The sequence below is a fragment of the Lucilia sericata genome, unplaced genomic scaffold (assembly GCF_015586225.1).
Source record: "Lucilia sericata isolate MDLA Ls3-8-SP2 unplaced genomic scaffold, ASM1558622v1 Contig000255F_arrow, whole genome shotgun sequence".
Taxonomy (NCBI): domain Eukaryota; kingdom Metazoa; phylum Arthropoda; class Insecta; order Diptera; family Calliphoridae; genus Lucilia; species Lucilia sericata.
In genome coordinates, this window is record NW_023994281.1 from 59,195 (window position 1) to 347,552 (window position 288,358).

At 28.5% G+C, this 288,358-nt stretch overlaps 3 protein-coding genes across 8 annotated transcripts; all 3 read left to right on the top strand.

Moving 5' to 3' along the window:
* The first annotated feature begins 20,756 nt into the window (after window positions 1-20,756).
* LOC119602819 (probable WRKY transcription factor protein 1) lies at window positions 20,757-171,588 on the top strand. Of its 6 annotated transcripts, none has more exons than XM_037954565.1 (4): window positions 20,757-21,084; window positions 38,267-38,680; window positions 39,044-39,106; window positions 40,743-41,442. In XM_037954565.1, the coding sequence occupies exons 1-4, from the start codon at window positions 21,054-21,056 to the stop codon at window positions 40,793-40,795; spliced, it is 561 nt and encodes a 186-aa protein (XP_037810493.1). In that variant the 5' UTR covers window positions 20,757-21,053; the 3' UTR covers window positions 40,796-41,442. The 6 variants fall into 6 exon arrangements, 5 of the variants coding, with proteins under 5 accessions (XP_037810493.1, XP_037810494.1, XP_037810496.1 ...); XM_037954566.1 differs by lacking the exon at window positions 40,743-41,442 and adding an exon at window positions 171,467-171,588 and having other exon boundaries at window positions 20,758-21,084; XM_037954568.1 differs by lacking the exon at window positions 40,743-41,442 and adding an exon at window positions 124,448-125,439 and having other exon boundaries at window positions 20,758-21,084.
* A 348-nt stretch (window positions 171,589-171,936) lies between these two features.
* LOC119602820 lies at window positions 171,937-240,117 on the top strand. Its single transcript, XM_037954570.1, is given in 5 exon segments — window positions 171,937-172,665; window positions 207,173-207,364; window positions 218,269-218,342; window positions 233,709-233,921; window positions 235,215-240,117. Coding segments are annotated over 5 exon segments (2,982 nt in total). The 5' UTR covers window positions 171,937-171,974; the 3' UTR covers window positions 237,027-240,117.
* On the top strand, window positions 195,691-201,270 carry LOC119602818. Its single transcript, XM_037954563.1, has 2 exons — window positions 195,691-195,915; window positions 195,981-201,270. Exons 1-2 carry the CDS (start codon window positions 195,901-195,903, stop codon window positions 200,949-200,951), a joined length of 4,986 nt encoding a protein of 1,661 aa, XP_037810491.1. The 5' UTR covers window positions 195,691-195,900; the 3' UTR covers window positions 200,952-201,270.
* Window positions 240,118-288,358: the final 48,241 nt, after the last annotated feature.

Genomic DNA, 288,358 nt, shown 5'->3' on the forward strand with positions numbered 1-288,358 from the left:
AAAGGACAATTTTAGTTTTTAACATTGTACAAAAAACAACTATGGTTGGTTTAGCAGAACTATGTAATGCCCTATAACAATAAATAGAAGATTTTCGTAAATACAGCTTATATAGAAGATATAACCAATTATGCATTGATCATCACAAAACTCACAGATATTAGTTGTTCATTACAATTCAAGAAGTCGGAAGCTTTAATTTTTTTCTTCACATCTATTATGATTTTTTATTAATGTACATTAAAGAAATTGTCAGCAATTGCAACGACTCTAAAAATCATGTGTAAATTTTTTCTACCCAATTTTTCTGCTATACTCTTTTTTGGTTTTAACATGGCAGTAACTATCAACACATTTCTTTATTTTTGTTGTTGGTTTAGTTATTTTTTATGAAAAAGTTTTTACAGCTAGAATTTTTCTTCTTTTATTTTGCAACTATAAAAACAACAAGCAAACGAAATAACAAAAAAAAAAAAAAAAAGAAAAACTAAGTAAAAACTTTGCAACATTTTTACTGTCATTGATAAATGTTGAGTCGAATGGACTCGACTGCCACTAAACGAAAACTACTTACATTATTGCAACAGCATACTGACAAACATACAAATGAACTTTGTTGCATGTATATGTACATTGTATAAACGTTAGTTTAAATAAAAGATTGTAGGTGGCACTAACACCAACACTTTGAAAAATAATGCTAATAATTTACAAACAAAACACATACATTATATCATCTTTTTTTTCTCGTTTTGTTTTATTACAACTCCTCCTTTTCTTTGATTTTAACACGAAATAAAAGGCGATGTTCTCTACACGCCACATATGGAACATGGTAACATATGGAAAACAGTTGAGGTACTATATAAAGGACACTAAAAGGTCCTTTTTTTTGTTTGGTTTTGTTAAGTAAAATGAAAACAAAGAAAATGTTTTGTGTGTAAATGCAAATAAGCAAGCAAAACACACAATTACATATTTGTATGTGTGAATATGTGTATTTAATACAACAACAAATTTTTATTACTAAATGGATAATTGTTGTGCACATGCACAATCATGCAGCGGCACGATAAAGCATGCAATAATACCAACAAAATGTTGGACTTGTAAATAGAATTGTATGTAAATATACAAACTTGCATTATAAAGTGAAAGTCATACATAAATACAAACACGTTTCATTTTGCATTTAAAATACATAGTACGGTTTGGCAAATATGTAGAGTTACATGAAGGCGGAATGAAAAGTTGTTTAAATTTTGAAACCTATAAGCATAAAACACAAGTGAAAATGTGATTTTTTCACTTTGTATCGGATACGAAAAAAGTAGTATAAGTATAAATTGGTACCATTACGACAACTTTACTGTTAACCCGCTAATGGATTTGTTTGCATAAAAAGAAAGGATTTTTTTATTTATTTGTATATGTTTGTATTTTTCAAGGAATAGCGTTTTCTTTAAAACATTTAGTTCTACTCTTTTTCGATTGTCATACATTATTTTTTGTTTTCACGTTTTATTTTTTATATTCGCCATCAAAAAGGTGGGTATATAAATTTTGTGATTTCGTTTGTGACACATGGAAAGGTTATTTAATCTACAGGGTTTTATTATATTCTAAGATGATCTAGCCATGTTCTTCCATCCATCTGTATATTTGTCTATTGGAAGGATAAAATCATCAATCTATAAAGACTTAAGTCCATTAAATTTTGAGCTTCTGTCTTGTTGTAAACACCTATGGGTTTTCCTTTTTAGTTTAGGGTATAAATCATACCTGCATGTCTGCCTATGCTGTTTTACTAGTTTTTTATTTTTTCATTTTCACCAAAAACTAAATTGTTTTCAAATTCATGGAATATTTCTTTTTTTTCATGTTTAAAACAATTTCTATATTCCTACATAAATACACAAATTCTTTGTTGTCGTTCTTGTTATGGCCAGAAAGTATATCAACATTATACACAGAATAAAAACAAAATGACAAGTCCAATAGTACATATTTTATAGTTTAGAATTTTTGCATAGAAGAGTCATATGTAAATTAATAGAAACTCAGCATGTGAGTTTGGCCAAAAACACAAGCAAATGAAAATGGACCAAAAATAATACAGGAATTTTTAAACAGATGTTCTTAAGGACATGTCACAGTGGGTAGGATGGGAAGTTGGTTAATAAAAAAAATGTACAACCTTGAAAAGCAAAGTTTATGGAGAATAAACTTTAAGATTAAACAGTTTAAAATTTTATAAAATTCTTAATAAAACATGTTAGCTTAAAGATTTAAAGGATAATAGCTTAATCCTTTTCTCTACATTTTTATAATTTGTCAAAATTACAAACTGTTGCTTAACTTAGAAAACTAATAATCAAAACAATTATTTACAATTACAATATAGCCCCAGACCGGGTTGCGGCTGTTCAAATGTTAAGTAGAAAATTTCAAGCAGAATAAGCTAAATAATGATGCTTTTGAAAGTGTTTGTTTGTTTGCCACAAAATATGCAAAACAATGGCAGCGAAATTTGGCTTATGGGATTTTTTAATTGCACAGCAATGCAAAGAACAATAGTTATTGACTAAAATGAAAATTGCAATGGTATTGGCTTTTAAATTCGGCATCTAATTTGTTTATGTATATATCCACATATAAGATCTTTAGCTATTTGAACTTTTAGTTATAAACAATTTCAAACAATAGTCCAATTCACAAACGATCTCGTATCATTGTTTGTCATACAAATTTTCCAAATAAATTATTTTGTAATAAAAAACAACACAATAATTAAAAACAAGTAGGAAAGTATAGTCGGGCATGGCCGACCATATGATACCCTACACCACTGAGTATGTTAAAAATGTGGATTATATTTAATAACAAAGCATTTAAGTTGTTTACCTTAATTCCGAAATTTTTTAGCAATTTGTTGAAAAAAGTGATTTTCTAAAAGAGAGGTTATATGGGGGCAAGGGTAAATATGGGCCTATACTTATAAATTTTGGTACATGGCTTAACGTTTACATAAGAGTTATATTAAGGAATTATTGACCTTCAAGTCATTTTCTGAAGGAGACTTTGTATCGGGACTAGGGTCAAATAAAGTCCGATAATTATGAAAATTGGTAGTATTATTAAGACGCATATCGAACTAAGTTTGGCCGATTTTTGTAGAGATACTACAATATTTAATATAATTATGAACTCAAAAGACCTTTCCGGGGGGTAGGGTTGTATGGGGGCTGGGTGAAATAAAGGACCGATTTCAACCATTTTCAATAGGCATCGTTGTTGAGCCGAAAAACAAGTATGATCCAAATTTAATCAAAATATCTTGTAAATTCGACAGCCAGGCATCCGGACGGACGGACGGACATGGCTTAATCGACTCAACAAGTGATTCTGAGTCAATCGATATACTTTAAGGTGTAGGACTAATATTTTTGTGCGTTACAAACATCAGCATAAACATATAATACCCTCCCCACTATGATGGTGTAGGGTATAATTACATCATACGACGATACAACCATACAATACCGATTGTGAATTGGAAAAATCTTTAAATTCTTCTGGTGGCTTTGGTTTACAATACTGAGTAAAAAGAGCTTTTAAGCTCTACAAGGAAAATACGTTTGGAGATAAGATATTCAAATAACTGCATTAGGAAAAATGCGGAAGTTTTTCCAATTACTTAAAGTCGGAATAAGATCTTTACTCTCTAATGAAAGCTTAAAAGCTTTATATCGGTATTGCAACTCACTATTTTAACACGGCGATGGTATTGGAGGTAAGTTCCACGTCTATATAGAATACGAAAAATAAAAATGCACTTAGTAATGGGTTGTACTTACACAACAACTTACTTTTAAATTACTACTACATACTATATATACGTAAGTACTTGCTTTGTGATTTTCCCTTCTATTTACAATTTTTTATACACACAGATACTCAATAAACATAGTGGTTTTGTGAATACAACAGCTGACTAACGAACACAGTCTCATCACAAAATATGTACTTACAGAAATCCACAAAATAAGTACTTACGTTTATGATTACATGTCAGTCATTATTATAGTACTTAATAGTAATACAGATGGTTTGTAGTAGTCATTTAAAAGTAAGTTGTCGTAAAGGTACAACTCATTACCAAGTTTATTTTTATTCTTGGACCAGCACATGACATCTACATATCTATAGAAAAGTGTACATCACGTTGCGAAGGTCCTATAGTGAATCAACGGAGTTGGATACCGTACTGACACCGATAAGTACTTTCAAACTCTCCTATACACGATCTAGTAGCTCCAGAATAGACTTCGAATTTACTCAGAGCTTCATAGCTTCATGCTTCATTGCCTGATCGAGTACCTCCAAAATGGACTTCTAAGCTCTGCGGAGCTTCAGAAATTGTTACCAAGTCGTAACTGTGCGATTCTTTCATATTGTGCTTTATTGCACTAATCTCAAAACAATAAGAACTACAGATGTTTCTGTAAAGCCACCATTTCTTCGAAGTTTATCTCCTGTACAGCAACCTCTACGGAACCCAATTGGCGATCGTTAAGTAAATTGTTGTTCTCTAAATACTTAACGAGATAGAAGTTAACAATAACTTTGAAAATTGCAAAACATTTCACTATTTTTAGTAACAATCTTCCAACAAGAAGGAAATTTGACAGCAAGCTATAGAATGCTATGGAGCTATCGTATTGTGAGGTGTTTGCAACATCCCACTATGGTTTATTATTTTATAAAATCTTCATTCTTTTAAAAATTGTTTCACTTCTATTTATTAAAAAAAATTTCATTATTTACATCATGTTTCCAATATTTGGCCAAGAGTGCTGCTGACATTTGAAAGTGATGAAAAGAAATGGTAAAACAACATCAATATAAGAAAAAGTGAAAACACTCATACAAACGAAAAAACTAATATTCTGTCAAAGAAATGTCCAGATGAAAGGATGGCTTTCAAATGAAAATTTCGTTTTCAACTTTTGCAAAGTGATAAAGAGAAACAGATCGACATATGGCAAATATATATAGAAGACTTTTAGTCTAATTAATGTTAAAAATAAAACAAAATCAAAGGAAGAAAAAGGAAATTACTTTGAAAGAAGATATTTTAAAAACCACTTTAAGTCCATGTGTTGATTTACTTTATTCTTAAATTATAAATATATGAAAAGTAGAACTTACCACAGAACACAAGAATTCTGAAAATAAAGAAAAAATATTTTTTGAAAAAATGTTCATACAAAGTTATAGATTAATCAAATACATGATACATTTTTCTATAGTGTACAAGAAATAAAGTTGTGATTGATTTATAGAACATTAAAAAAAGAACACACACACTCCCATAAAATCTTTAAAAAATCGTTGTAAAATAATTGCAAAGTTCATAATTAAATTCACATTATATATCATTGGCACCTCCACAAATTATTGATCAAAGAAGAATACAAAATTTATGGTACGGCTAATAAAAGGCGATGAAATGTAAATTGCTTTTCATCATTGTAAATTCATTGGATTTTAATCACACTCTTAAATAAAAAGCCAAGAAAAAATTTTAAATAAAAATTCTTCTTAAATTTAAACAAGAAATAAATGGCAAAATAAAAATAAAAACATATGTTTTTTTTGTATTTTATTTCATTACGATTTTGTTTTTGTGTTTGTTTGCTTTTGATTTTGTTTATTTCACTACTGCTTAGAAAAATATTAGCTGTCTAGAAACAAGTGTGTTTGATTTTCTTTATCGAAAAAACACTAGAAAAAACACAACTTTTTGTATAAACACAAATACATTAATACATATAAAGCTACGTATTGTTTATATATTTTTTTTACTCTCACTTTCATTGGAATGATTGAATTTGAAAATAAAAAAAAAATAACAAAGAAAAATGTGCAACAACACACAGTCAATTCACCTCATTTCACATTCAAGTCATCAACTCATCTCTTATTCTTCATAGAGATAACAAACGGTCAAATTGTTTATAAGAAAACAAAAATGCATTAAAATAGAATTGTTTATTTAGAATTTCGTAAAAAATTTGATGCTCTCCTGCTAAGATAAACACAAAAGAATGCTCACTTACAACCATTCAAACACATTTATACATACATTCATTTGTGCTTTTCTCTTTCCCACACTACGTATGAGTACTAGATTAGACTTTGTTACTGGTTGATGCTTTTCTTTGTTTTTGGGCCATTTTTCTCCAAATAAAAAATGATTTTTTCAATTTATGAGCAAAAGTATTTATTAACACATAAATTATGAAAAATCATATTGTTTTCTATTTAAAATACTTTTGTACAGAATTTGTACGGAATTTCTACTGCCAGAGCTGAGCTATGTTATTTCGAAATAAAAATATATAGAAAATGTTTTCTTTTTTATAAATCATTTTGATACCTTTTATTATAATAAGTAATAAATTTTTAAAACATTTTTGACTATATTTAAAAAATATTTTTTTTCCAAAAAAAAATGTAAATTTTGTTTAAAGAAAACCTTTAATAAATTTTCATTTTTTCGGAAACTTTCAGTTCTAGTTCAATCCTAGTTCAATTCTAGTTCAGTTCTAGTTCATTTCTAGTTCAGTTCTAGTTCAGTTCTAGTTCAGTTCTAGTTCAGTTCTAGTTCAGTTCTAGTTCAGTTCTAGTTCAGTTCTAGTTCAGTTCTAGTTCAGTTCTAGTTCAGTTCTAGTTCAGTTCTAGTTCAGTTCTAGTTCAGATCTAGTTCAGATCTAGTTCAGTTCTAGTTCAGTTCTAGTTCAGTTCTAGTTCAGTTCTAGTTCAGTTCTAGTTAGTTCTAGTTCAGTTCTAGTTCAGTTCTAGTTCAGTTCTAGTCAGTTCTAGTTCTAGTTCAGGTTTTCAGTTAGTTCAGTTCTAGTTCAGTTCTAGTTCAGTTCTAGTTCAGTTCTAGTTCAGTTCTAGTTCAGTTCTAGTTCAGTTCTAGTTCAGTTCTAGTTCAGTTCTAGTTCAGTTCTAGTTCAGTTCTAGTTCAGTTCTAGTTCAGTTCTAGTTCAGTTCTAGTTCAGTTCTAGTTCAGTTCTAGTTCAGTTCTAGTTCAGTTCTAGTTCAGTTCTAGTTCAGTTCTAATTCAGTTCAGTTCTAGTTCAGTTCTAGTTCAGTTCTAGTTCAGTTCTAGTTCAGTTCTAGTTCAGTTCTAGTTCAGTTCTAGTTCAGTTCTAGTTCAGTTCTAGTTCAGTTCTAGTTCAGTTCTAGTTCAGTTCTAGTTCAGTTCTAGTTCAGTTCTAGTTCAGTTCTAGTTCAGTTCTAGTTCAGTTCTAGTTCAGTTCTAGTTCAGTTCTAGTTCAGTTCTAGTTCAGTTCTAGTTCAGTTCTAGTTCAGTTCTAGTTCAGTTCTAGTTCAGTTCTAGTTCAGTTCTAGTTCAGTTCTAGTTCAGTTCTAGTTCAGTTCTAGTTCAGTTCTAGTTCAGTTCTAGTTCAGTTCTAGTTCAGTTCTAGTTCAGTTCTAGTTCAGTTCTAGTTCAGTTCTAGTTCAGTTCTAGTTCAGTTCTAGTTCAGTTCTAGTTCAGTTCTAGTTCAGTTCTAGTTCAGTTCTAGTTCAGTTCTAGTTCAGTTCTAGTTCAGTTCTAGTTCAGTTCTAGTTCAGTTCTAGTTCAGTTCTAGTTCAGTTCTAGTTCAGTTCTAGTTCAGTTCTAGTTCAGTTCTAGTTCAGTTCTAGTTCAGTTCTAGTTCAGTTCTAGTTCAGTTCTAGTTCAGTTCTAGTTCAGTTCTAGTTCAGTTCTAGTTCAGTTCTAGTTCAGTTCTAGTTCAGTTCTAGTTCAGTTCTAGTTCAGTTCTAGTTCAGTTCTAGTTCAGTTCAGTTCTAGTTCAGTTCTAGTTCAGTTCTAGTTCAGTAGAGTTCTAGTTCAGTTCTAGTTCAGTTCTAGTTCAGTTCTAGTTCAGTTCTAGTTCAGTTCTAGTTCAGTTCTAGTTCAGTTCTAGTTCAGTTCTAGTTCAGTTCTAGTTCAGTTCTATTCAGTCTAGTTCAGTTCTAGTTCAGTTCTAGTTCAGTTCTAGTTCAGTTCTAGTTCAGTTCTAGTTCAGTTCTAGTTCAGTTCTAGTTCAGTTCTAGCTCAGTTCTAGTTCAGTTTTAGTTCAGTTCTAGTTCAGTTCTTGTTCATTTCGTAAGTTTAAGTTTTGTTCCTCTATTTATGGGTAATAGAAAACTCGCTAAGCTTGCTTTTAAAAAAATTTAAATTTTTTCGATGGACAATTTTTGATAAATTTCTTTTATAAAAAATTTTTGATAAGTTTTCTTTTTTAAAACTTTTGATCAATGTTCGTTTTTTTTAATTTCCAATAAATTTTATTTATTAATTTTTGTTACATTTTCATTTTGTAAAAAATATTTGTTTTATAGAAAATTTTGAACAAAATTAGTTTATGAATAATTTGAGACAAATTTTAGGAAGTGGAAAATGTTCAAACAGTTTTATCGTATTGGATCAAGTTTGCACACATCTGCTAAATGCACCAATGTTCCATAAATTGCTACAAGTACAAAGATAAAAAACAAACAGGTCTCTCTATTATAATTTTACTCATTCTCTAAAAAACAAATACTAGCAACAAATTGACTTGCTAAATAGAATAAAACCAATGAATAAAAAATCTAGGGTAAACAATAACACCATTTATTTAAATTTAATGTTTTTTCTATAGTTGTTGTTCCTATTTAAATTTAAATCGTTATTGGAATCATATTTTTCCGCATCATTTAAACTCACACATATAAATCAATATTATGAGGAACTTTTTGTGTTCCGATATGTGTATCATCCATTTATTCATTTACCAAACAAAAACCACGACCACCACGGCTACAAAATAAAAACAGAACCACTCACAGCCACTTGCTCTCTGGTGATTTGTTATTGTTGTTCTTGTTCATGTTAATGATGCCGAGTATTTGTTTTTCTTTTATTTCTTTTTTTTTTTGTTTTAATATAAAGATTTCAATGTGTGGTTTATTCTTAAATGGATTTTAGTATGCGGATTTTCTGAGTTTTTTTGTACCTATGTTTTCTTTATTTTTGTTGAACATGTTCATTTCAGAAAATAACACAATTAGTTCTTTTTGGTCTTTAAAAATCGTCACACAGCGTTGAACTACATCAAATACTTAAAGAAAGAAAAAAGAATACAAGAAAAATAAAATTGAATTTGTACGAAAATAAAATATTGTTCCATTTTAAATTTAATAATTTATCATTGGTACAAAAGTTTATCTTAAATTATCCATTAAAAAATTTGATGAAAATGTGATTGGCATATTTAAATATGTCTGTTTTTTACGATAAGATTGTTTGAAAATTGTGGTTGCTGTTTTTATTTTAAATCATAAATAAAATTTTGAAATTGTTTGAGAAAAAAAAAAAAGAAAAATAAAAACAAATACAAGAGATTATTTGTATATATTTCCGGCTGACATGAAAAAGTTGTTGTTTTTTAAATGTTTTATTTGAAATTATTTGAAAAATAAGCAGCAGCTCATGATATTGAAGGTAAATTATGGAATTATTAAATAAAAAATATTTATTTTGAAATTTTCAATTTGTTCAGTTGAAAAATTTATTTAAAGTTTGTCGGTTGTCGGTGACGGTAGATTTAAATCGAAAATTCGTGTTTTTTCAGTGTTTTGGAAAAATTGAAATTTTATTAAATATTTTTTGTAGTAATTTGTTTGGGTAAGTTGTTGGTGTGTGGAATGTTTTAAAAATTGTTTAAACATTTAAAAAGTTTTTAAAAAGTTGTTCTAATATGTTCAGTTTTTTTTGTAAAAGATTGTTAAAATATATTGAATTGAATTAATAGAAATTCTCTTATAAAGTGTTTTTCACTATATAAAATTTAAAGATCATCAATGAAAATATGAAAAATTTCATTAAGTATTAAAAAAAAACAGCAGTAAAATTTAGGTCTTTTGAGTCCAAATGAAAAAGTACATACTCCAGTCTCTTCGTCGATCTATCTTTTGATGTTTTTTAATACATTTTCCGATGCTTCATAAGCAATATTTTTCGGAATTCAAAATATCATCTCCGGTTATCGTTTTTGGTAAAACCGCCTAAAACATTTTTTGTATAAAATATTGTGAAGATAGAATATAAACCGGATAATGAGAAAACCGGTTAAAATTTTTTTAAAAATATATATTCTTTAATATCTTTTTATACACCAATTATTTATATAAAATATTGTCATGATCCAAAACAAATGTTATTTCAAAAAATTAAGAAAAATCAAAGGTCAAAATTAAAGAGAATTTAAAAAAATTATAAAGTACATTCGCTTGCAGAAAATATTTCACAAAAAAAGCAAATCCAGTGAAATTTATATTTTGCATTTAATTGAAAATTGCAATTTAAGCAAATGCAGCTTAAAAATTCATAGAAATATTTCGATTATTTATAGTGGTCTCGAAATAAAAGTACCCAACTTTGATTGTAAGTTAATTTTATTAAAACTTAAAACCTTTGCTGTCACTTAGTAATTAGATCAATAGCTAATTCGTTCCCACTGTATGCTACTTCATTTAATTTTATTAAATCAAAATCAGAAAAGCAATAGTCCATTCAGGAAAATATACAAATAAAACCACTCAACTGTAGATATTTTTAAACAATATATAAATCGTAAAGATTTTAATTGTATTTTAAAATCAAAAACCCAGCAAACATATTTATTAAAAAATATAGAAAAATTTCCATACAGTTTCTTTTCTAAAATCAATTTTAGATAAATTCTACGTTAATAGAAATATTTCGATACACAAAAATTCCAATTAATATTCTTTTTAAAAAATATGTTTGGAAGACTTTTATTCCTTTCATGGAAATTTTTAAAAAATTCTCCTTATGGAAAAAAATTCAAAAGCACTCTTTCATAGAAAATTTTCGATAAATTTCTTTTTTTAGAATAATTTCGAAAGTTTCCGGTAGATTTCCTTTTTACAAAAAATTACCTACAAATTCTTGATAACGTTTTTATATTCTTTTATTTTTTATTCTTTTATTATTTATTTCGATAAATTCTTTTTTTATGGTAATTTTTGATAAATTATTTTTTATTTAGAAAATTTTCTCTTTTTAAAGAAAATTTTGGATAAATTCTCATTTTATAGAAAATTTTCCATGGTTTCTCATTTTATAAATTATTTTGATAATTTCTCTTTTTATAGAAAAACCTTCGATAAATTCTCCTTTTATACAAAATTTTCGATAAGTTCTCTTTTTACAGAAAATTTTTGATATAGAGATTTTTATAGAAATTTTTTGATAAATTCTCTTTTTATAGAAAATTTTCCATAAAATCTCTTTTTATGTTTTTATATAAAAAATTCTCGAGAAATTCTCTTTTTATAGAAAATTTTGGATAAATTCTCTACCAATAGAAAATTTTCGATAAATTCTTTATTTAAAATTTTCGAAAAATTATGTCTTTGTATAGAAAATTCTTAAGATATTCTCTTCTTATAGAAAATTCTTGAGAAATTCTGTTTTTCTAAAAAATTTCAATAAATTCTCTTTTTATAGAAAATTTTCAATAAATTGTCTTTTTATAGAAAATTCTCGAGAAATTCTCTTTTTATAGAAAATTTTCGATAAATTCTCATTTTTATAGAAAATGTTCGATAAATCCTCTATTTATTTAATATTTTCTATATATTCTCTTTTTGTAAAAAATTTATAATAAATTCTTTTTTTAGATAAAATCTTCGATAAATGTTCTTTCGTAGAAAATCTTATATTGATTCTAAAAATTCTCTTTTTATTGAGAATTTGGGATAAATTCTCTTTTTATAGAAAATCTTTAAGAAATTATATTTTTGTAGTAAATTTTTAAGAAATTCTCTTTTTATACAAAATTCTTGAGAAGTTCTCATCTTATAGAAAATTCTTGAGAAATTCTCTTTTTATAGAAAATTTTCGATAAATTCTGTTTTTATAGAAAATTTTCGATAAATTCTCTTTTTATAGAAATTTTTTGATAAATTTTCTTTTTATAGAAAATTTTCGATACATTCTCTTTTTATAGAAAATTTTCGATAAATTCTCTTTTTATAGAAAATTTTCGATAAATTCTCTTTTTATAGAAAATTTTCGATAAATTCTCTTTTTATAGAAAATTTTCGATAAATTCTCTTTTTATAGAAAATTTTCGATAAATTCCCTTTTTATAGAAAATTTTCGATAAATTCTCTTTTTATAGATAAATTTTCTTTTTATAGAAAATCTTCGATAAATTTTCTTTTTATAGAAAATCTTCGATAAATTTTCTTTTATAGAAAATCTTCGATAAATTTTCTTTTTATAGAAAATCTTCGATAAATTTTCTTTTTATGAAAAATCTTCGATAAATTTTCTTTTTATGAAAAATCTTCGATAAATTTTCTTTTTATGAAAAATATTCGATAAATTTTCTTTTAATGAAAAATCTTCGATAAATTTTCTTTTTATGAAAAATGTTCGATAAATTTTCTTTTTATAGAAAATCTTCGATAAATTTTCTTTTTATAGAAAACTTTGATAAATTTTGTTTTTATAGAAAATCTTCGATAAATTTTCTTTTTATAGAAAATCTTCAATAAATTGTCTTTTTATAGAAAATCTTCGATAATTTTTCTTTTTATGCTAAATTCTCTTTTTATACAAAATATGATAAATTCTCTTTTTATACAAAATTTTCGATAAATTCTCTTCTTTTACAAAATTTTCGATAAATATTCTTTTTATTTAAAATTTTTGATTAATATTCTTTTTATTGAAGATTTTTGATAAATTTTCTTTTTATTGAAAATTTTTGATAAATTCTCTTTTTATAGAAAATTTATGAAAAAAATTCTCTTTTTATACAAAATTTGTATAGAAAGTTTTCGATAAGTTCTCTCTTTTAACTTTATAAAATTTATTATTGGAAAAAAATTGTATAAACTTTTTTTAAACTATCCATTTCTATAGAAGAAATGATTCATTCTATAAACATTTGTTTAAAAATTTTTCTTTTGAAAGTCTTGGAAATGTTTTTGAATTTTTATAGAGAAATTTTTAAAAAATTTGTCTTCATAGAAAATGTTCTAAAAGTTCTCTTTTAATTGAACATTGTTCGCTGGGTATAAGAAATGATAAAAGTAAATAGAAAAAAAAAAAACATTGAACTTGATGCTTAGTCAATTAGTGGATACTGGCCAAAAATAAAAATCAAATATAAATACTTATTTTATTTCTCTCTCCCTCTTTCTCTAATAAACACATCAACAATCATCAAACAGACAGTTGTCGTCACTTTTTGCTCTTTAAATATTAAATTTAAATCAAAATATTCCTTGTAGTATCTAATCATTTTAATACGAAATGAAATAAATAAAATAATTAAATAAAAATTCTTACAATACAGGGCAATGCTTTGTTGGCAAATGGCCAAAATAAAACAGCAAGAATTGTAAATGAAATAGTTTTGTGTGAAAAAAATGGTAAATAGTAATTTTGAAAATGTTTAACAATAAACGACAACAAAATGCCAAAATAAAATGTTGAACTTTAAACAAACTGTCAAACTTATTAAAATGCAATAAACTAAAAACGATTTAGATTTGTTAAACAAAAATTTATAATGTTTAACAAATTTTATTATAATTAATACTAATACTAAATATATCAATGGAATTAAGGGTGTCAGTTGTTGATAATTTTTGACTTTAATTGTCATTAGAAAAACTTAATATTCCGTTACTTTTAAATAATGATGATATGAAATATTAAATAGTATTTAGTAATGTAGAACTATTTTTATGTTAAATTTCCAGAATCCAGCGCAATAAAAAATATTGAAAATATGTTTAGTCAACTCATGAGCATGTTGTCTCTTTTAATAACCAAATTATGCAAATAAATCTCAGAATAGCAGTATGGAACGCCAACGGTATTTCGCAAAAATTTAACGAAATAGAACTTTATCTTAAAACAAAATATATCGATATATTTTTAATTTCCGAAACTCATCTTAACAGAAAATCTCATTTTAAAATAAGGGGATATGACTTAATTACAGCAAATCATCCAGATGACAGATGTCACGCTGGAGCAGCCATACTAATAAAATCAACTATTAGTTATGAAATATCCGAAGAGATAAGAAAACCATTTATTCAAGCTGCCGGTGTTAAATAAAATGCAACAACAACGATATTTCTATATATTCAATATATCTTCCACCCAGACATAACGTATATTGTCAAGATTTTGAAAACTTTTTTAATCAAATTGGTAATCGATTTTTAGTGGCAGGAGATTTCAATGCTAAACACCCATGGTGGGGTTCTAGGTTAGTAAATCCAAAAGGACGTGAATTATATAAATGCATATCAAAATGCCATTTCTCCACATTATCTGCAGGCCGACCCACGTACTGGCCAACTGACCCCAATAAAATTCCAGACCTCCTAGATTTTGCCGTATTCAGTGGTATTTCAAGAACATCGTTAGATATTGTGAATGATGATGACATTGATTCAGACCATACAGCATTAATAATAAATCTTAATTCAAATATTAAAGTTGTTGATAAAAATATTAAGTTACTCTCACCTAAAACAGATTTAAACTCTTTTGGTTATTGGATAGAAAAAAATCTTAATTTAAATAGTTCAATTAAAACTTGTGAGGAACTAGAGGAATCTGTTGAAATGTTTACTAATTTAATTCACGAAGCTGCCTTTCTATCAACACCATCTCCTACACAAAATATATCTAATGGGACAAATGTATACGTTTCCCAAGAGATAAGGGATCTCATCCGAAATAAAAGAAGACTGCGTCGTATATGGCAACGTTCCCGAAATCCAAGAGATAAAACAATTCTTAATTTAGCAATTAAAATTTTAAAAGAGCGATTATCCGAGCATAAAAATAAAGAGATTGGAAATTATCTTAACAAATTAAAAGTAAATGCACAAAATAGTGAGCACAATCTTTGGAGTGCAACTAAATACTTAAAACGTCCAATTAAAAGAAACATTCCAATAAAAGACGTAAATGGACATTGGAACAGAACGGATAAAGATAAGGCAACAACTTTTTCAAAATATTTAGAGGAAAGTTTTAAACCATTCTTGTTCAATCAAAATGATTCGCAAATTAAGTCTTTTTTAGATGTTGCTTGCCAAATGCATTTGCCAATAAAACACTTTACACCTTCGGAAGTTACACAAGAAATTTTGAAGCTAAATAACCAAAAGTCTGCTGGATATGATAAAATTGACCCTTTTGTACTAAAAAATTACCTAAAAAAGGAATAATCTTTCTGTCGATGATATTTAATTCTATCTTAAGACTTCAGCATTTCCCTATTCAATGGAAATGTGCTGAAATTATTATGATACACAAAACACATAAGCCTGAGAATAATGTGTCATCTTATAGACCTATAAGTCTCCTATCAACCTTTTCTAAAATATTTGAAAGATTGTTTCTAAAAAGATTATTACCAATTTTAGAGGAAAATTCTATAATACCTGATCACCAGTTTGGTTTTCGCCATAAACACGGCACACCGGAACAGTGTCACCGAATAATAAAAGAAATTATGAGAGCATTGGAAGAAAAAAAGTACTGTTCGGCCGTATTTTTAGATATACAGCAGGCATTCGACAGAGTTTGGCACTGTGGATTACTTTACAAAATCAAAACAATCTTACCCTCACCTTATTATTTAGTACTAAAATCTTTTTTAAATGAACGCTACTTTTATGTAAGAGTAAACAATGAAATTTCAAACTACTGCAAAATTAAAGCAGGAATACCACAAGGCAGTGTACTAGGACCGATGTTGTATACAATATTTACTTCAGATATGCCTTGTTCGAGTGACGTTACGGTAGCCACTTATGCTGACGATACTGCCTTTTTGGCAATAAGTACGTCGGCAATAGAAGCATCTAATTTAATTCAAAATCAAATTGACAACTTGCAGACATGGCTAAATTATTGGAATATAAAAGTAAATGAACAAAAGTCTAATCATGTGACATTCACTTTAAGACGTGATGATTGCCCAGCTATACTTATGAATGGCTCTCAAATTCCAAAAAGTAATCATGTAAAATATCTAGGAATGCATTTAGATAGGCGACTAACGTGGAAAAACCATATAAAATCAAAAAGATCTCAATTGGATACCAAAGTAAAAAAAATGTACTGGCTGTTAGGTTCAAAATCTGAATTAAGTTTAGAGAATAAATTACTGCTTTATAAATGTATTATAAAACCCATATGGACTTATGGCATTCAACTTTGGGGTACAGCAAGTAACTCCAACATTGAAATTTTACAAAGATTTCAATCAAAAGTGTTACGAATGATTGTCGCAGCACCATGGTATATTACGAATAAAGCAATACATAAAGATTTGGATATTCCGTATGTTAAAGATGAAATAAAAAATTTTAGTAACAGATATGTTCAAAGGTTAAGCGATCACGTTAATCCGTTGGCCATCTCATTACTAGATGAAACTGAAACTATCAGGAGATTGAAAAGAGTCCATGTTTTAGACCTCCCATTTAGGGAATAAACTATTATTTGTTTTCGAATATTTTCGCATACATTTGTAAATTTATGTAAATATTATTTTTATACTTAAAATGTAAATAATTATCTAAATACATATGCATATGTTTGTAGATTATGTTATTGATTACACTGGTAATTAATAACTTATGTGAATTTGTATAAATTATCAAATTTGCTTAATGTTCTAGAATAGATTGCAAATAAAGAATTTGATTAAAAAAAAAAAAAAAAAAAAAAAAAAAAAAATTTCCAGAAAATTCTTTTTTGTGTATTTTACGAAAGGGGTCAAATGTAAATGACCGTTTATTTTTACAAAATAATTGTATCTCTTCCTCTAATACTTGTATTAACTTTATTTTGTTTATGTTTATTCTCTCACGTTTCCATTAAAATGCTATAAATGTTTTGTATAAATTTGTTTATTTTCTCTAAAAGTTTTTTGATCTTTCAACATCATTTCTAAACAATAAAATAAAACACTAGTAAAAATATCGACTGCATTTTTCAACAAAAAACGTTGTTTTGAGCAAATAGTTTATTTATTGAATGAATGGAAAATGTATATTTTTCTGCATTTTGTCTGAGTATTTGAATGGTGTTAGATGCTGCATGTTCTTGTTTAATTTTTGTTTGTTTTTTATGTCTGATTTGTTGAAACAACCAAATTGTAATAATGGAAATATTTACTATACAGTAAGAATAAAATAATAGCAGATTTAAGAGAATCGTGTTAAAAACAGAAGCACAAAGAGAATTTAGAAAATTTTACAGCTGTTTTAATATTTGTGTTTGTCTACAATATTTTTAAAAAGCTTTTGAATGTATTTTTCTTAACATCTTAACGATCTTGGATAACAGAGATTTTTAATGACAACAAGCACAGAAAGTTTTAAAGAACATTTTTGCTCGTGATACTAACATTTATTTAACATTTTTCCAAATATTACTCTTAAAATACATATCTAAAAAGCTTTCTTCCAGAGCTTTTCAAAATATTTACTTAATTCTTCTAGAGAAAACGATTACACGCAGTTACTACTTGTGTTTTGGGAATTTGATTATTTGTTAAAATTTGCATTATTTCAGTTCTAGTTTAGTTCTTGTTCAGTTCTAGTTTAGTTCTAGTTCAGTTCTAGTTCAGTTCTAGTTCAGTTCTAGTTCAGTTCTAGTTCAGTTCTAGTTCAGTTCTAGTTCAGTTCTAGCTCAGTTTCTAGCTCAGTTCTAGTTCAGTTCTAGTTCATTTCTAGTTCAGTTCTAGTTTAGTTCTAGCTCAGTTCTGGTTCAATTCAGTTCTAGTCAGTTCTAGTTCAGTTCTAGTTCAGTTCTAGTTCAGTTCTAGTTCAGTTCTAGTTCAGTTCTAGTTCAGTTCTAGTTCAGTTCTAGTTCAGTTCTAGTTCAGTTCTAGTTCAGTTCTAGTTCAGTTCTAGTTCAGTTCTAGTTCAGTTCTAGTTCAGTTCTAGTTCAGTTCTAGTTCAGTTCTAGTTCAGTTCTAGTTCAGTTCTAGTTCAGTTCTAGTTCAGTTCTAGTTCAGTTCTAGTTCAGTTCTAGTTCAGTTCTAGTTCAGTTCTAGTTCAGTTCTAGTTCAGTTCTAGTTCAGTTCTAGTTCAGTTCTAGTTCAGTTCTAGTTCAGTTCTAGTTCAGTTCTAGTTCAGTTCTAGTTCAGTTCTAGTTCAGTTCTAGTTCAGTTCTAGTTCAGTTCTAGTTCAGTTCTAGTTCAGTTCTAGTTCAGTTCTAGTTCAGTTCTAGTTCAGTTCTAGTTCAGTTCTAGTTCAGTTCTAGTTCAGTTCTAGTTCAGTTCTAGTTCGTTCTAGTTCAGTTCTAGTTCAGTTCTAGTTCAGTTCTAGTTCAGTTCTAGTTCAGTTCTAGTTCAGTTCTAGTTCAGTTCTAGTTCAGTTCTAGTTCAGTTCTAGTTCAGTTCTAGTTCAGTTCTAGTTCAGTTCTAGTTCAGTTCTAGTTCAGTTCTAGTTCAGTTTAGTTCAGTTCTAGTTCAGTTCTAGTTCAGTTCTAGTTCAGTTCTAGTTCAGTTCTAGTTCAGTTCTAGTTCAGTTCTAGTTCAGTTCTAGTTCAGTTCTAGTTCAGTTCTAGTTCAGTTCTAGTTCAGTTCTAGTTCAGTTCTAGTTCAGTTCTAGTTCAGTTCTAGTTCAGTTCTAGTTCAGTTCTAGTTCAGTTCTAGTTCAGTTCTAGTTCAGTTCTAGTTCAGTTCTAGTTCAGTTCTAGTTCAGTTCTAGTTCAGTTCTAGTTCAGTTCTAGTTCAGTTCTAGTTCAGTTCTAGTTCAGTTCTAGTTCAGTTCTAGTTCAGTTCTAGTTCAGTTCTAGTTCAGTTCTAGTTCAGTTCTAGTTCAGTTCTAGTTCAGTTCTAGTTCAGTTCTAGTTCAGTTCTAGTTCAGTTCTAGTTCAGTTCTAGTTCAGTAGTTCAGTTCTAGTTCAGTTCTAGTTCAGTTCTAGTCAGTTCTAGTTCAGTTCTAGTTCAGTTCTAGTTCAGTTCTAGTTCAGTTCTAGTTCAGTTCTAGTTCAGTTCTAGTTCAGTTCTAGTCAGTTCTAGTAGTTCTAGTTCAGTCTAGTTCAGTTCTAGTTCAGTTCTAGTTCAGTTCTAGTTCAGTTCTAGTTCAGTTCTAGTTCAGTTCTAGTTCAGTTCTAGTTCAGTTCTAGTTCAGTTCTAGTTCAGTTCTAGTTTCAGTTCTAGTCAGTTCTAGTTCAGTTCTAGTTCAGTTCTAGTTCAGTTCTAGTTCAGTTCTAGTTCAGTTCTAGTTCAGTTCTAGTTCAGTTCTAGTTCAGTTCTAGTTCAGTTTCTAGTTCAGTTCTATTTCAGTTCTAGTTCAGTTCTAGTTCAATTTTTAACGAAATTTTAGTTTTCGAAAATTTTGAAAAAATTATATTGTAGAAAAATTTCGATAAATTCCACATTTTTCGAAATGGAACCAGTATTTAACCAATGAATGAAAGACAAATTTAAGAATTGTCTGCATTAAATATTTAACTCTTAAAGCGATTGAATTTAAGAGAATTTAAATGTAAGGAAAGCATTATTTCATGATCACTTTCCAAGACAAAAAAGAGAGCATAATCTGGAAAACCCCAATAGCAACAAACAAGTTGTCAGTTTATATAGGAAATTCAAAGAAGAAACACACGTTTTCTGAAATACACAAAAGTGTACGAAATAAATAACGAAATTTAAAAATAAATTTATTTAATTTATATAAATAAGCGAAAAAATAAATATTTCTAAAAAGTCATTGATAAATGATAAAATATTGAAGTGACAAGTGGTACATAATGTTGTGAAAATAATAAATTAAAAATGAATTAAGGAAAAATTAATAAAATAAACAAATTTGGAAAATCTTTGAAAAAATTGTACACAAAAATACAAATTTCAAGAACAAATTTATATATAAAAAAAAAGAGAAAAATTTAATCAATCATATAAAAGCAAACAACAAAAAAAAAAAGAAATTATTAGATATATATAATTGTATTAAAATGGAATATACATATATTTTGTCTGAATAAATCTTATAAAATAAAATAAATTATTTAAAAACAAAAAGCAAATTTTAGAAAACAACAACAACAAGCAAAAGAAGGAAGAAATCATATATTTTATGCATTTAGTTAAATTGTTTACATTTGTTTTTACAGACTAGACGGACAATCAGACATACCAATGGATGGACGGACGTACATAAATAAATACATACCTACAAACTGTTTAATAAATTAAGTTTTTTCCTCTATATTTGTTGTTGTTTTATTTCAATTGTGCTGTAAAATATAAAATTTATTTTTTTGTTTCCTCATCCCAGTTTTGTGTTTATAAACTTGCGGTTTGTTATAGAAATTTTAAAATTTTCTTTCGGTGGTTTTTCGTTAGAAAAATAAAAATACAAAAAAAATTGTGTTTAATACTACAATATTAAAGAAAATATAAATAAAAAAGAAAAGTTTATAGAAAATTTTTAAATTTATATGAAATACAAAAAACACACTTTCGCTAACGCACATTTTTACGGCTGTCATTAGAAATTCTTTTGTTTAAATTTAATATTTTGTCTGTGTTGTTTTAAAAAGAAAAAATATAATAATGATAAATTTAAAAGCCTTATAAAAAATTTATAAATGATTCATTTAATATAAATTTTGCAAGAAAAAATAAAACGATATAAAACATAAATTTAATGCTGATAATGACAAAACAAGTGTTCAAGTGTTGTGCTACAAAATGAAATGTTTCTAAAAGCATTTAATGTAAAATTAAAACCACAAACAACAAATAATATTATATGTTCAAATTATAAATAATGATTGATGTGTTTGCAAAAAAATATTAAAAAATATTCGTTGGAAATCTTAAGTGGTTTTAGAACGAAAAAATTATAAAAGTTTGAAAAGTGAAAAAAAGTTAATAATTTTAAATTGTTTTGGGAGATCAAAAAAACTAAAAATGGAAAATTCGACAGAATTATGTGAATCTAGTAAGTGTGTTTTTAATCAAATTTCAATTAAAGTAATATGTATGTGAATTTCTCCCGCATTTTAATAAATTTTCTTCATTTAAAAATTTCATAAAAACATTTCATATAAAAAATTTTCTTAAAATAAAAAAATTTTCAATCAATATTTTTAAAAATATTTTTGATATAATTTTTTCATATAATTTTTTTTCATATAATGTTTGATCAAGTCTTACTTTTACAGAAAATTTAATTTTCAATAAATTTTTCAACTGAACTAGAACTGAACTAGAACTGAACTAGACTGAACTAGAACTGAACTAGAACTGAACTAGAACTGAACTAGAACTGAACTAGAACTGAACTAGAACTGAACTAGAACTGAACTAGAACTGAACTAGAACTGAACTAGAACTGAACTAGAACTGAACTAGAACTGAACTAGAACTGAACTAGAACTGAAAGAACTGAACTAGAACTGAACTAGAACTGAACTAGAACTGAACTAGAACTGAACTAGAACTGAACTAGAACTGAACTAGAACTGAACTAGAACTGAACTAGAACTGAACTAGAACTGAACTAGAACTGAACTAGAACTGAACTAGAATGAACTAGAACTGAACTAGAACTGAACTAGAACTGAACTAGAACTGAACTAGAACTGAACTAGAACTGAACTAGAACTGAACTAGAACTGAACTAGAACTGAACTAGAACTGAACTAGAACTGAACTAGAACTGAACTAGAACTGAACTAGAACTGAACTAGAACTGAACTAGAACTGAACTAGAACTGAACTAGAACTGAACTAGAACTGAACTAGAACTGAACTAGAACTGAACTAGAACTGAACTAGAACTGAACTAGAACTGAACTAGAACTGAACTAGAACTGAACTAGAACTGAACTAGAACTGAACTAGAACTGAACTAGAACTGAACTAGAACTGAACTAGAACTGAACTAGAACTGAACTAGAGAACTGAACTAGAACTGAACTAGAAGTGAACTAGAACTGAACTAGAACTGAACTAGAACTGAACTAGAACTGAACTAGAACTGAACTAGAACTGAACTAGAACTGAACTAGAACTGAACTAGAACTGAACTAGAACTGAACTAGAACTGAACTAGAACTGAACTAGAACTGAACTAGAACTGAACTAGAACTGAACTAGAACTGAACTAGAACTAACTAGAACTGAATAGAACTGAACTAGAACTGAACTAGAACTGAACTAGAACTGAACTAGAACTAAACTAGAACTGAACTAGAACTGAACTAGAACTGAACTAGAACTGAACTAGAACTGAACTAGAACTGAACTAGAACTGAACTAGAACTGAACTGGAACTGAACTGAACTGAACTAGAACTGAACTAGAACTGAACTAGAACTGAACTAGAACTGAACTAGAACTGAACTAGAACTGAACTAGAACTGAACTAGAACTGAACTAGAACTGAACTAGAACTGAACTAGAACTGAACTAGAACTGAACTAGAACTGAACTAGAACTGAACTAGAACTGAACTAGAACTGAACTAGAACTGAACTAGAACTGAACTAGAACTGAACTAGAACTGAACTAGAACTGAACTAGAACTGAACTAGAACTGAACTAGAAGAACGAACTGAACTAGAACTGAACTAGAACTGAACTAGAACTGAACTAGAACTGAACTAGAACTGAAACTAGAACTGAACTAGAACTGAACTAGAACTGAACTAGAACTGAACTAGAACTGAACTAGAACTGAACTAGAACTGAACTAGAACTGAACTAGAACTGAACTAGAACTGAACTAGAACTGAACTAGAACTGAACTAGAACTGAACTAGAACTGAACTAGAACTGAACTAGAACTGAACTAGAACTGAACTAGAACTGAACTAGAAACTGAACTAGAACTGAACTAGAACTGAACTAGAACTGAACTAGAACTGAACTAGAACTGAACTAGAACTGAACTAGAACTGAACTAGAACTGAACTAGAACTGAACTAGAACTGAACTAGAACTGAACTAGAACTGAACTAGAACTGAACTGAACTAGAACTGAACTAGAACTGACTAGAACTGATCTAGAACTGAACTAGAATTGAACTAGAAACTGAACTAGAACTGAACTAGAACTGAACATATAGAACATATTATAACTTATTAATAGACAATTTTCTATAAATCCTAGTGTGTTAGAGAGTAGTCTACAAAATCTCTGTTAGAGAATAGTCCCATATAGTTGAATTTTTGAGGATTTGTTTATTTTCAATGAAATAAATTCTGTGTTTTCAGAGAATTGTTGATAGATTCTATGTTAATAAAATTTTCGATAAAATTCCTTCTAAGGACGTTTTTGATAAATTCTCTCTTCTACCAAATTTTCGATAATTTCATTCTTTTTTTTTTTTGAGAATTTACATTGCTTAAAGAATTTTCGATAAGTTTCGTTTTTTCCGCAGTTTTAACACAAAATAAATTCATTATTCATACTTTAAATTCGTAGATGATCAAAAACAAAGATTTTCTAAAAAACAACACTACAGCTCTATTTTATAAACACTTTCAGTGGTAATATTTATTCAAATTATTTCAATTTGTTATTTTAAAAAACTAGAATTGTTTACACATCAACAGTAGTAAACAACTACTAAACTAAAATTCAAAAAAGTCAAAATCATATTACAGAATTTCCACAAAACGCCTTAATGTTTTTCGTATTTATGGCAACGAAAGTTTGATTGCAATAAATTTATTTCACACCAAATCAAAAAACGTTGTTGTATACATTAAAATGCAATTGAACTGAAATGATTTTGAAGTGAAGTGAAAATAACACAAAACTAAAAAACAATGGATATATCTACAGACATACATTCGTGTGTGTGATTTCAATATAAAATGTTAAAACTTTTGTTTAGTTTTCGTTTTCAAATTTTCTGATAAATCTTTCACTTGACTTGTATTTCATTTGCGTATTGTTTATGTAAAACTTAACACTTTTGCTGAATTTCGCAATAAATTTGCCGTTATAGAAATGATATAATTAATAATGCAATCTGAAAGTCAGTATAAACATTTTGAGATCATTCAACTATTTGGAGGCAGTTTGAAGATTATTTTTATAAGCTTTAATGTCCTTTGAATGAAAAAATGTAAAATAATTAATTAGAACTTTTTATAGAGAATTTTTTTCTTTTTTTATAAAGAATTTTTGATAGATTATCTATTTGGGAAAAGTTTTAATAAATTGTCTTCAATAGAAAATCTTTGTTAAATTTTTACTTTTCTAGAACATTTTCGATGCATTTTCTTTTTAAGAATATTGTCCATAAATTTAGAAAGATTTCAGTAAATTCTCTTTTTATAGAAAATTTTAGATAATTCTCTTTTTATAGAAAATTTTCGATAAATTCTCTTTTCATTGAAGATTTTCGATAAATTGTCTTTTCATTGAAAATTTTCGATAAATTCTCTTTCTATAGAAAATCTTCTATAAATTTTCTTTTTATAGAAACTTTTCGATAAATTCTCTTTTTATAGAAACTTTTCGATAAATTCTCTTTTTATAGAAACTTTTTGATAAGTTCTCTTTTTATAGAAAATTTTCGATAAATTCTCTTTTTATAGAAAATTTTCGATAAATTCTCCCTTTATAGACAATTTTCGATAAATTCTCCCTTTATAGACAATTTTCGATAAGTTCTTCTTTCATAGAAAATTTTCGATATATAAAATTTTCAATAAATTCTCTTTTTATTAACAATTTTCGATAAATTGTCCTTTCATAGAAAATTTTCCATAAATTTTCTTTTTATACACAATTTTCGATAAATTCTCTCTTTTATAGAATTGTCTTTGTATAGAAAATTTTCGGTAAGTTCTCATTTTATAGAAAATTTCGTTAAATTCTCTTTATAGAAAATTTTCGATAAATTCTCTTTTTATAGAAAAATTTCGATAAAATCCTCTTTTTATAGAAAATTTTCGATAAATTCTTTTTTTATAGTCAATTTTCGATAAATTCTTTTTTTATAGACAATTTTCGATAAATACTCTTTTATCTCTTTTATAGAAAATTTTCGAGAAGTTCTCCTTTTATAGAAAATTTCCGATAAATTCTCTTTTTACAGAGAATTTTTGATAAATTCTTTTTTAATAGAGAATTTTTGATAAATTCTCCTTTTATAGAGAATTTTTGATAAATTCTCTTTTCATAGAGATTTTTCGATAAATTCTCCTTTTATAGAAAATTTTCGACAAATTCTCTTTTTGTAGAAAATTTTCGATAAATCTACTTTTTCTAAAAAATTTTCGATAAATTCTCTTTAAATTGAAAACTTTCGATAAATTCTCTTTTTATAGAAAATTTTCGATATATTCTCTTTTTATAGAAAATTTTCGATATATTCTCTTTTTATAGAATATTTTTGATAAATTCTCTTTTATAGAAAATTTTCGATCAATTCTCTTTTAATAGAAAATTTTCTATATATTATACTTTTTATAAGAAATTTTCTATAAATTCTCTTTTTATTGAGATTGTACGATAAATTCTCTTTTTAAAGAGGATTTTCGATTCTCTTTTTACAGAGAGTTTTCGATAAATTCTCTTTTTATAGAGAATTTTCGATAAATTCTCTTTCTATAGAAAATTTTCGATAAATTCTCTTTTTATAGAAAATTTTCGATAAATTCTCTTTTTATAGCAACTTTTCGATAAATTCTCTTTTTATAGAAACTTTTCGATAAATTCTCATTTTATAGAAACTTTTTGATAAGTTCTCTTTTTATAGAAAATTTTCGATAAATTCTCTTTTTATAGAAAATTTTCGATAAATTCTCCTTTTATAGAAAATTTCGTTAAATTCTCTTTTTATAGAAAATTTCGTTAAATTCTCTTTTTATAGAAAATTTCGTTAAATTCTCTTTTTGTATAAAATTTTCAATAAATTCTCTTTTTATTAATAATTTTCGATAAATTGTCCTTTAATGGAAAATTTTCATAGAAAATTTTTAAGTAGAAATTTGTAACCGATTATGGCCAACAGGCTAGGTTTATTTTGAAAATAAATTAAATTAAATTAAAATAAAATTCTCTTTTTATAAACAATTTTCCATGAATTCTCTCTTTTGTAGAAAATTTTCGATAAATTCTCTTTTTATAGAAAAATTTCGATAAATTCTCTTTTTATTGAAAAATTTCGATAAATTCTCGTTTATAGAAAAATTTCGACAAATTCTCTTTTTATAGAAAATTTTCGATAAGTTCTCTTTTTATAGAAAATTTCGTTAAATTCTCTTTTATAGAAAATTTTCGAGAAGTTCTCCTTTTATAGAAAATTTCCGATAAATTCTCTTTTTACAGAGAATTTTTGCTAAATTCTCTTTTTACAGAAAATTTTTGATAAATTCTTTTATAATAGAGAATTTTTGATAAATTCTCTTTTTATAGAGATTTTTCGATAAATTCTTCTTTTATAGAATATTTTCGATAAATTCTCTTTTTGTAGAAAATTTTCGATAAATTCTCTTTTTGTAGAAAATTTTCGATAAATTTACTTTTTATAAAAAATTTTCGATAAATTCTCTTTTAATTGGAAACTTTCGATAAATTCTCTTTTTTAGAAAATTTTCGATAAATTCTCCTTTTATAGAAAATTTTCGATAAATTCTCCTTTTATAGAAAATTTTCGATAAGTTTTCCTTTTTAAGAAAATTTTCGATCAATTCTCTTTTAATGGAAAATTTTAGATAAATTATACTTTTTATAAAAAATTTTCTATAAATTCTCTTTCTATAGAGATTGTACGATAAATTCTCTTTTTAGAGAGGATTTTCGATTCTCTTTTTATAGAGAATTTTCGATAAATTCTCTTTTTATAGAAAATTTTCGATAAATTCTCTATTTATAGAAAATTTTCGATAAATTCTCTATTTTTAGAAAATTTTCGATAAATTCTCTATTTATAGAAAATTTTCGATAAATTCTCTATTTATGGAAAATTTTCGATAAATTCTCTATTTATGGAAAATTTTCGATAAATTCTCTATTTAAGGAAAATTTTCGATAAGTTCTGTTTTAAGTGAAAATTTTCGATAAATTCTCTTTTTACAGAAATTTTTTTTTATATAAAATGGTCTGAAAAATTTTACTTTTAAAATTTTCGATAAAACTGACTTTTTCGATTTTCATTTTTATGAATAATTTTTGATAAATTTAACATTTAATTAAATTTTCTCTGTAGAAATTTTGCGCTAAATTATTTATGCCACATATTCTGTGCACTATGTGCACATGTTCTAATATTAAGGCTTGCAGCTATTTTATAAAAAAGTTACTTAAAATATAGTTTTGAATAGTAAATAAAACAAAAATTTAGATTAAAAACAGAAAAAAACTAAATTTATTTCTATGATTCACTCTTAATCCACAGACATCAGAGATTATTTTTAAACTCCCGCAGTGGTTGTGTATAGACCACGTAGTGTTAAATGTTCTTCTTAATGTGTTCGACATGAATGCCAGCGGGATGAAAATAAAACGTTAATGGATGCTAAATATTTAAATTGACTTTAGATTATGACTTTAAATGAAAATGAATGAAATTAGTACAAACATTAAGTTAAGAAAAATGCTCGGGTCAATGAACGCTATATGGGCAGAGAAAGATAAATACAAATTTAGAAAAAACCTCAGGCTAGACTACTTGTTATATTAAAATTGATATGTAGAAATAAAAATATTTAGTACCAAAAAATATCTGTTTTTTATCAAATAACAAAACTGCAACTAAAAAAAATTCCAATATCGGTTATAATTTATAGATTTTTTTTTATGTTCTTAGGAGGAATTGTATTATTCTTAGTTTATTATTGAAAAAATAACAACCCACATTTGATTCAATAAAAAACATTATATATTTTATTGCATTAAAAAATCATTATAAACAATTGAATTTTGTTTACAAACAATTGCATTTGCTAAAAAATTTTCCAAAATAAATTTTTTAACATATATTTTCTTAGCAGTTAATTATAGACAAAAGAATTATTTGCTAACAAATGAAATGGAATTGATTAAAATTTATTTGATTAACTAAATAGTTTATTAAAAATATTTTAAAAAAATTTAAAGAAAAATCTTGAAACATTTTTTTGCCAAATTCTCTGTTTACAGTGATTTTTTGCTTAATTCTGCAAAACTCAAAATATATTTCTGAAAACAATGAAAAATTATTCGCTGTTTATTTTTGTAATTTTTTTTTATGTTTTTGTACTATTTGATATTTCTTAGTATTTTTTCTTAAATAAACAAACCAGATATCAATGAAAAAAAGAAAATAAAAGAAATGGAACAGAAAGGCGTATGAATAAAAATGAAAACAAATCATTAATGATGTATAAACTTGATAAATTTGATCGATTGATGTTGGGTAAATGATAAATGTTTGTTTTTCTTCACATTTTATTTTGTATTTTTTTCTTATTTTTTTTTTTTTTATTTAATTTAAAGATAAACAAAATGCAAAAAAGAAAATTGACTTTTGAACTGTTTTTTGTGCGAAAATTAATCGAACGTAAGACAGGAAATACCCCAAGAAAAAATGAAGCAATTTATTTTAATTGAAAAATGTAGATTTAAAAAAGAATATGTGAAATTATTTATAAAGTTAAAGATACAAAGTATTTTAAACTATGTGAATATTTTGATATTAACGTTTAGTTTAAAACGTCACTAATTACCTTGATATTTTTATACCCACCATCAAAAAAGATAGGGGTATATTGTTTTTGTCATTCCGTTTGTAACACATCGATATATTGGTCATAGACCCACAAAAGTATAGGTATATATTCTGGGTCCTTATTAAATTCTAAGATGATCTAGCCATGTCCGTCCGTCTGTCCATCCGTCCGTTTGTCTGTTGAAAACACAATAGAGTCCGACCGGAAAAATTTAGAGGGTTGAAATTATCCACAAATGTTCTCTATAGGTAAGGTTTATTTAGTATTGAAAATGGGAAATATCGGTCCATGTTTTCGTATAGTGGACCCCCGAAAAACAGTGTAAACAGTAATAACTGGTTTAAAATCATCAGTATGTCAATGATATTCCACATAAACAAATTTTATATGAACCAAAATCTCCATACCAAATCGGTCCATAATTGACCCTACCCCCCATATAAGGTTCCTCTCAGAAAACGACTATAACGCTCATAACTTGCTTCAAAATGATAGCAATGCGACGAAATTTGACATAAACAAGTTTTAGAGGAACTAAAATCTCTCTGCCAAATTAGATGGACATCGGCCCATAATTAAACCTATCCCCTATATAAGGTTTCCCTCGGAAAATTACTTTAAAGCTCACAATTTTCTTCAAAATACGAATAAATCAAGAAAGTCAACATAAACAAGTTTTAAAGGAACGTAAACAAGTTGTCGGAGAACAAATATCTCACTGCCAAGTTTTATGGATATCGGCTCATAATTGACCCTACCCTAAGAGGATCGGTCCATATTTAATTCTACCCCTCATATAAGGTCCCCCTCATAAAATAGCTTTAACGCTCATAATAATAACTTGCTTCGACATTAAAGAATAGCAACGAAATTCGACATAAACAACTTCATCAAAATGATAGAAAGCAATGAAATTCGACAAAAATAAGTTTTATAGTAACTTAATTCTAACTGTCAAATATTTTGAGGATCGGTCCGTTATTGACATTATCCATAACCGGCCTAACTGGCTTAAAAATACCAGTATAGCGATAAAATTCGTCATGAACTAGTTTTATGGGATCTAAAATCTTAAAATTTTATGAGCATCGAGCCATATTGGATCAAAGGCTTAGAAAGCATTGATATTCGACATAACAAGTTTTATTGAATGCAAAATCTTTGTAGAATTTTAGTACGATCGGTCCAAAATTGACCATAAGTTTAGAAAAAATCCAATAAATGATTAAATTGTAGTAGCAAAAACATTGGTTGTTATAGTATAGGTCTACTTTCCGAAATTCACCTGAAATTGAAGACACATGATTTGATGGTGGGTATATAATATTCGGCACAGCCGAATATATAGCACTCTTGTTGCTTTTCATTTATAATTGTCATATTCTAACATGATCTAACATAATTTTTTTTCAAAACCTTTCAACACCCTTCACAAACAAGTATTTTTAAAAACATAATTTATTTTCAAAAATTTTTTTTTTTTATTATTTTGGAAACTTAACACTAAATTTGTGATAAATTTGCAGAAAATCCTTTGTTATGTTAAACAAATATGCACAAATTATTTTCGTTTTCATAATTTGTTGCTTGTTTTTTCACGACAGGCAATTATTTGGCTGTTGTTTTTTATTTTTAAATTTCAAATTTTTATTGCCGCTTGAAATACCAAAATGTTCATCAGTCATACACCTCAGAATACGTGTTGAAAAAAAAAAAAAAAAAAAAAATATGAAATATTAACACAAATTTTATATTACTCAAATATAATTTATTTATTTATAAATAAATTTTGCAAAAAAAAAAAAAAATTCATATTAAAAAAAAACTATTTTTATAAACAACACGTAATTGACTAGAATTCAAATATTTATAAATAATTCATTCCAAATGAACTAAACTACTCATGCAAAAAATTGTTTGTGGTTTTAGTCTAAATAAAAATATCTGTGGACATTCGCATCTAATAAATTATCTTTAGCTAAGCATCATTTGTGGAATGACTATTGGGAAAATTTCTTTTTTATGTTTTATTTATCACGTGTGTCAGTGATATTTTTTTGGGGGGGATGAGATGAAAAACATAAAAAATAGAATTTATAATTTTATTAAAAAACACTTAAACTATATAAGATGCTATAATTTATGTGTGCAATTTGAATTCCATAAATTATGTGGCATTTACTATGAATTTTTAATGGGAAATATGTTTGAGAAAACATTTTTTAAGCCAGCAAATATTAAATCATGTACATTAGGGTGGCCTCAAAATGGAAGTTACTAATGTTTCCACCGAAAATGATATGCCATTGGAAGCGTTTCTTAAGGACCTTTTTTATGATACCAAAATTTTATATCATTCTTTTGGAAGAAATATGAAAAAAATCATAAAAACCTCAAAAAAGGACCTTTTTATCCTTTAATATTGAAGCCAGAACAAAAATTTTGAGAAATGGTATCTTAGTAGCAATTAAACTTTAATTTTAGTTGGAAACATTGACACCATAATTTTCCTCCAAACAAACGGGGCCACCCTAATGTACATACATATGTATATATTGTATGTATACTAGGTTGGATTAAAAAAGCTTATTTTATAAATAATTTTCTAGTAGTGAAAATACGAAAAATTGTGAAATTTTTTATTTATAGAAAAAACTATTCACTCGATTTTGATAAAAAAATGTTCCTTTTATATTCATGCAAGTAAGAGTTTTTTCTTGATTAAAGAACATTTTATTTGTAAGACACAAGCAAAATAGCATGAATTTTCAGGACCGATACTGCTCCCCATCATTAATCTTGTTATACTCTACACCACTATAGTGGGAAGGGTATTATACCTTTGTGCTGGTGTTTGTAATACACAAAAATATTGGTCCTAAACTTAAAGTATACCGATCGACTCAGAATCACTTTTTGAGCCGATTATGACATGTCCGTCCGTCTGTCCGTAAGTCCGGCTGGCTGGCTGTTCATGTAAAACTTATGCGCAAGGTATAGGCCGCAATTTTTAAGATAATTTTATGAAATTTGGACCAAATGTGTTTTTTGGCACAGGAAAGAAGCATATTGGGAATATGGTTGAAATCGGTCCATTATTTCACCTAGCCCCCATACAACCGTATCTCCCGATATGGGCTTTTTATGCCATAATTTCGTCAAATATACTATCAAAAATTGGCACAAATACGTTTTATATAAGTATAAATGACACTGCAAATTTTCGTAATGTTTGACACTTATTTGACCCTGGCCCCAATACAAAAACGTCTTAAACGTATAAAATTGACTTGTAACCATTTGTATCGCCAAGAAACTCAACATAACTGTTATTTAAAAATATATCCTTTTCCTAAATTTAATGAGGATCGGCCCATGTTTGACCTATACTCCAATATAAAGCCTCATTTAGAAAGTTTGTTTTTTTATGAATTAATTGCTTAAATACTTTGGAATTAAGGTAAAATTCAACATAAAAGCTTCTTTATGAAAAATAAATAATTATTAAAATATACTCTATACCGACTATACTTTCCGAGTTGTTTTTAAATAAATATTTTTCAGGCTCAAGTTCATGGGTTCTATTCTATTCTCTTTTTCAACTGTTTTGGCTTTTATCACAAACAACAACCCCCCGGGGCATGTTTCCTTCATGAAAGACCCTAGACTGGTGATTTCACTTCACTCCTCGGCTAGTCCTTAGTATGATTTGACATGGGGTCTAACCAGAGAACCACATAATCTGGTACTACGGGTGGCAGGTTGCCCGCAGGACTTGTCCTGGCTGGTCAGTTAGTTGAGGTTCCTTGGGATCCACGTAGTGGTTATGGTTTCAACCCGAATTCGAGGGAAGAGTGAGTTGCGGTTAAAAGACTGATGCACGGTGAAATCTATATTTCGGTATAAGTTCGGTGCTGTTGCCGACTGTGGGACTAAGCGTTGGAAATGAGTTAATGTTAATTGTATATGATATAGTATGAATGTGGGGGTATACCGGCCTTGCCAACCCGTATACCTAGAGTAAGTGTGTCGGATGAATGAGAAGTGTGCTGGGTTGAGTGTTGCTGGATGAAATGTATGTCCAAGTATGTTCAGAGTAAACTCTGTTCATACCAGAATTACCACAGTGTGTCATTGTGAGTAAGAACAAAGTCTCGGCTTATTTGATGGTACGAATCCATCCATTCGGTCTACCGATTACGTCTCTAGGTGCTGTTGCCTACTCAACAGAGGCCATCCCATCAGCGTTGTTGTAAACGAAAGTTATGGTCAGAGAATGGTCGATCACTCGAGCAAAGAGAACATATACTGGACCGGAAATTCCATATACGTAAATTGCACCTACGTGTAAGAAGCACAATGGGGCGGTGGTGAGTCGTTGCAAAAGCTCACCCAGTAGTTGAAAAAGACCACCGTGAAATAAGGCCGTCAAGGCAGGTGTTCACGTATAGCACTTCCACATTCATGTATAGGCTTTTATGAATACAAACGATCATATTTCTAAGACACAATCTGGAATACATTTTCGGGCTTCATCTTTACCAGCATTCTTCCTGGTATATTGTAAGAGCCACTTCTATCATCTATTTAAGTCACAAGTTTTGCAAAACTTTAATATGGGAATTTTTACATTTTTTAACATACACAGTAATCAATCCCTGACTCTAACTTTAATTTTGGAAAAAGAGAAATTCCATTTTAAATTTAAAATATTTTTCCTATAGTCACCGATTTGGACAAAATTTTTTTAAACACGGCAGAAAACACCTCAGCTCCAAATCTGTGAAATTTCATTGCTATATATCCAATAGTTTCTGATATACCGAGTTATTTCCAAAAATAAAAGTTTCAAACAGATCGATGAGCTTGACTTAATCGAATCAGAAAATGATTTTGCGTGTAGGGCTATTATTTTTGAATGCTATAAACATCTGCACAAATGAACAATACCATTCCCCACAGAAGTGCTGTAGGGTATAATTAAAGCATTTGTTTCTTTTACCATGTCGTAAGTAAATTTTTTTATCCCGCAGAGTGTTGAAAACATATGATATCTGCAATATCCTATTAAAGCAAAAAATATGTACGTGTATAAATTGGTCAAAACTAAAGATTATGAATATATATTTTTCGAGAATAAAATAATATTTTGGCATAACGAAATTCATGTGCATATTGTTTTAACAATAAATACATTTTTTTTGGTATTCAAATATGGGACTGCATGTGATACCAAACAACTGTAACCGGAAGTTGTAATACCTTTTATGCAGAAACGAAATAAATACATACATACATTCATTCATATGTATATGTTTGTTTATACAAGATTAAGGTGATCCCAAATGAAGGTTGGTCTTGTTATCAACTAAATTGGAAGATTACTACAATTCATGACATAAGGAAAATTTTGCCTAAAAGTCTAATCATTTGAAAAATGATAAAAAAGATTCTAAATTTTGAAAATTTTTGAACAAGAAAATAATTCAAGCAAAATTAGTACTTTTTAGAATTAAAGATACTAAATTGGATTTATTCCAGTATGAAAATTAGACTATGGTCTAGTGTCTTTGAAAAATAATGTATTTGCTGACATATAATAATGCAACAAATTTTGAAAATCAAAGTTAATCTCTTAAATACTCTGCTGAAGCCAACACTTTTACTTATTACCAAAAATATGAAATATTAAATACATACATACATTTTTGCAAAATTTTTTAAAAACAAAGAGTAAGAGAAAAACTTCTTGGGATGTTAAAATTTTCAGAATTTTCCGCCAAATTTATACATATAACAACAAAGCAACCAACTGCCCTTGTGCCAAACATGCATGCGTCCATTTATTGTGGGTTGCCAATGTCGATTTTGTTTACTTATTTGGCATATGGCCAAAAAAAACTACTACGACTATATAGGAATTCATACAAACATACATATACTAACTCATAGACACCTACATGTTTTACAAGAAAACAACCACTGACAATAGTAAAAATTGTGGGATAAAAACTAAAAACAACAAGAATAAAAACAAAACCAGAAAAAAAGAATAAATAAGAATGTTATATTCGAGTGTAACGATTCTAAGATACCCACCACTAAAATATGTGCAGCTTTTCTACATTTTAGGTCCTGTATTAAGACTTTTTACGAACTTGTTGGTTGATCAAATTGCTCGATTTTAAATATCGTAATAATCAGTTGTACAACTCAGTCTATCACTTAATGAACTAAAGTATTGCTGCGAATTCAGCAAACATATAAAAAATATAATTGAATATGCTGTAAGCAAGTCCCTCAATAATTTTTCTTTATAATCCGTTTTTATTCTATAACCTATATCCATCCGTAACATATAGAATAACAAAATGAATATACCAGCCACGACTTTGTATGTAAATTTCAAAAATATCAATAAAACAAAACAAAATAAATATTAGCTCGTGCTAGTACAATTGCACAAAAAAGCAAATCAGAGAAAAAACCTTTTCAATTCTCAGCCTTTTCGATTATAATGGTAGTAATAATCGAAAAATATACAAATATAATAAAAAAACATAAATAAATATAATTTCAGCAAATGTTTGTTTAAAGGAATTTATATTTAATACAATTTTTTTTTGTGTTTTGATATATTTTTTTGTTCTTCAAAAGAAGTCAAAATACGTATTTTATTTTATAAGCTCTTTTTTTAATAATTTTATTATTCTTATACATTTTTTTGCAATTGTTTACTTTTTTTAAATAAAATTCTTAAAAAAATCATTGTTTATTTTAAGAAAAGTGAGTGGTTTTTATGAAAAATAAATAAATATGTATAATTTTCTGTTTGTTATTCTACATGTCTGCTTGTTGTCTAAAGTTAAAGATATGAAAATAAATAAATATTAAAAAAATACTTAAAACTAATATGTACTGTATGAAATAGTTTTTTTTTTAAGGAAAACATACTTTTAGTTATACATGTGTCATTTAGAGCTGTCACAGCAAGTGATGACTGTTGACAGGTCATATGTGTATGATCATGACTATGACTATAATTCTTGATATATAGTTATTTCCTTTAAAATATTTTTTATTTACAAGATTTAAATTATTTTAGGAATTTACTTACGAATTTACTTACATGGGGTGAGTTTTTGGTTGAAATTTTAAGTTTTGGGAATTTTGAGGATACATTAGATAAATTTAACCATTAAACATTGCAACTCTATAATGAGGTTAAACATCTAAAGAAAGTATAGTCTATAGACTTTAGACTAGACTACAGACTAGAATATAGACTAGATTATAGACTAGACTAGACTAGACTATAGACTAGACTATAGACTAGACTATAGACTAGACTATAGACTAGATTATAGACTAGACTAGATATAGACTAGACTATAGACTAGACTATAGACTAGACTATAGACTAGACTATAGACTAGACTATAGACTAGACTATAGACTAGACTATAGACTAGACTATAGACTATAGACTAGACTATAGACTAGACTATAGACTAGACTATAGACTAGACTATAGACTAGACTATAGACTAGACTATAGACTAGACTATAGACTAGACTATAGACTAGACTATAGACTAGACTATAGACTAGACTATAGACTAGACTATAGACTAGACTATAGACTAGACTATAGACTAGACTATAGACTAGACTATAGACTAGACTATAGACTAGACTATAGACTAGACTATAGACTAGACTATAGACTAGACTATAGACTAGACTATAGACTAGACTATAGACTAGACTATAGACTAGACTATAGACTAGACTATAGACTAGACTATAGACTAGACTATAGACTAGACTATAGACTAGACTATAGACTAGACTAGACTATAGACTAGACTATAGACTAGACTATAGACTAGACTATAGACTAGACTATAGACTAGACTATAGACTAGACTATAGACTAGACTATAGACTAGACTATAGACTAGACTATAGACTAGACTATAGACTAGACTAGTAGACTAGACTATAGACTAGACTATAGACTAGACTATAGACTAGACTATAGACTAGACTATAGACTAGACTATAGACTAGACTATAGACTAGACTATAGGACTAGACTATAGACTAGACTATAGACTAGACTATAGACTAGACTATAGACTAGACTATAGACTAGACTATAGACTAGACTATAGACTAGACTATAGACTAGACTAGACTATAGACTAGACTATAGACTAGACTATAGACTAGACTATAGACTAGACTATAGACGAGACTATAGACTAGACTATAGACTAGACTATAGACTAGACTATAGACTAGACTATAGACTAGACTATAGACTAGACTATAGAATAGACTCTAGACTAGACTATAGACTAGACTCTAGACTAGACTCTAGACTAGACTATAGACTAGACTATAGACTAGACTATAGACTAGACTATAGACTAGACTTTAGACTAGACTATAGACTAGACTATAGACTAGACTATAGACTAGACTATAGACTAGACTATAGACTAGACTATAGACTAGACTATAGACTAGACTATAGACTAGACTATAGACTAGACTATAGACTAGACTATAGACTAGACTATAGACTAGACTATAGACTAGACTATAGACTAGACTATAGACTAGACTATAGACTAGACTATAGACTAGACTATATAGACTATAAACTAGACTATAGACTAGACTATAGGCTAGACTATAGACTAGACTATAGACTAGACTATAGACTAGACTATAGACTAGACTATAGACTAGACTATAGACTAGACTATAGACTAGACTATAGACTAGACTATAGACTAGACTATAGACTAGACTATAGACTAGACTATAGACTAGACTATAGACTAGACTATAGACTAGACTGTAGACTAGACTGTAGACTAGACTGTAGACTAGACTATAGACTAGACTATAGACTAGAATATAGACTAGACTAGAATATAAACTAGACTGTAGACTAGACTGTAGACTAGACTATAGACTAGAATATAAACTAGACTGTAGACTAGACTGTAGACTAGACTATAGACTAGAATATAGACTAGACTATAGACTATACTATAGACTAGACTATAGACTAGACTATAGACTAGACTATAGACTAGACAATAAACTAGACTATAGACTAGACTATTGACTAGACAATAAACTAGACTATAGACTAGACTATTGACTAGACGATATTCTAGACTTTAGACTATACTGTAACTAGACTATTGACTACACTATAGACCAGACGATAGCCTTTCTATTTAGTACAATCTATTGAAATCCCAATTGGTAGCATTTGAAAGATATCAGGTGTTTTCCTTCTGTTCTAAAACATACTTCTATATATAAACTTTATAATTAAGTAAAAATTTTAATCACTATAAAATACCTTCTTTACAGGAAAACTTCTTTTCAGTCATATTTTAAAATTTCTGTTTTCTTTTCTTCAGATTCACCTCCCACACAACTCATTCTAACAACAACAACTGCTAACATTACCACAACAACAATTAACAACAACGGTAATAATCATAACAACAATAATAGTGATAATATAAATAACAATAATAGTATCAATATTGATACACAATTGCTACAACAACAGCAGCAACAACATCAACAACAATTGCATAATTTATATTCAACATCATTGGAACAAAACACAATAAATAGTACTGAAACATCTAGGACAACAACAACAACAACAGGAAATTTTGTTGCAATACCATTATCGGAACGTCCACCCATAATTTGTATATCGCAACAACAACAAAACGGTAATAATCATCACGAGAATTATTCAAATACAAGTTTAACACGTTCAAAATCGTGTCTGGTGCGTTGGCGTCAGTGTTGCTTAAATTGTAAGTAATATGAAATTACATCTATAAAATTTGGGGGAACATATAAGGGGGCTAGAAAAAAATAATAACATTAAGAAAATGTTTAACTTAAATATTTTTGTAAACATTTACAATAGACCTATTTTAAAAAACTATTTATACACTTGAGCATTTCGCATCTCTAGGGGATTACGCTTGTGTTCAAATGAATCTCTTTCTGAGACAATTAACGATGTCCTTCCGTCTGTCTTTTTGGTGTTCAAATTCTTTCTCGCTTTATTTCATTTCCACAAAGTTTCACTTTGCACTTACTTAAGTTTAAAGAATTTTCAAAACTTTTCTTTTAATACTTCATAACAATAATTTTCCAATTTATTTTCATAGTTTTCACTAAAATTATGGGCAGCAACAATCCCAGTGAAGCTGATCGATATGAATATTATGACTGTAAGTAAAAATTTGTAACAACAAGTAGATTTAAGTGTTTCTGATATGTATTTCATATTTTTATGTTACGAGTGTATTTAGTAACGTTAAATTTTTATAGTTTTTCAAATAAAAAGTAACAATATTTTTAGTATTCAAAGAATGGAAAAAAAAAAATTGTTACACTTAAAAGCATTTTATAAAAGATTTATGCACGTAAATGAAGTGCAGTTAAATAAATCTACCTTTTTTCGTTTATAAACAATGTGTGTTGTAAAGCGTTGTAAAATTACAATATAATAAAAATACAGCATGAATTTTTGGTCATAAAATTAAGATTATCATATTTGCAACATATTGCATTAAAATGTTGCTTAAGCTGATTTGTATTTTACTGTTGAGAGGATTTTGTGTTTAAAAAAATGAGGAAAATATAGCTTTAATACCAAAGGTCAGATATTATTAAATTATTTGATTGAGAATTTCATAAGAATAGATCGATAACTGACAACTCCACCACCGATCTTAAACCAGTTTTTTATTAATAAATCGTTAAAATAAAACGAAAATGATTTGTATTAAAAATAATTCTCTCAGTATCCTGAAAAGTCTCTATTAAAGGACCTTTTCTGAAAAATACTAAAATATTATTCTACTTTACCATTTACTAGTCTATTTGTCCGCCTTTGGACAAGTTTACAGATCGGTCTATGAACTATTCTGCTTACTATTCTGTTGACCAGTTCTAGTCGATAGTATAGTCTATGAGATCCTTCTATAGAACAGTCTATGGAACACTCTTTGAGTATTCTACTAGTTTATTGACATATCTATGGTTGATCAATGGACTAGTCTATAAACTATGGACTTTCTAATGACAATTCCATTGGTCTGTGGACCAGGCTATATTCTAGTCTGTGTGGTAGAAGCAGGACTAGTATATGTAATAATCTATGGAATAGTCTATGGTCAGAACTTTGGATTGGTCTATTGACTAGTCTCTGGACCTTACTCTGGACCTTACTATGGACTAGTCTCTGAATTAGTCGCTTAACTAGTCTATGGACTATTCTTTGGGCCAGTCTATTAAATAGTCTATATACTGATCTATGGACTATGGACTAGTATATGAGATAGTCTATAAACTAGTCTATAAACCATATGGGTAATGATTACACAAAGTACTTTTACATTACATGGTCAATTACAATTACTTGTAATGTGTAATTGAGCAATAACCAATTACAAATACTTGTAATTGTAATTTAAGTTTTCCAATTACAATTACTTGTAATTGCAATTGAAGTTTTGCCAATTACAGTTACTTGTAATTGTCATTAAGGTATTACTAATTACAAATTACATGTAATTATAAGGAACCAAATTCACAATTACAATTAATTGTAATTGGTAAAGCTTCAATTATAATTACTTACCCCCAACCCTGTTATAAACTAATCTTTACACCGGTTAAGAGACAGATCTATTGAATACCGGAGGTCGTGTTTTCTATCTAACTAAAAACTAGTCTATGGACTTGGTCATAAGAAAGTCTATGAACTAGTCTATATGGACAGTTTTATTGGCTTATCTTGGGCTAGCCTGTAGAAGAGTATGTGGACATTACTGACTAATCTATTGATTATTCTGTTTACAGGCAGATTGACTAGTCTTTTAACTAATATGTGGCCCAGTGTATCGACTAGTTAATATGTGTACTAGTTTATCGAATTAATACTGTGGTATTTACCAGCTATTGACACCTCTTTGGACAACTCTATACATAAATTGAAATGGTCTAAATTATCCTCTGAATTAATTTTTCAGACTAAACTGAAGAAAAAAATATTTTTGTTGTTTCTGTTATCAATCATCAACACGTCTTCTATCTATGACAGCAATTATGTTTTCTATTGATTAACAACTAAAATTAAAACTTAATTGAATTTAGTCGTGCACTAAATTGTTCACATTCGCATAAGAAAAAAATGTGTACAATTGTTGTTTAACGAGTGAAACCTAAATGTAATTTATCGTGTTAATCGAATATTGAAAAATAATTTTATCAATCAAAAATTCGTTATAACGCTTTAATAACTTTAACACAACACATCCGTCGATTAAATTGTAATCTTAATAAATATTAATACAAAAAATAATAACCTATATTTCCTTTTCATATAATTTATAACTGAATATTAAAGCTTTTTTACAAACAAACAGTGTAGCTGTTTGGCTACCACTTAACCTTATTTCCTGTTAAGAATAAAAAAAATGGGAAATTGTAAAAATGAAAATACATATTTTTTTTACACATAAACATATAAAAGAAATTGAAAAATATATCTGTTTGAATTGAATCACGTAGATTTTGCATTTATCATAATACATTTATATATTTATATACGTAGATATGTATTTTATAAAATTTTCTGCAAGTTTGTTTGTAAGTCAATTACCCCTGTACAAATAAATTTTTGGATTTTTGATTTCTATCCAGTGAAATATTTGAAATTTTATACTTATTTTTGATTTTATTTTGTTTAAATTTATTTTAATTTTATGGCAAAATCGGTTAAAAAGAAAATCTTTGTAATCAAAAGAAACCCAGAACAAAGCCGGGTACCAAAAGTTAATATACAAATATATATGTATGTATATTATTAAATGTTTAGATATCAATGTGTGAGTTTGTTTGAACACACATATATATGTATTTCATATGAGCAAACAAATGCAAAAAAAAAGTATTTTCTTTGGACAAATCAATAAGTAGAATTTGTCAACAATTTGAACCACAAAATTCAATGTGTATTTACACTTCAATTACACTCACACATATACAATATGCATTCAAACAAAATTATAACGAGAGGAAAGAGAGAGAGAGGAAGGGAAAATAAATAAAAAAATGAATTTAAAAAGGAAGCAAACAGAATAAAAAAAAATATTGAAGGCCAATATAAATACAGACATCTAAAGATTTAAAGCTTTAAATAAAAAAATTCCTCATCCACCTACGCAAAGAAATACATTTAATTTTTATTAAAGTTTAAAAGCAACAATTACAGTAAGCAAGGAATCAAATACACAAACGCAATGAAGTTTTTCTCCATTTTTATACTCTCCCCCATCTTTGTTTATTATCCTCATAATTGTTGTTGTGATTATGATTGTCTGATGTTTCACTACAACAGCTGTACCTAGAGATTAAAGTGAAATGTTCAAGGATAATTTAAGAATAAATTTCCTTAAGGATATCTGAATATTATAGAAAGAACAGTACAATTCAAACAGCAAAAAAAAAAAACGAAAAACTAAACCAGATTGAATAGCTATCATTTGCACGTACTATACAATTAGCTTTCTGTTACTTGAGCAGAGAGAAAAATACGGCTCATGTTCAGATAATTATTGGTTATGTTGTGAACGCAACGAGTATGGATTGAATGTAAATTATAAATGATTTTCTAGGAATATGAAGTATAGGTAGAACTTTAAAGCACCCTCTTCAGTTAGTTGGTTAGTTAGTTAGTTAGTTTGTTAGTTAGTTAGTTAGTTAGTTAGTTAGTTAGTTAGTTAGTTAGTTAGTTAGTTAGTTAGTTAGTTAGTCAGTTAGTTAGTTAGTTAGTTAGTTAGTTAGTTAGTAGTTAGTAGTTAGTTAGTTTAGTAGTTAGTAGTTAGTTAGTTAGTTAGTTAGTTAGTTAGTTAGTTAGTTAGTTAGTAGTTAGTAGTTAGTTAGTTAGTTAGTTAGTTAGTTAGTTAGTTAGTTAGTTAGTTAGTTAGTTAGTTAGTTAGTTAGTTAGTTAGTTAGTTAGTTAGTAGTTAGTTAGTTAGTTAGGTAGTTAGTTAGTTAGTTAGTTAGTTAGTTAGTTGTTAGTTAGTTAGTTAGTTAGTTAGTAGTTAGTAGTTAGTTAGTTAGTTAGTAGTTAGTTAGTTAGTTAGTAGTTAGTTAGTTAGTTAGTTAGTTAGTTAGTTAGTTAGTTAGTTAGTTAGTTAGTTAGTTAGTAGTAGTTAGTTAGTTAGTTAGTTAGTAGTTAGTTAGTTAGTAGTTAGTTGGTTAGTTAGGTAGTTAGTTAGTTAGTTAGTTAGTTGGTTAGTTAGTAGTAGTTAGTTAGTTAGTTAGTTAGTTAGTAGTAGTTAGTTAGTTAGTTAGTTAGTTAGTTAGTTAGTTAGTTAGTTAGTTAGTTAGTTAGTTAGTTAGTTAGTTAGTTAGTTAGTTAGTTAGTTAGTTAGTAGTTAGTTAGTTAGTTAGTTAGTAGTTAGTTAGTTAGTTAGTTAGTAGTTAGTTAGTTAGTTAGTTAGTTAGTTAGTTAGTTAGTTAGTTAGTTAGTTAGTTAGTTAGTTAGTAGTTAGTAGTTAGTTAGTTAGTTAGTTAGTTAGTTAGTTAGTTAGTTAGTTAGTTAGTTAGTTAGTTAGTTAGTTAGTTAGTTAGTTAGTTAGTTAGTAGTTGTTAGTTAGTAGTTAGTTAGTTAGTTAGTTAGTTAGTTAGTTAGTTAGTTAGTTAGTTAGTTAGTTAGTTAGTAGTTAGTAGTTAGTTAGTTAGTTAGTTAGTTAGTAGTTAGTAGTTAGTTAGTAGTTAGTTAGTTAGTTAGTTAGTTAGTTAGTTAGTTAGTTAGTTAGTTAGTAGTTAGTTAGTTAGTTAGTTAGTTAGTTAGTTAGTTAGTTAGTTAGTTAGTTAGTTAGTTAGTTAGTTAGTTAGTTAGTTAGTTAGTTAGTTAGTTAGTTAGTTAGTTAGTTAGTTAGTTAGTTAGTAGTTAGTTAGTTAGTTAGTTAGTAGTTAGTTAGTTAGTTAGTTAGTTAGTTAGTAGTTAGTTAGTTAGTTAGTTAGTTAGTTAGTTAGTTAGTTAGTAGTTAGTTAGTTAGTTAGTAGTTAGTTAGTTAGTTAGTAGTTAGTTAGTTAGTTAGTTAGTTAGTTAGTTAGTTAGTTAGTTAGTTAGTTAGTTAGTTAGTTAGTAGTTAGTTAGTTAGTTAGTTAGTTAGTTAGTTAGTTAGTTAGTAGTTAGTTAGTTAGTTAGTTAGTTAGTTAGTAGTTAGTTAGTTAGTTAGTTAGTTAGTTAGTTAGTTAGTTAGTTAGTTAGTTAGTTAGTTAGTTAGTTAGTTAGTTAGTTAGTTAGTTAGTTAGTAGTTAGTTAGTTTAGTTAGTTAGTTAGTTAGTTAGTTAGTTAGTTAGTTAGTTAGTTAGTTAGTTAGTTAGTTAGTTAGTTAGTTAGTTAGTTAGTTAGTTAGTTAGTTAGTTAGTTAGTTAGTTAGTTAGTTAGTTAGTTAGTTAGTTAGTTAGTTAGTTAGTTAGTTAGTTAGTTAGTTAGTTAGTTAGTTAGTTAGTTAGTTAGTTAGTTAGTTAGTTAGTTAGTTAGTTAGTTAGTTAGTTAGTTAGTTAGTTAGTTAGTTAGTTAGTTAGTTAGTTAGTTAGTTAGTTAGTTAGTTAGTTAGTTAGTTAGTTAGTTAGTTAGTTAGTTAGTTAGTTAGTTAGTTAGTTAGTTAGTTAGTTAGTTAGTTAGTTAGTTAGTTAGTTAGTTAGTTAGTTAGTTAGTTAGTTAGTTAGTTAGTTAGTTAGTTAGTTAGTTAGTTAGTTAGTTAGTTAGTTAGTTAGTTAGTTAGTTAGTTAGTTAGTTAGTTAGTTAGTTAGTTAGTAGTTAGTTAGTTAGTTAGTTAGTTAGTTAGTTAGTTAGTTAGTTAGTAGTTAGTTAGTTAGTTAGTTAGTTAGTTAGTTAGTTAGTTAGTTAGTTAGTTAGTTAGTTAGTTAGTTAGTTAGTTAGTTAGTTAGTTAGTTAGTTAGTTAGTTAGTTAGTTAGTTAGTTAGTTAGTTAGTTAGTTAGTTAGTTAGTTAGTTAGTTAGTTAGTTAGTTAGTTAGTTAGTTAGTTAGTTAGTTAGTTAGTTAGTTAGTTAGTTAGTTAGTTAGTTAGTTAGTTAGTTAGTTAGTTAGTTAGTAGTTAGTTAGTTAGTTAGTTAGTTAGTTAGTTAGTTAGTTAGTTAGTTAGTTAGTTAGTTAGTTAGTTAGTTAGTTAGTTAGTTAGTTAGTTAGTTAGTTAGTTAGTTAGTTAGTTAGTTAGTTAGTTAGTTAGTTAGTTAGTAGTTAGTTAGTTAGTTAGTAGTTAGTTAGTTAGTTAGTTAGTTAGTTAGTTAGTTAGTTAGTTAGTAGTTAGTTAGTTAGTTAGTTAGTTAGTTAGTTAGTTAGTTAGTTAGTTAGTTAGTTAGTTAGTTAGTTAGTTAGTTAGTTAGTTAGTTAGTTAGTTAGTTAGTTAGTTAGTTAGTTAGTTAGTTAGTAGTTAGTTAGTTAGTTAGTTAGTAGTTAGTTAGTTAGTTAGTTAGTTAGTTAGTTAGTTAGTTAGTTAGTTAGTTAGTTAGTTAGTTAGTTAGTTAGTAGTTAGTTAGTTAGTTAGTAGTTAGTTAGTAGTTAGTTAGTTAGTTAGTTAGTTAGTTAGTTAGTTAGTAGTTAGTTAGTTAGTTAGTTAGTTAGTTAGTTAGTTTAGTTAGTTAGTTAGTTAGTTAGTTAGTTAGTAGTTAGTAGTTAGTTAGTAGTTAGTTAGTTAGTTAGTTAGTTAGTTACACTCACTTTCTATTTCATTTCTAAATGTGGGTGGGGGGATATGACTGAGTACTTTCTAATTATATTTTCATTCTATATCCTCATTATTTAAAGACTCTTTAAGTAAATTAAAATAATGCATAAAAGTATTCCCCAATGTACGATTGTCTTAAACTAATTTCCCATAAATAACTTCAGTAGAGTGCTATAGTAGCAAGAGAGTGGTGGTGAGGAGGAAACAGGAAACACTGCAATCATATATTATTCAAACATTGAACATGAAACGAATGATTATGGGCATCATTACGTTGTCGTTCTCTTGTCATTCTAAAGTAACATTTTCATAAATTTTTACTTGCTCTCATTGTTAAGCATTTAGTCTTAATGTTTACTTTTAATATAAACACATGTATAGAGAACATGTCGACATATACATACATATACATATGTATGTGTGAGTAAGTACGAAAAGAAATTTATATGTTTATATTAATGTCCTGATGACTATCAAAAACAAGAGGAAAAAATGGAAAATTACAAGAGTTAAGTCAACAGCAGCAGCCAGCCAGCATCATCAGCAGCATTTCTCTACAACAACATTTTATTTTTTTCTTTGCATTTTTTTTGGTATACTATAAAGCAACAGCTGCTTGCCAGCCATCGATAATGATGTTTATGGCTCCAGAGCAATCATTAAGGATTTTTCAATATACAGACAAATCAACAAACAAACAAACTTACTACATGTATGGATACACACTAAAACTCTTATAGTTGAGTAACATCATTTGACTACTAAACTTCTAAAGGCTCTTTTTACAAACATTATTACATAGCCTATTTTTTTCTGTATTTCTATACAAAGAAATAGACCTACATATAAAGCTATGTGGAATTATTGAAGTATATGTATTTGCTTTGCTTTTTGGCTTTAACATTTCCTTGTTTAAGAAAAAACCTCAAAAAGAATTGATAATAAAAACAAAACAAACTAGCTGTGCCAAAATGACACATAAAAATTGACAAGACATGTTAGTGCTAAGCAACAGGTAGGCAGGCATCCCCAAAATCAAACATGCCTCTACTTAACACAAAAAAATAACAACAAACATAATACATACAACAACAATATCATTGCCGATAAACAGCAAAAACAATAATAAAAAAGAAAACAAATATATATACATACAGATGTATGTATCTGTGTTGTAGCTGAATAAAATTTTTGCTCTTTTTATACAACCTCACACAATATTTTTGTAGTATTCCTTTTTTGAGAGAATTTTATCTAAATTCAAAGCTTTTTTATTTGGAAGTGTATGTATATGTTTTCTTCCTTTTTTTTGTTTTTTTTTTTACCAAAAGGGAAATTTTCTGGGATAATATATGCGTGAGTATAGAAGTTTGTGAGAGTAAAAGAGAGTCATTTTTAATAGTTAAATGAGTTTTGGTTTTACTTTATATGCTTGAGTTCTTAATATAAATTATAGCATGCTAGAGAAAAATTACAGTGAATTTTTAAGATAAAAATTTGATACATTTTTCAAAAATTTTTTTATTTTCTTTTCTTTGGGGATTTTCTATTTAGATAAACTTGTTTATAAACTTTTTTATTTCAATTATTATAGAAACATTTTCAATAAATATTATAGGTAAAATTGCATTTATGTATATTGTGATATTTAAGCTGCTGTACACCAAGACGTATGAGAATTAAAATAATAATACGCCACGTTGGACTTTCAGTTGATAGTAAATTGGATTGTCTGCTTGTCTGGCCTTGTAATCAAACTACAAGTTACAATTTTGATTATCGTTTGATGAAATGTGGTAAAAGTAGGAGGACAAAACTTACAGATTTTGTTTGAATTCGGTTCATAATTTCACTTGGCTCCCATACAATAAGACCTCGCGAAAAATGATTTGGAGCTCATAATTACTTTAATTATACTTGTATAATTAGCACAACTGTGTTTTGTACATAAGAGCCTAAATGAGATTGCCAACTCCATTTCAGAAAATAAATTTAACTTCCATAATTCTTTTAATTAATGCTTTCCATTGTCCTAGTGTTTTCAGTATTCAACAAGTGAGAGTGTTATATTCGGCTGTGCCGAATCTCATATACCCACCATCAAACCGTATGTCTTAAAAGGATTTTGTCTCGCGAGGAACTTAATTGTGTCAAATTTTATTGCTATATTTGTATTATTCGTATTATAAGTCATTTTCTAAAGGAGACCTTGTATAGGCAAGAGGTCAATTATGGACCGATTCTCACTTAATTTGGTAGAGAGATTTTGGATCGCATAAAACTTATGCGTGTCGAATTTCGTCACTATATTCATATTTTTAGTCCAGTAATGAGTGTTAAAGTCATTTTCTGAAGGGGTCCATAAAGGGGGGTAGGGTCATTCATGGGCCAATCCTAAAAAAGTTGGTGGAGAGGTTTTGGCTCATAAAAAACTTACTTGTACGGAATTTCATAGCTATACTCGAATTTTTATGCCAGTAATGAGTGTTAAAGTCATTTCCTGAAGGGAACCTTATATGGGGGGTAGGGCCAATTATGGACCGATTCTCAAAAAATTTGGTAGAAAGATTTTGGCTCATATGAAACTTTTTTATGTCGAATTTCATCGCTTGTATGTTTACCAGGGCGTATGAGTGTTTAAATAACAATCATACGCCATCTTGCACATGTAAATGACTTTTATTAAACATTTTTTTATCGAACATTTTACATTTCTATAAGACTTTAATATAAATACTTTAATTTTCAAAATTTAAACATCTCAAATTGTTAAACATATGTTAGAATTATAAAAAACAAACACACAAACAAATATCATTTACATACATACATATCATATTTAGTACACATACTAAATCAAAGAAACAACGCAATTTCAAAAATATCTAGCATGCTACAAATTTATGCGCATCACTCACTTATACTAACAAATTGCTATAGTAAACAAAATTTCCTTTAAACACATGTTTTACTCTCTCAAATAAACAAAAAAAAATTTATACATTTGCAAAAAAAAAAAAGAAACAAAACAAAAAACCCAGAAATTTCAATACACAATTGCCGTTAGATTTACACAAATGTACATATATATTTTGCTCTCACTCTCATTTTAATCAGCAACAAAAACCCAAAATAAAATTGAATACATAAACACACTCTCTTACACACACACACACCAACGAAGACATCTTCGATTGGCACACTAAACGAGTAAACTAGAAAAAATATCCCAACCAGTTTTCGTGTAGCTTTAACGACGTTTTAAACATGTAGACGGGAAAAATTAAAGAATTTTTAAAAATTCATTAAAAAAAAACAAATATATGAAGTGTTAAAAAACATGAAAAATTTTAAATTAAAAATATTTTAAAAATTATTAAAAAAAATTAAAAGAATTTTGTTAATGTAAAAAAATATATAGAAAAATTTAATTAAGTTCATAAAAAATTAAATTTAAAAAAATATAATTGAATAAAATTATTAAAGTTATTTAGAAAAATATGTTAAATTTAAGCTAAAAAGAGTTATAAAATATTAAAATAAAATAATTAAAAAAGTTAAAAATAAATTCTTATAACAATTAAGCAAAAAAAAATATATAAAAAATTAAATTTTAAACAAAATAAAATAATTTGAAATTTCCTTCAACAAGCAAACTCATGTACGTGTAATTTAAATTCACCAGCCAGTAAAAAGGAAAAAAAGTAAAGAAAAAGTTATAAATATAGATTTAATTAAAAAGTTTTCTTTTAAACCCAAATTTATCCTTTGGAGTTTTGTTTTCAATACTTTCATTGTATTTTTGCATAAAGTTGTGTGGTGTGTTTTTGAAGTTTTTCTTTCTTTTGGGTGTCTGTCTGTTCATTTCATATTCAAGGCAAAACAAGTGACAGTTTTTAATACTTTTTTTTTTTTTTGTTTCAAAATTGTATAGACGATGCTGTCGGAATCTGGTTTTATTTTTAGGCTTGTTTGGGTATTTTGGTTAAATTGAAAGAATTTTTTCATTTTATTTGAAGATTCTAAAGTTTATTTTAAAGAGCTTTAAGGAATTAGTTAGACAGCTTCTGTTTTAATTTAATTCTAAAGTTGTTACAATGTTTTTCTACAAAGTTTTAGAAAGTTTAAATAAATGAAACACTTTTTCAAATAAGTAGAGAATGATAAATTTAGGGACCTAAATATGTGTTTCGACTAAACCTTGTACTTTATATGTATATTGTGCAAATGTTTAAAAATCTTAATTTTTACATAAATCACGATCTATTTTTTAAGAGTTATGTATATTGATCTATAAATAATTAAACCGCTCAATCTATACAATAGTATTTTAATTAAACAATATCGGTATTCTAGATATTGGCCTTGGTGAAGTTATTAATATTTTCTATCTTTCTTTTGCGAAGTTGCTTTTGTCGAAAGATTTTTAAATTTTGATTTTCATGAATTTCTTCAAACTAATATGTATTTGGGTTATGCTATTTTTGCGAAAAATATATACAAAATATGAAATCTAAATCAGAAAATTTAAATAAAAAGCATTTTTTAAGTCAATTTAATGCTTCCCGCAGTAAAATCTATTTTTTAAAATTATTTTTATCATATAACATTATCTAAAATGTGCAATACTAGCATACCCTGGATGCTTTGCTAACCTAACAAAATTAAATACATACAAAATTTTGATTACTTTTATAGAAAATTTTTTAATTGATAAAAGTTTTTGTTTTTTACGTTCAATATTATTGAAATTGAAACTCGTGAATAAATTCGCATTCAGTAAGGAGCGTGTATTATTAATTTCATTTGTTTAGGTTTCGCATTTTAAAAAATTTCGAAAGTACTATTTGAAAAAGGAAAACGTACTATAAAATACCTTTTAAAAATTTTCATTCAATCAAATGTTTCTGTGTTCAATATGATAGAAAATTCAAAAATTATAATTTGATGAACGAAAATATACCAAAAGTCCCTTTTATTAGATTCTCATTAACTTAGTTCCTACTTTTATATTTCTATGTTCAATATCGTAAAAAATCAAAAAATATCATCTGAAAAATGAAAAAGTACAAAAACCTCTCTCTAAATAAATCCTCATTTAAAAAAGACCGTGTGTCATGTTTTCCGGTTCCCCATTATAGAGAATCCAAAAAGTTATTTGATGAATGGAAAAGTACCAAAGAGGTCCCAATTACAGATTATTATTCATTCAGGACCACATATGTTAAAATTTATGTTTCTAGGTACCATTATAGAGATAAAAAGTACTAAAAAGTTCTGTTCTAAAGAATCATATTCAATAAGGACCGTCTATGCTAATAGATAATAATCATGTGTTTTGGATTCATATTATAGAACATACAAAGAGTATCAATTGAAGAAAGAAAAAGTACCAAAATGGGAATAAATTCTACCTTTGTGTAAAGTACTAATAAATATATAACCATTTTTCCCCCTTTCGCCTAGGAATAGACATTTTAGAAAATTAAGTTTAAGAAATATTCCGTGTTTAAATCTATATATCACAGATCAAACTCAAACTATTCAAATCTGCACTCATTTGTTCCAGATAAATTGTGGTTTCAAAAAGTAATAAATAATTATTCGAATTTGGCCCTATATAGACCTTAGTACCCGAATTCCAAAATAATATATCAATAGCTTATTTTATGTGAGTAAATTTACGATTGTTTCAAACTTTATAAAAATTGGCTCAAATTGAATTAATAAAATTTTCCGTTTTCACATTTTTGGTACTTTTTTTCTTCAGTGAAATAACAAATATTTAGTATTAATAAATATTACAAAATTAGTGCATAATTTAATAGGTATACGTGAATATGTCGAAAAAGTTTTTTTTATGGGCTAAAAAAAGTACCAAAAATGCTGTTTATTCCCCTTTTACACCCAGAAAGAACTAAATTTTAAAAAAGTATGAACAAGGTGTCTCATTATTTTGGCAGATATATCCAAAATATTTACAAAAAGTTTGATTGAAAATTCACTTAGGGAATTGTATAGAAGTTGATGATCGACAAGTTAGAAGAAGGTAGAATCAAATAGTGTGAACCTTAAACATTAATATTAGCAGAACTGGAACTAAAGTATATGTATGTAAATAATTTATTTGCATATCCTATGAGCTGTAGTTTATGCTCCAAGCCTCATGCTTAACAAAGCAAATGATCCAGAAAAAAACTTAACATTTGTTGGTTATTATAATTATCAAAATTGATAAAGAATATTGTGGTTTAAGACACTCTTGAAGTAAATAAGCGATACGATTACAACTGTTACATAAGCTTTTTTCAAAATAACATTTTATTTTCAAAAAAAAAAAACAAATAATTTACTAAAAATTCCATATGTTTATTAACAAAAAAATTAGCAGAAAATGCCTTAGCAGCTTAGGGACCTTAAACCGGCTACCTTTAAAAAATCCTTTGAGATTTTAGTAACATTTTTATACACATACATATATGGGTAATTTCATATCAAGTGACCCAACTCAAAAATCGATTTTGACAAAATTTTCACCAATGTTAGTACTACTGAATAGTAGGCCGGAGACAAATTTTGAGCGCTATCTGTCCAGAAATGCCAGACTTAGAGGGGCTCAAAGTTTGACATTTTGGTCATACAGAGTTTTATTCAAATGAGTGTAACTTTTCAGCTATTAGACCTAGCAAAAATTTTCCAAAGGAGTTAGACACTTGACACGAAATTGCCCATATATGTATATAAATATCAGAGTGATACCCTTATTTAACATCTGTCAAAATATTTATTAAAAAAGAATACATATATATATTTACAGTTTATGTGTTTTGGGTATGTTTTAATATTAATACAAAAACAAAAAAGTTAAATATTTAATTATATGAAGTGTGGCTCTAAAGACCCCAAACACAACAGTAAATATGTATTTTTTTTTCATGGAACCTCTAATATGTGTAAAAAATATGTTTTATGTGTTTCTATAGTTGGTGCCACTACAAATATGATCACTATTTTTATATTTTGCTTAAAATTAACACTGTGGTTTCCGTTTGCTTTAACTAGAGGGGGTTTATATACTCACATATGTATATACATATGCATGTGTGAAAATATGTAAGTATGTTCATATGTATGAGGATTTTATAACAGATCTAATGTACAAGTATTAGTAGTAAACTGGCAGTGAACCCACAGTTATGGAAAATTATATCTGTTTTGAGATAAACACATACATACATATGCATATTTCAGCTTTATAATTCTTAATATTCATTTTGTTTTTTTTTTTTTTTCATCGAAATGTTGTATGCCATCTGACATATCTTCTTTTTTCTTCGAGATATCAGCACGTAAAGATTAAAAACTCATGGTTTTCGGCATTTTCATATTATTTATACCATAACCTACTACAGTGCATAACCTACTATATAATGAACTAATATGTTGGATCTACACCTACCTGACGATGTTCCAATCGACTCAAAATCACTTTATAATTCGATAACATACATATAATTCAAAAAGTACTTTTATAGTAAAAAAAGTGATGAAATTTTTCTAAAATAAATGCGAAATTTACGAAAAAAATCCGTTTTTTTCAATTTATTAATCTATCAGGATTTATGTTAAGATATCTCAAAAATAAAAGAAGAAATGTCAGATGTTAGGACTTTATTTTATAGCCGACAGAATAAACTTTCAGATGATATACAAAATTTTATTAATAAAGTTGGGTTTTTCAAACTTCAGGTCACGATATCTCGAATCCCAGATGTGATGGAGTAATTCATATTTGAATTAAGCGTAGCTCAAGCCTTTAGAAAATCATATTTTGGTCTCTAGGTTAAAAATTTGTCGGCCTGTTCATCGGACTATAATTGACCCTTTTTTAAAATCATAAACAAATAATGCATTTCATTAAACAGTTATAAAAACTTAAGTTCTAGATATATAGAAGATATCCATTACTAACAACTATTTATAATAATTTCAGCAACAGCTGTTTTTTTTTAACAATAACATACATAAACACTTATATTTCCTTAATATTTCTATATAAATCTTAAAATAAAAATTATATACACTTTAATATAAATTTCTATATGTATTATGATTAAATTAATTCATTACAAAAAACACTTGTTAAAACAACAAAGACATCTATTATTTAAACATTAATTAAATTGCTCTTGATGATATTTTTCCTCGAATCTTGCCATTATTTGTTTGCTTTTTTTCAGCATATTATACAAAACTACAACATGTTTACATATGAAACTTTAGTAACAATAAATGAAAATGAACACAACAAAAGAAAATAAATTTTCAAAAAATAAATAATATATTATTTTTTTTTTTTTATATTCTACTATTTGAGTAAAAATAATGTGTAAAATAAACTAAAGAAAAACTCATTCATATAACACCTAGAAGTAGAAAACAAACATGCATTCAGATATACAAGTGAATCATGCCTTAGAATTTGATTTAAATTTTCAAATGTGTTTTTATTTTTTTGTTTCTTATTATTTTGTGCAAAACAATTGTTTATTTCTTCCCAGGAAAAATGTTTAATGAATAAATATAATAAATTTTTAAAATTAAATTTACAATCTATTGTATTTTATTGTGTTGTGTGTTTTGTTTTTATTTTAAGAATTTTTATTTAGTTTACGTTTGTAATGAAGGTTAGATGTTGATGGCGTATGATTTATATTTTTGTTGTGCATTACAAGTGGAGACAAATAAATTACGTATACGTCAGGGTGTTGAGAGTTAAATATGTGTAAATGAAATTATTTAAATGATGACAATGTTATGCAGACAGGAAGTTATTTGGAATCATTTTTTTAATCTAATTATAAATTTGGAATTGTTTTGTAATGTATTTGAAAAATTTGATAAAAAAGGGAATGGTGAATTTGAATTAAATAAAAGTGAATAATGTTTACGAAGAAAAAAACATGATTTTGTTTTAAATGTATATTAATTATTTCCGGGAATTGAATTAGAGTCAAAAATAGTTGAAAATATAAACATTATGAGTAATTCCTCCCTTGGAAACAGTAAACCAAGTTGGTGAATATATATTTTATTTTGAGAGACATCAGGTTCAAATAAGGCGATAGTTTGTAACCGCTGCATTTAGCCTAACTACCGAATTAGGACAGAATGTTTGACCATAAGGCCGGGCTCGTGAAATAGCAATTCGTATTGTCTTTTTAATTCCTGTTACCTCATCTTCTTGTTATTGCATTCCAGGAGTATAGAGGTACCTATAATTTATAGATAATACTGATCTATAAACTGGGGAAGTATTTTATCTCCCGATCTGTCTGTATAACGATGGCCCGCAGGGTATTATTTCGGACTTTATCTTGTGTTGGTTATTGGAGAGATCCCAGCGGGTTGTCTGAACGAAAATGCGAGAAGAGAATTTTCTGTAATTTGACGATAAGTAGGGATCTTTCAGAAGAGAAAGCGATAGAATGAAATCTTGAGAATGAGTTAAGATCACGATAAAGAGATGCAGTATAAATCAGGGTTGTTGAGACCTCTCCCCACCTGAACTCTCTAATGGATGTGTCGGATGTTTTTCTCTATGAATGAGTTGAATATAAGAGTAATTTGATACATTAAAATGGATGAATTTTGCCAGTTCTTAGCAAATAAAAAAGACGCGGCAGTGAGTCTTCTCTAGCTCTATTAGTGTAAGAGCCATAAGTTTGCCATACATTTGGATATTAACCAATTTCTTTAAATTTTCAAAAATTTAATAGTCATTAAATATGTTAATATTATCAAACATGTGTTTACACTGCCTACAAAATTAAACGAAAAAAGCAAAAACACCCACTCAACTAGTACACCTGTAAATAGTAAAAACTAAAAATTTCCTCCAAAAAAAGATAATAAATTTATTAAAACCAAACAACCAAAAAAAAAAAAATTATGAAATTATTAAACGGTCTGTTAAAACCACGAAAAACAGATGTGTTACTTTATTGCAGTCTAGTAAACAAAGAAAAGACTGCTTTAAAGTAACAAAAAAAAAAGAACATTTATTTAATCTATTTTATTGCAGGTCATATAATAAACCGAACCATTAACAAGCAAATATTTGCAAAAATAAAAGAGAAAATTTTGTAAAAAAACACCCTCCTCCCCACAAATATGAATTAAAACTAAGAAATGCAATAAATTTCAAAATAATAATCAAATCTACAACAACAACAACAGCAAATAATTTAATACAAATTTAGCAATAATTAATTTATAGTTAAAATGCGAAATATAAAACTAAAATGATTATTAATTACAGGTGAAAAAAAAAATAATAATGAATATTTAGCTAAAAACAAATAGAACATTTGTTAATTCTTGGTAAAAATTTGAAAAATGTTATTAATTAATAAATATTACTAAATAAAAATAATAAACAAAAGTGAAGAAATGCTAAAGAAAAACATTTATAAAAACTTAAGCAGAAAATAAATAGTTTATTAATTTGTTTGCTTAAGTGGTGTAATTAATATTGTACAACAAAGTTTAAGATTTTGTAAATTTATAGAGGAAATAAATTATAATAAAATTTACCAACAACTACATGTGTAACGTTTTTTTAAACAAAAGCCATTTGTTTGAAATTTTCTTTGTTTAAAATTTGTTAACTACTTATGGTGTCTATTGAATCTTGTCTCAATTTTCCTTATTAAAAAAACAATTAAATTATTTGAAGATTTTATATGTTGGAGAAAATAGAACATTTTATTAAACTGCTGGTGGCATTTGAAAATTTACAATGAAAATCAAAATGAAGAAAATGCTCTTTAAAAGAGGTAAGTTGCTTTGAAACTTATATTTATAATAATGGCAAATTAACTGCAATTTTAAAACTTAATGTTCTTCCTAACATCACTTAATATTTAAATCAGTTTCGGAAAAACATTTTCTGAAATTTCTCCTTGAATCATATATTTTTATACCTACTCTAAAGTATCGAAATATTGGTCCTTATACCACTTGCCTGTCTGTAGGTATGTCTGTATGTCATGACCCTGAAAGTTGAAATTCTCAGAAAATATTATTCATTGGTATGGTTTGTTTGATATTGAAAATGGAAAATATCAGTTTTCTTTTGAAAACCTTAAAAAGTTAACTATTCCTTGGTGATCCAAAGCTCTAATTGAGAAATTTTGATCTTATTTAAATGTTCATTATATCAGCTGTAATCATAATCCATTCCGTACTGCTAAAAATTTCCAACTTCACATCTCATCCAACCTTCTGAAAATATTCTCACAAAAACTTTCTAATATTCTCGCACACTTGAAACAAATGATAAATGTGAATTTAATACTTTCATAAGACTTTAATACAAATAAAATTCAAATTTATCTGTACACAGTTGTCACCCAACAACAATAACACAAAAAAGCATTTAACCTTTGCAAACACAAAACAGTTAACGTATGAGTTATAAGCTTTTGTATAATGTTTTAAATAACACTCATACGCATGTAATAAATTCAAGTAAAATGAAAAGAATTTCATTATAACAATAACAAAAACTCAACATTAAAGTAATTTAAATGAAAAAAAAATCCAAATATTTAACAAAATCTTGTTTAAATAAAAGTTTAAAATGTCAATCATTTTAACCCAGGCCAAAGACGAAGAATAATATAAAAAGAACTTACAGGTTTATATAACAAAAACTAAAGTCAACAAGTGTAGAAAAAAATACTTTATTTTATATATAAACGTGCAAGACAAATGACAAAAACATTATACCCTTATGTATATTAATAATATTTTTTTTTTCTTTTTTTATATAAAATCATTTGTAAACATATGTAACATGACACAGACAGCCGTGCTAGAATAATTGTTAAGAAATAAAGAACAGTAAGTTTGTTATTGACATGCAACATAACTCGTAATATGTATGAAGAGTATTAAGTCAAAGTGAAATATTTAATGACATTTTGGCTTAACACATGCACGTTTTTAAAATATGAACAGTTACAAGTAACAATAACAATGAAAAAAAAAAAAAATTCAGCCATACGAAGAGGGAGTACAAGATATGCATATTAAAAGCCATTTTAGGGCATCGATGAAGTTTCTAGGTGCAGACAATTCAAAAAGAACGAAAAATTTCAAAAACATCCCATTTTATATGTTCTTACATACTCCAAGCTCTACATGCTTAATTTAATGTTTTTAGGATCAATATTATAGAAAATTCAAAAAGTACCTTTTGAAGAACAAAAACGTACCAGAAAGTCCCCTTTTATTCTCATTTACTCCGGGCTCTACGTGCTAAATTTCATGATTCTAGGTTCAATATTATAGAAATTTTAAAAAGTACCTTTTGAAAAACAAAAAGTACCAAAAAGTCCCTTTTTATAGAAAATTCAAAAAGTACCGATTGAAGAACAAAAAGTACCAAAGTAGGTTCTCAAAAAAAAATCAAAAAGTACCTATTGAAGAACAAAAAGTACCAAAGTAGGTTCTCAAAAAAAATTCAAAAAGTACCTATTAAAAAACAAAAAGTACCAAAGTAGGTTCTCACTTACTCTACATATTTAATTTCATGTTTCTAGTCAATTTTACACTGCTTCATTGGTAACGTGTTGTTCGTTCTTTGTTTTGTTTTGATGGACATGCAAGTACAAGAACAAAATTTGTTTTGATTATGTGTGTTGTTGTATCTTTATACATAAATTCTGTCTCAGTATGCACCAAACATCTAAATTTTTGATGAAATCTTCAGAGGTTGTCTCGGATTTTTAATCATATCTCCGTTATTTATGGACCGATTTAGCTAATTTTAAATAGTAATCTTCTCGAAATCATGTATGATAGAATTGTTAAAAATTTGAGTCCTGAAGATATCTGGGGTCTTTAGAAAATTGATTTCAACAAACATTTAGAGGGACAGACAGACGGACAGACAGACAGACAGACCGACAGACAGACAGACAGACAGACAGACAGACAGACAGACAGACAAACAAACAAACATACGGACATAGCTTAATCGACTTCGTTATCTATAATTTAGAGTATTTTTGGTCCACAAAAATATTGAAGTAGGTATCAAAATTGTCGTGGGTTTTAGCTAATACAGAAAAATATTTGACAAACTTTTTGGTATTTGGTTTGGTCCATTTCAAAATTTTTTAAATGATTTTGTATACAAGGCACACACAATGCACGAATTTGCGGACCTCTAGTAAAATCCTCTAGTAAAATTATTTACTATCTTTCATGTGATAAGCTCAAAATTTTGCCTATTTACCTCTTTTGTTCCAATTTGGCTTAATTTGGTTTACAGTTCCAAATAATATGCAATTTCTATTTTTTGAGATTGGGAGGTGGGCGTGTACTAGCTCCAATTTCAACAAAATATTGCATTATTTCGTTTCGTAGACTATAAATAGCTCGATTCAATAAAATATCCACTTACCTAAAAAGAAAGCAAAAGGGGATTATTAATTTCAATAAAATATTTAAATATTTAAAATTATAATCTAATATTTCTTATTTCTAGTTAGAGTAGTAAAATAAGCACATCTCTCATTTATAATGCAAACCAATAGCGAATATAAAGTATAAATAAATGGTACATATAATCATGGTTTAGCTACCCAGCACTACTGGATATTTCCATGTGTCTACTCTGTCATTCTCTAAAAAGAAAAAAATTCGTGCATATGACAGTTAACACAAAACACTGCTACAGTTTCTGTCATGTGTGCTAGTTTATTGAATGTCGTTTAGAGAAAACATGTCATAATTTTCTTTTTCCATTTTTCTTATTTCATACTTTAAAAAAAGCAAAAAACATTGCCTTTGATAATGTAAAATGATATAAAGAATGTCTAGCAAAATACACAATAACATCTCATCATTTATTATGATTGCCAAAAGTACAAAAAAAAAAAGAAAACACAAATATTTAGGGGAGAAAAACAGCCAAACAATATTTATGGTTTTCTTTAACGAAATAAAAAATACAAAACAAAAATTGTTAAATAAGGTGAAAAATAAACCGATAAGATTGTTTTCCTCTGGTATTAAAATCAAATTTAGCTTTAAATGAGTTTTCCAATTTTAGAGTTTAAAATTAAATTTTATGATTTCCCTATTGATTCAATAAAATGGGTATAACATTTTATTAATCATAAAGACGTATAGATTTTATAATCCCAGAATTATGAAAAATCTCTGTAGATATAAATATAACTTTTAATTGTATATTCATATGTGTATATATGCCAGTTACAAGTGTCCTTTGTGTCAAAGATTTAATTGAATTGTATTTTGTTATGCCTGTAAATTACTTATTGATTTTGTTGCAAAACCAATTCATGTGTGTTCTCTCAAAACTTTAGAGATTTTATATTGATGAACGAAAATTACATTAATAACAAGTGCTGCAAATTTAATTTATTATGTTGTCAGAAATATATTACATATTGATTTATTTTACTTTGTTTCTATACAAATTCAATTAATTTCAAAATACAATTATTGTTAAAACTAAGTACAGCATGTAGTTTTTTTTATAAAGAAAAAATTATTATGTTGTTTTTAATAATACTTAGTACATGTTTAAAAAAAATTGAGATTTGAAAAAAAAAAAACGAGTCAGGACTTTCAAATATGGATTAGCTTGTAGTCTCGACTATAGAATAGGCGATAGTCTTGACTATAGATTAGTCAATAGTCTAGACTACAGAATAGTTGATAGCCCCGACTATATAACGGTCGAAAGTCTCGACTATAGAATAGTCGATAGTCTCGACTATAGAATAGTCGATAGTCTCGACTATAAAATAGTCGATAGTCTCGACTATAGAATTGTCGATAGTCTCGACTATAGAATAGTCGATAGTCTCGACTAAAGAATAGTCGATAGTCTTGACTATAGAATAGTCGATAGTCTCGACTATAGAATAGTCGATAGTCTCGACTATAGAATAGACGATAGAATCGACCATAGAGTAGTCGATAGTCTAGACTATAGAATAATTGATAGTCTCGACTACAGAATAGTCGATAGTCTCAACTATAGAATAGTCGATTAGTCTCGACTATAGAATAGTCGAATAGTCTCGACTATAGCATAGTCGATAGTATCGACTATAGAATAGTCGATAGTCTCGACTATAGAATATTCGACAGCCTCAAATATAGAATAGTCGACAGCCTCGACTATAGAATAATCGGCAGCCTATACTATAGAATAGTCGACAGCCTCGACTATAGAATAGTCGACACCTCAACTATAGAATAATCGACAGCCTCGACTATAGAGTAGTTGATAGTCTCGACTATAGAATAGTCGATAGTCTCGACTATAGAATAGTCGATAGTCTCGACTATAGAATAGTCGATAGTCTCGACTATAGAATAGTCGATAGTCTCGACTATAGAATAGTCGATAGTCTCGACTATAGAATAGTCGATAGTCTCGACTATAGAATAGTCGATAGTCTCGACTATAGAATAGTCGATAGTCTCGACTATAGAATAGTCGATAGTCTCGACTATAGAATAGTCGATAGTCTCGACTATAGAATAGTCGATAGTCTCGACTATAGAATAGTCGATAGTCTCGACTATAGAATAGTCGATAGTCTCGACTATAGAATAGTCGATAGTCTCGACTATAGAATAGTCGATAGTCTCGACTATAGAATAGTCGATAGTCTCGACTATAGAATAGTCGATATTCTCGACTATAGAATAGTCGATATTCTCGACTATAGTACATTGTAGAATAGTTGATATTATCGACTATCAAAAAAGCCTACAGTATCAGTTTTCCAAAAATGAGCCAAATTCTAAAGTAAAGTTTTTTTTCAAAATATACCTACACACTACTACTGTTTATATTGCTGTCTCAAATCACTTAAGGAATTAAATTTTCTATGTTACATACATGTATGATATTTTCATTCTTTTTTCAATTTTTGTTACTTTTTTTTCAACATTTTCATTTTATGATTTTTTTTTTTTTTTTGTACATTTTATTTTTACCTTTTTTAGTGCTGAGATTGATATTGTTTTCCTTTCGTAGAGTAAAGAATGGAAGGTAAAGAACAAAAAAAATTGTAAATTCAATTTATGTTGTGTTAGATATAAATATGTAAACACTCAACAGAAATAAAATCAAAGAGTAAAAAAACATGGAAGAACATAAATATACATATGAATGTATGTGTATCTGAAATACACATAATGAAAACTTGCATATATACATATAGCCACAAATGCATGGTAATATAAAAATAAAATATTTACATCACTAAAGTATATTGATTAGAATTCTTTGAAATAAATTAATAAAAAAGAATAGAAATTGAGAAATTATTTTCAAGCTTGTTCGATCATACCTAGATAAGACGTTTTTTAATGATTTATGTAAGATGTCGAGAAGAAGCTTCTGGTATTTATGGACCAAACCACAAAAAAAAAAAATAGCTACATAAGATATTAATTTAAATTATGTATGTATGTATGTAATTACATACATGTTCTAATTGATTTGAAAATCAAGGTACTTGAGAAAATTTATAATCATGCATAATAAGGTATAAATATTGAAGCTACAAAGGACTAAAATCTGAAAAATACCTCAAATTGGCTTTAAGAATAAAGTACTCTTAGAAGCATGGAATTCGAGATATATATCAGGCATTCGTTGTTTCATTTAACTTTCACCATTTATTCTTGCCATAAAATATATATTTAAGTCTTCCATTCACAACAATTTACAGTAAATCATTGGCTTAACAAACATTCATCTCAACTAAAAACGAAAAATACTTTAACAATTTATAAAAGATCAATGTATTAATTTAATTGCACTTGATGAAATGTTATTCTTGTTAAATTCGCTATATCTCTTTCTTAAAAAAGCAACACAGAAAAACATTAAAATTGATTTATTATCATACAATTCTACACATTTGAAATTTATGTTGTACTTGAACAATGAACAACTTTTTTCCCCCACAAAATGAAACATAACAACAGTAAGTGGTCTAGCTAAAAGTACTTAACTAAAGTTAAATAAAAAAATTGTCCAAAAAATTGCTGAAAACTTACTAATAGCAAGATTTTATAGTGTGTATTCCGTATAAATTTCTATTAAACTTTTACCCCTACTTTTTCAGGTTTTTTATTTTTTGTGAAAAATAATCCTTGCTCAATTTTAATAACCCCCCATCCTTAGGAATTGTGTATAGTTTCACCGTAACATAGAGTCACTCATATAAAATCCCCCAATTTCTGACTACCTTCACACTTGGCTACAACTAGATATATACACACATACATACATTCATACAATATGTTGAGATAAAAATACATTCCTGTAATTCGGGGTGACTGTACCAAGGTTTTGACTATATAAACATTGACTACCAGCACTGCTTCGATTACAACTGGAATTTTCCCTTCTATTGATAGAGTTCTCGTTTGTTAAATAATTACTTTCCTCTAAATTATATAGAAAGACTAAAGTGAAGGCTAAGTTCTCCAATGAATCAAAAATATTATCATTTAAAATAAATAAATAGTAAGAGATTTTCTCAAAAACACCGTTGTAAGGCATCGCTTTGATTCCCTAAAACTGCTGGTATGTAAGTTATACACTCATACATAAAAACATCTATATATGTTCGTTAAAATGTGGTTATGTGTCAAAGTGTGTGTAAATGTGTCACAAATGATAAATGAAAATAACTTTCTTCCATTTCTATTTTTTACCCACACAGTTAGTTATTCGTAGATACGAATACAATAGAATTGAATGAATTGCTATTGCTACTATTTTACTGCTACATAAGTTTCTCTTTTACTTTTTTTGTGCTTTTAGTTTTTCTTTATCTATATTTACACTCCCTAAAGTATAGAATGGAAAAGTGATTCCTAGAATTGACTCAAGAAATAAGAATAAAAAAGCAGTTTTGTGTTGGGAGCTTGTTCATGTGCTGGTTGGTATCTTTTTAATTGTTAAAGATGTTTAAAGGAAGTTAATGGCATGTGTTCAGATATATTGATATAGTTTTTTTTTTTTGTTTTTCCTTGGAATATGATTGGGGAAGGTATTCCCGTTGTTTAAGTGAGTAATAAAAATTTTATATATTTTTGAATTGAAATAAAACTAACTGCTTAATTTAATGTTTAAAAACAAAAAAAGGTTGTATTTTAAGGTTAGAGATGACCGGCTATAGAACGGACTGTGATGTCGTCCATAGACCAGACTGTAGTGTCGCCTATAGACCTGACTGCAGTGTCGCCTATAGACCAGACTGTACTCTCGTCTATAGACCAGACTGTACTCTCGGCTATAGAGTAGACTGGAGTCTCGTCTATAGAGTATACTGTAGTCTCGTCTATAGATCAAGCTGTACTCTCGTCTATAGACCAGACTGTAGTCTCGTCTATAGACCAGACTGTAGTCTCGTCTATAGACCAGTCTCGTCTATAGACCAGACTGTAGTCTGTTCTATAGACCAGCCTGTAGTCTCGTCTATAGACCAGACTGTAGTCTGTTCTATAGACCAGACTGTAGTCTCGTCTATAGACCAGACTGTAGTCTCGTCTGTAGACCAGACTGTAGTCTCGTCTATAGACCAGACTGTAGTCTCGTCTGTAGACCAGACTTTAGTCTCGTCTACACACCAGACTGTAGTCTCGTCTATAGACCAGACTGTAGTCTCGTCTATAGACCAGACCGTCTATAGACCAGACTGTAGTCCCGTTTATAGACCAGATTGTAATCTCGTCTATAGACCAGACTATAGCCTCGTCTGTAGACCGGACTCTAGTCTCCTCTAGAGATCAGACTGTAGTCTCGTCTAAAGACCAGACTGTAGTCTCGTCTAAAGACCAGACTGTAGTCTCGTCTAAAGACCAGACTGTAGTCTCGTCTATAGACCAGACTGTAGTCTCGTCTATAGACTAGACTTTAGTCTCGTCTATAGACCAGACTGTAGTCTCGTCTATAGACCAGACTGTAGTCTCGTCTATAGACCAGACTGTAGTCTCGTCTATAGACCAGACTGTAGTCTCGTCTATAGGCCAGACTGTAGTCTCGTCTATAGACCAGACTTTAGTCTCGTCTATAGACCATACTTTAGTCTCGTCTATAGACCAGACTTTAGTCTCGTCTATAGACCAGACTTTAGTCTCGTCTATAGACCAGACTTTAGTCTCGTCTATAGACCAGACTTTAGTCTCGTCTATAGACCAGACTTTAGTCTCGTCTATAGACCAGACTTTAGTCTCGTCTATAGACCAGACTTTAGTCTCGTCTATAGACCAGACTTTAGTCTCGTCTATAGACCAGACTTTAGTCTCGTCTATAGACCAGACTTTAGTCTCGTCTATAGACCAGACTTTAGTCTCGTCTATAGACCAGACTTTAGTCTCGTCTATAGACCAGACTTTAGTCTCGTCTATAGACCAGACTTTAGTCTCGTCTATAGACCAGACTTTAGTCTCGTCTATAGACCAGACTTTAGTCTCGTCTATAGAACAGATATTAATCTCGTCTATAGAACAGACTTTACTATCGTCTATAGACCAGAGTGTAGTCTCGTGTATAGACCGGAGTGTAGTCTTGTTTATTTATTTTTTATTTTCTAGTCTGGTCAATAAATCATACTGAAGTCTCTTCTATAAAGTAGATTCTTGTCTCTATATCAAACCAGCGATTTTCAATAGATTCAATAGATGGGATTTCAATTCGTTTTCGAGTTGATCCCTCTTTGCCGTATATTACTCAAATTTTCCTTGCTTAAAAGAAAATTTCCTTGTGATTTAATAAGAAAAGCATTGTTAGCAAAAAGGTTTCTTAAAACTAAGTCCCAGTCGTGCCAGAAGTAAGTATTCATCACTATTCTATATTTTATTCCTGAGTGACATCTTTACTTTTTTTCTTCTGCTGCTTTTTGTAGTGATGTCAAGAAAGGGGAAGAATATTTAAACAAAATACAATAAGTATTTGTTTTGTTTTTCTATATAACCTCTGAACTTTTTTAATTAAGTTTGAAAGAAACAAAACAAATTCCCAGTGTGTAGCATTATATTGTATATAGTAAATAGTAAATGTAGGTACAGATAATGAAACTGTATAAATATGTGTGTGAGGATGTGTAGTTCTAAAGGACAATATTATTAAAAATATAAATAACAAGTAAAATAAAAACAAAAAAAATAGGAACCAAAATACAAGAAAACTTTGTTGTTTATCAAAAGTCTTAAGTTGTTTAAAGAATGAATACCTATACATTTAAGAGTATTTGGCTAGAGTAGCAAAAAAAAAAAAACAGGAAAAAAACGAATGAATGAATAAAAACAAAAAGGTATTAAAATGTTATCGGAGGATTACAAAAGCTGCCAAGGAACGTAAAAAGGTAAAAATACTAAATATTGGAACAGAAAAAATACATATTGAAAAACAAAAGATAAATACTCTCTACGACATAAAAACATAAAAATCGATATTTATAAATATTTGTAAAGGATTCGTATAAAAATAGCAAAAAGAAAAAAAAACGAAATATAACAATAAAAAGGTTAATGTATACATATTTTTACGAACAATTATTTGCCACAGAAAACAACAAATATTATAAAAAAAAGATTGGATTTTTTTACACTAAAATACATATGTTTACATGTGTTTATGTATTTAAATATATTGTAGAATGAAAAATAAACTGCGGCTTTAAATAAAACTACATCATTATAAAACCATAACAATTTAAAATTAATATAATTAATATTTTAAAATAATTATAATAAAATAAAAATCATAATAAAATAATTATATAAAATAGCTGCTTATCATATTTATGATGTTTAAGGAAGTAGATTTTTATCGATTTATTAATTACACCCTATAGTAGGAAGGTGATATTTGTAAAAATGTTTGTAACGCTCAAAATATTAAAATATGACGGACGTTTCTCATAATTATTTTCCGTCCATAGAAAGTACATACATATATTTTAGCTTGTCATAGATAGAATGTCTGTCCGTCTTCATACCTGTCTATATGTTTATTAAAATTAAGTTTCCGACAGGCATGGGGGTTAATGATTAAACAAAGTAATTCACTACATGGTCAATTACATTTACTTGTAATGTGTAATTGAGAAATAACTAGTTACAATTATTTGTAATTGTAATTAAAGTTTTTCCAATTACAATTACTTATAATGTGTAATTGACCAATTACGAATTACAATGACTTGTAATTGTAATTTAAATTTTGCCAATTACAATTATTTGTAATTGCAATTGAAGTTTCCAATTGAAATTACTTGTAATTGTAATTTAAGTATTACAATTACAAGTAATTGTAACTGGAAATTCTTCAATTACAATTAAAAGTAACTGTAATTGGCAAAACTTCAATTACAAGTAATTGTAATTGGCGAAACTTCAATTACAATCACAAATAATTGTAATTGGATAAACTTCAATTACAATTACATGAATCTTCAATTACAATTACTTCAAATGTAATTGTAATTAAAAATGTAGTGGAAAAAGATGGAAGATTATCTGGAGTATTCAGACATTTATAAAATTCGTATTTGTTTGTAATTTAATTTAAATAATTAATTGCAATTTTCTGTATAATTGAACCAAAAATTATAAACAAATATTGAAAATAAACAACATACATTCCTTCATCCATTCATTAAATTTTATTCATTCATTATACCATAATTCTATAGTCATGACTTACAGATATACAATTAAACACGAAAATTCTGGATGTTAAAATTCATTCAACATTTTTTATATGTAATTATAAAATAAATTATTTAATAACAATACATATTAACAATAACATTAGTGAAAGTATTGAAATATGTAACATGAATAAAAATGTATTAATAGATAAAAGGGAAGCTCATGTACACCCTACATGTACATAAGAGAGGTTTTTCAAAACATTTAATATTGTACTTTTAAAATAAGTAAAATTGGAGAGTGAAATCAATGCCATTCTAAATTTAGAGGAGGAATTAGAGTCTTTGAAATTGTAATTTTAAATCAACAAATCTGAGATACACACAAAACAATTGTAACTGTATAATAATTAATTGAGAGAATAATTGCAGATACATAATCAACTTGTACACAATATTACTAATTTTGAGTTTGCCCAACTAAATCTAATTTCAATTATTTTGATTGTTAAATTTGTTGATTAAAGCGATTGAGACTAATTTATAACAAACATATTAAATGGATGCTCATATTGAATACATGTGATTGTGAAAATCTATTAAATAAGACCTGTGGCATTTATCTTTTATAATTGCTTCGTGATTGACTGACTAGTTTCTTCATTAAATGATAATTTCTTAAATTTACATTTTGTTAAGAAAATGCAGCTTAAGGGGAACAAACTTCGTTAATAAATAATAGATGTATATTGTTGATAACTATTCTTTAGATTTATTTAATATAATCTATTCAGCGTGACGTGAGACGTCAATATGGTTCTCTTATAAAAAAACATCATCGATTTTCCCAATAATAATTATTTGCCGATCTTCATGAAATCTTATAGAACAATTTCCATACTTATAAAACATGTCTGTGTAATTTCATTGCTGTACTCGTATTTAGAAGCCATTAAGGACCGTTAAAAGCATTTTCTGAAGAGGGCCTTATATGGTGGGTAGGGTCAATTATGAACCGATATTCATACTATAGAGAGATATGGGAGCAATGCAAATCCGTGGACCGATATTGCCAATTATCAATACCAAACAAATCTTACATATAGGGAATATTTGTGTGAAATTTCAACCCTCTGTCTCTTTCCGATTGCACCGTATCGTGCTTTCAACAGGCAAACAGACGGACGGACATGGCTAGATTGTCTAATTAAGGACCCAGAATATATATATACTTTTGCGGGTCTCCCTCCCCAATATAGTGGTGTAGGGTATAATAACAATTTTATTTTATGCATTCAAACATTTTGCACTCTTTTAACATTTCCAATAAATGTAACTGTAAAAATAAATGTTCGACAAACATGCAATACATATGTATGTACAGACATACAAAGACAATTCTGGATAAAAAAAAACTTTTTAACAATTGAATTTAACAACATTTTAAACATCACAAATTCATTTGTTTCACAAAATAAAAATATTTGAAAAAAGTTTTATTTAAATTTTTAACACTCCTTAAAAACACTATATAAATTTTCAAGAAAAACTGCATAAATTAAAAAAATAATAAAAATGTATGTCCAACTACCCTTTTACACTAACTATTTGCATTAACTCTAAAACTAAAATTTTACTGCATTCTTAATGTTTATTTAAATTAACTAAGGAAACTTTTGCACACATTAAAACTTAAAACTTAAATAAAAACTTATTTTCTTTTGCCATAAACTATAACACATATTATAGTTAAATATAATGCCCATAAGTACGCAATATTTTTTGTTTTATTATGTTCGTATTTTAAATATTCCCTCGAGTATGCAACACATTTTCTTATTTAATACTTAATTTACTCAAACAATGCACAAAAATTTGCCTTATTTACATAGAAAAATAAAAAAAAAAAAAAATAAATAAAAAACTTAAATAATAAGAAAAATAAAAATGAAGTGAACTTGAATTTATAAGAACCAGAGCGAACTACAATGAGTATAAGTTTCTTTTTTTAGCCATGACAGAGTCATAAGTCACTGGGGATTTTTCAGTTGAAAATAAAATTTATAAACATGGAAATTTATATGTATATATTTTTATAAAAGCGAAAATAATAAAGTTAAAGTAGTGGGTGAAGTACTTGCACCCACTTGAATATACTTGTGGAAACTTATTTGTTGTTTTTTCTATTTGTATTAAAGAACATAAATTAAAATTACGACAAATAAATGTATAAACAAATAAACAATTAATTAGTAGTGGCATTGTATGGACAAAAGGAAGTATAATAATAAATGGGAAAGAACATACTATGAAACGGCTTATGACACAACTCTTGTACTAATTAAAATAGACTATAGTCTGATCTATGGGCGAAACAATAGTCTGATCTATAGACGAGACTACATACAGTCTATACGAAAGACTAAAGTTTGGTTTATAGATAAGACTAAATATAGTCTGGTCTAACTATATATGAGAATACGGTTTTATCAATAGAAAAGACTACAGTTTTGTCAATAGACACAACTACAGTCTGGTTTATAGACAATACTATATTCTGCTCTATAGAAGAGACTACAGTCTGGTAAATAGGCAAGATTATAGTCTGGTCTATAAATAAGACTAAAGTCTGGTTTCGAAACGAGACTATAGTTTGTTCTATAGACGAGACTATAGTCTGATCTATATACGAGACTATAATCTGGTCTATTGAAGAAACTACAGTCTAGTCTATAGACGAAACTAAAGTCTAGTCTATAGACGAGACTACAGTCTAGTCTGTAGACGAGACTACAATCTAGTTTATGGACGAGACTACAGGCTAGTCTATAGGCGATACCACAGTATGGTCTATTGACGAGACTACAGTCTGGTCTATAGACGAGTCTATATTCTGGTCCATACAAAAGACTACAGTCTGATATATAGACGAGACTACAGTCTGGTCTATCGAATAGACTACAGTCTGGTCTTTAGACGAGACCACAGTCTGGCCTATTGACGAGACTACAGTCTGATATGTAGACGATACTACAGTCTGGTCTATAGACGAGACCACAGTCTGGCCTATTGACGAGACTACAGTCTGATATGTAGACGATACTACAGTATGGTCTATAGACGAGACTACATTCTGGTCTATAGACGAGACTACAGTCTGGTATATGAACGAGATTACAGTCTGGTATATAGACAAAACTACAGTCTGGTCTACAGACGAGACTACAGTCTGATCTATAGACGTGACTGTGGTCTGATCTATAGACCAGACTGTAGTCTGATCAATATACGAGACTATAGTTTGATCTAAGACAAGACTATAACTAGTCTGATCGGCAGACAAGACTATAGTCTGATCTGTAGACGAGACTATATTCTGGTCTATAGACGAGACTATATTCTGATCTATAGAAGTGGCTGTATTCTGATCTTTATAGGAGACTATAGTTAGATCAACAGACGAAACTATAGTGTGGTCTACAGACGAAACTACAGTCTAGTCTATAGACGAGACTACAGTCTTGTCTCTAGTCTATAGACGGGACTACATTCTGGCCAAAAATACAGTCTTGACTATAGACGTGATTAAAGTCTTGTCTTACAGATGAAATATTATAATTGTACCCAAATTATTCATAATTTTTGCCACAATTTATAACAAATTTTTTTAAGAAAATTCCCTTTTTTTAGCTTTCTTATCCACAAGATTTATATTTTCAAAAAAACCCGCTATGTGTGTGCGAATGTCTGTTCGTGTATAATAAATCTAACACATTATTTTTGTGTACAAAAATATGTATATTTGTGCACGTGTTAACATTATGTTGGACACTTGAAAAAAAGAATAATATGTTGTAAGTATAAACATTAGAGTGCTCCAAGCTTGTATGAAGGAAAAAAAATTTTATCCGACAGGCCGTCCCCCCCTCTGGAATTGTTCTATGGGTTGTAAAACTATGTCATGCAAAAAATTAGGCTGATAGGATAACGTTAACAGGTGCCGCAACGGCTCAGAAGTTTCCAAGTGCATTTACAAGGGGAAAAAATCGATTTTTTTCAGTTTTTGCTCAAATTTTGCAACTTAATAATAAACTTTGCACTTTATTGTAAAGGAATCGTAATGTGCACAGAATAAGCATTTCAGAAAGATATAAAACACAAAAATTGGTTGAAAATTTTTAAAGTTATTGCAAATTCCCCAGGCCATTAACGTGTCTCACAGCACATGAATTCGAAATGTGACAAAAAAATTAAAATTTTTTAGGACATATTGTAAAAAAACCATTTTGTTACTTAAAATATACTAAAAATTACTTGAATACTAGCTTTTGTCCTTATACGATAACGCAAACTTGTTCTCAGCTATGGTCAAAAAAGTTTGATTTTTTCAACGGCCGTTTCAAATCTCCAATTTCAGTTTTTTTGAAACTTTGTTAAACAAATTTTAAAATTTTTAGAAGATCTCATGGGAATTTATGGACAATAGATAAGGGAATAAAAAGGTAAAAAATTAGATCAATAATTCTTACAGTTTAGCTGTACCTGCGATTTGAACTCGGCGGATTTCGGGAAAATCGCATTTTTTTGTAATATATTAGAGAATACGTATTAATTTTTTACTGTTGTACATTTTAAACAAAGTATTTTCAGAGTATTATAGACCAGATAATATAAAATATATATTCCAAGTTTTATTCAAATCGGACATTCTTAACCCATAAAATGTGGAGTTCAAAGGTTAAATTTTGCTATATTTGGGAATTCTCAGTGCACCATATTAAAATATTATTTATTTGTTGGCCATATTTACCAAAAATTACTGGAATTTATCGTATAAAGTCCGATATTTAAAATAGAGTGAAAAAAAGGTAAATTAACACTTTAAGGCACTTGGGAACAATTTAACACCAAAGTTCAAAAATTTGAAAAAGCACTATCCATTTGAATAAAGCTCTATATAATTAGAGAAATAGCAGAAATATAACAAAAACGTATATATTAAGTATAAAAAATTATACTTTAACCCTTTTCGACTATGGAGTAAACTATAGGTGTACATTTTTAAAAGAAAAATTTTGTTTTTAAAACTGATAATTTATGTAGTCCATTTTTTCGGACCATTTTCGACATAATATGTCTAAAAATACAAACTTTATAGGTTCAAAAAGGGTTAATTCATAAGTTTTTATACCTAATATATATTTTTTTGTTTTATTTATGTTATTCCTCTAATTATATAGAGCATTATTCAAATGGATAGTGTTTTTACGATTTTTTGATCTTCGGGGTTAAATTTTTCCCATGTGTTTTAAAGGGTTAATTTTACTTTTTTTCGCTGCTATTTTAAACATAAGACTTTATACTAAAAATTCAAGTCATCTTTATTAAATATGACCGACAAATACATAATATTTCGATATGGTACACTGAGAATTCCCAAATATAGCAAAATTTGACCTTTGAACTCCACATTTTATGGGTTAAGAATGTCCGAATTGAATAAAACTTGGAATATATATTTTATATTATCTGGTCTATAATACTCTGAAAATACTTTGTTTAAAATGTACAACAGTAAAAAATTAATACGTATTCTCTAATATATTACAAAACAATGCGATTTTCCCGAAATCCGCCGAGTTCAAATCGCAGGTACAGCTAAACTGTAAGAATTATTGATCTAATTTTTTTACCGTTTTATTCCCTTATCTATTGTCCATAAATCCCCATGAGATCTTCTAAAAATTTTAAAATTTGTTTAACAAAGTTTCAAAAAAACTGAAATTGGAGATTTGAAACGGCCGTTGAAAAATTAAAACTTTTTTAACCATAGCTGAGAACAAGTTTGCGTTATCGTATAAAGACAAAAGCTAACATTCTAGTTATTATAGATATATTTTAAGTAACAAAATGTTTTTTTACAATATTTCCTAAAAAATGTTAATTTTTTTGTCACATTTCGAATTCATGTGCTGTGAGACACGTTAATGGTCTGGGGAATTTGCAATAACTCTGAAAGTTTTCAACCAATATTTATGTTTTATATCTTTCCGAAAAGCTTATTATGTGTACATTGCGATTCCATCATAATACATTGTGGCAAAATTTTAGCAAAAACTGAAAAAAAATCGATTTTTTCCCCTTGTAAATGCACTTGGAAACTTTAGTGCCGTTGCGGCACCTGTTAACGTTATCCTATCAGCCTAATTTTTTGTATGACATAGTTTTACAACCCATAGAACAATTCTAGAGGGGGGGACGGGCAAAATTCGCAACTTCGTTTTTTTGGAGCACTCTAATAAACATACATAGCCAGCCAACCAACATTTTTAAATGCTACTGCCACTGCAACACTACAATAGTACAGCACTTTAGCCGTAGCTGTGCAACACTTCAATTACTAGAAGTGTTGCAAAAACAACGAATGGCGAATGGCATAGAAAAAAGACCTTGATTAAGGTCTAAATATACGGAATAAATTTGTTTGTTGTGTCGCTGCATTTATTCATTTGTTTGCATATAAAAATGAATTCTTTCGTTTGCTTTTTGTTTTTTTTTTTTTTTTTTTGGAATGAAATTTCTTGTTGTTTTCTAGCTTTTTGGTTTGTACAACAATTTGTTGCTATTTGAAATGTTTGAGAGAGTGTATGTGTATATTTTTGGGGGGTTTTTCCCTGTCATTTGTTAAATTGTTAGTTACAAACAGGTATTTTGTGGTTTCCTGTGGCGTCAACGCCAGCCGCTGCTGTTGTTTGTTTATTTGTTTGTCGTAGTTGCCGCTGTTGCTTCAAAATGTGAACAAGTGTTGATGGCATGTTAAATGTGTAAACACAAACACACACTAGCTAATATTTACATGTAAATATATTTTAAGATTTTTTAAAACGCTGTAAATAAAATACAGTCATTTTGGCAATTTAAGTTTTCAAAAATTCACAAATTTTAATTGTAGTTTATTGCTCTAGTCGAGGTTAGCTAAAATTTTATAATTTTAGAAATGAAATAATTTTAGGGCTAAAAGTGTATTGTTGAAGTTAATTAAAAGTTTAAATATTTAAGACAGAATCAATTTTTTAGTAAAAAATTATCTTCAATTAAATGTTTATGTTAAATATTGCGACAAATGTGTTTTAATTTTTTCAGAATTTGTTCTTTAACCAGATATTCAATAATTTTAAAAACTTAGCATTACATAACAATTTACCGCCGTATTTAAAAAATTTTATATTCAAAACACTTTAATCTAACTAAAACGCCGTGGCGTATGATTATTATTATTATGAATATTCCTCGAATATTACTTAGACGTCATGTGGTGCGCTTTTTATTTAAAAGCTTTATAACAACATAATTTTGTTTTATAAAATGTCACCATTCATTTGCATACTTTTCTAGAAAATAATAGAAAATCCTTTTCGGAAAAATTATAATTTCAATTATTATGAAAATTTTTAACTTCAATGTGTTTTTGGCATTATTCTCCTTTAGCAAATATTAATAATCTTTTACTTATTAAAACATTATACTTGAATAAACACTATACAGCAAAGACAAACAAAAATGAAATTTAAATGGAAAATCCTTACTAAGCATACAAAAGCTTTACGTGATTTTCGGTATTTTTTTTCGGTAATACTATTTTGCATTATTTTTGACTTAATTAAAACTTTAAATTAATAACAAACAGTCAACACATGCTCACACACATACAATATACACTAACAGAAATCTAAAATATAAAGGCCAACAGTTTCATTTGTCATATTTTCATGGAATCTGTGTATTCTAGTTCGAGAGTATAGTGTCCTTAACCGTTTGGGTAATTTTAAATTTCATACAATTCTCTGTGCTGTGGCATGTGTTTTGTGTATATATAGTATGGATGTATGTATATATTATCACTATTTTGCTAGTGTAGTTGTAATATGAAGCTATTGAATATTATAACTATAAAAAAATACCATAAAAGGGAAAACAAATCATTATATGAGATGAAAGTGATATTTTTAATTTATTTGGGATCCATTTTTTGGTTAATTATACAAACCAAAAAAGTTTACAAATACATTATAGTTAAAATAGTCAGTAGCAAAATTATTCGTTCATATAAGCATATCCCTGAAACCTTCAAGCGTGTTTATTTAAATTTTTAAGAATTTTTTTTTAAGATTTTAAAACACTGAAATTCAATTTGAAACTACATATTGTCGGTCACTATTTAAAATAACTATTCTTGTGATGAGCACTAAAACAAAATTACAATTTTCTTTTAGTTGCCATTACAAATCCCAAAAAATCTTTTGTCATATTATCTTTTATGTTTTTGATATAATCTATGTAAATTACAAAATGTACAAGGATAGAAAATCATTTCGTATGTGTAGTAAAATGAAAAAAATGTCAAGCACAAAATTGAAATAAGACTAATTGTGGGTGTGTGTAGTAATTTACGAAATTAACTATAAAAGGGATAATTAGATAATTAAGAAAATAATGTTGGAATGCATAGCATTAGGAAAACAAAAAATACTACTAATTAAAAGAATATATTCTTGACAAATATCGAGAATATAGACTGTACTATGTGAGTCCTTAGATGAGACCCTATCCTGGCCTATCGACGAAATTATTGCATTGATTAGAGATGAGACAATAAACGTAATATAATCTGGTTTATAGACTGAATTATACTTTAGACCGTAATCTTGTCTATAGTCGATATTATCGACTAGAGACAACAATATTCTCGAATAAAGCGTCCAATCTATTAACAATGACTATAAAACAGTCTCAGACTTCACAAAAGTCTATTGACTAGACCACAGCCACGACTATAAACAAATTTATAGTTTCGACAATAGTCTAGTGTAATCGAGTCTATTGGCTACTATATAGCCCCGACTTTAGACCAGACTATTGCCTCGACTATAGATTATAATTATATACTATACTAAGATTATAATTATGTATATACTAAAACATAGACTAGACTATAGACTAGACTATAGACTAGACTATAGACTAGACTATAGACTAGACTATAGACTAGACTATAGACTAGACTATAGACTAGACTAGACTATGACTAGACTAATAGACTAGACTATAGACTAGACTATAGACTAGACTATAGACTAGACTATATAATAGACTATAGACTAGACTATAGACTAGACTATAGACTAGACTATAGACTAGACTATAGACCTAGACTATAGACTAGACTATAGACTAGACTATAGACTAGACTATAGACTGACTATAGACTAGACTATAGACTAGACTATAGACTAGACTATAGACTAGACTATAGGCTAGACTATAGACTAGACTATAGCCTAGACTATAGACTAGACTATAGACTAGACTATAGACTGGACTATAGACTGACTAGACTATAGACTAGACTATAGACTAGACTATACTAGACTATAGACAGACTATAGACTAGACTATAGACTAGACTATAGACTAGACTATAGACTAGACATAGACGAGACTATAGACTAGACTATAGACTAGACTATAGACTAGACTATAGACTAGACTATAGACTAGACTATAGACTAGACTATAGACTAGACTATAGACTAGACTATAGACTAGACTATAGACTAGACTATAGACTAGACTATAGACTAGACTATAGACTAGACTATAGACTAGACTATAGACTAGACTATATAGACTAGACTATAGACTAGACTATAGACTAGACTATAGACTAGACTATAGACTAGACTATAGACTAGACTATAGACTAGACTATAGACTAGACTATAGACTAGACTATAGACTAGACTATAGACTAGACTATAGACTAGACTATAGACTAGACTATAGACTAGACTATAGACTGACTATAGACTAGACTATAGACTAGACTATAGACTAGACTATAGACTAGACTATAGACTAGACTATAGACTAGACTATAGACTAGACTATAGACTAGACTATAGACTAGACTATAGACTAGACTATAGACTAGACTATAGACTAGACTATACTAGACTAGACTATAGACTAGACTATAGACTAGACTATAGACTAGACTATAGACTAGACTATAGACTAGACTATAGACTAGACTATAGACTAGACTTATAGACTAGACTATAGACTCGACTATAGACTAGAATATTAGACTAGACTATAGACTTCAGACTATAGACTAGACTATAGACTAGACTATAGACTAGACTATAGACTTAGATTATACGACTAGACTATAGACTAGATACGCTAGACTATAGACTAGACTCTAGACTAGGACCTATAGACTAGACTATAGACGTAGATATAGACTAGACTATAGACTAGACTATAGACTAGACTATAGACTAGACTATAGACTAGACTATAGACTAGACTATAGACTAGATATAGACTAGACTATATAGACTAGACTAGACTATAGACTAGACTATAGACTAGACTATAGACTAGACTATAGACTAGACTATAGACTAGACTATAACTAGACTCGAGACTGACTATAGACTAGACTATAGACTAGACTATAGACTAGACTATAGACTAGACTATAGACTAGACTATAGACTAGACTATAGACTAGACTATAGACTAGACTATAGACTAGACTATAGACTAGACTATAGACTAGACTATAGACTAGGACTAAGACTAGACTATAGACTAGACTATAGACTAGACTATAGACTAGACTATAGACTAGACTATAGACTAGACTATAGACTAACTATAGACTAGACTATAGACTAGACTATAGACTAGACTATAGACTAGACTATAGACTAGACTATAGACTAAGACTATAGACTAGACTATAGACTAGACTATAGACTAGACTATAGACTAGACTATAGACTAGACTATAGACTAGACTATAGACTATAGACTAGACTATAGACTAGACTATAGAACTAGACTATATACTCGACCTATAGACTAGACTATAGGACTAGACTATAGACTAGACTATAGACTAGACTATAGACTAGACTATAGACTAGGACTATAGACTAGACTATAGACTAGACTATAGACTAGACTATAGACTAGACTATAGACTAGACGATAGACTAGACTATAGACTAGACTATAGACTAGACTATAGACTAGACTATAGACTAGACTATAGACTAGACTATAGACTAGACTATAGACTAGACTATAGACTATGACTATAGGACTAGACTATAGACTAGACTATAGACTAGACTATAGACTAGACTATAGACGACTATAGACTAGACTATAGACTAGACTATAGACTAGACTATAGACTAGACTATAGACTAGTACTATAGACTAGACTATAGACTAGACTATAGACTAGCCATAGACTAGACTATAGACCTAGACTAAGACTAGACTATAGACTAGACTATAGACTAGACTATAGACTAGACTATAGACTAGACTATAGACTAGACTATAGACTAGACTATAGACTAGACTATAGACAGACTATAGACTAGACTATAGACTAGACTATAGACTAGACTATAGACTAGACTATAGACTAGACTATAGACTAGACTATAGACTAGACTATAGACTAGACTATAGACTAGACTATAGACTAGACTATAGACTAGACTATAGACTAGACTATAGACTAGACTATAGACTAGACTATAGACTAGACTATAGACTAGACTATAGACTAGACTATAGACTAGACTATAGACTAGACTATAGACTAGACTATAGACTAGACTATAGACTAGACTATAGACTAGACTATAGACTAGACTATAGACTAGACTATAGACTAGACTATAGACTAGACTATAGACTAGACTATAGACTAGACTATAGACTAGACTATAGACTAGACTATAGACTAGACTATAGACTAGACTATAGACTAGACTATAGACTAGACTATAGACTAGACTATAGACTAGACTATAGACTAGACTATAGACTAGACTATAGACTAGACTATAGACTAGATTATAGACTAGACTATAAACTAGACTATAGACTAGACTATAGACTAGACTATAGACTAGACTATAGACTAGACTATAGACTAGACTATAGACTAGACTATAGACTAGACTATAGACTAGACTATAGACTAGACTATAGACTAGACTATAGACTAGACTATAGACTAGACTATAGACTAGACTATAGACTAGACTATAGACTAGACTATAGACTAGACTATAGACTAGACTATAGACTAGACTATAGACTAGACTATAGTCTAGACTATAGACTAGACTATAGACTAGACTATAGACTAGACTATAGACTAGACTATAGACTAGACTATAGACTAGACTATAGACTAGACTATAGACTAGACTATAGACTAGACTATAGACTAGACTATAGACTAGACTATAGACTAGACTATAGACTAGACTATAGACTAGACTATAGACTAGACTATAGACTAGACTATAGACTAGACTATAGACTAGACTATAGACTAGACTATAGACTAGACTATAGACTAGACTATAGACTAGACTATAGACTAGACTATAGACTAGACTATAGACTAGACTATAGACTAGACTATAGACTAGACTATAGACTAGACTATAGACTAGACTATAGACTAGACTATAAACTAGACTATAGACTAGACTATAGACTAGACTATAGACTAGACTATAGACTAGACTATAGACTAGACTAGACTATAGACTAGACTATAGACTAGACTATAGACTAGACTATAGACTAGACTATAGACTAGACTATAGACTAGACTATAGACTAAACTATAGACTAGACTATAGACTAGACTATAGACTAGACTATAGACTAGACTATAGACTAGACTATAGACTAGACTATAATAGACTATAGACTAAACTATAGACTAGACTATAGACTAGATTATTGACTAACGATATACTAGACTATAGACTAGACTATAGACTAGACTATAGACTAGACTATAGACTAGACTATAGACAGACTATAGACTAGACTATAGACTAGACTATAGACTAGACTATAGACTAGACTACAGACTAGACTATAGACTAGACTATAGACTAGACTTATAGACTAGACTATAGACTAGACTATATAATAGACTATAGACTAAACTATAGACTAGACTATAGACTAGATTATTGACTAAACTATAGACTAGACCATAAACTGGACTATAGACTACACTATAGAGTAATGGAGATAGTCAAGACTATAAATTGAAATTTAGTCGAAACTATACACAGAATTGTCGTCAAGGCTGCAGACTATATGGTCAATAGTCTCATCTATACTATACCCAAAATCAGTCAAAATTTCTTAAATCCCACTCAACTTTTTAGCAAACTTTTATAGCTTGTCTTAGTCTATATTATTAATTACAGATTCTGTTATGAGACGCATTACAAGACGTAATACTTATATTAGGACGGCTTTCGAAATTAGTTTAATATTAAAAGTAATACTAAATTTTATAATAAATTTTTCTATTCTCTTTTCAGGTGAGTGTTTAATTAAATGTTTATATAATGACCAGTTAAGGTACTTTATAAATAAGATTATATTACATGATAAATTTCCTTATGTGAATTTCTCAATTATTTCAAGTTAAAATTAAGATTAAAATTCAAGTTAAAATTTAAATTATTAAAAAAAAAATATTTTCATCTGCTCTTAGAGCTAAATATTGCAATTTAATAGAAAATTCCAGAGGGCGAAGCATCCATCTTTTCGAAATATATACAATGCTTTTTTTCAAAAACTAGACCTTTTGATGATTGAGAGACGATGATTTTTAAATAGTTTAAAAAATCATAATTTGTAAGCATATAATCGTTGTCCCGGCTTCTGTCTTATTACAAATTCGAAATTCAGTTCCAAGGATTAAAAGATTTGATAGGAAGTATACTTCTGATTAACCTTAAAATCTGACATTTTTACACGACTAATTGTAATATTATTTCATGATAAATGACAAAAATTTCATCTACAAAATTTCTACCTAAAAAAAATCTAGGGTGTGAACCAACCAACCAACAAGACACAATTTTTTAACGCTTCTTATTTTTAAATGAAAAATTACTTAAAGAAACCCAAATGCAAACACAGTTTGAGTTGTTGAGAAATATGTCTTTGTTGGCTGTTTTATGCAAAAGTCGTTTTTGGTTGACAACGATGATGCTGAAGATGGTTGTAAGTGGATGATGAAAATGCTGATAAGAACGAGAAAGTGTGTGAAAGGGAAACTGAAGGTTACGTGTTTTATTTTTGGGTATAAATTTATTTTATATTTCTTTTTTTCGTCGTTATTATAAAACAAAAAGTTTAACAAATACTTTTAGCTTGACAAAAAAGAGAGGAAAAAAAATGGAATTAAAAATAAGTAGAACCAAGTTAATTGGTGTTTGCTGAATGTGTACGTGTATATGTAAAAATGTTACATAAAGATACAATACATACTGTGTTTTAGTAAAAGTGCGAAAGTGTGTGAGAAAATGTTTGGGAAAAAATACTGTCACATTAAAAAAAAATACAAAATTGACACTCATACATGTTTTCTCTTCTTTTTTTGGATTACATTCAGATATGGAGAAGTACTTACATTTAATTAAAAAGTTTTTGGGTAAACAAAATATTTTAATAAACAAGTTTGAATACTTGAATGAATACTAAAATCTATGTTTTACATGCGAATGTGTGTAAATATTGTATTTGGTTTTAAACTTCTAATAAACATATTAAAATATTTATTGAATTTCTTTTTAGTTGGAATTTTCAAAAGTCTGGTTTTGAAAATTGTTTTTTAAAACATAAATTTTGTTTATGAGTAAAGTTTTTTAATTTATATTTTTGTAATTTTAGAAATTCCAGAATATAAGGAACATTTATAACAAGAGTTGGTAATAAAAATGAAATATATTAATAAAAATTTAAAAAGTTTTTCAAAATGGTTTTAATCAGTTCATATTTAAAATGTTACTTAACCCATCTAATATATATTTTTGTTGCAAAAAACTTCCATTGATAGAAAATATTTACATGTGATTTAAAAATATTCATTATTCACGATGTCAGATCATTATGTGTATCAAGTTAAACACAATATTCTCTTTATATTGCCTTTGCTTGTTTATTAATGTAAATTTTAATAACTTTAATATCTTTTTTGCGATTTCATTTATTTTTTCGCAATTTTACTTATTTTTTATAATAAACATTAAAGTTGCTGTACAATTTTTTTCCTTCATTGATGATGAGCATGCAATTTTATAATGGAAAATGTTGAAAAAAGAAGAAAAATTAATCCATTTGTTTACTTTTAATTATACCAATAAGTACACAAACAAACACACATACACTGCATACATATATGTACTTCACGAACAACTGCAATCCTTTGGTGTGATATGAAAAAGAGAAATCAATGGGCTTTATTCACTCCGCTCGCAGTTATTTAAAAGATACGGATAAAAATATACAGTTCAAACATAATGTGAAAGTGATGACATGATTAAAGTAGAAAAAACTGCATGAATTAAATGATTGTTCAGTGATTGGAAATAAATACCCTATAAAGGATCATAAGAACAATAACTGATCTGAAATGTTTATTTCGAGCTTTAGCTCTCACTGTAGTAGACTTGAAGCAGCTTAACAAGAAAAATTTGACAAAAATTTATTTCGTTGGGTAAAAAACACAACTTGTAGGCTTAACTAAAGTCCATGGTATAAACAGGACTTTAATTAAGTTTTCAGACCGGGCTATAGACACTATAAACTGCAGTACAGAATAGTATAGCCTTTCTAGTTCTAGCCCTTAGACCACTTTGTAATGTCGTCTATAGAGTAGATTACATTCGAGATTATAGAATAGTCGAGATTACCACAGATTTTGGTAAGGCTGATCGATATTTCAAATCCTTCTGAACATGTGAGGATTTGAGTTATTTTTGGTAGGAGATCCTCTACGAAATTATTTATAAAATTTGACAAAGTAAATAATTATAGCCAACTAATTTGTAGTTTGAGATATATTGTTCCAAATTTAATCTCGTCTAGAGCTAAAATTAGTATTGCAGTCTGTAGTAGGGTTGTCACCAAAAGTAAGCCCTATCACTACTTTCGATCACTGTAGTGTTCTAATAATGAGACCTTTATCTGGGGATTTTTTTTTTTTGGTGGAAGAAACTTCCCGGCAAATCGATTTTTTAAGTAGTTAGTTAGTTAGTTAGTTAGTTAGTTAGTTAGTTAGTTAGTTAGTTAGTATAGTTAGTTAGTTAGTAGCTTAGTTAGTTAGTTAGTTAGTTAAGTTGTTAGTTAGTTAGTAGTTAGTTAGTAGTAGTAGTTAGTTAGTTAGTTAGTTAGTTAGTTAGTTCGTTAGTTAGTTAGTTAGTTAGGTAGTTAGTTAGTAGTTCGTTAGTTAGTGTTAGTTAGTTAGTTTAGTTAGTTCGTTAGTTAGTAGTTAGTTAGTTAGTTAGTAGTTAGGTAGTTAGTTTAGTTAGTTAGTTAGTTAGTTAGTTAGTTAGTAGTAGTCGTTGTTCGTTCGTTTCGTTCGTTCGTTCGTTCGTTCGTTCGTTCTGTCGTTCGTTCGTTCGTTATTCGTTCGTTCGTTCGTTCGTTCGTTCGTTCGTTCGTTCTTCGTTCGTTCGTTCGTTTTCGTTAGTTCGTTCGTTGTTCGTTCGTTCTTCGTTCGTTTCGTTGTTTCGTTCGTTCGTTCGTTCGTTTTCGTTCGTTCGTTCGTTCGTTCGTTCTTTCGTTTCGTTCGTTCGTTCGTTCGTTCGTTCTTCGTTCGTTCGTTCGTTCGTTCGTTGTCCTGTCTGTCTGTCTGTCTGTCTGTCTGTCTGTCTGTCTCTGTCTGTCCTGTCTGTCCTGTCTGTCCTGTCTGTCCTGTCTGTCCTGTCTGTCCTGTCTGTCCGTCTGTCCTGCCTGTCCTGTCTGTTCTGTCTGTCCTGTCTGCCCTGTCTCTCCTGGCTGTCCTGGCTGTCCTGGCTGTCCTGGCTGTCCTGTCTGTCCTGTCTGTCCTGTCTGTCCTGTCTGTCCTGTCTGTCCTGTCTGTCCTGTCTGTCCTGTCTGTCCTGTCTGTCCTGTCTGTCCTGTCTGTCCTGTCTGTCCTGCCTTTCCTTTCTATGAGCCGAAGAATATATCTCATGTAGGGCGTCCGGCAAATATACAAATTTCAATAATTTCAAATATTTCAGTCAATCTTGCCACGAAATATGTGCACAATGTAAACAAATATTCGTTTGTGGGAAAATATATATTAAACCATATTTAAACGATGCTATAAAAATGAGAAATTAATTAATAAAAGTATATAATAAAAATACACACACATTCACCCACAACTATAGACATGGAAAATATAAAAGACATATGCATGTCTGATGATGCTTTTTCCTTAAAAACACATAATTAAAAATTGTAAAATGGAAAATACATATTACATATACATACGTATATACATATATGCGTAAGAATGTGTTTTCCAAAAATAATGAAGACAAATAATAATTTATTACGTTTTTTATTTACACAAGTAAAATTTCTGACATTAAAACCAACTTTAACAACAGATATGTAAATATCTAGACATGTGGGAGATAAATATAAACGATACTTTTTTTTGATTAATTCCAAGAAAAACGACATAAATAGAGGAATGAACTTTTCGTGGATATATAAAGTATATTTGTAATAATTCCAAGAATAATTTCGGTAATAAAAGGTATATTGTGATATTCAGATGGAAAAAATTGCTCTTAATTTTTGCTTTTAATATTATTATTTAAATAAACTTAGGAATCCTCATCAATAGGGTAAAAGTTTGTAAAGATAAAAACACTTTACTTTATTTCAGTTTAGATTAAAATATATCTGCAAACATTTATTAGAGTTTTAGATATATTTTTTAGTATTAGTATTTCAATTCGGTTTTTAAGGACTATATTTTGAAGACTATTTTATTGTGTTGATTGAAGTAAATGGATGCTGATAGTTTTAGCAAGACTAAAAATGTATAAAAATTATGTACATACATGTGTATGTACATTCATATGTATGTATAAGTAATTGTATGTATTCTTTCATATTCATGTAAATGGATGTATGTATGAAATGTGGTAAAAGTACTTGGCACCCCTACAATAAAAAGCAAAGTAATGTTCTTGTATAAGTATTCTTCTACATTTGTATTTGTGGCTTGTTGAGTTCATGCAAACATCCTTAATACCCAATAAACCACAAAACAGTGAGTTTCAAAACTGTCTTAGTGGCAAATTTTTTGTTGTAAAAACTTTCTGTTTCGATTATTACCAAAGAATTTTGTGAATTGCGACTGAATGTGTCTTTATTACTGATTAAAAAAATTTCTAAATTTAACTTTTTCCTCCTAATTTTGCTACTCACTGTACATTTGAAGTATTAATATTAGCACATTCGTATTCATACATGTTAAATTTTTGTTTATGCTTGCAAAATGAAAAAAAAAAAAAAAAAAATAGATGAAAACAAAAATCCAAAATAAATTGCCATCAACTGCTGATACAAGAATAAGGATGGTTAGAGGGGGTTAGAGAGGTTCTGGAAACAACAACATAGAACAGTTACTTGTAGTAGTAACATTACAGTCGGGTATAAATGTATTTTATTTGTGTATGTATTTTTATTACTTTTCTGTGCAATACATTTACAACATTTGTACACACAAAGAGAAAAACAAAAACAAAAACAAACAAATGAACGAATAAAGCAACAACAACAACTGAAAATAAATAACCACCTCATCATCACCTCCTTTTTTATTATTTTTATGCAAAAATAATACTTGTTTGTTTGTACTCAAAGAATAAAACAAATGTGATCATAAAAATACACAAAATCCTTGTACACAAAATGGATCCATTTACCTCTACTCCTACAGTTACTCTTCATCAGCCTGATGTCGGTATGAAAGGAGTAAGGAGCAGTGTCGCCAATACAAATAAAATCATTTCGGAATTTCAGATCTATTTGATTGAGGACAGTTGTATTTTGCTGGTTTTTGGACGACGAACTTGAAGTTGTATTTGGAAATAAAATTTTTCTTTAGTAAAAGCTTTGTTTAGGAAACAATAGAAAAACTTTGTTCAAGAAAAAAGTTTTTGTAGAAAATGCTTTATTCAGGGAGAATTTTTTTTTTCTATAAAAACTTCTAACAACAGAAAAAGCTTTGTTCAGGAACAAACTTCTTTTTTAGAACAAGATTTTCTTTAAAAAAGCTTTCTTCAGGAACAGACTATTTAAATTAAGCTAACTTTTCTTAGAAAAAACTTTGTTCGGTAAAAAATCATTTTTCTTTAGAAAAATATTTGTTTAAGATTTTTTTTTTGTTTACATAAAGCTTTACCTACTTTCTCTAAAAAAGCTTTTCTCAGAGACAACAGTATCTCCAAAAACTTTGGTTTAAAAACAACATCTTCTATCAGAATAAGTTAAGTTCAAGCTTTTTTTAGGAAAAGTTTTCGGAAAAAGCTTTGTTCAGGATCATTCATCAAGAAAAGGCTTCGTGTAAAGAAAGCTTTTTTACAAAAGAAATTGCTTTTTCAGGAACAAAATAAACTTTATACAGAAGAGCCAGCTTCAAAAAGCTTTTTCTGCTTTAAATATACATCTAGCTATTGTAAGGTATCATATGATCGACCATGTTACACTATAATTTGTCACTTGTTCAACAAAGTACTTTTGTAACAACTTTGTTTCATCACTAGCTAGCTGGTTTATTGTTGTAAAATACGGCTACTTTTATTTTATTTGCCTGTGGAAAAAAAGAGTATTTTTAACATTTGTTTTTATTTTCCTCTTTATTTTTAACATTTTTACTGCCTTTCTGGTGTCTGCTTGTTGGAAGGTTGGTCGGTCGGTTGTTGGGTCCGTTGTTTGTTGCTTGGTTAGTTTGTTGAATGATGTTATTTTTCTGTTTTAGTCTGTAACTTTATATTTGTATAAATAGTAGAAGATTTGGTTGAATAGTACAGTAGTGTAAAGTGGAGGCTGCTGTTATTTGTATTACTACGAGTACTACAGTTTTTTGTAAGCGAACTGTACATTTTTATTTCATTACATTCATTTGTTCGTATTTCACCTTCCCTTTCTGTGTTGAGTTCAGTGCGGTTAACACAGCACAGAACATGCTGAATTATTGATTTGAATTTAATAAATTTAATTGGGGTGTATAGTGCGAAATGTTGTAAAAATGTTGTGTTCATTTTTTCCCAATCCCTTTACTCTCTTTGCTTTTGATTCGCTGGTTTTTATATTTCTATGTTTGTTTTTTTTTTTTCAAAAACAAGGGAAAAAGGTAGATTATTATTATTTTTAAATGAAATAACTACCTGGGGTCATTAAATTTGTACAAAGTAAAGAGAAAGAGTGAATAAATATAATTGCAGTTATAATTAAATTTTATAGGGTTTAGAATAGGGATTAAAGCATTATTACCATACATTTCTATTTGTTATAGAATTCTTTGCGCAAATGTGTTAAAAATTTGCTAATTAAATTAAGCATAGTATTATTGGAGTAATAATAATTTATTACAAAAAGTTATGCTGAAATAACTAAATTATACAAGCAGTTCTAGTCGTTCAGTTCTAGTTCAGTTCTAGTTCAGTTCTAGTTCAGTTCTAGTTCAGTTCTAGTTCAGTTCTAGTTCAGTTCTAGTTCAGTTTCTAGTTCAGTTCTAGTTCAGTTCTAGTTCAGTTCTAGTTCAGTTCTAGTTCAGTTCTAGTCAGTTCTAGTTCAGTTCTAGTTCAGTTCTAGTTCAGTTCTAGTTCAGTTCTAGTTCAGTTCTAGTTCAGTTCTAGTCAGTTCTAGTTCAGTTCTAGTTCAGTTCTAGTTCAGTTCTAGTTCAGTTCTAGTTCAGTTCTAGTTCAGTTCTAGTTCAGTTCTAGTTCAGTTCTAGTTCAGTTCTAGTTCAGTTCAAGTTCAGTTCTAGTTCAGTTCTAGTTCAGTTCTAGTTCAGTTCTAGTTCAGTTCTAGTTCAGTTCTAGTTCAGTTCTAGTTCAGTTCTAGTTCAGTTCTAGTTCAGTTCTAGTTCAGTTCTAGTTCAGTTCTAGTTCAGTTCTAGTTCAGTTCTAGTTCAGTTCTAGTTCAGTTCTAGTTCAGTTCTAGTTCAGTTCTAGTTCAGTTCTAGTTCAGTTCTAGTTCAGTTCTAGTTCAGTTCTAGTTCAGTTCTAGTTCAGTTCTAGTTCAGTTCTAGTTCAGTTCTAGTTCAGTTCTAGTTCAGTTCTAGTTCAGTTCTAGTTCAGTTCTAGTTCAGTTCTAGTTCAGTTCTAGTTCAGTTCTAGTTCAGTTCTAGTTCAGTTCTAGTTCAGTTCTAGTTCAGTTCTAGTTCAGTTCTAGTTCAGTTCTAGTTCAGTTCTAGTTCAGTTCTAGTTCAGTTCTAGTTCAGTTCTAGTTCAGTTCTAGTTCAGTTCTAGTTCAGTTCAAGTTCAGTTCTAGTTCAGTTCTAGTTCAGTTCTAGTTCAGTTCTAGTTCAGTTCAAGTTCAGTTCTAGTTCAGTTCTAGTTCAGTTCTAGTTCAGTTCTAGTTCAGTTTCTAGTTCAGTTCTAGTTCAGTTCTAGTTCAGTTCTAGTTCAGTTCTAGTTCAGTTCTAGTTCAGTTCTAGTTCAGTTCTAGTTCAGTTCTAGTTCAGTTCTAGTTCAGTTCTAGTTCAGTTTCTAGTTCAGTTCTAGTTCAGTTCTAGTTCAGTTCTAGTTCAGTTCTAGTTCAGTTCTAGTTCAGTTCTAGTTCAGTTCTAGTTCAGTTCTAGTTCAGTTCTAGTTCAGTTCTAGTTCAGTTCTAGTCAGTTCTAGTTCAGTTCTAGTTCAGTTCTAGTTCAGTTCTAGTTCAGTTCTAGTTCAGTTCTAGTTCAGTTCTAGTTCAGTTCTAGTTCAGTTCTAGTTCAGTTCTAGTTCAGTTTCTAGTTCAGTTCTAGTTCAGTTCTAGTTCAGTTCTAGTTCAGTTCTAGTTCAGTTCTAGTTCAGTTTCTAGTTCAGTTCTAGTTCAGTTCTAGTTCAGTTCTAGTTCAGTTCTAGTTCAGTTCTAGTTCAGTTCTAGTTCAGTTCTAGTTTCAGTTCTAGTTCAGTTCTAGTTCAGTTCTCGGTCAGTTCTAGTTCAGTTCTAGTTCAGTTCTAGTTCAGTTCTAGTTTTCAGTTCTAGTTCAGTTACTAGTTCAGTTCTAGTTCAGTCTAGTCAGTTCTAGTTCCGTTCTAGTTCAGTTTCTAGTTCAGTTCTAGTTCAGTTCTAGTTCCGTTTCTAGTTCAGTTCTTAGTAGTTCTAAGTTCGTTCAGTTCAGTTTCTAGTTCAGTTCTAGTTCAGTTCTAGTTCAGTTCTAGTTCAGTTCTAGTTCAGTTCTTAGTTTCAGTTCGGTTCAGTTCTCGTTCAGTTCTAGTTCAGTTCTAGTTCAGTTTTCTAGTTCAGTTCTAGTTATCAGTTTCTTAGTTCAGTTCTTTAGTTCAGTTCTAGGTTCAGTTCTAGTTCAGTTCTAGTTCAGTTCTTAGTTCAGTTCTAGTTCAGTTCTAGTTCAGTTCTAGTTCAGTTTCTCGTTCAGGTTCTAGTTCAAGTTCTAGTTCAGTTCTAGTTCAGTTCTAGTTCAGTTCTAGTTCAGGTTCTAGTTCAGTTCTAGTTCCAGTTCTAGACTTCAGTTCTAGTTCAGTTCTAGTTCAGTTCTAGTTCAGTTCTAGTCAGTTCTAGTTCGTTCAGTTCTAGTTCAGTTCTAGTTCAGTTCTAGTTCAGTTCTAGTTCATTCTAGTTCAGTTAGTTCAGTTCTAGTTCAGTTCTATTTTGTTTATACAAGATTAGAAGGAATCTGCTAGATAGAAGGGTGACCAGTGGGATCCTCTACTGACATTTAAGTGTTTAAACAAGTATTTAAAAGGTAAGTATTAAATACATACTTGTATGCTGGGATAGTAATGCTAGTGCCCAATATATGAACCATAAAGTTATTTTATTATATTTTTATTACACATGCTAATTGTCACATGTGAAGTGCATGTGTTTTTTTTAATAAATTAATTTATTAGTGTTAATGTTAACAGTAACATGTGACATGAATTTGTGTAAATTTTTTTTCAACACAAACTTACTTGTCAAATTAACATTAATTGCAATATTTTATAATTTGTCAGTTAAAATGTTATTATTTAAATACAAAAAAAAGTCATCAAAATTTCAATGCGTTTTTATTACGCCTTTGTTTATTGTCAGAAAAAAAACGAATAAAACTCGATTTTAATTTAATATTATGAAAAAAAACTACATACATAAATATGAAAGTCACACATGTGTAAATAATGTGTGACAGCCATGATTGTATATAAAAGTGCATGAATATTCATGCATGTAAACTGTTATATTTCAATGTTGTATGTTTGGTGCATTTATTAAACAAATGTATATTATTTTGTGATTTCATAAACATTTTTTACATATTTGGGTATGTATGTTGCAAGTGCCTCAAACAAATGATAATACGTACGTTTATGCAATGGTGCATACATTTTTATGTATTTATTTATATTTTTCGAATAAAAATTATAAAGTTGCAATCATAAATATTATAAGCTTAAAGTCAATAGGATAAGCGAATTTGGGAATAAATTAGAAACAATTGCGTGACACCAATATTTGAACTAAACGTTTCCTTGAATATTTCTGTTTTAACATTGATTCTTTGAAAGTTCCATTTATCAAAACACACTAACGTGTGAAATATGTATAAATAAAGTGGTTATGATTCAATTTAAAGTTACGAGATTATCGAAATAAATGAGGATTATATTTTCAAATTAATATGGATTTATTACTGTGCTCTTTATAGTTAAACAATTATATTTGCCTTTTTTATTTACAACATAAATTACAGAAAAAAGTACACAAAATGACATATTACAAATACCCAGCAAAGACTTGGTAATGATATTTAAAAACTTTTACTTACTTAGTGAAGTGAATACTATATACCTAATTCATTTCATATAAGTAGTTAAATAATGTCTTATCAATAATTCTAATATTAAATATTTATTTGCTAATTAAATATCTAACATTCCCCTAAGAAAACTTTAATTCCTTTAAATTCATTGTGTTTTTTTAACTTCTTACTTGTAAGCATTTGTGGTAAAGTACTTGACTTCACTGACATCATTATATGTATGTCAAAATATAAATATGTACGATATGAAGCACATCGTGCAGTAAAAGTTTTTGCTGGGAAGAGGTAGGAAAAAGTAAAAAGGTACAAATATAACTGCAATGTAAATTTAACTTTTTACACTTAAGTACATTGTTTATAGAGCACCGGTTGTAAATAATTGCTTTTTTTTTTTGTTTAATCCTTGGCTTGCAAATATTTATGATACAATATACAAGCTTCCAATTATAAAAATATTGTTATTAATATAATAGTTTTATTAGTTTTTAAATTTAAAAATTTTTTTGTTCTTATAATGGGTCGATCACTAAATCGTTTGTTGTAAAATTTTAAAGATTTTCATTTGAATCGCATTGCAACATGGCACAGCACATCTAGTCCGGGAACTAATACAAATCGAGGTGATTATGCTATGTCGATATAGCAGTCCGTCTGTTGAAGACCCTTGATATCTTCACTGTCAAAATCTTCAATAGAAACTGTTATAAAGAAGTGTATATGTTCTCTAAAGCTTCCTAAAAACTAGCTCCGAGGATGACATATTTGAACAAACGTATGTCGATTCCAAAACACTTCCACAGAACTAGTTGAAAAGGTGACAATTTCGAATAAGAACTAGTTCCGAGAGTAACAAATTTGAACAAAAATCTTTGAAAGAAATGGTTCCAGAAACGTTTCATAGAACTAGTTTCGATTCCACAGAACCAGTTGCGGAGGTGACAATTTCGAACAAAAATCATTTGTCTTAATGCCGGAGTAGAACGATACGTTTTAGATCTTATAACTTCAAAAAGATCAACATTTGTACCTATATATATATATATAAATATGTGTCGCTTTCGGTCCCTAATTACCATGACTGCCGACCACAGGTTAAATGTAAATTCCAATATAATAAAAGTCATTAATAACGAGGTCGTTCATAATGTAAAATTTAAATACTCTGTGTTGTTTATTTTTTACTCTTTTATGGGCAAAAGGTAGCAAATATATAATATTTACTATCTCTGTTGCTGTTGTTGCTGTTTCATTTATTATTTATTTGTTTATACATTTACATATATACCTCGCCATTGTGTAAAAACGGAAATTACAAATCATTAACAAATTATAATGGTTTATATGGAAGAGTAACGGTTGCATGGGGAAGATTAAAATTATTTAACTTTTGGAAAAACAAAAGTTTGAAAACAATTGTATAATGACAAAAAACTGGAGGAGGTAAACAGGTGAGAGAAATACAAAGTTTTATTAAAGTTATTAAATATATAAAACAAAAATTTCTTTAAAATTTATATTTTGCAAAATTCACCTTCATACATACATATGTAATCTGTACGTTAAAATGTAAATCCTATAATAATAAGTTATACGTGGCGTATAATGAATATTTTTTTTTTGTTTTAAAATTTAAACAAGAAAATATTCATTACACGCCCCATATACAACATTTAGTTCTCTCAAATATATTGACCTTTTCTGACATGACCTCGTTAGCATGTCTCGTTGACATTAAAATTTTAAACTACTTAAATATTAAGTGTCGTATGTATGCCTCTTTAGTGTAATTACTTTGTAGACTTTTTTTCTTTCTTTCTTCTTAAACATTCAAAGAAATAATTTTCTAACTTTCTTAAACATTCTAACACGTCTGGCTGTGTATGCGTGTGTTTTTATTAATGTCTACACAAATTTATGTCAATTTTTATGCGTGTGTATTTTATAATAGACTAAAATATGTCATGTCAACACCCTGGCGCTGGTGTTAGTAACCTTTAACATTTTGCTGTTTTCACACGAATTTTTTGCTTTTAACTTTTATTTAACATAAATGAAACGACAGAAAATATTATTGCGTCAATTTGTAAGGAATGAGAAAAAATATGTATGTATTCAGTTCATTTACTGCTTGGTTTTTTTGTCATATTTTTAATCAACTTCAATATGTGGAAATATTTTTGTAAAATGTCAAACGTATTCGAAATTTTTTGTGCATACGTTAAAAGTACGTGAGGTTTTAATGGAAAATGTTGAAATAAAAATGGTTTTCAATTGGCAAAATGTGATGATAAATGAAAGTTTATTCAGCTAATTTGCCTCAAGATTTTGATATCGGGCATATAGTAATAAGTCCAGTAAGTAGTCTCGACTATAGTCCAGTCTATAGTCTCGACTATAGTCCAGTCTATAGCCTCGATTATAGTCCAGTCTATAGTCTCGATTAAAGTCCAGTCGACTATAGTCCAGTCTATAGCCTCGACTAGTTTATAGTCTCGATTGTACTCCAGTCTATAGTCTCGATTATAGTCCAGTCTATAGTCTACACTATAGTCCAGTCTATAGTCTCTACTATGGTCCAGTATGAAGTCTCGATTGTAATCCACTATATAGTCTCACCTATAGTCCTGTCTTTAGTCTTGACTATAGTCCTGCCATAGTCTCAATAATAGTCTTGTTATAGTCTAGACTCTAGTCATATATATAGTCTAGTTCTGTCTATAGTCTAGAATATAGTTATGTCCATAAATTATTCTATAATTCTGCCTACAGTCTAGATTAATTCTGCCCAAAGTCAAGACTACAGTTCTCTCTATAGTCTCGACTATAGTTCTGTCTATATTCTCGACTATAGTCGCGTCTATTTTCTCGACTATAGTCCTGTCTATAGTCTAGACTATAGCCCAGTCCTTAGTCTCGACTATGGTCCTGTCATAGTATAGACTATAGTCATATAGACAGAACTATAGTATATACTGCAGTTTTGTCTATAATCTCGACTATAGTATAGTCTATATTTCTAGTTCTTTCTATTGCCAACACTATGCTATTGATATGTCTATAGTCTAGACTATAGTCCAGATTATCGTCGTGTATATAATAAAACTCTCTTTTTGGTCCTAACTGTAGTCCTGTTTATAGTTCACACTATATATAGCTTAAAACTCTGTTTATAGTATTGACTATTGTCCTTTCCGAAGTCTATATGCCAGACTATATAGCAAAGATCATAGTCCTGTCAATTATTAATACATCTGGACTGTAGACCTTACCATAGTATTGATTATAAAATTCAAAATATTTAATAGATTATGGATGCCTATTCAAAAGAATAGATCGTTTTCAAAAATTTTATCGTTTTCTGGGTTTTTAAACTCTATTATGTCTTTAATGGCATCTTTAGTATAACATTCCTACAACAAGTTTCCCAAAAATATTGTTTCACATGATACTCTATATTAATATGTGTATTATGCACGACACAAAATATTTCCTTAAATGAATAATAAATTTAATTTCTTCGTGTTAAGAAAACATAAATTTCCAAAATCGATTAAGAGCAAAAACCTTTTAAGGAACATCATAAGAAGAAAATTAATTTTATTAAAACAAAAGGAAGAGATAGAAAATTAAAACATTGTTCACATTGATGAAATGTTTAAGGAAGAAAATTTCATATAGACATTTGGTTTCAATTAACAAAGACGTGATCTATCGCCCATGTTTGTAGTAAGAAGTTTATATCAACAAAATCAAAAATTATATATAATTACGACAAGAGAATATAATAAAAATCCTTATAATATGATCTTTTGTAGGATGGATACCTTCTTATATTCCAAACCCCAATAATGTCACCTTAATACTAAACTAATTTCAGCATAAAAAATTAATACAAATTAAGGTTTTCTTTTTTTATATCAGCTTATTTTCATCTTTTGATTATACAAAAGATTTGTATAACGAAAAAAAAAAACAACACTTTCACTTTAATGTTAACAAAGTCATCTAAAAATACATTTTCCGAAAAAAAAACAAACTCATACATATGTTCGAACAAACAACTTTATAACTTAAATAAAACAAACAAAAAAAATAAAAGGAAATATACATACACACAGCTAAAATGCAAAAGGAAATAGAAATATTATATACTAGAAATGAAAAAAAAAGAAAAAAAAAAAAAACAAAAAAGGAAAATCTGTACAAAAAATAGAAATAATAGAAATCACAAGGTGCGTGAGTGCTTTTATATAGAGTTCATGTATGAGTTCACATTTAAAAAGGCTTAAAAAGAAAATGTCAACCGCATGTATGTATAAATATATACACACTTACACATACAATTTCTATAAATGAGTTTGAAACTTTTTCTATTACGTAAAAAAATACTTAAAAATATATACTTACACACGTATATATGTATATGTATGTTTGTGTATAAGTTTTACACAGACATTCACAATTACATACATATGTACGTGCTTAGTTGATTCAACTTTTCCTATTTTGTGCTTTTTTTGCAAATTCTATTAATTTAAAATCTACCAAACTTTATTAACTCTTCTACCATTATATATATGTATGTATGTTGCTATATCTAAAAATATAGCCAGAATAAATTAGGAATGTAAATAAAAAAATCTTAAAAATCCGTATAATATTTTAGACCTATTATTCATTACTATGTTTACTTCAACTTCTCAAATGGACGATTTCTTGTTGTGTCGGAAAATCGATTGGTTGTATTTCCCAGTCGTTACAGAACAGACTTTCATTTTACTAAAAACCGTACATTCATCGATATCCTACTGTTATTGAAGAATCCCCCGGGGCATGTTTCCTTAATGTGCGATCCGCATCTTGGTGTATTGCAATCCCGGGGTAAATAGGTGCTATCAATACTTCTAGTCTGCCGGGACTTTAAACTGGTGTATACATTTCACTCCCTGACTAGACGATTTGAAAAGGGGTCTAACTAGAGCACCACATAATCCGGTACTACGGATGGTCAGATGCCCACAGGACTTGTTCTGGCTGGTCAGTTGGTTGAGGTTACTTCGGGATCCACGTAGTGTCTGTAGTTGAAACCTAAATCGCAGGAAGGTGGTTCTTAGTTAAAAGATTGGTGAAATATAATTTTCATGATGAATTTATCGTTCCTAGATTCTAGGAGCGGTAAAGCTACAGAGCATGACTGTGGATTAATAAATTGTTGGATAAGAGCTGATAATGCAAGGATTGGGTATACGAGGTGGAGTTTTTCTGCTGCTTTTTGATGTGTATTTGATGGTTTTGACGCATTTGACGGATGGAGAGATGGATGGAGTGGCTTATGTGATGTGCTGAACTAAGATTTGGCAAAATGGAGTGTGCTGCAAGGTCGTCACTGTCTTTTCTTTAATATATCAGGGGTTTCCTTCTTGGTTGTTGAAGTTTCCTCTAAAACATGCTCAACTTATCACAGTGGGTATTTGTGCCAATTGAAATAAGACTTGTTAATTAAAATAATCCGTGTTTCGGACTACCAATTACGTCCCCTAGGTGCTGAGCCATCTCAGTACTAAGGTTGGGTGACTACTATGGCAAGAGATTAGATAGCTCGAGTACTCGAACAAAGTGCGCATATATTGGTCCGGACATTCATATACATAAATTGCTACCGGCGTATAAGACGCACAATGGGGCGGTGGCGAGTCCTTACTTTCATATTGAAGAATATACTTCGCAAAGGTTGAAACTCAGTGCCTATGGCCAACAGTAAAGCCCAAAAATGTGCTTTACTTGACATTTTCTGAAATTATCCCCCTATAAGATTGTTTGAGTCTTCGTTAGCTAAACCAATGCAAAACGGTCATATGCAAATTGTGTACGTAGAAGTTCAACTTGGTCGAATACACACTGACAAACAGTTTGCCGGGTGCGCAGTGTGTACTGATGGATCTGAAATGGAAACTACCACCGAAGCCGTCGTTTATATCTCTGGCGGGAATTTACACAGACTTCTTTAAGCTGTCTTGCTACTAATCTGGAAAGCGACAGATCAGATAATAACATACGTCCCATCGGGGCTTATTGGAACAACTTGAAGGGAATCACATTACACCTCTGGTATATAATGACCTCTGGTATATAAATGGCCTTACCTTATAATGATATCAAAACTTAAAATAAAGTTAAAATGTTTTTCGAAATGATATATAAACCTTTTCCGAAAAATGTTTATAGATGAATTGTGATAAACGAAATAAGTACGAAAACTTTTGATAATCTGATAAGAATATAATTTTGATATTTGAAGTGATTTTCGGAAAAGGATCTAAAAATTGTTCAATTAGTTTTGAAATGACAGTTTAAAGTCTGCCAAAGGTTAAGATTTACAATATTGAACTAGTTTTAAAAATTGTAGGGTTGTGTGGTGTTAATAACACCAACAACTAATATTACTTAAATGTTTGCCATGTAAAACAGGGAACAGGAGTATGTGTGTCAATGACTTTGTCAACAAATTTACTGCTTTTTTTCAAAGAATTTTAGTTTCTCCATTACTTTATATGTATGCCCAGCAAACAGTAAAGCCAGTAATGTCTAGAAGATAATTTAAATGTATTTTTCTCAACAACGCAATGAAATGAGTTTCGTGAAATTAAGTTTTTTCTTGATATTAGGACTATTTGTAACCCATGGATTAAAGCTCATGGGTCATGCTCTTTGATACCTCGTAAAGTCCATGGTCATCATGGCACTTTTAGGTGGGTCACTTTGTTTGTTGGGTAAATGCATGTAATATTTTAGTGGATGTGTAAAACAGTTGCTTAAAGTATCTGTCTGTCTTTCGTTCAACTAAATACCACCAGCAGTTTTAGAGGCATTTGTAGCATAAAAAGTTAAACTATTTTATGTCTGAATTAAGATAGACAAATAAACTGAATTTTAATGCTGCTGGCATCAACGCCACGCTAATATGTCATAGTGTGTTTTGCAAGCGTGGTTTATCTTGTAAACCTACCTATACAAAAATAAATAGATTTACTAAGTAACTACAACTAAAATGTGGTTGAATTAAGAGAAATAAAGGGTCACACATTTATCAAAGGTTTATAAAACAAATTTTCGTGCAATGTTCATTTTACAAACCTTTGATAAATGTTAATGAATAAGACCCATAACACAACTGATCAGGTCAATGGAAAACTAATCAAAAATTTATTAATACTTCGGCAATATTTTTCAATAATTTATGTTGAATTGTTTTTTAAAATATTAAAAAAATTATTGCACACATCTTGCTTGCTGCCATGCTGTTGTCGTCGTTGTGTACTTAACTAGTTCATTTTACTTTTATGCCAGTTTATGAAAACGTATAAAATCATTTGTTTACTTTAACTACTTAAGTTTGTTTATTTTAAACTTACTGACTCCTCACTCTACACCACCAGCATCTCTGCTTCCCTGGTAAACTTTTCCATATAGTGTATTATGTATGTATTTAATACAGTGGCTTACAGGCCAAGAGCTGTTTTGTGCAAGAAAATATAAAAACTTTTTTCTTCTATTTTCCTCTTGTATGTTTATTTTCCCAGCCAACCAAAAGTCAAAATACAACGTATTATATTTATTCGCTTGTTAAAGCAAAAAAAAAAAGAAGCACCAAGCAAAATAAAGAGAATATAATAAAGTTCAAGAATTTAAGAATAAATTTATGTGTAATTGCATAAAGTTAATTTAAAAGAAAAACATTTCCTTTTAATGTTTAAATGAACTTGATAATCCAACGATTTATCAAGCCAAAAAAAAAAATAAATAAATAAATAAAAAGACCAGAATACACACATTTCACATTCTTTGTTTTCAAATTCATACATAATGGTTTGCAAAGTTAAATGGATGTGTGGCAGTTTGTAGAACCACTGGCATCAGCACCACTACCACCATCGTCGTCATGTAACATTTAAACTGTAATTTCTTTTAAAGCCCAGCCATTTAGGATGAAAAGTACACCCATTCACACATAAAAATCTACTCACATCTCTGTAAAGAAAATGTACATATGAGTTTTTTGTTTGTTTTTAGGGTTTGCAAATTTTCATAACTTGGGAAACTTCCGGGATTCGTATCTTTTTGGAAACTCATAATTTGAATGGGGAAATTTTTAGAAAAATTTTCTACGAAAAGAGAATTTATTAAGTATTTTCTATAAAAAGAGGGTTGATTGAAAATTTTCTTTGAAAAGAGAATTTATCAACAATTTTCTATGAAAAAGGAATTTATCGAAAGTCTTCTATAAAAAAAAGAGTTCTTCGAACATTTTCTATAAAAAAATCATTGAAAATTTTCTTAGAAAAGAGAATTTATGGAAAATTTTCTATAAAAAGAAAATTTATTGAAAATATTTAAAAAAAATATTTATCGAAAATTTCCTATAAAAAGAAATTTATCGAAAATTCTCTTTAAAAGGAGCATTTATCGCAAATTTTTAATCAAAAGAGAATTTATAGGAAATTCTCTACAAAAGAGAATCGAATATACTCTTAAAAAAGAGAATTGATCGAAAATTTTCTATAAAAAGAGAATTTATCGAAAATATTCTAAAAAAAAAAGAGAATTGATCGAAAATATTCTATAAAAAAAAGAATTGATCGAAAATTTTCTATAAAATGAATATTGATCAAAATTTTTCTATAAAAAGAGAATTGATTGAACATTCTCTTTAAAAAGAGAATTTATCAAAAATTCTTTATAGAAAGAGAATTTATCGGAAATATTCTATAAAAAGAGAATTTATCGAAAATTCTCTATAAAAAGAGAATTTATCTAAAATTCTCTATAAAAAGAGAATTTATCGAAAATTCTCTATAAAAAGAGAATTTATCGAAAATTCTCTATAAAAAGAGAATTTATCGAAAATTCTCTATAAAAAGAGAATTTATCGAAAATTCTCTATGAAAAGACAATTTATCGAAAATATTCTACCCAAACTGAATTTATCGAAACTGCTCTATATATCATATTATAATATTCAATAAAAACAGATTTTATGGAAAATATTCAATAAAACTGGAATTTATCGAAAATATTCTATATAAACAGAATTTATCGAAAATATTGTATAAAAACAGAATTTATCGAAATTTTTTTATACAAAAAGAATTTATAGAGAATTTTTTATAAAAGTAAAATGTTTCCAAAATATTCTATAAAAACAGAATTTATCGAAAATATTCTATAAAAGCAGAACTTATCGATAATGTTCCGAAAAAAATTATCAAAATGTTCTATAAAAACAGAATTTGTCGAAAATATTCTATAAAAACAGAATTTATCGAAAATATTCTATAAAACAGTATTTATCGAAAATGTTCTATAAAAACAGAATTTATCGAAAATGATCTATAAAAAAAGAATTTATCGAAAATGTTCTATAAAAACTTAATTTATCAAAAATATTCTATAAAAACAGAATTTAATGTTCCATAAAAAAAATTATCGAAAATGTTCTATAAAAACAGAATTTATCGGAAATGTTCTATAAAAACAGAATTTATCGAAATTTTTTTTAAAAAACAGAATTTATCGAAATTTTTTTATAAAAAGAGAATTTATCAAAAATATTCTAAAAAACAGAATTTATCGTAAATGTTCTATAAAAACAGAATTTATCGAAAATTTTCTATAAAAACTAAATTTACGGAAAATTTTCTGTCGAAACAGAATTTATCGAAAATTTTATAAAAAAATTATCAATAATTTCCTATAAAACGAGATTTCATGGAAATTTTTCTATAAAAAAAAATATTTATCTATAGTTTTCTAGCAGAAGAAATGTTAAAAATAAAATGTATCCACAATTTTCTATAAGAAAATGGATAGACAATTTTTGTAAACAAAAAGTTTTTCGGAAAAATTTTTTAAATAAAATTAAATTTGTTCTAAATTGAAAATGTTTTTAATAATATTTTTAAAATAGAAAATTAGTTTGAAATTTTTTTTAACAATTTATCCAAGAATTCGTGGTTAAAAACCCCTATTTGTAATTTACAATGTGTGTAATGATTGGTTTACCCATATGTATATACATACATATGTATACGTTACACATCTTATTTTTCCATTTTTGGTTGAGTTCCTTTATAATTATGGTCATCCTTTTTGTGTGTAATTTCTGCCGTTATTTAATTCCACATTGTGTGACTGTGTTTTCATTCGCTTTTTTGTTTTGTTTAAAAAAAAGTACGAAAAACTAAATTTAAAGTGCCTTTAAGGGATTTGGTTGTTTTGTACAAATGTTTTTTTCGCACTGTACTAGGGATGCCAAACGGGAATTCCCGATTCCCGAAAATCCCGGGATTTTCGGGATTTGAAAGTACCGAAAACCGGGATTTTAAAAAATTAAATCCCGGGAAATTTCGGGATTTTAAAATCCCGAATTTTTAAGTATTTTTCCGCTATTTTATACATTATAAAGTACTAAATAAGATAATTTACAAAGTTTTTGGACTTAAGATGACTCTACTAACTTACAAGCTGAAATATCAAAAAAAAAGTAAGAGTGCTATATTCGGCTATGCCGAATATGCTTTTCTATAAACATCAGGGTGATATTACTCATCAAATTTACTGATAGGACCTTATATGAGAGGTAGGGTGAATCATTGACCGTTTTTATAAAATTTTTCATAATTTTTTTAGACCAATTTTGGTTCATACACTTTCCGGTAGGAAGATTTACGTTCCTATAAAAGTTTCTTAGCTTTTGGCGAGTAAGAAACTTACTTATCTCAAATTTCATCTCTACACTCGTACTTGTAAGCCAGTAATGAGCGTTAAAGTATTTATCTGGATGGGACCTTATGTAGGGGTAGGGTCAATTATGGACCGAAACACATAAAACTTGGTAGAGAGATTTTGGCTCGCATGAAACATATGTGTATCGAATTTCATCGCTATACTCGTATTTTTAAGCCAGTAATGAGCGTTAAAGTCATTTTTTTAACGGGACCTTATATGGGGGTAGGGTCAAATATGAACCGACCCACATAAAATTTGGTAGAGAGGTTTTGGCTCGTCAGGGATTTACGAATATCAAATTTCATTGCTATACTAAATAGGCATAGATACTATCGGATATATAAAAATAACAAGTACGAAATTATAGGCGGGCGAGGCCGACCATATAACCCCATACACCAGTTATGAGAGTAAAATGTAATTTAGTTTTCATAATAAAAGTATACCTCGCCTCCGATATATCCTAGCACTTTATTGTTAAAAAACTATTTTTCTGAAATATGCTTGGGGGAAGGACGCCATCATATGAGTCGATCCTCATAAAATTTGGAGGGCGAATTTACGGTTACATAAAATGTTTTATGCTGAATTTCATTGCGACAGTTCTCTTTTTAAGCGAATTGTGGACACTAATTCTTTTTTAAAGCTGTGTTTTGTATGGGGGCTCGGATCAAAAGCCCGATCATTTCAAATTTCATCAGCGTATTTTAGGACAGTATAAAACAAAAGGTGGAGGAGATATAGGTGCAGTACAGGTGCTCTATGTAGCCTCGTATGGATCCCCATTACACATACTATTTAAATATTATTTGGAAACCATTGTAAATTTGGATATCATGGGTATTATTTCAGGTTTTTATTCTACTATTCAGTGCCTGGGATGGAAAGATTTTTATTCTAAGTATGTACTTTGAATTAATTTGTTTTTCTTTTCACAAAATGCTTATTGGAAAGTAAACACCTACTAAGAGTATTCATATTGCAATATGAAATAAAACATTTTATTTTTGTCGGTAAATTATTAAGATTTTTTGAATTTTTTTTATATTTTTCGGGATTTAGAAATCCCGAAAATCCCGGGATCCCGATATCGGGATTCCGGGATTTATTTAAAAATCCCGAATCCCGGGATTTCTAAAAACCAGTCCCGATTGGCATCCCTACACTGTACATTTTAGGCGTTTACAAGGGTGGCTGCTGGAAATCCAACATTTTGTGTATATATACAAAGTAATTTGTACTTGGAAAAAGATGTAGGAAAAACCTTTGCAGATTTTTAAAGTAATGACTATAGAAATAGTATTGTAGGTAGAGGTTATGGGAGAGTAAAAGGTAAAAAGTTTTTGCAACCATAGTAATTTTAATTTAAGTAAAACTTATAGTAAAACCTTTTGCTTTGATAAGATACGCAGCAAACAATTTCATTGCAAAAGTTAAGGGGTAAAATGCTAGGTAATGGATAGCACAAAGGTTTTGTAACTAGGTGGAAAGTACTTACCCATATGCTTACAAGTAAGTAGTTAACAAGCCAGTTTAATTTTAAGGTTAAACCAATAAAATCTTACAATGATTTATCTTTGCACCTGCTAATAAATTTTTATACTTTTTTTACTGCTATAATTCAATTTATTTTTTCAAGAAGAAAACCTACTTAAGTATGCCAAATTATAGCCATAATCCAAGACGAGTATCTAGCCATAATTTTAAACTATTATTACGTGCGTACTCCTGACATATTCTTCTTTACATTTCATAGAAAAGACCATAATACCAACAATGTAACTAAAGATACAAATGCTGAAAAGAAGGAAAAATATTCAAAAAGAAAATATGTAAAATTTAGCAATAAAAGAAAAGTTAAATTGTAATAAAGCACCCAAGGGTCGCAAACCCAAACAAAACCTACTAAGCTATAGTTAGAGAAAAAATAGAACTATAGGATGAATGCTAATAGGGGAGTAACCATAACTGGTAACTTGTAGCAAATGAGGCTCCAAACACACATTACAAACGTTAATATATTCACATACTTAAGCAGGCAAACAAACAAAACATTAGAGGAAAATAGCAGGAAAAAGTACAAAAACTGGAAAAACTAAAACAAAAAATTACTTAAACATTTATAGAACAAAACAGAGAGTGCTTGGCAGAAAAAAATTGTTATAAAAATACTACATGATAAAATGTGTTCATTCAAAACTTTCACTTAAACGGTGTCAATGTGACAGTGTGAGTCTATTTCGATATGTAGTATGAGGGCGCGCTTCTTATTACCTGCCCTGTAGTTTTAAAAGGAGTCAATGTAGTCATTTCAAACTGAGTTTTTCCAACTTTATTTGCAGCAAAAGAAAATTTGTTTGAAAATTTTCTACAAAAAAGAATTTTATTCCAAAACTATTTACAAAAAAAAACTAAAATTTTTTTATAAAAAGAAGATTTATTGAAAATTTCCTACAAAAAAGAATTTTGTTCCAAAACTATCTACAAAAAAAAACTAAAAATTTTTTATAAAAAGAAGATTTATTGAAAATTTTCTATGAAAATAAAATTTATCGACAGTTTTCTTTGAAAGGAAAATTTATTGAAAATTCTCTATAAAATGAGAATATATCGAAAATTTTCCATAAAAAAGAAATTTATCGAATATTTTCTTTAAAAAGAGAATTTATCGAAAATGTTAGATAAAAAGAAAATTTATCGATAATGTTCTATAAAAAGAGAATTTATCGAAAATTTCCTATAAAAAAAATTATTGAAAATTTTCTATGAAAAGAAAATTTATCGATAATGTTCTATAAAAAGAAAATTTATCCAAAATGTTCTATAAAAAGAAAATTTATCTAAAATGTTCTATAAAAAGAAAATTTATCGAAAATTTTCTATAAAAAGAATATTTATCCAAAATGTTCTATAAAAAGAAAATTTATCGAAAATTTTCTATAAAAGGAAAATTTATTGAAAATTCTCCATAAAAGAGAATTTATCGAAAATTTTCTATAAAAAGAGAAGTTATTGAACATTTTCTATAAAAAGAGAATTTATCGAATATTTTCAATAAAAAGAGAATTTACCGAAAATGTTCTATAAAAAGAGAATTTATCAAAAATGTTCTATAAAAAGAGAATTAATCGAAATCGAAATAAAAAGAATATTTGTAGAAATTTTCTATAAATGAAAGAAAAATTATCGAAAATTTAGGGATATTTTCTAAAAATAGAAACATTTAAAAGAAAATTTATGGAAATGAACTGCAGGGTTGAATATGTTACAAACTAAGTAGGTAATTTTAATGGTCACTCTGAAAAAAATTGCATAAAAAAAATTTAAAGAAAAAAAAAAAAGCCTGACTCATTGTGCTCCAGCATCAGTAGTAAAAAAAATACTTTCATAGGACAAAAATACAAAGGAAAAAATGTTTTTATTGTTTTGTAGACATGATAATGACGGTAAGGCCGACCATTCTTTCGTAATGTCAATAATGGAGGTGGGTCATAAGAATACTATAGAAAAAGGCTCGAACCTTGTAACACAATTTATCCATACGGCTTTAAAAAGTTTAAGTTTTTATGTATAAAATTAAATTTACTTCCATGTAGCTATTATCGCTTAATATAGATAGATAAACTCAAACTGGGCACAACGCGAAATGTTAAACAATGGCCTGAAAATAATTATTTATATGAAAATTTGTTGCAATGGCCCATTGGCCAGCTGTACAAGATTGTTATTTTTAGAGGTTTTACTACCAAAAAAAATGTAGAAAATAAAAATGAAATGATGCAAAATGTTGTTAACATAAATTTCATTTAACAATTTTCTTTATTATGGGAGTAAATATTCTATTACAAGAGAACTGAAAAAAAAAATCACCTTAATTTCTTTGTTTCGAGCATAATAAGCCAACAAGCTAGTAGACAGTGAGCCAGCCCATCTAGAATATTAATATAAATTGGTGCCACAAAAAAAAAGTAAAGATGAAATAAAAACTATGGTATAGACCACCAGCATTGCGGCAAATTAGTTGGCAAAATGGCCATAATATAAAATAAAAATGAAGATAAAAATCAATGTTAAAACAAAATAATATTTCAGAGGGGAATTTATTTTCATACTTTTTACTACGGGTATGAATGTGAATGAATATATAAATGTTTAAAGGTGAAATGGTATTTGTTCTTAATGGGGACCATAGTATGTTTAAAGTAAAAATATTATAAATTTAAATTTAGATAAAGTAAATTAGGGTGAAGAAATTTAATGTTTAAATTGTGGGGAATTACAAATGAAGATTAGATTTGAATAATGTAACTGGGGTTAGAAGCCAACAGAGACACTCTTCTCTACTCTAAAATTTTAAAATCTAATAAATCTTAACAAGCTATTATTTGTGCAGTTAACAATCATTTATTATGGCTAGAACTTATACAAATATACATAAATATATTTTACAAGGCAGAGGAGGGAGTATTTTAAATTAATTAAAAGATATTCAAACACTTTCGAAAAAATATGCAATTGAAAATTTCTTTAGAAAATAAAAAATAAATATATTTTCTATAAAAAATTAAAGTTATAGAATTTATCGAAATTTTCTATAAAAAGCAAATTTAACAAAATTTTTCAAAATTTTCTATAAAAAGACAATTTATCGAAATTTTCTATAAAAAGAGAACTTATCGAAAATTCTCTATAAAAAGAGAACTTATCGAAAATTCTCTATAAAAAGAGAATCTATCGAAAATTCTCTATAAAAAGAGAAACTATCGAAAATTCTCTATAAAATGAGAATTTATGGAAAATTCTCTATAAAGAGAGAATTTATCTATAGAAAGAGAATTTATCGAAAATTCTCTATAGAAAGAGAATATATAAAAAATTCTCTATAAAAAGAGAATTTATAAAATATTCTCTATAAAAAGAGAATTTATCAAAAATTCTTTACAAAAAAAGAATTTATCAAAAATTATTTATAAAAAGAGAATTTATCGAAAATTCTCTATAAAAACAGAATTTATCGAAAATTCTCTTTAAAAAAATAATTTATCGAAAATTCTTAAAGAGAAATTCTTTAAAGAGAGAATTTATTGAAAATTTTCTATAGAAAGAGAATTTATCGAAAATTCTCTATAAAAAGAGAATTTATCGAAAATTCTCTATAAAAAGAGAATTATCGAACATTTTCTATAAAAGGAAAATTTATCGAACATTTTCTATAAAAGGAAAATTTATCGAACATTTTCTATAAAAATAAAATTTATCGAACATTTTCTATAAAAGGAAAAATTATAGAAAATTTTCTATAGAAAGAAAATTTATCGAAAATTTTCTAAAGAAAAAAGTTTGCCGAATATTTTCTAATGAAAATTTATCGAAGCAATTTTCTATAAAAAGAAATTTGATGGAAAATTTTCGATAAAAAAAATCTTAAAAATTTTTTTAAAACTTATTTTTCTATAGAGGAAAATTTCTTATTTCTTATCTCTAAAAAACAAGTTTCTTGAAAATTATCTATAAAAAGAATATTTTTTGATATTTTCTGTAAAAAGAAAAATTTTTTATAGAAAGAAATTTTTTAAAAAATTTTCAAAAATTTGCTGTGGAATCAAAATGTTTAAAATAATTTAATAAAAATAATTCGTGGTTCAGTTCAACATTTTAAAAATCTGAATATTCCTTCCACTTTTTCTCTGCTAATATCAGTGCCTTTATTCCTAATTCTTAATCGCACTTTATTATTTGCTTCTAATCTTAAAGTATGACATGACAACCACAGACAAGGTCCATTAACAATGATGAAACTAGAGATAACAATAAAATAAATAGAAAATCAACAAAACAGAATAGAATAGAACATCCTACAGAAATAAGACTAAAATAATGCTCTTCCTCGTAAAAGTAGTGCAAACATTATACAAATAAATTTAAGCTATTTTGTAAATTTACAATGTTCCACTCCACTCATATCGAATGCCAGGGATCTCGAAACAATGTTGGAAAAAAAAGGAAAGCCAACCAACACTAACATCAATTGAGAAGCAGGAACAATACTCTATTTGAAAAAGTTGTAAAGTGCAAAGAATAGGGGAAATGTAAAAACAAAATGGCAAAAAATATTTTTTAGAAAAAGAGTTGTAGAGTTAAAACTTATGTTAAAAAGAGCAAAATAAAAGGAAAAAGTTTTCTTTACTACAATTGTAAAATATGACCTACATAAAAATGTAAAAAACAAGCAGGAAACGATAGTTATTAGAGGAAATACCCTACAAAATATATTTTCTCAAACATTTTCAATAAAAAGTTAAAGTTGTTCAAACATTAGAATAATGCGGAAATACCGCAAGTCTGCTGTAGGGCATAATCGAAACAAATAAGAATTGTGTTTTTGTAACACAAAAACAAGATAATAGATTCGTAAAAGCAATAGTCTCCACAAAGCAAAAACAAGTCTAGAAATTGAAAATAACAATGTGCTTATTTATATTCATTGTAAAATGTTATTTGTTTTGTTATAAATTTTTTGGCGTTGTTTTTGCATTACTTTTACCAAGAATCTGCGTTTCGCAAAAACAAATAATCAAAAATATAACTCGAAAGTGTTTTGTAAGATAATAAAATATGCTTTAAATTTTCACGCCTAAATAAATGTTTATGTTTTTCGGTTTCATTATTTTCTTCCACTTGGTATCTTTGCCGCAAATCATCATTAATAGTAAACGAAATGAACAACAATCTATGTAATGATATAATTTTTCAAAATTTTCGTTTCGTTTATCTAGGTTTAGTGAATTGAAAATGAGTGAAAGTCTTTTGTTTCAAACGCTGCGCGTCAAAGATTATTTTATCCTTTGTTTTCGAAGCCACTTAATTGTTATTGCTCTTTTGTAAATGATTTTAGGAGCTTTTATTATACTTTATAATAATGGAAAATTATAACAGAAAATATTTACTTTTAGTAATAACAACTAAACAAAATTAAACTATAAACGAGTAGGAAAGTAGCAGGCTAGTGTCACAGAAAGAAAATTTATCGAAAATTTTCTAAAAAAAATTAACGAATATTTTCTATAAAAGGAAAATTCATCGAAAATTTTCTTTAGAAGGAAAATTCATTGAACTTTTTCTATAGAAAGAAAATTCATTGAGCATTTTCTCTAGAAAGAAAATGCATTGAAAATTTTCTATAGAAATAAAATGTATTGAAAACTTTCTATTTGAAAATTTTCTATAGAAAGAAAATTCATTGAAAATGTATTGAAAATTTTCTATTTGAAAATTTTCTATAGAAAGAAAATTCATCGAAAATTTTCTATAGAAAGAAAATTCATCGAAAATTTTCTATAGAAAGAAAATTCATCGAAAATTTTCTATAGAAAGAAAATTCATCAAAAATTATCTATAGAAAGAAAATTTATCGAAAATTTTCTATAGAAAGAATATTAATCGCAAATTTTCTATAGAAAGAAAATTAATCGCAAATTTTCTATAGAAAGAAAATTAATCGAAAATTTTCTATAGAAAGAAAATTAATCGAAAATTTTCTATAGAAAGAAAATGCATCGAAAATTTTCTATAGAAAGAAAATTCATCGAAAATTTTCTACAGAAAGAAAATTCATCGAAAATTTTCTACAGAAAGAAAATTCATTCAAAATTTTTCCATAGAAAGAAAATTTATTTAAAATTTTCTATGGAAAGAAAATTCATCAATAATTGTCTATAGAAAAACAATTTCTTGAAATTTATCTATAAAAGCAAAATTCCTTAAAAATTTTGTATATAAAGAAAATTTATTGAAAATTTTCTATAGAAAGAAAATTCATTGAAAATTAAATTAATTAAATTGAATTAAATTCAATGTAATTTTTCTATAGAATGAAAATTCATCGAAAATTGTCTGTAGAACAACAATTTCTTGAAATTTTTCTATAAAAGCAAAATCATTGAAAATTTTCTATAGAAAGAAAATCATTGAAAATTTTCAATAGAAAGAAAATCATTGAAAATTTTCTATAAAAAGAAAACCATTGAAAATTTTATAAAGAAAGAAAATTCATTGAACATTTTCTATAGAACGAAAATTCATTGAAAATTTTCTATAGAACGAAAATTCATCGCAAATTTTCTATAGAACGAAAATTCATCGCAAATTTTCTATAGAACGAAAATTCATCGCAAATTTTCTATAGAACGAAAATTCATCGCAAATTTTCTAGAGAAAGAATATTCATCGCAAATTTTCTAGAGGAAGAAAATTCATTGAAAATTTTCTATAGAACGAAAATTCATCGCAAATTTTCTATAGAACGAAAATTCATCGCAAATTTTCTATAGAACGAAAATTCATCGCAAATTTTCTATAGAAAGAAATTTCATCGCAAATTTTCTATAGAAAGAAAATTCATCGCAAATTTTTTATAGAAAGAATATTCATCTAAAATTTTCTAGAGAAAGAAAATGCATCGAAAATTTTCTATAGAAAAAAAATTCATCGAAAATTTTCCACAAAAGGAAATTCATCGAAAATTTTCTAGAGAAATAAAATTCATAGAAAATATTCCATAGAAAACAAGTTCATAGAAAATGTTCTATGGAAAAAAATTCATCGAAAATTTTCTATAGAAAGAAAATTCATCGAAAATTTTCTATAGAAAGAAAATCCATTGAAAATTTTCTATAGAAAGAAAATTTATCGAACATTTTCTATAGAAAGAAACTTCATCACAAATTTTCTATAGAAAGAACATTTTCTATAAAAAGAACATTTCTCAAAAATTTTTTATTAAAAGAAAATTTCTCAAATATTTTCTATAAAAAGAAAATTTTTAAAACAATTTTTGTTAAATAAAAATTTCTCAAAAATTTTCTATAAAAAGAAAAAAAAATATTTTTTCTAAACAAGATAATTTATCGAATAGTTTTTATAGCATCTAACATTTATTTTTCTTTCTTTTCTTTACAGGTGAGTAATAATATGTATATTGGAAGAAATTAATTTATTTATTTTTATCACGTGGGTATAAAAAACAAATTAAATTTATATAAAAAATCTTTAACTGTAAATAAGTAATTAAAAATTTTTCCACAATTTTATTATTTTTACAATTTTATATTGTTCTTTCTTCTTTACCCCCTCTTCCATTCCATTTAAATTTTTTCAGCAAACAAAACTTTATTTAAATGCGTATTTATATTATTTTCTTTTAGCAATTGACAATTTTAATGAATTTTCATTAAGTCTTCTTTTGAAATTTGTATTTTATTTAATGCCACAAAGGGTTTTACGCTTATGAAGCAGTGTGTTGCTGAGAGCCCTTTTGACCAGATCAATTTGCATTTTTATTTATGTTTATTGTCTTTTCAAATATTTATTTTGATTATTTTTATGGTGCTGTTTTAATTTTGAAAGAGCTTTTAAGTCTAAATACTGAATAATAATGAGCTGGTAGCAGGAAGAGTAGCAAAATGTTTAGATAACAAATTTAAATAGTTGATTGTATAGTATATTATAGGTCTTTGGGGATATTTGTTTTTATCAAAATTCAGGGAGGGGAAAATAACGCAATTTAAATTGAAATGATGTTATTGATGTTATTAAAGTCAGTTATTTCAAACAGGGAAAATTTTTATTCTAAATGAATATTTTTCGAAATTAAATAAATCTTGAGAAATACTATTTACAAATGTAACAGTAAATTATAATTAATTCAAAGCTGTTGTAGGGTAACATAGGGCGGCTAAAGCTCTCTTTACGTTTTTACTTGCTACTAATTGTTAATTGAATTAATAAGTAAAGCATCTTAAGTATTTAATTAAATCCTCACAAAATTTTACTCTTAAGTATTTCATTATCTTTAAATTAAATATAAAATGTTGAGGGAAAAATACAAAATTCCAAATTAAGTTTTACAAAAAGTATTTTCCCTTCAAACAGAAACCTTGAATTTACATATTAGTTAAATGTTTGTGTGTGTCTGTTTGTCAAGGATATATATTTCTAGTATTTTTGTGTCAAAAGGAAATAAATGTGATCTCTGTTCTTAGTTACAAAACAAGCAGACATGTCATGTTGAAAAAAAAGCAAATAGATTAAAACAGCAATTTTCATTTGAAAAGTACTTTTTTTGACAGTTTCTCAGAACTACACTTAATTTTCTGTGTAGTTCATTTTGCTAAAAATTTATCTTACCACAAAATTTGTGAGAAAGTAAAAGAAAATGAAAAATTCAAGCAACAAAATGCTTGCTGCACATAATCACAATTTAATGTGAAATGCATTGCAATGAATTTGAATTTAAAATATCTACTCGTTTGTCATACAAATCAAATCAGTTTTCTAGTTTCTTTTCTACAACCAAATTTTATTTATTTAAATATTGGAATAAAAGATTAAAGATACGTTTAACCTTTTTTCTATTTGATTTCTTTAGCTGGTGTATTTTGGTTACAAATTTGATTTTGTTTCATAGATTAAATAGTTTAAGAAGTTAGAAAAAGAATTTTGTTAGAGTTATTTTAACAATTTCTTTTGAATATTAACTGTTGTTACAAGAAATAGAAGAGGAAATTGTTTTTTTTTTTTTTTTTTGCAATTTATAGCAAAGAGTAGTATGTAGTAAGTATGACTGTGTTTGTGATTTTTTCTTAAATAAATTGAATTTGATTTTCCACAAAGCGATTATAATAAAGAATTTATTTTTCTTCTTAGTTTGAAAGATTATGAGATTTAATAAACTAATTTCAAATTGAAGGTTTTTGAGAATAAGTTCAAATAAACACTTATTGTAATAAAAAATTATATTTTTTAGCTATAATTTTAATGTATATTCTAAATCCGATTATGTATTAAGAATCAGATTTTGTTTTAAAAATAAGACTTTTTATTTTGTACTAAAAATGTATTTTGTTCTAAAAATGTACTAAAATATATAATTTATACTACATACGTATTACGTACATGTGATTTGTACTAAAAATAACAATTTCTACTATAAATCGGATTTTTTTTTTCCTAAATTCAATTTAGTACTAAAACTTCTAGTTTGGGCTAAAAATCAGATTTTCTACTAAAAAAACTGATTTCATACTAAACATGTGACTAAAATTCGCATTTATTACTAAAAATTTGTACTCAGAATCAAATTAGAGTTTGTACTAAAAGCTAAGTTTTTCACGAAAAAATAAAAAAAAAACAATTTTGTACTAAAAATGTATTTTGTTCTAAAAATGTACTAAAATATATATTTTATACAACAGACGTATTACGTATATGTGATTTGTACTAGAAATAACAATTTCTATTATAAATCGGTTTTTTTCATAAATTCAGTTTAGTACTAAAACTTCTAGTTTGGACTAAAAATCAGGTTTTCAACTTAAAAAACTGATTTCATACTAAACAAGTGACAAAAAATCGCATTTATTACTAAAAATTTGTTCAGAGTTTGTACTAAAAGCTAAGTTTTTCACGAAAAAATAAAAAAAAACAATTTTGTACTAAAAATGTATTTTGTTCTAAAAATGTACTAAAACATATATTTTATACAACTGACGTATTACGTATATGTGATTTGTACTAGAAATGACAATTTCTATTATAAATCGGATTTTTTCCTATATTCAGTTTAGTACTAAGAATTCTAGTTTGGACTAAAAATCAGATTTTCTTCTAAAAAAAACTGATTTCATACTAAACATGTGATTAAAAATCGCATTTATTACTAAAAATTAGTACTCAGAATCAAATCAGAGTTTGTACTAAAAGCTAAGTTTTTTACTAAAAATAAAAACAATTTTGTACTAAAAATTATTTTGTACTAAACATTTTGTAACATTTTGAAAGGTGTACCCCAGAAAATAATTTGAATACGAGAATTCAGAACTATCAGTTCTTCACATTGTGAACATTGCCAATCATTTCATACAAACGTTTGAGTAAAGCAAGGTTGTCCCCTATCACCTCAATCGTGCTGGATGACATTATGACGAAAGTATATTCAGAGAGAATAGGAATCATATGGAGCCTCTCACACCAACTCGAGGATTTGGATTGTCCCCTATCACCTCAACTATTCCCCATCATGCTGTATGACATTATGTTCAGAGAAAAGAGGAATCATATCATATTTGTGTACTCTCTTAAAAGGTCTCCAATATGCAGTAAAAATTAGAAGATTTGTTGGACTTGAGATAAATATCAAGAAAACCAGAGTCATAAAAATTAACAACATTAGCACCAATAACTTAATGCTACAACCAGTCGAATACGTAGATAACTTTTGCTATATAGACAGTAGAGTGAAGAAGCCCAAACTTAGAATATTAAAAGTTTGTCTAAAGTCAACTTTGTTGTACGGAAGTGAAAGCAGTCTACAGCTTATTCTGGCCCAACAACACAGACCTCTGGAATCTTGCCAACGAATACTCCATTAAAAAAGTAAATAAAGTTCAGGAACTGATGGTGGATTGTCCATAGCATCAGAAAGAATCCTAATAGTATCACAAGGATGGAAGTAGAATGAAATTCTCATTGCTCAAGAAAACGAGGCCGATCACAGGACACCTTGAAGGTCGCAATATTTCAAACATACACATATCTTAAATACATTTACAGCTTTGATATACTGCTGTAAGTGTTGATAAATCGGATTAAAATTAATTACAATTGAAAACTGTAATCATTTCCTATCGAAAATACTACAAATACATACACTTTCAATTAATTTTCTATTAAAACACCTTTTTGAAAGGAATTCTAGTTAAATTCTTTTCCAGTTAAATAACAATGAAAAAATCTAAAAATACACATATATCCTTCAAATTAAGACACGTGTAGACAAATGGAATATGGTTTAAAAAAAAAAAACTTGAAACACAATACTTAAGATGATTATTTACGTTTGTGATACTAGGAAAAAGAACATTGCAAAATATGTCTAATAAATAGAAAAAAAGGTAAATTTGCTTTGAACTTTTTTACTTTCTGTGAGCTGATAAAAGAAATTACTGATTAAATATTTGCAACAGACTTGGATGGTTTGTCAGGCGTAAAAATTCCAAGAAGTAGAACTTTTTAAAGTTGTAGCAAAAAGGTAAAATTGGAAAAAACATAATAAAGAAATTATGGTTAAAATTGCAAACCAAATAAAATCAAAATATGTTGAAATTACTTGATGAATAATCTTGTTTTAAAAATTGTTACGATTTTTCAGCAAAACTAAAAAAATATCAAAATAATCAATATCTAAATTCTATTAATAAAGCCTTTTACGTAAACATATCGATAAACTTAAATAATCTTGTTTTTTTTTTTAATTCAATCATTATCCTATTTAGAAACGATGTCTTTTAGAGTTTCAACATCCCTAGTGTATTTAAGAAACTACATTTAATTAATAACAACAATACTCACCTACCGAAACTTGTAATAAAATATAAGCCTTTTATATCATTAAACCAATAATGTCTTGTCATTGAAATTAATGAAAGTGTCCCTGTGGACCAAACCGGCTGACCAATCAAAATAATAGAAAACCTAAATGACATAAAACTTACCTATTTACTCACATAGACTAGACTATAGACTAGACTATAGACTAGACTATAGACTAGACTATAGACTAGACTATAGACTAGACTATAGACTAGACTATAGACTACACTATAGACTAGACTATAGACTACACTATAGACTAGACTATAGACTAGACTATAGACTAGACTATAGACTAGACTATAGACTAGACTATAGACTAGACTATAGACTAGACTATAGACTAGACTATAGACTAGACTATAGACTAGACTATAGACTAGACTATAGACTAGACTATAGACTAGACTATAGACTAGACTAGACTAGACTAGACTAGACTATAGACTAGACTATAGACTAGACTATAGACTAGACTATAGACTAGACTATAGACTAGACTATAGACTAGACTATAGACTAGACTATAGACTAGACTATAGACTAGACTATAGACTAGACTATAGACTAGACTATAGACTAGACTATAGACTAGACTATAGACTAGACTATAGACTAGACTATAGACTAGACTATAGACTAGACTATAGACTAGACTATAGACTAGACTATAGACTAGACTATAGACTAGACTATAGACTAGACTATAGACTAGACTATAGACTAGACTATAGACTAGACTATAGACTAGACTATAGACTAGACTATAGACTAGACTATAGACTAGACTATAGACTAGACTATAGACTAGACTATAGACTAGACTATAGACTAGACTATAGACTAGACTATACTAGACTATAGACTAGACTATAGACTAGACTATAGACTAGACTATAGACTAGACTATAGACTAGACTATAGACTAGAATAGACTAGACTATAGACTAGACTATAGACTAGACTATAGACTAGACTATAGACTAGACTATAGACTAGACTATAGACTAGACTATAGACTAGACTATACTATAGACTAGACTATAGACTAGACTATAGACTAGACTATAGACTAGACTATAGACTAGACTATAGACTAGACTATAGACTAGACTATAGACTAGACTATAGACTAGACTATAGACTAGACTATACTAGACTATAGACTAGACTATAGACTAGACTATAGACTAGACTATAGACTAGACTGTAGACTAGACTATAGACTAGACTATAGACTTAGGACTATAGACTAGACTAAGGACTAGACTATAGACTAGACTATAGACTAGACTATAGACTAGACTATAGACTAGGACTATAGACTAGACTATAGACTAGACTATGACGATACTTAGACTAGATAGACTATAGACTAGACTATAGACTAGGACTATAGACTAGACGATAACTAGACTAGACTAGACTATAGACTAGACTATAGACTAAGACTATAGACTAGACTATAGACTAGGACTATAGACTATGACTATAGACTAGACATATAGACTAGACTAGCGACTAGACTATAGACTAGACTATAGACTAGACTATAGACTAGACTATAGACTAGACTAGACTAGACTAGAATCGACTATAGACTAGACTATAGACTAGACTATAGACTAGACTATAGACTAGACTATAGACTAGACTATAGAACTAGACTATAGACTAGACTATAGGACTAGACTATAGACTCGACTATAGACTAGACTATAGACTAGACTAGTAGACTAGACTAGACTAGAACTATAGACTAGACTATAGACTCTAGACTATAGACTAGGACTATAGACTAGACTATGAAGACTATAGACTAGACTATAGACTAGACTATAGACTAGACTATAGACTAGACTATAGACTAGACTATAGACTAGACTATAGACTAGACTATAGACTAGACTATAGACTAGACTATAGACTAGACTATAGACTAGACTATAGACTAGACTATAGACTAGACTATAGACTAGACTATAGACTAGACTATAGACTAGACTATAGACTAGACTATAGACTAGACTATAGACTAGACTATAGACGATATAGACTAGACTATAGACTAGACTATAGACTAGACTATAGACTAGACTATAGACTAGACTATAGACTAGACTATAGACTAGACTATAGACTAGACTATAGACTAGACTATAGACTAGACTATAGACTAGACTATAGACTAGACTATAGACTAGACTATAGACTAGACTATAGACTAGACTATAGACTAGACTATAGACTAGACTATAGACTAGACTATAGACTAGACTATAGACTAGACTATAGACTAGACTATAGACTAGACTATAGACTAGACTATAGACTAGACTATAGACTAGACTATAGACTAGACTATAGACTAGACTATAGACTAGACTATAGACTAGACTATAGACTAGACTATAGACTAGACTATAACTAGACTATAGACTAGACTATAGACTAGACTAAAGACTAGACTATAGACTAGACTATAGACTAGACTATAGACTAGACTATAGACTAGACTATAGACTAGACTATAGACTAGACTATAGACTAGACTATAGACTAGACTATAGACTAGACTATAGACTAGACTATAGACTAGGCTATAGACTAGACTATAGACTAGACTTGACTAGACTAGACTATAGTAGATTAGACTAGACTAGATTAGACTAGACTAGATTAGACTAGACTAGACTAGACTAGACTAGACTAGACTAGAATAGACTAAACTAATAGATTTACTACAAAATATCGGGTTTTTTGATAACAAGTGTCTTAAAAGTCCAACAACTTTTTACATCACCCAATTACCGTCTCAAAAGAAAACAGCTGTTATATTTGTCCACAAGCATTCATATAAAGTGTATGTATTTTTATTATACATATTTTTACACACATATATGAATATACATAGTATGAAATGTATACAAATATGTATGTAACGATATGTCAGTTAACAAATAAACTATTTGTATTATTAACGAGACAGTAGAGAGTTACTTAGGAATATAAATAAAATAACAAAAACAAAACAATAGAATGAAATGAAATCAAATGAGAAATAATATTCAACTATAGGTTATTCAACCATATGGTATAGAGAAAACTGTCTACAAAAGGAAACCTTTAGCTTTTCAGAGGTTATTTTTTCCTACTTTCTATTATAACATGACCCCATCATGACTTGAGTAATAAATAGTTGAAATAGCTTTTTCTTTTTATTTATCGTAATATTCATATGTATGTAGTATGTATCCATGCTTACTATAAATCTTTTTAAAGGTATGTTTGTTGTCATGTTAGTGACGTCTAAAATGGTAAAATGATTTGAGAACTTGAACTAAAAGAAACGAAAAGGGAGGAAAACGAGTTAAAACTTTTATATTGGTGAATTTTTGTTTCTATTAAATATAGCGCTTATCTATAGATCGATGTCTGTTAGAACACCAATGGTATTTTTTTATTTTTGGTACTTTTCAAGTCTACAATGTTTGATATTCTTCACTCAGAATAAAAAACTAAATTTAGAAGAAAATCTGAACAATGTCGGGTACTACCTGTTACATATACATATATAAATATAGGAGTACACATGTGAGTGAATAAGAATGTATGGAAGAGTATGTGAATAGAAACAATAAGTGACTTGAATAAAAAACTAATATAAAGAGTAAGTTTGAATAGTATAAAAATACATATGAGAACTATACATACATATGTATGTATGTATAGGCGACTAAGTATATAGAAATAAACTTAATTTTCTATTTCAAGTTTTTATAACATATTTTAGTTCATACTGTGTTTTCTGAAAAAAAGTATATATTATAGAAATTATTGATTTATTTTCTTTATTTTTTTTATAACCATATACATACATACATACGTATATTATGAATGTGTCATTTCAAACTCACTCATACAGGACGACCAAGAATTTTTTTGCTGTTGTAATTGATTTTTGAAGGAAGAATAATAACAGAAACGATTAACACATCATAACCATACATAATGTATATCACATACATACAAACGTACATATTTAAAATATGTATACATATGAGAGTATATTAAACATTATTAAAAATGTATCTAATGTATTGTATTCACTAAAACCCACACATTATTGACATTATGTGTGTATGTATATTACACACATTTGTACCAATATTTGTATCCACAAATATAATGATTAACATGTCGTTTTCATTCATTATATAACTACTATATAGTAAAGTACATATTGCTTTTATCCGTGCGTTCATTCATTTACTCACTGGATTTTTTATTTTTGCTTTCTGCAGCTGATTTGAAGTGGCCATAAAAATTTGATTTGGGACTGAATAAAGCCACAAACGCATATACATACATACACATTCAGACTGATTCACACTTATAAAAGGCCCCATAATAATACTTAAAGTTTATGATTTTTATTGGAGCGTGTTGTATATAGTAGGTACTCGTTTGTATAAAGTACAGTGATGTAGTTTTGGCTAAAACACATGTTTTCGTTTACTATTCAGATGTATATTTAGTAATTAACTTCATACGCCTAAATATATCAAATCTATTCATATATAAGAGTTGAAATAGCCTGTTAATAAACTCCAGATGCATCATCACAAATACTAAAAATTTTGTTTAACAACCGATCAATGAATAACTAACTAACTAACTAACTAACTAACTAACTAACTAACTAACTACTAACTAACTAACTAACTAACTAACTAACTAACTAACTAACTAACTAACTAACTAACTAACTAACTAACTAACTAACTAACTAACTACTAACTAACTAACTAACTAACTAACTAACTAACTAACTAACTAACTAACTAACTAACTAACTAACTAACTAACTAACTAACTAACTAACTAACTAACTAACTAACTAACTAACTAACTAACTAACTAACTACTAACTAACTAACTACTAACTAACTAACTAACTAACTAACTAACTAACTAACTAACTAACTACTAACTAACTAACTAACTAACTAACTAACTAACTAACTAACTAACTAACTAACTAACTAACTAACTAACTAACTACTAACTAACTAACTAACTACTAACTAACTAACTAACTAACTAACTAACTAACTAACTAACTAACTAACTAACTACTAACTAACTAACTAACTAACTAACTAACTAACTAACTAACTAACTAACTAACTAACTAACTAACTAACTAACTAACTAACTAACTAACTAACTAACTAACTAACTAACTAACTAACTAACTAACTAACTAACTAACTAACTAACTAACTAACTAACTAACTAACTAACTAACTAACTAACTAACTAACTAACTAACTAACTAACTAACTAACTAAACTAACTAACTAACTACTAACTAACTAACTAACTAACTAACTAACTAACTACTAACTAACTAACTAACTAACTAACTACTAACTAACTACTAACTATAACTAACTAACTAACTAACTAACTAACCTAACTAACTAACTAACTAACTAACTACTAACTAACTACTAACTAACTAACTAACTACTAACTAACTACTAACTAACTAACTAACTAACTAACTAACTAAACGAACTAACTAACTAACTAACTAACCCGTTAATTTTAATTTCGTAAAACATCTACTTGTACTATTTAATTGTTCAATCTTTTTTTTGTTTGTTTTTGTTTTTGATAACATATACATACATATTTCCATTTTTGCTTTCGTCCCACTGTATTAAGTACTAACGTAATAAAAAGTACTTATGGATTGTTATTAAACTTGTATATTATTTTATATTTTAGAGGTTATTAAGTAGTTGTTGTAGTGGTATTGATGTGATAGTGATGGTGGGTTAAGTGTTCCCACACATGCTGGTGTTGTTATTATTGTCCTTTAGCGTAATAATAATAACAGTAATTGATTAAGGTTAAGTATTTAATTTGGTGCATACTAAGTGTAGAAATGAAAATATTGTATAAAAATATCCCAATGCAGCTTGAAAATTTTGAAAAGGATTTTATTTAAATTTTAACAAAAGGGCAACAAAATATAAATAAATACTAAAAGAGTCATCTAAAGGTATATATCTGCTATAGATCCTTACTTCTCAAGTATGAAATATTTTAAGAGTTTATATGAAATGTTGCGAAATTTTTAAATTATTTTTTAAATTTGTATACGAAATTTCGCCTTAAATTAAAATTTATATTCACATCTATGCTGTGGTAGTAAGTTTATTTATATTTGCAGCAAATATCCTCTTATGAAAATTTTTCAAGTGATGTTAACAACTCTTAAAAGAAACAAATATGGTTCAATTTGTAACTACTTATTTCATATGACCCAATCTTATAATTTATGAATATTTATGTACATGACCCATTTTTCTTTTGTTCTAAGTACTGCAAACAGCAATGAACTTAAAAAAGCATCTAAAATGCTACATATTTTTCATAAAAAAAGCAAAAAATACACATATACAGCTAGGGGGTTAAAATAAAGGGCACCTTAAGGTTATAATAGCTAAAGGACACTTTTATTTTTAAAATATTTATCTCTAAATGTCAGCTTTAGTCGAAGTAAAAAAAAATCGTATTTAAACTTTAAAAAATTTAAAGATGAAAAACACACATTTGTCTGTTGGAAAAAAGTACAATTTTGATACAATCGATGCATGACACTTTTCAATACAAACGAAACCCATCAATTTTATTTGACACATTTTGTTAACACATCCATATAAACCAAACCGAATCGAATCCAATACACATACGGCGTTGACAATTGTAAACCAAAGTCAATGAAATGGAAATGTGTGCGAGAGGAAAGTATGTATGTGGTAGACAAAAACATTAAAAAAGTTTTAATTGAATGCGCCAGAATATAAACAACCTATTTTTTGTTAGTCTCCTGGGAGAGTAAAGTCATTTTATTATTCCCTTTGTAACATATGAAAATAATCAAGTGAAGGTCTTATTTTTGCGTATATATTCATTATAAACATTTATAGACTTTATCTGAAACCTAGAAATTCCTATTTGCAATTATCTATAAATCTTTTTGGATTATTCCATTTAAGGAATTAAATCTGCTAGATTTTGACAATATATACATTTGTTTATGATCTGACAAGACTTGTTTTAAGATTTCTAAAGATTTAGTTTGTATATAAAAGTTAATAAGAAAAATAATTGAATTTTCTGTGTTTGCAGTTATTATTATTATTAATAAAATTAACTTCGCAGATCTTTAAAAATATATTGAATAGATAAAAGTCCAGACTATAAAATAAACTATTTTAGGCTATAGTCCACACTATTAGCATTATATAGAAGAGTACTATATTACTTCCCATATGGTAAAATAAAAAACAGACTAGACTATACTTCAGACTACATGCTATATACTAAATCACAGCTCCGACCATAGCCTATACTAAAATGCAGACTACTGATTGTACTGGAGTCCAGACTTTAGACTAGACTTTAGTCAAGACTATAGATTATAATAGAGTCCAGATTATATACCATACTATAGTCCAGTCTGTAGACTAGACTATAGACTAGACCATAGACTAGACTATAGACTATAGACTAGACTATAGACTAGACTATAGACTAGACTATAGACTAGACTATAGACTAGACTATAGACTAGACTATAGACTAGACTATAGACTAGACTATAGACTAGACTATAGACTAGACTATAGACTAGACTATAGACTAGACTATAGACTAAACTATAGACTAGACTATAGACTAGACTATAGACTAGACTAGACTATAGACTAGACTATAGACTAGACTATAGACTAGACTATAGACTAGACTATAGACTAGACTATAGACTAGACTATAGACTAGACTATAGACTAGACTATAGACTAGACTATAGACTAGACTATAGACTAGACTATAGACTAGACTATAGACTAGACTATAGACTAGACTATAGACTAGACTATAGACTAGACTATAGACTAGACTATAGACTAGACTATAGACTAGACTATAGACTAGACTATAGACTAGACTATAGACTAGACTATAGACTAGACTATAGACTAGACTATAGACTAGACTATAGACTAGACTATAGACTAGACTATAGACTAGACTATAGACTAGACTATAGACTAGACTATAGACTAGACTATAGACTAGACTATAGACTAGACTATAGACTAGACTATAGACTAGACTATAGACTAGACTATAGACTAGACTATAGACTAGACTATAGACTAGACTATAGACTAGACTATAGACTAGACTATAGACTAGACTATAGACTAGACTATAGACTAGACTATAGACTAGACTATAGACTAGACTATAAACTAGACTATAGACTAGACTATAGACTAGACTATAGACTAGACTATAGACTAGACTATAGACTAGACTATAGACTAGACTATAGACTAGACTATAGACTAGACTATAGACTAGACTATAGACTAGACTATAGACTAGACTATAGACTAGACTATAGACTAGACTATAGACTAGACTATAGACTAGACTATAGACTAGACTATAGACTGGACTATAGACTAGACTATAGACTAGACTATAGACTAGACTATAGACTAGACTAATATTTAGAAGTTTAAAATTATAATCACGTTCTATCTCTTCAGGCTCAAGTATATTTAAATGGAATATATATGTATGTATATAACTTTTCTTACCATTAGAACAGTATACAGTGGAAGTCCTTACCTGAAATAGAAAACAAAATACATAGAGATTAATATAAAGTTAAGCATTTTCGATTTTAGCTAAACATACTAAATTTATAATTGCACCAAGTCTTTTTTAAACTACATTGTTAGCTGTCTTAATTTATGTTTATTACGTGAATATTATTTTCTTAATTAAAATTATTTATCATTATTTCCACAAACTTTTATAATTCCCATTAAAAATAAATTTTCTCTTGTTTTCTTGCAGGTAAGTTTTATAGTTAATCTTGATAAATTGGTAAATTATTTTGCAGATAAGTATACAAATTATATAAAATTTTTCAATTACTAACAAAATAATTAACAACTAATTACTAATCCTCAATTAAAGTCCTTATACCGAAAGTAGAGGCACTTATACACATACATAAAATAAAACTTTTTACCATTACTCTTAAAATTTCAATATTTATGTAAACTATAGCTCAATACAAATGTATACCAAGTAGTATTTTACATCCATTGGTTTTTATATCTGTGTCATTGTCTTTTACCAAATAACCACAATAATACAAAGAATGAGAGGAAGGAACCTTAAAACAAATGTTAACCAATAATGAAATATAGGACAAATAAACATCAGCCATCAAGCATCCTCCCCCCAAAACCCTCTTAATAAAGAAAACAAAAAACATAACTAACGCCATCACAATGAACATGATGACAAAAAGTGATAAATTGTGAGTGAAGCATGAACCAAAAAAATAGCAAGATAAAAAAAAATTTAAATGAACAGAAAAGGAAAATAAAACAATGACTGAAAACATCAAGCAAAACTATAATATTGGCAAATTTATTGATGATTGTTGTCTGTGTAACCATTTTTGTGTCTGTTTTAAATTACCAAACCGGAGAGAGGATGATAGTAAAATGAAGAACTTTTTTTGTCAATACAACGAAAAATACAAACGAAAATTGTTAGCAGAATAATGAAAATTAAATTTCTGTTTATTTTGCTGTTATTAAAGAGGAAAATATGTTTTTAATATCATTTGTATGTTCAGAGTCATAATGGTTTCGGTTTACTTGTTTATCATGTGTGTATACTAAAATTTTTAAGATTATTGTGTATGTGCAATATGAGAATAATTTTCAAGGTGAATTTAAAAAAGGTATTTAGAACAGTGACACTATCTATTTAAGATTAAACAGAAGAAAGTAACAGCTAACGTTGAAAGCGCTATAGAAAATTTTCGATAAATTCCCTTTTTAAAGAATTTAAAAAAAAAATTATATACAATTTTTGATAAATTTTCTTTTTATAGAAAATTTTCGTTAAATTTTCTTTTTATAGAAAATTTTCGTTAAATTTTAATTTTATAGAAAATTTTCGATACATTTTCTTTTTATAGAAGATTTTCGATAAATTTACTTTTTATAGAAAATTTTCGATAGTTTTTCTTTTTATAGATAATTTTCGTTAAATTTGCTTTTTATAGAAATTTTTCGTTAAATATTCGTTTTATAGAAAATTTTCGTTAAATTTTCTTTTTATAGATAATGTTCGTTAAATTTTCTTTTTATAGAAAATTTTTGTTAAATTTTCTTCTTATAGAAAATTTTCGTTAAATTTTCTTTTTATAGAAAATGTTCGTTATTTCTTTTTATGGAAAATTTTCTGTTTCTAGATTTTCGTAAAACTTTTCTTTTTATAGAAAATCTTCGTAAAAATTTTCCTTTTATAGAAAATTTTCGGTAAAATGTCATTTTATAGAAAAGTTTCGTTAAATTTTCTTTTCATGGAAAATGTTCGTTAAATTTTCTTTTTATAAAAGTTTTCGTTAAATTTTATTTTTATAGAAAATTTTCTTGAAATTTTTGATAAATTTCCTTTTAATAGGAAATTTTCGATAAATTTTCTCTTAATAGGAAATGTTCAATAAATTTGCTTTTAACATTAAATTTTCGATAAATTTCCTTTTAATAGGAAATTTTCGAAAAATTTTCTTTTTATAGGAAATTTTCGAAAAATTATCTTTTTATAGAAAATATTCGATAAATTTTCTCTTTATAGAAAATTTTCGATAAATTTTCTCTTTGTAGAAAATATTCTATAAATTTTCTTTTCATAGGAAATTTTCAATAAATTTTATTTTTGTAGGAAGTTTTCAATAAATTTTCTTTTCATAGGAAATTTTCAATAAATTTCCCTCTTATAGAAAATGTTCGGTACTTTTCTTTTTATAGGTAATTTTCGATAAATTTTCTTGTTATAGGAAATTTTCGATAAATTTTCTTTTTATAGAAAATTTTCGATAAATTTTCTTTTTATAGAAAATTTTCGATAAATTTTCCTTTTATAGAAAATATTTGATAAATTTTCTTTTTGATAAGAAATTTTCTTTCGACAGAAAAATGTCGAAAAAAGAAAATTTTGATATTTCAAAATTTTTTTGGACCCACAGTACCACCCACCAACAGTAAAGAAAATAATGATATAAAAAAACTTTAATATAAAAAAACAAAATTTTATTTGACAGTACTTCTCTAGAGAATGCATGGCTTATCATTTAAAATACATAGATAAACTGACAGACATACAGATAAACAGACAAAGATACAGCATTTCTCCATTTTAATGACAATGATGGTTTTACAGTTTTACGTGTGTACAAATGGGATAGTATGTTTCTATACCCTGCAGTTTCGAGGAAGATTGCCTCTGTTTACGAAACGATACTGATATTTGTCACTTTTCATACCAATTTTAATTACATGATTTCGTTAAGTAAGCAACGATATCCTTTCTAGAAAACATAGCGACGACCGACTACTCTCTAGATTCCTTGTAGAGTGGAGATAAATATGGTACATTAACCATTTTTAAAACTGTAAGGCATGTGTATATTGATACAATGATTATATATTAGGGAGGCCACAAAGAAATTATAATTTTTTCTTATAATATACGCAAATTTGTTGTTTAGACAGACAGATTCCTTCTCACATCTATCACTTATAAATCCTGTTGGTTTTCAGAAAAATATTTTTGCATTATGAATCTCTATAAATATTATGAGGGTCTTTGTATCTAACATCTTTCTAACTATTGTTTTTTTTCTAGGGTTATCCCACATATCTGTAAAGACTTTTGGGTGATTGTGTATACATATAAATATTTTCTCTATAATTAATACAAATTTACTCTTATTACTGAAGTGTTGTTATTGTCATTATTGTTGTAATCATTATCATATCCAAAATAATGACAATCTGTTTTATATTAATAGATTCATGAATATTTACCATATTGTGGTGTTAGTGTGATGGTGATGATGATGGCCTGTCTCTTTTGTTATTGTTTATCATCTATTAAGTGTGATTTTGACATACGGTTTGATTTTGTTTAGATTGAGTTGTTTGTAAATATAAACAAAATTTTCTATACAACTTAATTATTATGCATGTTATTATATGTTTTTAGATAATAAGGAAAAATAATTAAATTGTGTTCAATAACTAAGCTATTGTTCGGAATAAATAAGCAGTTTGGTGAAAATAATTTAAATTAAATTTTTAAAACAAATAGATTTGGATAAAAAAAAAATTGAAAAAATATAATTTTTTAAGTTATAAAAACTGTTTTGAAAAATTATTACAAGTATGGACGGAAGGACAGACGGATGGACGGACATCGTTAAATAAAGTTAAATGTAGATTATGCACCAATGCGTATACTTTATGTTGGATGTTGAACGCTATATTTGTGGATATCAACCTCAGCTGTGAATTTTAACCGTCAGTTTTTGATATTCCCCCTCCAAATGAAGCTTTAATAAACTTTCATTTAAAAAAACGCGCTGTTTTATTAAAACTCATGGCTAACAAAGCTCAACTGTTATTTAAACACTTAAAAATTTTCATTAAAAAAAAAACAAAAAAAACTAAAACTTTTTAACAAGTTTTTGCAACACTTCAACAAACTAAAACAAAACAATGTGTTGCAAATTTAACTGGAAAATAATACTTGTTAAAGAAAAAAACTACACAAAGAAACAAAAATATAAAAAACCATACAAATATAAAAAGAAACATTCTTCAACATTTTGAAATTATCAAACTTTTTAAAGAATTTCTGTATTAAAGTATTTTTGCATAAAACTTGTGCGTAAATTTCCATAAACAATTTTTTTTAATAAAAAGTTGTTATTAAATAATCCATAAAGAATTGATTAAGAATATGGCAACAATTTAATGGATTATAACTTATAATTAATTTCTTACAGCAAGATCTGCTGTGTTTCTTCTAATTTAATTTTAATATTTTCCTTTTAATTTCTAATTATGATTATAATGTAAAAGATAATTCTAATAAGAATTAATCGTTTATTAAATAAATTTACTAAGTCCTCGACAAACAAACTAGACAAAAACATTTTTATTTTTTCATATACACAATACATACATACATACATGTGTAACAATGTGAGTATGGTGTTATAAGTACTATACATACTTATGGTCTTAGTTATGTAAATACTTTTGTATACAAATTATTTTAGCATTAATTAATATGCCTTGTAATCTGTGGTTTTAGTGATGATATAAATATTTATACAGATTACAGAAATATTTATAGTAGTTCAGACAGTCACCATTCAATTGCTAAAGGGAGTTAAGGGGTTTGTTTTTTTGCGCGCTTCTAATACTAAAACCATCAATAAATATTTAATACCAGAGCTATGATTTTCATACAATATGCATTCAATAACTAATAAGCAATTTCAATAAAAATATCACAGTCTTTATCTTTATTTAATCTGCATGTATGCTAAATATTATCAACAAGTTTTCGAAATGTTAGAATTTTTTACCAAATCTTCAAAATCCCATCCCTGTATATCATTTTTATATATGCATAAGCAAACTATTTGTACAATAAATATTTGGAAGGGTGAATAGAATGTTGTGTCATAAATAAATGATAAAAAAACAACAATCAATATGACAGCTAAAGTATGGCATGGATGTGATAAAGTATTCATGCATTATTCTTCATATAAGTGCTTATTTTGAATATGCATTGTATGGTTATTAATTAAATTTAAATAATTGCAAGAATTAATAAGTTTTCTGAAAGTATGAAAATTTGTATTACTGGAATGTTGATATGTCACAGAAATGACTAAAGTAAGTGTTTTTTTGTCCACAATAATATGTTATTTTGCTACTAATATATTGCCAAGTCATTTTAACAACGTCCATCAAAAGTTTTAATCTCATAACTGAGATGAATACAAGCTTCGTTCGAAAATTCTACAATTAGAACAAAAATCTACGTCATATGCAACGTGTATACCACAACATTTTTCGCTTTAATTAAGCAATATTTGGGTTAATTAGCTCTGTATCATCTGATATCCTACCGATCTTTTTAATCCCCTAATAATAAACGTGTTCCGTAGATAATCTTTTTGGTAACTGAACTTAGTAGTCAATCCGAAGCGTCTTCAGTTATAGTTGAGTTCTAGTTCAGTTCAAGTTCAGTTCAGTTCTAGTTCAGTTCTAGTTCAGTTCTAGTTCAGTTCTAGTTCAATCCTAGTTCAGTTCTAGTTCAGTTCTAGTTCAGTTCTAGTTCAGTTCTAGTTCAGTTCTAGTTCAGTTCTAGTTCAGTTCTAGTTCAGTTCTAGTTCAGTTCTAGTTCAGTTCTAGTTCAGTTCTAGTTCAGTTCTAGTTCAGTTCTAGTTCAGTTCTAGTTCAGTTCTAGTTCAGTTCTAGTTCAGTTCTAGTTCAGTTCTAGTTCAGTTCTAGTTCAGTTCTAGTTCAGTTCTAGTTCAGTTCTAGTTCAGTTCTAGTTCAGTTCTAGTTCAGTTCTAGTTCAGTTCTAGTTCAGTTCTAGTTCAGTTCTAGTTCAGTTCTAGTTCAGTTCTAGTTCAGTTCTAGTTCAGTTCTAGTTCAGTTCTAGTTCAGTTCTAGTTCAGTTCTAGTTCAGTTCTAGTTCAGTTCTAGTTCAGTTCTAGTTCAGTTCTAGTTCAGTTCTAGTTCAGTTCTAGTTCAGTTCTAGTTCAGTTCTAGTTCAGTTCTAGTTCAGTTCTAGTTCAGTTCTAGTTCAGTTCTAGTTCAGTTCTAGTTCAGTTCTAGTTCAGTTCTAGTTCAGTTCTAGTTCAGTTCTAGTTCAGTTCTAGTTCAGTTCTAGTTCAGTTCTAGTTCAGTTCTAGTTCAGTTCTAGTTCAGTTCTAGTTCAGTTCTAGTTCAGTTCTAGTTCAGTTCTAGTTCAGTTCTAGTTCAGTTCTAGTTCAGTTCTAGTTCAGTTCTAGTTCAGTTCTAGTTCAGTTCTAGTTCAGTTCTAGTTCAGTTCTAGTTCAGTTCTAGTTCAGTTCTAGTTCAGTTCTAGTTCAGTTCTAGTTCAGTTCTAGTTCAGTTCTAGTTCAGTTCTAGTTCAGTTCTAGTTCAGTTCTATTTCAGTTCTAGTTCAGTTCTAGTTCAGTTCTAGTTCAGTTCTAGTTCAGTTCTAGTTCAGTTCTAGTTCAGTTCTAGTTCAGTTCTAGTTCAGTTCTAGTTCAGTTCTAGTTCAGTTCTAGTTCAGTTCTAGTTCAGTTCTAGTTCAGTTCTAGTTCAGTTCTAGTTCAGTTCTAGTTCAGTTCTAGTTCAGTTCTAGTTCAGTTCTAGTTCAGTTCTAGTTCAGTTCTAGTTCAGTTCTAGTTCAGTTCTAGTTCAGTTCTAGTTCAGTTCTAGTTCAGTTCTAGTTCAGTTCTAGTTCAGTTCTAGTTCAGTTCTAGTTCAGTTCTAGTTCAGTTCTAGTTCAGTTCTAGTTCAGTTCTAGTTCAGTTCTAGTTCAGTTCTAGTTCAGTTCTAGTTCAGTTCTAGTTCAGTTCTAGTTCAGTTCTAGTTCAGTTCTAGTTCAGTTCTAATTCAGTTCTAGTTCAGTTCTAGTTCAGTTCTAGTTCAGTTCTAGTTCAGTTCTAGTTCAGTTCTAGTTCAGTTCTAGTTCAGTTCTAGTTCAGTTCTAGTTCAGTTCTAATTCAGTTCTAATTCAATTCTATGAACAAAATGATTTTGCTTACAGTAAAAACATGAGCTTGTCATGCAGATCTATTTGATTCTCTCTACTTTGTCAATTTAGAGATTATTAACTTTTTCTAAATAAAATTTATTTCTGTTACTTAATATGTTCTAAAAAAATGTTAAATTAATACCCAACATAAAAAGGATAGAAGATAATAGAATATAAATTAAGCCTAATTTTATTAGCACTTTAAGTCAATTTATTAACACGATTAAAAAAAAACAAATGTTTCTTTTACATTGTTTTTACTCATGTTCAAAAGGTAGTAGATAATAATATCTAGTGACAGTCTATGTAATAGAGTTGAGCTCATTTATATTCATTGTATGTTTGTAAATTAATTTTTATTTCCTTTTATGTTGTGCCGAAAGAGTCGGAAAAAATAACATTACAAATAGAAAACTAAAACTACAGATTAAAAGATTAAGGATATTAAAACTATTTTATTAAAATTTTTAATTAATATAATAAACATTTCTTCACTAAATTTATAGTTTTACTAATATTGTAAGGGAGAGAGAGAGAGAGATAAGAACTTGCAAAAACTAGGCATGTAATTAGTTTATTACGGATGATTACAAACAATTAGATAGAACATTTAATACTGTGTAAGTTTACAATGAAAAATAGTCTGAAATTTGTTCACTAGGACCTGGACGTTGAAAACTAGGAAACTTGCTCATTTTTGTCCTCAATCGATATGTACAATGATATCTAGAAAGATACGAATGAGTTCCCCAATTCATTTTTCAAAGGACTCTGAGTGTACGAATATATATGAAAATATTTGCATAATGTAGCAACATGTTTTAACTATATTCACACATGTATCATACTTGTATAAATATGGAAAATGTTACTTTACAATATATTCATGTTAGTGGTTTACCTTAGCAACCACAAAATATCGTTAAAGAGGTAAAAGGGTAAAAAATTACTACACTATAAAACAAACAACAACAAAATGTTTATTGTTTTAATGAAACGTGGGAAAAACAACCTGTTGTTGTTCAGAACAAAAAAAAATAATATTACTACTAATATCGACATACAGAAGACTGTTAGTTAGTGTATGTTGCTAAAAAAAATTGTCAAGATAAAATTACTTTTATTGAGGTGAAGCTCAGAAGATCCTTATTATAGTAGACTTCCGGTAAGAGAAATGAGATTTTAAATGTTGCTCAAGAATTTAGGAAAGCATTACATATAAATATATTCAAAAAGTGTTAACTTAATCTTGAGTGAAGATGAGTTTTTGAAGGCAAATTATTTCTCAATGCATTCTTCACGACTTGTATAAATATGGGGTCAAAATATTAACTTTTGTACTTTTTGTATTTGTTTTTGTTATTTAGTCATCCCAAATTTGTTTTATTTCGTTGGCCTATTTTATTCTTAAGTCTCCAAACTCTATTTAAATTATTTTTATTGTACCCAATACCAGTGCTCTGGTAAGATCTGTAACGCCCTAATATGTATGGTTTTCTTTTATTATAACTTTTGCTATATCACAGTTATCACTTAGTTGTTAAGACAAATTGAATAATTATACCTTTAAAGTGGACAAAGCAAAAAAGGTGTAATGGTTTATGACAACTTATAATTAAAGGTCCTCATTAAGTCAATTATTTTATATATGTATATCAGTCATTTAATAAAAGACTGTCATTAGGATTTCTTTGAACTGATTGCACTACACCACTTTAGCAACAATAATGATTCTAAAGTATAACTATCGGCTCATAATCACTTTCTTAGTTGTTCAGGTCATGTCCGTCCGTCTGTCTGTCTGTCCTTCCAAGTTCCAATGTAATTATTGTAGTAACAAAAATACATATAGTTGAAATATATTTTTCCCAAATAAATTCAGAAAGAAATTTTACAACCCATTTATGTAGTTGACATCTGCAGGGATACTTTGCATTAGTAATGCTTAACTGCAGTTTTATTATTATTCTACTAAAATCTACATTTAAATATTGCCACTAAAGCAATTTATCAATAATGTTTTAAAACGTTTAAGTTCGTTTAAGTTTGCAGACATTTGACTATTTTTTTCCTTTAGAAAAAATTCCAACGTATGAGTAATATTTCATGGTTTAAATCACTCATACGTCATGTATGTAAAAGCGAAAAGGGTATGTTTGTGCATACATATTTTAGTACTGTGTACTGCAAAAGTAAATAAACACAAGTGTAATATTTTGGAAATATTTCCTAGATTGTTTCAAAATAAGTAAAGAATTTTCCTATATCTTTTATAAAACAAACAAATTATAAGAACTCAAAACCAGTTCGTTTAGAAGCTGGTTTGAATATAAAATCAGCTTCTAATATTATTAGAAAAACCAGCAGAAATTTCAACTAGTTTTGTTCATTACTGTCATTCACTGCTGCAGGTATTTATTTCATTTTTTATTTTCTCAATATTTTATCGCGTTAACAACATGATTTTGCATGTGTCTGTACGTTTATTTAATCAATCATTTTAAGTTCTTTGTTTTTTTTTCTTTCTGGCATCTCAACGAATGTTAAAATCTTGATAAATTATGGCTTCAATTTGTAAAACACATGAGGGAAAACGATAAAACCGTTATAATATATCTTGGAAAAATTCTTAATTAATTTAAAATATTACTTTTCTTAAGAAAATGAGATTCATTTGTGAGTAGGTAAAACCAGTATTAATTACTTATTCTCACATAAAGTAATTTAAAGAAATAATATAAAAAATGTACAAAATTATAAATTCTAGAAAATTCAACATATTTTCTTTAAGATAAATTTTCGATAATTCGAAATTCGCCCTCAGTAAAATATTTTGGATAATTCGAAATTTGCTTCTTATAGTAGATAATGTTTGATAAATTTTCTTTTTATAGAAAATGTTTGATAAATTTTCTTTTTATAGAAAATGTTTGATAAATTTTCTTTCTATAGACAATTTTCGATAAATTTTCCTTTATTAGAAAATTCTCGATAAATTTTATACTTATATCAAAATTTTCAATAAATTTTCTTTTTATAGAAAATATTCGATAAATTTTCTTTTTATAGAAATTTTTCTATAAATTTTCCTTTTGTAGAAAATTTTGAATAAACTTTCTTTTTATAAAAAATGTTCGATTATTTTCTTTTTATAGAAAATTTTCGATAAATTTTCTTTTAATAGAAAATATTCGATAAATTTTCCTTTTATAGAAAATTTTCGAGAAATTTTCCTTTTATAGAAAATTTTCGAGAAATTTTCCTTTTGTAGAAAATTTTCGATAAACTTTCTTTTTATAAAAAATTTTCGATTATTTTCTTTTTATAGAAAATATTCGATAAATTTTCTTTTTATAGAAATTTTTCGATAAATTTTCCTTTTGTAGAAAATTTTCGATAAACTTTCTTTTTATAAAAAATTTTCGATTATTTTCTTTTTATAGAAAATTTTCGATAAATTTTCTTTTAATAGAAAATATTCGATAAATTTTCCTTTTATAGAAAATTTTCGAGAAATTTTCCTTTTATAGAAAATTTTCGATAAATTTTCCTTTTGTAGAAAATTTTCGATAAACTTTCTTTTTATAAAAAATTTTCGATTATTTTCTTTTTATAGAAAATTTTCGACAAATTTTCCTTTTGTAGAAAATTTTCGATAAATTTTTCTTTTATAGAAAATTTTCGAGAAATTTTCCTTTTATAGTAAATTTTCGATAAATTTTCTTTTTAGAGAAAATTTTCGATAAATTTTCCTTTTATAGAAAATTATAGAAAATTTTCGATAACTATAGATAAATTTTCCTTTTATAAAATATTTTCGATAAATTTTCCTTTTATAGAAAATTTTCGATAAATTTTCCTTTTATAGAAAATTTTCGATAAATTTTCCTTTTATAGAAAAATTTCTATAAATTTTCCTTTTATAGAATATTATAGAAAAATTTCGATAAATTTTCCTTTTATAGAAAATATTAGATAAATTTTCATTTTATAGAAAATTTTCGATAAATTTTCTTTTTATAGAAAATTTTCGATAAATTTTCCTTTTATAGAAAATTTTCGATAAATTTTCCTTTTATAGAAAATTTTCGATAAATTTTCCTTTTATAGAAAAATTTCGATAAACTTTCCTTTTATAGAAAAATTTCGATAAATTTTCTCTTTATAGAAAATTTTCGATAAATTTTCTCTTTATAGAAAATTTTCGATAAATTTTCTCTTTATAGAAAATTTTCGATAAATTTTCTCTTTATAGAAAATTTTCGATAAATTTTCTCTTTATAGAAAATTTTCGATAAATTTTCTCTTTATAGAAAATTTTCGATAAATTTTCTCTTTATAGAAAATTTTCGATAAATTTTCTCTTTATAGAAAATTTTCGATAAATTTTCTTTTTATAGAAAACTTTCGATAAATTTTCTTTTTATAGAAAACTTTCGATAAATTTTCTTTTTATAGAAAACTTTCGATAAATTTTCTTTTTATAGAAAACTTTCGATAAATTTTCTTTTTATAGAAAACTTTCGATAAATTTTCTTTTTATAGAAAACTTTCGATAAATTTTCTTTTTAAAGAAAACTTTCGATAAATTTTCTTTTTATAGAAAACTTTCGATAAGTTTTCTTTTTATAGAAAACTTTCGATAAATTTTCTTTTTAAAGAAAACTTTCGATAAATTTTCTTTTTATAGAAAACTTTCGATAAATTTTCTTTTTATAGAAAACTTTCGATAAATTTTCTTTTTATGGAAAACTTTCAATAAATTTTCTTTTTATAGAAAAATTTCGATAAATTTTCTTTTTATAGAAAACTTTCGATAAATTTTCTTTTTATAGAAAATTTTCAATAAATTTTCTTTTTATAGAAAATTTTCAATAAATTTTCTTTTTATAGAAAATTTTCAAAAAATTTTCTTTTTATAGAAAATTTTCAATAAATTTTCTTTTTATAGAAAATCTTCTTTTTATAGAAAACTTTCGATACATTTTTTTATTGAAAACTTTCGATAAAATCTTTTTTGAGATAACTTTGGGCAATTTTTTTTTTTTTTTGTAGAAAATTTTCGATAAATTTTCTATCTAGGAAAATCTTAAGAATAATTGAATGGTTTCTAATTAAATCTCGAAATAATGAAAACTTTACGAATTCACATTATGTTTTATAATGTTGTATGTTATTGTCCCTATTTTGACAAAGCCTATGATGACGTTAATAACATGTCACAACAGTAAATCTTTGTATATATGTATGTTTACCAGAGAACCTAAAGGACTCTATATACATGTTTACACTAGTAGTTTTTGTCTATATACGATTATCATTATGGAAAAACATAAATGTTAAAGTGATGATGTTATAAATGATGTTGATGTTGGCGTTGTGTTGATGATGACAATGATGATGATGTCATTCGGCTGTTGGCAATAGTCCTCCGTCGTTGCTAAATTATATTTTTTTCTTGTTCATTTTGGTTTAAGTTGCACATAAACTTTTATTTAAAGGACCCTGAGATTAAAGGCAGGCAAATAGAAAAATTTACCATGTGGAGGTTGATTTAATTATAGACACAGCTTAAAGCAACATATAGAAGTACAGACAGACATACCATCAGTAGCATTGGATTCTGAGTGTTTCATTACAATTTTTCCTAGTTACACAAACAAATTGTTTACTGAGGCCATTTAAGTAGTTGCATGTTCTGAAATTATTTGTATACTTTTAAACATTAAGCATGAGGTGGGTGGTAGTATTTGGGTGTTTGTGATGTTTACTAAATTGTTGCTGGCACTGACACAATGTTGATGACGACATTATAAAAATATATTCGCCTAATATGTTTGTTGCTTTTCAAGCAAATTGCATTTACTTGTGCCTAATGTTAAAAAAAGTTTCTTGTTTTTCATCAGACTCCCTTAATTTAAAGAGTATGTTCATAACCCTGAATTCAGAATATAAGAAATTAAATTTCCATTACATTTGATTGGATTATAGAACTTTAATGTAATGTGTTTTACATGTTTGTGTATGTGTTTGCTATATTTATATTAATGTTATAATGTTTCCATTTAACAATTATTTGATTCTCCCTTTTAGTTGGTTACTAGTTGTTATAGTAAAATTATTGGTAATTCGATTATGACTGCTGGTAGCTTTTGCTATTTATTAGACTTTGAGGTGCAAACAGATAATTTAATTATTAAATATCTGTGGTCAAATTGCAAGGGCCGGACAAAATAAATTAAATTATCTATTCTATTCAATGGAATTTTGTTACTATAACTACATATCGGCATGAACTCGCCTTAGTAATAGAGTAATGAGTAAATACCCAGGAGGTTGGCATGTGGTGAAAGTATCCCTTTACATTAACATCTAAGTTATTGGTTCAGTATTACTACAAGTAATTTATTGACAATTCAATTCTAACTTTAGCTTACAGATCTTAGTTTCTATAGTCTAGTCTATAGTCTTGTCTATAGTCTAGTCTATAGTCTAGTCTATAGTCTAGTCTAAAGTCTAGTCTAAAGTCTAGTCTATAGTCTAGTCTATAGTCTAGTCTATAGTCTAGTCTATATTCTAGTCTATAGTCTAGTCTATAGTCTAGTCTATAGTCTTGTCTATAGTCTAGTCTATAGTCTAGTCTATAGTCTAGTCTATAGACTAGTCTATTGTCTAGTCTATAGTCTAGTCTATAGTCTAGTCTATAGTCTAGTCTATAGCCTAGTCTATAGTCTAGTCTATAGTCTAGTCTATAGTCTAGTCTATAGTCTAGTCTATAGTCTAGTCTATAGTCTAGTCTATAGTCTAGTCTATAGTCTAGTCTATAGTCTAGTCTATAGTCTAGTCTATAGTCTAGTCTATAGTCTAGTCTATAGTATAGTCTATAGTCTAGTCTATAGTCTAGTCTATAGTCTAGTCTATAGTCTAGTCTATAGTCTAGTCTATAGTCTAGTCTATAGTCTAGTCTATAGTCTAGTCTATAGTCTAGTCTATAGTCTAGTCTATAGTCTAGTCTATAGTCTAGTCTATAGTCTAGTCTATAGTCTAGTCTATAGTCTAGTCTATAGTCTAGTCTATAGTCTAGTCTATAGTCTAGTCTATAGTCTAGTCTATAGTCTAGTCTATAGTCTAGTCTATAGTCTAGTCTATAGTCTAGTCTATAGTCTAGTCTATAGTCTAGTCTATAGTCTAGTCTATAGTCTAGTCTATAGTCTAGTCTATAGTCTAGTCTATAGTCTAGTCTATAGTCTAGTCTATAGTCTAGTCTATAGTCTAGTCTATAGTCTAGTCTATAGTCTAGTCTATAGTCTAGTCTATAGTCTAGTCTATAGTCTAGTCTATAGTCTAGTCTATAGTCTAGTCTATAGTCTAGTCTATAGTCTAGTCTATAGTCTAGTCTATAGTCTAGTCTATAGTCTAGTCTATAGTCTAGTCTATAGTCTAGTCTGTAGTAAATTTTCGAAACATCGAAATATTCTCTCAATAGGAAGAATTTTCTATTCGCTTCGGATTGTGCTAAATCCGAATCAATACAGTTATCGAAATATTTAGTCACATAACTAATTTCATTGGACACCATTATCGGTAGGCAACCCAGAACTGCTGGTTGAAATGTAAATAAATAATAATAATGTAATTAAATATTAAGGATGAGTTGGTTAATTGCTCACTTAGGGAATATAGTTTTTTGAATTATATTGAAATATTTATAGAATCTCATCACGAACATTAAGGATTTACTAACACACATTTGTAGTTACACATGCCTGACGGCTTTCATAAATATTTATTTGATAATAAATTTCTATCTAATTCAGACCACTATACTTGTTACTTACAAATTCAAAATTTAATGCGAAAATCAAAGAAAATTTTCTTACCTTTATACATTTTGAAAAACACATGAAATATATAAAAACTCACTAGGTTTTTGTTCAAGTCTAAACATGTTAAACAACCGAACCGAATACCCGGTTTAAATAAATCTTTACACTATTGAAACACAAACAAAAAAAAAACGTTTTCATATTTTTGCCTTTCTCTCTATTTTCGATAATTTTACATACTTTTTCATTGCAAAAACAAATATTAAGACAACAATAAAAAATTACACATTTTTATTTGTTTACATTTGACAAACAAAACAGAACATGTCCTGCTTGTTATTTTAAGATTTCATAAAATTGATGACTTTAGAAAAAATAAATAAAGCAAAAACAAATATTTACATTACTCTTTCTTTAATTGCAAAAAAAAACAGCACAAGAATAATAAATTTAATAAAGATAAATATAAAAATTATATTTGCTTAATAATGCTTAAGACTGATATATTAAAGCACACAAACTTCAAAATAATTTTAAATTTATTTTTACACTTTTTTTTAACTATTTGACCAATTTCCTTCAATTTTCTTTTTATATTATAACAAATGACTTTTTTTAAACACTTTTAAAACTTTAACTTTCATTTAATACTATTTTATGCAAAAAATTACACACGTCTTTTACGATTTTGCGTCCGATTTAATGAAGTGCAAAGAAAAAACTAAATTATTTTGCATTATTCCTTTTCTTAATCCGTTTGTTTACAGCTTGCTGCAATGCGTGTAGATGACGTCATCACACTTGAAAAAAGTATGTAAGGAGAGTAACAAAAACAAGATGAGTAATTAAAGAGATTAGTGAAGTTAATTGATCTCTATTATTATTTAAAGTAAAAACAACAACAGGTTGAGACTACTTGTATTGTTTGTGTTATTTGTAACAAATTTCTCTCGGTACTTGTATACTGAACGGGAATAGCAAAAACAAAATTCATATTTTAATAACATTTTATTCAAGCTTATTTTTGACAATGTTTATTTTATTCAAAATAAAACTGATAAACTGCAATCCCCGTTATTCATTAATATACGAAATTCATATTCAGTTCTAGTTCAGTTCCAGTTCAGTTGTAGTTCAGTTCTAGTTCTAGATCAGATCTAGTTCAGTTCTAGTTCTAGTTCAGTCCTAGTCTAGTTCAGTTCTAGTTCAGTTCTAGTTCAGTTCTAGTTCAGTTCTAGTTCAGTTCTAGTTCAGTTCTAGTAGTTCAGTTCTAGTTCAGTTCTAGTTCAGTTCTAGTTCAGTTCTAGTTCAGTTCTAGTTCAGTTCTAGTTCAGTTCTAGTTCAGTTCTAGTTCAGTTCTAGTTCAGTTCTAGTTCAGTTCTAGTTCAGTTCTAGTTCAGTTCTAGTTCAGTTCTAGTTCAGTTCTAGTTCAGTTCTAGTTCAGTTCTAGTTCAGTTCTAGTTCAGTTCTAGTTCAGTTCTAGTTCAGTTCTAGTTCAGTTCTAGTTCAGTTCTAGTTCAGTTCTAGTTCAGTTCTAGTTCAGTTCTAGTTCAGTTCTAGTTCAGTTCTAGTTCAGTTCTAGTTCAGTTCTAGTTCAGTTCTAGTTCAGTTCTAGTTCAGTCTAGTTCAGTTCTAGTTCAGTTCTAGTTCAGTTCTAGTTCAGTTCTAGTTCAGTTCTAGTTCAGTTCTAGTTCAGTTCTAGTTCAGTTCTAGTTCAGTTCTAGTTCAGTTCTAGTTCAGTTCTAGTTCAGTTCTAGTTCAGTTCTAGTTCAGTTCTAGTTCAGTTCTAGTTCAGTTCTAGATCAGTTCTAGTTCAGTTCTAGTTCAGTTCTAGTTCAGTTCTAGTTCAAGTTCAGTTCTAGTTTAGTTTTTGTTCAGTTTTAGGTCAGTTTTAGTTCAGTTCTAGTTTAGTTCAGTTCTAGTTTAGTTCTGCACCAGTTTAGTTCTGCTCCAGTTCAGTTCTAGAATTTTCACTAGAAAATTACATTTTCACGAAATAACCGAATCTTTACAAAAAATAATAATTTTCAGAAAAAAAACGTAGGATTTTCAGTAGTATTTTATTTTCTTCAGAAAATTAAGTTTCGCTCGAATGTTTTCCTACTATTATCCCCAAAACAATTTTAAACTAAATGACATTAGTTTCATCCTGAAAACTTTTAAATAATTTAATGGCTTAATATTAAATATCTTAGTATTAATATTTTTACAAAAAAAATCCATACACATCTGACACATTACTTAAATCCAAAAAGAAACTTTTTGTTGTCGTAAAACTTAATTAAGGAGGCCGTTGTTGTTTCTGTTTCTCATTCAACACGTTAATAATTTAACTACGAAATGATTATTTTATCACAAAACTAAAATAAAACATAACAAAGGAAAATACTCGTAAAAATAAATTAACCTTTTTTGTTGTTTATTTAAATATTCATGGTTTATTTATGTAAAAGCATTAAAACTTTTTCAATTAAATGACAATTATAATAAATAAAAAATAAAATAAAACTTTAGTTTTTACTTTGCGGAATAAATAAATGAATAAACAACTTTTATGAAATAATAATAAAAACATTAAATAAAAATGGTGAAAACTATTTTTATTCATAATCAAAACTTTGCAGATGTTGCTTACTTAATAAAGAACAACAAGAAATGTTAAACAATTTAATAGAAGCAAAATCTGTAGGTTCCAACCCAGCCATGACAGGAACAAATGTAAAATTCGTATGTCAAGGATTGTTATATAAAAAAAAACAATTAACAATAAATTTATTTTAACATATTTAACCATATGAGACGTTAATGCTTGGCAGCACAAAAAGCAATTAAGAAAACTTCTTGACTTTTATTTTAACAAAAATAACGAATAGCATAGGAATGTGTAGATGTTTATTTAAATATATTTATGTATCCTTTTGCATTACATTCTTTTAATAAATGCTATACAACAATTTCATTTCCATTAAATGTTATTCAAGCTTTTTTTGCGTTTGCTTTCATTTTATTAAATTGTTTGCACCTGCTTCTTATATAATTGTTAAGTGGGTGTTAAATATAGTACTTAATACCATCCATGTCATCAACAACAATAGCACCATCAGCGTCATCATTTCCAACATCATCCCTAGAATCATTAATGTCATTTATATTACAGTATGTAGAGATGCCAAAATTACTTGGTGAAATAAATTCTATAGAATTTCTTTGAATTTATTCATAAACATAATGCAATTTTAATTACAGATTGTTTAATAATTACAAGAGCTTTCAATGAAAAATTATTCTACATTATATTTCTTGCAACAAAAGTAAGAATTTATTTCGATAAATCAAACTAGAAAGAAGTTTCTATACATATCAGTAGCATATAGGCGAAAGGGATTGTCAAAGACCCCTGTCAAAAACCTAACTGGTGAGAATGTATTAGTAGAAGCACAAAAATAAACACAGTTGTTCAAAATGTACTAAATAATAAATGTATTTTTGATATGTTATCTTTTGTAAGTTATTACCCTACTATATGTTTCTATAGCTACATATGTTTGAGAATTTTTTAGGATAGACATTTTTAACCTGAGATTAAATGCAAATTTCTCTCAGTGCTTTTCTTATAAAGTATCAGTTCCAATTCAGTTCTAGTTCAGTTTTAGTTCAGTTCTAGATCAGTTCTAGTTCAGTTCTAGTTCAGTTCTAGTTCAGTTCTAGTTCAGTTCTAGTTCAGTTCTAGTTCAGTTCTAGTTCAGTTCTAGTTCAGTTCTAGTTCAGTTCTAGTTCAGTTCTAGTTCAGTTCTAGTTCAGTTCAAGTTCAGCTCTAGTTCAGTTCTAGTTCAGTTCTAGTTCAGTTCTAGTTCAGTTCTAGTTCAGTTCTAGTTTCAGTTCTAGTTCAGTTCTAGTTCAGTTCTAGTTCTTCTAGTTCAGTTCTAGTTCAGTTTCTAGTTCAGTTCTAGTTCAGTTCTAGTTCAGTTCTAGTTCAGTTCTAGTTCAGTTCTAGTCAGTTCTAGTTCAGTTCTAGTTCAGTTCTAGTTCAGTTCTAGTTCAGTTCTAGTTCAGTTCTAGTTCAGTTCTAGTTCAGTTCTAGTTCAGTTCTAGTTCAGTTCTAGTTCAGTTCTAGTTCAGTTCTAGTCTAGTTCAGTGTCTAGTTCAGTTCTAGTTCAGTTCTAGTTCAGTTCTAGTTCAGTTCTAGTTCAGTTCTAGTATCAGTTCTAGTTCAGTTCTAGTTCAGTTCTAGTTCAGTTCTAGTTCAGTTCTAGTTCAGTTCTAGTTCAGTTCTAGTTCAGTTCTAGTTCAGTTCTAGTTCAGTTCTAGTTCAGTTCTAGTTCAGTTCTAGTTCAGTTCAGTTCATTCTAGTTCAGTTCTAGTTCAGTTGCTAGTTCAGTTCTAGTTCAGTGCTAGTTCAGTTCTAGTTCAGTTCTAGTTCAGTTCTAGTTCAGTTCTAGTTTCAGTTCTAGTTCAGTTCTAGTTCAGTTCTAGTTCAGTTCTAGTTCAGTTCTAGTTCAGTTCTAGTTCAGTTCTAGTTCAGTTCTAGTTCAGTTCTAGTTCAGTTCTAGTTCAGTTCTAGTTCAGTTCTAGTTCAGTTCTATTTCAGTTTCTAGTTCAGTTCTAGTTCAGTTCTAGTTCAGTTCTAGTTCAGTTCTAGTTCAGTTCTAGTTCAGTTCTAGTTCAGTTCTAGTTCTAGTTCAGTGTCTAGTTCAGTCATAGTTCAGTTCAGTTCAGTTCTAAGTTCAGGTTCTAGTTCAGATTCTAGTTCAGTTCTAGTTCATTCTAGTTCAGTTTCTAGTTCATTCTAGTTCAGTTCTAGGTCAAGTTCTAGTTCAGTTTCTAGTTCATTCTAGTTCAGTTCTAGTTCAGGTCTAGTTCAGTTCTAGTTCAGTTCTAGTTCAGGTTCTAAGTTCAGTTGCTAGTTCAGTTCGAGCTCAGTTCTAGTTCAGTTCTAGTTCAAGTTCTAGTTCAGTTCTAGTTCAGTTCTAGTTCAGTTTCCAATTAGTTCTAGTTCAGTTCTAGTTCAGTTCTAGTTCAGTTCTAGTGTCAGTTCTAGTTCAGTTCATTAGTTCAGTTCTAGTTCAGTTCTAGTTCAGTTTTCTAGTTCAGTTCTAGTTCAGTTCTAGTTCAGTTCTAGTTCAGTTCTAGTTCAGTTCTGTTCAGTTCTAGTTCAGTTCTAGTTCAGTTCTAGTTCAGTTCTAGTTCAGTTCTAGTTCAGTTCTAGTTCAGTTCTAGTTCAGTTCTAGTTCAGTTCTAGTTCAGTTCTAGTTCAGTTCTAAGTTCAGTTCCAATTCAGTTCTAGTTCAGTTCTAGTTCAGTTCTAGTTCAGTTCTAGTTCAGTTCTAGTTCAGTTCTAGTTCAGTTCTATTTCAGTTCTAGTTCAGTTCTAGTTCAGTTCTAGGTTCAGTTCTAGTTCAGTTCTCAGTTCAGTTCTAGTTTCAGTTTCTAGTTCAGTTCTAGTTCAGTTCTATTCAGTTCTAGTTCAGTTCTTAGTTCAGTTCTAGTTCAGTTCTAGTTCAGTTCTATGTTCAGTTCTAGTTCAGTTATAGTTTCAGTTTCTAGTTACAGTTCTAGTTCAGTTCTAGTTCAGTTTCTAGTTCAGTTCTAGTTCAGTTCTAGTTCAGTTCTAGTTCAGTTCTAGTTCAGTTCTAGTTCAGTTCTAGTTCAGTTCTAGTTCAGTTCTAGTTCAGTTCTAGTTCAGTTCTAGTTCAGTTCTAGTTCAGTTCTAGTTCAGTTCTAGTTCAGTTCTAGTTCAGTTCTAGTTCAGTTCTAGTTCAGTTCTAGTTCAGTTCTAGTTCAGTTCTAGTTCAGTTCTAGTTCAGTTGTAGTTCAGTTCTAGTTCAGTTCTAGTTCAGTTCTAGTTCAGTTCTAGTTCAGTTCTAGTTCAGTTCTAGTTCAGTTCTAGTTCAGTTCTAGTTCAGTTCTAGTTCAGTTCTAGTTCAGTTCTAGTTCAGTTCTAGTTCAGTTCTAGTTCAGTTCTAGTTCAGTTCTAGTTCAGTTCTAGTTCAGTTCTAGTTCAGTTCTAGTTCAGTTCTAGTTCAGTTCTAGTTCAGTTCTAGTTCAGTTCTAGTTCAGTTCTAGTTCAGTTCTAGTTCAGTTCTAGTTCAGTTCTAGTTCAGTTCAGTTCTAGTTCAGTTCTAGTTCAGTTCTAGTTTCAGTTCTAGTTCAGTTCTAGTTCAGTTCCTATTCAGTTCTAGTTCAGTTCTAGTTCATTCTAGGTTCAGTTCTAGTTCAGTTCTAGTTCATTCTTCTAGTCAGTTCTAGTTCAGTTCTTAGTTCGAGTCAGTTCTAGTTCAGTTCTAGTTCAGTTCTAGTTCAGTTCTAGTTCAGTTCTAGTTCAGGTTCTAGTTCTAGTGCAGTTCTAGTTTTTAGCTTAGTTCTTGTTATGGTAATTTAGGTTTTGAAAAAGAAACAATATTTTCATTCCTTCATGGCAGCCGCAAATTCAGTAAATGGGATAAAAATGGTTTTTATTACTTTTGTGCAAAAAATTCTTAATGTTATATTAATGCACTTTATCTAATAGAATTTTAATTTTTTTTTTAATATGTTAAAATGATTAACTACTCATGCATCATTTAACGTAAGGAGCAGAGAAATATTCTTAAGAAAATTTACGAAAATCTTTATAGTTTTCACAATCTTTTCAATTTTCATAGTTATAAAGTAGTCAGAAAAAAATAGTAAAAAAATTCCATAATAATGTTTTTCCATTATAATTTTTTTTTCTTTATATTTATTTGAAAGTTATTATTTTCTTTACTACTATTAATTTTTTCCTATTTTTCTCTTTTATATTTTTTTTTTTGTTATATTTTCCCAATAAGCAAATTTATTTTTTTTTTTTTTTTTTGTTAAAAATATGTCCTACAGTTCACGAGTCTGGCCTCTACTAAATTAAACAAGAACGTGGTATATAAAACCTTCCTAGATCACAGTAAAATAATTTGACCATATATTGACTCCTTACAAAACTGCTGGGTTATACTATATTATACATCGAAGAAGATGAAACGAAAACAGTTCATTGCAAACAGGATTTAGTTGTTTATGATTAATGTTTTTCATTCTTTTTTTTATTTTCTACAACAAATTGCAACTGCATTTTTCGCAAAATTTTTTTCTTTAGCTCTAGACAATTTCTATACATTTTTATTTTTTTTTTTTTTTGTCGTTCAACCCATTTTAAAATGACAAGGTGAAGGTAACGATGTGTAGCTCCTCACGAAAACAGAAAATGGAAATACAATTTAAGTGCTACGGAGAAGATGAAGAAAAGAAATGTCATACATGAATGTACCACTATGAGTAGTTTTAACTGGTATAATAAGATTTTGTTACCCATAAGAGAGACGATGGTACAATATTTTGTCATAGATAAATTATTAATGTTGCTTTTCTATTCAAAAAGTTTTTTTATTCTTCTTCTTAAGCCAGAGGTCATATAAAAATAATTGAGGTTAAAGAAAAGAGTGTACAGAAAAATTGATGCAAGTGGCTGTTTTGTGTCATCATGTGTATATATACTTTTTATTTTAAAGGATATTTTGAAAAGTTTACAGTAATGCAAGTTAATAATAAATCTTATTTGAGAGAAGAATTTTATTATTTTTCTTAAGTTTAAGTGATTTCGGATTTTAGTTGTTGTTGTATTTTAAAAAGTTAAACAAAAATTGTTATTGAGCTCATAAATAGCAATCTACTGGATCTCAAAGGTCACAAGAATCCATTTTATTGCATTTGTATAATTGACATATTCTATAGTTAAAATGAAAATGGGCAGGGTCATAAATTGGGCGTTGCACTTCCCAATATTAAATATTTCTATAAAATTTTAATTAACAGCATCAAAACATTCCAAGAAATGAAATGGGCGGGGTCATTAAGTGGGCGTTGCACCTCCCCATATCAAATATTTCCATAAAAATGTAATTAAAAGTAAAACATTGCAAGAATTAACCAATTAATTATTATTTGATTTAGTAGAAATAAAAAGTATCAATGTACAGTCGGGCATGGACGACCATATGATACCCTATACTAGTGAGTATGTTAAAAATGTGAATTATTTTTTAAATAATAAAGCATTTAATTTGATTTTTGCCTGAATTCCGGAATATTTTTACTTATTGTTGACAAAAAAAAAAAAATAGTTTCTACAAGAGGGCTCATATGGGGGTGAGGGTAGAATAAGCCTATCCTTATAAATTTTGGTAGATGAATTTACGTCTACATCAAAGTTATTTATATAAGATTTCATCGTCTTATTGGTGTTTATAAGTGAATTTTGACGTTAAAGTCATTTTCGGAAGGGGAATTTGTATGGGGTGTAAGGTCAAATGAGGCCCGTTCATAACAAAAATCGGCAATGTCGTTTAAACTTATATAAAACTAAATTTTGCCGATTTTTGTTGACATACTGGAACATTTAACGTAATTATGAGCTCAAAAGCCCTATTTTGGGGGTACGCTTGTAAGGGGGATAGGCAAAATGATGGACCGATTTCAACCATTTGCAATAGTGTTTGTCCTTGAAAGAAGAGTATGTGCCAAATTTTATCAAATTATCTTCAAAATTGCTTTACATGGACAGACAGACGTCTGGACAGACGGACATAGCTAAATCAAAAAGAGCCGATTGGTATACTTTAAGGTGGGTATAGGACCAATATTTTTGGGTGTTATAAACATCAGCACAAACGTATAATACCCTCCCCACTATAGTGGTGTAGTGTATAAACATGAGTGTAATCTGAATAGTGGGTGTGGCATCTTCAACTGAAATAAGTTTTTAACTAATATCTAGATAAAATCTTGTCCCAAAACTGTAAATGAAAAATTTGATTTTACTTTTATGTAATATAAATCAACATCGAAGGAATTAAAATAGTAGGCGTGGCACCAGCTACAAAATTAAATAATTATTGAATATTTTTAAATGTTTAACTTTTAAATGTAGGTCCCTTTAATATAAAAATTTGAATTCAATGACGCCACATCATTCACTACGACGGGATGTATTTGACACGGAAGACCAAGAATTAAAGGTATTGCTCCATGAAGATTACTTTCAAACTAGACAAGAGTTTGCAAAATCATTGAATGCTTATAAAGCAGCAATTTCATAACCTTTGCTAGTTACAGGATCAATCCAAATGTAGGAAAATTGAGTAACGTACTAATTGAAGTGAAGGGATCTTGAAACGCTTTAAAATAAAATAATTCTTATACCAAAAGGGAATGATCTATATTAGGTGGAACTACAAGGATTCTATTTATTATGAAATCTGGCCAGACAGAGAACCTTTACTGAATGGCAAGCATTGGCCAAAAACGGCCAGAATATGTGTCAAGCCATGACTTATAGTAAAAAGTGGAAGGGAAGTTTTGCGTCATCCGCCATAACTCTACCCTGATCGACAACTATTTCATCAAATCTGGGCATTCTTAATTGATTTAATTCCTTAAAATACTAAATATTCTTCAATCTTAAAATACTAAAGATTCTTCATTTCCTAGCATTTGTTGATATTTATTTGTTCGAGTACTATTGTTGCTGATTGTGTTTATTGTTATTACCAGCAGTTAACCAACAATCCAACCAACTAACTTACTACAAAATTCCAATTTCCCGTTGACTTTACTTTTCAAAAAATAAAAACTGTTTGTTCAAACTTATTCTTATGCTGAAGAAACAGAAATAATACTTGAAGTTGTTTTTTTTTTTTTGTTGAAATATTTTCTTCATTTTTTATATCCTTTTTTGTTTGTTCATATTTTAAGTGTTTGAACAGCAAAAAAACTGCTGTAGACCTTTTGTATTGATATTTTGCAACTACGAATTTTATAGCTGTTGTTTGCTTAAAGCGCTTAGTATGACTTTTTTTAAGCATTCATGCATATTTTTGTTTTCATTAAACTTATTTTAAAAGTATTAAAGTTATTTTTCCATAAACAATTAAACGATCCGTTATCTCTCTCTAAGTTGTTCGTCTGAATTTTAAAGATGAGTAAAATTTCGTCACTTTGTCCTACCTTTCGGCCCAAAACAAAACTAACTAAAATTGTTTGGTCAATTTCAATTTTGAATATCATAAATATCAGTAATGCTTGTCTATTGTTAAATATTTAATTTTCCCTGAGAATATTTTTCTTAAAACATAAATAGTAACTCACGTAGAATAGTAAATGCTAAAGGAATAAAATCCTTTAAGGCCTATAATGTTTCTTCCCATAAATATACATTATTTTTATTCAAGTAACAAGAAAACTATTTACTGCATTCTGTGGTGTTACATTTCTATAGGTTTATCGATGGTCCTTCGCAAGAGTTCCTGCATACATATACATACATACAATAGTAACTATACAATTGCAATTTAATATGCAAATGTGTGCATGTGTTTGCCAGAGGAAACAGTTGTTTTTTTCTTTTCGTTATTGCAGTTTGCACTTTCTTTACACAGATTTGTTCTTTCACTCTTTTTTTGTTCATTGAACAGGATTTCTTGTGCAATTTTTTCTCCATTTTTTATGTCCCTCTGTTCAAGTTTTGTCGTTAAGTTATTTTCCATTATATTTTAAACACACAAAAGTATTATTGTATGTCTTTTGTAGGGAACAATTGTGGCCAGAAGTTTTATTTCTTTTGAGGCCAACACAATCTTCTTGGCATAATAAAAATGTCTTTAAAATTAAATAATAATTTAAATAAATTATTTTGTTTTGTTTTTTTTTTGTGAAAAAAAAAATACAAATAATGTAATTACATGTTGTAAATATGTAAATGACATTTTGAGCATAATGTCCGTGGGTAATTCAAAGAATTAAATAATTTTTAACAAAATATTTATAAAGAAATGTTTTCAAGAACTTTAAATAACTGAGCGAACTTTTAATTTCAGTTTTGGGTGAATTTTATAATACAACATTAGTTTTTAATTAAAAATACTTTAAAATGTTTATAAGTAAATCTGTGTTAAATGTTTAAATTTGAATTTAAGCATTTTTTATTACAAATTTTTCATTAGAAAATAATTTATGGCGAAGAATTTCCAGATTATTTAAAGACATACAAAGAATACAGACATAAAATGTTTAATTGTTGAGGAAAGGACGCTCATAGAAATAGCATAAGGACTCATCAAAGTTTTCAGATTTCCCCTCAAAACCCTTATTGTTCGATCAAATTATTCAGTTCTACTTTTTATACCCACCGCCAAAAAAAAAGATGGGGGTATATTGTTTTCGTCATTCCGTTTGTAACACATCGAAATATTTGCTCAAATCAATAAAAGTATATATATTCTGGGTCCTTATTAGATTCTGAGACGATCTATCCATGTCCGTCCGTCCGTCTGTCCGTCTGTTGAAATCACGATAGGGACCACACGGGAGGAGCAATACAGCTGAAATTTTGCATATATATTCTCTATTTATAAGAATTGTTTGATATTATAAATTGACAAAATCGGTCCACGTTTTCGCATAGCCCCCAAGTGGCCCCCCGAAAACAGTCATAACTGGTTTAAAAATACCAGTATAACGATAAAATTTTACATAAATAAGTCTTATGTGAACGTAAATCTCTTAACCAAATTGTATGAGGATCGCTCAATAATTGACCCTATATAAGGTCCCGGTTCAGAAATTCGATATAAACAAGTTTTGTATGAGTTAAAATCTCTCTATTAACTTTTGTGAGGATCGGTCCATTATTGAAGATTCGGCATGGTCGAATATAACACACTTACTTGTTTAATTTTGATATTATATAGAAGGAAACACGGACGATAATAGAATGTAAAATATGAGCGATATTATTAATAATCATCGCCCGAAACAGAAATTAAGCAAACGGCAGGAATCAGTTGTTATACGGATAGCTAAAAGGCAAATTGGGTCTACATTAAAAGCTTGCTTTCCAAATCACTAGGTCTCACAACATTAGCTTCCAGGAGGGAGTCCATTCTATCATGGAATGTGAAAAATAGATTTGACCGCATTGAACATTAGAAGCAATAACTCTTCTCTCTCTTAAAAAATTGTAAGGGACTATATCCTGAGTTTCTGATTCCGTAGATCACCAAAATTTCTCACAAGAAAGAGCGTACAACAGGCCCTATAGCAGTCTAAGGTCTGATGACTCAATCTTTATTCAGAACAATTGATTTATAATTGACCACAATCTTTATCCTCCAATCATACATTCTTACATGTTAAAATTAGTATTATTACCAAGATGTTTACTAGGGTACTAATCATAGGGACCTTTCCCATCTAAATTATCCTTTACGCACATTCTGCAGACAAAACACACACACCTAATTACAAACGAAACTACCGTCAGACAGACAGACATACAAACACGCATTGAATACAAAGTGCTTGCACTTCAATATCTCTGATGTCGCGAGACATCTTTTACAAGCCAGTCAGTCTATATGTATGTGCGTGTATCATTGTATATGCTTCTCTGAACAATTGGGTGTCATGGCTAAATGGCCTAAAGCTTTAGCGTTAAATTGAAAATTTTTGCAAAACCAGCTTGAGGGATTTTAAACAAAGCAAACAAGCATTCAAAACAAGATAAAAGATTAAATATTTTGTTAGATATCACTGTAGACGGGGGCAAAATACATTTGCAAAAATTGTTATTTTCATAAATATTAAATAATATTGTTTAAATAAAGAATTAATTATAATTTAGAAATTGAAAAATTTTTTTAGAATAAAGGGAATAACAAACGAAAATTAATTTTGAAATGTAGGCAACACATGGTTCTTTTTTGGTTTGATTCAAAAAAGTACCATTTACATTTGAAAAATTTTGTTATACTTCTGCTTAATAACAAAAAAATATATTCATAAATTGTCTTCACACACTCACATTTTACTGTATATTTTTTATAAAGTGTGTCATATATCTAACACCTATTAAAAATAGTTTGAAAAAATAGAAAATAAAAACCAAACCTAATGGCCTATAGGCATTACCATACCGCCACAGTGGGGCAGAATGGAAATTTTTTGGAAATAAATCTGGCATTTCTAAACGGCTGATCCGATCGGGATAAAATTTGGCGTGAGCGTAGCCAAGGAGTATTCGAGTTTAAGTTTTGAAGATGAACCCTGCAGATGCCCCAGGAACGGCGCTGTGGCGGCTCAAAGTAGGGTACCTACGACATGTAAAATTTTTAAACTCGTGCCATTTTTTTGTTTTTCACCCAAATACAAAGATTTATATTTTGTGAAAGCGCTCGACGAGATCTTGAAAAAACATGCTTGGACATACTACTTATCTCTTATAATATCCGAGTTATAGGCATTTAAAAATTTAGTGATACAAAATTTACCATACCTTGGTCCGCCTTTTTTTGAATACCGGGCGTAATTTTGGACCAAATGGACTCAATTTTTTCTTGTTAGTTAGACAACAAAATTTCCAATAATATACAAAAAACTTCAGATCAATATCGTTTACAGATCCAAAAATATACGTTTTTTAATTTAAAAATTCAAAAATTTTTAGATTTTTGGCGTTTTTTTTGCCAAAAATGTGTCTTAACTCTTTTATTAATAAAATAAAATTTTTATTAAGAACATATAACAATTTTATAGTTTTCTAAAAGGTATCTTTACGCAGAACGCTTTGGCGTAAAAAACTTGTCCTATTTTTTGAAAATGTTGCCACTGCGTCCTTCCGAATATGACCTATTTTTTATCAAAACTTCAACTTTGGGCGACATGTTCTAAAATCCCAAAGCTGGGATCAGAAAACTGAAAGCAGTTTTGGAAACCTCAATATGTTTTCTATTTACTCCAAAAGTATTTTCCCAGCCCTGAAAGAAATGTGGACCCTATGGGCAAAAAAGTAAAAAATCCCATTTTTGGGATTTTCATTCCTATTTTTGGGAATTGCGGGATGCCCTTTGACCTTTTCAATTTTTTTTTACATATTCTTATTTGAAATGACAAATTTAACAAGCGTTGAAAATTTCATTGAGTTTTGTTCATAAATAAAGATTTTGTCATATATTACATATTTGTTTAATTTCTAAAACTATGATTTATATCAAAATTTTAATAGGATCGCAGATAGCTACAACAATTTAGTCCATATTTATCCCTTAATATCATTTTTTAGTTAGATATGGAAATTCTCGACCCTTTACAAAAAATTTCAAGCCAATATCTCAATTACATTCAAAAATATGTTCATTTAAACCTGTGTCCTTTAATTTCATCTTTTTCATATTTTAGTATTAAGTATGACAGAACATATTTAAATCTTATATTTACCTATTTTCTATTTGTTTGCTTATCCTTATAATTGAAAGGTCCTATTATGCTTAAATTTTCAAAAATTTATAACTATTTTTTACCTAAATTTTTTCGACAGATCATTTCGTTCTGTTTCGTTTATGATCATGTAGGTAAAAATGTACAGGTAATGATAATTTCGATTCATTCACTAATAAGAAATATCAATGACTGAATTACAGGTTATAGTAATATAGTCCTAAATGTTAATAGGTAGACAATTCGTAATTTTTTACTTTGGAATACCTGTATCGGAAATGACAAGAATTGGTATATAAGTAAACTTCTCAGATTTTAAGTACCATATTTAATAAATCTACAATGAAGATTACATTAAAGTACGAAGAGTTGTGTTCCGTTTTATGGAGTATATCTTCAAAAGGGCCAGAAAGAATTGAAGACATTTCAAATTATATAAAAACTACATATAGTAGAAAAGTAGACAAAACAGGCATATCAAAAATTGAAAACTTTTTAAAACTTTTTGATGTAAAAAGTAAGTCTGTGGATGGAAATCAAAAGAAATATCGATTAAAATTTTGTAGTTGGATGGAAACTACTACGGAAATCTCAACTTACAACACATCAATAGGAGCGCCTTGCAAGTCATACGAAGACTTATGTTCAAGGTAAAAAAAAGAGGGTCACACAAAAACTTTTTTCAATCTCAAATGAGGAAATTGCTGATACATTTAACGAAATGCTGAAAAAGGAAAACCAACATATGGATGTCGTACATATTGCAACTATTCTTCCTAATGCATCACCAAAACGACTTAAGCGAATTGTGGAAAGTATACCAACTCCAACATCATAATCAAATTTTACTGAAGAGGAAGCAATAGCGCTTATGTTGGAACTGGGTCTCAGTCGAAATAAGTACCAAATATTAAGAAAAGCTCTGCATGAAAAAGGACACAATATATTACCATCATACAAGGCGATCCAGGAAAAAAAAAACAAACTATCCTACTAAATCAACAAAAAATAATGAAGAATTGAAAGAACTGAGAGCTGCGAAAAAAAGCAGAATCCAAGAAGAATTTAAAGTTCAGATGGGATTAAACATCGACAAACCACTTTCAAGTTGCGGTAGTACAAATGACGGTAATACGTCGAGAAGGTTTTTTCGTGATTTTGAAATTACTTCAAAAATAACTGGAATCGACAAGGAGTTGCTTCGAAGAGTTAAAACTATTTTAATGGCATGGTAAACATAAAATTAATGAAAATCAATTTGGGGAATACACATCTGAAATTTCTAAATTACTTGTATCTCTGTATCCATGGAGGGAACTAACACCAACAGTACACAAAGTATTGTGTCATGGTCAAATAATAATTGAATCGAATATTCTTCCACTTGGAGAGTTAACAGAAGAAGCCCAGGAAGCGAGGAATCGAGATTTTAAGCATGTTCAACTATTCAGCTCAAGAAAATGCTCCAGGCAATCACAGAATGAAGATATTTTTAATAGTTTACTTCTATCTTCTGATCCTGTTCTTTCAACTATGCGAAAAAGATGGATTTGTTATGAAACTCTATCATCTCAAAACAAGGAAGATTTAAAGGACTTATATTACCTTCTGGATATGTATACCGATATGACAGATTATTTTATAGAAAATAAGTAGTGTTAGGAATTAACTATATAAGTAGGTTGTAAGAATTAATTGTATTATGTTTAAGATAAACAGTTCAAATAAAACAAGTTAGAGTGCTATATTCGGCTGAGCCGAATCTTAAATACCCTCCACCAGCAACTTTTGTATTAATACATTTCTAATTAATAAAATATTTGTAGAAATAAGTTTTCTCATGTCTTAAATAGAAAAATCCCAAGATTTAAACAGCTTAAATCTACTACAATTCCAAGATTTATTGAACATTAGAAACGCCACTTTCATTTAAATTTTTATAGCGCCCTAAGATATGCTTTAGCGATATCTCGTATTTGCATGTATGCATGTGTGTGAAAGATTTAAGGATTTTAAAAATACATACATATAGATAATTTTGTTCTACACAAATTGATAATGCAAATAGTTAAATACGGTTAATGCGCTTTTAGGGGCAGGACCTAGTATGAGAGATATGACCAAATATAGACCGTTCGTGAAAAATGTTTGAAATAACATTAAGTGCTTTTTGCATTACAAAATAGTATTTATGAACAAAAATAGTATTTATTTATATCATTATTTGGTAATGAGTTATGTGCCTTTAAGTGTTTTTCTGAAAGGGACCTTGTATGGGAGCTATGATCAATTATGGATCGATAGGAAAACAATTTCACAGTAATATTTCTCTGTATATGAGCAATATTTCTGCCAAACTTTATATGGATATCTTAATTTAGTAATGAGTTATGTGCGTTTAAGTGATTTTCGGGATGGGACCTTGTATGGGAGCTATGACCAGTTATGGACCGATCGGAAAAAAAATGATCTGTAATATTTCTGTGCATATGAGTAATATTTGTACCATATGGGTATCTTAATTAAGTAATGAGTTATGCGCGTTTAAGTGATTTTCGGGAGGGGACCTTGTATGGGAGCTATGACCAATTATGGACCGATCGAAAAAATTTCACAGTAATATTTCTGTGCATATGAGTAATACTTGTGCCAAATTTTATATTGATATCTTAATTTAGTAATGAGTTATGCGCGTTTAAGTGATTTTCGGGAGGGGACCTTGTATGGGAGCTATGACCAATTATGGACCGATCGTAAAAAAATTTCACAGTAATATTTCTATGCATATGGGCAATACTTATATAAAATTTTATATGGATATCTTAATTTAGTAATGTGTTATGCGCGTTTAAGTGATTTTCGGGAGGGGACCTTGTATGGGAGCTATGACCAATTATGGACCGATCGGAAAAAAATTTCATAGTAACATTTCTATGCACATGGGCAATACTTATACCAAATTTTATATGGATATCTTAATTTAGTAATGAGTTATGCGCGTTTAAGTGATTTTCGGGAGGGGACCTTGTATGGGAGCTATGACCAATTATGGACCGATCGGAAAAAAATTTCACAATAATATTTCTGTGCATATGAGTAATATTTGTACCAAATTTTATATGGATATCTTAATTTAGTTATGAGTTAAGCGCGTTTAAGTGATTTTCGGGAGGGGACCTTGTATGGGAGCTATGACCAATTATGGACCGATCAAAAAACAATTTCACAGTAATATTTCTATGCATATGGGCAATACTTATACCAAATTTTATATGGATATCTTAATTTAGTACTGAGTTATGCGCGTTTAAGTGATTTTCGGGAGGGGACCTTGTATGGGAGCTATGACCAATTATGGACCGATCGAAAAAAACTTTCACAGTAATATTTCTATGCATATGGGCAATACTTATATAAAATTTTATATGGATATCTTAATTTAGTAATGAATTATGCGCGTTTAAGTGATTTTCGGGAGGGGACCTTGTATGGGAGCTATGTCCAATTATGGACCGATCCATAAAATTTTTCCTCTGAAAGAATTCTATTGACATAAGATTTTATTTTGTAAAATTTTGTGAAGATATCGACATTGTGGCAGAAGTTATTAACAAAAAACCCATTTTCCGGGAATATGTACTTTTGTATGGGAGGTATATGAAATTGTGGACCGATTATGGCAACTTTCAGCAGGGATCATGATCTTGTGCAGAAACGAATGTATGGTGATTTCCATGGAATTATCTTGCATAGTTTTCGAGAAAATTACATCAGAATGTGTAAAAAATGCTTATTTTTTCCGAGGTTGTTTTAAATTTTGATTCATAACTTTTCCCGGTGTGAACCGATTTTGCCCATTTGCAATACCATACAACTTAGGAAAACGAAGAACATTTTGGGAGAATTTGGTTAAGCTCTATTGCTTCGTTTTATCGTGAGCGTGTTTTACACAGACAGACGGACAGACGGACAGACGGACATAGCTAAATCGACTCAGAATTTGATAAGGACCCAGAATATATATACTTTGTTGGGTCTCAGATGAATATTTCTTGGTGTTACACACGGAATGACAAAGTTATATATACCCTCTATCACCACTGATGGTGGTGGAGGGTATAAAAAGCTATTATACTAACTGATGATATTGTATTAAATTGTGTTTTATATTTCGGTTGGCGGGAAAGGTAATTTGTGTGGGGTGATTTAAGTGTTGTTGTGCGTGGCTCATAATAAAATTATAATTTTTTTTATTTAATATACAATATTATAATAAAATAATTAACTAAATAATTTTTAAAAATTGTCCAAATATTTTATTCAACACCAAATGTATGTTCTGTCATACTTAATACTAAAATATGAAAAAGATGAAATTAAAGGACACAGGTTTAAATGAACATATTTTTGAATGTAATTGAGATATTGGCTTGAAATTTTTTGTAAAGGGTCGAGAATTTCCATATCTAACTAAAAAATGATATTAAGGGATAAATATGGACTAAATTGTTGTAGCTATCTGCGATCCTATTAAAATGTTGATATAAATCATAGTTTTAGAAATTAAACAAATATGTAATATATGACAAAATCTTTATTTATGAACAAAACTCAATGAAATTTTCAACGCTTGTTAAATTTGTCATTTCAAATAAGAATATGCAAAAAAAAATTGAAAAGGTCAAAGGGCATCCCGCAATTCCCAAAAATAGGAATGAAAATCCCAAAAATGGGATTTTTTACTTTTTTGCCCATAGGGTCCACATTTCTTTCAGGGCTGGGAAAATACTTTTGGAGTAAATAGAAAACATATTGAGGTTTCCAAAACTGCTTTCAGTTTTCTGATCCCAGCTTTGGGATTTTAGAACATGTCGCCCAAAGTTGAAGTTTTGATGAAAAATAGGTCATATTCGGAAAGATGCAGTGGCAACATTTTCAAAAAATAGGACAAGTTTTTTACGCCAAAGCGTTCTGCGTAAAGATACCTTTTAGAAAACTATAAAATTGTTATATGTTCTTAATAAAAATTTTATTTTATTAATAAAAGAGTTAAGACACATTTTTGGCAAAAAAACGCCAAAAATCTAAAATTTTTTGAATTTTTAAATTAAAAAACGTATATTTTTGGATCTGTAAATGATATTGATCTGAAATTTTTTGTATATTATTGGAAATTTTGTTGTCTAACTAACAAGAAAAAATTGAGTCCATTTGGTCCAAAATTACGCCCGGTATTCAAAAAAAGGCGGACCAAGGTATGGTAAATTTTGTATCACTAAATTTTTAAATGCCTATAACTCGGATATTATAAGAGATAAGTAGTATGTCCAAGCATGTTTTTTCAAGATCTCGTCGAGCGCTTTCACAAAATATAAAAATCTTTGTATTTGGGTGAAAAACAAAAAAATGGCACGAGTTTAAAAATTTTACATGTCGTAGGTACCCTACTTTGAGCCGCCACAGCGCCGTTCCTGGGGCATCTGCAGGGTTCATCTTCAAAACTTAAACTCGAATACTCCTTGGCTACGCTCACGCCAAATTTTATCCCGATCGGATCAGCCGTTTAGAAATGCCAGATTTATTTCCAAAAAATTTCCATTCTGCCCCACTGTGTACCGTTAGAGAAAAATAATAGTAAAAACTCTCATATCATGCAAAAAATACTACAAAAAATAGACGACTAAGTACATCTAAGTCAACACACAATTTAACTCAAAGAATGGGAAATTTTTAAGCAAAACAAAAAAATGGAAAAACAAAAGGATGCTGTAGCTATTACACTATTACTCTTGAGAATACTCAGGCATTTAAAAGTTAAATGTGTAAAAAGAATGTTCTATTACTGTAGCAGTTTGAGAGTGTTCACTTGTTTAGTATTTAGTAGTAGTGGTTTTGAAGTTGTTGTACTTATATCTTTTTTTTTGTTGTCATTCTATTTTGGGAGTATGAATGGTAAAAATAAAAGTGTGTCTACAATTTAATATCTTTTTCTATCTGACGATAAATGTTTACCCCTTGGCAATGTGACAATATGTGAACAACAAGAACAATAACATATGAGTGGTGTTGGGGGAATTTTTGAAATATTTTCCAAAAAAAAGGAAATTAAAAATATTGAGTAGGGCAAGCCCAACTACCTTTTTATAAAGTGTCCTATAGGCTCTTGGCACAATTACTTCTGGAGTTTTCTATAATATTGAACCTAGAAACCTATAAAAGGGGACTTTTTGGTACTTTTTCGCTCTTAAAAAGACACTTTTTCAATTTTATGTGATATTAAGCCTACACAGAGGGAAAAAAGACGTTTTAAAACTATACCCGCCTGGTACCAAATTGACTCCAATGTGTTTATAATATTTCAATAACATTCGTTGTCAAAGTATGTACGAATATTTCTCAAATCAATAACAAAACTATAAAAAATACACGACGCACAGTGGTATAGGAAAAAAAAAAGAGGGAAATAATTCGGTAACTTCTAAACAGTTAATCCGATTTTAATGAAATTTGGTATGCACAAAGAGGAGGTGTTGTCGAGTTTAGGTTTTGAATTTGGACCTTATAGGCCAACCAGGGGCCCGGCGGGGGTCTTCAAATTAGGACACCTCGGCTATGTTAAATTTTTAAAACGATCCTATTTCTTCATTTGAGTTCCGATTTAAAAAAAATTTCGTATATAGAAGCACTATAAAAAATGTCGTCGTAGCAGTAATTATCTCTTATAGTTTAGGAGATATTCGCATTTGAAAATTAAAATTTTAAAATTTTTACCGTCCTTACTTTAGTTTTTTTGATAATAGCGGGTCCAAATATTCCCGAACAAGTTTATATATCAAGCAGTGAAAGAATTATGTAAAAATCATGACTGAGTCCAAAGTTATAGGCATTTTAATTTAAAAAATAAAAAAAGGCGATTTTTTGTCATTTTTTTGGGAAAAAAGTATCTTTTTCTTTTTAAGTTATCTAAAAAGTTTTTAAGAAGATGTATATAGAATTTATACTTTTTGGAAAGCTGACTTTACATAAAGTACGATAAATGAAACAAAACCTAAAAATTTTTGATACCGAGGGGACCAGGTCCATCCAAAAAAACCCTATTTTTTATGGAAAATTAAATTTTGAGCAAAAATTCTCCAATCGCATAGTCGATATCAAATTATAGTGACCTGTTTTATATGACCCAATATGTTCTTAATAATTTTGTAACGGGTTTCGATAACCCCGCCCCTGGTATGGATATAATAGCCAAAAAACCAAAAAATCCCATTTTTGGGGTTTTTTAAAACTTTTTTGGGAATTCCGGGATTTCTAATAAGAAAATTCGAAATTTTTATTTAATTTTGGATTTTGAGTAAAAAAATCTACCTAACTGTAAAATTTCATCAAAAAATATTCATAAATAAAATTTTTATTGCAATTTGAAAAATTTGTATCTTCGCAAAAACTGAATAAAAAACATTTTTTAATTTTTTTTAAAAAAAGTATTCCGCGAATTTTTTAATTTTCAAAAATTATATACAGTTTTGAAAAATAGACAAAATTACCTTTCCATTGATATATAACATGCCTACCTAATGTTTTTTAAGTGACAAATTAATTAGGGAAAACTCAACATCTTTTAGAAAATTTACATAGCACTATTATTTTCATCCATAAGGTTAACTCTTAAATTTGTTACATATATTTCCCTCTTTTTTTTCCTATACCACTGTGCGACGTTATCAAAACAAACAAAAAATAATAATGTGTTAACAAAGTAACAACGCTATGTCGTCAAACAGAACGTTGCGTTGACGTTCATCAACGATGTATTGCTGAAATGACACAAAGCGTAATCGAAATTACAACAATGCAACGTTGTTGCAATGGCAGCGATCCGTTGTCAAAATTACAACGGTGGTTGTCAAAATGATAAATGGCTGTTATTGAAATGTTATACACATCCGTTGTTTAAATGTTAACAAACGTGATAAGCTCACTTTTGACAACGGATTGTATCAATTTCGGTACTTTTCTACCGGTTCAGAGTCCTGAGTGAATAAAATTATGTACGAAAGAATTTTTGATACTTTTTTGTTCTTTTTCCTAGAAACATATAAGAGTTTTTAGGTACTTCTTCAACTGGTACTTTTTGAGTCTTTTATAAAATTGAATCCAAAAACACAGTTTCTGGTACTTTTTCAAATGGTACTTTTATGATTTTATGAACGATTAAACCTAATATCATACATATTTGGAATAAAAATTTATAAGAGTAAACTTTTGGTACATTTTCGTTCTTTAATTGGTATTCTTTTTATATTAAATCTAGAAACATAGAATTAAACACGCCCTATTTGAATTAAAATCTATAAAAAGGGACATTCTGGTACTTTTGAGCTTTAGAAACAAGAGTCCGCCTGTCATACCTACCGCAGCCCTTGCAAACATTGAAAGCAAAGAACAAGTTAAAATTTTTAAGATAATTTTTCGAAATTTGGTCTTTTATTTTATTTTGTGCATTTCTACTTTTAATTGCTTAATATGTAAAATTTAAAAAAAAAAAAAAAACATCAAATAATACCTTCAATCAAAGAAACTGACAACATTTAATAAAAATAAAACTATATTCTCTTACTTTGTACAACTGAAATATCTATAAAAAGCGACATTTACATTCTTTCAACTAAATAAAAAATAAGGGTGTGAAGTTAAATTCGTCGGCCAGATACGTCCCACACCACATATGTCAAATACGTTCCACATACTATAAAATTCGTTTTCAAATGAATTAAAATTTATTTTTTAATAAAACGAGCACCAAATAAAATGTTTTTTAAGAAATAAAGTAAAATTATATTAAAATATATTCAAAAAATTAATATATAAAATAAAAATTAGTTAAAATAATTTTATACTCGTCAAATATGGTAGTAAAATATAGAATTTTCAAATGCAAAAAACAGACACTTGGAGAAGACATGAATCGGGGTACCGGCAGAGTGGAAGTAGCCCAGGACTAGTTCTTTCCAAAAACATATAGTTTGCATGCAATTCCAGCTCTGGATAATTTTGACGATTTTTTGAAAAATCATCAAATTTTGCCAAAAATAGTGGAATTTTCAAGTGGCTCCAAAGAGCATTTGGAGAAGACATGAATCGGGGTACCGAAAAACTGGAAGTAGCCCAGGACTAGTTCTTTCCAAAAATGTATAGTTTATATGCAATTCCAGCTCTGGATAATTTTGACGAATTTTTAAAAAATCATCAAATTTTGCCAAAAATAGTGGAATTTTCAAGTGGCTCCAAAGAGCATTTGGAGAAGACATGAATCGGGGTACCGAAAAACTAGAAGTAGCCCAGAACTAGTTCTTTCCAAAAATGTATAGTTTATATGCAATTCCAGCTCTGGATAATTTTGACGAATTTTTGAAAAATCATCAAATTTTGCCAAAAATAGTGGAATTTTCAAGTGGCTCCAAAGAGCATTTGGAGAAGACATGAATCGGGGTACCGAAAAACTGGAAGTAGCCCAGGACTAGTTCTTTCCAAAAATGTATAGTTTATATGCAATTCCAGCTCTGGATAATTTTGACGAATTTTTGAAAAATCATAAAATTTTGCCAAAAATAGTCGAATTTTCAAGTGGCTCCAAAGAGCATTTGGAGAAGACATGAATCGGGGTACCGAATAACTGGAAGTAGCCCAGAACTAGTTCTTTCCAAAAATGTATAGTTTATATGCAATTCCAGCTCTGGATAATTTTGACGAATTTTTGAAAAATCATCAAATTTTGCCAAAAATAGTGGAATTTTCAAGTGGCTCCAAAGAGCATTTGGAGAAGACATGAATCGTGGTACCGAAAAACTGGAAGTAGCCCAGAACTAGTTCTTTCCAAAAATGTATAGTTTATATGCAATTCCAGCTCTGGATAATTTTGACGAATTTTTGAAAAATCATCAAATTTTGCCAAAAATAGTGGAATTTTCAAGTGGCTCCAAAGAGCATTTGGAGAAGACATGAATCGGGGTACCGAAAAACTGGAAGTAGCCCAGGACTAGTTCTTTCCAAAAATGTATAGTTTATATGCAATTCCAGCTCTGGATAATTTTGACGATTTTTTGAAAAATCATCAAATTTTGCCAAAAATAGTGGAATTTTCAAGTGGCTCCAAAGAGCATTTGGAGAAGACATGAATTGGGGTACCGAAAAACTGGAAGTAGCCCAGGACTAGTTCTTTCCAAAAATGTATAGTTTATATGCAATTCCAGCTCTGGATAATTTTGACGATTTTTTGAAAAATCATCAAATTTTGCCAAAAATAGTGGAATTTTCAAGTGGCTCCAAAGAGCATTTGGAGAAGACATGAATCGGGGTACCGAAAAACTGGAAGTAGCCCAGGACTAGTTCTCTCCAAAAATGTATAGTTTATATGCAATTCCAGCTCTGGATAATTTTGACGATTTTTTGAAAAATCATCAAATTTTGCCAAAAATAGTGGAATTTTCAAGTGGCTCCAAAGAGCATTTGGAGAAGACATGAATCGGGGTACCGAAAAACTGGAAGTAGCCCAGGACTAGTTCTTTCCAAAAATGTATAGTTTATATGCAATTCCAGCTCTGGATAATTTTGACGAATTTTTGAAAAATCATCAAATTTTGCCAAAAATAGTGGAATTTTCAAGTGGCTCCAAAGAGCATTTGGAGAAGACATGAATCGGGGTACCGAAAAACTGGAAGTAGCCCAGGACTAGTTCTCTCCAAAAATGTATAGTTTATATGCAATTCCAGCTCTGGATAATTTTGACGATTTTTTGAAAAATCATCAAATTTTGCCAAAAATAGTGGAATTTTCAAGTGGCTCCAAAGAGCATTTGGAGAAGACATGAATCAGGGTACCGAAAAACTGGAAGTAGCCCAGGACTAGTTCTTTCCAAAAATGTATAGTTTATATGCAATTCCAGCTCTGGATAATTTTGACGATTTTTTGAAAAATCATCAAATTTTACCAAAAATAGTGGAATTTTCAAGTGGCTCCAAAGAGCATTTGGAGAAGACATGAATCGGGGTACCGAAAAACTGGAAGTAGCCCAGGACTAGTTCTTTCCAAAAATGTATAGTTTATATGCAATTCCAGCTCAGGATAATTTTGACGATTTTTTGAAAAATCATAAAATTTTGCCAAAAATAGTGAAATCTTCAAGTGGATCAAAAGGGCATTTGGAGAAGACATGAATCGGGGTACCGAAAAACTGGAAGTAGCCCAGGACTAGTTCTTTCCAAAAATATATAGTTTATATGCAACTCCAGCTCTGGATAATTTTAACGATTTTTTGAAAAAGCATACAATTTTGCCCAAAATGTAGGTAGTTTCAGGTCGATACTATTATTCTTATTATGAAAAACATTTCAAAAATCAACTTCTGTTGCTCAATATTTGATATTTGATTTGAATTTTCGTTAACAGTTTTTACATGTAAAAACTTTTGTTAATATTAAATATCACTCAATGAACTCTTTTTAATGAATTATCTTGACGGCAGTTCAAAATTTCATTTTGTGAATAAATAATGAAAGTGATGGAGGTAGCAAAATATTGTTGTAAGTTTTCCATGAAAATTATGCATATTTTATTGCTTCGCTGCCAATAGGTTTGATCGTTTTGGGCGCTGTTAATTTGTTGTTGGGATCGCCGTTTTTTATATATGATTTTTGTAATTTGTTTATGACAGCACAATTTTTTTCTTGTGTTTTTTATATTCTCAGGTAATAATAATGTAAAAATAGAGTCCCTTCGACGTAGTGAACTACCACGATAACCATTCTCAGGTAATATTTTTCGTATTCGTTGTGAAAATTGAAAAAATCTCTACAATAACTCAGAAAAATGAAGCAATTGTTTGAGAAAATTCGCAAAATGTCATACCCAGTTGTCTTTCCTTTTGTGAAATCTTTGATTTTTAGGACTTATTTCTAATTTTTCAATGACTTTATCTTGAAAGTCAAATGAATAGTGAAATTCAGTTGAATTTCTAGAAATTAAAAATTTTAAAAGACTTCATAAAAACACTAGTAAAGGTGAAATATTTTGTAATTCTTTGCGAATATTGGGAAATGTCTTAAAAAATTAAAGATTTCACAAAAACTCTAGAACAAGTCGAAAAAAGTTAAGCTCTTTGTTGAGAAAATTCTCAAAATTCCCTACACAGTTGCTATGGTGTCCGAAGTTTTGACCTTATTTAGGGATCGATTCTTTTATTGATCGTTTATAACAACACAAGTGTTGAGGATTGAAAGGTAATTTGTGTACGTATGTATGAATGTATTTTATGATTTTGTGTAACATATGCTTTTTATGTTTTTTTCAAAAAATCGTCAAAATTATCCAGAGCTGGAATTGCATATAAACTATACATTTTTGGAAAGAACTAGTCCTGGGCTACTTCCAGTTTTTCGGTACCCCGATTCATGTCTTCTCCAAATGCTCTTTGGAGCCACTTGAAAATTCCACTATTTTTGGCAAAATTTGATGATTTTTCAAAAATTCGTCAAAATTATCCAGAGCTGGAATTGCATATAAACTATACATTTTTGGAAAGAACTAGTCCTGGGCTACTTCCAGTTTTTCGGTACCCCGATTCATGTCTTCTCCAAATGCTCTTTGGAGCCACTTGAAAATTCCACTATTTTTGGCAAAATTTGATGATTTTTCAAAAAATCGTCAAAATTATCCAGAGCTGGAATTGCATATAAACTATACATTTTTGGAAAGAACTAGTCCTGGGCTACTTCCAGTTTTTCGGTACCCCGATTCATGTCTTCTCCAAATGCTCTTTGGAGCCACTTGAAAATTCCACTATTTTTGGCAAAATTTGATGATTTTTCAAAAAATCGTCAAAATTATCCAGAGCTGGAATTGCATATAAACTATACATTTTTGGAAAGAACTAGTCCTGGGATACTTCCAGTTTTTCGGTACCCCAATTCATGTCTTCTCCAAATGCTCTTTGGAGCCACTTGAAAATTCCACTATTTTTGGCAAAATTTGATGATTTTTCAAAAAATCGTCAAAATTATCCAGAGCTGGAATTGTATATAAACTATACATTTTTGGAAAGAACTAGTCCTGGGCTACTTCCAGTTTTTCGGTACCCCGATTCATGTCTTCTCCAAATGCTCTTTGGAGCCACTTGAAAATTCCACTATTTTTGGCAAAATTTGATGATTTTTCAAAAATTCGTCAAAATTATCCAGAGCTGGAATTGCATATAAACTATACATTTTTGGAAAGAACTAGTCCTGGGCTACTTCCAGTTTTTCGGTACCCCGATTCATGTCTTCTCCAAATGCTCTTTGGAGCCACTTGAAAATTCCACTATTTTTGGCAAAATTTGATGATTTTTCAAAAAATCGTCAAAATTATCCAGAGCTGGAATTGTATATAAACTATACATTTTTGGAAAGAACTAGTCCTGGGCTACTTCCAGTTTTTCGGTACCCCGATTCATGTCTTCTCCAAATGCTCTTTGGAGCCACTTGAAAATTCCACTATTTTTGGCAAAATTTGATGATTTTTCAAAAAATCGTCAAAATTATCCAGAGCTGGAATTGCATATAAACTATACATTTTTGGAAAGAACTAGTCCTGGGCTACTTCCAGTTTTTCGGTACCCCGATTCATGTCTTCTCCAAATGCTCTTTGGAGCCACTTGAAAATTCCACTATTTTTGGCAAAATTTGATGATTTTTCAAAAATTCGTCAAAATTATCCAGAGCTGGAATTGCATATAAACTATACATTTTTGGAAAGAACTAGTCCTGGGCTACTTCCACTCTGCCGGTACCCCGATTCATGTCTTCTCCAAGTGTCTGTTTTTTGCATTTGAAAATTCTATATTTTACTACCATATTTGACGAGTATAAAATTATTTTAACTAATTTTTATTTTATATATTAATTTTTTGAATATATTTTAATATAATTTTACTTTATTTCTTAAAAAACATTTTATTTGGTGCTCGTTTTATTAAAAAATAAATTTTAATTCATTTGAAAACGAATTTTATAGTATGTGGAACGTATTTGACATATGTGGTGTTGGACGTATCTGGCCGACGAATTTAACTTCACACCCTTATAAAAAATAGTTGTACTCATATATGTATGTACAGGATGTAATCATTCATATACATATACCTCCGTAATGTGCACATATTTTTAAATGCATCCCTACAGTTTTCTAAGGAGTCAATGTATATCATTTCAGACTGTATTTTTGCACAATTTTTCGAATTTATATATTTTTAACTAATTCATAAATAAGTATTCTTTGTAGTGCAGAGATTATTTGAACATAACTTTAGTGTCTCCAAGTAAACTATCGGAAGGACAGTCGTCCATTCTTAGCAAAAATCACTAGTTGGGGACAATGACCCCGAACTACCGGAATAAGTTTAAGATACATTTAAACACATTTATACATTTGCATATGTAAGTGTTGATATACGTTCATGTTATGTACTGCATGTTACCAACAATACGTTGCATTATTGTCTACAACTATGTAAAATAAACAACTAGGGAACAACACGACATAGGACTTCCAACATTACAGTGATGTACAGACAACAATATAATAGAACATGTTTTTGTTGTTTTTTTTTTTTAAGTGTAATTCATACCACTTGTGTGTATTTTTTTTACATATGCATTGTATAAAAAAGAGAATAAAATCATTATAAATTGTAAAACTATATAGTAGTCGTACATAAACTTAGTCTATCATGCATATATATTTATAATGAAACCCAGCAGTTTTATAAGGAACTTAGATATTTTTGGATCAGTTGACACAAATAAATACTTAATAATATGGGAAGGAAAGTAATCGTTCATTTTAGAATCCAAGTAATATTAAGATCAGACACTATTTTGTGATGTTATTACTTAAAAAGTTTTCATTTCATTTATATCGAAATAAAGTTTTGTCTTCAACCCCTCCTTCCGAACTGTTGGAATGTCCAATGAACTTATATTACTTACAAATGTATGTTAAAATATACATATATAAAATAAAACACTATATGTATATTTTATGTACTGAATTTGTTTTCATATAGTATTTCATAAATATAATACTTAAATCTATGAGTTTAGAATAAACATTTGCTGTACACAACTAATTCATTTCACTCACTCACTATCTGTTTTAGAAATGTACTAGTTCTTGTTATTTGCTTTCCTTGCTTTTCTGTTGCATATGCATGATTTTGTTTTGCAATTTAACTGTCAGCTGTTGGCGTATGAGTGATATTCAGTTTAATTTACAACTAGGTCTTGTTCGTGAAATTATGTATGTATATGTTAGTTTAGTTTTGGAATTCATTTAGTATTTTTGGTAATTATTTCAGTATGTAATTATATACGGAGAACTAAAAGTTTTAGTTTAGTTTTAAATTTAAACTGAAATTTTGGAGAAAGATTAAAAGATTTACCATCATAAATAGATTTTCATAAGACCTTACAAAGCCGTTATGGCCAATTTTCGTAAAATTTACTGTATTCTGTTGTTGTATTTTTCGTATTTTTTTTCATGAGTTACATCGGAATTTTTGCCATATTTTCGTTTTTTGTATGGACCGAGTTTACTGGTTTTAACTGGAAAGCTCTTCGAAAATATGCTTTATAGCAATATTAATCATTGGATCCCTAATATATCTGGAGTTTTCAGAACATTGACTTCAACCAACAGACTCACAGACAGATAGACGGACATATATCTAAAAAGGTTTATAAAATATCTATATAAATATAGTTATGACCTTCTCTTCGACTACCGGACACCTGTATGGTCCTTCAGGCAGAGATATATGCCATCTATACAGCCGCAAGAAGGATCCGGGAACTAAATCTCGAAAATTCGACTTGCATCAATCAAGGCTCTTAACTTCAATGTTATTAAGTCGAAATGACTTCTCAATCGTATTCAATCATTGGCACAACTGACACAATATCATTTTTAGTTGATATGGGTTCAAGGATATGAGGGCATCCGGGGAAATGAAATATCTGATGAATGTGCAACCAAAGGTTCGTCCCTAGACTTAACACTTGCGCAAAAGGATATTCACACTCCCCTAACGACCCTATCAAAATTGATAGATGAATGGGCTTTGAGTGAAACGGAACTCAGGTGGTCAAATATCACCACTTGTAGAATATCGAAACTGCTCCGGCCCACTCTGACAGCAGATAGGACTAGGACTCTCTTGTCTCTTAGTAAGAACTCGATTAGGCTTCTAACTGGTATAATTACTGGGCACTGTATGATTGGACATATGTCGGAATGTATGGCTACAAAATTATAGTTACTGTAGAAGCTGCTTGGACGAAGATGAAGTGAAATCGGTACAACACCTTCTATGTGACTGCCCAGCCTTACAAGAGCACAGTCTACTCTATCTTGGTAGAGCTTTTTTCCATGTTCTGGACTGTCTCAGAGATGCGTCACTAATAAACATGATCGGTTTTATTAAAAGCACCAGCTGGTTTACACGGAGACCGAACGAACCATGTAGTCAACGAAATATGGGAGGGAACCATTCTCTCAATATTAGGGAATGGTAATTCTAAGGGTAACACAATGGGCCTCCGAGTGAACTCGCTTGCTAGCGAGCAACCCACGTAACCTACCTACCTAGTTATGACATTTTCCCCTCTCTCTGGCAATATGTTGATTCTGCGGCCAAAGCAATGATCAGGCCCGTATTCAGAAAGAAGAATGTAAACAAATATTTAAAACTTTGTATGAAAAACACTTACAAAAACTGAATAGTTTTCATAAAAAAATTGAAAAATTTTTTTCTCTTCTTTTTTCTGAATTCGGGCATTAGTCGTACAGTCTGCACTATAAGGCAAGTATGGCAAAACTTCATAACCACTTCATTCTAAATAGTTTTTAATACATATTGCAATATTCGGCCGAGCATGTAACTTTGATGAATTGCAATTTAACCCCAAAATCGCGGAAAGATAATCTAGATTAACGGACTGATGCACGGTAAAATCTATATCTTGGGATAAGTTCAATGATGATGGCGGAAAGACATCAGATACCCCCCAGAGAAGTGACTGTGAGGCTATGCGTTGGGAATGGGTTGTTGCAAAATGAATAAGATGCAGAATGAATGAGGGGGTTTACGGGCCTGCCTGCCTGCCTCCACCCGTATACCTAGAATGAATATGTGAGATAAATGGGAAGTGACAGAGTTCAGATGTTCAGTATAGTGTGTGCTGTGAGGAAGATCTTGTCTTTGGCTTATTTGATGGATTCGTATTTCGATCTACTCATTGGTAAGGGAATAGATAGCTTGCGGAACCATATACAAAAATAGACACCACTGTGTTCTTTTCAAATCACAAAAGGGGTAAGTTATCTCTATCTCTAGCACAGGGTGGTTGGAAAAGGACCACCATGAAATATACCGTATACCGCAAGTGTTCACGTACCTTAAGTTTTCGACTTCTGTTCATTCTGCTCGGTTTTGGCTTCAAAATCATCAGTTGCATGCGGTACAGGTTATTTATATATGTTAAAATATATATTTGGGTAGAAAGTTCTGAATTCAAATATTTCATTTCAATGTGTAGATGGTATCTGTTGAGTAGTTTTTTAAAGTTGCAAGACATATTTATTTTCTACATACAAAAACAAATTATATGAATAATATTCACACTTTAAACAAACGATAAAATATATTAACAAACCAAACAAAATGACACACAAATAATATGCTGAAATAGAAATAAGCCAATTTCGGCCCAACGAGCTAAAATTAACAAATAGGCCTAAAAAAACTGCAGCAGCCGTCAAAGCAAATCATTTTCTGTGGCACATGCCAACGCATCAAAGTGTAAATGCATGCGTTTCTAATTTTAATGAGATTTTTTTAACATAAAAAATATGTCTGTAAAAAACTAAAATATGTGTATGTCTAACCAAAAATAATGAGACTCTTGAGTAGTAAATTTAAAATTTTTGAAAATATATATGGCTTGTTTATTAAATCTGTACTATTTGTAGTTGTTGTAATTTGTATATTTTTTTTCTTTACTGTATGTTTTGTTTTTTTTCTATTTCTTTGCAGATAAAACGCTAAAAAGCAAATAAAAATTAAATTAAATAAAATTCAATGTAATTAACTCAACTCTCAATGTTGTCGTAAAATAAATTAACAAGCAACTAAAAATACTAACAAGCAGCTACAAAACAAAAAATAGCAAAGTGTACAAACGAAAAACACAAATCAAATTAAAAAGCAACTAATATACAGTAAATGCAGCAAATAACAAAAAATAAATTTAACTAAAGCAAAAAAAATCATTTTTAAAGAAATGTTTGTCTGTTTTAAAAAATCAACAAAATTTAGTGCCAAATTAGAGTATGTAGTACCTGAAAAACATAAGATTTAAAAGACAAAGTTAATTAAAATAGCAACTGCAATAGCAGCAACAAAATGACAAGAGAACGAGGTTTAGCTTAAAGATAAAATAAATAATTAGAAGAAAATAAATTCAAAATAAAACGAAAAACTCAATTGTGTTCCATTAGCAAATAAGCAACTGAATTAAGAACAACTACAACAACACAATAAAATGGCGGGTCCACAAGTACAACGTCCACAAAGCGCCTACTATACTGGACTAAATGGTTCATCGAATGGCCATCAAAATGGTAATAGAGGTTCAGTGGGTGGTGAAGGTGCTCTAACCACTAGCACTTCACATCACACTGGCCTGCATGTCATACGTACCATATCACACGAAAGTGAACTCATCTATCGTGGTTCGAATGGTAATACTCATAATCTTAATAATAATACCTCCGCCACTTCAGTACAGGACACCTGTACGGCCAGTACAAGTCGTTCGATTATACAACAGCAACCCACCCTGCTGCATAATGCACCAACAAGTGGCGTAATAGGTGGTGTTGGTAGTGGTGGTGGTGGTCCTATTGGTAGTTCTATAAATTTAGCCACTATTGCCGGTACAGGTCAAAATCCTAATGATGCATTAATTGTTCCTGCAGCCACTCTAACGGTGGCCTCACAACATCATACCGAACCTGCAAATATTTCATCGCATTCCCTTAAAGCTTCCAGTAAAAATAAACAACGTAGTATAGAAATTATAGTTGATGCTACTAAATGTGATACAAAAGATGATGAGGATGATATTGAACAGGGTAAATCTAGACGTTCGTCGCGTCATCGCCATCGACCGTTGCATAGGCGGTTTCTAACATATTTAAAAAGTCTATTCCAAGGCAGCACAACACAAACTGGTAAGAATTTTTTTTTGGAATTTTGAGCTTTTTCACTTTTTAACAATTGCTTTAAATCAATATTTATTCATAAGTCACTACCCGTAGGTGTTTAACAATGTCTCCAGTGAATCAATGTCCCCTGGAGCCCTATTAAAATCCTTAGGTCTTCGTTAATAGTCGACCATACGTTTATATGTATGTACTATATTTTGAATTTTCATACTCCGGAGTATACTTGTTGCAATAATTACACATTAATCATACGCATGTATGGCCAATTTTGACAAAGAGCAAAATTTCGAAAAAGGGTAATAATTTTGTAATTTGTGGTCCGATTTGAATAAAATTTCACATGCCAAGAGAGGAAGGGTATTAATCCACTTGGCTGGATATATAGATCCCAAAGTAGGGTATCTCAAGAATATTAAAAACTAAAAAAAAATTGATTGTTGCAGGATTTTTTTTTAACTTTTCTTTTGAAACATTTGTACAATAAAAATTTATTCAAACTATTGTTCACTATTAGCTCTGACTTCTTTCCATATTTCTGGCAAAATATGTATTCTGTGCTATGCTCATTTTTTATCAAACCTATTTAATTTTAAATATCTTGTTCTTAAGGAAAGCCTATTCCAGAGAGAGCATTCTGCATCGTTCGAAACAAATAGTTGTCGGACGAGGCAAGATCTGGACAATAAGACGAGTGAATCAAAACCCCAACCCCTTTTATTCTTTTATCTCTTCTTGGCTTCAATTTGTATGGTACCAAATTTTGTTGCTTTTTAATGACTCCTGCTGCTTGCAAAGTTTAATAAAAATCCTCATAGAGTAATGCTTCCAATTCTTATTCTTCAAACTTTTGGCTGGTGGAAGCTAATGGAACATATCCATTATACGCTTCGTTGAGCAATCGGTGTACTTTTTTACACTAAGACAAACGAAATGACAAATAAGTTACTAAAGACAAATATCACGTAAAAAAATGTACGCATATTTCACCCTTTGGCCTTTTTATATCTTAAAGGATATATGATCAATCTGTGTCGTTATATACATATGTATTTGAAGAGGGTCTTTCATAAATGTATAAATAGGCAAAAACATTCATTTATTTTGCAATGTGAACTTATGTATTTATTTAATTAAATCCATTTTAGTAATTTCTACCATTAAAAATTTGTGTTCTTAAATTTTACACATTTAGAATTGTACCAGAGACACATATACACACTTAGGAATACATACATATGTATATACTTGCTGTGACTCGAATGCTAAACATCTTTCTAATGCATTTCCTGGTCATGTACAGGATACATACGCACATTAAACCTGCTCATCATTTTAAGAAAAAATTTCAAAATTATTTTATTGCATTCTATTATGTCCTTTCACAAACAAAATAATAACTTGGACCTAGGAACCTATATTAAAAAAAAGATAAAAAACAGAAAGACGGACAGACGGTCAGACAGACAGATGGACATAATCGACTTGGAGTAATTTTCATTATTAGCGAACACTTCTAATAACCATTCATAGAATCCTATGTGTTTGCTGGTCTATTGTTATTTTGGAAAATGTTATTGTTATTATACATGTAGAGTAGTTGCTATTGTTATGGCAATTCTGCTATTATTGTTGCAACTCTAAAGTAGCATCAAAACACAAACGACAGCTGCATAAACATTTTAGAATAATTTTAGTAGTTCTTTAGTTAGATTTTAATGTACTGAACAGGGTCGATCTCTTGAAATTTTATATGACATGTTTTTGCTTTTGTTTTTTTTTTTTTTTTCTCTACATACATTTCACAATATTTCGAGTGCATACAAGTAAATGTTGATTTTGTTGGTGTGTGTGTGTATGAGGATAATAAAAAAAAAATACTTTTATTATTATATTTCCAGCAGTATTTAACTCGAATAACAAACGCTCTTATATTCTTTAAAACTGAAAAACATTTTTTAAAACTATTAAATAGTAAATGCCAAACTTACACACCCTAGTGCAAAATACCTTGACCCATCCTGTTATGGGGGAATATAAAGGAGGTTGGTTGTGAAGCATATAAAGGAAGTAGTTTAGAGCAGCAGGATTCATTTAAAAGCAAGAACATTTGGTACTAGACCAATTGAAACCTAGAGACAATTGAAAAATAATTTACCGTGTCCAAAATTTTGAAATGAAAATTATTTTTCACCAAATCACTACCTGCGATGAAAAATTATTAGATTACGATAACCCAAAGCATAAGAACATTAAGTTCAGCCTGGCCAATCAGACGTATCGACACCAAAGTTCACTATCGCTGGAATTAAGGTACAGCTCGGTCCTATGAGATTTTAAGAATAAACATTTTTCTATTTTCACTGAGTGCATTCCTTTTTTGACATATGAAAACAAATAATACCTTTGCATATCCTGTGCATACAGTAAAAACATTTTTTCAACAAACATACTCTTCGTTAACCCCTGTGAGTATGCTATACTATTATTCAATGTCACTTTATATGCGTTTCATGTATGTGCATAATATAAGAGTAGATAGATAGTACCCAACAGTTCTTAAGCCATATTCTTTCTAAACATCAAACCACGTATCTGACTAAAAATTTTGTGTAAAATTTAAATAGTTTACATTATGTAAACAATGTATTATTAAGGTAAATAATATGCAAAATTGCGTAACCTAAATAACATAAGTTATTTTCAATTGCCAGCATGATGTCAACAATGTATTAGTAATAATAATCCAAAAATTGTCATGCTTTTAGCTTCTAACTGAACTTTCACCCCGAACTGCCGGTTGCATTTTAAAGTGCGTACGTGTCTGCAACGTATTTGGTTTATCTATTTTATTGTTTGTTTGTTTGTTTGTTTTAAAATATTTCAACAATTTTATTGTTCAACAAAAATAGTTTTTGGTCTTGTTTTCTTTTCTACCAATAAATTCAGATGAGAGTTTTCTTTACTACATTTTAAAATTATTTGATTTTTTTTCTCATTTCCTGCTTGCTGTCTAATAATATGTCATTGTTTGTGCATTTTATGTGCAAGTATGTGTGTGTTTGGGCATGCATATGCATGCAAATATTTGGCCTTTTTAGTAAAATTTAAAATTTATCTCCACAAACGTGTGATACACAAAAGTTTTTCTCTTTATTTACATAATATTTCAGTTAGAATTTTAGATATTTAAACTGTAAACCACATACGTGAAATTTACGTTTGCAATTGTCATTTATTTTTGGCTTGCGATAAATGAGAAATAATTGTGCGTTATCCTTGAATATAAAAAAATATTGGTAGTAAATTTCGTAATAGTGTTGGAGAAATTTTCGATAAAAGCTATAAAATTAGGATTGTATTAAAATACTCTTTAAATATTTAAAAAGTTACAATACAGTGGTCCATAGAGCAAATTCTTCTTTGGTAGTCCTTTTTGGTGGATTTCTATACGCTATGTGCAAACAGTTTATATTTACGTAAACGTAAACAACATATTGTTAGTGTAAACAATGTAAAAACATTAAAAAATTCCTAATGTATATAGATAGTTTACTGCACAATAATTTCTATACTTTACATGATATAAACAATATATTTATAAAGTAAATTTACAAGGAATTTTAAGTGTAAATCAAAACAACTTTTTCCTTCAAAAATTTCAATTGTTTACACGATGTCTACAATATAAATGCATAAATAATACAACAAAGATCCAAAATGAGATCAATTCTTCTCAATTTATTAATTAATTTATATATGTAAACAATGTATTTTAATTAAAAACTTGCCAAGCTTTTATTAAAACTGTTTTCTTAAACTGCTCAACAATTTTCATAGTTGACACAAAGTAAAATATGTGTTTTTAGCCTAAATATTTAAAATATATTGCAATATTACCAAAGGTAACGTAAATTTTTATTAATTTCTTATAAAATCAATTATTTACATAATGTAAAGAATGTATTTTTAGTGTAAATGATAGTTGGCACAATGTTATAAATGTATTTTTAGCGTAAATAATTAAAATATATTGCAAATTTAACAAAAGTTATGCAAATTTTTATTAATTTCTTATAAAATCAATTATTTACATAATGTAAAGGATGTATTTTTATTTAGTGTTAATTATATAATATTATTAGACATTTCAAAAAACTTATGTTTCTTTTTTTCGGGGGAGTTTTCCGGTTCGGGGGAGTTTTCCAGATTTTTCCTACCGAGCGCGTCCCCGGGTGGCGGATAGGGGGTGGTGATGGACCATCTGTCCTCTCCCAGCTTTAATTTCACTTAAGCTGAGGGAGGGCAGATTGTCCACCACCTGGGAATATTATATTCCCCGCGGACCAAAAAACTGGAAAAAAAAAAAAAAAAAAAAAAAAAAAACAAATATGGAAAATAAAAATAAAAAGATAAAAGTTACGGTGCAGGGCCTAAATAACCCAGTACCGGCGGCAAGTGTTGATCTACTCGCGAGTCACGTGTCGTCGTCATCCTGCAATCGTGAGCAGAATACTACTACGGAGGTGGGTACCTTGGCCTCCGTGGCGGACAATGCGTCAAGTGTACAGCATGCCGCTGGCAAAAATATAGGGGTGAAAGAGAAGGATGTACTCGGAGAGAGCTCTAAGCTACCTCAGCCTTTAAATATAGGTGAGGGTTCCGACTCTGAATCCTCAGATGATAATAATAATAATACCATTATAGCAAATCCCAAAAAGGATGAAGTAGAGCAAATGGTGAAAGAGGTGAGTGATAGCATAGCTAAACTACCTATTACTAAGAAAAGACTTTCTGGAGCACAGAGGAGGAAGTTGAAAAAGATGCTTCAGGAAATCATAGTTAGTCAATCCCACGACACTCCAAAGGAATCGGACTCTCTCACAAGATCTGAGGCAAAAAGGATCAGGTCACCCGAGGAGTTGACAACTGAGAATAAGCCTAAGAAGAAAAAGAGCTCCCCGTCTTCTAATACACAGTCGAAGCCAAGCCATACTTCACTCAAAGGAATCTCAAGTGAGAATCCTGCGAGTAAGGGTGACAACGCCAAGCCAGATATTCCGAAGACGAACACGTCGGCGAAATCAACCTCGAAGGTAAGGGAATCTCAAAAGAAGCCCCGAAAAACGAGGAAGGAGAAGCTAGACGGAGGAAAAGGTAAAGAGCCGCCATCTTACGCCAAAGTTGCCAGAAGTAGGCACCGGGACGATCTCTGCTATGCAGTTTACGATGCCGGTAATCCGACAGGCAAAATTCCAATAGACCAACAGAGTAAAATAGAAGACCTGGTCAACAATAAGATAGTGGACCATGCAATAGCTTCAAAGGGCAAACAACCAATAGAGAGCGAGAGCTGCGAGTTCAGCATGGGCGTGATGTTGATGAGGTTGGCATCTCACCAATGTGTTAGCACCCTAAAGAACTTGGTGGAAAGTATCCCTCCTCCCTGGGACGGCGCTAGGCTGGGACTGGCAAAGAAGAGCGAGCTTCCGGTGCTCCTAAAGTCCACTGTCTACATAAAAGGATGGGGCAGTAAACTGGCTAATGAACGTATACTGGAAATTCTTGGAGGTCAAAATGCTGAGCTGGCCGTGGAAAAATGGGATGTCTTTTACAGGAAAGAAGAACCTGAGGGAACTTTATTTGTAATAGGTATCGACCAGAAATCCATGGCTAGTCTTGCCAAGAATAAAGGTAGGGCTTACTTCGCCTCTAAATCTGTCATATTCAAAATTGGGAAGGTGCCGATTGGAAGGGCTGTTACAACAAGCCTCGAAAAGGACACTAAAAAACCTAAGACCACAGTATCCACTACTGATAACGTTGAGGAGTCAAATCCTAAAATCGAGGAATTTACCATTAACTCGCCAGAAGAAAGTGTAGTTGCCCTTTCCAAAATTGGGAAGGCGCCGATTGAAAAGGCTGTCAAAACCGGCCCCGACAAGGACACTAAAACACCTAAGACAGTACCCAAAGCATCATTAGCAAGTACTAGCAATGTTGAGGAGTCAAATCCTAAAAGCGAGGAGGAAATCACTCACCCGCCAGAAGACAGAACAGCAATGCTCTCCAGAATTGGGAATGTGTCTATTAAAAATACTGCTATTCCTATGCCTGATAAGGACACCGCAGTGCCATCAACAGTACTCACTGCATTAATAGCCACTTCAGGCTATCCGGAGGAGTCAAATCCAAAGAGCGAGGAGGTGACCACCAACTCGCTGGAGGACAGTTTAATGGATGACCATGATTGAGGTTATCCAAATAAACCTCCATCGGAGCGAGACAGCTACCAACGCTCTGATGGCTAAAATCAACACAGGTAAAATACATATAGCTTTAATCCAGGAACCTTGGACGATTCGCAACAAGGTTTCTGGATTAAATCACGTAAATTTCCAACTTTTCTACGCTGATACAGGATCTCGCCCGAGAACATGTATCTTATGTCACAAGAACTTATGTTTTCTCCTCTCAACAGGATTATCAACATCGGATGCAACGGTGCTGAAGCAAGGTCGAGGCAACATATACCTTGCATCTATTTACCTGCCTTTCGATTCTCCGACCCTACCACCAACGTCGGATCTGATGAAACTGGTTGAAGAGGCACAAAGGAAAAATAAGAAAATTGTAATAGGTTGTGATGCCAACTCGCATCATGTAGCTTGGGGTAGTACAAACACCAATCGCAGGGGACAAGCCCTCATGGATTTCTTTAATACTAAAGACTTGATAACATTGAACTTAGGTAATAAAGCTACCTTCGTCAATAGAATCAGAGAAGAAGTATTAGATATAACTATATGTTCAGAAGAGCTTATAAACGAAATTCAGGATTGGAGAGTTTCGGACGAGCACTCCTTTTCTGATCATCGGTACATAAGATTCAAAATACTAAGGCCACCACCAAAGCCGATAAAGTTTCGGAATAAGTCTAAAACTAATTGGACAATGTTCGGGGCCTTACTAAAGAACCGTTTAGGTCAGGACACTTTTCAATGTCGAAATAAAGAGGATATAGATGCCAAAGTGGAAACGTTCACAAGTGCCCTGGTTGAATCGTTCGAGGACAGCTGCCCTCTGCGAGAGCGGAGATCTGCCCAGGAAAAACCCTGGGTAACTGGGGAGATCCGGAACCTTGGGAAGACTCTTCGCAAACTATTTAACCGGGCACGGCGTAAAAAGACCGCAGTATACTGGGATGAGTATCGTAATAAACTTGGTGAATATAAGAAAATCGTTCGAAGAGCCAAACGAGACTCCTGGAAACTTTTCTGTGAACAGGTAGATAGCGTAAATGAGGTATCGAAGATAAAAAAATTCCTATCCAAAACTCATGTCCAACCGGAATCTATGATCGATGACACGGGCAGGAGGCTTGAGGATATGGAGGAGACAATGAAACTCCTAATGGATTCTCATTTCCCACCCGGTATATCGAATAACATAGATGAACCGATATTGGAGGAAGGGGAGGGTAACACGGAAATAGTTATTACAACTGACATGGTTAAAGGGGCAATCAAGAGCTTTGCTCCCTATAAAGCTGCAGGGCCGGATGGAATTTTCCCGGCACTTTTGCAGATGGAGGCGGGACTGGTTTCCGTACATCTGTCACAGATATTCACTGCATGCTTAAAATTGGCATATACCCCAGTTAAATGGCAGGATGCAAGGGTAATATTTATACCCAAACCAGGGAAACCTAGCTATGCGACACCTAAGTCCTATCGACCGATAAGTCTTACGTCCTTCCTACTTAAAACCTTGGAACGGATAGTCGATAGCATGGTTAAAAGCAGCATACCATACAATGACCTTAAATATAAGCAGCATGCTTATGTAAAGGGACGATCGGTGGAGACCGCTTTAAATGAAGTTGTCCACTACATAAGTGAATCTTTCGATAGCAAACTGTATACACTGGCAGTATGCATTGACATCGAAGGCGCTTTCAATAACGTGCACACTGATACCCTTATCCAATCCCTAGACCAGTTTTATGTTGACCGGGTGCTCCGTAACTGGATCAACTACATGCTAAGGAACAGATGGATAAGCTGCGAGATGTACGATATAACTATCAGGAAAAAGGTATTTCGCGGTATACCACAGGGTGGCATTTTGTCACCTTTACTCTGGGTCACCACGATTAATAGCCTCCTAAGGACCCTAACCGAGAAAGGACTTAGACCTGTCTGCTATGCAGACGATGTCGTAATACTTTTAAAGGGAAAGGATCCAAATTACTTGTGTAGAAGAGCTGAGGAGGCTCTGAATACGGCCTTGAGCTGGGCTCAACCGAGAGGCCTCAATGTTAACCCGGCGAAGACGGAAATCTGTCTTTTCACAAGAAAGACAAAAATTTCTACATATACTGAACCTTGCTTCTTGGGCAAGAAGATACCGGTGACAGACAAAGTTAAGTACTTAGGTGTAATACTTGACCGGAAATTAAAATGGAGACACCACATAGAGGATAGGATCAACAAGGCACATCGGTGCTGGGCGATATGTAGGAGAACCATAGGCATGAAATGGGGTCTTAGTCCTACTATGACAAATTGGCTTTATAAAAGTGTAATTAGACCAATTCTAGCTTATGCTTCAATAATCTGGTGGACTGCTTTGGACAAAAAGTGTAATATCAAACTACTACAGGGAGTTCAGCGTACATGCTGCTTGGGTATAAGTGGTGCCATGTGTACTACTTCAACCAAGGCTCTGGAAACGTTGCTAGATATTCCACCCATTGAAACATATATAAGATATGAGGCGGCGCTTACAGCCGAACGGCTCTTTACTTTAGTAACAATGTAATAATAAATAACGTGTAACAACTAAATACAATTAAAATATATATTTTAATAAAAATTTAATTTTTTACATTATGTAAACAACGCATTTTTCATGTAAATAATATAAAATGTTTAAGAAATTTAAAATTTTAATAATTTTTTCTTAGATTTACTAAATATCTTAACTGTTGATATTGTGTAGATAATGTATTTTCAGGTAAACGGTATAAAATCTTTATGAACTTAAATATGTTAAATACTTTTCTTTAAATTTACAAAGTTTTTCAATTGTCCACATCATCATGTAAATAAGTTATGTGATTTGTTTTTAATATCTTTAAAATTCCTTATCTACAATAGGTAATCAATGTATTTGTAATGTAAAACGTGTAACTTTATTATATAATTCAAACTGTTTTAAATTTTACTAAAATTTAGAATGTTAACATGATGTAAACAAGGTATTGTTAATATAAATAATATGTGAATTTATCAAAACTGATTACATGTCATATTTTTACAATTTTTAATTATATTTACATTATGTAAATAATATAAAATATTTAAGAAATTTAAAATGTTAATAACTTTTTCTTAAATTTACTTAATATCTTAATTATTGACATTGTGTAAACAATGTATTTTTCATGTAAATAACAAAATTTTTTTTGAAATCAACAAGTTAAGAGTTTTTCTTGAAATTTCCAATATATTTCAATTGTTGACATTTTGTAAACAATTGTGTAAAAGTAAATTGTGTATTTATAAATATATTTGTACATTCTATTATATTTTCTTTAACTTAACCAAATTTTCTACATCATGTAAATAATATATTAATAATGTAATTAAAAAATGTTAAACAAATTTCTTAAATTCTTACATTATTTTAATGAAGTACATTATAACTATTTTTAATTTAATATTCAATCCCTAATTTTACACCAAAACTACAACATTTTTCCAACGTTAATTGACAGTTCTTAAATATATTTAAAATATTTTAAATTATCACACAAACAACAAAAGCGGATATAAAGATTCCTAAACATTTTTCTAAAACAGGAAATACATTAATGTCAGAAATGAAAAAAAGGCAGGAAAAAAACATAGAAATAATCGCATTTTCTAAGAGTATTAGAATTTGCGTACATTTAGTCGCCAACAGCACAGAAAACCAAAATCAACACACTTACACACACATTTAGAAATAAACAAACAAACGTACAAAAGCAATTTATATATGTATACACAGAGAAAAAATCGCAATGTGTTTAATCAGGATAAACACAACAATAGAAGCTTAATTGCGCATAAATCATTTTCATTTCATACAAACTGAAACTGCAAAATATACTGCGTAAAAGTAAAAAAATACACAACGAAAAAAAAAAACTAGATAAAAATATTCGTACTGACTGTGAAGGATTTCCAGGATTTTAAGCGATATAGTACATACATTGCTTTAATCGCTGTCAAATGATGGTAATTGTAGTGGTGGCATCATCATCTATACAAGACTACACAATTTTAAATAAACGATTTTTCCATGGCATATAGAGTGCTTGGCACCACACGGCTTAGATGAAGGAAACCTATGTTCACACACACACACATGACTGATAGATAGCTGTACAAAAAGTGCGTTTATATGTAAATTTGTACTTTCAGACTAATGCAAACATCTGCCAACATCTAACAGTTTCAATATGTAGATTTTAAAACATTTATACAGAATAAAAATTTACTGCTGAACTGTCTATTTCGATTATTGTTGCTTTTCATTTTGAAACACACACACGCACACATGTTTTATTGTAAATATTTAAAATGCATTTAATATAACATGGCTTTTCTGCTGGAAAATATTCTAATAAAAATTCAGAAAACCCTACAATTATTCATAAAAGTCATATGGTAAATTCTTGGCATGCATAAGCATGTCTATACACAGTGCCAGTCTACCATCATTATAGTATGCAGACTGACTGCTATGTCTGTTATGTAAATTATTGTGATATTTTTTACATAATGCAACGAATTTATCGATTAAATTGCAATTAATATGAGAATTATTATGTTGATACTTGTAAATGTGTTATAAATATTTAATGTACTTAACTAAAGTTAAGCCAATAAAGATAGATGTATGTATTTACATCTATACTTCAAATCATCGCAGTAAAGTAGGTCAACTGTAAAGGTAATAATTTGAATGTTTTTGAAAATATAATTTTAAATAAAGAAAAAGAATTTCACATTTAACTTTAAGTAGCTGTTTCAATAGAAATTAAAAAAATAGAAAACATTTGCTATAAAAAAGCTGCCCTTTTGACAAGAAATTTAATCTAAACTAGAAAATGTTGCCCTTTTTGATGAAGAGGCAAAAATTTTTTTGCTCTTTTGTGTTAGATGAAATTTTTCTAAATATCTCTTTGACAAAGAGACACAATTTTCAACAGAAAAATCTTTTTGACAATATTTTGTGTAAGAGGGCAATTTTCTAATAAAAATTTTACCTTTTGGCAAAGATACAATTTGTATACAATTTTCAATAGAAAATATTGCCATTTTGACAAAAATTTATATAGAAAATGTTGCCTTTTTGACAAAGAGACAAAATTTTCTATAGAAAATGTGGCCCTTTTGACAAAGAGACAAAATTTTCTATAGAAAATGTGGCCCTTTTGACAAAGAGACAAAATTTTCTATAGAAAATGTTGACCTTTTCCATAGAAAATAATGTCCCTTTGACAAAGAGACAAAAATTTATCTAGAAAATTTTGCTCTTTTTTACAAAATTTTGCCCTTTTGATAAAGAGACAGAATTTTCTGTAGAAAATGTTGCGCTTTTTACAAAGAGACAAAATTTTTTAGAAAATGTTGCTCTTTTAACAAAGAGAGAAAATTTTCTATAGAAAATGTTGCTCTTTTGACAGAGAAATCAAATTTTCTATAGAAAATGTTGACCTTTTGACAAATAGAGAAAATTGGCTAAAGAAAATGGTGCCCTTTTGACAAAGAGACAAAATTTTCTATAGAAAATGGTGCACTTTTGACAAAGAGACAAAATTTTCTATAGAAAATGTTGCCCTTTTAACAAAAAGACAAAATTTTCTATAGAAAATGTTGCACCTTAGAAAATGAGGCAAACTTTAATATAAACAATTTTGCCCTTTTGACAAAGAGATAAAACTTTCTATAGACAATATTGCCCTTTTGACAAAGAGACAACTTGTTCTATATAGAATGTTGCCCTTTTTACAAAGAGACCAAATTTTCTGTAGAAAATATTTCCATTTGACAAAGAGACAATGTTGTCCTTTTGACAACATTCTATAGAATATGTTTGACAAAGAGACAAAATTTTCTATAGAAAATGTTGCCCTTTTGACAAAGAGACAAAATTTTTTATAGAAAATGTTGCTCTTTTGACAAAGAGACAAAATTTTCTATAGAAAATGTTTCCATTTGACAAAGAGACTTCTGAAACGTAAGACATTTATTAAAGAAAATGTTGCCCTTTTCACAAAGATGTAAATTTTTTATAGAAAATATTGGCCTTTTTGACAAAAAGTCAAATTTTCTATAGAATATCTTAAACTTTTTGACAAAGATGCAAATTATCTATACAAAATGAATCCCTCTAGTTGAAAACGCAAATTTTCTATAGAAACAGTCAAATCGACATTGTTTCATTCTTATACAAGTGGTAAAAAGTTTTACGTTTTAAAAGAAAATTGTAATTTCTTCATTAAAAACCTTTTCAATTTCCTTTTAAGTTGATTGAAAATAATATTCTTTTAAAAAAATTCTCTTTAATGTATTTTAATATAATGAATTTTACTAATTTTCCGAACAGAACAGCAAACTATAATAACAACTTTTTTATTGCACTCAACATCAGTCTGGTTATAAAAAAATAACACATGCCATTTCCTGCTTAACTAACACTAACATGTATATCCCGTTATACAAGAAACCAAAAGAAAAATGCATAAATTATATATAATATTTTTTTTGAAAATATGATACTTAAAAAAGTAGAAAAATTAAATGAAAACTCTTAACGCATATAAAATAAGAAAATTAGCAAAATTTCGTTTAATATTAATTTATGCATTAACATAATAAAAGCAACCATTTTCTTACTGGCATTTCCGTTTTGGTACACTGCTGCTTTTTTTTAATACACGTTTTTAATGCATACTTTATGGCATGCAACTAAAAAATCGCTTAAGGCTAAATTAAAAGTTTCTATAAGATAAACACTAAACGAAACATTATACGCAAATGCTAAATGATAAAGAGAATATTGAAGAATGAATATTATTTTATAGCTATACAGTATACACCAGCTGCAATAAAACCAAAAAGTATTTTTGGTATTTTTGTATTCCGTTTAAACAAATTGTGTATTGCAAACATGAAAAAAAAGTACTCACTAAAATGTTATGGTATAGAAAAACGCCACGAACAGAAATAAAAAATACTGAAATAAACAATAATATAGAATACAATTTGTAACAAATGAAAGAAAAACAGATACATGGCTGTTAAAATTTAATTGAATGGAACAAGAACAACTATAATATTTTGTTGTATTTCTATAGAAGTAATTAAATTTTTATTGAAATTGAAAATGATAAATGTTTCGCTAGGCAAAGGATGTTTGCAATTACGTTGTTTTGTTTGAATTTAAAACAAAATGAAAAAAATTCGCTTCACAACAAAAATAACACAATTTCTATTAAGACTTTGTTCTATTTGGCAAAATTAAAAGGGCAGTATTATCTGTAGAATGCTGCTGGGCAAAATTTTCTGCAGAATTTTTAGCTTTGGGCAACATTTTGTATAAAAAATATTCCTTGTTGTTAAAATGACATACAGTTTCTATAGAAAAATTTTGCGTATTTGTGAAAAAGGGCAGAAAATTTCGCTAAGAGCAACATTTTTGTTAGAAAATGTTGCCTCTTTGTCAAGCGAACAATATTTTTGATAGTAAAATATTTACTATAGAAAATTTTGACTCTTTGTCAAAAGGGCAACATTTTGTACATAAAATTTGCCTAATTATCAAAAGGGGCAACATTTTTTACAGAAAAATTTGCATTTTTGTGAAAAATGCTAAATTTTTGAATGAAAAATTTGCCTCTTTGTTAAAAGCGACAACATTTTCAATAGAAAAGATTATCTTTTTAAAAAAAAATTGTAAAAGTGCAACATTTTCTTTGGAAAATTTTAGTCTTTATAGAAAAATTTATTTCTTTCCAACTCTTTGTTAAAAAGGCAAAATTATCTATAAAAATATTGTTCTTTGTTTAAAGGGCAACATTTTTTGCATAAAATTTTGTCTCTATGTGGTAAGGGTAACATTTTCGTTAGAAATATAGAGAAATATTTTCTTGAGAAAATTTAAAACTTTATACAATAATTGATTCTTTGCCAAAAAGGCAACATATTCTATGAAATATCTGCCTTTTGATCAAAAGGGTAATATTTTCTATAGAAAAAATTGTTTATTTGCCACAATATCTGTCTGTTAAAAGACACTCTTTTCTATAGAACAATTTGAAACTTGATCATAAGGACATTTTCTATAGAACAATTTATATATTGACCTTAAGCAAAAAAATCCTTTTTGCAACAAGGGCGACATATTTCATTGAAAATTCTGCCTCTTTATCGAAAGGGCAACATTTTCTATTGAAAATTCTGCCTTTTTATCGAAAGGGCAACATTTTCTATTGAAAATTTTGTCTCTTTACCGAAAGGGCAATATTTTTTATAGAATATTCTGCCTGATGGTCAAAAGGAAAACATTGACATTTTCGATAGAAAATTAGCTTCATTGTCAAAAGGAAATATATTTATACAATAATTGCTTCTTTGCCAAAAAGGCAACATTTTCTCTTGATCAAAAGGGTAATATTTTCTATACAAAAAAATACATATTTGCCACAATATTTTCTAAGGAAAATTCTACTTTTTGGCAAAATGGCAACTTTCAGTTGTTTAAAAGGCAAACATTTCTATAAAACAATTTGTAGCTTGATCAAAAGAATACATTTTCTATAGAAAAATTTTAATCTTGAACAATAGGATAACATTTTCTTTAGAAAAAAATTCCTATTTGCCACAAGGGCGACATATTTCATTGAAAATCCTGTCTCTTTATGAAAAGAGAAACATCTTCTATAGGAAATTCTGCCTGATGGTAAAAAGGAAGACTTTTGTTCAATAGGGAAATATTTTGTAAAAGAATATTTTAACTTAAGCATTTTCTATGGGAAAATTTAACTCCAGTTCAATACGACAAATTTAAAAAAAATATCCTATTGAAAATATTTGATTTTATTTTTGTTCAATTTTTAAATTTCATCTCTTTAACAACTTTCTGCTAATAGAGTAAAGTTTTTTTATGTTTTAATATAATTTGTTTATTTTTTTGGAGTATATTTTATTAATTGACATAAATTTTTGTTTTACATAACATACTTTTTCAGTTTTCTCCCTCCATAATTGTTTAAAATGCATATCATACATTTTTTATTGTTTTCATACATCTGAACAATGTTCGCATGTATGTATATATGTAAATTATATAAAATAAAGTTAACAGTGAAAGCATCTGTGATTTGCACTACACCTGAGAGGGTGTTGAATATTGTTTGCACAAATTTTAGAACAGCTGTTGTGCAGCAACACTTTAAGCACATTAAAATTCACAAAAAATTAAATTAAAATAAAATAATAAAAATACATAAAATATTTAGTAAATATGCAAGCATGTTTTGGCAAAATTGCAGAACAACTTAAGTTGTTATAAGTTTTATATTTGATAATTTTGTAAAAATCCTCAAAATTTAAATTTGTCTTTGGTAATAATTTTTGTTTTATTTTTAATTAAATTTTAACACACCTTTAGCAAAAAAAAGCTGTGATTTTTAAAACAAAACCCTTAGTATAGTATTTTTTGCCACAATACGAACAAGCACAAGTTTGCGAAAAAAAAAAAAATAAAATCAGTAAAATAAATAAAAAATTGAATGCAATTTATTCCTGCAATCCATAATAAATGCACACTCTGCTTGTACATGATACTCGATGTCATGAGCACAAATTTTAATTAAATTTTTCCGTAAAATACAATTGCAACTTACGGCTGAATAGAGAGCAGGCACGCAGACATTCGTACGTTCAACATATAAAAAATCATCAGCAGCATGACAAACAAATTGTTAAACAACTGCAATGAGTGTGAAACAAGCAGCAGCAACAAAAAATAAATATCAAAAATTGGAAATCATTTTGTTGTCAAAAAGTATGACACAATCCTCCCCTCCACAATGTGTTGAAAGTTCAAAGGAAATGTATGTTATTTTTTTTTTTGTTGTTCTTTAATACAATAGGTGAGGAAAGTGGGTTTGAAAATTGTATTCAACAAAAAGTTATTTTGAACACGAATTTTAAACATGAACATGTGAATTAAACACATTTGAGTACAAACACTTATGGCAAACGATTATTGTGATGCAGTGATATTTGTTTTATAAATTTTTTTCATATATGTACATTAAAAAACTTTTCTTTTTTTCTTATTTATATGCTATTTTATTCTTATATATAAAAAGTATATTTTTAAAGTGTTTTTTAGGCTGCAGCTCGCAAATGTATTTGTATAGTCATTTTATAAATAAAAACGCTGTTTGCAGTATTCTATTACTACCTCGCAGTTTACCAGCATAGCATTTTCCCAAATGTTTAACCAAATTGTTGTTAAAGTCGTTTAGGAATCTAACGGAGACCACTTTAATGTGCCTAAAGAGAAAATGTTAAACAAATTGAATTTATATTAAAAGTTCAACATTTTCTATAGATAAATTTATTCTATCAATAGGAGATGATCAACTTCGTCAATAGGGCAACATTTTTCACTAAATATTTGCATCTTCGCAAAAATGCAACATTTTCTATGGAAAAATCTGAATTTTTTCAAAAGTGCAAAATTTTCTATATAAAAATTGCTTAATCGCCAAAAAGTGCAACATTTTCTTTAAAAAAATGTGCCTTCATGAAAATTGCAATATTTTCTATAAAAATTGCCTCTAAATCAAAAGGGCAATATTTTCTATAGAAAATTATAGCTGCCTGTCAATAAGGCAACATCTATTCAGGAAAATTTGTCTTTTTGTAACTATTGCAACATTTTCTATGGAAAATTGCGTATATTTGTCAATATTGTTTATGTATCTGCTTGTCTATAGGAAAATATTTGCTATAGAAAATTTGTTTTTTTTTGTCTCAAGGGCAACATTTTGGATATAAAATTGGATATAAAATTGGATATAAAATTGGATATAAAATTGGATATAAAATGTCAAAATTTTCTATAGTAAATTCTATATTCTATAGAAAATTGTTGCTACTTCTCAAAAGGCCAACATTTTCTTTAGAAAATTTTATCGTTTTGTCAAAAGGGCAACATTTTCTTTATAAAAAGTGCAAAATTTTATACTGAAATTTTGTCCATTTTACAAAAATGCTAATTTTTTTATAGAAAATGTATAAAAAGTGCAAAATTTTCTGCAGAAATTTTGCGCATTTTACAAAAATGCAAAAATTTGTATGTAATATCTTCTTTTTGGGTGTATAACATTTGATGCAACATTTTTATAGAAATATTTGTACCTTTTTCAAAAGGCAACATTTTATATAGCAATTAGCATTTAGTTCCAAATTTTTAACATTATTTATAGAAATTGACCTCTTCTTCAAATGGATAATATTTTCTATAAAAAGTGTGTTTCCTTATCGAAAGGAAAACGATTTGTGTGGAAATTTATCCTTTTCTCTAATTGGGAACAGTCTTTAGTGAATACAGGGTTACTTTTAATAATGAATATAGAATCTTATGTATTAGCCTATTTTTCTCTGTTTGCTTATGTGCAATACTTATTTATCAAAAGGCCAACAATTTTCTTTAAAAAATTTTATATTTTTGTAAAAAGTGCAACATTTTCTATACAAAAAGTGCAACATTTTTTACCTAAATTTTGCCCACTTTATAAAAATGCAAATTTTTGTATACGTGCAATACTTACTTATCAAAAGGTTAACATTTTCCTAAGAAGATTTTATCTGTTTATTGAAAGGGCAACATTTTCTATATAAAAAGTGCAAAATTTTGTCCATTTTGCAAAAATGCAAACTTCTTTTTAAAAAAAATGTATGTTTTCATAAAAAGTGCAAAATTTTCTGCAGAAACTTGCACATTTTACAAAAATTCAAATTTTATGTAATATCTTCCTTTATATATAGTGCAACATTTGTATAGAAATATTTGCATATTTTTCGAAAAGGGAAACATTTTCTATATCAGTTAGCATTTTTTAATATTATTTATAGAAAATTGCCTCTTCTTCAAAAGGAACTATAGAAAATTTTTCTCTTTGTCAAAAAGAAAATAATTTCTATGAAAACCTATAATTTTTCTCTAATTGAGAACAGTCTTTACGCACTACAGGGTTTCTTTTAATACTGTATATAGATGCTTATATATTTGCCTCTATTTCTCTGTTTGCGTACGTGTGATAGAGAAAATCCTGCATAAACTTTTATATAAATCTCTAAGGCAATTAAACTATATGAGCACAATTTTGTTTTTTGTTTGCAACTCAAAGCTGTTAATCTTAAGCTTAATTCTCAAATCAGATATGGCCAATATTGACTACTCAAGGGGATTCGCCAAAAAAAAAAAAAAACTTTTTTAATTAAACGGATTGATGTCAATTTAAAAGGAGAATATTTAATATTTGAAATGCATAATAAATCTTCTTGCTTTCAAATACTTCATAAAAATAGGCAATATTAAAGCGGCTTAAATATTTTGTTCTGTATTTGAAAATAATTTATAAAATTTTAAATTTTTTCTACATTGCAAATTGCAATAGCTCTCAAATTTCATATTTTTCTAAATGTATAAATATTTTACACTGAAAACCGAAGTTTGACCATGGCTGTAAAACATTTAAGAATATATGAATATCATAAATCCTGACAACAATAAAAAGTTTATTCATATTGCTTGCTAAGATCAACAAAACTATAATTTAACTTACTAAAACACATAACAACTAAATACCAACCACATTTACTATATTTGTTATAAATACACTGCAGTTGCAACTACCCAACACATTAACTAGAACTTTTATTTATTTAGATTTAAACAGAAATAAACAGTTAACAATAAAAAAAACTAGAAAAAAACCCAGTACTAAAATATGTATATATATAAATATGTGCAGTATTGTGCAAAACCTAAGCAAGTTATCAAAATTTAAATATTTCTACAAAAGGATTTCCCATTAATTTAAATAAAATGCTTAAAACTTAGAAAAACTTTCCAGTGGAAAGCTCATTACTTTACCAGTAAAAGTTGCTTCGTTTACTAACAATACTGTATATTTCGTAAACCATTATTTTAATTTCACAGTAATTTCTAACATATTTTTATATTTTTTTCCTCTACTCGTTTTTTTCGTTTACTTTATATTTATGCTAGACAAATATTCAGTAATTTACGCTTGAGAAGAAATTTCTTTTTTTTATTTTAAACCATATGTAATACATTTTTTTGTTAAATTTGTACCGAAAGAAAACCTAAAAAGGAAAAGAAAACAACATATTTTTATGCACATGAGCTCATCCTTTTAACGCCTTTAACATAAAGCTGTTGTATTCATAGAGGAAATTTTAGCAACAGCAATTTATGGCTGCAGCAACTGCTGCTGCTACTATTGAAACTACAGAAAACTATCACCTCAAGGTGTAAATGCATATATTCAGTACAATATTGTAGCTGCTGTTGTTATAGTTGTAAAGTTTTAGTGCATTTAAGAAGACAAAAGAAATGTTGGCATGAACAAAAGAATAGAATTTAATGTTAAAATTGTTTAGGGCACTTTAAGTGAACTCAGGTGAAAAAATGTGGGGTTTTACCAAGTACTCGATTATGCCTTAAATGCTCAAACATACATACACACACACACACATAAATGCATTTAATTATTCTTAAAGGAATTTCCTTGGAAATTATTATTTAGATTTTGATTTTCAGTTTTTTTTAGAATATGTTGTAATTTTAATGGATATTTAAATTTTTGGTTGCAATGAAAAGTTTTACTTAGAAAAAAAATTATATTTTGATACAAAATACATTTTGAAAAATATAAAAACAAATCAGAAATACCTACAGCCGGCCTTAAAGAACTTTTTTACAAAAAAGTTTTAAAGAACATCTTAATAAAAAACTTATTAAAACTTTAAAAAGTTAATCAGACTCTAACGAAGATTCCTATAATTAACTTTTCTATAAAAAAATTGGCAAGACTTTGAAAAACTTTTCAATCTGAAAAACGTTTCTATTGCAAAGTTGACCAGACTCTGAAGAATTTTTCTATATAAAAGTTTTTTAGAATCAGTTGATCAGACTCCGAACTAAAGAACTCTTTTATGGAAAAGTTGATCAGACTCTTAAGAACTTTTGTATAGAAAAGTTGGCAAAGACTCTGAAGCACTTTTCCATTGAAAAGTCGATCAAACTCTGAAGAACTTTTCTATAGAAAAATTGATCAGGCTTTTCTATAGAAAAGTTGATCAGACTCTGAAAAACGTTTGAATGGAAAAGTTGGCCAGACTCTGACGAACTTCTCTATAGAAAAGCTGATCTGAAGAAATTGCCTATAGAAAAGCTGATCAGACTTTGAAGAACTTTTCTATAAAAAGTTTTACCGGGCTCTGAATAACTTTTCTATAATAAAGTTGATCAGAATATGAAGAACTTTTCTATAGAAAAATTGATCAGACTCTGAAAAACCTTTCTATGGAAAAGTTGATCAGACTCTGAAGAACTTATTTATAGAAAAGTTGATCAGACTCTGACGAACTTTTCTATAGAAAAGCTGATCAGACTCTGAAGAACTTTCTATAGAAAAGCAGAACAGACTTTGAAAAACTATTCTATAAAAAGTTTTTCAAAGTCTGACCTGCTTTTCTATAGAAAAGTTGATCAGACTCTGAAGAACTTTTCTATAGAAAAGTTGATCCGACTCTTAAAAACGTTTCAATAGAAAAGTTAGGCAGAGTCTTACGAACTTTCCTATAGAAAAGCTGATTAGACTCTGAAGAACTTTTCTATTGAAAAGTTGATCAGACTCTGAAGAAATTTTCTATAGAAAAGTTGATCAGACTCCGAAGAACTTTTCTATAGAAAAGTTGATCAAACTCTGAAGAATTTTTCTATAGAAAAGTTGATCAGACTCTGAAGAACTTTCTATAGAAATGTTGATCAGATTCTGAAGAATTTTCCTATAGAAAAGTTGATCAGACTCAAAAGAACTTTTCTTTAGAAAAGTTGATCGACTCTAAAGAACTTTCCTATAGAAAAGTTGATCAGACTCTGAAGAACTTATTTATAGAAAAGTTGATCATGCTCTGACGAACTTTTCTATAGAAAAGCTGATCAGACTCTGAAGAACTTTCTATAGAAAAGCAGATCAGACTTTGAAAGACTATTCTATAAAAAGTTTTACCGGGCTCTTAAGAACTTTTCTATAGAAAAGTTGATCATGCTCTTAAGAACTTATCTATAGAAAAGTTGATCAGACTCAGCAAAACTTTTCGATAGTAAAGTTGATCGTGCTCTGAAGAACTCTTCTATAGAAAAGTTGACAATTCCCTCAAAAACTTTTCTATAGAAAAGTTGATCAGAATCAGAAGAACTTTTCTTTAGAAAAGTTGTTCAGACTCTGAAGACCTTTCCAGTAAAACATTTGATCAGACTCTTAAGAACTTATCTATAGAAAAGTTGACCCAAAGTGAAATTCCTGCAACAACTTTAATGATTATAAAGAATATTGCAATAAGATTTTTATCAAATTTCCATATTCCATCAAACGAAAAACAAATAATCTTTATATTGTTTCTGTTAGGTCACCGTATAATAATTACTAACATTATTATTTTGTTTTGTTTAAATTTTCCATTTTTTATTGTATTTAAATTTATTCATATTTTTGGCTCACTGTTGCCACTGTAATTTGTCATTATTTTTTGTTCATACTAACCACTGTACATATTTTTGGTAATGACCCGTTAGTTTTTATTATTTGTTTCTCACTCCAATTCTTATTATAAGCATATTGTTGTTGCTCTTAAAAATGCAATTTCTTATTTTGGAGACTTATTGCATGTATTTTGTTTTTGCATATTTTTAATATAAATAAACAAGTTGAGTTGGTACATTGGAAGTGAGAAACAAATAATATTACAATAACAACAGTGTAGCCCTTATTTACATGATCAATTGTTAGGCTTAAGAAAGGAATTTTTAAATAAATAAATCATTGTCATAGTTGAATTCAATCGAACAACATCATCTTTTATTCTTGTCTCGGTACCACGGTAGTTCTTTTGTGTTTGTTAATTAATCACTGCCGATCGAACATTTCAGCAACCTATAGACAACAATTCAAAGTAGACCGAATTGCTCTATATCGTTGCCGGTGAAGAAAAAGCTCTTCATCGTACATTTTTGGCGCCCAACGTGGGGCAAGTGATTAATCTAAATCTTCCTAAATTTGTCGTTCTCGGTCCGTGGTATATTCTAAAAACTTTTCGTTGTAGTACAACTTAAAGAAAAAGTGTACGGTCATATTGTGAAGTGGAAACAGTGGTTCTATTACAAGGGCAATATCTAGTGCTACAAAAAGAAAAATAAAAAACTTTGTGGTTCAATAAAAAAAAACCTGTGCAACAAAAAAAAATTTATAAATCATTTAAAAAAAACTAGACAGTGCAACATATAACAAAAAAAAAACTGTTAAACAAATTTGTAGTGACGTACCTACTACAAATCTATTTTTTTTAAATACCTATTACAAACATTATACAAATTTTGTCGGCTCGCTAAATAGAATCAGTTTTTGTCGAAAAATAAAATAAATAAAAGTGACTCTAAAATTTTACCGCAAATTTTTATGTACAAAAATAAATAAACTTTGTTCGCTCGTAATTCGGGTTAAATAAATTTACCGCTAATCTTTATATACAAGAAAATACATAAATTTGTTCGCTTTTGGTTCCAGTACATAATATAGAATTTTGTGTATACTAAATTTGTCGCTCGGAATATTGCGGTACATATTTATATAGAGAGTGAATAAATACATAAAGTTTGTATATAAACATTTTTGGCGTAAAACTTTTGGCGTCGGTGCTCTACAATACATAGTATCATCCATTTTGAAATTTGTTTTTGGAAATTTTTGGCTCACTTAACCAAACTTTTGGAAATTTATGATGACTTTGGAAGAGGTTAAGCAGCAACGGGCTAATACGAAGAAGAGTATTACCCGCATCAAGAACCAAATCGAAGCCAATGGAAGGGGTGAAGGTAAGACACTTTCGTCTGCTGAGTTGAAGTGCCGTTTGGGGATACTGGAGTCATATTTTAAACAGATATTGACGTATCAAACACAAATTGAAAAATATGATCCCGAGGATAATGCTAGGCCCGAAATTGAAGATTTGTACATCTCAGCCAAAATGAATATCCAGTCGCAGCTTGGTGAAGATGTTCATAACACAACGTTGTCCGAGTCCACCATTTGTTTCCCAGCTCCCATCCATAAATTGCCCCAACTCAAATTGCCCACATTTAGTGGTAAGTACAGTGAATACAAGAATTTTATAACGTCGTTCAATCAAGTTATCGATCGTGAGTTTGGCCTATCAAATATTGAAAAGTTTAATCATTTGCTCAACTGCCTCCAAGGCCAAGCTCTAGAAACGGTCAAGGCTTTCCAGATTACGAACGAAAATTACCCGAAGGCTCTGGAAAGGCTCAAAACGCGTTATGATAATAGCTCGCTTATTTTTATGGAAAATATTACCGCCCTTTTTGAACTTCCTACCATGTCCAAATACAATTGTGCCCAATTACGAAGTCTCGTCGATAATGTTTCTGCCCTTTATAGTTCCTTACTGTCTCTTGGCTCACATAGTGATATTGCTAATTCCATGCTGATTTACATAGTGATGGAAAAAGTGGATGAAGATACCAGAAGAAAGTGGAAAGATTCCTTGGACTTTACCAGATTGCCAACATGGGATGATTGCTCCAAGGTCCTTGAAAGGCGTTGTCAATTTTTGGAATCGGTTGATACCAACCATACTTTTGTGGCCCCTCGTAAGCCTGATCATCAATCTGGTAAGTCCAAATCTAAAAATTCAAAACCTGGCTATACTTTTTCGGTATCAAAACGCTCTTGTGTGCTTTGCTCCAAATCTGACCACTCAATTAGTCGTTGTTCTCGGTTCAAAGATATGGATGTTAGTCAAAGGTATGAAAATGCAAAACGTCTAAGCCTTTGTCTAAATTGTTTGTCCAAAGGGCATCAAGTAAGTAGTTGTTCCTCCACATTCAAGTGCAAATTTTGTTCTCGCTCGCATCATAGTTTGCTTCATCGGTCTCAGCCAGCTTCTCGGCCCTCGTCCCCTGCTGCTGAACCTACTACTTCTCATGTTGCCTTGAATGAATCTTCTGCCTCGGTCCATACCCATATGGAAAAATCCTCGCCGGAACAGGTGCTGCTTGCTACTGCCATGGTTCTAGTTCGTGACTCCACTGGTCGCTATCAATTGGGACGCGCTTTGTTAGATTCTTGCTCTCAATTGAATTTCATAACCGATGAATTTTCCCAAAAATTACATTTGTCTCGTACAAAACAAACTACTGAAGTCTCTAGCATTGGTAACACTCTTAGCAAATCTAAATATAGGTCGTCCACAAATGTAAAATCTCGAGTCACAGATTTTGAAGTTTCGCTCTCATTTTGTGTCACACCTCATATTTCATATCAACCTGATAATGAATTAGATGTCTCATCCTGGAATTTGCCCCCAAATACTGAACTTGCGGATGAAAACTTCTTCAAATCAAAACGAATTGATTTACTTATTGGTACTGAAACGTTTTTCGACATTTTAGCAGTTGGTCAAATAAAACTTGGCCCTAATTTGCCTAAATTACACAAAACACTTTTCGGATGGATTGTAGCAGGTCGTTATGTATCAAAACAACCCAATATTTGTGGCTCTTCTTGTATGCTCTCGATAGAAGAAGATATTGATCTTAAATTACAGCGCTTGTGGGAAATCGATGAAGTTCAATCTGGCTCAAATGATTTGACACCAGAACAATCTGAATGTGAAACATTTTTCAATGATACTGTTCATCGTGAATCTTCTGGTAGGATTGTTGTTAAATTGCCCTTCAAGGAATCTCCTGACGCTTTAGGTCTTTCTCGAAATATGGCTCTTAAAAGATTTGTATCTCAAGAGAGACGATTTGCTCGTGACAGCAATCTTAAATCACAATATGTTGCTTTTATGAAGGAGTATGAAGATTTTGGACATATGAGTCTAGTTCGTAGCCCTCGTCTACACGAGCCTCATTATTTCATCCCTCACCATTGCGTTTTCAAACCAAGTAGCACTTCCACAAAGTTAAGAGTTGTTTTCGATGCCTCGTGTCCATCATCGTCCCAGAAGTCTCTCAATGATCTTCTTATGGTTGGCCCAACAATTCAAGATGAGCTGTATAAAATTTTACTTCGGTTCCGTCTTCATCGCTTCGCTCTTACTGCCGATATAGTAAAAATGTATCGACAAGTCCTTATTGACTCCCAAGATAGAAAATTCCAATATATTTTGTGGAGAAATTCAGAAGAGGAAGAAATTCGAACATATCACCTAAATACAGTCACCTATGGAATGTCAGCTGCGCCCTACCTTGCCATCAAAAGCCTTCACTATCTCGCAGACCAATACATGGACCAATTCGAACTTGGTGCAAAAACCATTAAGTCATCATTTTACGTTGATGATTTTCTTTGTGGCTCAGATACGCTTGAAGAATTGTCTCGTATGAAGCAGGAGGTTAATGAAATTCTAATTCGTGGTTCGTTTCAATTAGATAAGTGGCACTCTAATCATAGAGATTTTCAGGACGACAAAACTGTCAAAGACCTTAATATTGAAGATTCTGCAGTAACTAGCGCTCTTGGTATCTCTTGGGACCAACAAAAAGATGTTTTCTTATTTTTGTTTTCGCCTAAAGTCCAAATTGATGAAAAAATAACCAAACGTACAATTTTGTCGCTCTCGTCAGCGCTTTTCGATCCCCTAGGACTTTTATCCCCTCTCATAATAAAAGCTAAAATCCTCATGCAAGAGTTGTGGATTCTAAAAATTGGCTGGGATGAGTCTGTACCTCAAGAAATACACTCGGCTTGGAAATCTTTCGTCTCTGATCTCAAACTATTACCTTCACTTAAAATTCCTCGTTTTTGTCTCGCTCCTGATTCTAAATCAGTTCAACTTCATGGCTTTTGTGACTCATCAATTCGTGCTTATGGTTGTTGTTTTTACTTTCGTGTTAAAACTTCTTCAGGAAATGTTGTTGTTCGGCTCTTTACTGCCAAATCTAGAGTTGCTCCTACAAAGCGAAAATCGTTACCCAAACTTGAGTTATGTGGCGCACAACTTCTAGCAAAATTGTATTCCAAAATCAAAAATCTTTTCGCAATACCAAATCTGGAAGTCGTTCTATGGACAGATTCACAACTAGTTCTTCACTGGCTAAAGCAACATTCATCTACTTTGTCAGTTTTTGTTGGCAATAGGGTATCAGAAATTCAAGATCTAACTAATGGCTGCGTTTGGCGACATGTCCCAACCCAGTTCAACCCTGCTGACATCGTTTCTCGTGGTTCAACTGTGCAGGAACTCGCCTCATCCATCTGGTTCAACGGACCAGCATTTCTCGCTCTCGATCCTGTTCAGTGGCCCCCTACTAAAACTGATAAACTCTCCGAAGAAAATCAGCAAGTATTCGACAAAGAAAAACGGAAAACCGTACTTCATCTTGAAACAAAATCTAACTACATCCTCGATTCTGTTGGAAAATATAGCTCGTACTTAAAAATCATTCGTATTATTGCCTGGATGTTTCGTTTTGCTCAAAAAACAAAAACTAATATTTCCAATTCTGACTCTTTGCAGCCCCAAGAATTAGAAAATGCTAAACTTTGTATCGTTTTCAACATCCAGAAACTACATTTTCAAGATGACATAACTCGAGCTCTAAAGAAGAAAGATCCCCAAGGTGCTCTAAAGTGTCTGAACCCCTTCCTAGATTCGTCAAATGGTTTCAACTTGCTCAAGGTCGGCGGACGCTTGGAGTACGCGGCAATTTCTGAAGGCCAAAAACACCCCATAATCTTGCCCAGCAAATGCCATTTCGTCTACTGTTACGTACGTCATCTGCACATCAGTAACTACCACGCTGGACCCAAGTCTCTAATGTCATTGATTCGCCAACAATTTTGGATCATCAACTCCAGGAATTTGTGTCGCAGCATTGTAAATTCGTGCCCTCAATGCATTCGCTATCGCCCAAAGTTGTTGCAACAAATGATGGGAAATTTGCCTGTGGAACGACTCAACCCGTCAAGGCCCTTCGCAAGGTGTGCTGTCGATTTTTGTGGTCCAGTCAACACCTACCTAAGAATTAGAGGAAAGGTCCCCTACAAGACATACATCGCTATATTTGTTTGTCTCGCTACCAAAGCTGTCCATATTGAAGTGGTATCCGACCTGTCAACAGATGCCTTCATTGCTGCCCTAAAACGGATGATTGGTCGTAGAGGTCTGCCCACAGATATATTCTGTGATAATGCAACAAATTTCGTTGGTGCAAACTCTAAGTTGGCTCAATTAAAGTCGTTCCTTTTTGAGCCAAAAAATTCAAATTTTATTACAAATTATTGCTCGAATCAATTTATTAATTTTCGATTTATTCCCCCTAGGGCACCACATTTTGGCGGATTGTGGGAGGCGGCCGTCAAATCGGCCAAAGGTCACTTAACCAGAACCCTGGACAACACAAGGCTCACCTACGAAGAACTCGCAACGGCTATGATTGAGATAGAGGCAGTTTTAAACTCGAGGCCCATTTCGCCTCTATCCTCAGATCCCAGTGATTTTGAAGCTCTTACACCAGGACACTTCTTGATAGGCGCTCCCCTCCGTAGTTTGCCAGAACGTGATGTCCCTACAAATGAGATTAACAAACTTGAATATTGGGCCCGAATAAGCGCCATCAAGCAACAATTCTGGAAAAAGTGGTCCCATGATTATATAAATGAGCTCCAGACTCGCAACAAATGGACTAGCACCAACTCTAATATTACCCCTGGTTCCCTAGTCATCATCAAAGAAGATAATTTACCCCCGCAGCGTTGGCTCATGGGTAAAATCATCAACATTGTTCGTGGAAGAGATGATCGTGTTCGAGTTGTCGACATCAAAACTACAAAAGGAGTTATACGTCGCCCTATCCACAGACTGGCTCTTCTATCTTCTTGAAAGTGTCCTTTCAATGGGGCCGGAATGTTAGGTCACCGTATAATAATTACTAACATTATTATTTTGTTTTGTTTAAATTTTCCATTTTTTATTGTATTTAAATTTATTCATATTTTTGGCTCACTGTTGCCACTGTAATTTGTCATTATTTTTTGTTCATACTAACCACTGTACATATTTTTGGTAATGACCCGTTAGTTTTTATTATTTGTTTCTCACTCCAATTCTTATTATAAGCATATTGTTGTTGCTCTTAAAAATGCAATTTCTTATTTTGGAGACTTATTGCATGTATTTTGTTTTTGCATATTTTTAATATAAATAAACAAGTTGAGTTGGTACATTGGAAGTGAGAAACAAATAATATTACAATAACAACAGTGTAGCCCTTATTTACATGATCAATTGTTAGGCTTAAGAAAGGAATTTTTAAATAAATAAATCATTGTCATAGTTGAATTCAATCGAACAACATCATCTTTTATTCTTGTCTCGGTACCACGGTAGTTCTTTTGTGTTTGTTAATTAATCACTGCCCATCGAACATTTCAGCAACCTATAGACAACAATTCAAAGTAGACCGAATTGCTCTATATCGTTGCCGGTGAAGAAAAAGCTCTTCATCGTACATTTTCTTTGTAAGAAAAACAAATATAAATTTTATTATTTATACAAATTTTTTATATCAAAGATATGTATATTAAATATATATATTTTTTGGCATCTTCTGTATTTGAAATTGTTTCGTTGAAGAGGGGAGCTTTAAGATTCACAAAGTACAGAAAAAAGTACAACAATAAGAACATCACAGAGACATTAAGTTTTATAGCCGTTTATTGCATTGTTTCGTAGGACCTTAAGGACATTTTATAACATTTCATACACACACACACATTCATGATGAGAGGTCGTTTGGCAGTGATGTGGGAAATGCTAGCGGTGATAATATGGATTGTAATAGAGGAGATGGTAGTGGTGGTGGCACTGTAATAATGACGATTATACTGACAATGATGGTTTGACTTATGTTTCTTTTAGTTTTTCTGTTTGTTTTACAATTTTTTGTTTGTTCGTTTATTTCTTGCTCTCGTAAACAAAATTGTACAACAAGTTTTAGCCACGGCTAAGGCTAAAAAGTGAATTTATTTTTTTCCATTCTATTATTTGTTTGCAACACTCTCACTCTAATGCTGGTCATAAAATACAGAAAGAAATAAAATAATAAAAAAAAACAATATGAAAGTTTCTTTTTATGTGGGTTTTTAGTTAAGAGTTTTTTAAATACAAACAGAAAAATAAACATATTTCTAAGGATCATTTGCTTTAAAACTGTAATGTTTTACACATTTAGCAAAAAGCTAAAAATTTATAGTCTTATTTATTTGTTTGTTTTTTCCCGTTTTTTTTTTTTTCCAACAAATAGGGGCGGGCTGTGCTCATAATTCATGTTAAACTTTTAGTTAATAAATATTTTATTTTTTTATAAACCAAATTAAATGGATTTAATGGTGGTTTAAAAATTATTTATGGCAAATTGGAAAGTTCGGATTTGTAACAGAAAAATTATCGCATTTAAATGAAAAGGCAGTAATATAATGTAACACAGATGGTTTTGTAATTTTTTATAAATATTAAAGAATAAGCAATTTATTTGGATAATAAAGACATGACCTACAAGAAATAAAATTAACACAAATATAATAAAATGTGAATTTGGTGCAATTCATGCTTATAGTAAACTGAATATTAAAATTTCCATAGAAATATCTGATCTACTTGTAGGTAAGATGTTCCGAGTTTAAACAAATTCTCAATTGAAAAGATTTTTAGAGACTGATCAACTTTTTTATTCAAGGTATTAAGTTTTGATCAACTCTTCCACAGAAAAGATTTTTGTAACTTCAAGTTCTTCAAAATCTGGTCGAGTTTTCTACAGAAAAATTCTTCACAGTCTGATCAAATTCACTATAGAAAAGTTCTTCAGATTTTTATACATTTCTCAATAGAAAAGTTCTTTAGATTCTTATCAACTTTTCGATTAAAAAAGTCTTCCGAGTGAGATCATCTTCCCTATAGAAAAGTTCTTCAGAGTCTAACCAACTTTTCTGCAGAAAAATTCTTCAAAGACTGATAAACTTTTCTATACAAAAGTTAATCTATCCCTGATATGCTTTTCTATAAAAAATGCCCTTTTCAATAGAAACGTTCTTCAGAATCGGATTTTTTTTTATACAAAACAGATCTTCAGAGTTTGATCAACTAAAATATTGAAAAGTTCTTCAAAATCAGTTTATCAGAGTCTAAACGAATTTTCTAAAGAAATAATCTTCAGAATCTGATCTACTTTTCTATAGAAAAATTTATGCTGAGTCTAATCAAATTTTCTATAGAAGAGTTCTTTAGATTCCGATCAACTTATAGTAAAGCTCTTCAAATTCTGATTAACTTTTCTATAGTAAAGTTCATCAACTGTTTTATAGAAAAGCTTTTCAGATTCTAGTCAACTTTTCTATTGAGAAGTAATGCATAGTCTAATCAACTTTTCTATAGAAAAATTCTTCAAACTTTTCGTAGAATTTAACTTTTCTAATGATGTTTGTAATACCCAACAATATTGATCACTTTCTGAGTCGATTAAGCTATGTCAGTCTGTACGTCCGTCCGTCTGTCTGTCTGTCTGTCTGTCTGTCTGTCTGTCTGTCTGTCTGTCTGTCTGTGTATCTGTGTACCTGTGTGTCTGTCTGTCTGTCTGCCTGTCTGTCTACCAATATGTATAAGGATAGTCCCATATTTACACTTGCCCCCACATAACTCCTCTTTTGGAAAATCTCTTTTTTGTCAAAGTACGAAACTTAAATGCTTTATTATTAAAAAATAATCTATATTTTTAACATGTAGGGTATCACACATTCGGCCATTCTGACTTGTTATTCTATAGAAAAGTTCTTTAGATTTTTATGGTATCTTCCATAAAAGAGGCCTTTAGAGTGTGAATTTTCAGAGTATGATAATATTTTGATCAATATTTCTCTATATAAAATTTCTTTAGAGTCTGGTTAGTTTTTCTATAAGAAAAGTTTTCCAAATACAACCTCCTTCCTTTAGAAAAACTTCGGATGCCTATCACCTTATATCATTTTTAAATCCATATGTACCATTCTCTTAGGCTAATATACATAAGTCCACTAACAAAGTGAAGCAAATTATTTGCATTTTTTTATAAATACATCTTTTCTAGCAATATAAACCAACAATTTTATCACTATTGAACACAAGTTTTGTGCAACATATGGAGGAAATCAAAGAAATTGTGTATGTATATAATGATGATAAAAAAAACTTGGCCGATAAAAGTTTTATTGAAAAACTTTTGATGAATGACAACTTCTAGTCCCCACACTATATGTCTTATGGTTTTTTATTCAATGCAAAAAATAAGAGGTCTAAAAACTTTAATAGAAATAAATAAAATTTTAAAAAGTCAATTGACATTTGATTATGCAGAAAATGGTTAGGTGAAAATAAAGTCAAAATATTACCAAAGAAGAAAATTTCAATTTATCTACTGAACCTATTTGTTGTAAGAAAACTATATTAAATTAATAAAATTTAAACTTATTTTTATTATACTTATATAGTGAAGATTTACTATAATTATTCATTTCACTTTTGTCAACATACTAACAAAAAATAATTGTCCACTTAACATCTCATTTTCGGAATTAAAACCACATTAATTTATATTTAATGTGTCTTAAATATAATTGACAAGGACAGTTGTGTCACTAGCATTTCTTCACTCCTAAAGAGACACTTAAGTAAAACTACGATATAGCAAATAAATCCTGCCTATGTCTGCAGGATAATAAAACAAAAGAAACAATTAATACAACACTTAATAAATCAATCAGTTAAAGTGAAAACATCAGTAATTTTTGCAGGTTCACACTTAAAGACAACAGCTGTTAAAAGCTTTTGAGGGTTTAGCAAATAAATAATTAACAGTTCTTTTAATTACAGCAAAAAAAAAAAAACAAAAGGAATATTTATTGGAAATTGTTATATGTAGCCCACTTCAAAGATACATTTAAAAGAAAAATATATTGCCTACTGTTAGGCTATTTATATAAAAACTTATATTTCTTTATATTTTTTATTTATTTTAAATATAAAATTACAAGTCTTTTTAAATCTCCCAAGAATTGTTTGTATCAGCAAAATGAAATACTTTTATTCTGGTCTTAATTTTAGTTACAAAAGAAAGCATATTTGTTTTCCATGCCTTTTGGCTATAATTTTGAAAGTTTGTTAAATTTAAATAACTTCCCCAACATAACCTTCTTCATAAATTTATTTAATCTCCGTAGGGACTTTCAAATTAGTGGTTCTTTCTTTTTTTTTTTTTGGTAATAATGCCAGACATTTGGGTAACATCTTTGTTTGCTTCTTTTTATCATTTGCTAAAGGGAAAATTTCGGAAAAAAAAACAACTTTTCTTGCAAATATTTTTCACATTGTTTAGTTTCGAAATACTAAAAAATATTCTATGAATTTGTAACTAAACTAAATAAAAAGTTACAGTAAATAAATGTGTATATAAAATATGCAAATTCATCATATTTGTAGTTTTTATGAATGTTAGGAAAATAAAATAAAAATCTAAAAATAAAATAAAAATCCCCAATGATTTTGTAACTTAAAAAAATGTGCATAGACAATTGAACAATAATACTAACAGAGCCATTTATTTCATATTGGTCAAGGTTTAAGGGACAATGGTCTACATATAACAGACGTTCCCTAAATGGCACGCAATAGGCAAAAAAATGAAAATTTTCAATACAAAAAAAATTTATCGACAATTTTCGATATAAAATTTAGATTTTTCACAAATTTTCTTTGAAAAGAAAATTTAAGGAAAACCTTCCATAAAAAGAAAATTTAACGAAAATTTTCTATAAAGAGATAATTGAACCAAAAATTTTCTATTAAACAAATTTAACAAAATTTTTCCCTAAAACAAAAATTTGGAAATTTTTCTATAAAACAAAAATTTATTTAAATTTGCAATAAAATTAAAATTTATGGACAATTTTCATTACAATGTTTATTTAACATCATAAAAATTTTATTGAAAATAAAATTTATTAAAATTATACATTTTTTATCAAATTTAAAAAAAAAACAATTATGGAAAAATGTTTCTACAAAAGAATATAGAACATTTTTTATCGAAAATGTTCTATAAAAAGAAAATTTATCGAAAATGTTCTATAAAAAGGCAATTTATCAAAAATGTTCTATAAAAAGAAAATTTATCGAAAAGGTTTCTATAAAAAGAAAATTTATCGAAAATGTTCCACAAAAAGAAAATTTATCGAAAATGTTCTATAAAAAGAAAATTTATCGAAAATGCTCTATAAAACACAATTTATCAAAAATGTTCTATAAAAAGACAATTTATCGAAAATTTTCTATAAAAATAAAATTTGTCGAAAATATTTGTATAAAAAGACAATTTATCGAAAATATTTGAATTAAAAGACAATTTATCGAAAATATTTGAATAAAAAGACAATTTATCGAAAATATTTGTATAAAAAGACAATTTATCGAAAATATTTGTATAAAAAGAAAATTTATCGAAAATATTTGTATAAAAAGAAAATTTATCGCAAATTTTCTATAAAAAGAAAATTTATCGAAAATTTCCTTTAAAAAGAAAATGTATCAATAATATTCTATAAAAAGCAAATTTGGCGAAAAATTACTATAAAAAGAAAATTTATCGAAAACTTTCTCTAATCGAATGAAGAAAATAAATTATAAATTTTTAATTGATAATATAATCATGTAGTGTGTGGATTTATGTATATTAAATATGTATACGTATAAGTAATATTATGTATAGAAAAATAAAAATATTACGTATACGTCCCAGTATATTTTAACTTCCCACAGTGTATAACATTCCAAAATAAATAGAAAATCGATGAGTGCCAACAAATAAGTCAGTAAATCATTTTTAGATAACAAATATTGAGCCATAAATATTAAAGTTATTGTAAAACTACAAATCTCTAGTAAAAAAAACAAATACAAAAAAATTGTATTTATTTTTAAAGTTTTGTCTCATAGTCTCAGTTAAAAACAGAACTATGAAAAATTTAAAGTTAAATAAAATCTTTTAATAATCATTTTTTATTCATCTTTTCTTTTAGATTCCGAACTAGAAGAATTTGAAACACCGGCACGATATCGACCCGATTCTCTTAGTGCTTTAAGTCGTTCCACCCGCTTTACAGAAGATGAAATCAAACGAATTTATCGTGGTTTTAAGGCTGAATGTCCAACTGGTGTCGTTAAGGAGGAGACATTTAAACTCATTTATTCACAGTTTTTTCCACAGGGAGGTTCGTGCGGTACAGTATATTTTGTTTTGTTAACATTTTGCTAATGAACACTAGTTACTAATGCTTGCCAAAAACAAAAAAAAAACAATTTTGTCTATTGTGTATTTTTTCTTTACTGCTTTCTTTTAATCTGTTAGCATTCTATTAAAGCTGTTTGAGTAATTTGTAAATTGATGAAAATGAAAAAAAAGCTTGAATCAAATTTTCTTATCTGTATTATTTATGGCTTCAAAAGTAGTTTATGCATTATTTTAAGTGTAAGCATTTCATATTTAAAACATAAATAGCTAAGTTATATGCAGAAGGAAATTATTCATAATTTAAAAAAATTAAATTATTAAAGAATTAATTGTTAATTGTTTTCTTTAATTATTTGTCCTCAAATTTTTCGTTCCTTGTAGATTTTGCATTAGCTTTCACATAAGTATTTAAGTTAAATTATGTTTCTAATACAAACAAAAACAATCTTTAAGTTTTCTTAAGCAAACAAATAGAAAAAATATTTTTAATGTAATTCCTTGAAAGCCATAATAAAGTATCTATGTCTATCACAACATAAATCAAAATACAAAATTATTTATTTATAGTTAATCTGTTTTTGATAAAGTAAATGGAAAAGATGTTACAAACTTTGTTATAAAAATATATCAAAAGTTATTTATTTATATAATTCTATAAAAAAAGTTATAGTTATATTTCGAAATTTATTAATGTGTTATTTATTTCTTTATGTATCCTTATATTATGTATCAATAATGTTAAATTATGTATGAATGTTATGGAAAATATCCAGACAATGGCAGACATTTTTATGTATCCCAGTAGGGGGTATTTTTTAATACAAGTCTTCGTTCAATATACTTACATACAAAATAATTCAAATATAAAGGAAAAAAAAGAATCACGATAATTTTTTATAAACAGAAAATTCAATTTATCGAGAATTTTCTATTTAAAGAAAATTTATCGGAAATTTTCTATTAAAAGAAAATGCATCAAAAAAATTTTTAGATAGCAAATTTATCGAATATTGTCTATAAAAAGAAAATTTATTAAAAATATTCTACAAAAAAATTATCGATAATCTTGAATAAAAAAATGTAATCGACATTTTTTTATAAAAAGAAAATTTATGGAAAATTTACTATAAAAAGCAAAATTTATGTAAATTTACTATAAAAAGGAACAGTTTTCTAAAATTTCTTATAAAAGCACTTTATCAAAAATTTATAAAAAAAATTTCTATGAAAAGAAAATTTATCAAAAATATTCTAAAAAGAAAACTTACCGAATATTCTCTAAAAATAAACTTTATCAATAATTTTCTAGAAAGAAAATGTTTTGACAAAAGATAATTACGAAATATGTTATCAAAATACAATTTATCGAAAATTTGTGCAAAATTGTTTTTAAAAAGATAAACTTTATTTATTGTCTTTAGAAAGAAAATTTATCGATAATTTTCTATGAAAAAATAGTTATCGAAAATTTTCTATATAAAGAGAATTAATTCATCGAATATTTTCTAAAAAAAAAAATGTTGAAAATGATTTAAACTAGAAAATGTTTTTATAAAAAAGGGAATTTTTCTAGAAAATTCATGGAAAATTTTCTATAAAGGAAAATTCATAGAAAATTTTCTATAAAGGAAAATTCATGGAAAATTTTCTATAAAAGGAAAATTCATGGAAAATTTTCTATAAAAAGAAAATTCATGGAAAATTTTCTATAAAAAGAAAATTCATGGAAAATTTTCTATAAAAAGAAAATTCATGGAAAATTTTCTATAAAAAGAAAATTCATGGAAAATTTTCTATAAAAAGAAATTTCATGGAAAATTTTCTATAAAAAGAAATTTCATTTTTATAAAAAGAAAATTTATGGAAAATTTACTATAAAAAGCAAAATTTATGTAAATTTACTATAAAAAGGAACAGTTTTCTAAAATTTCTTATAAAAGCACTTTATCAAAAATTTATAAAAAAAATTTCTATGAAAAGAAAATTTATCAAAAATATTCTAAAAAGAAAACTTACCGAATATTCTCTAAAAATAAACTTTATCAATAATTTTCTAGAAAGAAAATGTTTTGACAAAAGATAATTACGAAATATGTTATCAAAATACAATTTATCGAAAATTTGTGCAAAATTGTTTTTAAAAAGATAAACTTTATTTATTGTCTTTAGAAAGAAAATTTATCGATAATTTTCTATGAAAAAATAGTTATCGAAAATTTTCTATATAAAGAGAATTAATTCATCGAATATTTTCTAAAAAAAAAAATGTTGAAAATGATTTAAACTAGAAAATGTTTTTATAAAAAAGGGAATTTTTCTAGAACTTCCGTTTTAAACGAGATTGTATCGAACATTTTCTATAAAAAGAGAATTTATAGAACATTTTCTACTAAAAGAGAATTTATAGGAAATTTTCTATAAAAAGAGAATTTATCGAAAATTTTCTAAAAAGAGAATTTATCGAACATTTTCTATTAAAGAGAATTCTCTATAAAAAGAGATTTTATCTAAAATTCTTTATAAAAAGAGAATTTATCGAAAATTTTCTATAAAAAGAGAATTAAAAGAAAATTTTCTATAAAAGGAGAATTTATCGAAATTTTTATAAAAAGAGAATTTATTAAAAATTTTCTATAAGAAGAGAATTTATTGAAAATTTTCTATAAGAAGAAAACTTATCGAAAATTTTCTATAAGAAGAGATTTATCGAACATTTTCTATAAAAAGAGAATTTATCGAAAATGTTTCTATAAAAAGAGAATTAATCGAAAATTTTCTATAAAAAAAGAATTTATCGAAAATGTTTCTATTAAAAGAAAATTTGTCGAAAATTTTCTATATAAAGAGAATTTATCGAAAATTGCCTATAAAAAGAGAATTTATCGAAAATTTTCTGTAAAAAGAGAATTTATCGAAAATTTTCTGTAAAAAGAGAATTTATCGAAAATTTTCTGTAAAAAGAGAATTTATCGAAATTTTTCTGTAAAAAGAGAATTTATCGAAATTTTTCTGTAAAAAGAGAATTTATCTTCTTTAAAAAGCGAATTTATCGAAAATATTTTATAAAAATAAAATTTATCGAAAAGGTTTTATAAAAAGAGAATTTATCGAAAAATTTTCTATTAAGGGAAAATTTATCGAAAATTATTTATAGAAAGAGATTTTATCGAAAATTTTTTATAAAAAGAGAATTTATCGAAAAATTTTCTATAAAGGGAAAATTTATCGAAAATTATTTATAAAAAGAGATTTTATCGAAAATTATCTATATAAAAAATAAAAAAGAAAAATAGTTTTTTTAGGTGAACGTTTTCTTTATCTTGTTTCTTAAGTTTTTTGTGTAATAATTATGATGATGATTTTAACAGCAAAAATCATAACAAAAAATCTTAGAAAATAGAAATTATCTCTGATGTCATTAAAACCAGACATTGCAAGCAAATTAATTTAATCCTTCAGTAACAAAAAACGACAAAGAAAACACAAAACATGGTAATAAAATATTTACCAAATAACTCACTCATCAAATAATATTACAATGAGTAATTCCAGCAAATTTATGAACATATTAAAACACACAAAAAATACACATTTGTAATTAGATAAACAGCTGATATGAAAAAATTAATATAATTTGGCTTAAATCAGTCTAGTTGTTAAGCTTAAAAACTTATATTTTTGTTATTGTATTTAAAGAGCTAGTCTAACAAATAGGTATAGATACCAAAACATTCCTTTCAGCTTGCTTTGCTTTTTGATACAAATTAATTTTTATGATATTTTACTTAGTTAAATGTTGTTGCTATTTGACTGTAGTAATAACAATAACAATATCAACATCAGAAAATAAATGTAATACTATTATAATGTACTTTACATTAAAACAATAACAATCTCTATACATGCTACTTAAATACATTTTATGTAATAAATTTTACTTAAAAAAGTAAATGATTTTTATGGAATCATGTAAGAGAAAAAGTACAAGGACAGCATTTTTTTTTATTTATTAGAAAAACAAGTTAAAGTGCTCAAGTCAGCGTCTTTGTAATGAAATATGTATGTTATGAAATTAAATTAATTTCAAATCTTGAAAACAGTAAATCTCAACTTCACTAGCATATAAAATTTTCTATCAAAAGGAGTTTTCTCGAAAATTTTCTATCAATAGGAAATTAATGAAAAATTTTCTATCGAAAGGAATTTTATCGAAAATTTTCTATCGAAAGGAAATCTATAGAAAGGAAATTTATCGACAATTTTCTATAAAAGAAAATTTATCGAAAATTTTCTATAAAAAGAAGATTTATCGACAACTTTCTATGAAAAGAAGATTTATCGAAAATTTTCTATGAAAAGAAAATTTATTGAAAATTTTTTATAAAAAGAAAATTTATAGAAAATTTTCTATGAAAGAGAACCTATCGAAATTTTCTATGAAAAGAGAACTTATCAAAAATTTTTTATGAAAAGAAAGTTTATCGAAAATTTTCTATAAAATGAGAATTCATCGAAAAATTTCAATAAAATGAGAATTCATCGGAGATTTTCTATAAAATGAGAATTCATCGATAATTTTCTATAAAAACAAAATTCATCGATAATTTTCTATAAAAACAAAATTCATCGATAATTTTCTATAAAAACAAAATTCATCGATAATTTTCTATAAAAACAAAATTCATCGATAATTTTCTATAAAAACAAAATTCATCGATAATTTTCTATAAAAACAAAATTCATCGATAATTTTCTATAAAAACAAAATTCATCGATAACTTTCTATAAAAACAAAATTCATCGATAATTTTCTATAAAAACAAAATTCATCGATAACTTTCTATAAAAACAAAATTCATCGATAATTTTCTATAAAAACAAAATTCATCGATAATTTTCTATAAAAAAAAATTCATCGATAATTTTCTATAAAAAGAAAATTCATCGATAATTTTCTATAAAAACAAAATTCATCGATAATTTTCTATAAAAAGAAAATTCATCGAAAATTTTCTATGAAAAGAAAATTCATCGAAAATTTTCTATAAAAAGAAAATTCATCGAAAATTTTCTATAAAAAGAAAATTCATCGAAAATTTTCTATAGATAGAAAATTCATCGAAAATTTTCTATAAAAAGAAAATTCATGGAAAATTTTCTATAAAAAGAAAATTCATGGAAAATTTTCTATAAAAAGAAAATTCATGGAAAATTTTCTATAAAAAGAAAATTCATGGAAAATTTTCTATAAAAAGAAAATTCATGGAAAATTTTCTATAAAGGAAAATTCATAGAAAATTTTCTATAAAGGAAAATTCATGGAAAATTTTCTATAAAAGGAAAATTCATGGAAAATTTTCTATAAAAAGAAAATTCATGGAAAATTTTCTATAAAAAGAAAATTCATGGAAAATTTTCTATAAAAAGAAAATTCATGGAAAATTTTCTATAAAAAGAAAATTCATGGAAAATTTTCTATAAAAAGAAATTTCATGGAAAATTTTCTATAAAAAGAAATTTCATGGAAAATTTTCTATAAAAAGAAATTTCATGGAAAATTTTCTATGAAAAGAAAATTTATCGAAAATTTTCTATGAAAAGAAAATTTATCGAAAATTTTCTATGAAAAGAAAATTTATCGAAAATTTTCTATGAAAAGAAAATTTATCGAAAATTTTCTATGAAAAGAAAATTTATCGAAAATTTTCTATGAAAAGAAAATTTATCGAAAATTTTCTATGAAAAGAAAATTTATCGAAAATTTTCTATGAAAAGAACATTTATCGAAAATTTTCTATGAAAAGAAAATTTATCGAAAATTTTCTATGAAAAGAAAATTTATCGAAAATTTTCTATGAAAAGAAAATTTATCGAAAATTTTCTATGAAAAGAAAATTTATCGAAAATTTTCTATGAAAAGAAAATTTATCGAAAATTTTCTATGAAAAGAAAATTTATCGAAAATTTTCTATGAAAAGAACATTTATCGAAAATTTTCTATGAAAAGAAAATTTATCGAAAATTTTCTATGAAAAGAAAATTTATCGAAAATTTTCTATGAAAAGAAAATTTATCGAAAATTTTCTATGAAAAGAAAATTTATCGAAAATTTTCTATGAAAAGAAAATTTATCGAAAATTTTCTATGAAAAGAAAATTTATCGAAAATTTTCTATTAAAAGAAAATTTATCGAAAATTTTCTTTAAAAAGAAAATTTATGGAAAATTTTCTATGAAAAGAAAACTTATCGAAAATTTTCTATACAAAGACAATTTATCGAAAATTTTCTATAAAAAGAAAATTTATCGAAAATTTTCTATGAAATGAAAATTTATCGAAAATTTTCAAGAAAATTTATGGAAAATTTTCTATGAAAAGAAAACTTATCGAAAATTTTCTATACAAAGACAATTTATCGAAAATTTTCTATAAATACAAAATTTATCGAAAATTTTCTATGAAATGAAAATTTATCGAAAATTTTCAATAAAAATAGAATTTATCGAAAATTTTCAATAAAAATAGAATTTATCGAAAATTTTCAATAAAAATAGAATTTATCGAAAATTTTCAACAAAAAGAGGATTTATCGAAAATTTTCAATAAAAAGAGAATTTATCGAAAATTTTCAATAAAAAGAAAATTCATTGAAATTTATCAAACATTTTGAATAAAAAGAAAATTTATCGAAAATTTCTATTAAAAAGAAAATTCATTGAAAATTTCCTGTAAAAAGAAAATTCATCGAAAATTTCCTATAAAAAGAAAATTTATCGAAAATTTCTTATAAAAAGAAAATTTATCGAAAATTTCTTATAAAAAGGAAATTTATCGAAAATTTTCTATAAAAAGAAAATTCATCGAAAATTTTCTATAAAAAGAAAATTCATCGAAAATTTTCTATAAAAAGAAAATTCATCGAAAATTTTCTATAAAAAGAAAATTCATCGAAAATTTTCTATAAAAAGAAAATTCATCGAAAATTTTCTATAAAAAGAAAATTCATCGAAAATTTTCTATAAAAAGAAAATTCATCGAAAATTTTCTATAAAAAGAAAATTCATTGAAAATTTTTTATAAAAAGAAAATTTATCGAAATTTTTTTATTACAAAGAAAATTCATCGAAAATTTTCTATAAAAAGAAAATTTATTAGAATCGGTAATTCTATATAGAAAGACATTTTTTGGGACGCAGAACTATCCACGAAATATCGCTTTTCTATAGTTTTGTGATAGAATCTAATATATTGGGTCTATTATCATTATTATTTCTTAATTAGAACTAATCAGTTTCATTACATTTTCTATTTAATTGGTTCCTTGAGATCACATTTCTCTGGCAATTAGGACTATTCGGAAGGTCCCATTGTGCAGTTAATTTGAAAACACAAATTATTTGTTAACTTAATTACAAAAGATTTTGTTGCTGTTGTCAACATTTTCCTCTTACTCAAATTGAGAATATGACTAGGTTCATTTATTAATCTACTTCTTTGTTATTTTCCCTTTCCAAGTAAAACTATGTTTATGACATTAAAGTAAAATGACTTTTAATATTTAGTTGCAGTTGGATATTTTTGTTTTATTTGTAGCTTGTTTTGTGCCTTCTTCGTTATAAAATTGTAATGTAATCACGTTTAAGTAAACTGAGATAGAGAAAAATATGACATGTCATGTACGTAAGAGCAACTGAGTAGGTACTCATGTGAGTTTTGTGTAAAACATGTATTTTATAAATGTTAAGCCTCTTTGGTGTTCTTGTTTTGCCTCTTCCTTAACCGTTGCCCTCCAGATTCCTTATAACGAGAGAAATGTTAGATGGAGAATGTGGTACGGTAGACATAAAAATGTCAAATGTACATACAAAGTAATGTAATTTATGTATATATTATATACACTTACATATGTACATATACATATACAAGTATGTTATATGCTTAGTTTTTATTCTATTTCTTTCCCGCTGTTTGAATATCAAATTATTAGACAAATAGTATGTTTTTCTCTGCCTCATCTTGCTAACAAATATAAGAGGCTTTCCTTTGACGAACGAGATTTTGAGGAAAAAATATGATTTATACTCTGTTTTGGCTGCCTGAGAAAAAAATCTTAAAAATATGAATTTGTAAAAATGAAATTTATTAAGTGCATAAATTTATTATTAATTCTTGAGTGGAGTGAAAAATAAAGACAAACACAAGGTTTTTAATAAAAAACGCATTTGAAATTTAAGTTAATTATTTTAGAACTTTAATATTTAATAACTATTTGATTGTTTAAATTTTATTTGTAAAGAAAATTTTTAAATTCGTTTTAAAATACTAAACTAGAAATTTCGTAGGTTTCCTTATTTTTGTTTAAATTAATATTGTCTATACTCTCTAGTCACTGATATGAAATTTATTACACTTTGTTATAACTGACAAGTTAATTTAAGTTTTTGAAAAATACTTACAATATGAATGGGTTTAACATATGAAATAGAAATGGTATTAGACACACATGATACTTAAATATAGATGTAATAAATGTTCACATATCTGCATGTAAATATAATATATTTATTACTTGTATACGATATCATTAGGTGGGTACCACTTCTAAGAAAACAAGGCTGGCTTCAAAAAAACAAGGAATATTTAAATATATTTAGACCTTAAAACGAGTTTAAGTCTTGAACTCACCAATTCTTAAATGAATATTAAAAAAACGAGAATGTATAAATAATTTTCTATAAAAAGAATTTATCAAAAATTTTCAAAAAAAAAAAAGAGAATTTATCGAACACTTTCTATAAAAAGAAAATTTATTGAAAATTTTCTATAAAAAGAGAATTTATCGAAAAAATTCTATAAAAAGAGAATTTATCGAAAATTTTCTATTAAAAGAGAATTTGTCGAAAATTTTCTGTAAAAAGAGAATTTATCGAAAATTTTCTATATAAAGAGAATTTATCGGAAATTTTCTATAAAAAAGAGAATTTATCGGAAATTTTCTATAAAATGAGAATTTATCGGAAATTTTCTATAAAAAAGAGAATTTATCGAATATTTTCTATAAAGAGAGAATTTATCAAAAATTTGTTATAAAAGAGAATTCATCGAAAATTTCCAATACATACAAAGAGAATTAATCGAAAATTTTCTACAAAAAGATTATCTATCGAATTCTTCGACAATTTCCTATAAAAGGAGAAATTTCCTACACAAAGAGATTTTATCGAAAATTTTCTATAAAAAGAAAATTGCCTATAAAAAGAGATTTTATCGAAAATTTACTATAAAAAAGAGAATTTATCGAAAATTTTCTATAAAAAGAAAATTTATTGAAAATTTTCTATAAAAAGAGAATTTGTCGAAAATTATCTATAAAAAAAGGAGCATTCATCGAAAATTTTTTATAAAAAGAGAATTTATCGAAAATTTTCTATAAAAAGAGAATTTATCGAAAATTTTCTATAAAAAAAGAGAATTTATCGAAAATTTTCTATAAAAAGAGAATTTATCGAAAATTCTCTATAAAAAGAGAATGTATCGAAAATTCTCTATAAAAAGAGAATTTATCGAAAATTTTCTATAAAAAGAGAATATATCGAAAATTTTCTATAAAAAGAGAATTTATCGAAAATTTTCTATAAAAAGAGAATTTATCGAAAATTTTCTATAAAAAGAGAATTTATCGAAAATTTTCTATCAAAAGAAAATTAATCGAAAAATTTCTATAAAAAGAGAATTTATTGAAAATTTTCTATTAAAGAGAATTTATCGAAAATTTTCTATAAAAAGAGAAATAATCGAAAGTTTTCTATAAAGAGACAATTTATCAAAAGTTGTCTAGAAAAAGAATGTTTATCGAAAATTTTCTATAAAACCAATTTCGAAATAAAAATATATCAAAAATATTTACGATCTTAAGTATGAATCATTAAAGAACTATTCCTATTGTATATTTACCGAATACTTATGTACATACATTAGGGTGTTTCCTCTTGAAAAACTTGATATCAGTAGCATATAACGGAAAAATATATCTAAAATCTTTTCAAAATTGTTCGTGGTCAGTATATAAATACGCCTCGTTTGAGAGTTATTCCTTTATGAGATTCTTAAAAAGTCCTTTCCTTGAGACACTCTAATGTACAAATATATGTACCATTTATTTATCAAAAACATACAAATAAAATGTTTATTTATTATATAAGTATTAATGGTATTTACCTTGGTATTTATCTGCCATAGTAAAATGCTTATTTTAATTTGATTAAAATTACATTTATATTACCTGCAAAAAGAAAATATTTATGTAATAAGTAAGTAAATATAAAAGTAATTTAATTTAATTAAAAGTTAAAACTAAGTTTAACTTAAAGTCAGCCCAACTTACTTGTAAGAATGTTAATTTAATTTTAAAAATGTTTTACTTACATAAGATACATTTAAGTTACATATTTGTTCAAAACTATTTATACAATGATATTTTCATTTACAGACATTTTAAGTTTTAACTGGTATTTGTGATTTATAACTTTACTAGTATAAAATTCTTTTAGCTCTTAAACTATTTAATTTTACTTAAATACCAATGTATAAAAACTTTTCTCATATTAGCTTGTTATACATATTAGTAATTTATTAACTATCTATCTAGCTTATAAGACAGCAACTTTAAAAAATTGTGTACAAAATTGTAGCCGCTTCTTTTAAACCAGTTATTAGTAATTATGTTGATGTTAATGTTTCTATAAAATATCTAAAAGCCATTATGTTTTAAGTGTGTAATTAGATTTAATTGTGTGTAATAACAAACTAAATGTCTAATAATTTAATACAAATTTAGCTGAAATTGTTAAATTAAATATTAATTAAATCTTTTCTGCCATTTAGCTAATCCAACATTATATGCCCACTATGTATTCAATACACTAGACCAGGATCACACGGGTATCGTAAGTTTTGAGGTAAGTTTTATCAAATCGTTTTCTTCTAAATATGTCCAAAGACAATAATTCTCGAAAAATGCGTTACAAAATAAGAAATCTTATAGAGTAGCAGTTCCTTCTTACTAGGATATATTCGTAGTTATATAACTTCCTATTTTTTTCCCAAAGATCTAAATTTTTCCCAACATTAAACTTTTGAAAACAAATTACTTGACAAAGAGTTTTATTTCCTTTCGCTCATTTATTTCCTTCCTTTTTTTCTATTAGTCTGTAAAAAAAAAAAAACTTTGTATAAAATTGCAGCACGAAAAACACCTAAAAACATTTTTGAATGCCACTTAAAAACAGAAGTTTTCATTAGAACCATATAAATTTTTTTTTGTTGGTTTTCAGAATTATTTTTTTGCAAATTTTTTCATTGAAGTAAATGTAGTGAATTTTTCTTTTTGCACTATAAAACTGTTTTTGACAACTACAGTTCAGGCCAGACAACGTGCTTTTTACAAGGCAAAAAAGTAAATGTCTACAAAAAGTGAATTTCACTCACTTTCTACTAAAAACATTCATATGAAAAGGTTTTTTAGTTTTTTTTTTAAGCTCAATTACTTTGTCATTACACAGCAACTAAGCCGCTGGTATTTTTACGTGGTATGTGACAGGTTTTGGTTTTGTAATGCCGGTGTGTTTGTTTTAAGACAACAGACCTCATCAAATGTCAGTGTCAGTTGACCTGAGTGAAATTAATTTTTTCAGTATGACAGTTTTCTTTTTCAAGTTTTAATTCTTTTATTTGCAACAAAAATGTGAAATTGAAAGCGCAGTACTTGTGCAGGTAAAAGGGTGCTTAATTGTAAGACAAAACTTACAAAATTACATTAACTTAAGTGAAATAAAAACAGTACGTGTTTTGAACATTTTATGTTTTGGTTCAGTTCTAGTTCAGTTCTATTTCAGTTCTAGTTCAGTTTAGTTCAGTTCTAGTTCAGTTCTAGTTCAGTTCTTGTTCAGTTCTAGTTCAGTTCTAGTTCAGTTCTAGTTTAGTTCAGTTCTAGTTCAGTTCTAGTTCAGTTCTAGTTCAGTTCTAGTTCAGTTCTAGTTCAGTTCTAGTTCAGTTCTAGTTCAGTTCTAGTTCAGTTCTAGTTCAGTTCTAGTTCAGTTCTAGTTCAGTTCTAGTTCAGTTCTAGTTCAGTTCTAGTTCAGTTCTAGTTCAGTTCTAGTTCAGTTCTAGTTCAGTTCTAGTTCAGTTCTAGTTCAGTTCTAGTTCAGTTCTAGTTCAGTTCTAGTTCAGTTCTAGTTCAGTTCTAGTTCAGTTCTAGTTCAGTTCTAGTTCAGTTCTAGTTCAGTTCTAGTTCAGTTCTAGTTCAGTTCTAGTCAGTTCTATTTCAGTTCTAGTTCAGTTCTAGTTCAGTTCGTTCAGTTCTAGTTCAGCTCTAGTTCAGTTCTAGTTCAGTTCTAGTTCAGTTCTAGTTCAGTTCTAGTTCAGTTCTAGTTCAGTTCTAGTTCAGTTCTAGTTCAGTTCTAGTTCAGTTCTAGTTCAGTTCTAGTTCAGTTCTAGTTCAGTTCTAGTTCAGTTCTAGTTCAGTTCTAGTTCAGTTCTAGGTCGTTCTAGTTCAGTCTAGTTCAGTTCTAGTTCAGTTCTAGTTCAGTTCTAGTTCAGTTCTAGTTCAGTTCTAGTTCAGTTCTAGTTCAGTTCTAGTTCAGTTCTAGTCAGTTTCTAGTTCAGTTCTAGTTCATTCTAGTTCAGTTCTAGTTCAGTTCTAGTTCCGTTCTAGTTCAGTTCTAGTTTCAGTTCTAGTTCAGTTCTAGTTCAGTTCTAGTTCATTTCTATTCATTTCTAGTTCAGTTCTAGTTCAGTTCTAGTTCAGTTCTAGTTTCAGTTTCTAGTTCAGTTCTCTAGTTCGTTCTAGTTCAGTTCTAAGTTCAGTTCTAGTTTCATTCTAGTTCAGTCTAGTTCAGTTCTAGTTCAGTTCTAGTTCAGTTCTAGTTCAGTTGCTAGTCAGTTCTAGTTCAGTTCTAGTTTCAGTGTTCTAGTTCAGTTCTGGTCAGTCTACTAGTTCAGTTCTAGTTCAGTCTAGTTCAGTTCTAGGTCAGTTCTAGTTCAGTTCTAGTTCATTCTAGTTCAGTTCTGTTCAGTTCTATGTTCAGTTCTAGTTCAGTTCTAGTTCAGTTCTAGTTCAGTTCTAGTTAAGTTCTAGTTCAGTTCTAGTTCAGTTCTAGTTCAGTTCTAGTTCAGTTCTAGTTCAGTTCTAGTTCAGTTCTAGTTCAGTTCTAGTTCAGTTCTAGTTCAGTTCTAGTTCAGTTCTAGTTCAGTTCTAGTTCAGTTCTAGTTCAGTTCTAGTTCAGTTCTAGTTCAGTTCTAGTTCAGTTCTAGTTCAGTTCTAGTTCAGTTCTAGTTCAGTTCTAGTTCAGTTCTAGTTCAGTTCTAGTTCAGTTCTAGTTCAGTTCTAGTTCAGTTCTAGTTCAGTTCTAGTTCAGTTCTAGTTCAGTTCTAGTTCAGTTCTAGTTCAGTTCTAGTTCAGTTCTAGTTCAGTTCTAGTTCAGTTCTAGTTCAGTTCTAGTTCAGTTCTAGTTCAGTTCTAGTTCAGTTCTAGTTCAGTTCTAGTTCAGTTCTAGTTCAGTTCTAGTTCAGTTCTAGTTCAGTTCTAGTTCAGTTCTAGTTCAGTTCTAGTTCAGTTCTAGTTCAGTTCTAGTTCAGTTCTAGTTCAGTTCTAGTTCAGTTCTAGTTCAGTTCTAGTTCAGTTCTAGTTCAGTTCTAGTTCTAGTTCTAGTTCAGTTTCTAGTTCTAGTTCAGTTCTAGTTCTAGTTCAGTTCTAGTTCAGTTCTAGTTCAGTTCTAGTTCAGTTCTAGTTCAGTTCTAGTTCAGTTCTAGTTCAGTTCTAGTTCAGTTCTAGTTCAGTTCTAGTTCAGTTCTAGTTCAGTTCTAGTTCAGTTCTAGTTCAGTTCTAGTTCAGTTCTAGTTCAGTTCTAGTTCAGTTCTAGTTCAGTTCTAGTTCAGTTCTAGTTCAGTTCTAGTTCAGTTCTAGTTCAGTTCTAGTTCAGTTCTAGTTCAGTTCTAGTTCAGTTTCTAGTTCAGTTCTAGTTCAGTTCTAGTTCAGTTCTAGTTCAGTTCTAGTTCAGTTCTAGTTCAGTTCTAGTTCAGTTCTAGTTCAGTTCTAGTTCAGTTCTAGTTCAGTTCTAGTTCAGTTCTAGTTCAGTTCTAGTTCAGTTCTAGTTCAGTTCTAGTTCAGTTCTAGTTCAGTTCTAGTTCAGTTCTAGTTCAGTTCTAGTTCAGTTCTAGTTCAGTTCTAGTTCAGTTCTAGTTCAGTTCTAGTTCAGTTCTAGTTCAGTTCTAGTTCAGTTCTAGTTCAGTTCTAGTTCAGTTCTAGTTTCAGTTCTAGTTCAGTTCTAGTATTCTAGTTCAGTTCTAGTTCAGTTCTAGTTCAGTTCTAGTTCAGTTCAGTTCAGTTCTAGTTCAGTTCTAGTTCAGTTCTAGTTCAGTTCTAGTTCAGTTCTAGTTCAGTTCTAGTTCAGTTCTAGTTCAGTTCTAGTTCAGTTCTAGTTCAGTTCTAGTTCAGTTCTAGTTCAGTTCTAGTTCAGTTCTAGTTCAGTTCTAGTTCAGTTCTAGTTCAGTTCTAGTTCAGTTCTAGTTCAGTTCTAGTTCAGTTCTAGTTCAGTTCTAGTTCAGTTCTAGTTCGTTCTAGTTCAGTTCTAGTTCAGTTCTAGTTCAGTAGTCAGTTCTAGTTCAGTTCTAGTTCAGTTCTAGTTCAGTTCTAGTTCAGTTCTAGTTCAGTTCTAGTTCAGTTCTAGTTCAGTTCTAGTTCAGTTCTAGTTCAGTTCTAGTTCAGTTCTAGTTCAGTTCTAGTTCAGTTCTAGTTCAGTTCTAGTTCAGTTCTAGTTCAGTTCTAGTTCAGTTCTAGTTCATTCTAGTTCAGTTCTAGTTCAGTTCTAGTTCAGTTCTAGTTCAGTTCTAGTTCAGTTCTAGTTCAGTTCTAGTTCAGTTCTAGTTCAGTTCTAGTTCAGTTCTAGTTCAGTTCTAGTTCAGTTCTAGTTCAGTTCTAGTTCATTCTAGTTCAGTTCTAGTTCAGTTCTAGTTCAGTTCTAGTTCAGTTCTAGTTCAGTTCTAGTTCAGTTCTAGTTCAGTTCTAGTTCAGTTCTAGTTCAGTTCTAGTTCAGTTCTAGTTCAGTTCTAGTTCAGTTCTAGTTCAGTTCTAGTTCAGTTCTAGTTCAGTTCTAGTTCAGTTCTAGTTCAGTTCTAGTTCAGTTCTAGTTCAGTTCTAGTTCAGTTCTAGTTCAGTTCTAGTTCAGTTCTAGTTCAGTTCTAGTTCAGTTCTAGTTCAGTTCTAGTTCAGTTCTAGTTCAGTTCTAGTTCAGTTCTAGTTCAGTTCTAGTTCATTCTAGTTCAGTTCTAGTTCAGTTCTAGTTCAGTTCTAGTTCAGTTCTAGTTCTAGTTCAGTTCTAGTTCTAGTTCAGTTCTAGTTCTAGTTCAGTTCTAGTTCAGTTCTAGTTCAGTTCTAGTTCAGTTCTAGTTCAGTTCTAGTTCAGTTCTAGTTCAGTTCTAGTTCAGTTCTAGTTCAGTTCTAGTTCAGTTCTAGTTCAGTTCTAGTTCAGTTCTAGTTCAGTTCTACTTCAGTTCTAGTTCAGTTCTAGTTTAGTTCTAGTTTAGTTCTAGTTCAGTTCTAGTTCAGTTTTCTAGTTCAGTTCTAGTTCAGTTCTAGTTCAGTTCTAGTTCAGTTCTAGTTCAGTTCTAGTTCAGTTCTAGTTCAGTTCTAGTTCAGTTCTAGTTCAGTTCTAGTTCAGTTCTAGTTCAGTTCTAGTTCAGTTCTAGTTCAGTTCTAGTTCAGTTCTAGTTCAGTTCTAGTTCAGTTCTAGCTCAGTTCTAGCTCAGTTCTAGTTCAGTTCTAGTTCAGTTCTAGTTCAGTTCTAGTTCAGTTCTAGTTCAGTTCTGTTCAGTTTCTAGTTCTAGTTCATTTCTAGTTCAGTTCTAGTTCAGTTCTAGTTCAGTTCTAGTTCAGTTCTAGTTCAGTTCTAGTTCAGTTCTAGTTCAGTTCTAGTTCAGTTCTAGTTCAGTTCTAGTTCAGTTCTAGTTCAGTTCTAGTTCAGTTCTAGTTCAGTTCTAGTTCAGTCTGTTCAGTTCTAGTTCAGTTCTAGTTCAGTTTCTAGTTCAGTTCTAGTTCAGTTTCTAGTTCAGTTCTAGTTCAGTTCTAGTTCAGTTCTAGTTCAGTTCTAGTTCAGTTCTAGTTCAGTTCGTTCAGTTCTAGTTCAGTTCTAGTTCAGTTCTAGTTCAGTTCTAGTTCAGTTCTAGTTCAGTTCTAGTTCAGTTCTAGTTCAGTTCTAGTTCAGTTCTAGTTCAGTTCTAGTTCAGTTCTAGTTCAGTTCTAGTTCAGTTCTAGTTCAGTTCTAGTTCAGTTCTAGTTCAGTTCTAGTTCAGTTCTAGTTCAGTTCTAGTTCAGTTCTAGTTCAGTTCTAGTTCAGTTCTAGTTCAGTTCTAGTTCATTCTAGTTCAGTTCTAGTTCAGTTCTAGTTCAGTTCTAGTTCAGTTCTAGTTCAGTTCTAGTTCAGTTCTAGTTCAGTTCTAGTTCAGTTCTAGTTCAGTTCTAGTTCAGTTCTAGTTCAGTTCTAGTTCAGTTCTAGTTCAGTTCTAGTTCAGTTCTAGTTCAGTTCTAGTTCAGTTCTAGTTCAGTTCTAGTTCAGTTCTAGTTCAGTTCTATTCAGTTCTAGTTCAGTTCTAGTTCAGTTCTAGTTCAGTTCTAGTTCAGTTCTAGTTCAGTTCTAGTTCAGTTCTAGTTCAGTTCTAGTTCAGTTCTAGTTCAGTTCTAGTTCAGTTCTAGTTCAGTTCTAGTTCAGTTCTAGTTCAGTTCTAGTTCAGTTCTAGTTCAGTTCTAGTTCGTTCTAGTTCAGTTCTAGTTCAGTTCTAGTTCAGTTCTAGTTCAGTTCTAGTTCAGTTCTAGTTTCAGTTCTAGTTCAGTTCTAGTTCAGTTCTAGTTCAGTTCTAGTTCAGTTCTAGTTCAGTTCTAGTTCAGTTCTAGTTCAGTTCTAGTTCAGTTCTAGTTCAGTCTAGTTCAGTTCTAGTTCAGTTCTAGTTCAGTTCTAGTTCAGTTCTAGTTCAGTTCTAGTTCAGTTCTAGTTCAGTTCTAGTTCAGTTCTAGTTCAGTTCTAGTTCAGTTCTAGTTCAGTTCTAGTTCAGTTCTAGTTCAGTTCTAGTTCAGTTCTAGTTCAGTTCTAGTTCAGTTCTAGTTCCAGTTCTAGTACATTTTTCATCGGTATAATATTGTTAAAGAAAAACAATTTATTTCATATAAGTTTTGTTTTATATTAGGTGATCCACTCAATGGCCTTTTGTTAGTTAAAGCAATTAAAATATTTATACAAAAACAACAAATAATATTGTTTATTCATTAAACATGTAATTAAATAATAAAACAACAACAAGTTTTAGACCTTCATTTAGAATTTTTTTATTCCTTCTGCAGCTTTTATTATACAAACATATATTCTGCTGTGTAAATAGTAAATTTTCACAAAAATATAATAAACAGATTGACCTTCGACCTTTTACATAATTAAGCTTTTTAACCAAAAATAACAACACTATAAAAAGAAATATGTATATAACAAAATATGTAAGAGGGTAGAGTATAAAGAGCATAGATAAATATAGAGAAAAGGAGGTTTGCTACTGGTAATTATTATGAAACATGTCTGTTGGTTTTTCTACGGTTTTCCCATGCAGTTATTTTTGGTTGTCCCTTCACTTATTTAAACATTAACAAACATTTAGTCATGTTGTTATAGTTGATATTGTTGTTACTACTACCACTACTACTTTACGATGTTATTTGTTATTGTTTTTTATAAGGGGGGTCGCGACAACATAATAAGCTAATGAGGTTTTCATTGTATTCTTTTGGTAACAACAACAGTAACAGTAGCGGAGAAAATAACGATATAAAACAAGTTGTAAAAACTCTAAGCCAAACAGTGAGAACGGGAGAAGAAGAAAATGTAAAGAAAGAAATAAAATCACCAGGGGCAGCTTTGGTGATTGGCTTTTTCTACATTTACACATTAACTTTCGCCTCAGAATGGTAATTTATTTAAGCCTCCTTAATGTTGGTCGCTCATAAAATTTTAACAAGCATACAAACACAATCACATAGAGAATACAGTGGGCCAAGTAAATAAAATAAATAGTTTTATCACCTAAAGCAATTTCACAACTGTCGTTAAAAACTTAAAAAGACTTGCCTTACCATTTAATAAAATTTATGGTTATTGGTCTAGCAATATATAATATATTTATTTCCTAATTTTAATTCACTCTACCGTACTATATAACCAAAATAAAGAAGTAGAAAAGTATAGTCGGACATGGCCGACTATATGATACCCTACACCATGGGTATATTTTAAAAATTATATATTTTTCATAAAGAAACTTTTATGTTGAATTTTACCTTAATTCCGATGTATTTAGCAATTTATTGACAAAAAATTAAATTTCTAAAAGAGGCTTTATATGGGAGTTAGAGTCAAATATGGGCCGATCCTCAGCAAATTGGGAAGAGGAATGTAATTTTATATAAAATTAGTTATACTGAATTCCATCGCTATACTAATAGTTATAAGTGAATTTTTGGACGGTAAAGATATTTTTTAAAGGGGGGTTTGTATGGAGGCTAGGGTCAAACGACGGCCGATCATTATAAAAATTGGCGAGATAGTAGTATATTTTACGTAGTTATGAGTTAAAAACCCTAAATCGGAAGGTAAGGTTGTATGGGGGCTAGGTGAAATAATGGACCGGTTTCAACAATTTTCAATAGGCATCGTCCTTGTGGCAAAAAAAAAACTCGTATGGTCCAAAATATCTTGAAAATTGTGGCCTGTAGCTTGCGCACAAGGTTTACATGGACGGACGGAAGGACGGATAATTTTAATATTTTTATGCGTTACAAACATCAACACAAACGTATAATACCTTCCCCACTATAGTGGTGTAGGGTATAAAAATGTTATATTTTACAACAAAATAAACCCCAGGAGTAATCACTAATATGTATATGTATCTACAACAACCACATTTAAAAACAAAATTAAAAATACACAATATTAAAATAGGTGTGAGAGACTGAGTACAAGAGAATTTTTTTTATTTTTAGACCAATGAAAAAAAAATAAAAAAATACTGTTAAACATTTAAAAAAAACAACAACAAGCCCATTATCCTTAGACCCTAATGACTTTATTGTTATGGCTGCTACTATTGTTACGTTGTTTTTGTCTTTTCTTTGTTGTTGTTGCCACCAAAGCCAATACCAGTAGAACAAATGTAAAATTAATGTTAAATTTGTGTTCCTCTTTTTTTTGTAACGAGTTGCAAATTAAGATTTTACCAAAATGATAGACCAATGAAAAAAAATAAAAAAAATACTGTTAAACATTTAAAAAAAACAACAACAAGCCCATTATCCTTAGACCCTAATGACTTTATTGTTATGGCTGCTACTATTGTTACGTTGTTTTTGTCTTTTCTTTGTTGTTGTTGCCACCAAAGCCAATACCAGTAGAACAAATGTAAAATTAATGTTAAATTTGTGTTCCTCTTTTTTTTTGTAACGAGTTGCAAATTAAGATTTTACCAAATGAAAAACACGAATATTATAAATGTTTATGGTTTGTTTTCAGTGTTGTTTATTTTTGTCTTTTTTCTTAATGTCCTGCTCGAAACGTTGATGTGGGTGGTCAGTGTACGCTGGGTGAGATTTTTTACCCGTAAACAAAAAAGTTTAATAAATTTTCTCAAAGCTGTAATTGGAATATTGTTTTTAAATAGGATTAGTGAAGCTATAAAGAACTCTAAAGATATTAAATTTTTAAAGAATGGAGTGTAATTAATTTATTTAGGACCAAGCATAATGAAAGTAGGTTTAATTACTCTGTAGGGCAAAATAATTAATAGCAGTTAAAGAGGAATGACGATGGAAGAACTGAACTCGAACTGTTTTAGTACAGAACTACGACTGATTCTACAATTACAGTAGAATTGAAAATAGAACTGTACTAGAACTGAACTAGAACTAAACTAATGAACTAGACTGAACTAGAACTGAACTAGAACTGAACTAGACTAACTGAACTAGAACTGAACTAGAACTGAACTAGAACTGAACTAGAATTGAACTAGAACTGAACTAGAACTGAACTAGAACTGAACTAGAACTGAACTAGAACTAGAACTAGAACTGAACTAGAACTGAACTAGAACTGAACTAGAAACTGAACTAGAACTGAACTAGAACTGAACTAGAACTGAACTAGAACTGAACTAGAACTCAACTAGAAACTGAACTAGACTGAACTAGAACTGAACTAGAACTGACTAGAACTGAACTAGAACTGAACTGAACTGAACTAGAACTGAACTAGAACTGAACTAGAACTGAACTAGAACTGAACTAGAACTGAACTAGAACTGAACTAGAACTGAACTAGAACTGACTGACTAGAACTGAACTAGAAACTGAACTAGAACTGACTAGAACTAGAACTGAACTAGAACTGAACTAGAACTGAACGAGAACTGAAAACTAGCAACTGGACTAGAACTGAACTAGAACTGAACTAGAAAACTGAACTAGAAACTGAACTAGAACTGAACCTAGAACTCGGAACTAGAACTGAACTAGGAACTGAACTAGGAACCGGAACTAGAACTGAACTAGAACTGAACTAGAACTGAACGAAACTGAAGTAGAACTGAACTAGAACTGAAACTAGAACTGAACTAGAACTGAACTAGAACTGAACTAGAAACTGAACTGAACTGAACTAGAAACGAGAACTAAGAACTGACTAGAACTGAACTAGGAACTGACTAGAACTGAACTAGGAACTGAACTGAAACTGAAACTAGAAACTGAACTAGAACTGAACAGAACTGAACTAGAACTGAACTAGAACTGACGAAACTGAAACTAGAACTGAAACTAGAACTGAACTAGAACTGAACTAGAACTGACCTAGAAACTGGAACTAGAAATGAACTAGAACTGAACTAGAACTGAACTAGAACCTAGAACTGAACTAGAACTGAACTAGAACTGAACTAGAACTGAACTAGAACTGAACTAGACTGAAACTAGAACTGAACTAGAACTGAACTAGAACTGAACTAGAACTGAACTAGAACTGACTAGAACTGAACTAGAACTGAACTAGAACTGAACTAGAACTGAACTAGAACTGAACTAGAACTGAACTAGAACTGAACTAGAACTGAACTAGAACTGAACTAGAACTGAACTAGAACTGAACTAGAACTGAACTAGAACTGAACTAGAACTGAACTAGAACTGAACTAGAACTGAACTAGAACTGAACTAGAACTGAACTAGAACTGAACTAGAACTGAACTAGAACTGAACTAGAACTGAACTAGAACTGAACTAGAACTGAACTAGAACTGAACTAGAACTGAACTAGAACTGAACTAGAACTGAACTAGAACTGAACTAGAACTGAACTAGAACTGAACTAGAACTGAACTAGAACTGAACTAGAACTGAACTAGAACTGAACTAGAACTGAACTAGAACTGAACTAGAACTGAACTAGAACTGAACGGAAACTGAACTAGAACTGAACTAGAACTGAACTAGAACTGAACTAGAACTGAACTAGAACTGAACTAGAACTGAACTAGAACTGAACTAGAACTGAACTAGAACTGAACTAGAACTGAACTAGAACTGAACTAGAATTGAACTAGAACTGAACTAGAACTGAACTAGAACTGAACTAGAACTGAACTAGAACTAAACTAGAACTGAACTAGAACTGAACTAGAACTGAACTAGAACTGAACTAGAACTGAACTAGAACTGAACTAGAACTGAACTAGAACTGAACTAGAACTGAACTAGAACTGAACTAGAACTGAACTAGAACTGAACTAGAACTGAACTAGAACTGAACTAGAACTGAACTAGAACTGAACTAGAACTGAACTAGAACTGAACTAGAACTGAACTAGAACTGAACTAGAACTGAACTAGAACTGAACTAGAACTGAACTAGAAACTAGAATGAACTAAACTGAACTAGAACTGAACTAAAACTAAACTAGACGTGAACTGTGGGTAAACTAAATAGATACAGCTATCGCTGGCTGGAAAATTTTGGATAATAAATGACTTCGATCTTAAACCTAAAACATGATCCTATTTGGCAATGACTCAGAAAGTCATAATTTCAAATTCTTTTAAACCTCAGAGCAAAAACGCTAAAATTTAAAGCATTTAGTGTGTCAATTTTATTTTAAAACATTAATCTTAACAACAGTCTTCCCTTGAAATTTAAAATTAATTTATATTTTTTATGCGTGACACATTTAAAAATGTAATTTTATTTTCTCTTAATATTTATTCAAGACAACTTAAGCAATCTGCTTACTCCTACATCTGAGTTTTTCTAAAAGTTTTGAACAGCAATTAAAGATAAAGCACCCAACAACACTCCAATTTGAAATTAGACTGCATCAGTAGCTTATTAAGAAGAAAACTTCGTTTAAATACTGTTGTCCCACATTAAGAACAAAGCAGACAAAAAAAAAAAACAAGACGAAAAAAATTCTATATAAATTGTACATGTGTTTAAGGCACAAAAAAATTCGTTTTAAATAAATAATTAATTAAGCATAAAATTTAAATGCTTTTTTTTAACACACGCATATACAAATTCTTAAGAATTAAAATTACTTTAATAAAGTTAATAATTTATGAAAATTGTTTTACATATTAATGATTTTTCCGCTCTTTCGCCACCCCTTAAAATGTTCCTTAAATATAATATTCATTTAAAGAGTCAACAATGCTGAAATATTTTGCAAAAGCAACGAACTTTATTAATTTAATTTTCAATCTAATATGACTGTCATTTACTTTTTAATTATGAAACATTTTCAATTATTCGCTACGTAAAATACAATTTCTGAGCCTTTATCGTTTTTTCGAAAGGCTTCTGCTACAGCTCGCATCTCTATTCATAGTTTTCATCTTTTGTTCTTATTGTTCGAAAGGAAAATTTAATTTAGTTCTTGCAACAACTGAAGCATTAAATGTCCTGTAATAATTCAACGCGTAAAAACAATGGTTAGCAAGTGAAATGTTAGCTAAAATTAAATGCGAATAGTTGGAGCAGCAAAAACGGAATATGAATGCGTAATTTTCTTTAAAGAGAATGTTTTAAGTTGACTGTAAATAATTAAAAAGTTATTGAACTGAAAGGGAGACATATAATTAATATATAATTGAAACATTACTCATGCGTACCGTTGCAAATAGTACTAAATACATCTTTAACACTACTTGTCCAATTATATTCCAATTGAGTTAAAATTAATACAAGTTTAAATTGTCAAAATATATGTTGTTAATAAGGAATAAATCAACAACTGAACTAGAACTGAACTAGAACTGAACTAGAACTGAACTAGAACTGAACTAGAACTGAACTAGAACTGAACTAGAACTGAACTAGAACTGACTAGAACTGAACTAGAACTGAACTAGAACTGAACTAGAACTGAACTAGAACTGAACTAGAACTGAACTAGAACTGAACTAGAACTGAACTAGAACTGAACTAGAACTGAACTAGAACTGAACTAGAACTGAACTAGAACTGAACTAGAACTGAACTAGATACTGAACTAGAACTGAACTAGAACTGAACTAGAACTGAACTAGAACTGAACTAGAACTGAACTAGAACTGAACTAGAACTGAAACTAGAACTGAATTAGAACTGAACTAGAACTGACTAGAACTGACTAGAACTGAACTAGAACTGAACTAGAACTGAACTAGAACTGAACTAGAACTGAACTAGAACTGAACTAGAACTGAACTAGAACTGAGAACTAGAACTGAACTAGAACTGAACTAGAACTGAACTAGAACTGAACTAGAACTGAACTAGAACTGAACTAGAACTGAACTAGAACTGAACTAGAACTGAACTAGAACTGAACTAGAACTGAACTAGAACTGAACTAGAACTGAACTAGAACTGAACTAGAACTGAACTAGAACTGAACTAGAACTGAACTAGAACTGAACTAGAACTAGAACTGAACTAGAACTGAACTAGAACTGAACTAGAACTAGAACTGAACTAGAACTGAACTAGAACTGAACTAGAACTGAACTAGAACTGAACTAGAACTAGAACTGAACTAGAACTGAACTAGAACTGAACTAGAACTAGAACTGAACTAGAACTGAACTAGAACTAGAACTGAACTAGAACTGAACTAGAACTGAACTAGAACTGAACTAGAACTGAACTAGAACTGAACTAGAACTGAACTAGAACTGAACTAGAACTGAACTAGAACTGAACTAGAACTGAACTAGAACTGAACTAGAACTGAACTAGAACTGAACTAGAACTGAACTAGAACTGAACTAGAACTGAACTAGAACTGAACTAGAACTGAACTAGAACTGAACTAGAACTAGAACTAGAACTGAACTGGAACTGAACTAGAACTGAACCGAACCAGAACTGAACTAGAAAAAATTTTAAATTACATTTAAATTAAATTTACTAAAGACTACTTGAAACACCTTTTTTTCTGCTGCCCTTTGCAGCCGGAACTATACCCTTCAAAATAATTTTATTACAACAAAAAATATGTGATTGATCACTTTTTGAAAGCTGCAAATAAAAAACTAAAGTAATCATTGAATACATTATAAATTTGTAAAAAAAAAAAAAACTTTATACAAACAGCATTACTGGCAACAACAAAACCATAAAAAGAAAATTTATTTTCTGGTTACTGTTTTTAAATCTTTCAACTGTAAAACATTTGTCATTATTTTCATTTCTATAACAAATGACCTTTGGAAACCAACACTTAAGGGGAAAAACAGATGAAGAATAAAAGTAATATTGTACGAGAATACTTTGTCTTCAAAAACAAAATATGTATATGTAAAAGAAAGCAAGAGCAGAAAAAAATCTGAAAAATTATCTTGTGGCTTTAGGCAATTTCTTACAATTTAGTATTTTTTTCTCTTTTATGAAAAAGTAATTTTTTCCTGTTTTCATAAAGACAGACAGACACATTTATAGTTACTTACATATTTAAGCATTGACATAAGCTGGGTAAAACCACCTCTTAAGACCACCTTCATCAATTCATAAATTTACCTACAATATTACAAAATTATATTTCCTCTTTTACAAACAAACATACAAATTATACACCTGCCTATTCTTGCTGGGAAATTGTTGGATGTTTAAAAGAATAACTTCGTAGGGTATAGGAAAATTAGTCGCGTATAATTTTTTTATATAGACAATCTTCGAATAAAAACTTTCTGTATAGAAAAACTTTCGACTAAATGTTTTATATGTTGAAATTCTTTCGTAAAAACATTTTCTATAAAGAATAGTTTTCGATTAAAAATTGTCTAATTTTTAATAAGAGCAGGTAGTAGTTGGGAAGCTTTTTTATAGAAGCTGGTAGTAGTTGGGAAGCTTTTTTTATAGAAAAGTTTTCTTAATGGAAAGGCTTTAGGTTAAATGTTTTCTGTACAGAAAAGCTTTCGATCAAACTTTTCTATATTGAAAAGTTTTCGGTTAAAAATTTCTATATATAAAATATTATGATCATTGGGTTTCTTTATAGAAAAGCTTCCATATCCTTATTAAAAACTTTTCACTTAAAAGCTCTCTTTAAAGGGAATTTGTCCATTAAACTTTTTCTATATATCAAAAGTATAGAAAACTTTTAAGCTTTTGCTTAAAAGTTGTCTATATATAGAAGATTTCCTTTTTATGAAGGAAAATTAAATGTTTTCTATATAGAAAAACTTACAGTTAAACTTTTCTCTATCGAAAAGTTTAGAGTTAAAAATATTACTTAGGGAAAAGCTCTCAGTTTGAAGTTTTTACACAGAAAAGTTTTCAGTTAAATTTTTCTATATAGAAAGTTTTTCGGTTAAAAGTATAAAAAACTTTTAAGCTTTCTATATATAAAAACTTTCAATTATACGTTTTATTTATATGAAAGCTTTCGGTGTAAAGTTTTCTATATGAGAAAACTTACGGTTAATAGTATTTTTAATAAAAAGCTTTAAAAATTTTCTTTGTAGAAAAGCTTTTGGTTAAATGATTAATGTATTCAAAAATCTTTCTGGTCTCACCATATGGAATACATTCTGTAATTTCATTAGTTTATACATTTCATTCTTTTAATACTCTGATCTTCAGATTCATTTACATTGGCCTCTCAATTCTATACTCTCTCGCTTTCTTATCATAATGATTTTATTCTTTTCTACAAAACTAATATTTACCATTTTTGCTCTTGTTTTTACTATTTCATTTCCTTAGGATTTCGTTCAAGGACTTTCGATATTGTCGCGTGGTTCGGTGGAAGAGAAATTACGTTGGACTTTTCAATTATACGACATCAATGGTGATGGTTATATAACGAGGGAAGAAATGACTGATATTGTGACTGCCATTTATGAACTGATGGGACGTCTGCCCGATGAATTACCTGAAGAGGAAAAAATCAAAGGAAAAGTGGAACAAATATTTCAGGTAAAACCTCGAACTCATGCCCCTTTAACTAATCTATAATATTCATAATACTCCTATACTATATATTAGCTATTATGTATATTAAGTATATTTAAGGAAAAATGAGAATGAGAATGAAAAAGAAAAGAACATTATTATGAATAGGAAATAATATGTTATTGAGGCAAATTCCTTAAGACATTTCAGCTTAAAATTATGTTTATGATAATGTGTTTTAACTTATACTACCATTTTCTCTCTGTGTGTATGTGTGTAGGTTTCCTTTTGTCAAAAGTCTTGCTGCTGAACGGAAGTTAATTGAATAAAAGTTATTTTTTGACATGATGGCTATAATACTAATAGCTAAAGAAGATGAACACAAAAATTATTCAAAGAAAAAATAAATGATGAGGGAGTAACGGCATATGAAAGCGGAAATGTCAAAAAGATTCTTAAATAAGTTTATTTTTCTTGTTTAAGAAAAATATGCGTAAATTTATTTTGAATGACAGTTTTTAATAAAATAAATATTTTTACGCAGTTTTTTTGAACTTTTACTGTTTTCATAAAAGAACTTTAGACAAGTTTTCACAATTGTGTTAAATATTAAAAATGTATTTTAATGAAACTTGTTCAATACCTTTTGAAGAGTTTCTTTTTAGTTGAATGAACTTTTTATTCAAGTAGAGTCTGGTAGGATTTTTTAATATACAACAGTTTGTTTGCAAAAGAGTTTTAGTGCTTTTGACTGGTAAAATAAAGTGTTATTGATTTTTAAATGTAGAATTTTTTTAATGAAATTTTTTACATGGATAAACATATCCATTATAGAGTATAAATTTTAAATATTTCAATTAAAGAAAATCATTTTAAAAAATCTAATTTTAAATTAAATTTCCTTTTACTATAGAATTGAAAAACTATACTTAATTAAACAGTTCCACAAAAAATTTATTTCAATTAACTTTGTTAAACAACATTTTTCCCACAAAACTCATGAATAAACCACTGCAGAGAAAAATACAACTCAGACTTTAGAAAAAAAATTGGGAAACAATCACTTGACATTTCAAGCAACATATGGAGGCAATTGTGTTCAGCTCTAAAGTTTTCAAATTATAACAAAACTGGTCACGTATTAGAGACATTTTTTAAAACAAGTTTTTTGGTGAAAACCAAAAGTGTACTTAATGTTGGCAATGCAACACAGCACGGAAAACAACACCAAAAAACAATTTAAAACCAAATTTTATTTATATCTTCTAATTTGTTACCATCTTTTTCTTTTCCTCCGCCTTCCGATTGAAATTTTAGAAAATGGATATAAATCGTGATGGTGTAGTGACGCTGGAAGAATTTCTAGAGGCTTGTCGCAATGATGATGCCATTTCGAGATCAATGTCAGTATTTGATTCTGCATTCTGACCATATCCATTGGAATGTGAAATAAAGAAATCAACAATATCATCATCATCAGCAGCAGCAACACCAACCCCAACGGCGACAACTAAGAAGGCTAAACGTTTAGATAGTGGACAGCGTACAAAAGGACATGCCGGACGAACGGAAGATGGTAAACATAGCAAACAAATGAAGGTAATACGTGAACAACGAAAGCATGACAAACAACTGAAATTACGTGAAAAGTATGAAGGTGATGGCGGCACAGATGTCGACGAGATTCTATCGGTAACAACAACTGTAAATAATGAAGACAGCGATAGTGAGGTGAGCGAGACAGATTCCTATTGTCGCCACTGTTTGAGGCCACAATCTGAGTTGCAACTTAGATATATGAGACCACGACAGCGTAGTAAATTACGCCAGCAACAGCATGCCAAACGTGAGCGCAGTAAACAACGTTTTAGTACATTTTGTGCTGGCAGTGGCAGTGGTAATGCCAATGCGAGTAGTGCTGGTGGTGGCGGTAGTGGTAATCAAGCTCAGAAAATGCGTTCGAAAAAATCCCGTTCTAAAAGTCGTGCTAAACGTGCCCGTAATAATAAACATACGACTAGTAGTAACAACATTAGCCAAAACAAAACTAACAATAACAATAAGGAGCAACATTTAAAACTGCCATTAATACGGGACTTGAATGCGGCCAATGAACAGGCCATACGTTTTCGTTGTCCTCAAGTGGGACCACAAGTGGGACGTGATCGACAAATGCCACCCATGTTGCATTTTCATCATCCACAACATGTACAAAAGCAACTAACAGCATATCAAGTGCAATATACACACGTTTATGGGCAACAACAACAACAACAGCAGCATCAGCAACAACGTTTTGGAGGCCAACAAGCCATAAGTCCCATGCAAACAACTACTTTAACCATGGAAAGTGAATTGAAGCAGCAACAACAACAGCACTATCATCATCACCTACATCATCATCATCAGCATAATGAACATTTATCAAATAATCAAAAATCAAATAAAAATCAGCAACAGCCACATGCAACGCCAACAAAAGATTTAACTGCCACCAATATGACAACAATAGCAGCAGCAGCAACAGGAGCAAACAATTTACGAGACTGTTGCCACTCCTCAAGCCATCAACAAAATCAACAACAAACTACTCATTATCAAAGTCCCCAATGTAGCAGTGATTACAAGCAACAAGCAATTTGTTCCAACATTGCCCCTGCTACTTCATCCAGTTGTTGTTGCTGTTGTACGTCTAGTGCCATGGCAACAACAACGCAACATCATCATCATTATCACCATTACCCCGACCACCCTCCTCAACATTTGCATCATAATTTGCCACAACTGCCACTAACACATCTAGAGACCACATCTACAACTACAGCTGTTGCTTCTTTTGAAACCACCACCACATTAGTGGTAACAGCAACAACAACATCAGCAACTACTACCACCAACATTTCCATTCCCCCACAAGTCCTAGCACAACAGCTCCCACCTGCACCTCCACCGCCGCCACCTCTGCCATTATCAGATGAACATGGAAATTTGAATTTCAATAATCCTACAACATCAACTGAAGTGGTGGACCCCTCTAATCTGGCGGCAGCAGCCACTACACCCGATTCTCCTTCATTGGTTAAAGTGAGCACTTGGTATACTGTTGCTAAGCAGGGCGTTTCTTGCTAATATTTTTTGCTCCCCACAAAATTGGTTGCAATTTTCAACATTTAACTAATACAACAACAACTACGATTACTATAGCAACAAACTCCAAACTACCTAGTTTTATTTGCAACATACTCACACACTCTGAAAAAATATGCTTATATCCATGTATGAGCATGTATGTTGCAGTGTTATTACCGATATTTGCTTTTTAATTGATGTGCAACAAAGAGATTCTAGAAAAAAAAAACACTGGAACAGAACAAAAAAAGCAAGCTAATACATACATATACACATAAGTTTGTTTAAATCTGTATATGTGTGGGTGTATGTATGCTTGCCCGCACTTACAAGGGGTTTCCTGTTTCCTGTATGTGTATGTATGTGTATACTTAAATATATGTTAAGTGTAAACAAGAGTCAGTTATTTCAGTTGCCTCGTTTGTATGTGTTTGGGAGTGTTTAAATTTTTAACTCTGGTTTTCCTTTGACTCGAAGGATCTTTGTGTGTTTGTGGCCTCAGGTGTATTTTAAAAAAAAAATAATAAAAGAAAAAAACTTCTCATTGAACATTTTATTCAGTATTTCAGTTTAATTATTCGTTTAAATTTATATGCGGGTGAAAGACCGGAAATTGGTAAATGAATTAATTTGTAACAAGTGAGGCAGGGCAATAAACAAATTTAAATGTGATAAAACGGATTTCTGTATTTTTTCCGTTAATGAAAATGTAAATTAAGAGAAGCATTATATTTATGCACAGAAAAGAGAAAAAATGAAGAATATTAAAAAAATAACTTGTTTAAGACTTTTAATGGTTTTTAATTACCTAATAACAGACCTTTCAATATCAACGGCATACATCTTCATTACATTACTTAATTATAATTTCATTTATAATTATTTGCTTATCAGGTTTTCTCATTGCAATACTGTCTTTGCAAAATTGCAAATTTGTCTTTTAAACTCCTTACATGTAAGTGTTTGTTTGTCATTGACAACTTACTTTATGACAAATTGAGACATCTATGTATGTTTATCATAGAATAAAGACGAAATGGAGCAAACAATTTTGTTGTGATTTGGATAGGGTTGTCGACAATGCACTCAATCAGTATTTGGAAGTCATTAAAGGGACTTTATATCAGTTTTTTTGAAGACCTCAGAGTCGACATCACAGTTATTATAGTGTCGTATCATATTAACCCATCTACATTGACGTCTGTAAGGAATTCAAATTTGGATAATCCTATCAAACTTCTGAAGGCATATACAAACAGGAGATGGAGAACTTGTCTCTTTCATTGAGATAACAATTAGGATAAATTGGGTTCTAACTTTTGGGTAAAAATGGACTTATAGTTACAAGTTTTTGGTTAAAATTATTAATTGTTAAGAAATTAGTTCTTTTTTTTATATAATATCAAAAACGACTGCTTTTGGTGTCGATGGGATCTCAGCAAATGAGTTCTAGTTTAATTCGAGGAACCGCAAGACCCCGATCTCCTACTCTATTCCTTATCTTTCTAAATGACCTTCTATGCCAAACTTTCAACTTCTTTTATATATTATAGGCCAAGTTCTTTGGAGATTAGGGCAATGAGGCAAAGCATGAACTTATTCAAGATCAAGTGGCAATCTCTAAATGGGGTCGTGCTAATAGAGTCGCTTTCAATGTACGTAAGACTCAATGTTGTGTTTTAACGCACGACAGATCATGTTGCTTAATTTATATTTATGGGTGGTGTAAATATTGAAGAGTCAGAAACTGTAAATGTTCTGAGCATGAGAATGCAGTGTGATCATAGCTGGACTAAACACATGTTTTTAACGTGGAAAGAAGTACTCAAGTGTCTCGGTTTTTTTAAACCGTATAGTACATACTTCACCCCCTCTGACCACCTTGTTATCTACACAACATACATATATCCGACCTAAAATAGAATACAATTACCATGTATTGGCCGACGCTCCATAGTCTATTTTGGGGCTACTCGACCGTTACAGGAGAGGGCTGCGGACCTATCGGAGACAGTAGGATATACAACTCTATTGATTCACTGTCGCATAGCAGCAATATGAGTGTGTTTCACAATTCTATCAATATTACAATGGAATATTTTCTTCTGAAATTAGGGAACTTGCTCCCGAAACCCGCATATCCTCAAGTAACACACGTCATTTAGTAAGAGCACACTTATCTGTGGTCAATTGGCCAGTGGATCACAGAATGTACTACAGATAGAATTCATTCTTTAGTCCTACTGTCCCTATGTGGAACAAAATTTACCCTATCTTTCCTATCACTTGGAAGGGTTTAAATCGAAAGTCCACAAACATAAGTGCTTAAAAAGGTCATTACAAATAAGCAGTTAAAAAAGTTTCTTACGCATAAAATTATTACCGTGTTCGTTATGTTCAACACTACGCATTAAAAGCAAATACTTATAAATAAGTGCTTAAAAAGGTCATTACAAATAAGCAGTTAAAAACGTTTCTTACGCACAAAATTATTGCCTTGTTCTTTATTTATTTTACAGAATATGAAGTATTGGTTTTCATTAAGAAATATTATTTTATTTCCTGTGTAGAACGCATTCAATAAAATAGGGAAACTTCAAGTAATTACTTACGTATATGTTGATATGTAAGTCATTAACACTTAAAAGTAATGCGAACGGTATGTAGTAGAAGTTGAAAATTAAGTTCTTTACTATGTTTTTGCAGAGTTATGAACAATTATCTGGTTTACTAAATTCTTAAGTTAAACAAAGGTTTGTTGTATTTACAACTATGAATTAAAAGGTTAATTGTAGTAACGAAAAATTTTCTTTAATTTCAATTGAAAGAAAAACGAGATAACTAATAAACATACAAATGCAAACAATTAGTATGCACATCAATTTGATTTCAAACCAAAGAAACATCTGTGAAAAGAAGATTTGAGATGGAGATTTATCAATTAATACGTACATTATTTTGATGTAAGTGTATTATTAGAATATGACGTTAACTGTTAAACATTTTCAATTAAATTGGATTAATCACATAAAAACTAGTTGTCCTTTCTAAATTTTAAGCTGATCTTTTTTTATTCTTAGTTGTGGTTGTTGCCCATTTAAATCTTAAATATTTTAGTTTAAGTTATAAATTTTAGTTAAATTTACTTATTATTGTTTAAATTACTTATTATTTTCTTTAATATTTAAGCTAAACAAAATTGTAAATAAATTGTTTAAACTATTTGATAAAATTAATTAAATAAATTTACTATAATTTAATCTAAATTTATAAAAAAAAAAATTAAATTGTTTTCTTTTAATGTTATCATTCGATTGTTTAAGTTGTTTTTTAATAACAAATAGAGATTTTATTTCGAATATTTGAAAAATTTATATTTTAATTTTCTTTTTAAAAAAAGTGTTATTTACCACCAGCAGCTTTCTATTTACCACTTAACATGTTGTTAACTTTTCAATATTTTTCTTCTTTTTTTTTATTTTTAATTACTGCAGTTTGTTAATTAGTTTTTTTTTTCGACTATACTCTTTGCAGTTTCTAATTTTGGTACATATTTCCGCAATTGACCTACTTTTCTTAGTTAGGTTTTTGTTTTTTCTTCTTTATAATTAAGCGAAGAAATTAAGTATTTGGTGCATCTTTAAGCAAAATATTTGATTTTTTTTTCCTTTTTGGCTAACAGTTGAAAAAAGTTTTTCTCTTAATTTTGCAAAAGGAGTTAAAGCAAAAATTTGTTGTTTAAAAAATGTGAAAAATTGCACAAATATTTTATTTTTTGTTGTGAAACTACAAACAAAATGTTTTTATTTGAAAGAAAAACTTTTTGTGGTTTCTCTTTGTACAAGACACGCTGAATAAATAAATAAAAATAAAGTTTTCTTTTTAAGTCAAAGTACTTGTACTGTGATAATTTGAACAAAGTGATTTTTTGAGATTTTTTTCTATATTAAAAACAAACCATAAAAGTGAAGAAAGGAAATTTAAAAAGCCGTTAAGTAAATATTTTATGTAATATGCTTCAAACTTAAACCTTTACTTATAGTCACACTGTGCAGCTTCTTAGGTAAGAATAGAACTTTTATATAACTATTTACACAATTCTAATTAATTTTAAACACAAATTTTTCAAAACTAACAAAATCCTCTTATTTCTTCAATTATTTAGTTTTCTAGAAGCTACTTAAAAAAAATCCTTCCTTCTTTCTAACCTCAAAAACTTTAACAATATTTCCATATCAATAAATTTTCCAAAACTAACATAACAAACTAATACCAACAACTTCTAGAACACCAAAACCAGAGCTAAAAATTTTACCCAACAAAATAACCCAAACTCTTAAAATAAAATATTTATTATTTTTTTTATTATTGTTATTTATTCTAACAGAAGAAAAATCTATAAAATCTTGTCTTATAGAAAAACAAAAATTGTGAAATGAAAAATCCTTAAACAAAATGTAATTCTTATGAAAAATGAAACCAAAAAATATTGTTATAAAATTTTAAGAAACAAGAAAAAAATTCATAAATAAATAAATTGTTATTTAAATCTATACTAAAGTTACTAAAGAAAAATAATTGTTTGTATGTATTAAAATGTTTCAAAAACTATTACAACTACAAAAGAAAAACAAAACTCTGCAGAATGCATTGAATCATTGATTAGAACTAATACCATAAAAAAGAAAACTAAAAACTAATAACGATTAAAAAAAAATAAAATAACAGAAATTGTTTCCAATTGTCTTAAACTTAAGCTTTTATTTGTTTGTTAAAATTTGTATAAAATAAACCCCAAAATATCCCCAAACTGCCCCGCCCTCTATGACCGAAAAACTTTGATCTGATGTGGTAGAGTTTAAAATGAAAAATCTCTAATGTATTAATAAATTTTAATGTGGTTTTATATTTGTTTGTTTTTTCTGTATGCAAGGAAGTTAAGTTTATATAGTCTAATAAGGATTTTAAACATTTATTGGAAACACAGCAGATATCTGGGAACTAACATATATTTGTGGACTAGATGATACCCAAACAAAAATGAAATCTTAACAAAAATTTTCTATAAAAAATTAAAAAAATCTATAAAAACAAAATTTAAAAAAAAATGTTTATCAAAAGGAATTTTTTTGAAAATTTTCTATAAAATGATAATTTTCTATAATAAATTTATATTTTTCTATTTTAAGGAAAATTTATTGAACATTTTCTATAAAAAGAAAATTTTTTAAAAATTTTCTATAAAAAAATTAAAAAATTCTATAAAAACAAAATTTAAAAATAAAATCTATAGAAAACTTTTTGAATAAAAGAAAATTTTTTGAAATTTTTCTATAAAATGATAATTTTCCGTAAAATTTGCTATAAAAGAAAATTTTTCAAAATTTGCTATAAAAGAAAATTTTTCAAAATTTTCTACAAAAGAAAATTTTTCGAAAATTTTCTACTAAAGAAAATTTGCTATAAAAAGAAAATTTATGAAAAATTTTCTATAAGAAGAAATTTTCTATAAATTTCCATTTTAAAGAAAATTTTCAAAAAAAAAAGGAAATTTACTGAAAATTTTCTATAAAAAGAAAATTTATTGAAAATTTTCTATAAAAAGAAAATTCATAAAAAACTTCAATAAACAGAAAACTTATTGACAATTTTCTATTAAAAGAAACTTTATTGAAAATTTTCTATAAAAAGAGAAGTTATGGAAAATTTTCTATAAAAAGAAATTTTATGGAAAAGAAAAGTATATAAAATTTCTTTAAAACGAAAATTTATTCAACATTTTCCGTAAAAGAAAATTTATTGAAAATTTTCCGTAAAAGAAAATTTATTAAAAATTTTCCATAAAAGAAAATTTATTGAAAATTTTCTATAAAAAGAAAATTTATTGAAAATTTTCTATAAAAAGAAAATTTAAAGAAAAATTTCTATAAAAAGAAAATTTATTGAAAAATTTCTATAAAAATAAAATTTATAAAAAAATTTCTGGAAAAATTAAATTTATCGAAAATTTTCTATAAAAAGAAAATTTATTGAAAATTTTCAACGAAAAGAAAATTTATTGAAATTTTTTTTAAAAAGAAAATTTCTTGAAAATTTTCTACAAAAGAAAATTTCTTGAAAATTTTCTACAAAAGAAAGTTTCTTGAAAATTTTTTATAAAAGAAAATTTCTTGTAAATTTTCTATAAAAAGAATATTTATTAAAAATTTTCTATATAAAGAAAATTTATTGAAAAATTTCTATAAAAAGAAAGTTTATTGAAACATTTCTATAAAAAGAAAATTAATTGAAAATTTTCTTTAAAAAGAAAATTAATTAAAAATTTTCTAAAAAAAGAAAATTTATGTAAAATTTTCTAAAAAATTAAATTTATTGAAAAATTTTCACAAAAAGAAAATTTATTGAAAATTTTCTATAAAATGAAAATTTATTGAGAATTTTCTATAAAAAGAAAATTTATCGAATATTTTCTATAAGAAAAAAATTTATTGACAATTAATTAAAAATTTTCTATAAAAGAAAAATTTATAGAAAATTTTCTATAAGATAAAAATTTATTGAAAATTTTCTATAAGAAGAAAATTTATTGAAAATTTTCTATAAGAAGAAAATTTATTGAAAATTTTCTATAAGAAGAAAATTTTCTATAAGAAGAAAATTTATTGAAAATTTTCTATAAGAAGAAAATTTATTGAAAATTTTCTATAAGAAGAAAATTTATTGAAAATTTTCTATAAGAAGAAAATTTATTGAAAATTTTCTATAAAAAGAAAATTTATTGAAAATTTTCTATAAGAAGAAAATTTATTGAAAATTTTCTATAAGAAAATTTATTGAAAATTTTCTATAAGAAGAAAATTTATTGAAAATACTTTAAACAAAATAAAATAAACTGTCTCTGTAAATCAAAAGAAAACAAACTAAAAATCAAAAAATTTAACAAAAATCGGTCCAGTCGATTTTTCTTATACTCACCATAAATAAAAAAGAAAATTTATCGAAAATTTTCTATAAGAAGAAAATTTATTGAAAATTTTCTATAAGAAGAAAATTTATTGAAAGTTTTCTATAAGAAGAAAATATATTGAAAGTTTTCTATAAGAAGAAAATTTATTGAAAGTTTTCTATAAGAAGAAAATTTATTTGAAATTTTCTATAAAAAGAAAATTTATTCTATTTTTTTTCTTTAAGGGAAATTTATAAAAAAAAATTCTATAAAATTTAAAATTTATCAAAAAAAAATATTAATGAACATTTTTTCTAAAGAAAATTTATTTAAAATTGTGGATGAAAATTAATCGATAATATTCTATAAAAACAAACATGAGAGAAAATTTTCTTTAAAGTTGAATTTATGGAAAATTTTCTATAAAAAAAGATTTTATGGAAAATTTTCTATTAAAAATATTTTCTAAAAATACTTTCTCAGAACAGAAATTTTCAAAAAATTTCATTAAATTCGTTGAGTTACTGCTCTAGGGTATCAATAATCCATAAACTCCATTAAATGCAGAAGAATAACAAACAAAATAAAACTTAATTGAATTGAATTGGATTTTTAGATTTATAAAGAGATTAAACTATCATTTATTTTTTCTATATGCAAATAAACTTAATAAACAACAAAAATAAAACAAGATATAAACAAATAAGAAGAAAATACAACAACTATGGACCACAAATTGTTAGAAACACAAACAAAATACTTACATGAATACTAAATGAAAATTAAAAAAAAAGAAAAACTCTATAAATAAAAGATTTATGTCCTTTAAGTTGCTTGGTTTCAATGTCTTTAAAATAAATAAAAAAAGTTTAAAAGAAAGTGTTAGAAAGTTAAAAAAGTAATTTACTTAATTGGTTTCTTTTAAATGACAAAAAAATAAATAAAGCTTAATACACTACAACTATAGTAATATATAAGGTGGCCAGATAAAAGTAAAATTATTTTGATAGTTTTAAAGAGATAATTTTCAAACTTCGAGAATAGGGGACCAATACAAATTTTAATTTATATAAATTTTATAAAAATCCGTTACTTTTTAAAAACAATATTATTGTTTTAAATTATCTATAAAAAATCCCCTACCCACCACTTTCACCACTTTCTTTGCTTCACCATTGGCCACCTTAAATGTCTTCTAAATAACTAAACTAACTTTCTTCTATTACAACAATAACATTAACTGAAAGTAATTAAATATATAAATTGTTATAAATGTTAAATTTATGTTTCTACACCATAGTCTTCCGTGTAAAAAAAAATAAAAACAAAAAAAAATAGAAACAAAATAGTTATTTCCTTTTTAAAGAAAAAATTATTAAAATTTTATGTAAAGAAATATTTAAGTTGCAAAAACAAAAACTGAAAATAATTAAAACTGTTTCTTCTTTAAATTTGTACAAAACACAATAAGTAGAACAAAAGATAAGAGAAAACTTTGTACCTTAGATAATTACTTGAGAAAAACAAAACCAAATTCAAAAAAAGCTTTGCCTATCCTTAATATAAAAAAATTTTTAAAAGAAATTGTTTGCAACAACAAAAAAAACTAATTAAATTCTAAAAGAAAAGGAGTCCAAAATTAAAACAATAATAATAAAAAAACTGTTTAAACCAATAAAAACATATTAGATAAAAACTGAAAATATTTTTAGAGCAAAACTTAAATAAATTTAAAAACAATAAACTTAACAAAAAATAATCTTGAAAATTTTTCCAAACTTAAAACTGAAACAACTGGTTTCCATACTTTAAACAAAATAAAATAAACTGTCTCTGTAAATCAAAAGAAAATAAACTAAAAATCAAACAATTTAACAAAAATCGGTCCAGTCGATTTTTCTTATACTCACCATAAATAAAAAAGAAAATATCAATTAATCTAAAGAAAGATTTTATCAAAAGTTTTTTCTGAGGTCCGAATTTCAGTTCTAGTTCAGTCCTAGTTCAGTTCTAGTTCAGTTCTAGTTCAGTTCTAGTTCAGTTCTAGTTCAGTTCTAGTTCAGTTCTAGTTCAGTTCTAGTTCAGTTCTAGTTCAGTTCTAGTTCAGTTCTAGTTCAGTTCTAGTTCAGTTCTAGTTCAGTTCTAGTTCAGTTCTAGTTCAGTTCTAGTTCAGTTCTAGTTCAGTTCTAGTTCAGTTCTAGTTCAGTTCTAGTTCAGTTCTAGTTCAGTTCTAGTTCAGTTCTAGTTCAGTTCTAGTTCAGTTCTAGTTCAGTTCTAGTTCAGTTCTAGTTCAGTTTCTAGTTCAGTTCTAGTTCAGTTCTAGTTCAGTTTAGTTCAGTTCTAGTTCAGTTCTAGTTCAGTTCTAGTTCAGTTCTAGTTCAGTTCTAGTTCAGTTCTAGTTCAGTTCTAGTTCAGTTCTAGTTCAGTTCTAGTTCAGTTCTAGTTCAGTTCTAGTTCAGTTCTAGTTCAGTTCTAGTTCAGTTCTAGTTCAGTTCTAGTTCAGTTCTAGTTCAGTTCTAGTTCAGTTCTAGTTCAGTTCTAGTTCAGTTCTAGTTCAGTTCTAGTTCAGTTCTAGTTCAGTTCTAGTTCAGTTCTAGTTCAGTTCTAGTTCAGTTCTAGTTCAGTTCTAGTTCAGTTCTAGTTCAGTTCTAGTTCAGTTCTAGTTCAGTTCTAGTTCAGTTCTAGTTCAGTTCTAGTTCAGTTCTAGTTCAGTTCTAGTTCAGTTCTAGTTCAGTTCTAGTTCAGTTCTAGTTCAGTTCTAGTTCAGTTCTAGTTCAGTTCTAGTTCAGTTCTAGTTCAGTTCTAGTTCAGTTCTAGTTCAGTTCTAGTTCAGTTCTAGTTCAGTTCTAGTTCAGTTCTAGTTCAGTTCTAGTTCAGTTCTAGTTCAGTTCTAGTTCAGTTCTAGTTCAGTTCTAGTTCAGTTCTAGTTCAGTTCTAGTTCAGTTCTAGTTCAGTTCTAGTTCAGTTCTAGTTCAGTTCTAGTTCAGTTCTAGTTCAGTTCTAGTTCAGTTCTAGTTCAGTTCTAGTTCAGTTCTAGTTCAGTTCTAGTTCAGTTCTAGTTCAGTTCTAGTTCAGTTCTAGTTCAGTTCTAGTTCAGTTCTAGTTCAGTTCTAGTTCAGTTCTAGTTCAGTTCTAGTTCAGTTCTAGTTCAGTGCTAGTTCAGTTCTAGTTCAGTTCAGTTCTAGTTCAGTTCTAGTTCAGTTCAGTTCTAGTTCAGTTCTAGTTCAGTTCTAGTTCAGTTCTAGTTCAGTTCAGTTCTAGTTCAGTTCTAGTTCAGTTCTAGTTCAGTTCTAGTTCAGTTCTAGTTCAGTTCTAGTTCAGTTCTAGTTCAATTCTAGTTCAGTTCTAGTTCAGTTCAGTTCTAGTTCAGTTCAGTTCTAGTTCAGTTCTAGTTCAGTTCTAGTTCAGTTCTAGTTCAGTTCTAGTTCAGTTCTAGTTCAGTTCTAGTTCAGTTCTAGTTCAGTTCTAGTTCAGTTCTAGTTCAGTTCTAGTTCAGTTCTAGTTCAGTTCTAGTTCAGTTCTAGTTCAGTTCTAGTTCAGTTCTAGTTCAGTTCTAGTTCAGTTCTAGTTCAGTTCTAGTTCAGCTCTAGTTCAGTTCTAGTTCAGTTCTAGTTCAGTTCTAGTTCAGTTCTAGTTCAGTTCTAGTTCAGCTCTAGTTCAGTTCTAGTTCAGTTCTAGTTCAGTTCTAGTTCAGTTCTAGTTCAGTTCTAGTTCAGTTCTAGTTCAGTTCTAGTTCAGTTCTAGTTCAGTTCTAGTTCAGTTCTAGTGCAGTTCTAGTTCAGTTCTAGTTCAGTTCTAGTTCAGTTCTAGTTCAGTTCTAGTTCAGTTCTAGTTCAGTTCTAGTTCAGTTCTAGTTCAGTTCAAGTTCAGTTCTAGTGCAGTTCTAGTTCAGTTCTAGTTCAGTTCTAGTTCAGTTCTAGTTCAGTTCTAGTTCAGTTCTAGTTCAGTTCTAGTTCAGTTCTAGTTCAGTTCTAGTTCAGTTCTAGTTCAGTTCTAGTTCAGTTCTAGTTCAGTTCTAGTTCAGTTCTAGTTCAGTTCTAGTTCAGTTCTAGTCAGTTCTAGTTCAGTTCTAGTTCAGTTCTAGTTCAGTTCTAGTTCAAGTTCTAGTTCAGTCTAGTTCGTTCTAGTTCAGTTCTAGTTCAGTTCTAGTTCAGTTCTAGTTCAGTTCTAGTTCAGTTCTAGTTCAGTTCTAGTCAGTTCTAGTTCAGTTCTAGTTCAGTTCTTCAGTTCTAGTTCAGTTCTAGTTCAGTTCTAGTTCAGTTCTAGTTCACGGTTCTAGTTCAGTTCTCGTTCAGTTCTAGTTCAGTTCTAGTTCAGTTCTAGTTCAGTTCTAGTTCAGTTCTAGTTCAGTTCTAGTTCAGTTCTAGTTCAGTTCTAGTTCAGTATTCCAGTTCTAGTTCAGTTCTAGTTCAGTTCTAGTTCAGTTCTAGTTCAGTTCTAGTTCAGTTCGTTCTAGTTCAGTTCTAGTTCAGTTCTAGTTCAGTTCTAGTTCAGTTCTAGTTCAGTTCTAGTTCAGTTCTAGTTCAGTTTCTAGTTCAGTCTAGTTCAGTTCTAGTTCAGTTCAGTTCTAGTTCAGTTCTAGTTCAGTTTCTAGTTCCAGTTCTAGTTCAGTCTAGTTCAGTTCTAGTTCAGTTCTAGTTCAGTTCTAGTTCAGTTCTAGTTCAGTTCTAGTTCAGTTCTAGTTCAGTTCTAGTTCAGTTCTAGTTCAGTTCTAGTTCAGTTCTAGTTCAGTTCTAGTTCAGTTCTAGTTCAGTTCTAGTTCAGTCTAGTTCAGTTCTAGTTCTAGTTTCAGTTCTAGTTCAGTTCTAGTTCAGTTCTAGTTCATTCTAGTTCAGTTCTAGTTCAGTTCTAGTTCAGTTCTAGTTCAGTTCTAGTTCAGTTCTAGTTCAGTTCTAGTTCAGTTCTAGTTCAGTTCTAGTCAGTTCCTAGTTTCAGTTCTAGTTCAGTTCTAGTTCAGTTCTAGTTTCAGTTCTAGTCAGTTCTAGTTCCGTTCTAGTTCAGTTCTAGTTCAGTTCTAGTTCAGTTCTAGTTCAGTTCTAGTTCAGGTTCTAGTTCAGTTCTAGTTCAGTTCTAGTTCAGTTCTAGTTCAGTTCTAGTTCAGTTCTAGTCAGTTCTAGTTCAGTTCTAGTTCGTAAGTTCTAGTTCAGTTCTAGTTCAGTTCTAGTTCAGTTCTAGTTCAGTTCTAGTTCAGCTCTAGTTCAGTTCTAGTTCAGTTCTAGTTCAGTTCTAGTTCAGTTCTAGTTCAGTTCTAGTTCAGTTCTAGTTCAGCTCTAGTTCAGTTCTAGTTCAGTTCTAGTTCAGTCTAGTTCAGTTCTAGTTCAGTTCTAGTTCAGTTCTAGTTCAGTTCTAGTTCAGTTCTAGTTCAGTTCTAGTTCAGTTCTAGTTCAGTTCTAGTTCAGTTCTAGTTCAGTTCTAGTTCAGTTCTAGTTCAGTTCTAGTGCAGTTCTAGTTCAGTTCTAGTTCAGTTCTAGTTCAGTTCTAGTTCAGTTCTAGTTCAGTTCTAGTTCAGTTCTAGTTCAGTTCTAGTTCAGTTCTAGTTCAGTTCTAGTTCAGTTCTAGTTCAGTTCTAGTTCAGTTCTAGTTCAGTTCTAGTTCAGTTCTAGTTCAGTTCTAGTTCAGTTCTAGTTCAGTTCTAGTTCAGTTCTAGTTCAGTTCTAGTTCAGTTCTAGTTCTGTTCTAGTTCAGTTCTAGTTCAGTTCTAGTTCAGTTCTAGTTCAGTTCTAGTTCAGTTCTAGTTCAGTTCTAGTTCAGTTCTAGTTCAGTTCTAGTTCAGTTCTAGTTCAGTTCTAGTTCAGTTCTAGTTCAGTTCTAGTTCAGTTCTAGTTCAGTTCTAGTTCAGTTCTAGTTCAGTTCTAGTTCAGTTCTAGTTCAGTTCTAGTTCAGTTCTAGTTCAGTTCTAGTTCAGTTCTAGTTCAGTTCTAGTTCAGTTCTAGTTCAGTTCTAGTTCAGTTCTAGTTCAGTTCTAGTTCAGTTCTAGTTCAGTTCTAGTTCAGTTCTAGTTCAGTTCTAGTTCAGTTCTAGTTCAGTTCTAGTTCAGTTCTAGTTCAGTTCTAGTTCAGTTCTAGTTCTAGTTCAGTTCTAGTTCAGTTCTAGTTCAGTTCTAGTTCAGTTCTAGTTCAGTTCTAGTTCAGTTCTAGTTCAGTTCTAGTTCAGTTCTAGTTCAGTTCTAGTTCAGTTCTAGTTCAGTTCTAGTTCAGTTCTAGTTCAGTTCTAGTTCAGTTCTAGTTCAGTTCTAGTTCAGTTCTAGTTCAGTTCTAGTTCAGTTCTAGTTCAGTTCTAGTTCAGTTCTAGTTCAGTTCTAGTTCTAGTTCAGTTCTAGTTCAGTTCTAGTTCAGTTCTAGTTCAGTTCTAGTTCAGTTCTAGTTCAGTTCTAGTTCAGTTCTAGTTCAGTTCTAGTTCAGTTCTAGTTCAGTTCTAGTTCAGTTCTAGTTCAGTTCCAGTTCAGTTCCAGTTCAGTTCTAGTTCAGTTCTAGTTCAGTTCTAGTTCAGTTCTAGTTCAGTTCTAGTTCAGTTCAGTTCTAGTTCAGTTCTAGTTCAGTTCTAGTTCAGTTCTAGTTCAGTTCTAGTTCAGTTCTAGTTCAGTTCTAGTTCAGTTCTAGTTCAGTTCTAGTTCAGTTCTAGTTCAGTTCTAGTTCAGTTCTAGTTCAGTTCTAGTTCAGTTCTAGTTCAGTTCTAGTTCAGTTCTAGTTATCGTTTTTTTTTTTATCGAAAATTTTCTATGAAAAGAAAATTTATCGAAAATTTTCTATGAAAAGAAATTTATCGAAAATTTTCTATGAAAAGAAAATTTATCGAAAATTTTCTATGAAAAGAAAATTTATCGAAAATTTTCTATGAAGAGAAAATTTAAAAAAGAAAAAATTTCTATGAAAAGAAAATTTTCTATGAAAAGAAAATTTATCGAAAATTTTCTATGAAAAGAAAATTTATCGAAAAATTTCTATGAAAAGAAAATTTATCGAAAATTTTCTATGAAAAGAAAATTTATCGAAAATTTTCTATGAAAAGAAAATTTATCGAAAATTTTCTATAAAAATAAAATTTATGAAAAATTTTCTATAAAAATAAAATTTATGAAAAATTTTCTATAAAAATAAAATTTATGAAAAATTTTCTATAAAAATAAATTTATGAAAAATTTTCTATAAAAGGAATATTTATCGAAAATTTATCTATGAAAAGTAAGTTTTCTATAAAATGAAAATTTTTCAAAGATTTTCTACAGAATAAGAAAAATAGAAATAATTTTTATAAAAATAGAATTAATTGACTATATTTTTAAAAAAGTAATATTTATGGTGAGTATAAATTTGCAATAAACTATTTAAAACAAAACTTTTATGCAAAATATCATCTGTTAAGCCCACCACCCTCTTTCTGAAACAACTATAATAAAAAACTTAATACAAATCAGAAACAGACAAAAATCTATCTAAAAGTTTCGCAAAAAATTTAATTAAGTGTAAATAAATTAAAAAGAAAACTAAAAATAAAGTTGTGTCAAATTTATTATTTAAACAAATTAGCTAAAAATGAAAAAATTAATAAATTCTTAGAAATAACAAAATTTTCTTTAAATAAATGTATAAGTAAATGTTGAAAAACAAGAAATTGAAAATAATTTATAAAACCCAAACCATAAAATAGAAAAACAATGTACGGCTTTAAGTGGATGTGTTAATAGAGTTGTAAGTAAAATAAATAATAAAAAGATTTTAAACAAAAAAAAAATAAACAAATATATTTTTAAACTTAAATAAAAAAGTAATAAGAAATTATGAAAATTCAAGAAAGATCAAATTATTTATAGTAAAACCAATAAATAAATAAAATAAAAACTTAATAAAAAAGAATAAAGCTCTATAAAAAATTATTAATTGTACATAAACTAGAATTTATAAAATAGATACAAATTATTTATATATCATTAGAAATCTTGAATTATATAATAATACAAAAAAAATATAGAAAAAATTCCCCTATTTAAAATTTATTGAAAAAAATCTCGTTTTAGAGGATTTTAAACAAAAATTATTATTAAAACCAAATAAAATGAACAAATCTATTTCAAATATATCTGTGTAGTTTTGAACCAAAAAATCAATAATAATAAAAAAAATCTGAAAATTAACTAAATATTTTTTTAGAATTGTAGACGTATTTGAACATGTTTACAAACAGCAAAAGTAAGTAACTTATTAAAATCCAAACAGTATCATTTGAAAACATTGCATTTCAAATGAAAACAGCTGACATTATCATTTTTACTAACAAATTATAAAATTGTATTATTTTATGAGTTGTTTTTGTTTTTTCCTTGGGATAATGTCCTCCAACAAATCTTAGAATTCGAAAAAGGACAAAATCGGCGATTATAAGAAATATTCTTCTTTTACTTGTTCTAGTTCCAGTTTCTAGTTCAGTCTAGTTCAGTTCTAGTTCAGTTCTAGTTCAGTTCTAGTTCAGTTCTAGTCAGTCTAGTTCGTTCTAGTTAATTTAGTCAGTTCTAGTTCAGTTTAGTTCAGTTCTAGTTCAGTTCTAGTTCAGTTCTAGTTCAGTTCTAGTTCAGTTCTAGTTCAGTTCTAGTTCAGTTCTAGTCAGTTCTAGTTCAGTTCGTAGTTCAGTTCTAGTTCAGTTCTAGTCAGTCTAGTTCAGTTCTAGTTCAGTTCTAGTTCAGTTCTAGTTCAGTTCTAGTTCAGTTCTAGTTCCGTTCTAGTTCAGTTCTAGTTCAGTTCTAGTCAGTTCTAGTTCAGTTCTAGTTCAGTTCTCGTTCAGTCTCGTTCAGTTCTTTCAGTTCTAGTTCAGTTCTAGTTCAGTTCTAGTTCAGTTCTAGTTCAGTTCTAGTTCAGTTCTAGTTCAGTTCTAGTTCAGTTCTAGTTCAGTTCTAGTTCAGTTCTCAGTTCAGTCTAGTTCAGTTCTAGTCAGTTCTAGTTCAGTCTAGTTCAGTTCTAGTTCAGTTCTAGTTCAGTTCATAGTTCAGTTCTAGTCGCCTCTAGTTCAGTTCTAGTTCAGTTCTAGTTCAGTTCTAGTAGTTCTAGTTCAGTTCTAGTTCAGTTCTAGTTCAGTTCTAGTTCAGTTCTAGTTCAGTTCTAGTTCAGTTCTAGTTCAGTCTAGTTCAGTTCTAGTTCAGTTCTAGTTCAGTTCTAGTCAGTTCTAGTTCAGTTCTAGTTCAGTTCTAGTTCAGTTCTAGTTCAGTTCTAGTTCAGTTCTAGTTCAGTTCTAGTTCAGGTTCTAGTTCAGTTCTAGTCAGTTCTAGTTCTAGTTCAGTTCTAGTTCAGTTCTAGTTCAGTTCTAGTTCAGTTCTAGTTCAGTTCTAGTTCAGTTCTAGTTCAGTTCTAGTTCAGTTCTAGTTCAGTTCTAGTTCAGTTCTAGTTCAGTTCTAGTTCAGTTCTAGTTCAGTTCTAGTTCAGTTCTAGTTCAGTTCTAGTTCAGTTCTAGTTCAGTTTCTAGTTCAGTTCTAGTTCAGTTCTAGTTCAGTTTCTAGTTCAGTTCTAGTTCAGTTCTAGTTCAGTTCTAGTTCAGTTCTAGTTCAGTTCTAGTTCAGTTCTAGTTCAGTTCTAGTTCAGTTCTAGTTCAGTTCTAGTTCAGTTCTATTTCAGTCTAATTCAGTTCTAGTTCAGTTCTAGTTCAGTTCTAGTTCAGTTCTAGTTCAGTTCTAGTTCAGTTCTAGTTCAGTTCTAGTTCAGTTCTAGTTCAGTTCTAGTTCAGTTCTAGTTCAGTTCTAGTTCAGTTCTAGTTCAGTTCTAGTTCAGTTCTAGTTTCAGTTCTAGTTCAGTTCTAGTTCAGTTCTAGTTCAGTTCTAGTTCAGTTCTAGTTCAGTTCTAGTTCAGTTCTAGTTCAGTTCTAGTTCAGTTCTAATTCAGTTCTAATTCAGTTCTAGTTCAGTTCTAGTTCAGTTCTAATTCAGTTCTAATTCAGTTCTAATTCAGTTCTAATTCAGTTCTAATTCAGTTCTAATTCAGTTCTAGTTTAGTTCTAGTTTTTTATCATTCTAAAAAGGTTTAAAAGTCCATACTCGTTTCATGGTACTTAAAATATCGTGGTACTTAAAATATCGCAAATAAATACATTACAGCTGAATATTTCAAAAGCGCCCAACTGTTATCGTACTAGACAAAACTAAATATCAAAATTATATTAATTGTTGTTATAGCTACTTTGTAATTTAATTTAAAAAGAAACAAAACCAAAAAAAAAAGAATCCAAAAAAAATTTTTTTTATAAAAAATTTATAAATAAATACCAAAAAATATTCTTACAACAAATAAGAAATTAAATTTTTTTATATTAATTTTCCTAATTTATTTGTGTAAATGTTTAATTTCTAATAACAAATCAAACCAAACTAAAAAGATTTCAAGAGACAAAAACAAAAGAATACAACTGTAGTATAGAAACCAAGAAATATAAAAATCAAATAAAAACATATTTTAGTAATGAATGTCAAAAAAAAAACTATTTAAAAATTAAAAAAAAAATATTTAATAAAAAATTATAAAAAACTAATAAAACAAATTTGTTGAAGTGTATGAAGATAAAACCCTAAAAAGTATGAAAGTTACGAATGAAAATGATATTTTAATTGAATTGTTGTATAGACAAAAAAAAAAAACACTGTAAAATTGAAGGAATTAATTTTCATTGCTAAGGATTTTTTTCAATTCGAAAAAAAATGTACGTAGTATAATAATATGAAAAAAGCTGTTATGAAGAGAAATGGTTTGAAAAAATAACTGAATTTTTTGTTTGCAATGTAATTGTAAAATAATTGGAAAAGATAATAGAACAAACAAAATGAAAAAAAATAAAGATTTAAATTACGAAAAAAATAAATTAAATTAAAATGGAATTTTTAATTAAATTACTGCAAAAAGGTGAGTCTTTTTTTTTGCGCGCGCTTGCATTAAAAGAGTCAGCGATAAAATTCCACGAATATTTATTACAATTGCAATTAATCTCTTTGTTTTTAATTTAATTTAAAACTGAAAAGGTTTAAAAGTATTTAATGTCAAAATGATAAGCATCAATGGCAACATTTTGCACATGAGTATTTTAAAGTGAACAGGATTTAAAAGTAAAATAGTTTGGGTTATAATTATTAAACTTTAAATGTCACTACCTCTTGCATTGCTTCTCTTTGTTGTATACCATTGGCATGACATGTAAGTAGTTTAGTAAAGACCGTATTAATTGAAGCGATTACTCAAATATTTGTAGCGATTGTAGGTGTTACAGCCAGCATCATAAACGTATATTACCTTTGCTTTCCAAGTAATTTAAGGTATAAAACTGCAAAGATTATACTTAAAACTTAAAAAAGGAAAAACAACGCTAAAAGTATTAAAATAGCGAGACAACAACTAACAGATGATAAAAACTGTAAAAAGAGCTTACGAAGGATTAAAAAAGGATTGTGTTTATTACAAAACAAATACATAAAAATTAAACGTACACACACACTCTTGCAGTTGAAAATAAAAATATATAACGCCAACTGAACTGCAAAAGAGACTAACTGCAGTTACTAAAATGTTCAATTCATAGTAAAATTTCTAAATATTTCTAGAACATAACACATATTGACCCAAATTCGTATTCATGGTTTTTATCACCTTTTCTTAAAATCCTAGAAATACTACTTAGTACATTTTGCTAGTTAACATAATTCTTAAATAACGTCATCACACAGTTTATGGCAGACACAACAAATGGCAGCAGATAAAGGCAACAACAACAACAAACCCCACTCAAATACTTTTAGCAGGAAATTTTATTGAAATGTGTTGTAGTTGACTCTAAGTTAGCTAATGTTTTTATTCTAAAGAAGGATTTTCATTTCTGCGGTAACGATTAAAAAGGATTTTAGCATAATTGAAGTAAACTGTAAAGAAATTAAATTCTATTTTGTTTCCAAGCTTTTTGGCAAAACGAAGTTAGAAGAATGCATAAATTAGGTGACCAAAATGGAAAGTGGCTAGATAAGATGTAAAAGAAAAGCGAAAGAAATATTTTAAGTTAGTAAATTGTCTGACCATAAAAGTTAGTTTTATGGCGATAAAAATGCTTTTCAAGAATAAAACTAAAAACATAATAATAATAATAATAATAATAATAATAATAATAATAATAATAATAATAATAATAATAATAATAATAATATCTTTGAAGGGATTATGAAATGAAACTCAATTTCCAATCCGTGTTATTGACTGATGTAAAATCTTAATAACATCGCTCTCAAGATATTTGGTTAAAATTTTTAAGTTTTACAGAGTGGAAAATTTTCCAGCGTTTCATGCTCCACATTCCTCTGAGTCCGTTTGTTCAATTATCTATAGTCGTGTTCGAAAACCAGTGTCTTCACTAGTACTTATTAATAGGATAATAGGATATCATTGATCCAACCCACACTCAGGCTTTCTTAGGTCGAACGTTTTTCAAGCTTCCTTGCCTTTATAGCAGATATATGGCACCCATATGATGCAGACCCTAACACTTGTGACGTATTCTATTAATGCTCACTTACATTGCTATTTGGTCTTTTTCTCCTATCTGTTATCAATATCTCACAGTTACCGATAATTTCTGTTCCAGTTTGCCGAACATTTTCTATGAAAAGAAAATTTATCGAAATTTTTCTATAAAAAGAAAATTTATCGAAATTTTTCTATAAAAAGAAAATTTATCGAAATTTTTCTATGAAAATAAAATGTATCGAAATAGTTCAATGAAACGAAACTTTTCAAAAAAAATAGATAATATATCGAAAATATTCTATAAAATGATAATTTATCGAAAATATTCTATGAGAAGAAAACTTATCGAAAATATTCTATGAGAAGAAAATTTATCGAAAATTTTCTATAAAAAGAAAATTTATCGAAAATTTTCTATAAAAAGAAAATTTATCGAAAATTTTCTATAAAAAGAAAATTTATCGAAAATTTTCTAAAAAAAGAAAATTTATCGAAAATTTTCTATAAAAGAAAATTTATCGGAAATGTTCTATGAGAAGAAATTTTATATAAAATGTTCTACGAGAAGAAAACTTATCGAAAATTTTCTATAAAAAGAAAATTTATCGAAAACTTTCTATAAAAAGAAAACGTATCGAAAATTTTCTATAAACAGAAAACGTATCGAAAATTTTCTATAAACAGAAAACTTATCGAAAATTTTCTATAAAAAGAAAATTTGTCGAAAATTTTCTATAAAAAGAAAATTTGTCGAAAATTTTCTATAAAAAGAAAATTTGTCGAAAATTTTCTATAAAAAGAAAATTTGTCGAAAATTTTCTATAAAAGAAAATTTATCGAAAATTTTCTATAAAAAGAAAATTTATCGAAAATTTTCTATAAAAAGAAAATTTATCGAAAATTTTCTATAAAAAGAAAATTTATCGAAAATTTTCTATAAAAAGAAAATTGATCGAAAATTTTCTATAAAAAGAAAATTGATCGAAAATTTTCTATAAAAAGAAAATTGATCGAAAATTTTCTATAAAAAGAAAATTGATCGAAAATTTTCTATAAAAAGAAAATTGATCGAAAATTTTCTATAAAAAGAAAATTGATCGAAAATTTTCTATAAAAAGAAAATTTATCGAAAATTTTCTATAAAAAGAAAATTTATCGAAAATTTTCTATAAAAAGAAAATTTATCGAAAATTTTCTATAAAAAGAAAATTTATCGAAAATTTTCTATAAAAAGAAAATTTATCGAACATTTTCTACGAAAAGAAAATTTATCGAACATTTTCTACGAAAAGAAAATGTATCAAAATTTTATATGAAGAGAATATTGATTAAAATTTTTCTATAAAATTAAAAAAAAAATATATCTAAAGTTTTCTATAAAAGAAAATTTATCAAAAATTTTGTATAAAAAGAAAATGTATCCAAAGTTTTCTATGAAAAGAAGATCTTCTATAAGAAGAACATTCATCTGAAATTTTCTTTAAAAAAAATGTATTGGAAATTTTTATTGTCTAATGTGTTGTAAATGTTTTGTATTTCAAAGGATGACCACGGCAGATCGACACTTATTAGCTTATTTTTGTTTTGTTGATTACAATTTAGTTAAAAGAAAGTGAAAACATATTCAACATAAATTTCATTTACTGATTACATTATTGTGATAAACTTTACAAAATTTTACTGATTTATACGTTCTTTAGAAGAAAACTACAAATTATTAAAACTTAATTAAAATCCTAAGACACACACTTGCACTTACATGAAACCACAATTAATACTGCTGACCTTTTTCGTTATCTTTCAGGCAGTTATGAATTAATGTATGTATGTTGCACTTAAATCCTTAATAAATATAATTTAGTTATAAACATTGTAAAAGAAATTTTATTATTAAATTATCTTAACGAACTAAAATTCAAACACATCTACACTCAACAAACCAGTCTCACATAAAACATTAGGGAAGGTCCCGAAACAAAAGGAAATTTTATAAAGAGTTTTCCTTCCAACTTTAATACCGAGTCTACGAGCCAGTAGTTTACATCTACAACTACAGCTAGGCAATTAATTTCGAAAATAGTAATTAAAACACAACCTCCCTACTAGACATGTATGAGTAATGCAGTAAATTAAAAAAAAAAGGAGTAAAGACCACCACGTACAACCGTATGGAAGCTGACACATCCTTTGTATTTTATTATAAGAAAATCCCTACTACTTCTTGTACATCGTTAGTTTTTATAGCAAATAAAAAAAAACAAAATAATAAAAAATTAATGGTATTAGAAGTAGAAGAAGTTCATTAAATAAATAGTAAACTAATTGCTAAAGAAGTTAAGTACGATATACATACATATGTACATATGTGTGAGAGTGAATGTATATTGTGTTGTGGTACTGAGATTGTACGTGTTAATATGACCACTAAAATATATGTTAGCTAGAAGTTTTTGGAACAGGGAAATCTAAGAAAACGTTAGTTAAAGCAATTTTATATTTGATTAGTGGTATTATTGAACACAAATTACAAAACCAGTATTAGCTGGAAAAAGAAAATAGTTGTTAACTTTTACAGTACAGGAAGAAATCTAAACAAGTAACATAAACAAGTAGAAACAACAATGGAAAAACTTACATTGAAAGTAATAAGTTAAAATGCTAACCTCTTTTCACTACTTCTTCATTAGCATTTTAAGTCATTATTTTAACACGGTGATGTCTTTGGAGACAAATACTTCCACGCTCGCTTACAAATAGGTAGTTAAAGAAGTAGTTACAATTTCTCTTACAAAGAAGTTTTTTAGTAAGTTTGTTTTTTAATAATAAAAAGAACCAGAAAAGTTGTCGAAAAATATCTAATAAAAGAAATGTTATCGAAAATTTTCTGTTCAATAAAAAGAAAAGTCATCGAAAATTTTCTATAAAAAGAAAATTTTCTATAAAAAAAATGTTATCGAAAATTTTCAATAAAATGAAAAGTTGTCGAAAATTTTCAATAAAACGAAAAGTTATCGAAAATTTTCAAGAAAACGAAAAGTTATCGAAAATTTTCAATAAAACGAAAAGTTATCGAAAATTTTCAATAAAACGAAAAGTTATCGAAAATTTTCAATAAAACGAAAAGTTATCGAAAATTTCTATGAAAATTTATCGAAAATTTCTATGAAAAGAAAATTTATCAAAAATTTTCTATGAAAAGAAAATTTATCGAAAATTTTCTACGAAAAGAAAATTTATCGAAAATTTTCTATAAAAAGAAAATTTATCGAAAAAAGAAAATTTATCGAAAATTTCTTATAAAAAGAAAATTTATCGAAAATTTCCTATAAAAAGAAAATTTATCGAAAATTTCCTATAAAAAGAAAATGTATCGAAAATTTCCTATAAAAGAAAAGTTATCGGAAATTTCCTATAAAAAGAAAATTTATCGGAAATTTTCTATAAAAAGAAAATTTATCGGAAATTTTCTATAAAAAGAAAATTTATCGGAAATTTCCTATAAAAAGAAAATTTATCGAAAGTTTTCTATAAAAAGAAAATTTATCGAAAGTTTTCTATAAAAAGAAAATTTTTTCTATAAAAAGAAAATTTATTGAAAGAAAATTTATGGAAAATTTTCTATAAAAAGAAAATTTATCGAAAATTTTCTTTCTGTAAAAGAAAAGTTATCGAAAATTTTCTAATAAAAATAAAAGTTATCGAATATTTTCTACATATATTCTATAAAAAGAAAATTAATCAGAAAATTTTCTATAAAAAGAAAATTTATCAGAAAATTTTCAACAAAAAGAAAATTTATCAAAAAATTTTCTATAAAATGAATATTTAACGAAAAATTTTTATAAAAAGAAAAATACCCGGAAAATTTTTCTATAAAAAAAATCCCCGAAAAATTTTCTATACAAAAAATTGGAAAATTCTCTACAAAAAAAATCTCGAAAAATATTATATAAAAAAGAAAATTTATTGAAAATTTTCTATAAAAATGAAAATTTATTGAAAATTTTCTGTAAAAAGAAAATTTATTGAAAATTTTCTATAAAAAGAAAATTTATTGAAAATTTTCTATAAAAAGAATTTTTATTGAAAACTTTCTATAAAAAGAAAATTAAACAAAAATTTTTTTATAAAACACAAAAAAAGAAATTTTTACAATTTCAGGAATTTTTGTGTAAATATTTTTGATGTGTAATCTTATTCCTAATTTGAATTTCATATCTAAAATAAATTGCCTAAATTTTGCAACATTAACGAAAATTCTCGCTGAAACATAACATGCCATAATTAGGTTTATTTTACATTAAATATTAGTTTGTGGCAAATATTTGAAGAACACAGCTCATACATACATACACAGTTTTAGTTTATTTTATACTGTTATGCCATTTCGCATGGACACAAAGTGAACCGCCGCCCAAAAAGCTTTATTGTGTTAAATATCAAAAGTGCGGGATACTTAATTACAAGCAAATGTAATCACATTTCATTTTGTTTCATTTCATTTTAAAACCAAAAACTCAAAACAACACATGCTGCATTTACAATGCTCGTGTAATCATAATTCTTTCATGTATTTGTATTGCAACTTATTTGCAAAAGCGTTGTTGGAAAACATACATGCAGCCATAAATACATATTTAGATTTAAAACATACTTTCAGAAAAGGGTGTTTCTATAAAGGTGAGATAATTTGTAATATAAATAAAAACTTTAAAATTCTCTAGCAACACCTTAGTCTCTAAGTGTCCAAATTTCAAAGATTTTCTAAAACAGTTCTATTAGAAAATCTTCTTTTCTTACTTTTTGTTCCACCCTTTCTCTTCATATTTATAATTTTATTTACCCTATGGTTGTTGCATTGTGTTTTGCAAATTGTAGTACTCACTTGCACACTTGTGTTTTGTGCAATTTCTATGAATGGATTGCTTAATATTCATTCATATTTACTATAATTGTATATGTATGTATGTATTCGTACTTGTAGCTCTGTTCGCATTGTGCATAATTTGATTGCCCATCTGTATGTTTTGTTTGCCACTCACTGACTGCTATTTCTGCAGTTTGTATTTAGTGGCAAAACGCGATAACAACTATTGTTTTAAAACACTCCCACTTTTAGCAGTCTTCCGTTTCTCGTCCTTTTCTTCCGTTAGATCATGGTTAGTGTTCATTGAAGTGTTACGTTTGCAAATGTGTGCAGTAGGAGGTAGAGTTATAGACTTGGATTTTTTACTTGGATTTTAATTATGTAAAACATAAATTTTCTAAATGCTTTGTTTGATGTAAATTAAACGATATTTGTATTTACATTGAAGCGTTTTTTCACTCTTGTGTGTGAAATAGTATTCTGTATGTGTATTGTAAATGTATTAGGGTAATTTGTTTAAATGTTTAATTTTTCTATGTCAAACATAACCTGGAGGTTGAGTTTTTTAAGGTGAGGAAGTATTTTAGATTGGGGCTTTATATGTAGTATACCAATTTGAGAAAAACTTAATTCTTAAAACCGAGGTTGTGAAAGATTGTTGTCTAGTCTAATAGTAAACTGTTGTACATCAAAAATATCAGTTGATACTACAAGAGTTGTCCAGTATTGATAATTGATAAATCCCCAAACCTAAATTGTCATTAAGGCTGATGGCTTTGGCTTCGGTATGTGAAAATATGGTGGCTGCGACAGATTGTGTGACATAAAGAGACACTGGCCCACTTCTAGATAGGGTCAATTGCTCTAAGTGGTGTTTGTCTTACGAGGAGGGGTACATTAGTAGCAGACAGACAGACCAGTCGAAACGGTTTTAACCCAAATATAGGGTAGTAGTTTTTTAACAAAATGAAGCTTATGGACCTTATGTTTAAGTCCGCAGACACGGTCCTGATGGATCCATGGTTCTTGGACTATAATAAACTTTAGAACCACTCGGAGGAGCAATTCAGTAGATGCTGCTATAGAGTGCACAAATGATCCAAAACAGGGTCGCAGTGCTCTCTAATCTAGAGTAATGTAGAATGATCTGAATCAATCTCACCAACACTAGCTAGACAGTGACATTGGCGTCCTCATATTCTGATCCGTAAAAAGGACCTTCTCTTCAACCTCCCTATCCTATCATTCAAAAAGGTAACTAACCACCTTGAAGGTTGATTTAGCATCCTCTTTGCCGGAAAGATTGGTGCTTTCGTCAAGAAGATCTCTTCAGGATCACTTCAGAGATCTCTGCAGAATCCATATGCCAGTTCGACTAAGATTGACAGGGATACTTCTGTCTTTATCCAAATGAGACTATTTTTAACAACCACACTGACAGACCACATCAACGAAGTCGGTGCAGGTTTAGAACTTTTAATTTTTGCCACATCAAACTCTCCTTCAATGAGATCACCAATCATGTTGGACCTCAACGACGTCGGTGCTAGTTTAGAACTTTCAATTTTTGCCACATCAAACTCTCCTTCAATGAGATCACCAATTATGTTGGACCTCAACGACGTCGGTGCTGGTTTAGAACTTTTAATTTTTGCCACATCAAACTCTTCTTCAATGAGATCACCAATCATGTTGGAAACGGAGTTAGCATCTTCTTTGTTAGAAGGATTGGCGGCTCCGTCAATAAGATCTCTTAAGGATCTCTTCAGAATCAATATGCCAATTTGACTAAGATATGGATCCACCAGAGACACTTCTGTCTTGAACGGCCAGAATGAAGTTATATTTGGTCCACGTCTAAATTTACTTCAGCGAAAGCTGTGGCAGCATTTCCGCCAGAATTATGGGCACTAGCCCATTCGAGTGAAGGGAACTGCTCCTCACTAATGAGTTCGTCTGGCGTTGCTGATCCGAGTTTAACACCTTGTAGCCAAGCCCGTCTAGATGGTTTTATTTACATCGACTGATCTATATTACCGTTTGTATTTGGGATGGTGTATCTTCAGGATAGGATGAATCAGTCACTGAAGTCACATGATTGCATAGGCGATACTCAGAATACTGTAACTAGGAATGCCTTAGTTATCTGCAGAATAAGAGAAATCGGGTTTAACCGCTTTTACGATTTGGGATAGAACAAACCGCCTTTACGGTTTGGGATAGAACAAACTCTTAGAACAACTACGTATTGAATGTAATGTATTACATTCGGCCATTTTGGGTGTTCTAAACTGACCACATTCTTCAGGCGTTTACAACTGTTTAAATTCAATCGTTTTAGTAGTGCGATGTCAATATTTTAAAAGATTTTCTTTTTATGAAAATTTTCAATTGAATTTTGTTATGAAGACTAACTTTTTCATAGCTTTTATTAGACTGAACATTGTAATGATTTTACGAAGGTTAACCCAACTAAAGATTTATTACACTACGATAAATCATTTGTATTACCTGGTATACTTAAGCTATTTATAAGGGATAAACTGATTTTTTTGATGAGACTGATAAAAAGTATTAAGTTTAAAAAGAACCCTTTTTATTTTTCTAAATTTAATTAGTTTTCACCCTTTTTTTCTTTAAGCAAATTTCACCTTGACCCACCAAAAAATCCCTGTTTTTTATTGTCACACACAATTGTAGAAACAACCTTCTATTTGGTGTACATTAGATCAGCCCATTAAAATTTTATTTGAAATTGAAGTCTAATTATTAATTTTTTATGACATTATGACAGTTTCAAAGAACTTAACTTTAGTTAGCAAAATTTATTAATTTTAAATTTAGTCAATATCTTTTTTGGGGTCCGGTCTTTTATACATTTGTATGCGTGTGTTGCTGTTTTATTAACGGTTTATCGGGACAAATAAATTTTACGCTTTATTTGCTTAAAATTACATGCATTTATGCATCGCGGTAAAATCATCAGCGGATGTTTTGCAAACATGAAAATGCAATTAAAATTCATTTTATGCGAATGAATATTAATTTAGATGCACACACACACATGCACTCAAACATGAAAATCAAATCATTCTAATGTAATGTGGCAACTGCAATTGTAAGTAGCATTGTACTGCATTGTGGTGAGAAAGTCATAATATTTGTATCATGTATTTATTGTGGTTTTTATCAGAAACATCTGTAAAAATTATAAAATATTTTCAATGGATATCATTGATTATATTTAACAGACCAACACTTAATGTAAAAATTATTAAACCATTTTGTGTTCACACGCGCTCGAACATGCTAAAAATATGTTTTTCTGTTGGTGAAATTTAAACTTGAAATCATTATACTAATTGCTTTATAAAAAGTGAAATACATACATATTTAAAAAAAACATGTTTAAGAAACTGAAGTTTACAAGTTATTACAATTCAAACAGAACTTACAAATCCACTATAACTCCTTGCAAAACATACCTGAAAAATAAAAAAAGTATAATTTATTATAACAGAAATAAATAAATTTAAATTCATTTAAATTATAAATTGTATAAGCTGAACGGCTGATTTATATCAACACATCTACTTAAATCACTTGTAAACGCTCTACGTATGAGTGATATTTACCTTAATAAAATATTTCAATATCACTCATACGTCTCGATATATCAAATTGTTATTTACAATGGGAAAAAAATTACAATAAAATAAAAATGCTTAATATTCACTATATAACAATGGTAACGTAGAAACATATTTATAATAATTTATACACAAATTGCTGTGATTTTTTTGAATTCTGACAAAGCCAAAAAACACCATTTTTAAATGCAACAAAAAACACAATAGAGAAACTTGTACAGATAATAATGATCTATTTTTTTTAAATGGTAATGATACAAAATGGGTAGAATAATAAAACGTGTTTATTCACCATTTATATAAAAATAAATTGTTACAATTAGATGTAAAAATATTTCCGCTTTTTTTAAGCAAGTGCCAACCAGAAAAATGGAAAGAACAAAATGACAGTAAATAAATGGAAAAAAATAGGAAGAAGGTTAGCGAAAGTATAAAGTCTGATCAAAAATCTACTCATACTCTAGTCCATGGACTAGGTGACAGTCTAGTCTATGGTCTAGTTGATAGTTTAGTCTATGGTTTAATTGATAGTATAAAGTCTAGTCTAAAAACTAGTCTAAAGTCCAGTCTAGTCTAAAGTCTTGTCTAAAGTCTTGTCTAAAGTCTAGTCTAAAGTCTAGTCTAAAGTCTAATCTAAAGTCTAGTCTAAAGTCTAGTCTAAAGTCTAGTCTAAAGTCTAGTCTAAAGTCTAGTCTAAAGTCTAGTCTAAAGTCTAGTCTAAAGTCTAGTCTAAAGTCTAGTCTAAAGTATAGTCTAAAGTCTAGTCTAAAGTCTAGTCTAAAGTCTAGTCTAAAGTCTAGTCTAAAGTCTAGTCTAAAGTCTAGTCTAAAGTCTAGTCTAAAGTATAGTCTAAAGTCTAGTCTAAAGTCTAGTCTAAAATCTAGTCTAAAGTCTAGTCTAAAGTCTAGTCTAAAGTCTAGTCTAAAGTCTAGTCTAAAATCTAGTCTAAAATACAGTCCAAAGACTAGTCTAAAGTCTAGTCTAAAGTCTAGTCTAAAGTCTAGTCTAAAGTCTAGTCTAAAGTCTAGTCTAAAGTCTAGTCTAAAGTCTAGTCTAAAGTCTAGTCTAAAGTCTAGTCTAAAGTCTAGTCTAAAGTCTAGTCTAAAGTCTAGTCTAAAGTCTAGTCTAAAGTCTAGTCTAAAGTCTAGTCTAAAGTCTAGTCTAAAGTCTAGTCTAAAGTCTAGTCTAAAGTCTAGTCTAAAGTCTAGTCTAAAGTCTAGTCTAAAATCTAGTCTAAAATACAGTCCAAAGACTAGTCTAAAGTCTAGTCTAAAGTCTAGTCTAAAGTCTAGTCTAAAGTCTAGTCTAAAGTCTAGTCTAAAGTCTAGTCTAAAGTCTAGTCTAAAGTCTAGTCTAAAGTCTAGTCTAAAGTCTAGTCTAAAGTCTAGTCTAAAGTCTAGTCTAAAGTCTAGTCTAAGGCCTAGTCTAAAGTCTAGCCTAAAGTTTAGTTTAAAGTCTAGTCTAAGGTCTAGTCTAAAGTCTAGTCTAAGGTCTAGTCTAAAATCTAGTCTAAGGTCTAGTCTAAAATCTAGTCTATAGTCTAGTCTATAGTCTAGTCTATAGTCTAGTCTATAGTCTAGTCTATAGTCTAGTCTATAGTCTAGTCTATAGTCTAGTCTATAGTCTAGTCTATAGTCTAGTCTATAGTCTAGTCTATAGTCTAGTCTATAGTCTAGTCTATAGTCTAGTCTATAGTCTAGTCTATAGTTTAGTCTATAGTCTAGTCTATAGTCTAGTCTATAGTCTAGTCTATAGTCTAGTCTATAGTCTAGTCTATAGTCTAGTCTATAGTCTAGTCTATAGTCTAGTCTATAGTCTAGTCTAGTCTAGTCTATAGTCTAGTCTATAGTCTAGTCTATAGTCTAGTCTATAGTCTAGTCTATAGTCTAGTCTATAGTCTAGTCTATAGTCTAGTCTATAGTCTAGTCTATAGTCTAGTCTATAGTCTAGTCTATAGTCTAGTCTATAGTCTAGTCTATAGTCTAGTCTATAGTCTAGTCTATAGTCTAGTCTATAGTCTAGTCTATAGTCTAGTCTATAGTCTAGTCTATAGTCTAGTCTATAGTCTAGTCTATAGTCTAGTCTATAGTCTAGTCTATAGTCTAGTCTATAGTCTAGTCTATAGTCTAGTCTATAGTCTAGTCTATAGTCTAGTCTATAGTCTAGTCTATAGTCTAGTCTATAGTCTAGTCTATAGTCTAGTCTATAGTCTAGTCTATAGTCTAGTCTATAGTCTAGTCTATAGTCTAGTCTATAGTCTAGTCTATAGTCTAGTCTATAGTCTAGTCTATAGTCTAGTCTATAGTCTAGTCTATAGTCTAGTCTATAGTCTAGTCTATAGTCTAGTCTATAGTCTAGTCTAGTCTATAGTCTAGTCTATAGTCTAGTCTATAGTCTAGTCTATAGTCTAGTCTATAGTCTAGTCTATAGTCTAGTCTATAGTCTAGTCTATAGTCTAGTCTATAGTCTAGTCTATAGTCTAGTCTATAGTCTAGTCTATAGTCTAGTCTATAGTCTAGTCTATAGTCTAGTCTATAGTCTAGTCTATAGTCTAGTCTATAGTCTAGTCTATAGTCTAGTCTAGTCTATAGTCTAGTCTATAGTCTAGTCTATAGTCTAGTCTATAGTCTAGTCTATAGTCTAGTCTATAGTCTAGTCTATAGTCTAGTCTATAGTCTAGTCTATAGTCTAGTCTATAGTCTAGTCTATAGTCTAGTCTATAGTCTAGTCTATAGTCTAGTCTATAGTCTAGTCTATAGTCTAGTCTATAGTCTAGTCTATAGTCTAGTCTATAGTCTAGTCTATCTAGTCTATAGTCTAGTCTATAGTTAGTCTATAGTCTAGTCTATAGTCTAGTCTATAGTCTAGTCTATAGTCTAGTCTATAGTCTAGTCTATAGTCTAGTCTATAGTCTAGTCTATAGTCTAGTCTATAGTCTAGTCTATAGTCTAGTCTATAGTCTAGTCTATAGTCTAGTCTATAGTCTAGTCTATAGTCTAGTCTATAGTCTAGTCTATAGTCTAGTCTATAGTCTAGTCTATAGTCTAGTCTATAGTCTAGTCTATAGTCTAGTCTATAGTCTAGTCTATAGTCTAGTCTATAGTCTAGTCTATAGTCTAGTCTATAGTCTAGGTCTATAGTCTAGTCTATAGTCTAGTCTATAGTCTAGTCTATAGTCTAGTCTATAGTCTAGTCTATAGTCTAGTCTATAGTCTAGTCTATAGTCTAGTCTATAGTCTAGTCTATAGTCTAGTCTATAGTCTAGTCTATAGTCTAGTCTAGTCTAGTCTAGTCTAGTCTATAGTCTAGTCTATAGTCTAGTCTATAGTCTAGTCTATAGTCTAGTCTATAGTCTAGTCTATAGTCTAGTCTATAGTCTAGTCTAGTTAGTCTATAGTCTAGTCTAGTCTAGTCTAGTCTAGTCTATAGTCTAGTCTAGTCTAGTCTAGTCTAGTCTATAGTCTAGTCTATAGTCTAGTCTATAGTCTAGTCTATAGTCTAGTCTATAGTCTAGTCTAGTCTAGGTCTAGTCTATAGTCTAGTCTATAGTCTAGTCTATAGTCTAGTCTATAGTCTAGTCTATAGTCTAGTCTATAGTCTAGTCCTATAGTCTAGTCTATAGTCTAGTCTATAGTCTAGTCTATAGTCTAGTCTATAGTCTAGTCTATAGTCTAGTCTATAGTCTAGTCTATAGTCTAGTCTATAGTCTAGTCTATAGTCTAGTCTATAGTCTAGTCTATAGTCTAGTCTATAGTCTAGTCTATAGTCTAGTCTATAGTCTAGTCTATAGTCTAGTCTATAGTCTAGTCTATAGTCTAGTCTATTAGTCTAGTCTATAGTCTAGTCTATAGTCTAGTCTATAGTCTAGTCTATAGTCTAGTCTATAGTCTAGTCTATAGTCTAGTCTATAGTCTAGTCTAGTCTAGTATAGTCTAGTCTTTAGTTTAGTCTATAGTCTAGTCTATAGTCTGGTCTATAGTCTATTCTATAGTCTAGTCCATAGTCTAGTCTAAAGTCTAGTCTAAATTCTAGTCTATAGAGTAGTCTATAGAGTAGTCTAAGTATAGACTACTCTTCATTCCAGTCTAGATTCTAGTCTATGTAACTCAATTTCCATTGGCTCACCTTCCCTTTTCAAATTCATTTATACGATTTAACAAAACAACAAATACATATTACAGCAACAAAGCAAAGTGTAAACATCAATGTCATTTTACACTATAACAATTACAATTATAATAACTACGTCAACAACTACTGGCAATATTTTGAACAATTTGGACAGAGTATTCGAACATTTGCCCTTAAAACATTGAAATTTTTATTGAACAGGCTTTTATTGTTGGTAAATGTTCGTAATTGCACATTGTTCTTGCAACATTAAAGGAAGAACTATAAATGTATTATAAATAGTACCATTTAAACATTTTTTTCCAAAATGCTGACAATTTTACACTGAGAAAATAAAAATTACTAGAAGAGTCAGTAAGTAATTAACTTATTAAATGGTTTGTAAAATAATGCAGTTGTCTTCATTCTAAATAGCTAATGACACTTAAATAATTACTATTGACTACTAATTTATTTAGCAGCAAATATCTATAATTGAATTATTTGTAAATGTATTGTAAACAGCAGTAATCATTTGAAAAATAATATATATTAAAAACTGTTTAACTGTAATTATTGAAAATTATACTTGTACCCGCTAACAGGAAGAATTATGTTCAATTTATCTGATATTTTAAACACACAACTTTTTGTGAATCATATATTGAACACCTCGTATATATGCTTTGAAACTTTTCCGACAAGTAATGTACGAATGAAACGTTTATATCAAAACGCTTCTTTATAAAAAACTCTACTTTTGAATGCAGGAAAAAAACTTAAAAAAATTCCATTATAGAAATAGAATTTGAAATGTTAAAGAATTTTACAAATAAAAACACTCGTAGTTGTTGAAGTCACTTTGCAATGATTTTGTCAGTTTTTTACCAAAAATCATCTATAAATTGCAATCAGTAAAACATAAAAATGCAGAAGCACATAGTACATACATACATTGTAGCGTATTTACCCAATGTTTGAGTATGTATTTACACATACATACACTCATCTATAAAATAATGGCTAAAGTGCCAATTTCAACAATCAGTTCCACATAGATGCAACCAACACGCGCACACAATTGCATACATATTTACACCGACACAGTTACATTTGTACACATATTTTTTTTTGCTCTTAATACTTTCAACATTTTTAAAGCAATGAAAAAAAAAACAATTTAAAAAATCTCATTGACTTTTATAGAGATTTTTTTCAGTTGAATTTTTTATTCTCTATTTTTTTGTATTTTGCTTTTTAGCTTTGAGTTGATTTTAACTAAAATCCATTCTCAATTCCACTGTGGTCACCGAAGTTAACTAAATACAGTTGTTGAGCACCATAAAACACAACTGTATGAAATGCAATGCAGAGGCTCTTAAATGGCCAAATGGTTAATTAATTCAATTACTTTTTTTATTAAAGTAAGAAAGTTAGTAAGTTAGTAAGTAAGTAAGTTAGTAATTTAGTAAGTTAGTAAGTTAGTAATTTAGTAAGTTAGTAAATTAGTAAATTAGTAAGTTAGTAAGTTTGTAAGTTAGTAAGTTAGTAAGTTAGTAAGTTAGTGAGTTAGTAAGTTAGTTAGTTAGTAAGTTAGTAAGTTAGTAAGTTAGTAAGTTAGTAAGTTAGTAAGTTAGTAAGTTAGTAAGTTAGTAAGTTAGTAAGTTAGTAAGTTAGTAAGTTAGTAAGTTAGTAAGTTAGTAAGTAGTAAGTTAGTAAGTTAGTAAGTTAGTAAGTTAGTAAGTTAGTAAGTTAGTAAGTTAGTAAGTTAGTAAGTTAGTAAGTTAGTAAGTTAGTAAGTAGTAAGTTAGTAAGTTAGTAGTTAGTAAGTTAGTAAGTTAGTAAGTTAGTAAGTTAGTAAGTTAGTAAGTAGTAAGTTAGTAAGTTAGTAAGTTAGTAAGTAGTAAGTTAGTAAGTTAGTAAGTTAGTAAGTTAGTAAGTTAGTAAGTTAGTAAGTTAGTAAGTTAGTAAGTTAGTAAGTTAGTAAGTTAGTAAGTTAGTAAGTTAGTAAGTTAGTAAGTTAGTAAGTAGTAAGTAAGTAAGTAAGTAAGTTAGTAAGTTAGTAAGTTAGTAAGTTAGTAAGTTAGTAAGTTAGTAAGTTAGTAAGTTAGTAAGTTAGTAAGTTAGTAAGTTAGTAAGTTAGTAAGTTAGTAAGTTAGTAAGTTAGTAAGTTAGTAAGTTAGTAAGTTAGTAAGTTAGTAAGTTAGTGAGTTAGTAAGATAGTAAGTTAGTAATATTATTAGTTGACAATTTGACCCTCTCTGACACAATGAAACGTTTTTCAATTCAAATGTAATATGTATTTGAAAATTTCACAAGTTCATTTCAATTCAGTGCAGTTTTTATTGCTGCAATTTTTTCGTTTTTTGTTTGTTTGGTTTCAGCTATTACTGTTACAAATTCATGATTGCTGTAAGAATTCATATACCATTCTACAATAGTTTTTGTACGCACATTTCCCTTATAGTTTTACTATAAAAAACGTTTAGTTTTTGTAAGGTATTTTTCACACAACATTTTTCCATGAATAGAGAAATCTATCTAAAAGAAAATTAATATCAAACTCAATAAGAGCTTTCAACGTAATTGTTCCATGTAATTGCTATTAGAAAACAAAAACATTTTTTCTTTTAAATGTTTTTATTTCGATTTTTTTTTTTTTACTTTTCCAAATTTTATTAAAACAATAAAAATATTTTTATTTCATTATAACCATTAATCTCTTCTGTCTTTCTTTAAATAAGAACCAAATTATTTCCTTTCTTAACTAAACTGCTAAATGTGTGAAAATTAATTGAAAATATTTATTTTGCTTTAACATCCAAAATAAACACCTTAAATCCACTTATTCACCTTTAGGTGACACTCCATTTCAAGGTAAAAGATATTTAATGTTAAAGACTTTGGATTAAGTGATTGATTTACCGCTTGGATTGTCACACAAAACGTACGTTTTTTTTATCTTTTTTCTTCTCTTACTTTTGGTACTTCAAAATGAAATGCGTATTATTTTAATCTCTAGTTTATTTATTGTTTACGTTTTAGCTTATTCGTCAGCATCAAACACTTGACCCCTTTTTTATTGTTATTCACACACAGCTTTAACATTTACACTGAGAAGATGGTATATTTGGCTGCATTAAAGGTTAGCAATAGATTTTGCATATCTGAATAAATAGTATGTAGAATAAAATAACTCAGCAACAGGAAAAAAAGATTACAAATTTTGGTAAAACTTGAAAATCCATTACAACAAATTGAGCATGTTTTATACCGATAGCTAACCACAAGCTAAAACTGTATATCTAAAACAAGTGTTTTTTTCATTTGTAGCCACTATGTAATTCGCTTTTAACCATTATAATTTGAAATACCCATTTATATAGATAAAATGCTAATTAGTAAAGACATTTCTGTACAACATCTTATGGTACTTGACTTTAGAGTGTAACTCAAATGTTTCTTTCTCTTGCAAAATTCTAATACTACGTCTTATTTTTCATATTTTTTCTTAGTGTGAATGAATTTTGAAGTAATAAAGTCTTAAAAGTTTTTTCTCCTTACTTACTTTGCTACCAACCAGCTAGGAAGTAAGCCAACCAGGCAACAACTCATTCATTTATCTACCCAGCCATATGCATTTTTGTTTTGGAAGTACGTAATTCCGTTTTTGTCTTGAGTTTGTTCTTCTTTAAGGGTTTGGGAGAAAAAATACAAAAACTTTTTGTCATGTATTTATTTGAATAGTTTGAGCCACTGTTGGGTTACACTTGTAACTTTTTAAACAGCAATTGTAAAAAATGAAAAGGCAAACTAACATACAACGTACAACTTCTAACTTACAACTACTAGCGACAACTACGAACTACTAACTTACAACTTACTAAACTCAAACTTACTAACTACTAACTACAACTACAACTTACTGACGACAGAACGGACGAACGACGAACGGACGACTAACGGAACGTGCGAACGGACGAACGGACGAACGACGAACTAAAACGGGAACGGACGAACGACGAACGGACACGGGAACGACGAACGGACGAAAGGACTAACACAACTGACGAACGAGAACGAGGAGGAACGATACTGATAATTTACAACTTATAACTTACTAACATACCAACTACCAACTACTAACGACTAACTTACTTACTACTAACTTACTACCTTCTAACTTACTAATTACTTACTTACTAACTTACTAAACCCAACTTACTAACTTATTAACTTACTAACTTACTACCATAACTAACAAAGTTTACCAAAATTTTTACATATTTTCCAAATTTCCTTTAAATTGAAAATATTCTCTTAATAGAAAATTTATCGCGAAATTTCATCATTGGACACATTGAGCTGATTTTTACTTCTTCGTCACTTGATTCCTAACTGTGCGAGTTCGCAATCTTTTCGAACACAGTAGTGACAAGAAGTAAAACTTTCTTTAAATGAATTTTCTCATTACTATTAAATTTCTGTTAAACTTTTTTCGGTTTCTTGTGTACGAAAGCAAAAAAAACTTGACTTACTTTGGGGAGTTGTTTGCGGTACAAGAGTTATAAAATATGGAACAAATTAAGACCAAAAAGAACTTGCATTGAAAGGAAATTTAGCATGTGCTACTTCTTTAATTGGCTTGAGGAATTAATGTCTGTCTACGTGTTTAACTTTGGCAACGAACAATTAAATTTTAATCAAAATAATTTCAAACAAAAATTAAACAATTTTCTGCTACTTCAATGTATTTGCAAGATAAATTGATGCATTTTTTTAAAAGAAAAATCTTAAGATAAATTTTACTTAAACTGAACTTTAAATTATTATTAGTTTTATAAATAAATCTTGTAATTTGTTTAAAAAATGTACAACAAAATGTCTTATTGTATTCGGAATAATAATGTATATGCAATGGCTAGCTATAAATATGCTCTGCAATATGTCAGTTATAAATATTCATTTGTATTCAATACTAAAGAAAGATAAACATTAAGGTGGCTCTGACAATAAGAAATAAAAGCAAGCTTTTAAACTAAAGTGAAAAATTGCATTGTCATTGCCACTATTTATCCTTAAATTGGTTAATTTACTTGATTTTAATGTTCAGAGCCTCCCTTATAAACATACATTACAAATTCAAATTGCTTTTTACAAAAAATAAATACATAAACACCAAAATATATACAAAATAAATAAAATTTATTTGATACATATTTATTATGTGTTGTTTAAAAAATTATACAAAACTAAATGAAAAAACCATTAAAATAAAATTAAATGTTGGCCCATAAAATTTAATCAAACGGAAAAACTGTCATACATGAATTGTCGTTTAGCCATGAAATATTAACTTTACATACAACAACTATAAATCCTTATAGAAATTGACAGATTTCTATAGACTACAAATATTTATTTATATATATATATATTTTTTTTTTTTTGTTGCAGGAAAATACGGATAACAATTAATCACTGGATGTTTATAAAAAAAGGATAAACAAATAACAATAAAATTAAGTTAAAAAAAACATTGGTAACAAAAGACAAAAACAGCTATATAGAGTTTGTGTAAATGAAAGCGGTCAAGGGATGCTCGACTAAGGTGTTAATGAAGTGAAGCCTTTTAACTGTGAGAGAATTGCTAAACGATTTGAATGGGTTATGTTGTAAATTTATTGAATATTTTTATAAAAAGAAAATTTATTGAAAATTTTCTATAAAAAGAAAATTTATTAAAAATTTTCTATACAAAGAAAATATTTCGAAAATTTTCTATAAAAAGAAAATTTATTAAAAATATGAAAAGAAAATACACTGAAAATTTTCTACAAAAAGAAAAAAAAAATTTCTATAAAAAAAAAATTTATTAATAATTTTTTATAAAAGGAAAATTTGTTGTACATTTTCTATGAAAAGAAAATTTACTGATCATTTTCTATAAAAAGAAAATATATACATTTTCTATAAAAAGAAAATTTATTGAACATTTTCTATAAAAATTTATTGAACATTTTCTATAAAAAGAATGTCTATATGAAGAAAATATATTGAAAATTTTCTATAAAAAGAAAATTTATTAAACATCTATATATATGTATAAAAATGAATGTGTGTTTGCATGTTTGTTTGGACTTTATAGGCAGCTAAACGGCTGGACCGATTTTACTAAAATTTTCACAGTATCTTCCTGTATGTCTGGAAGGAACTTTTATATCCATAAGAATATTTTTGGACAAAATGGGCGGATGGCTATAGTGGGGATGGCACCTTCCATAATAAGAAAATATTAAATCAGTATATCTAAGAAAATATAACAGTTAGATTGCTCAAATTTTGTCGGAGCCACTTTAGTGTCAATATGATTATTTAAGATAAAAATTGGGCGGATTGCGGGCGTGGCACCTCCCATATGAATACAATCATAATTTCGTTTATCTTGAAAACTATGGGAGTTAGAATCTTCAAATTTTGCACGAAGAACTTTAACATCCGTGTAAAAATTTTGGGTAATAAAATGTTGGACTACCAATGGGGGAGCGGAACTTCTATAAAAAGAAAATTTATTGAAAATTTTCTATAAAAAGAAAATTTATTGAAAATTTTCTATAAAAGAAAATTTATTGAAAATTTTCTATGAAAAGAAAATTTATTGAAAATTTTCTTTTTATAGAAGTTTTTCTTTTTATAGAAATATAAAAAGAAAATTTATCGAAAACTTTCTATAAAAAGAAAATTTATCGAAAATTTTCTATAAACAAAAATTTATGGAAATTTTTCAATAAAATGAAAATTTATTGAAAATTTTCTATAAAATGAAAATTTATTAAAAATTTTAAAGAAAATGTATCGAAAATTTTATATAAACATTTTTCTTTTATTGAAAATTTATGTAAAAAGAAAATTTTCTATAAATTTATTGAAAATTTTCTATAAAAAGAAAATTTTTCGAAAATTATCTATAAAAAGAAAATTACCAGAAAATGTTCTTCAAATTCTTTTAATACACAATTTATTATACATAATATCGAAAACTTGTATCGTAAATGTATGCTAATTTTCTCCAAATGATTATGACAATGTACACAGAAAAAATTATTTTTAAAAAATTTTCAATTAAACGATTAATCAAAAATTTTAAAAGGGTTCAATTCATTTTGTATTTGATTCATAAAAATGTATAATCAAATACGTATTTAACAACAACAAAAATAGAAAAAATAAAAATTTTGTGTACGAAATCAATTATAAGTAGTAATTGAATATACAATTTTTGTTATAGGCTGAACTTCAAAAAATAAAATAATTGAAAACGAGGTTTTGGTAATTGAAATCGTTTTTCAGTTTTTTCTGTGTACATGAACAATCCATTAAAATAGAAGCCTTAAACTTCCTGTAAAACTAAATTTATGTATTAACCAAAAATTATTAAACAAATAATAATTTTTTATGATTTTTTTCCTAATGCACAATCCATAAATATTTTAACACAAATGCTGCTGTGGTGGTAAATTTTTTAATAGTTTTTTGTTAAATCGAATGAATGAATGTAATGTCCTTTAAATTTATGCACCCACAAAATAATATACTATAAATATGCATACGTACATATACATGTATGTATGTTTGTGTAACTATACAGAATAGATCGGAAGATAGCTATAGCTATTATTTGTATGTGTTTTAGACACATAAAATTAAACATACACAAAAACACATTTTGTGGGTTTTTAGAAAAAACAATTGAAAACAAATAGAGGGATAAAAACATAGAGAGAATTACAAGGACATTTCGGCGCTTTTAACAAATACGATAGATATGGTCAAACACTACAAAAGGATATTATTGGGTCAGTTTTAGATGTTGAAATTTATGAGTGTATGTATGTGTAAGCTGTTGCAACCAAATGTTAAATTTATATTTTGTGTGTGTATGTGTGTTTGAGGAAAACCCAAAAATATACATACAGTTATATTTATATTGGAAATAAATTTATTTTCGTTCTTTAGCCTTGAACTTTTTTATGGGGTTTTCTTCATCAAAAGCCTTGTTTTTGGGAAACATATAAAATAAAACTAAAACTATTTTCTAGCATTTAACTTCAATATGACTGACATTGGTCACTTGCTCTTTTTTTTTTTTTTTTTGTTGCATTTTGCTGTCTGCATTCTTTATTTTATTTAAGTTTATTCTTATAATTTTTTTAAGCAACAAGAAAATTTCTAATTTAAACAAATATTTTATTTGCAAAACACACACACAATTTAAAGGTCAATAAGTTTGCTTAAACTTTTTTAGTTTTAAGGTCATTGGGTTGTTGGTGTTTTAATTTGAGTTATGACTTAAGCAACTAATTATATTTGTCAGTTTATTTGCAACAATTGCAGTTTTAAGTAATTTTGATGTAATAAAAAAATCAGTAGGGAGTGGAATATGAGAATAGTTTTTTCCAATAAATATAATTTTTAATTGCTGTCCATGACATATATTTAAAAAAATTTAAATTTTGCATGAAATCACAGAAAATTAATATAGAGTCTTTAAAATTCTACTCTTACATACTAAATCAATTGAATTTAGCAAAGTTCACTAAAGGTTAAGTATAGATTTTTAATTTATTTTCCTCATAAATACTTCAGCAAAATTCCTAAGTTGTAAAACTTATGAAAAGCTTTCGTGTGGCACTTTGCTTCAATAAGTTCAAGAGCCAATAAAAATCAAGTAGTTAAACGTACGGAAAAATATTCTCCACAAAAACGTTAAGAAAAACTTGTTATTTTTTTGGATATTTTCTCTGGCAACCACAAGTTTTGTAAAGAGTTTTCAATGACCTTAAACAAAAATTAAAAAAAAATGCTAATAAACATATTTTTCTTAATACCTTTTCAAGTTTTTAACCGGAATTTCAATGATTTTTTTTATCTTTGAAATATGGTTGCAAAATTCTCTATTTTATTTAATTTAAATGGCAACATATTGTATTGATTTGAGGCTCTTTGTAGGAATTTCCTTTAAAATTTTCTGGCAAATGGTTTTGTGTATCAGTTGTTAAGTTTAAAAGTTAAATAAATACTTCTGTAAAGTAAGCAAAGGATAGATAGTTATCTTTGTTTTAAGAACTAAACATAATTAACCCTTTTTTCAATATTAATCAGAATAGCACATTTCCACTGTTTTAAATTTTTGTATAAAATTTTTGCATAAATTTTCTTTTCATAGAACGCTTTCCACAACTTTTCTTTTCATAGAAAATTTTCCATAAATTTGCTTTTAATACAAAATTTTCCATAAATTTTGTTTTTATAAAAAAATTTTCCATCAATTTTATTTTTATAGAAAATTTTCCATAAATTTTCTTTTTATAAAAAAAATTTCCCATCAATTTTCTTTTATAGAAAATTTTCCATAAATTTTGTTTTTATAGAAAATTTTCTATAAATTTTCTTTTTATAAAAAATATTTTATAAATCTTCTATTTATAGAAAATTTTCCATAAATTTTCTTTTTATAAAAAATATTAATTAAAATTATAATTTCTTTTTATTTAGAAAATTTTCATAATTTTTCTTTTTATAGAAAATTTTCCATAATTTTTCTTTTTATAGAAAATTTTCCATAAGTTTTCTTTTTATAAAAAAATTTTCCATCAATTTTCTTTTTATAGAAAATTTTCCATAAATTTTGTTTTTATAGAAAATTTTTCATAAATTTTGTTTTTATAGAAAATTTTCTATAAATTTTCTTTTTATAAAAAATATTTTATAAATCTTCTATTTATAGAAAATTTTCCATAAATTTTCTTTTCATAGAAAGTTTTCCATAAATTTTCTTTTTATAGAAAATTTTCTATAAATTTTCTTTTTATAAAAAATATTCTATAAATTTTCTATTTATAGAAAATTTTCCACAAATTTTCTATTTATAGAAAATATTCCACAAATTTTCTTTTTATAGAAAATTTTCTATAAATTTTCTTTTTATAGAAAATTTTCTATAAATTTTCCATAAATGTTCTTTTTATAGAAAATTTTTTATAAATTTTCTTTCTATAGAAAATTTTCCATAAATTTTCTTTCTATACAAAATTGTCCATAAATTTTCTTTTTATAGAAAATTGTCCATAAATTTTCTTTTTATAGAAAATTGTCCATAAATTTTCTTTTTATAGAAAATTTTCCATAAATTTTTTTTTTATAGAAAATTTTCTATAAATTTTCTTTTTATAGAAAATTTTCCATAAATTTTCTTTTTATAGAAAATTTTCCATAAATTTTCTTTTTATAGAAAATTTTCCATAAATTTTCTTTTTATAGAAAATTTTCCATAAATTTTCTTTTTATAGAAAATTTTCCATAAATTTTCTTTTTATAGAAAATTTTCCATAAATTTTCTTTTTATAGAAAATTTTCCATAAATTTTCTTTTATAGAAAATTTTCCATAAATTTTCTTTTTATAGAAAACTTTCATAAATTTTATTTTTATAGAAAATTTTTCATAAATTTTATTTTTATAGAAAATTTTTCATAAATTTTCTTTTTATAGAAAATTTTTCATAAATTTTCTTTTTATTGAAAATTTTCCATAAATTTTCTTTTTATTGAAAATTTTCCATAAATTTTCTTTTTATTGAAAATTTTCCATAAATTTTCTTTTTATTGAAAATTTTCCATAAATTTTCTTTTTATTGAAAATTTTCCATAAATTTTCTTTTTATTGAAAATTTTCCATAAATTTTCTTTTTATTGAAAATTTTCCATAAATTTTCTTTTTATAGAATATTATCCATAAATTTTCTTTTTATAGAAAATTTTCCATAAGTTTTCTTTTCATAGAATATTTTTCATAAATTTTCTTTTTATAGAAAATTTTCTATAAATTTTCCATAAATGTTCTTTTTATAGAAAATTTTTTATAAATTTTCTTTCTATAAAAAATTTTCCATAAATTTTCTTTCTATACAAAATTGTCCATAAATTTTCTTTTTATAGAAAATTGTCCAAAAATTTTCTTTTTATAGAAAATTTTCCATAAATTTTCTTTTTATAGAAAATTTTCAATAAATTTTCTTTTTATAGAAAATTTTCAATAAATTTTCTTTTTATGGAAAATTTTCAATAAATTTTCTTTTTATGGAAAATTTTCAATAAATTTTCTTTTTATGGAAAATTTTCAATAAATTTTCTTTTCATGGAAAATTTTCAATAAATTTTCTTTTTATGGAAAATTTTCAATAAATTTTCTTTTTATAGAAAATTTTCAATAAATTTTCTTTTTATAGAAAATTTTCAATAAATTTTCTTTTTATAGAAAATTTTCAATAAATTTTCTTTTTATAGAAAATTTTCAATAAATTTTCTTTTTATAGAAAATTTTCAATAAATTTTCTTTTTATAGAAAATTTTCAATAAATTTTCTTTTTATAGAAAATTTTCAATAAATTTTCTTTTTATAGAAAATTTTCAATAAATTTTCTTTTTATAGAAAATTTTCAATAAATTTTCTTTTTATAGAAAATTTTCAATAAATTTTCTTTTTATAGAAAATTTTCAATAAATTTTCTTTTTATAGAAAATTTTCAATAAATTTTCTTTTTATAGAAAATTTTCAATAAATTTTCTTTTTATAGAAAATTTTCAATAAATTTTCTTTTTATAGAAAATTTTCAATAAATTTTCTTTTTATAGAAAATTTTCAATAAATTTTCTTTTTATAGAAAATTTTCAATAAATTTTCTTTTTATAGAAAATTTTCCATAAGTTTTCTTTTTATAGAAAATTTTCCATAAGTTTTCTTTTTATAGAAAATTTTCCATAAGTTTTCTTTTCATAGAAAATTTTCCATACATTTTCTTTTTATAGAAAATTTTACATAAATTTTATTTTTATAGAAAATTTTACATAAATTTTATTTTTATAGAAAATTTTACATAAATTTTATTTTTATAGAAAATTTTACATAAATTTTATTTTTATAGAAAATTTTACATAAATTTTATTTTTATAGAACATTTTCCATAAGTTTTCTGTTTATAAGAAAATTTTTCATAAATTTTATTTTCCATTTAAAGAAGATTTTCAATGTCGTTTCTCTTTAACGATCAATCAATCTCTTTCATTCTCTTCATAACAAATGAAAAACATTTCAATAAATTATGTCTTTTTAGTTTCCCTTTAAAGGGTTAACTCCACAAATTTCTCAATTTCCTTGAAATCTATTCACCAAACATTTACACAAAAGCCCAAAATTAAATCTAATTTACTTTAAAGCCCAAAGAACACAACTTTCAATAAAAAATAAACCATATTGTCGATATAAATTGAAGAAAGATTTAGAATTTTTAAGTTTTGTCCTAAAATTAAATCTGTGCATTCAGACGAAATATCACTTATATTAAGAAAAACTGCAAAACATAACAAACACAAGCAAAAAGAAAGATTTTGAAATAATAAAACACAAACACAGGCCAGGCTTTATCGCACACATGACAGATGAAGAGTTGATAAGGGCACATGATTGTAATAAAATTAAATAAAAAAACAAAAAAACAAAAACGAAATAAACCACAAAAAATTGGTTGTTGGTACTAAACACAGAGCAACATGGTTGACAGACCACAAACTATCATCCTTAAATCACACAAACACACTCGCATAGAAACACAACAATTTAGCATCATAAACACTGATACATAAATACATACATATGTATATGCAGACTTATACTCCAACAACTGGATATAAAAGTAAAATGTTGAGGTCCATCATGATGTTTATCATTCAACCCGCATATTAATGCAATTTTTACCTTTGGCTTTTTGCTAAAATACACACATACCTATACACATTTATGTGCACATACATACGTACACACTATCACATTAACCAAATCTCTTTTAATAGTATTTTCAGGCAATATATTCAATCCTTGAACACAAAATGCCACATAAAATGTTTTTAGTCTTTTACTATCAAAAGGTAAAAACACCTTTATCTTCTATCTACATATATTCTCATATATATTAAACAACAACAATATTTAAGTTTCAAATTGGGTGATAACGTTTCTCTCTCTTTTATACAGAAATTTAAAATATTGCTAAACTGTTGTCAAAAGAAATTAGGAAAAACAATATTCTCTGCACAAAAACATGAAGAAAATTTCCATTTCAAGAATAATTTCGAGACTATATATAGTCTGGACTATAGACTATAGTCTAGGCTATAGACTATAATCTGGACTATAGACTATAGTCTAGGCTATAGACTATAATCTGGACTATAGACTATAGTCCGGACTATAGTCACAACTATAGGCTATAGTCTGGACTACAGACAAAAGTCTGGACTATAGTCACGACTATAGACTATAGTCTGGACTATAGACTATAGTTTGGCTATAGACTATAGTCTAGACTTTAGTCTATAATCTAAACTATTGTGTATAATCTGGATTATGGCCTATAGTCTGGACTTTGGACTATAGTCTGGACTATGAACTATAGTCTGGACTATAGACTATAGTCTGGACTATGGACTATAGTTTGGACTATAGACTATAGTTTGGACTATAGATTATAGTTTGGACTATAAACTATAGTTTGGAATGCAGACTATAAACTAGTCTACAGCTATAGCTATAACTATAGCTATAGTTTGGCCTATAGACTATAGTCTATAGTCTGCACTATAGGCTATAGTCTGGACTATATAACTATATAGTATAACTATAGCTATAGTTTGGCCTATAGACTATATGCTATAATCTGCTATAGTCTGGTCGATGGACTATAGACTATAGTCTAAACTATAGACTGTAATCTGGTCTACAGACTATAGTATGGACTATAAACTATAGTCTGGACTATAGACTATAGTCTGGACTATAAACTATAGTCTGGACTATAGACTATAGTCTGGACTATAGACTATAGTCTGGACTATAGTCTGGACTATAGTCTGGACTATAGTCTGGACTATAGTCTGGACTATAGACTATAGTCTGGACTATAGACTATAGTCTGGACTATAGACTATAGTCTGGACTATAGACTATAGTCTGGACTATAGACTATAGTCTGGACTATAGACTATAGTCTGGACTATAAACTATAGTCTGGACTATAGACTATAGTCTGGACTTTAGACTATAGTCTGGACTATATACTATAGTCTGGACTATAGACTATAGTCTGGACTATAGACTATAGTCTGGACTATAGACTATAGTCTGGACTATAGACTATAGTCTGGACTATAGGCCATAGTCTGGACTATAGACTATAGTCTGGACTATGGACTATAGTCTGCACTATAGGCTATAGTCTGGACTATAGACTATAGTCTGGACTATAGACTATAGTCTGGACTATAGACTATAGTCTGGACTATAGACTACAGTCTGGACTATAGACTATAGTCTGGACTATAGACTATAGTCTGGACTATAGACTATAGTCTGGACTATAGACTATAGTCTGGACTATAGTCTGGACTATAGTCTGGACTATAGACTATAGTCTGGACTATAGACTATAGTCTGGACTATAGACTATAGTCTGGACTATAGACTATAGTCTGGACTATAGACTATAGTCTGGACTACAGCTTATAGTCTGGACTATAGACTATAATCTGGACTATCGACTATAATCTGGCCTATAGAATATAATCTAGACTATAGTCCAGATAATAACTATAGTCTGGACTATAGACTATAGTCTGGACTACAGCTTATAGTCTGGACTATAGAATATAGTCCGGACTATAGACTATAATCTGGACTATCGACTATAATCTGGACTATATACTATAGTCTGGACTGTAGAGTCCATAGTCTGTATTATAGACTATAGTCTGGACTGTAGACTATAGTCTGGACTATAGACTATAGCCTATATATACTATAGACTATAGTCCAGACCATAGATTATAGTTTGAAATTCTCTATAAAAATTTGTCTTAAAAAAATCTGCTCACTTTAGAAAGTATTTGATAGTTTTCGAGCAACACCACTTGATTGCTTTTTTTCTTTCAGAAACAGTTTAAAATCCAACTAACAGATATTCATTCAAATTGTCTTTCATCTGTCCATTTATGTATATGGTGAGAATATTTGAAGTGAAATACTGTTTATTTGGTTTTTCATTTCATTTTGCACATTTTACGAACATTAAATTTTAGTATGTTCAACAAACATCAACAGCAACAACAACGAAATCTACATAACAACTATTATTGGGATTTGCTTTATGTTCTGTTATAGAAGCACAAAACAAACACACACACAAACATTAGATTTAGTTCTACTTTATTTTTCAATAGTTTATACTCTTAGAAATCTAGTTAAATCCGGATTAGTTTTGTAGGCTTATTTACACGTACTTGCATATTTCTCATTTTATATTTTTATGTGAATGTTGTTTTTATGTGTATTATAGAGTTTATTTTTTGTAGGCTTTAAATGTGAGGTGATAAGAAATGAGAGAGAAGGATGTCTAAAAATAAATTAAATTTATGTTTCATTTAAGGCTCTTTAAATATTGTAGTTTTTAGCATTAGGGAGAGCTGAGTCAATTCAGCGATGTGAGTAGTTTAGTTTATCTGTTTAATTAAATCCATGTTAGTTGTTCGGTATCTTTCCCTTCTTCGATGTTCAAACATTATTTTAGCATATTTTAAGTTTATAGTTTTTATTTGCTATCTTACTTACGAAGTATGCAAATGAACGTAATATCTATAAAGGTTTTTAAATATACCATAAAGAGGATTTACTTATATGAATGACATTAATTGAAAAGAACCAAAGAAGTCAGGAAATTAATTAAATAAATTTAAAATATTAATTGATAATATTTAGCTATGTATCTAATGAGATATCCTATCCTTTAGATGACATTACTAAACATTAGAAAATTAATAGTAGATATGGAAAAGTATAATAACTATAAAATTCTATTAAATCGAACAAAAAGAAATAATTAATTCATGTATAAGTATAACAATCATAGAAATGTTCGAAGTATGTATTGAAATTGATAAGCCTAGAAATAATATTAATGATTTCCCAATAGCGTTAAAAATAATTTTAATACTTGAGTGTCCATCTTACTAAATGATTAATATTATAATACTCAAATGATAAGTTGTTTCAATTTCCAACAATTCATTTGCAAACTTTTAGATTAGTTTTACCTCTCATTCTTTACTGAATGATGGTTTAACTTCAAAGAAACTTTTTTGCTAGTTTAACTGGCAATACAATTTACCATAATCTAAGCTAATCAGTCTCCTGGGTTACACAAATTAACCACAAAAACTAATGCCAGCATAAAGAGTTTGATAAATGGAAAAATTTTAACAAATTATCTTTGTATTAAAAGTATATGACTACAAGTTTCCTTTCGATTTGTTTATGAAAAGTTTCATTTTTATGCCAAAAAAAAGTTTTATTTCCAAAGCAACCCTTTAGTGGAAGCACATGTCTGTGAGATGGTCATCTTATCGCAACCAGCATTTTGAGCAAATATTTTAGAATAAAAAAGAAGTAGAGGAATTTGGTATAAAAGAGAGGACAGCTATATTTATTTTAAAGCAACTTAAATATTCCAGTCTTTCAAAAAGACACAATGTTAATCTAAACAAAATAAACCGAAACATTTTTGAGATCTTTATCATATTCGAGGAGTTCAATTTATATTCCATTATATAAAAACTCAAAAAAAACTAAAACAATATGACTACAAGTTCGAGTTTCTGAAAGCTTAGGTTCTGCTCTATAATTTTCTCCTTAAAACTTTTAAAATCGGACCAGCAGTTAAAAAGTTACAAAACTATAAACTCTTCATACTTCCGTTCAGCTGATATGCGTATGAGTGATATTTAATTCATATTAAAAATTCCACAACACTCATACGCCACCCTTTTAAAAGATTTGAAAATTTTTTAAATTATATATTTTTCGAACACTAATTCCATGAATATAAAACTTTATCAACAATAGAAAAAATATTTATTTTAATAGTTTAAATTTTTCACAAAAAAAGAAAACAAATAAAATATAAATTTTTTCCACCAATAGATTAAAATTTTGCATGACGTTTTTGTTGTCTTTGGCAAGTTTCAAATCAAAGTTTTTTTTGTTTGTTGTTTTGTTTTGCATTCACTCTCATAGTATTTTTGCTGTCAAAACAAATTTGTACAGAGTATTATTGATTTATGATTTTCAATATTGTTGTTGTAGTTATTGGTTTGTTGTTTCTAAAATATACATGCAAATATATGTATAGTGGTATGTTGCACATGTTTTAACATGTCTATTGGTATGTATAGAATTTGTAATCGGATTTAAATTCAAAACTTTTTTGTATTTGATGGACATTCTCATACTGAAGTCTAGCAAAAAAAAGGGGGAAAGAACACAAAAACGGAACCATAACTTTGACTATAAATTTTTCAACAAACTTATATAAATGTACAAAAAAATATATATCAACTATAGTTTTTGTTTTCATACACATATCTACCAAAAGGACATAAATATATAAACTTAGTGCTATAGAAATACTAAATGTTAACTGTAAGTTTCTTGAAAAGGGGAACAAGAATTTAGACTTAAAATTTTCAATATATATTTTTTCCGCCATACAGCACTTTATATTTTTACCACCTTATTCATAAACACAATTTTCGTACGGAAATTTTTTTTTATAAACCCTTTATAAAATAAAATGTTGTTTATGAATAAGGGCGTTATACTTTTGGAATCTTCAAGCAGATCATGTTTGCTCTTCAGTTTTATTTCAAATTTTTCAGAATTTTGTTTCCTTTTTCTAATGAATGTCAGTGTATTGTTAGCGACAATAATCACAATTCTTATTTAAATATTTACATGACTAACTTTGTTAGAAAATTACACATGTTTTACTGTTTTTGTTAGAAGTTTTTTTTTTTTTGACTAAATATTTGTCATATTTAGCCAGATTATTAACTATAGATATTTTCATTATTTTCTATAGTTTTTTATTGTTTATAGAATGAACAAAAATCTGGAGTATAGTTTGAACAAAAATCTGCTCTATAGTCTGGATTAGAGTCAGAACCATAGTATGGAATACGGTCTACAATTTAGATATTGGTCTGGACTGCACACTTGTCTATATGTACGATAGTCCTAACTTTAGTGTGAACAAAGTTCTATGGTCTGGACTTTGTATTAATTATAGTCTTGTTTAATCTTTGGACAATAACCTGGACTATAGTGTGAACTAGGGTCCGGACTATAGTTTTGACAGTATTCTATGCTACAGTATGTACTATAGTTCTACAGGTGTACTCAGAGGGAAAAAGAAATATACACTCCTGGTACCAAATCGACATCGAAGATTTTTTAATTTTTCAATAACATCCGTTGTCAAAGTATATACATACGTACGACAGCACTATGTAATGTTGTCAACGCAACGTTGTCAACTTTGCAACAATTCGTTGTCGAAATCTAAATTTTATACACATCCGTTGTCTAAATATAAACAGACATGGTAAGCTCACTATTGGCAACGGATTGTTTGTCAATAGTGAGCTTACCACATTTGTTAACATTTAGATTTTATACACATGTGTATAAAATTTAGATTTTGACAACGAATTGTTGCAATGTTGTCAACATTACATAGCATTGTCGTACGTATGTATATACTTGGCAGCGGATGTTATTGAAAAATTATAAACAGTTTGGTGTCAATTAGGTACCAGGCGTGTATATTTCTTTTTTTCTCTGTGCACAGTTTATACTTTTGACTATAATTAGGACTACTGTCTATACAATATTCTGGACCATAGATTTGATTATTTGACTATTGACTGAGCTATAGTATGGACTAAGCATGGACTATAGAATGGACAATAGTATGGACTATATTTTAGATTATAGTTTAGACTATAGTTTGGATCATTGTTTTGACTATAGACTGAAATATAATTTGAATAAATATATATCTATCTATATATAGTCTGGATAATAATTTGGACTATAGTCCGGACAATAGTATACTATATTACAGATAATAATTAACCATAACCAAGACAATAATCTGGACACAGGTCTGGACTGTTCTATAGTTTGTACAAAAATCTGGAATATATTCTAGTCTGATCTACTGTAGCCTTGACTATAGTCTAAACTATAGTTCAAATTAAGCTCTTCGCTATATTTTTAAGTTCATTTTAAAATATATAGATTATTTTCTTTACTTTCCCTTGACACTTTTACATTTAAACA

Bases quoted from the DNA above. Each gene is read 5' to 3' on its own strand.
- LOC119602819 (XM_037954564.1), top strand. From the start codon at position 21,054: ATGGAAAATTCGACAGAATTATGTGAATCTA. The intron at 38,681-39,043 runs GTAAGTAATATG...TTATTTTCATAG, and splicing joins GCGTCAGTGTTGCTTAAATT to TTTTCACTAAAATTATGGGC. The intron at 39,107-55,733 runs GTAAGTAAAAAT...ATTTTATTGCAG, and splicing joins TCGATATGAATATTATGACT to GTCATATAATAAACCGAACC.